This window comes from Agelaius tricolor, unplaced genomic scaffold, assembly GCF_023055355.1.
Source record: "Agelaius tricolor isolate 1412-34295 unplaced genomic scaffold, bAgeTri1.0.p SCAF_6, whole genome shotgun sequence".
Classification (NCBI taxonomy): domain Eukaryota; kingdom Metazoa; phylum Chordata; class Aves; order Passeriformes; family Icteridae; genus Agelaius; species Agelaius tricolor.
Window position 1 is genome coordinate 29628722 of NW_027269266.1, and position 264794 is coordinate 29893515.

At 38.8% G+C, this 264794-nt stretch overlaps 4 protein-coding genes across 50 annotated transcripts; 2 read left to right on the forward strand and 2 right to left on the reverse strand.

Annotated features, from left to right (window-relative positions):
• Positions 1–23392: 23392 nt before the first annotated feature.
• Positions 23393–61333, reverse strand: LOC139591046 (uncharacterized). Of its 44 annotated transcripts, none has more exons than XR_011679519.1 (8): positions 61145–61333; positions 55612–55749; positions 55277–55533; positions 54136–54185; positions 50994–53271; positions 50058–50151; positions 45754–45988; positions 42179–44613 (listed from the first exon to the last, which is right to left on the reverse strand). XR_011679519.1 is itself a non-coding variant. In XM_071429166.1 (5 exons), the coding sequence occupies exons 1-4, from the start codon at positions 61312–61314 to the stop codon at positions 45770–45772; spliced, it is 621 nt and encodes a 206-aa protein (XP_071285267.1). In that variant the 5' UTR covers positions 61315–61333; the 3' UTR covers positions 42179–44610; positions 45754–45769. The 44 variants fall into 44 exon arrangements, 7 of the variants coding, with proteins under 7 accessions (XP_071285272.1, XP_071285267.1, XP_071285266.1 ...); XR_011679534.1 differs by lacking the exons at positions 50994–53271; positions 55277–55533 and adding exons at positions 56128–56219; positions 56973–57032; XR_011679533.1 differs by lacking the exon at positions 55277–55533 and adding exons at positions 56128–56219; positions 56973–57032 and having other exon boundaries at positions 50994–54185.
• On the forward strand, positions 60494–88984 carry SP4 (Sp4 transcription factor). Its single transcript, XM_071429163.1, has 6 exons — positions 60494–61010; positions 61685–61785; positions 62282–63830; positions 82624–82852; positions 83088–83287; positions 84358–88984. The coding sequence occupies exons 1-6, from the start codon at positions 61004–61006 to the stop codon at positions 84603–84605; spliced, it is 2334 nt and encodes a 777-aa protein (XP_071285264.1). The 5' UTR covers positions 60494–61003; the 3' UTR covers positions 84606–88984.
• Positions 88985–118992: 30008 nt separating this feature from the next.
• LOC139591051 (dynein axonemal heavy chain 11-like) lies at positions 118993–232676 on the forward strand. The gene is made up of 38 exons (XM_071429177.1): positions 118993–119111; positions 121090–121181; positions 122462–122573; positions 128141–128275; positions 128652–128717; positions 129551–129689; positions 131901–131985; positions 132154–132278; positions 132912–133473; positions 134452–134653; positions 135123–135252; positions 143559–143720; positions 144627–144834; positions 145500–145603; positions 146542–146779; positions 152535–152646; positions 153423–153561; positions 167221–169935; positions 170148–173934; positions 174044–174563; positions 174638–174720; positions 175318–175419; positions 178082–178173; positions 178845–178935; positions 186868–187029; positions 198479–198677; positions 200652–200792; positions 204988–205117; positions 207773–207896; positions 208481–208818; positions 209454–209578; positions 210125–210415; positions 215618–215795; positions 216906–217135; positions 221410–221541; positions 225773–226113; positions 226197–226269; positions 230496–232676. Exons 21-26 carry the CDS (start codon positions 174715–174717, stop codon positions 198491–198493), a joined length of 468 nt encoding a protein of 155 aa, XP_071285278.1. The 5' UTR covers positions 118993–119111; positions 121090–121181; positions 122462–122573; positions 128141–128275; positions 128652–128717; positions 129551–129689; positions 131901–131985; positions 132154–132278; positions 132912–133473; positions 134452–134653; positions 135123–135252; positions 143559–143720; positions 144627–144834; positions 145500–145603; positions 146542–146779; positions 152535–152646; positions 153423–153561; positions 167221–169935; positions 170148–173934; positions 174044–174563; positions 174638–174714; the 3' UTR covers positions 198494–198677; positions 200652–200792; positions 204988–205117; positions 207773–207896; positions 208481–208818; positions 209454–209578; positions 210125–210415; positions 215618–215795; positions 216906–217135; positions 221410–221541; positions 225773–226113; positions 226197–226269; positions 230496–232676.
• On the reverse strand, positions 223696–242520 carry CDCA7L (cell division cycle associated 7 like). Of its 4 annotated transcripts, XM_071429175.1 has the most exons (10): positions 242399–242520; positions 235541–235687; positions 232211–232342; positions 231383–231742; positions 229603–229677; positions 228282–228464; positions 226735–226869; positions 225792–225941; positions 225017–225153; positions 223696–224666 (listed from the first exon to the last, which is right to left on the reverse strand). In XM_071429175.1, the coding sequence occupies exons 1-10, from the start codon at positions 242456–242458 to the stop codon at positions 224636–224638; spliced, it is 1410 nt and encodes a 469-aa protein (XP_071285276.1). In that variant the 5' UTR covers positions 242459–242520; the 3' UTR covers positions 223696–224635. The 4 variants fall into 4 exon arrangements, with proteins under 4 accessions (XP_071285276.1, XP_071285277.1, XP_071285275.1 ...); XM_071429176.1 differs by lacking the exon at positions 242399–242520 and having other exon boundaries at positions 232238–232342; positions 235541–235759; XM_071429174.1 differs by lacking the exon at positions 242399–242520 and having other exon boundaries at positions 226735–226866; positions 235541–235759.
• Between the last annotated feature and the right edge of the window lie 22274 nt (positions 242521–264794).

The window sequence follows — 264794 nt, forward strand, 5'->3', positions numbered from 1 at the left end:
GGAATAAGCTCAAAACTCCAGGTGGCACTCAATGTCTGCTCTTGGCTGCATGGAGATGAAGAATTCTGGATGAACTCTTAAACTATCAGGCAGACTTAACCCTTAGGGACCCTCCAGGAAACTAGACAAGCAAACAGAAGACGAATGTACTTGTCACCACCACTCACTCACCACTTTGCAACAGCGAACGCCTTTCAGATCAGCCCATCTTCTTTCCAGACATTGAATGTATTTCCTTAATCACATATTGTCCCTATTCCTACCCCATAACCTAAATGAGGAATACTAAAACTTCTGTAATTCTGTAATCCCTGTAATTCTGTACAGCACTTCATTTTACATTTCTGCCAAATTCTTCCCCTATGGTGAGAGGCGTGTGCTTTCCCTGCCAGCCACACAGGTAGTTTGGATGATGGGCAGAGAGGTAAAGCTCATGTCCAAACAGCATTATATTGCAAATAGTCACAGCTTTACCCTCTTCCTCAAAGACCCCACACCATCACCTTCCACATGTGGGTCAATGCTATAAAATTGAATAGAAAATGTGGGGTTTTTTCTTTCCATAGGCATATTAAATCAACAGATGGATACCTTTTTATTTCTCTGTGTCAGCAGTGCCACATCCAGCTCTAAAGGAATGACTCAGCTTCTGTTACATGTTAATAGAGACCAACAGCAAAAAAAAAAGTTTTTGCAACCTTTAAGAAGTTGCACTTTTACCTTGCTTACCTCAGCAGGTTTCTAAATTGGATAAGGGATCAGGGAAAAAGTGCCTCAATTCTCCTTTTGTTGACAGTTTTATATTTTTCATTTCAGCACCAGAGGAAGATTTCAGAGCTGGAAAGAAGGGGAATATTTTGGCCCTTTGAAGTCCTCACCAGCAAGTGAGCTGTGAGGACAAGCTACAGGGATGGGCAAGCTGCAGCCACCTGAGCGGGTAAATGCAGGGATGAGTTTGGGTAATGGTAACAAATAGAGACGATGGCAATAAATTAAAAATGTGCTGCTGAGATAAACTAGAGGCTGGGGTACATTTTAGAATGTGGATCTCTCCCATAGCCTTGAAATGTCCCTCTCAGTTCTCCCCTGTACTCAGGGCACAAGTTAAAAAGACTGCTGATAGCCCTAAAACAAGTAAGGGAAATATAGTAAGGAATTCAGAAGAGGCTTAATAATATTAACAATTCTCTGGATGTTTTGATGGATTTTAGTACACCTGTTAGGAGCAGAGTCTGTTTATCCATTTTAGACCTTTACCTCAAGTTAAGGGAAAAAGAATATTAAAAAAAAAAGAACAAAGAAACCCCAAGAAAACAAAGAGGGTCAGTGACAAATAGTGCTAAACTATTCCAGGGTATGATACAGGTTCAATCAGATAACAATGGGATGAAAAACATAGACTGAAATGCAGATCTAATCTGTCCAAAAGTAGGGTGAAAAATAATTTCCCTTCACACATTAGCACAAGCATAACCATGCACTGAACTCATGTTGATGCTGGGATCCACACCTGCAGGCACACTAAGATTGCTTCTTCATTTTTACTTTGCTGCAAAGCTGTCAGCATTTCTTACACAACTTCCACGTGCTAACTATCAGGACTACCCAAGCAATAACCAGGATCTTTATTTCATAAGTATTTGGGTTGTATAAGGCCTGCAGAAGAGGAGTTTCTGCTTTTCAAGTGGGGCTGGTCTTTCTCACAGGTTGCAGTGTACTACCAGAAACACAGAGCTAGAGGCACAATGGAGAAACACAAGTGATGAGATCACCACTGTTCACATAGCAAGTAAAAGCTCATTTTGGAGGGGCTGGAACCATCTGTTACTACCTGTATAATGGCACTTCTTACAACTTGGCAGCTAAAACCAGGCTGTAAAGGGGGAGTAGAAGCTGCAACTTTCTCTCTGTGTCTTTGCAGGGTGGTGGGAAGTGAAGGGAAATAAAATTGTCCACATTAGTTGATACACAGGCAAAACTGTAATTTTGGAGGGGGGGATTGTTTACCTTAAAAGCTGTGTAAATCAGCTTGAAACTGAATTAAACAGGTGGCTGACCACCTGTGCATAATGATTAACTGTGCTTACACAATAATTTATGTGAAAATACTGTCAAAGCCTGATAACATCACATCTGCTACTACTGTACTATTGTGCAGAATGTTTGTATTTATTATTTCTTTGAAAAAACAGTTAGGTGTTGCTGACCTTTCTTCCCTGTGTTTTGCATTGAGGTAAAGTGTTTGCACCAGAAAGTTTAGTGTTCTTCCTACTGTTAAAAATTTTGAAGTATCGTATTTGTGCATATTTGGCAATTTGAACAAAAATTATGTGATTTTAAGTACTGAAAGGTACCTGAATTAATCTGATAAACCATTGCATTTTTTAGCATTAAAATTGTTATTGAACACCTTACTACTTATAAGGTATTTAAAATTGCTGCTCTGCATATATTTAGACATGCTGGAGTTTTCTTCATCTTTGAGAAGATTATAAACAACATGCTTTGGTCTTTATTCAAATTTTAATTTATGCAAGTAGAATCATATTCTTGACAGACACTATTTTTAGCAAGGAGTACCTTCATGTCTGGTAATTTACAGTGTCAGAAGCAAAATCAGAATGTGACTGCATGTGCTCCCATTGAAGTTAAATCTGCCTGTGAAAGTACAGTGTTAACCCAACTCTGGGGAGTTTTGGCTGATGCCATCACCACACCTCTCATCCATCCAACCACTGAAGTGAAAGGCTATGAAAGAGCTCCAGAGTCCACGCAGGTTTACAAAGGAGAAGGTGAAATTCCTGTCAGTTTATTATGCATAGAGCTGAAGACAAATGATTTAGGACTTGCTTAATGAACTTTTCATCCAGCCCTCTTTTGAAAGGGCTTCAGGTTCCCTCAGTGAGATGTGGCAGTTCCCAGCTTATTGTCACTTCAGCCATTCACTGGAAGTGTACAGTTGTATACAATGTCCATCACAGTGAGAGAATTCAAGTTTGATGATGTTCTTACATCCAACACTTTGGTTCCTGCACAACTGGGGGTGCTGTAAAAGGCTTGGGAATAGCAAGTCAGATTCAATGGATTAGAAAAAGTACTAACAACCGTACATTTTTTAAAAACTGATAATATTATTCAATTTATATCGTAGCAGCATGTTCAATTCATTGTACATTTGCATGTTTGAACTCCTCAGTCCAGGAGTTTTCAAATTCTTCATTAGTTATCTTAAATTCCAACCCTGAAGGTACATACAAAGCTGCTTTTTGCTTATTTCATGTCTTCATTATAAAAAAAAATGTCCAATTGCAGCCACATTTATTTTCCTAGAAAAATATAAAAGAGAGTATTAAAGTTCTTCTGCTATACCATAAAGAATTATGTAATTTTCCTAAATTACTCCTAGTAACTAATATGAGAATACCAACAGACATATTCTTATATGCCTGTACCCCTAGAGAGACCTCTTAGGGCAATGAAAAAAGGAAATTTAAGGTTTATGAGAATGCTGCTTGTAAACTCTGGGTTATCAGAACAGGTCCAGGATTCCCCTTGACACCAGCATCCACAAAAAGAGCACACATATGTACCACTTCATCAGGAACTTCTCACAGAGTTGCCTTCATGCCCCTGTGCCTGTCCTGTTATCCACAGCTCCAGTTTCTGAGTCGCTGGTTCTCTGCATTCACAGTAGAACAAATAGCATAACTATCAGTTAGGAGAGCTTCAAACACCAATTGCAGTGGCAACATTTCTAGTGCGATTAAAATTCTAGCCTAACTCACATTTGATTTGGGGAGTCACTACTTCTTAACAGGATAAATGGAAGAATCCATTGAAAAAATACATAACATGTATTTTCTGTCTCCAGCTGAGTCTATATAGTCAGTTGGCCTCTGGACCCTTGGATTTTATATCTATCCCATCACTTTCCAAGCTATAATTCACTCCTTGTCTTTCAGCACTATGCTAACATGAACAGGCTTTTTTTTACCATACAAAATCCTCTGACAAATACATTTGATGACTCATAATTGTTCTGCTTTGTTTCTTGCAGGGATGCCAAGAGCATTATGTCCATTGCACAGGAGTTGACTGAATTTATTAACAGTTACCATTAATATTAACCATATCCTTTCATAAAAAAAAAAAAAAAAAAAAACAAAACACCACCACCATTGTAAAGGATTTATTTTTTTATAAAAATATAGAACAGATGTAAATCTAAAATGATCCACTCAAACAATTGTTCAGAAAAAGACTAGAGGGAATGGCCCAAAATCCTTAATAAAACCCTGAATTGAAAGCCATGTTTGCCCAAAATCTCAGCTTTTTCCCTCCTCTTTTCAGATGCCTCCACCTGTTCAAATTTTGGAGTGAAGATTCCTTGAGCGTGGATTGCAGGTTAAGTCTCTTCTGAGGTAATTTCTTTCTGTTACACAAAAGGTAGAAAAGGTCCTGCTACACTGGCACTCCATTGTTGTTTCTAATTCACACACATTGCATGAATTTTGCTCTTCCCACATTAAAAGAAGCAGTTAATGTCTGGAGCACCCAGCACGTATCTCACTCTTATGCCCTGCTCTCCCATAGACATCCCCCTTTTCTCTTGAAACTGGCATGCCAAATCATTAATAGGCTGCAACAGCAAAAAAAAAGTGCTTGTAGTGTAGCAGTTCTGCTTGGATTGAAATGTATTTATTTCATTTATATCTTCCCAACTCTAGTACATCGTCTTTTATATGAAAAAAGTGCTTTTTATTTCCTCTGTTTCTGTGTTGTTATTGTCCCACTTGATGTCAGACATCATGCCAACAGGGAATACTGGCAATTCTGCTTTTAGTAATAGAGATGTCTTCATTGTTATTAATACAAAGAAGTAATTACAGTGCTTATTTTGGTTATGTAACTGATAACAAACATTCCTAAGCTGCAAGAACTTGAAGCAGGAGACAATTCAGGACACAGATGTAGGCATCACCTTCTTCCATTTTGCAAAGCTGTCTGTATGTTCAACTGCATGTGCTTGTGGGGGCATTCATCCCATCATCTCTGTCCTGGCCATGATCTGCAGAAACATAAATAAAATCAGTTTAGCTCAGATTTTGACTAGGGTTCCCCTTTTTAAACAGCTTTGTTATTTCTGTTTATGTTTTGCATCTGGACTCATCCCTTACCACATTTTCTGGTTGCCACAAGGGCTGATGCAGAGAAAACAAACAGAGGCTGATGTAGCTGCTCTGTGCACAATCCCTTTCCCAGCTATCTCTGGTGGGCAGATGGTCTGCATCAAAGTACACAATGATTCAAATACAAATACAAATATTACAATACAAATATTAGGAGCCAGGGGTTTTGTTCTGATTCCTAGTTATTTTTTCCAGACACCACCACGTCCCCAAAGCAGTACATTGTGTAGTAACCTCACCTGGCTCTGTGACAAATATTTCTCTTGCAAGCTAAGATTCATCTCATCTGGCTGCAGATGACCCAGAGACAGATGCTGAAGTCTACATCAATTGTTCCTGGTTTTCTCTAAAGCTAGAGAAGATAAAAATGAGCAGTGCCCACAGAAGGGATTTATTTTGCACAACTTAAACATTTTCATTAAGGTGGAGAAAAATCCCCATTGGAATCACCTTTTACTCCTGCTTAACTGTAGAAAGAGCTAAGGGTGACAAGGGCAGACTTAGATACCCAGCTTTAGAGATGCCAAAGAGAGAAAAATAAATCCCCAATCCAGTCCTTAAAGATTCCTGGGAACCTGCTGAATGATGAAAAGTTGGATGCAAACCACAAATCATTCTATCACACTTCAGTCATATTCATGAGCCTTGGGGGGCTCTTATGAAGAATTTCTTTGAAAATATATTAAAAGAGAGGTCTAGAATGAAGGTTGGTATGAACAGCCACAAGTCTCTCACAGGTAGGAGAATTACTCTGCCTTTCACTGGATATTTTCCGGTATATTTGCTCATTTTAAATTAGTGATTTTTTGATAGCACACATAAAGATTTTTTTTCTAAAATGACCTCTTTAGCTAATGACTTAGATGAGACATTTGTTTGCATTTGCTGCACTAATTTTCTTTCGTATTCAGTGACTAAGTTCCTGCTGCCAGCAGGTGAGTTCCTATCTGCATGTCCCTAACAAAGAGATTTAACAAAGAGATGCAGTTTTGATCAGATTTTTTCAATTCTTCCTTTAGCATACAGTTACTCAATATGTAAAATTAATTGAATTAAATGCATTGAATGATGTTAAAATACAACATTACTTTTTTTCTGGCTCTTCATATATAAAAATTTTGGGACCACAACTGCCTCACAAGCCTCTTGAACCAAAGATATTTAGTTTTGGTTAGTATTAAAGTTTTTTGTTACTGAGCTTCAGGGAGCACTGGATTTATGAAATCAGTGAGAAACTGAAAAATGTTGCAATATGCTGGTTAGGACAGACATGAAATCCATGACTCTATGACTCTTCATATTTTGATCAAGTTCTGCATTTCTAAAAATATTTTTATTTAGTTTTTCTAGATGGAAAAGGTCTTGGTGAACCTGACAGACTGAAGAACAACATTGCCATAACGTAGTTTGTTTCTGGTAGTCTTACCAGGGACACTCAGTTATTTTACATTTTGTTCTTGTTATTTCTCATTTGGATCCCACTGCCCAAGGCTACACTGAGGACCAAGGAGATGGTCCTGAGGATCTTTCCCATCACTCTGTACTTTATTTACAATAGATGGCTATATGCATGCTGAATACATCCACTTCATACTACCTTCAGTCACCCTGAACAGGAGTTTATTGCTCCAAACTCCTTTGACGTGGATATTAGACTTCAGCTAATGCTACTTGAATCTACCAGCATTCCCAACAAGACAAATCTTCAAAGAAAATATTTGATGCAGACATCATGCCTCCCTTTACAAATATTTCCTTTGCATCTTCAAACCAATGTTGTTTTCTACGTGGTCTTTTATTTTTTTTTAAGTTCTGTCCTTTGTGTGCAAAGTAGGACTGATTCTTGCAATCACGTTTGCTCTAAGCAGAGACACCTCATTTGTGCTTTCCTTCCTCCTTTGTCACAAACATGATAATAAATTAGCACCACAGGTTTCTCACCTATACTTTTTGGCATCTTTAACATGGGAATTCAAACAGGCATTGATCACCCATGTATTTTATATGGGAAAGTATACTTGTCCAGCTAAATACTGGCTACAGGGGAGATTGTCCTGAAAAAGTTAAACTGCTTTGTGAAAAAGATTGGAAATCATTTTTTTGTGACAGTGTAGTCACAAAACATTTGACCTTATGCTTTAGCTATTCAAAAGACTAGCAAATGTCTACAGGAGGGTGCTCACTAATGCAATGAAATCTCTAAGAGTTAGAGTCTGCTTTGCTGTCTCATAAGTTCGCCTCATAAGAGGCTTTAATTGTGTTAAGGATATCAAGGTCCAATATTTTCAGAAGATGAGTTTTTAAAATATTTCTTAGGAGCTGGCCTCAGCCTTCCTATTTTGAACACCAAGCTCACAGAGAGGGAGTTTTTGGGCTTTTATTAAAAAATTCATGGTTATGAAGTATGGGGGAAGGTCAGCCCTAGGCAAGGTTATGTGGTGCACAGTTCCCCACGAATGCACTGGCCAGGCTATCTCAATCTAGAAGGCTGCTGGCGTAGACCTGTGCTTGGAGTCAGTGGGCTCTGTTGCAGGCAAGTTTTAGTAAATCAAATGATTGAGCACAGATAAGTCAAGCAGTTTGTTGCTGCCTTGAGAATTACTCTGTTGCCTATTCTGCTTATGCCAGAGACAAAAAAAACCCAATCTGGCCGATAGTTCTGAAAAGGCATCAAAGATGTGCTTGATCCTTGCAGCCCCCCTCACTCCTGCTATGCCTTCGTTCCTCCAGCAGCAGCAGCAGCAAAGTTCCCATTATTCAGAGCTCTCCTCTTCCCAGGCCAGGAACAGTCTGGCTCCCAGCCCCTGGCTGCAGGTTTTGCCTGTGCCGATGCAATGATCTGAGCCAACTTTTCCAGAGTGACTATCTCCACACAGAGTTACTCTGAGCCCTGTGCATGGCACACACCTGTCTGGAAGAAGCTTTACTGTGCAATGCACAGACGTGCCCTCAAAGACACAAAGAGTTAACACAGTGTAATTTTCCAAATAAAACTAAAGGCAGTGCATCATTTTTTTATAAGCTATGGCAGGCTCTGTGACACCATGTAATTTTTGAGGAATTTTATACTTTGCAAGAAAATAACAATAGCCCGTGTCTTTTTAAGACTGTTTTTTACCTGCCAAAAGCACCCATTTGCTTTGTTCTGATTGCAGTATAAATATTGTGGTGAAGGCATTTAATGATGGCTACAAAGATTCTTTTATTTTACCTTGCAAAGGGACATTTCAGAAGTTTACCAGGCATATTCATCTCAATTGAATGAAAAATATTATGCCCACTAGATTTGCTGAAGTAGACCCTACAGGAATAAATGCAACAGAAAACATTAGTGAGCATTAACCCATGCAGAACATCCCAAACCCTTCTATGGTCTATTTGGTAAATCAGTACCAGAGATAGAAAAAGGTAGGAACTCTTAGTGTCATCATTCCACAAATAGTATGAGCAGCTCAAGCCCCAGCTCTCCCTTGCTGACTGGCTGCATGAGTTGAGAACCACGAGCAACATGAGTCTGATACAGGAGAGGCACCTGCCTTGCAGACACTCAGGAAAAGGATCCCTCCAAAGAAATCTTGCATCTGCTTGGAAGTGCCATCCCTCTGTGACCTCCTAGATGGAATAATGAGCTTATGCTTCAGCACTCGCTCAAGTCACATGTAAAATTGGGCTCAGCGTGATTGAAAGACAAACTCAGGACTGAAATTCATGTTGATTGACCAAAACCAGCTTCTTTTCAGATTCTCTCTTGAAAATGTAACATAACTCAGTCCCTGCTGCTTAGATCAGGAAGTTGAAACAAATTACCTTTTTAGTAGGTCAGTTTTCCTTATTTGGTTTAAATAAGAAAACTGGTCCCAGGTGAAGGGTCCCTTTTAGCAATGAGAGGACTAGGAATAATGCCCCCTGATCCCAGGGCTATAGCCTGATAATTACTGCCAAGTGCTGCAGCCTATTCTCTAGCCATGGTTTCTCCACTTGCTAGGAATGACTTATTTGCAGACTCTCTGCATGGCCACTTCCCCCTCTGAAGGATCACCACAGCCTTGTTGCTCTGTAGCCCCCACATAACCTTCCTATGAGGGGAGAACATCTTACTTTAGTTTATTTTCAGATCAGCATGTCATTAATCATTCTGAATTATTCTTCTATTAAACCTATTTATTTTTTCCACTGCTGCCTCAGAAACATAAACCTATTTTCTGTCTCTGTGTAACTGATTTAAATGCTTGCTTTTCTGAAGCACCCTAAACCAATTTGGTGAAATTCTTGACTACTGCATCTGCTAGTTATTGTTATTGCTGCATTGTACTTAACTAGATTTTTAAACTATTTTCTTATTGATGGCTGTTTCAACCCATTCTTTACATCTATAAAGGAGGCAGTCAATTGTAATAGTAGTAATGTAAGTTTCATCTTTTGAAGAACAAGACAAGAAAGCACATTGCAATATACGCTCAGATTTTAAAATTACAGAATATAAAAATTGAAGTCTCATGAACCTTAATATTACTAACAGAAAGACAACTTGATTTTTCATGTCATATTTTTCAAAATGATATTGAAAGGGCAGTAAGCAGAAGGCATAGCCAGTGCTAGACACTTGGGAGCAATGTGTAACTGTACATAAAGCTGCTTTGATGGTTAAACAGAGATATATGTTGCATGTGGCTTTAAAAAAAATCTGAAGTAGATTAAGCATGTGATTTCCTTACATTTTGGTGACACTGAGTCATGTCTGTAGATCCCAATGGGTACCTAATAGCATCTTTAAACATCTAAAGACATTCAGACAGCTATGATGGAGTCCTGCTAAATGGCAACAGAGAATTCTCAAGCCCCTTCTCACCCTTTGCTGGGAGATACCAAAGGGCTGAATTAATAATGGAGAGTTTGAAATGACATAGAAAGCAAAGTAAGGAATACAAAAAAGATGAAGAATTCATACTTGTGTACATATATGAATATCTATGCCCACACATATACAGACCTGAAGTTGGGGCAGTATTTGAGTTCGTATGAAACCAGAATAGGAATAGGAGGTGTTTTATCTGACTGCATGCTTGACTGCCAGAATTATTATAAATGAGCCCTCAGGAGCTCACAGCTGAAAGGATGATCCATTTGCTACTTGTGATGTTACCTCTGCTAAGAGGTGTAAATGAATATGAAATTCCCTTCTGCATGACTCCTGAAAATGACAAAGCATTTCTTATCCAACCATGGAGTAAGAAAGACGATCCAGAGTTACTAATGGTACTGATGTGTAATCTTGTCTGACATTCCTCCTACAAGCATTTATTAGTAATTTGCTGAAGAGAGGACATATGACTAACAGGGGTCAGTTAGTCATTGAGTTTGGCTGAATTTCATGTTTGGATTCTGTGGAAGGCTGATCTCTGACTATCTTTGAAACATTTAAATATAATGTAATCACCAGTGGCAACACACAGGAAGAACCAGCTCTTGTTAATCACATTTATTTCTTAGTGTACATAAGCACTGCTACAGCCCAACCCCAAAATGATTAATTTGTTTTCAAAACTTCTTTCAAACTTGTCCTATAGTTGTGGGTTGTTTTGTTTTGGTTTTTTTTTTTGAGGGGAGGAGAGGGGTGGAAGACAGGGGGAATGCTGAGTGATGGGACAGTTTACCATCCATTTCCCTTCCCCCCTTTTTAATTGCATATTAATTATTAGAGGAAAAAAAAACCACACATTTCCCTCTTGGTTTCCTAAAAGCACAAGGATTAAATAGATACTAAGCATTTTTCAAAAACAAATCCTCAGAATAAATGTCATCTCGAGCACTGTGCTATTCCTAAGCTTTCTCATCCACTGGGATGATAGCTGAAGTGGTGGGAAAAGTAGAAAGACTACCTTCAAGAACTTTGACTTAATTCCTGTTCTGGTTCTTTGCAGCAGCTCAAAGAGGAGATGTAAGAACTTATTGTAACATAAATCACCTAAACTCATTCCTTCTTGGAAACAGTATTAATGGAGATAGTGCCTGTGAGCTGTACCCACAATGACAAGTGTGGGGACAAGAGTGGCTATTTGGAGTGAATTAGTTGGTGCAGAATATATGAAGATCTCATTATTTATAGTTCAGGGGTTTTCCCATCTCTGACATGCTCTAGTCTGATCCTGTGGTCTGCATGCTCTCTCCAAAGGCATTTGCTGTGGAGAGACTAGCAAGTAAAGTCTCACCTAATGAAGACAGCAAGGAAATCTGCTATAGAAGCACAAACCCCAGCTGAAGTGTTGATGTAACACACCTCAACTGCACAGCCTTGGAAAGTCCTCATGCTTATCACCACAATTCTGAGAACTTTTTTAGTGAGTGGCATTTGAAACAACAGGATTTTTTCTTTGTTTTCTTGCATTCCTTGGGAGCTGACACTTAAACATTGGCATTACACATCTGAAGTCTCTTCTGAAGTGGATGTATGTAACCTTAAATGTTGGTGATCTTGGCACAGATGAACTTCAAAGACCTCTTCCAACATCGACTACTTCATGATTCTCTCGCAGTTCCACCATTTTTCTGTTTCACTCACCAGCTTTATAGCTTTGAAAGAAAATGTGATAAAGATCTAACAATACTTTATTTGGTGTTTTTTAGAGTTAAAAATACCATGCAACACTTCTCAGTGATATGCTGAGGTTATAGCCTTAGGCTCTTGAAAGTCACACACACACAAAGAATTTGTCTTCCAGTGGGTCCTCATGGAGCCCGGATTCACTGCCCTATAGGAAATATGTGTGCTTATGAACACACTTAAATGCTGCAGGGCCAAGACATCCTTCCTAATCTGTCAAGATCTGAGATCTCAGACCTGCTTCAACTGACATGGAGGAGATCAGATGCGAAAGCAGGCAGGAGAAATAGAGGTTTTGCTCTATTGGTCACCATTCTGAACTCAGATGTCATGTGGTTAAATCAAAAGGAAGCGAGAAACCTTTATGACTGCTAAAGGATATCCATGGACAGAGACTATCGTGTACATTCAGGTACTACCTTGGTTTCCTCAAAGATTATATCTATTTTATGTAGTATTTTCCTTTTGGTTTAGAAAGCAATCTTTTTAAATTGTGCATGGAAGAAATACAAAAGGAATTACAAAAGGAATTTTTTTGGTCTACATTTTATTACTTCATAATCTGATTTAAATCTACTATGACTTATTAATATCTGTTACGTCCTGTATGTTACCAACAATTAGTACAGTCTAATTGATGCAATTTCTCAATGATCTAAAAAACTTCTGAGTTACCATTTACATGATGTGTAGCTCATGCTCGGGATAAGTTTGAATTCTAGTCTGAATCATCTTTTTTTAATTATAATTATCAGTATTTTAATTATTATTACAATAAAAAAACTGTACCTACTTGCAAGAAAAATGAGTCCTTTCAACTAACGAAGAGAAACTAAATAAATCAGAAATTAAGCAAAAACATGTGACAATATTGTATTCATGTTCCTTCCATTTAATTTGAAAGAATGCCCCTTTTGTGCTGATACTGAGGTTTACAACCAACATAATTAAATGTTTCATTAACATGAGACTAACCCACTATAGTAAACACTACCTTAGTAGGAGGTTTTTGCAGAGTTAATCAGTTCTGTGGTACTCCTTCTAACTCTGTTTATCCTTTTCATATCAGTTATTGAATGCTTTCACTTATTTATCTATTACAGAGTATTAAGAGAAAATATCATTTTTGGATTGCATTGTCTAATTCTCTCTCAACTACACATGCGGTTTTTTGCTGGCATCAGTAGCTCTGCCATGTTTTTCAAAATACGTAGTCTAACTAATTCTTGTTAGCAAAGAATTGCATCTTACTTTTTGTAAGCAAGGAGCAAAAGGAGGAATACCTAATACCCTCTGCTCCTTTTTGCTATGTCACTGCATAACCATGGAAAACACATGGAGGAGGAGCATCAGGATCACTGCCATGTTCTTTGAATCTTTTTGATACTGACAAAATACTTCACATTTTTTCATGTTAGAGAACTTTGAGAGAAAGGAAATGAATTTGCTCTCACCAAAATAATAAGACAACACGCCAAAAAATGGAAATTGCACCTGAAGCATTTGCAAGGTAGTGACTAGATGAAGTTCCATGTGGTGTAGCTACAAGTGGAAGGTCAAACTAAGAGCTGAGATGCATGACTCAGGATCCAACTCTCCTTCCACATAAGATATGACAGAAATTCAAGACTAAATGAAATAACTGTAATAGTGTCTCAAGCAAATGAGTTTTCAAAGCTCTTGCTCTGGGAGTACTTAAGAGGTGACAATCATTAGACATCGTAAAAACACGTCTATTGCAACAGCAAGGCACTTAAAACTAATTTTCTTCTTAGGAGGTTATTGCCTTAATAAATCCAGACAACATAATCCAGCAAGATTAGGATGCATGAATTGTAGTATTTCTAGAAAATGAAGATCCCCAAACTCTAGAAATAGAAAAGACAGAGTGAAAGGCTTGTTCACATTAGGGAACTGCATTCAGGGCTTGCTTGCCCTTAACCTTCCTGAAAAACTCCCTAATGGGCACCTAAACACCTTTGGCTGCACTCTCTGAAGCAGGGCGTCACCCTACAAAGTAGCCAGTGTGACAGATCTACTACTCAAGAAGTTGTAAATCAAATACTGTGGATTTGTTCTAAAGATCATATTTCCTCAGCCTTTCTGCATTCAAAAATAAAATGTCTTTCATACTGAAATTTAAAAGATACTGTGAGTTCTAATCAGTAATCCTGAACCTCAGTATGCTCTGTCCAAATATCATATACTTGTTGTCTCACTATTAATATAGTACAGAATATTGGGATTCTTCTTTTACTTAGTATATAACACATTTTACTATGAGAATCATAGTTACTCATTGAAGAACAGTAGACCACTATTCTAGCTGCAGTTTGCAGTGCAGTGGGTTAAAAAATAAAGCACAGCCTCAATCTTAAATTTCATAGATGATATGCTGGCTCTGGGGAAGTCAATTCAGATTTTGCCATTGATTTCCAATTGTGAAAGTGTTCCACAATACATGTTTGGACTGTAAAAGAAATCAATACTATTTTGAGACATTTACTGGCTGAATTCTGTTTCTTTTTAGTTCCCTTGATTCCTTTATGTAGGCCAAGAGAAATTCATTCAGAGAACTTTGTGGACTGATAGATTAATGAATATGGTTAAGCTATCAGTCCACAAACTGGTGGCAACTGCCTAAATCATATGAAATTTCTTTTAGTTTTCAAACGTCCCTTTTATTATCAAGGTGGGGTTTAACATAGCAAAATGAAAAATTGACACACAAGTCAAGGAATATCAAACAAGATAAAACACACATCCCAAATACTTTGTTGATAATGATCTGGTTTTGTGTGAGCACATGGTGTACAGATATACTTTACATAAATCTGCCCTCTCCATCATTTGAAAATGAGCAAAAGTGAATAATTTTGAAGGAATTTTCAGGAAATTGTAGCAGGGAAAATCAGCTTGCAAGCTGAGCCATTACTCGCCCAGTTTTTGCCTAGAATAATTTTCTCCAACAAAGTTAATCATCCCTGAAAATATTAGTTTAAAGGATGTATTGAAATCATGTAGCTGTATCTGTAGTAAGTTGCTATGAAATGGAGCTTGTATTTTTTCAGTGTTCTGATTTTCCAATTTACAATGTACTCAAAAAAAGCATAACAATTTTATGCTTATTTTCAATTAAAGGAGATTATTTAGTTCAAAATATTTTTGCAGCAACAAGGTTGGTTAAACTAATATATGGCATTTGATACTATATGATTGCTTCAGCTGCTGTATATCAATATGGATAAATGAGCTATAGTTTTGTAAAATTAAAAGGAGGGCATTTTTTAAAATTTAAAGATATTCCTTTTATACTTTTCTTTTAAGTTCTTGAAAAGCAGCCTGGCTCTTTTCATATTTTATAAAGTGGAAATGTGTTTATGAGTACTAAATACAGTGCAATATACTCTACATAGTGACATACAGAATAGGCATGTGTGTACTGCATGTTAGATAATATTATTCTTTCATACTTTATCTACGTGGTGTATACAATTTTCCTCAGAGAGGGAATATACCCAACATGTTCACGAGATCCATACACTCCATCTGAGATGCTAAAGGAGTTCCATCCAGAGACAGATCACACGCTCTTGTTTCTCTGCAAAAATTAGGTGGTACCTTAATTAATGCTGAATTACAGTGGAATTCCATATGAGCACTTAAAACACTCACAAGGCTACAGAATGAGTTAATTATGATCAGTGTTATTACAGTGAATACCAAATGAATTAATAATGCTGGCACACTTAAAATGAAGTGTTAGCCAGGACTGCGGCAGAACAACGCGTCAGGTTAAACATTATGTGATGAAAGGCATTACGTGCTCAGCAGGAAGAAGCAAACTCGGTCTCTGCAGCTCCACACTCCCAAGCACAGTGCCTGCCAGCATCACACACACTTCATATTTGACCAAGTCAAATGCACATCTTCCTGCAGGATCAAGTGTTCAGCAATTCTAGGCACGGTTTAAATTCCCAGAGGGAGAAAACACACCCAGTAGAGAAGCAGCATTTTGTAGCAGCACTCTGAAGGTCTTCTCCTATAGACAGAATTTTTCTAGGTATCTATAACACTAAAAGAGTTCACTTAAATGAAGCTGAACACAGGAGAACACCTGAATCTTTTAGAGCGTGCTGCTGCCCCAAGTTGTGCTGTCACTTAGCAGACACTGCGTACTCTAGCTGGAATGAAACTGTGAAATACCATACCAAATAAATTATTGCTTCATAACCTTCTGAAGATAACCGGCCTGGAAGTCATCATGAAATTTTTGTTTAGATAGAATATATTGCAACAATTCATATCTACTATACATTTGAAAGGTGTGAAAGCATAAATGGATTTAATCAGATGTAATTATTTTTATGCCTAGTACTCAAAAATACGCAGAAATGAATTTATGGTAATTTGGCAGCCAGTGGGAATTGTGTTTATAAATGTTGAAACAGCTGTTGGCAAATGTAAGTGTGAAAGCAAGGAAAACAGCTTTTAACTTCCTCGCGTCAGGTTTGCAGTAAAGGAATCCTCGCTTCTTGTGAGAGCTGGGCTCTGATTGACACACACTTCCAGCTGCTTCCCTCAATTCATCCCACACACATAGGCACAGAAAAGAGATAAGGATTTGCCCTCTAAACTTTGGCTAGTTCTTCACTGGCTCTCCTACTGTGTGTAACTACAAGCACATGTTACACGGTAAAACACAGTAAAGCAGCTCTCAGGAGGAGGGTTACTATAGGAGGAATGGATAACATGAGGACTTACTGCACTTCTCTCTGCTTTAACTTTTAGCATCTTCCCTCTAGCTGGAGATGCCTGTACTGCCCCACCTTTACACATAGATCAATGCTTGGAGGTTTGTTAATGAGAAACATGCACCTACTTAAAGCTGTGTCAGTGCTTAACTCCTGTGCTCTCCAGGGTGGGCTTCTAGCATTGCTTTCTCAATTTTAGTTTTAGGGTTTTGTGCAGAAGTAGTCTACTTTATAGAAATACATGCATGCTACCTTAATGTATGACAGCTCTGCATGCAGTACTCCTGCCCAGTTCTCATAGCTTGGCTTCTGTATAAAAATCTCAGTTAAAGTAATTCCTGAAGTTTTACATAGTATCAATGACTCATTTTGTTCTATATCTTTATTGCTTTATTTCCATGCATTCTAGACAGACAGGCTAAAAATACCTAGCTTGCTCTAAAATTCCCCTTCAGGTTCTAATCCTAAATTCAATTATTTTATTTGAAAATAAGTGAACAACAGAACTAAAAGTGGTCACTAAAGTCAACAGCACAAGGTAGGCTAGTGTCAGGAAAGTAACCTATTTATGAACTGGAAGAAATAACCTGTATGAACAGCAGTGGGGACTGACCTGTCAACACTTATGATATTCAAAGTCATCATTTTTTAAGCAAACAGCAAGGGTAAAACACATCATTACTGGCTAAGTACACTTTTAACTCAGAGTATGTTACAACTTTTCACGTAATTTCCGATTTTGAAGATGTAACTAAGAGCTGACTGTGTACATCACGGCCTTAATCCTAGTATCTGACTTTATCAAATGATGGGGTTCTCTTTCATTCCTGTACTCTATGTTATTGTGGAAATCAGTAGCATTTCCAATAAATTATAGATTGACCAGTACTAAAGGCTCTTTGAAAACCACACTCAGTCATCTCCTACTGAACCTTTTTAAGCTTCTGTTAGGCTCCTTTGAAAACCGTAGAGTGCCCTCTGTTGACCAAAACATATTCCTTTAACATGTTAAATATTTCATACAGAAAAGGTTACATTTTCATCTTTTCTTATGTTTCACTTAAAAAAACACCCCAATTTTGCAAAAGTGAATGTATCCCCTCAAAGACTGCTATTAGAATGCAGAAGTATAAAAAAACCCCAAAACTACAATTGACTGCATTACTAAATATTTACACATAATAGCGATGACTGGAAAGATACATACCCGGCAACGCCAGCTGGGAGAAATTTCCTTCCCTGCTTATGCACAGGTATGCACATGTCTGTTCATTGGTGCCCACTATCCTGAACATGCACACTTCTATCCATACAATGAAAAAAATAGACTTTGTAAAAAATAGACTTTATCTCAGAGCAGACACAGATACTGCATAACAGAGCCCACAGTGAGCAACAGAAAATGTGTGGTAGATGGTGATTGCTTAATCCCACCATATTCTCCCAAAAAGCAAAACAGCTGAGTGCAGATTTCAGCTCCCATGTTGTCTCCATATGACACAGAAAAATTGATGGCTTGGCTTGCTGGTGACTTCAAAAATAAGTTCCAGCAAGCCTTGATAAAACAGTAAATTTTATTGCAATTTCTGAACAGGAATTCATAGGAGGATGAGAATAGTTCTGGGTTTTTTTCCATTATTTTTCCTTTCTCATCTGTTGGCCGAGTGAAAGCATTGTTATATGTAAGACTATTTCACATAGAATTGATTGAGGATGTTAACACTGACAGTGATTGGCTTGCATTAAAATATCTTCTAAAACAACACATAAAATAACATCCAATATACTTTATTTAAGTGTTGATAAACGACTCACACTTCATGATGAGCATTGAGATAAATATTAATCTATATTTAATCTAACCAGTTAATGAAATAGTTCCATTTTTCCTGTGTTGTACAGATGATGATTCATTTTTGGAAGTGACTGTCCAGTGATATTTTGTAACAAAGGAAGACCAATTTCCATTATTTTATTTGTGTCCATTTGAATGTGTAGAAAAAAAAATAGTTGTGTAGTTTGATTTCTCTTAACTGTATAAGGATTTTGGTTCCAGCTGTTGAAGAAGTGGATCCTAATGCTGAATGTCTGTGTATTCAAAAATATGCTGGCAACTATAAAAACACATGGACAATTCACCTGTTGAATTCCATTAAATCACTAGTAAATAGAGTAAATTAACACTTACTGCCTAATGTCAACCATACAGACTTAAACCAGATGTCTGGAAATTAAAAAGGAAACATACAGAAACACAGGTCTTCACTGATCTTGGCTCTTTCTTGCATTGTATTTTTCTGCAAATTTGATTTTTTCCCTAATCCTATAAATAAACCATATATTTATGAAATCAAGGTTTTATTAAGTTGGGAATATGGCAATATAATTTTTAAAGTACATTCATCATAATAATTTTTGCATAAGATCTTCATTTTTCCATGTCCACAGATTAAATTCAGTTGTGCAATGAAACATAGCAAATACATTTTTGTGGAGAGGAGAAAAATAAAAAGAAAGTAAATGTAAATGTCAAAAGGGAAACACAAGAGTGTTTTGGAAAATTTGCAATATAGTTAACTAAATTTATAAAATAAAATTTAGTAAAATTAATAGTGAAAAAAAAAATTGAAAAAGAAAGAGTAACTAGACTAATAGTCCTTGCATTTTTTTTAAAGGAAGTTCTCACAGCCATGAAAAATAATAGAATGTAGTACTGCCAAACTGGAAGGCAGTAAAACGCTTTGGAGTGTGTGCATTTAAAATAAATTTTCTTGGGCTTATGCGAACAGCTTTTATAAATTCCCTTAAAAATGACGGAATTAATAAATGGAAGTCTCTTCCCGTGCAGGAAGAGGACCCCAGGGCAGAATATTCCCATGACAACACCAAATCCTGGCCCCGCGCGTTTCCCGCCCGTCCCAGGGGCCACACGAGGGCGCTCTGCTTTTGTTTGTGACGCGCTCCAGCCGCTCCGGGGTTCCGGGATCTGCCGTCCTACAAGGAGCCGTCTTTCTCCTTTTTTCCCCTTTTTTCATCCCGTTTCAAAGATCGTACATTTCACCGCTTTATATAAGGAGGTGATGAAATGATGGAGCCAAAAATCCTTGATGTGTCACTACAGTTCTACAACCACTCGGTCAAGTTGTGTCTCCCTGCTGCATTTGCGCTGCTCGAGCGCTCCAAACTGTTTTATTCTGTTGAGTGTATGGGATACACCCAAACCACCACTGAAGAGATTTGTTTCACGGACAGATTGAACTCTTGGGCATCACTAAAGAGAAGCAGAACTCACTCTTCTGAGTCACATCAGAAGTGGGTGCAGAGCTCCTGTAGTACCTGAGGAGGTACTGGTACTTTGGACCACACCAAAGGAACAGGGTGTGGGTGTAAACACACCTCCATGAAATCTGGTTTTCTGTCAGGCTGTGACTTGAATGCAACATATTGTAGAGCCAGCAGATAGTTGTAAATTGTACCTGACCCTGAAATAATCTACTCCATTAGTTATTTTAAATGTGAAACACAGCAGCATGAACATAGAATTTTTTTCAGTATGTCATTTCTATTGGAAAAAATAATATTTTCTGCTGTACACAATAATTGAGGAGCATTAACAAAAGTTTACAGGTATTTTATAAATTAGACACAGAAGGCTACCTTGTTTTTCTCAGTACTCTAGACCATATAGAGCTTTAGACTAAGCAAGACTAATCTTCTAAGTAGATCTACAAGGAAGCTTTCCAAGAAGAAATCTGACCAGGAAAAGCATAGGACAGTCCTTTTTGTGCCCATGCATCACTCTTTTTTAGAAGCACAGGGTGCTTTTCCTTGACAGCTGCATCACAGGGAAGGGAGGGATGCTGATATTTCCCAGTCTTTTAGACTTGTGACAGTCCATCTCCATCTGGAAGACTTTTCTCTGCACATCATCATTAACAAACCACAAGCAAGCTTGGTCCCTTTAGCTGGGCCTTTCTCAGGCCCATACTGAGTATTGGTACACAGTGATGCACAGGCTCCCTCAGTAGTTGTGGATTGTCTGTGGCATGTTTTAGAAATTAATCACCTTTCCACATTCAAATTTTCGTCCTCTTTCCTTCACCTTGACGACAGAAAACACAAAAAGTGGAGGGAAGTTTGGTTTCCTTCATTGCGATTCTCATCCCCTGCACTCTTTGAACAAAGAAGAATTTCCCCTGTTCTTCTACCTCTGCATGTTTTTGTGTAATTGTGCATTCTTTGATAAAATCGTCAGAAAAGGGCACACTCTCAGCAACTACAGCTACTGCATTGGTAGCAACTGCTGGAAGTATGCTGAATTAGATGAGCCAATCTGTTATTCTCACAGATAAATCTTTTCTCTTGTTTGAAACTGGAAAACACACAGTTGAATATTGCTCCTGGCTCTAAGTAATGAAAACACAATATATTCTCTTCATGCTGTATATTCTCATCATAATGTAAAAGTATATTAAGTCTCAAGTCAAATGACTTCCCAATTAGCCAGCCAGGTTTGCATCCATGAAAAATGCAAATTACAGATGAGTGATGAGATCTTGTATGTGTTACTATTTTGCAGTCTCAGACTTTTTAGCTGGAACGGTAGTAATAAATAATGTTTCTGAGTGCTCATGCTGTGAAATTGCTTGCTGTTGTGAATACATCTCTTCACTACCTGCAGGTGCAGCAGTGAAAGTACAGGCATTGTTAATCACCCTCAAAGCAATGAAAGGCAAAAAAGTAAAGATCCTTCCTGGTAATGTCTTTCATGTAAATCCAGTGAATCTAGATAATATGTTATCTTCAGGAACTCAGCAGTGCACCTGCTTAGAGATATCCTTTCCTCTGGTCTAATCCCTTCCCTCTCCTCCTGTCTCTTAGAAAGGTCCTTATTTCATACAGGAAAGAGCTCTGACCATTTTTAGAGTGAGCAGGCAATGTTATCATGTAATTACCCATGAAAGGATCAGTCATGCAAGTTCTAGACAGCCCTTCCCTGCAGGCAGGTGTTGGTGGTGCTCACTACGTGGCTCAGCAGTAACTCCTTCCCTCAAGGGTGCTGAAATGGGAACCTTGAGGTGTAAGGCAGTTTACTCCCCCCTTCAAAGAGAGGGTATCATGCAGAAGTTAGAGTTAATACAATTTTTGATGTGGGTATTTCTTGTGCAGCACATGAAATGTTGCAAATATATCTCACATATTAAAGAGAACAGTTTTACATAAAGAATGTCCATCTTTAATCCCCTCTGATGATGATCTCTTGCTGACTCTCCAGTTAATTTTATGCCATTGTCTAAACCATGCCCTTCTCTCTTGTGCCTGCTCTTAAAGGTTTCAAACGGAATGTTGTATTATGTCAGAATAATGGGGGCAAAGATGTTTGGCATTTTTGCGAAGGGACAATACAACTTATAAAATGTCTGAGAGTGGCAACCTGAACATTTCCCTCTCTATTTTCCAGTTCTGCAAGGAAAATTTGTGTATTCTCTGCACAACTGAGGAAACTGCCTGAAAAACACAGGACAGTTGGTAAAATACACAATTAAGTTGAAACAGATGTCAGTCCTTCTGGGTTTCATGTGTTCTACTTGGTAGTTTTTTTCCATAGTTTCCCTAGCTGTAATACAGGAATAAAAATATTACGAGCTTAACACATTGGTCTGATGAGTTTTATTTCACTCAGCCTTGCAAAGTGCTTTAAGAACCTAGCTAATGTCAGCAAAATACAGGAGAGGCTTTTTGTCCTCTCTCTTTCATTTTTATTGTACCTGGAAATCATAACGTTGTAAAAAAAAAATTATATTCATGTTTTCTTTGAAAATAAAGAAAGGGATGGAATATTTTGTAATTAAGATCATTTCCATTTGTGAAATTCACCAGCAATCAATCCTCACACGCAGAAAAAAAGATCATGTGATGCATCTATGACAGTTACACAAAGAAAAATAATTTAATTTATCTTGCACATAGTTATTGTTCTCCATTTGAAACACTTCTGTCAGCTGTATGTGATAACATTTCCTGTCTGTGTATATTGTGATAAAAGAAGAACCAGACTAAAACATCTACAATTCTATTACCTCAAGAACCGATTTTTTCATCTTTTCCATTAAAAATAACAGGTCTGACTTAACAGAAGGATTAGGTACCTCCATCAAAACACTTGTTGCTGCAGTAGCACATGTTCTGCTGTGCACTGCATGCTCTTTCCTTTCCTGTTTTTCAAGGGGCATCACGATAGTGCTACCCAGATTATGTACTTGAGGTGCATTTTTTTGGTAAAACTGCAGAACTGAAGTATTAGCATCACTTTTGGGCACTCATAAACACCCAGAGAATTCCTGAAATTTTAAAAATACACTGAACATTAAAAGTATACGAAACTAGAAGTGGGATTGACAAGAAATATTTGTGAGGAAGCATGAAGCTTCTAACAGGTTGCCATTACCTCCAAAAGCAGAAATTTTCAGTCTTGCAAAAAATCACCAAATTCAGTTATTGATAGTTCAGTTTAAAAGAAGTCTAAGCTTATTAATTAGGAGATAGCAGCCAAGCGACTTGGGAACTGCTCTACTGTGGCTTTTAGAAGATTTTCATAGCCTGAAAAATGTTTTCTGATGGTATTTCTGCCAGACCACATCTATATTACTATATTAAGACTTTTCACTGCATGAAAAACAGTCTCTTGACCACATCCAATCTGTTTTCAAGGGTGTTTTCTCAGAATTGGAGGTATGTGGCCAGTAAAATTAAGTTACTGAGGAAAGCAAAGTTGGAAATATGTTAAAAGCTATTTTATTTAGAGGTATTTATTTGGCTAATTTTAAAAACATCTGAGGAAAGTGAAGTGATTTTTTCAAGTGATTTATTTCAACAAAAATATTTCCACAGTTACAGAAACCATTTGGGAGCAAGAGGAATAGGACAGGAAATCTGTAGATAATGCCAGAATTCTGTTCTAAAGATGTGAAGAAATGAAAAGGAAATAATTATATCTTCTGTCAAATTATTTTTTTAACATTAATTACAAGTTTCACCACCATGAAGAACTTCAGGAGGTTTAGATCATTACCTACATTTCAAAGGTGGCAAAAGTTTTAGGAGGACATATAAAAGGGTTCTGCCAGTTTTATCAGGAAGATGTAGAGGCTGAAAAGATGTGTGTTACAGACATGACTGTGATCCCTTTGATACATAAATCAAAGTCTCTTACTCAGATCTTTCAGAATTTCTCTTCTTTGCATGCACGTAAGGAAATACTGGTGGAGGAGAGGGCAGGGGAAGGAGGAATACAAGTAAAGGCTGGTAATTATCAGCCAAACTCTCTCTTTCCTCATAGGCTGTGTATAGGGTTTATACTCCTTCAGATGGCTGCCTTCTGTATCTCACTGCTGAGAAAGTAAGTCTCAGTCAATATTTGAATAGATTTTTAATTTTTTACGTTATTTTAATTCATCTTGCTTAAGGCCAGTCTGCATTGCAGGGTTAAGAAGAAACATGCAGGGCTTGGTTTTTCAACTGGAATATATAGTCTGCTTATAGCAACTCTCATTTGTCTTTGATATTTTTTCACAGGATTAAAAATATATTTCTTGGAACTAGGTCATGCTGAACTTCAAAATATCAGTGAGGCTGTATCAAAATTTTATCAAATGCAAGACACAAATTCTCACTGATCGCTCTCTAAACTGACCCAAAATCAGATGGCTGTGGTGAAGTAGTGTCAAATCAAAATGAGTACAGCCTGTTGCTCTGCTCTACACAGGGGTAAAACTGCAAGATGTTATGTTCACACTCTGCATGCTGTGAATGAAATCCCATAGTCAGTCTCATTATTGAAAGGTTATCTGAAGGTTGAGAGTGGCAGCTGGATTAGATGATCATTGAAGGTCCCTTCCAATTGAAACCTTCTATTCTAATTCTCTTCTCTTCTCTTCTCTTCCCTTCCCTTCCCTTCCCTTCTCTCAGTTGATTACCCAGAACATTTAGATCATTCATTTCTAAGATGGGGATCTTCTTCAGAATCATTATTAACTCTTCAAATGTATAAAACCATGAAAAACATTGCATTTCCAGAAACTGATGATGAAAATTCAGGTGTACAGTAGCACCAATGAAATGCAGTTCTTGATAAGGAAATTTCCTTCAATTCCTGTCAACATTTTTTCCATTATTTAAGACATGGAAACATTTTAAACACGTTCAGTTCATATGAAAGGTTAAGCATGATGGAATCTTATGTCTTCTAAATTCTTGCTTTCTGGAGAGAAATTCAAAGTATCTGGATGTGAGAAATAGATACAAAGTATCTGGATGTGAGAAATATGCAGGAAGCAAAACATGTGAACCAATCATGACAAAACCTGACACAGAGCAAAATTTGCCATCCAGATGCTGAAAAAAAAGATACATCCTTTTGCATCTTGAAAATGGAAACCTTAACACATTAACCACTTATTGGAAATACAAATAAAGGGGTCTGAGTCTTTAACTGTCAAGCATCAACCTCTTCAGTTCATACTTTTCTCCCTTTAAGTTTAGACCACATATTTCAATAAACTGATTCATATAAAAGTCATGTACACCACCAATATTGCTCATGATACTTGCTGTCAAGAACATGAAAAACTCTTGCTTGACCAACTCCTCTCCTTCTGTGACAAGGGAATCCATTTGATGGATGAGGGGAAGGTGCTTACCTGGACTTCAGTAACACCTTTGCCACTATTTCCCATGTTACTCTACTGGAAAAGCTACTGCTCATGGCTTGGACAGGTAAAATATGTTTCGTGGGTAAAAAATATGGCTGAATGGCCAGGTTCAGGGTGGTGGTGACTGGAGTTACATCCAGCTGGTGGCCAGCCACGAGTGCTGTTCAGCAGGGCTCAGTACTGGGACCAGTCCTGTTTCAGATTTTTATTGGTGATGTGGATGAGCGGAACAAGTGCCCCTTATCTCAGATTGCAAACAGCACTGCTTTGGGCAGGAATGTTGATCTGCTGGAGGGTAAGAAGAGTTTACAAAGGGGTCTGGAGATACTGGATTGATGGCATGAGGTCAGTTGTATGAGGTTCAAGAAGGCCAAGTGATGGGTCACAACAAGCCTACAGGCTGGGGGCAGAGTGGCTGGAAACCTGCCTGGTGGAAGAACCTGGGGGCGCTGGTCAACAGCAGCTGAACATGAGCCAGGAGGGAGCCAAAGTGTCCAAGAAGGCCAGTGGACACAATCCAAGCCTTAATGGCTTGGATCAAGGACAGTGGGGCCAGCAGGACCAGGGCAGTGATTGTTCTGCTGTGCTCAGCACTGATGAGGCCACACCTCAAATCTTGTGTTCAGTTCTGGGCCCATCACTGCAAGAAAGAAATTGAGGTGCTGGAGTGTGCCCAGAGAAGGGCAATGGAGCTGGGGAAGGGTCTGAATCACATGCAGAGTGACTTATGGAGAGTGGCAGAGGGAGCTGGGGCTGTTTAAGTGAAGAAAAGGAGGCTCAGGAGGAACCCTCTTGTTCTCTGCCTGAAAGGAGGGTGTAGCCAGGTCGGTCTCTTCTCCCAGGTAACAAGCAACAGTACAAGAGGAAATGGCCTCAAGTCATGCCAGGGAAGGTTTAGACTGGATATTAGGAAGAATTTATTCTCTGAGAGGGTTGCTAAGCACTGGAACAGGCTGTCCAGGGAAGTGGTGGGATCATCATCACTGGAGGTATTTAAGGGACAGGTAGATGTGACTCTTAGGGCCATGGTTCAATAGTGGACTTGTCAGTGCTGGCTCAACAGCTGGACTCCATGGCCTTAGAGGTCTTGTTCAATCCTAAAAATTCTATGATTCTATGAAAAGTCGACAAATTTTAAACTTTTTTTCCTTTCCCTTACAGAATCACTTTTGGTCGACAGTGATATCAGATACTGTATGTTCATTAACATTTATTAAAATTGTCATATACCTAACATGGTAATTCTTATGCCAGATTTTAATATTTTTATCTCTTTACATAGTAAGGGATGACATAATTTTAATATGTCTTGAACCAACTGTGCTTGAATGAAAATTAGGTTTCATTTTAAAACGACCCGAACCAGAACCTGAGATTGTTGAGTGAAGATATGCATATGCAGGAGGAGAGGAGAAAGCATTCAGTACAACATATTGCTCTCTGATTTACCAAATCAAGCATTATGTAATTGAGAAGTGTGTCCTTCAGGATTTCAATACTAGTACATTCTCTTTTTTTAGCTATCTGTAGGTAGAAAGAGGACAATGACATTATTCCTGCTTGCTCTGTCAGATTTTCAGCTTTGCTGAAATTAAACCAATCCAGTACAAAATTCCCTCTGTTTCCCTGGGAGAAGCACTGTGGCTGTGCAAAGCCAGCTGGGTGTCTCAGCAGAGGTGCAGGTCCCTGGGCTCACCCAAGGCCTCTGAGAGGGGCTGTTGTCATAAAACTCTGGGCCCCTGCTGTCAACTATGGAATGAATGACCTGAGAGACAAACAGAGCTGTCACACACATAGCAATGTAAATGTCACATCCATAGCTACAATTCCCCATCAGTAAAGACTTTCCAGGAGCACAAATGTACATTATCTGACAGCTACTTCTGCAATACTACCTGAAAGTGATCTTCCAGTAAATCTGAAAGGGATCCCAAAGATCAGTTTCAGGCCAGGGATAGACAAAATACAAAGAATTCCAGGGGACCCAAACAAGGTTTTACAATTTTAAAATCTCCCACAGCTTCCTTTCTAGAGTCAAAGATTTGAATTGCAATCTGTACAAGACATAAAATACTTAATATGTGATCTGTTCTTTTTTTTAAATTTTTTTAAGGCAGCTCATAAATTTATTGCAGTCTTATGGCACACCATTCAGATTGATTTATGGGACACAGCTCAGATTTCTTATAGCTGAATTACCAAGTACAAACCAGGTACACCATCCCATTAAAAATGAATTTACTATGGGAACTGCACAATGAAAGTTAAATAATGGCTTGATTTTCAAGCTGAAACTGAAATATTTGCTTTTCTGCCAGCTAATCCAAAACAGTCTATGAATAATTGCATTACCTTTGCTTTCAAAATGTTGTTTATTTTCACTGAAGGTCATAGTCCTTGGGGAAAAATTTCAGAATAATGAGCATTACTTTACATACTCTGACCTGTAGTGTCACCACTGTCACACCTGTGCACTGAAAGGTATGTTTATCTTGGCAAAAAACTTAATTATGCTGAAGGGTATTTTAACAGATATTTTAATTTTATTTTAAGGGAAATTTTGCGTACTTATACATACACATAAGCAGCTTCAATTCATAGGAATGGCAAAATCATGAGTGAGTTCCAGATCAACAAAATCTGGAAGAAAATGTTCTTAATCCCAGACAGAATATCATTACAAGTTAACTCACATTTCATAGGAAGTAATATTTAAGTTAATGTCCTAAAGAGTAAGCAAAAAAAAACAACCAAACAAAAAACCCCCAACTGTGAGGTTCTCCTTGTGATATTCCTTCTTCCACCAGTCTGCTAATAACAGAATCTATGATGTTAGAAGGACGATTAAGTGTAGGTATTTCCCAATGTTTCCATTCTGCACTCTATAAGGATAAAAGTAAAAATGCAGGGTCCCAGCCTGAGCTGCAGACACAGTCCTTATTTTCATTTCTAACATTTTCTGAATGTCAACCTTATGATGTTCTTAGGACTGAAGAGAAGATTCACTTTGAAAAGAAATCCTCTATAGAATCTTTCATCAGATGGTATAGAAACCTTACCTAGTATATCAGAAGTCATGAAATAAAAACCATCAGATTTTGATGTTCCTAAAATAAATTAATATTAGAGAGAAAAAAAGAAAAAAGAAAGAAAAAAAGAGAAAAAGAAAGAAAAAAGAAAAAAAAGAAAAAAAAAAGAAAAAAGAAAAAAAAAGAGAAGGAGAGAGAGAGTAAAGGTAAATAATTTTCTCTCCTTGCCATTTGCAGTTTTATTTGCTTGGGGAGCCATTTGAACTTGTAAGCAAGTTATGACAGTAACTAAGCATTTGAACTGCTGTCCATGCTGCTAGGTGAGATGAGCAGTTTACTCAGGTCAGCTGGGTTAAATCTTGCCCAACATACTTACTCATAATTAAGTCTCTGGTGAGCTGAAAGGGTCTTTTCAGTCTCCACCTAGAACCTCATTTTGTTTGTGGTCATGAGGGCTTGGGAGACCAGAGGAAATCATTATGTGGTTATACTTAAACACACAGGAAGTTCATGTTTAATTTTGGGTTTCCCTGCTAGACTGCCTCACTTATGCCATTTCTTAAGCACAGAGGTTCATTTATCCACATGTGACCTGCAGTCCCCTCCCACATCCTCCTCCCTACACCAATTTCAAGCACACAGTACCCACTGGTAGTACACAAAGTGGAACAGGTGCTGACTGAATGCAAAAAAAAGAAGTTGCCTTTCCAGGTGGGCACAATAGAGCTGAACTGAAACACTGCAGCACCCATAACCAGGAGAGTGACATCTTTACCCCTGCTGTGTACTGCTGGCCTTTGGAGGAAGTGCTTGTGTGTCACAGAAGGACTGGTTTGATCCAACTTTTTCCCTGACGTACACCCATGGAAGATTTAAGTCAACTGTTCAAGAATATGGTCTGTGCAGAGAGTAATCAGCACATTATCTGCAGAAAGAACAATTTATTTATGTAGGGTTTGCCTCATTTGTAAGAATCATAGTGAAAAAGTGCAGAGTCAGCATTGCCTGATCAAGACACGGTTCCTCCATCCAGGTTTTCCTCACTGCTGGTGTGGAGTGGCCCCATTCAGCTGTGCATTTGGAAAGCATTCTGGATTCCCCCATGTCTACGGCAAATGCTCTGCAGTCCCATTGCCAGGTACTGTATTGCCAGAGAGAAATTCACTCCAAACTTCCTAATGCAGGGCATGGAATATAATTTATGTTAGGCAACCTACATATTGTGTTGAAAGGAGACCATGAGAATGAGGGCTAAAAGCTGAGAGATTTTTGTGATAAAAGACTAGGACCAAGGCAGCTACCAGAAAATTAACTGCATGAAGAGGCACTTCTGTATTTGTCTACAAATTTTACAGTGTACATAAAAGCATTTCTGAAATGTTCAAGTGTGATGTGTATGCAGAGCACTGAGTGCTTCTAACACATTGATTTATTATACCATTTGACAACAGTTCCCCAGTAATGGATCCGAACTGTTAGTGATGATTTTCGAATTCAATTGGAATGAAAACAGGCCTTTGTCTCTGTATTCCTTTATGACTTACACACCACATTGGAAGTGATCACCTGTGTTTTGGTATTCTGCAGCTGGCCAGTGGCACAGCGTGGTCTATACAAAGAATGCACAGACCAAAGTTATTTTATACTCTCCAGCTTTCCAACTGTGTTCACAAGTCTTGCATTTATGCGTACATATTCTTTTTAGATGTACTAATTGCTTGATTTTTATTTCCTGAGCAATTAATGACATTAATTAAGCACAAAAAAAAAAAGCTTTATCCAGCACATTCATAATTAATGACAGTTTAGGTAACTTTAAAAATATTGCCCCACATTTTGTCTAGTTAAAAACTACTTGACACTAACCGAAGTTGCAAATGAGTCTTTCATAATGTTCAATAACAGGCATCTGAGTCATCTACTCAGTGAAGGGGGTGCAGTTTTTAGGAAATTTGGGCCTCTCAGACTCAGGTGCACTGAAGAGGCTGTCAGTTGTTAGCTCCAAGCAAATGTTGTCAGATAACCAGAGACAAAGTTCAGGAACCACTCAGTGGGCAAACAGAGGGTTAGTTGTATTTTCTCAACTTCTATCTCCAAATCTTGCACAAATGCTGAGGAGGAAATCATGGAATCATAGGCTTGTTGGAAAAGACCCATAAAAACTTTAAGTTCAGCCAAGCCTGACACTAAGTTATACACCTAAGCACCTCATATACACATTTTTTAAGTACCTTCAGGGACAGTCACTTCACCAATTCCCTGGGCAGTCCATTCCACTGTTTGGCACCCTTTCAGTGAAGAAATTTTTCCTAATATCCAGTTCAAACCTCCCCTGGTGCAACTCCTCTTATCTGGTCTCTTGTTACATGGGAGAACGCACAGACCCCCACCTGGCCACAGCCTCCTCACACGCAGCTGAAGGGACCAATAGGGTCTCCCCTAAGTGTCCCTTGCTCCAGGCTAAAAACTCCCAGTTCCCTCAGTCTCTCCTCATAGGACTTTTGCTCCAGACCCTTCCCCAGTCTCTGTTGCCCTTCTCTGGGCTCATTCCAGCACCTCGATGCCTTTCTTGAAGCGAGGGGCCCGAAACTGAACACAGGATTTGAGGTGTGGTCTCACCAGTGCTGAGTGCAGGGAGATGTACACCACCCTGGTCCTTCTGGCCACACTATTGCTGATACAGACCCAACTGGCATTGGCCTTCTTGGCCACCTTGGCACACTGGGAACTCATATTCCTCAAAGAACCACTGATGGGAGTGAAGAGAGGATAATGTTTTTAATCTAGTTTTTAGGCAAACTAGATTCTAGATTCCAAGTTCTAAATTCCTTGGAATAGCATTTTATTTTTATTTCCAATGCTAGAAACGGCTTTCAGACATTTAAATTTGTCTTTCTTGTCACAAACACAAGCCTAGAAGAAGCTGGAGAATTCACCTTGTAAAGAAGGTAGTAAGGTCTAAAAGGGTAGAGTTTTATACATAAATATTCATCCCAAAACTCAGCTTCACCTTCTACTTTCCATCATCAACCTATAAAATTCATACTTTAAAAACATTCCTTACCATGAAAAAAAAATCAACTTAAGCAAAGTTGATGGCAGCAGAGATCAGCAGAAGGGGAGATGGGGCACACTATACTGGACACAGAATTTTATTCAGAAAATGAGGAAAGGTATTGCCTTTGGGAATTAACATGGCACACAACCACATTGTAATAGAAAGAGAGCATCTCATCCACTCACTTTCTTTCCTAGCATCATTTTGGTAGTTATTTTTTTAAATATGTCCAACTCTTTTTTTGCAGGCATTAGGTCATTTTCAGAGCAGAAGCCAATTTCTCTGCAACTCAATTTTACACCCACAGCCACCAGTCACATGAGAAAGAGTTTATCTGCCTTGGGATATGCCAGGTATTAGTTCTTCTAGTTACATTATTTTGTTGAATAAAGAAGAAATATGTTGAAGTGAAAGTCTCCCCTATGATGTGCAATCGTGAACATTAGTACATTACATCCAAATCTCTGCTGACTTCCTCATTCAAAAAGAGGGTGACCTTCTTTTATTTGTTACGTTGTCCAATTGTATTTTGAACTCCCATTTCACACATTTGCAGAGCAGATCCACTGCTTTGTCTGTTCTCATTTGTTTCTGTTTCTTTAGCTAGTTTTCCTTATGTGCAATTCATATCTCATAATTTTTTTTTTTTTTTTTTTTTTTTTTGTGGCGAGAGAACCCAGTCCCAAGTGCTAATGTACAACTGATTAGAAATGAGCCATATGCTCCTCTAAATTACTAATTCTGCTTACTAAAGAGAAAATCAGAAACAGTGTTGAGGACTCTGGGTGAAAGCCTCTTACCTTCTGCTGTCGTCTTTGTAGAAGTCAGAGCGACGGTCTGGTTCCATGACCCTGACCCAGCCAGGCAGCAGCGCTGCCGAGCCTTCAGTCCAGGACCCTGGAGAGCGCCACCCCCGGCCCCGCGGGACCGGCCGCTGCTCCCGGGCCTTGGGGGAAAAGATTGCAAGAAAACATGTCATTTCAGAGGAGGGGAAAAGTGTATGGTTTCAGCTATCCATCCTGTTAAGCGGGAGACAAGGCAGATATGTGTGCTGGTGATTTATGTGAGAAACTTTCCTCAGGGAATGTTTTCTTTGTTCACTATACAGTCCTTTTTTTTTTTTTTTTTTTGTATGTTGAAATAGGACTTTTAAATCTTTTGATAGCATAGAAATGTTTCTGAGTCCTTCCTTCCTCCCTCTGAGGACTGCATAGAGACACTTTACCTGTCACTTACCTTTGCTTGCATTGTTTACATCCCTCAACCACGGTCACACAACTTTCTTATGACAACAATAACAGCTGCACACGTGGGCAGAGTTTTACAGAAGGTACAATTTTATACAGGTGTTTTTACCTGGCACCTACACTGGAGAACGCTCCTCTCCGAGGATTGTTTGCAACACTCTGCAGATAACTGGGTGAATGAAAACTTTGAAGTTGCAGTAGAGTTTAATTGTCTCTGAAGATGTACTCTAGACCCTATTCTGGTTTTGGAGTTTCTTTCCCTGAATGATTTTCCTGATAGGGATTTTACTAAAAATCTCATCGTTGGAATGACTTGATAGAATCCTAAAAATAGGTGACTGAGTGGATGTTAGCATACATGTTTGGAAATATGTGCTCAGTTTTTAAATTGAAAAGTATAATTCAGATCACTTTTCATCTCACAGTTTCATCGTGATGATCAGCTGGGAGAACTGAAGTGTCTCCTGCTTTTTAATGTCTTAGGAGAATAAACTATGCAGAGAAAAGAATGCACAATGGGATTCCTTTTATTACTTAACCAGAAAACAAACCCACACTATTCCCTTCGAGAGGTGTTACTCTTCACCAACACAAAGCACAGAAATTGCTTTAGGCATTCTCATAAAAGCAATTTCAGTTATAAAGAGAAACACAAGGTAAGTAGGAAATGTTCAAGAGCTGATATTTTCTCTTATTTAACTGACAGGTTTCTTGAATACTTGGCTGGCTTTTTATTTCATATCTGTCAGAAAATTTATATTCCAGCAGGTAAGATTCCTGAACAAAAAGAACTTTGAGCAGAATATTTGTTTACTAATTAGGTGCCAAATGGCTGACTCCTTATTCTTGCACAGGGATAACATACATCAATACAGTGCACATGAAAACACACATACATATCAGTAAGCATGTGGGTGGAGGATCAGATGATCACTTTACATCAGTTCCAACATTCTTTTTTGGTGACTCTGTCTGTGAGAGTGCACACATCCATGCATAAAACTCTCTTGTGGATGAAGGATAGGACATGACAGGCATTTAGTTACAGGTTATTAGTGATTTGAAAGAGTAGGTGTAAAATGGGGCTCTGAGAACAGCTGCAAGAAAGATTTTTTATTTTTGTAGAGAAAAAAGAGAATGCTTCATAGTACTAGAAAACAACAGATTTGAAAAAGTTCCAAAAGAATATCTGAAATTCCAGATCCTTTTCTAAAACCTTGAGCAAAAACCTCTTTGTGGTTGCTGGCATTAAAGACATGCTATACAGCTTGAGCAAACCTAATGCTTCTATTCAAGACTGTCTCAAAAGAATGAAGCCAACTAAAAGATTAGATGGAATCTGAGTTTTAGACCAGAGATTCATTTGTAACAGGATTCCCTTTAATAGCAAATGCTATTTAATATTATTGATGTGGGCGTTACAGTCCCCAGAAGCATGTCATCTCCTTGAAGGGCTCTGTAATTCCTTTGGTAGGATGACTGTACAGAAGTCCCCTTCCCTTTTGATAACTGACCCAGAGGGCATTTACTGAGTTCAAAGAAAAGGCATATTTTTTTCACCTCGCAAAGGCAATCTATATAGAAGAGAGAGCACAAAGAATTTCACTTTTTCCCCCTCCTATAAACACTTTATTTAATATGTATATTCATGAATAATATTTCTTTTTCTAAACTGTTGACTTGTCTTTACTTAGGTGCATATTGTCATACAGCATTCTGGGCAAGTGATGGCAAAACCTTTTATGTTATATAGGCTTACCCCAAATAACATTCTTTTTGAGTCAACTGTCCAAGAGAACAATAATAATGACATAACAAAAGAGGCAGATGATATGGGTGCTGACTTGAAGGAAAAATAAATTAATATAACACTGCATGGAACTCAATACAGCCATTTTTTGTGATTCTGTGATTTTAGCCCCAAGAAAAACATAGGACTAAACCCTTGAAAATCAGAATGAATATGTGATATTTTTATTCTTTTCCTTGATTCCTGAATATTGGTTTAATCTCTGATGGGTTCAGATGTCCTGCTTTCCACAGGAATAAGTTTGATTTTTTTCCTAATATCTGGTACAGTGCTGTAGTTTTGATTTAGCATTAGAATAATGTTGATAACACAGATGTTTGGCTGTTTCTGGATTTAGCATGAGAATAATGTTGATAACACACTGATGTTTAGCTGTTTCTCAGCAGTGCTCATACTTCTTCAAGGACTTTGCAGTTTCCAGTGCTCTGCCTGAGAGGAGGTGCAAAAGAAGCTGGGAGGGAACATAGCCAGGACAGCTGGACCAACCTGGCTGAAGGGATATTCCACACCAAGCCCGGGATATAAACTGGGCAGGAGCTGGGCTGGAGGGTCTAATGAATGCTTAGGCCTGGGTTGGGCAGCAGTCAGCTGCAGTGGTGAGCAATTGCATGATGCATTATTTATCTTCCTTGAGTTTTATTCCTGTCTCTCTTTTTGTTGTCTTCTTTTTTGATTACAACAATTATTAATATTATATTTTACTTTATTTCAAATATTGCACTGTTTTTAAAACTTTATTTATTTCAAATTTTAAAAATAATTTAAAATTAAGTAAAAGTATATTGTGATTATTTCTTTTTGAAGGGAAATCTAAACTTTAGCCCTTAGTTATAATCCCCCCATACCTAAAGTTTTTACAGCAAATCTAACATTGTGTGGCAAGAACTGCAGCATGTGTTAATCCATTTATTTTTTCCTAATGCTGTCCTGTGGCACATTCATCACATATGCAAGCAGAATTTGAATGGAATTAATTAAATTTAAAGGTGCAAAATTTCTACTTACTATTCAAGAACAGTACTCAATTTCAGATTATTAATCTTATATTTCAGGTTTTCATGTTTAAATTTTCACAGATCTCGTTCAAGATTTATGCCAGAGATTAATCGCAAAAAGACAGCGTAAGTAATTTCCAGTTACTTATTAATATATCTTGTTTCTTATCCTCTTCAAAAATACTATATTCAACATATGTAACCCATGAAGGTACACAGGCAGTAAATTTTCCTGGGTCAAAATGCATTAAAACTCTTACTGTATACCTTTTTTTTTACAGGCAAATTAATAAGACTTCTTACAACTAGACTGTCAGATAGTGCTCCAAGCACTAAAGCCACTTCAGGAAAGAAGACATTTTTTCAAAAAGTCATATTTGCCATTTTGCTAAATACTACAGATTTTATGGACATTATGTTACCATTCATGAATTTACCATTCATCTGCTTTAAGAGGAACAATTCTCAGCTGAGAGATCTCGGCTGCCACTGTGGTTGGGTCAGATTTAATGGGAACTGGTGGTGTTCATCACCATCCTGGGGTAGGATTTGGAGAGAGCAAAACACAAATCACTGAATTTTACTATAAACTCTGTAGGGTTTTGAATTAGATCACACATAATCTAAGGTAGGAAAATACCTTAATTACCTTTAAAAAGTAGGTTCTAAACAAAGAACCAGGCAAAAAGGCCACAGTAGTCTCAGTTTCTAAAAGGAGTCCGATGCTCAGCTCCTGATCTGTGCTTAAGAGTGTCCTGAAATGGATCAGCATGTTCCTAGTGTAAAATTTCCTGGAGTAAAATAATCACCTTCCAGAGGTGTTAAATGAGTCTGTACAAGTCTAGAGCTGCACCTTCCCCAGTGCATACAGAAATATCAAGTACTAAAGACCAGAGAGCTGTACAGTAAACATTGTTACTTATCACCTGTCTATCCATAGGTGGAGACATAGATCTTCCAGGAATCTCTACGACTTTGCTGCTGTAACTTGGTTTTTGTAAAGCAGAGGTCACACGTACCCTCAGTAAAGCTCATCTTCTCCCCTGATGGTCCTTTCCCTGTAGCAATGACAGATCAGGTAAAATGGGCAGCACTCACCAACTTCCCCTGCTTCTTCAGAGAATTCACTGCACAGGCTGATAAGGGAAGTGCTGGTGCTCAGACATGTCTAATACTGTCCTGGTCATGTTTCCCATCCACTATGTGAATTTTCTAGAAAAGAAAAAGGCAATAGATTTTTATCATATCCCTTTCATATCTTCTTCACCTTTGAAAGACTTTCTATGGTTTTCCCAGACTTACTTCATGCTCCTACCCCTTTTTTGCTGTCCCACCTTGACATCAGTGAGCTATCTTCTCAGCAAGATGATATTTACTTCAATATTGGAGTCAAATGCCTTAATAACAAATTAAGCAGTAAGAGTCAAGTTAAAGAGGCATGCTGAAGACAGAAAACAATTAGATGACTAAACTGAAAGTAATACATGTGGGTGGTTAATGAGTGATATGCCCTCTCAGACTGTGGGACAGTTGTTGGAAAGAGCTGCCATTCTCTCCTGCTACAGCCTGAAGCAAGCCAGCTCATTCTTCTGCCTTCAGACCTTGATTCAGTGACTGCAAGGTTGCAGAAAAACCAATGAGTTTGGGATTCAATGAGGAAACCAATAGTTTGTATTTTCTCAGTTTTACAGTCAAATGTAGACTCTTTGATCTAGGCTACTAGAAGATAGTAACTCTTTGAAGTTGACATTAGTAATTTATAAAGTATCTCAGAGATTTGATGTCAAATAACAGATAGCATTTATGCAGCAATTTTAAAACAAATAATCTTTCATTTCCTTACAAGCTTCCTATAGAAATTAACCCCATTGCTACTAAATTTTTAAAGCACATTTGAGTAGCTTGTGTACCTTCTTGTACATCTATGTTTTCACATTAGTCAAATGAAATGTTTAGGATAAATATTTATCACATAGTAAATACTAGCAAAAAAAGGCCCAAGTAACTTTTCAATTTTATATATCTTATCCTGATCATAAATACTATATCAGTTTCAGTTTCTTATCCTGATCATAAATACTATATTCAACCTTCTAGCTTTATATATAGTTGTGCTGTGCTAAGGTTAGCATAGATATGAGGCTTATAAAACCATCATCTTATAATTAATTTTAGCCAAGTTTGCTCTGTTAGAAAGAAAATAATGGTAACTGTTAAAAAGAAAATTGTTAAAAGAGAGATCATTATTTCTCTGACTTGAATAAATGTTGTTTTTTCTTTTTTTTTTTTTTTTTTTGCATTTTGAATGGTAAAAATTGAGATAAAACCTAGTGAAATGTATGCAGAGGTGTCTGTGGCAGACTGTCAGGTATACCACAGCCTGCAAACCGAGATATTTAATAATTCTAATCAATTTAGAATAAAATTCTTGCAATGCTTATGCTGCTAACACATGTGAAAAATACAGAAAATGGCAAGATTGCTTAATAGTTGTAGTAATATTAGCAATCATCTTTCATGTATACATCAGCTGTTTGTGACATACAGTTTTCCAGGTTGCACCCATGTTAAAATATACATTTATGAAGACCAAATATTTTGTGTTTTGCCATGAGCTCTTTAGTTCCTCTTTCAGCTGAGACAATTTGTTGCAAAATTTGATTGGGAAAAAGATGTTTTCATCTGTGGCCTCATGGTGCCTGTGACCATGGAAATTCCAAAGAGTTTCTGATATTCTATGCTACTAAATGGTTAAAGAAGAATAATGTATTTTTCACCTGTCTTCAATATATTTTCCTCCTCTCCCTGGAGTATACTGCAGAAGACACCTGTTTTAGTTCTCTGAAATAGATGGGAATGATAAGGCACATCCTTAGATGTAGATTTAGGTTTTCTTTCTTAGATGTAGATTTAGGTTTTCTTTCACAGAAACACAGAATCACATAATGGGAAAGGTTGGAAGGGTCATCCTAGAGCACACTACACAGAATTGCATCCAGACAGCTCTTGAATATCTCCAGTGAGAGAGATTCCACAGCAGCTTTGGGCAATCTGTTTCAGTGCTTAGTCACTGCACAGTAAAGTTCTTCCTCATGTTCAAGTGGGATTTCCTGTGCAGCAGTTTCTGCCCATCACCTCTTGTCCTATTGCTCAGCACCCCTGAGAACAGCCTGGCTCCATCCTCTCTGCACCCTCCCTTCAGACCCTGACAGACTTTGGTGAGTGTCTCAGTCATCTCTTCCCAAGGCTGAAGAGGCCCAGCTCCCACAGCCTTTCCTCATGAGAGAGATGCTCCAGTCCCTTAATGATCTTTGTAGCCCTTGCTGGACCTGCTCCAGGAGCTCCATGTGTCCCTTGTGCTGAGAAGCCCAGACCTGCATATATTATCACAGATGCAGCCTCACCAGGGCTAAGAAGGGCAGGATCATCTCTCTCAGCCTGCTGGAAATCCTCTTCCTGATGCCCCCCAGGATTCCTTTGGGTTTCTGGGCCACAAGGGCACACTGCTGTCCTTACAGTGGCAACAGATGCAGAGCTGTGGCTAAGGAAAGGCTGGATAGACCACCTTGCTGGGGGAAAGCTGGAGAGCCCAAGGGCACACTGTGGTTACTAAGAGTCCTGTGATGCATTTGCATCAATGGGAGTTTTGTAGGGCCACATCACTACATGCCTCATTGTCTCCTGACCACTTCCTCGTCTTTCAGCTTCTGCCACCTCCATCTCCTCACTCAAGACTACAATTACAACAAATGACTATGACTTCTGATGCTCCTTTGCGTTTGGCCTGAGACAGATTACTGAAGGAAGCTACAAGAAAGCTGTACATACCTACTGACTCTGAACAGGTTTTATTTATGCAGCAAATCAGAGCCTATCCCAGCATCCAGGCTGTGATCAGAACTAGCTTAAGCCTAGGCTACTTTGGAGAGTATATCACAGCTTGAATAAAGCAGGGAAGCACTAACAAAACTAAGAATTATTCCACATAAAAGGTCTTCATATTTGCCTTATGCAAAGAGTAAAATCTGAAACTAAACACAGCTCAAGATTGTGGTTTTTTAACATGGTTAGCTCAATCTCTCTGTGATTAGATGTTGCTTTTATAGCCATTGAAGAAGTGGCTATAACTGAAAGTGGTTTTGATATTCTCTGGAAGCATCTGCCACATAAAATTAAAACATAATGTTTCCAGAAAACACTGGTAAGTTGGCTTTGAAATCTGTCATTAGAGGATGATCTTTTGTGTTATTTGCAACCTGATATACTTGTAACTTTCCTCTTCTTCATAATAATTGCTCTTCTTTCCACCTGAGTAAGCTAACAGAAGGATCTGGGGTTTGAACTTGTCATTCTCTCTTCATTCACTCTTCCTTTCAACCAGGCACACAGAAAAATAGCTCTTGTTCAACACCAAAGTACTGGATCCTATCTTTTCAGTGCTGAAAAGAAAAACCACTGACTTTTTTCTTTTAAAAAGCCACACTTGTCATTCCTCCTGTTCAAGCCTCATCACAGATATTTAAGGCTTCTGACAGCCACAACTGATATTGCTTATAGTCTCTTGAAACATGCACTTCTTGTCTTTAATATCCTTTCAAATAACTGTTACTTGTTACTTTCATTTAAAAGAGAAAAGTTCTCATTTTTCAACAGTACTGCATTAATGCAAAACAATTTTTTTTTATCTGGATGAGATATCTATTTGTAAACCTAGCCCCTTCTTGTGCCTTCTGTGCAATAGGCAGGGAAGCTAGCTGGAAGGGGCAGAGCAGGTCACCTTTCCACAGCCCATTGTACAAGGGCCCAGACACACAGATGAGACTCAGATGATCAGCTGTTCCAAACTGGTGCTTTGTTTCATTTATTTTCTACTTCAGTTGGAAAGGACCTACAAAGATCATCCTGTCCAACGGCCTGACCACGTCAGGCTGACCAAAACTGAGAGAATATCATTAATGGCATTGTTTAAATGCCTCATAAACACTGACAGGGATGGGCGATCCACCATGATCTACCACTTCCCCAGGAGGCAATAGAATAGAAATAGTAATAGAAATAGAAATAACAGAAATAGAAATAGAAATAGAAATAGAAATAGAAATAGAAATAGAAATAGAAATAGAAATAGAAATAGTCTGTGTTGGAAGGGACCTAAAACATCATGTAATTCCAAACACTCTTCCATGGGTAGGGACACCTTTCACCAGACCAGATTGCTCAGAGGTCCATCCAACCTGGCCTTAAACACTTCCAAAGATAGGGCCTCCTTAACCATTCTGGGCAGCATGTTCCTGTATCTCATCACTCTCACGGGAAAATTTTTTCTCTCATCTCTAATCTAAACCTACTCCCTTTCAGTTTGATTCCGTTCCCCCTTGTCCTGTCACCATACGTTTTTGTAAATAATCCCTCTCCATCTCTCTTGTCTGTTCCCTTCAGGTCCTAGGAGGCTGTAATTAGGCCACTGTGAAACGCCTTTTCCAGGCTGAATGAAGCAGAACTTTGGCTCTGCTTTAGCTTGTTTTCATGCCTTCACTGATGTATACCTAACATTTATCACTGCCTGAAATTACAAACACCTTATCATTCTGAGCAGCGATGAGAGGCTAGTTTGGGAGGAGATGAAGGAGCTGCTGTTTCTAGCACGTGGGTTGGAAGGAGCAAGCCATGTCATTCTATGTGGAATGGAAGCTAAAGACACTGAAAAATATCTCTGCTTTCTTACAATTTCAATTTCCCGGTTGCTCTGAGCACCAGCTATGTAATTAGCTCAGTATTATCCAGGGACTAGGGATACAACCTGGTAGGTGCTCACTGTGCTTTGAACACTACCCTTTGAATAGGTAGTGAGACTGCTGGGAGAAGACTTGCTTAATCTTCAAAACTTTGTTAGGCTGCTGTGAAAAGCTGATGTTGTTAGTGTGTACATTAACAGAATCTCAGAGAGCTAAAAATCACTTCTGTTAGGAAATGTGGGACAGCCTCATTAAAAAAAAAGGGCGTTGCTTGTAAAAAATTCTTCATTAGAGTATCTCCAGCTAAATAATTTCAGAACAAAGCTGATCAAACAATTTCTGAAATTTCTTATTGGGTAATTCAGTTCCATATTAAATGCCATATCAACACAATGCCTTAGTTATTAACAACCAATGCCATGGTCGTTATTCCCCCAGGAGTCACTCAGAAGCTACAGTCCCTCTAGGGGTTTCCCTATCTGTCTTCACAATAATTGACCTAGCAAAAAAACCCTTTCCTTTTTCACTAAATGAACTTGAAGTTACATTAAGCAGGGTGAGCTGATGAAACCACTCCTCACCACGGAAAAGGGAAAAACTCTGTAGGAGCCAACAGTGCTTGCAATGAGGCCCTGTGAGCATAGGAGGAGCGAAACCTCCCCTTCTCAAGGGGCAGTGAAATTTTAGAAAAAGGGATTGTGGAAATACATCCCAGAAAATTTTACCCTCTGTTTCTTTCTCAAATGTGTCAGTGTTTACTTGCGTGAGTCTTATCAGGAATACTGCTCAGGGAAAGTAAGAAAGATGAAATGCAGTGGAAAAAGATAGCTATTTATAAAATCACTGGAACAGTATTAATCAGGACAATATAAGAATAAAAAACTCATTGCATAATTCCAATACAGTTTTCCTTTTGTAAAATATATTGCTGCTTTCTTGCAATTTTCATGTATTCAAAATTTTGTTGTTTCAAGATTATCTAATAATATCTGTCTTTAATTCTAGCATTTAAAACTAGTTTTCAGTCATGAAATCAAATACTCTGAACATCCTGAAGAGAATAATTTATTACTACAAAACATATAAATAGCACATTTATATAGACTATAGAAGAAAATATTGTGAACAGAAAATACATTACTCATGGAACTGGTAAAATGACAACACTTGAATACTCATTTTTCTATATACAACTGTATAAAATCAGTTTTATTAATAAAATGCTTTAAAATTAAAACAAAATTAAAATTCAAATACTACAGTATGAAAATATAAAAAGTTTGTTGAGTGAAACTATATTCTGGAAAGTAAGACTAGTCTGACTAGGTCATGCACAGACCTAAAGTCCAGTTCTGTTACCAATGATACTTAAAACTCCCAGAACAAGGCAGGTCATAATAAAGTATATCCTGTCTATGCCACCTGTTGAGAATTCACCTTCTTTTCTTCCTTTAGGCTGGTCTCCTATATCAAGCATAGGAAATTAGAGGTCCCAACAAGAATTTCTTTCACATCAGGGCAAGTTCCTTTGGAAAATGTTTGTTCCTTATTTTATGCACTTCAATTTAAAATTTGCTTTCTAAGCCATAAAAATTGCATGCAGGTCCACTAATAATATCTCAACAAAAATGACTTCATATAAAATAGAGGTACAAAATTTAGACACATGATTATACTCATAAATTATCTTTAACACTGAGAAGTAATTTACCATCAATACACCAAAGCAACCCCATTACACAAATGCAGCATCTTATTTCTTCACATTTAAGACATATGCTTAAAATTGATTATTTTATATTTTTTTTCCTATACATTCTGAGTAGGCACACAGGCTGTCAGCACAGTGGCTTTCTAAGTAACAACATCTAGAGCAACGCAAAATTCTAGAGTTAATCTATGGAGTACCTCCTTTATTTTTCCAGTGGGATGACTATTCTCTACAGACTTCAATCCCTTAGGGCTTCAGTATAACCCAGTATTCCTTAATTTAGGCTTGGTTTTCATGTCATGGATAAAGTTGGGTTTTTTCCCCAAAACATTAGAGCTTTCATTTTCCTTGCCCATAATAGCCATCATGTGCATCAGCAGCTATTTTGTATCCTTTCTGCCCTCCTGTGACCTTCATTCAAAACTTCCCTTAGAAGAAAATCTTTCTTCCCACTCAACAAAGTACTCTAAACCCAGCTTTAAAGAACTCTTTATTGCAATCTTAGTGAGACAGTAAAGTCCAGTAGTAAGGAAGATCCTCTTGGAATTGGCAGATGTAAGTTCAGTGCTTGTTCCACAAAAGCTTTTCTTTGCACTCTAGGCAAGTCATCTAGCGGGATCCATGATCTTAAATAACCTTTTTGAGTACAGACTTTAACATCTCCCTGCTTTGAAATCCCAGTTGTAGTGGGAGAAATAAAACTCCCTGTTTTTACCTGAGAGTTGTAAACATAAGAATGTAAAAATCAGAGGGCTCTTACACATCCTGGAATAAACATTTAGTGGTAAGATCCTCTTTATGAGCCTTGCAGGGATGATAATCTCATAGATTACAGACTCAAGCAATTTTTCAAAATGTGTGTATACTGGAATGTACTAATTTTTTACAAACAGCAGGAAGATCTTGATAAAATACTGCTGCAAAATGGGAACTGCTCAGAAAAAAGTGCTACACAAAAATACACTCTTGCATTATTAATTAAGAAATAGAAGTAATAATTAAATTAAATAGAAAAATGAATACTACTACAATCAGTGCACTTTGTACTATTAAATTATTAAATACCATAAATAGCTCAAGCTTTCCTTAGTGTTCCAATTAAGTTTCAGCTGCGTGTTGCTCCATTATCAGTGGTATATCTGCAGCAAAGACAGGCTTGAAGAGCATTACCTTCCAGTTTTTGCCTTCATTAGTAATTTTAGCAATATTGTTAACCAGAGTTTATAGAACCTTATTAGTTAGCATTTTCACTGTCATTGGTTGCAAGACAGACTGCTCATCTTCAAGGGGTTCCACAGCTTTAGGAAGCCAACTCAAATCCCTTCCATAGCTGATGCACACACTGCTACCTGCCCTTCCCACCCTTCCTTTCTGCCCCAGCACTGACCACTCACTCCTGGTGGTTGCGCTATGCCAGCTCCACAGCTAATGATGTCTTTTTGGGAACCACTTTCAGTCAGCAGTGGGTCATGTCAATTCACAACAAAGCCTGTTATAACCTGAACAAGGAAGGATGGGTGCTTGGGACAAGAACACATGGGTCAGGAAGGAAGGGAACAAGGACATGGGGAGCAAAGCTTTCTTGGCCACTGAGATCATTTACAGTCACTACTGACTCTTGCATTCCTTCACATATAGGCTAAAAAGTTCAAGTAGGTAGAGCAGATTTGTTCGTACTAAAGTGATACTTTCAGTGCTTCTTTTCTGGATTGCATTTGGCGTCTGCTGAAGAGTCATAACCCGGGTACATTCTTCAGATGTTTGGGTCTTCTGCTGAAATTAGAAGATCAGACACTTGGGCTAACACCAACAGGTTCTTCCCAAACTATGGCACAGCTACACAGCTTTTGGCATAAGTAACCTCTCCCCAGAAGCCAAATAGCAGAATTGTCAACAACGGTCATTAACTTGTGACTGGGAGATACTGGGCTGGTCAAGAATCTTTTTTTTTAAAAAAAAAAAGTTTAAAAATGCCTACAATAAAGAATAATTAAAAAAAAAAAAAAAAAGACTGACATAGTTTAGACCTGAAATTCTTTAAGAATATAAAATGTGCAGCCGAGAAGCTTCTCCAGATTATAGAGTACTGTGAGACTTGTAAACCCAGTGAAGCGGTAGTGCCTGATCACTCAGTTCAGCTTTTGGCTTAAGAGAAATGTCTAGGAGCAAGGCCAAAGAGGATACTAGTGCAACCTGTGTCACATGCCATAGTAGCTCTCCAGAGAGTGTTAATATATTGTACCAGTTAAAGCAGCATTAGCCTCTCTTTGTAAATATCTGCATCAGCAACATGATAGACAGTGGATCAACTTTCACAAGTGCTTTGAGAATGGTAACTGTTTCATCTTTCCTGCTTATTTTTAGGCTCATCCACATATTCTATGAAACTTTATTATATGCTTTAAAATTGCTGCAAGGCCACCATATGTCTTGATGCTGCTCATATACCATATCTCATGCTGAGTCCTTGTGAGACATTCCTCATTCTGGGCTTATTTGTTCACTTATTATAAGTGAAGTCACTTATAACTTAAGGTAACTCTTCCCCATGTGTCCTAAGGTCAGACTAATTTCTCTTGCTTGCATTTCCTGCTTAGGTTTTCCCTCCTGGTACATCAGTCAACTTGTCCCTGTACACAGGTTGAAGCTGAAAAGCAGTGTGGGTAATTGTGAGTCTGGCCTTGAAACCTGAGCTAAGTAACAGCTATTAGGTGCTCATGTGGGCCATGCTGCCAGCAAAGGCAGCTCAGGAGTCCAAACAGCATGCCTCTCTTTCCAGCTATGACACAAGCACAGCCTCGCAGCATTGCTGAGCCTCTTACAAAGGAGAGAAAGAAGAAGGGACCTCATGAAAGCAAAGAGAATAGGTGTAGAGGGTTCTGCTAACCCCACAGTGAAGAAAAGGAGTCACACCTCTTGCAGCTGATCTTCACTTCTGCTGAAAGGGTGCAATTCTAGTTTGTGCCTGGCCACATCTTCTCACCTTCCCCTTGTGTTGGGGGTGTGCTGCTTCATTACCAGTCAGCTGAAACAGCTTAGCTGAGAAAATATCTTTTGTGTGAGTGTTTTTTCCAGTTGAGTTGAGTTTCTGTGAGTTGCTGCATGGCCACACCAGTACAACCACAAGGAAATGAATGGTAATGCACACCTGGGCAAGAAGAAGAAGAAGAAGAAGAATCATTCTTTTTGGAAGAGCACCTTCTCAAGCTGGCTAAAGGCAGTTGTGAAGACACACAGCTGCATATGAACCCAGCACAAGTAAGTACATTGCTGTGAATCAGCACACAAAACTAAATGCCAAACCCAGAAGACTTTAATTAGCTAGTGTAGAATTGTGTTTGCTAATGGCTAGTGCTGCAATGACCAGTGAGATCAGTATAGATCCCATGATTTGAAATATCATGGCTTTTCTGAGACAAGCATTGTCAAGAACAAGCAAACTGAGAAAAAGGACAGATGTTAAATGTTTCTGTAACTAAAAATGGGAAATTACAAACTCTGTCAAAAGAAAAATAATTTTTAAATAAAAGTAGAAAATAAAGAATCTACAATATGTCCTCTAATACAGCAGAAGGGATCAAACTAGCATAAGCTCCAGCATGCCAGTTTTTTTGCTTCCAGAGCTGTTACCTGCTTTGCTGTGCCAGCTATCTCAGCTTTACACAGAGACCGCAGGAACTTTGCACAAAGTATTTACTGATCACATGAAACAGAAGGTTTGACTTTGGTTATCCCAGTTGTTTCCCTTCTCACTCTCTGTTTGAACCAGGAAAAACAGCTAGTGTCAGCGCTTGGATGTGGACCAGGGAATTCTACTTAGAATAAAATTTATTGCCAAACTGACAAAATAGTTTAGCTGTTCATAGCCAAATCTTTCACCTGCACTGCTGTGTGGTTTCAGCAGCCACTGTCTGGCTGTTTTCACTGTCTGGCTGTTTTCCCTCCCTAGTGATTGAATGCATACCTTCCCAAAGAGGGAGAGTTAATGGTACCCAAGGAGTTTGGCACTTCATTCATGCTCTTTAGTCATCTCACATAAGCACCAATGGAGAGCTTACCCAAGAGCTGTGAGGTGCCCTTGTGAAGCTTCAGGACAGATATTACTCAATTGAAAATGTCTTCCATTTTTTAATATGTAAAATATACACATTAAATCAGAAATCTCTCTCTTTCTCTCTCTCTTAATTATGTTTTAGTTATTATTTTTCAGGTAAGTAAAGAGAGAAGCCATTTCCATATTATATTTTATATTGACCTTTAGTCATTTGTTTCGCAAGTTTAATGTTTCATTGTAGGAAAAAAAACAAACCAAAAACAAAAAAAACCAGAAGATATCTTTCACTATCTAGCAACTGAATTTAGCAGCACTCATATGTTTGTCATTGCCAGTATATATTTCATCAGGAAACCACATGAGATGAATTAGATTTCCTGTTCAGCTTAGAGAGCAGCAGAAGACATCTAGCTAGTGCAGAGTTGTTATCCACTGTTACAAGAGACATAACTCTGACATTACAACTCTTTAGTAGTTCTTCATGAGAACACTAACATGAACAGGCTGAATGATGTCAGATTGGTTCTGTCCACTTCTGTGAGCTGCTTATTTCAATGTACAGTAAATTTGCTGCCTAGGAAAGCTGTCTTTCATGCCAGACAACTTTGTCTGTGTTCTAAAATATAAATTTAAATATATACCTATAAATGAAGGTATTCTTCTAAGGCACATGGAGAGCTGTTCATGGCCATAGTCTTCTGCTAAGAAGAAAAACTTGAACTCTGAATTTCTTAGCAACAGCTTCTTTGAGCACCACGTCATTCCAAGGAGTATCCAAAAGCAACTCTCTATTTAAAATTCACATAATAACTGAAGCTTGATGAAAAGGGAAGAATTTTGTTATGATTTAAAATGTGACTTTCAGTTCTTTGGAAGTGAGTCTTGGCAATCTACATGAAGCTCTTTACAAAAAAGAAATAACTTCTTTTATTTCCATCATCATCAAAAACAAGGTAAAAAGAAAACACTAAAGAAACCATAAAAGTATGACCAATGTAAAATGGCACATTTTCTTCACTGTTTTTCTGATTTTTTTTCCTTATTAATGAAGAAGGAACAGATTCCAGTAATCACCTCCCACAACTCATAGCATCAAATACGTGTACTTACAAGACCAATAGCAAATGGGTGCTTTCCTCCAGAGGGGTTTAAATTTCACCAACAAAAATCAGTTACTGTGACAGTGGTCACAGGGGTCTTTGGATGATGGAAGAGATGAGAATATTGACTCCATGTTCAGAAGGCTTGCTTTATTATTTTATGATATATATATTACATTATAACTATACTAAAAAGAATAGAAAGAAAAGTTTCCTCTCAGAAGGCTAGCTAAGCTAAGAATAGAATAGAAAAGAATGAAAACAAAGGTCTGTGACTCGGACAGAGAGAGAGCCAGCTCTGCCGTAAGTGGTCACTAATTCCAAACATCCACACGAGACCAATCACGGATCCACCTGTTGCATTCCACAGCAGCAGATAACCATTGTTCTCATTTTGTCCCTGAGGCCTCTTAGCTTCTCAGAAGGGGAAAAGATCCTAAGAAAGGATTTTCATAAAAAGATGTCTGTGACAAGTTACAATTGAAAGGTTACAACTATTTGGTGGAAGAAGGGTGGTTTGGGTTTTTTGTGGGTTTTTCCTTCTTATTATTATCTCGAGCGCTATTTGTGTCAGAAGAGCGTTGTGTGACAAAGCTCACCTGCACACCCACAAGGATGCTCAGAGAGACAGTGGAATGATGGGGAACACAAATTCTACCCTGTTGGGCTGCCCTCAGACCATCACAGAAGCCATCAAACCACTGAGGACCATTTTCCACAAGTCCCGAGGAGTACAGGGAAGGCAGAGTAGCAGGCAGGAACCTAGACTCATACAATCAAAGAATCATTTACACTGGAAAAGACCTGTAAAATCATTGAGTTCAATTGTTAATCCAGCACTGACAAGTCCACCACTAAACCATGTCCTTAAGTGTCACATCTACACATCTTTTAAATACCTCCACAGATGGTGATCCACTACTTCCTTGGGCAGCCTGTTTAAAGTCCTGGCAACCTTTTCAACAAAGAAATTTTTCTTCATATTCAATCTAAACCTTCCCTGGTGCAACTTGAGGCCTTTTCATCATGTCCTATCCCAGATTAGCTGGGAAAAGAGGCAGAACTCCATCTGGCTACAACCTCCTCTCAGGCAGCTGTAGAGAGCAGTAAGGTTCTTCCCGACTCTCCTTTTCTCCAGGATAAACAACCCCAGCTCCCAGATAGGACACGTACTCCAGACCCTTCCCCAGCTCCGTTGCCCTTCTCTGGACACTCTCCAGCATCTCAGTGTCTTTCTTGTAGTGAGGAGCCCAAAACTGAACACAGGGTTCAAGGTGTGGCCTCACTGGTGACGAGTACAAGGGGACAATCACTGCCTTGGTCCTGCTGGCCACAGCACAACCTGAACCAAGGACCACCAAGAAACAAACACTTTATTCAGGCCCCTCCCTGGACTGTCCCAGCAGGGACCCAGTGTCCGCCTGAAAAAGCCATCATGACAAAGTGCTGCAAGCAAACAGCTGTCTAGATCCCCTTTCAGACCAAGCAAAGGTGCTGCCTAGGGCTGGGATACATCATTCAATGCAGGAGAAAAGCATTCTCGAGTTGTGCAGGATAATGTTTAGGGAAGGATCCAGAGGCAGGAAAAGGGAGATGTTTAGGTGATTTGGGGAGGAGCAAGAGTGGGAAAATTGAGGGATAAGGGGATAAACATGGCCAGCTGTGTGTAAATACAGTATATTTCAATATTTCTATGTCTTACTACCTCTATTCTTCTTTTGTTCATGTTTTAATTCTTTTCGCCAGTGACTTATTTCAAAGAAGCAATTTGGCAACCAGTAATTTATTATAATGTAGTTTGGATAGAGAAAATTAGTAAGTATCTAACTAGCTTCTTCTAATAAGCTTCAGCAATATTTAGAAGGAAAAGTCTCTTAAAGCTACAAAGAAAAGTAATAAAGTAATTATACAACTTTTCTTCTGAAAAGTTATTTTATTTTATGTCTTGCAAATTTTGTCTTTTAAAGTGTTTACATAATTTTCTCCTTTTGAAGCAAGTGTCAAATATTAATATCAAGAACAGAGACACAATTTTTATGTTCACACAGTATCTAAATATTTACCTCAGATATTTTCTGTGAAGTGGTCCTAGAATTAAAACGTTTATAACACTGCATTGCCATCACTGTTTTCAAGAATTCTTGAACAACGGGTAGTCTGAATAGGGAAGAATAAAATACCATCTTCAGAAAGGAAAAATCAGCAGTCAACATCATTTCAACATCAAGAACAATAATCCAATAAATTATTAAATTGACACTTTTAAAGCACCTGGAGGGTCAGTGAAAAACAAACAGGCAGGAAAGATTTGTTGCAAAAAAAAGTTTGATAAACTGCTGTGTTTTCTTCCTTTAACAGATTATCTGCCTCATAGCAAAAAAGGCAGTAGCAGAGATGTGTATTGACTTATGGGAATCTTTGGGCACTACCTTACTTGACCTTCTCATTAACAGGGCACAGAAACATTTTGTTCTGGGTTAACTTGCTGCGCACAATATGTGCATAATTGCTTGCAGAAAATACTCCTAGACTTATTCATATTTTGTTTTCAAATAGAAAGGATATATAATATGTCTGATTATAATTCTGATAAGATCTGGCCAAAATCTGATCCAACACAACATTTTCATTTAAGACTTGGTTGATGGAATGGATAACACACTCAAAAAATGCCAAAGAAAAGGGGTGCAAGGAAGCTGAAAGATTAGAATTCAAAATGACTTTGATAAATGAGAGAAGTGGTCTGTAATCAATAAGACGAAACTCAATAAATACAAGGACCAAGAACTATACTGAAGCTAGAAGAAAATCAAATGCATAAATACAAAATTGAGAATACTAACAGCTCTCTAGAAAGAGACCTGGCTGTTACATTAAACCACATATTAAATAGAATCAGTGATACCACACTGATGGAGAAACAGAAAAACTCATCCTGGGACATTCTAATAGATATGTCATATGTAAGGCAGAATTACTAACTGTTTTTCTTAACTCACCTTTCAGAAGCCTCTGTTTGGAGTAGTCTAACACAACAGTACATAAAGAAGAGTACTTTAAAATGGTTTAAAATATGGAAAATTATTGAAAAAGGGAGAGGTAATATTTGCTCTAAAAAATAGAGGCTGATGGAAGGTGTGGAGGTGATATCTCAACCTTCCAATGCGTAGAAAATTCTGAAAAGCAGGGATTCCTCTTCATGATTGTGCTTCATGACACTGAAGGCATGGCAGAACCTTACTGGCTTTAATCACAGCTGGAAAGGTTTAGGATAAAACAGGAAAACCCTCTGACTCTATGGATAGCTACAGACAGAAATAGGTCACCAAAAAAACTGAGGTATAATCTCCATCTCCACCATTCAACTTTCTAAGAAGAGGTTAGGAAAATACTCCTCAGAGTTTCTCCATTCCTTTGAGGAAGAGGCAAACAAGTGGATCCTGCTGGATTTTCATTCTTGCTACTTTTATTACAGTCTCAAAGAAGCAGAAAGTTGTAACTTAAATTAGCTATTTTTTTAGTACTAAATATTTTCATGACAGTTTCTGACAGTGACTTGCCTTTCAGAAATTCATGCCCTGGTGGTCTGCTAGTTTTAAATAGCAACATCTCAGAGGTTAGATCTCTTGCTGACTTTGATCCATTCTCTCAAGACAGCTTAATGCATCTCTTGATGCCTGCAGGTCTTTGATTCCAAATATTTATCTTCTTTCAGATTTATTTCTGACCACTTGAATCTTACATTTCCTCACAGAACCTCTCTGACACATTCATCAGCTACAGAATTCAGATGACACTGTTCTTGATGCTTCCCCCTGACATCATGGGGGCTGCTTTTAACTCTTCATAGGCTTATTTATTACTCAAATAAACTATCTAATGTAGTATGTTAGTTCTTTCAATCATTATGCTATAGTGCAGTTAAATATTTACCAGGTTGATTTTAAGGATTTTATTTTCTAAAGTACTTTGCCTTTGATTTCATGGTTTTATGCCTGTGGACACCCATTCTACAGTTAAGATTACTACACTAATCTTCACTATCTTGCAGCTACTGTGACAGAGAGAGTCAGCTATAATTACTTCTTAAATCAGATCTCATTTGTTACTTAGGACTAAATCTCTTGCACACCAGCAAAGCCACCTACTGCTTAAAGCACTCCTTTGTGGTTACAAGAATTTGCTACTCTTAGCTATATCCTTCAGTAGTATTTGAGCCATTAATCCTGGGTACTTGAAATTATCTATTAATACAAGTTTACTCCTATCTGGACCCTTGTCAGTGCAATTCTTTTGCAAGGGTTATTCTTCTACAATAAAATGCACTGAGAATTGGAGCTAGGTAAAAAATGAGTCTATGGCTCATGTTCTTGGTTCCCTCTCCTCAGAAATTTCATGAAAGTAAAACTGTATCCTATTGAAGAGTCAAGGTTAGAAAATATATTTGAGACTATGGAATGTGCTTGTTTCATCTGTTTTCTTTTTGATTAGAGTTCAGAGAGGAAAAAATCTACCTCCCATTCCCCCCTCCATCTGCTGTACCTGCAGACTTGAAATTCCAGGTACATTCATTGATTTTCTCAAACAAGAACTGACACATGTCCCTCAAGCAGCTTTCATGTACATTTATTGATACAAGACCTGTGCAGAACTGGGTCACTGGTACATATAAAAAATTTGGAATACAAACTGCAAATAACACAGAACATAGGGTATCCTGTTTATGCCTACATTTATTACAGGCATGTTAACTAGTATCCTGGTTGAACATCACCCCACTTCCCCATCCTCTGGTACTTTATAAACTGCCAGCCTGGTTTCACTGCAAGGAATAGGTACATGAGTCCATGAGTTGGACTCAATTATCCTGATGGGTGCCCTCTAACTCAGCATATTCTGTGATTCTGTCTTTGAACTGTTTAAGTTGAACAACTTTAAACAACTAATATAACATGCCCTGGACCTATCACCACACCTGCCATCACAGTGTCTCCATTTTTGGAAGATGAACTGAGCAAAAAACATGTATGTGGGCAGAGCAGCAGTGCTTTCGGTGGCAGCACAGATGCAGGCAGACTTCCTGAGCCAGAAGAGTTTCCTGCACACAATGGGCCACATAAAATGAGACTGCAAAGTTGGTTACATCAGACACAACTTTCTCTGTTGTCATATATTGTCAAAGATGACAAAGACAGGATCCTTTTGAGCATCACATCTGGCTCTATGAGAAGAGTTCTGCAAATGCAGGTGGGGCAGCTCAGCAGCAAAAAGAGATTTCTAGAATGAGAAGTACGATATTAATGATAATAAGTTCAGCCCTTTTTTTGTGAGAAGACTAGTGTGTAGGCATGTTGTTGAGCAAGTAAAGGAAATAACTAGTCCTGCAGAGATCCAAAGAGTTCCCCTATCTCAGTGCCCTGGCAGCATTTTGGGACTGGAAAATCAATAGCAGGTGAGGTTATTTAGGAAATTAAAACAACCACTTTGATAGGAAGTGGTAGTAGACTTGGATACACCCTCAACTGCATTTGATGGGGTCACTGATGGGGAAAACGTTCTCTCTGCTATCCTGGCTGCTGAGATAATTTTTCTTTTTCCTAGTAGTTGGTACAATACTGTGGGGTTGGCATTTAGTATAAGAATAATGTTGACAACACATTGATGTTTTAGGTGCTGCTGAGAAATAATTGCTCTAAATCAAGGACTTTCCAGTTTCCCAAGCTTTGCTGGTAAACAGGTGCACAAGCAGCCAGAAAGGATCATAGCCAGGACAGCTGACCCAAACTAGACACAGGGATTTCCATACCACAGAATGTACCATGCCCAGTACATAAATGGGTGGAGTTGACAGGAGGAGAAAATTGCTGCTCAGGCTTGGACTGAATGTTGGTCAACAGGTGATGAACAATTGTATTGTGCATCATTTGTCTTTCTTGGGTTTTATTTTTATTTCTCTCTCTCATTGTTGCCGACATTTTCATTGTTGTTGTTGTTATTATTATTATTAATTTATGTTTGGTGTTTAGTGTTTTATGTTTTATTTTAATTATTAAACTGTTCTTATGTAAACCCAGATGTTTCTCCTCCCAATCCCACTGGAGCCAGAAGGCAGGGAGCCTCAGTGAGCTGAATGTTACTTACTTGCTGGCTGGGGTTAAACCACCACATCCACCAGTTCAGATCTCCAGGCTCTAGATCAAAAGGAAGGAGTCACTGTGTTGCAAGCTTTTGTAACAACCATGGAAGACAACGCTGTGGTTGGGTGATACATGGAGGTGTGTGGTATCTGTGCATCCCGCTGCTCCCTCCTGGCCACACTGACACAAGACTATGATCCCTCAAGCTCCCAGCACACTGAGATCAACAGACTGACCCATCAGGGCCTTCGGGGACTGCACCTGCACCCTGGCAGTCAAGCTCATGAGCTCATCCATTGGCAATCTTCACTAAGGCCTTTTCAGTTACTGATTTAATTACTTTCAAGTGGTCACTGGCTATGTATACTTGTCTACCTCAAAGAAAAGTCCTTGATTTTCTGTCAGACTTTATTCTACACATGGCTTTCCCACATTTTTTTTACATATTTAAGAGTATCTATCTCCTCATCAGAAGGAACTACATCTCAAGGTTTTTCCTTCCCTACTTAATGTAGGATTGATGATGGTCACACACCTAGTCAACAGGGGCTCTCTGGCTTGGGAGAAAGGAGAAGGCAAGATGTCTGCAGAGACTTACACTTGACAGAAGCTTGGGACAGGAGGAGAGAAGCCAAAAATACTTCATAGCAGTGACAAATAGAATCAAGTAACTCCCTGAGTTCAAACGTACTTCAGGAAAGACTTGATTTTAGTTTTTAGACTTGTGATAGATTGGGCATAGAAAAGAATACAGAAGACAATTATCACTCCCTTAAGGTATGCAGATTATCTGTGCTGGATGACATGGTCCTGGGTGTTGGAAAAACACATTTTTGACCTGGTAGGGGAAGGTTCTCAGTGAATGTCCTGAAGTCAATTTCCACACTGTGTCCTTGGATATGCTGAAGTCCTGGATTGCAGCTGTCACCTGTTACTGTGACAAGAAACAAAACCTGATGTCTTGAGTAATGTCAGGTAGATTTCACTTCCCTTCCTAAACTAAGAGCTTGCTTTCACAATGTCTGATACAATGTCATCCAATAGTCAGAGCTGATACAGTAGCAGGGTGCAGAGTGCATGGGCCCTGTCTAGAGCCACATAAACCCTGTTCAGAATAAGTGTTTGATTCAGTGCCTGAGACATACCTGCTTTCTCATAGTAACTGCAACACAGTAATGACATGAGAAAATCCTAGGAGAACATCAGGTGAGTGAGAAGCAGGTACAATTGAATGCAGTACAAAGAAGGGAAGCTTTGTGTTTCAGGCCTGGAGAAGTTAGGGCCATGGCATTCAGAACTGAAGCATTCATTTTTGCTGCTTGTCTTCCTGAAGGCAGGATTCTTAATCCAGTCCTGTGCTGTCTGAGATTCCCTGGGCTGATGCATTTGCAAAGAGAGGATGCTACAAAAGAAATCATTGCTCGAGTTCCCCTGGTGTTGTCAATAGATATTTTACACAGATTCCAAACAGGTCAAATACCTCTTGCTTGGTTCACTTGGGATCATGTGGAACAATGCCGAAGGGGCTTGCTTGCCAAGTACAGGATTTCCACTGTGGCTCTGGTCCAGGCTCTGTCTGATCAGTAATGCTACGCCATCACCAAATTCTTCAAAGTTGCTGTTGATGGAGTTGAGACAGTTTACAACAAACCCACCAGAAGCATAAGAGTAAATATGCACCCAAACCTGCATATATTTCTTGGGGAAAATTTGAGTTCCATGGCAAAGCAGCACCAAGAGCACAAAGGGAGCATGAAAGAACTGGCAAAAGAGCCTCTGGGCTGGCAAATAAGCTCCATTCAGAAATATGGTTATCTGATACTTGATCTTATGCAATCCTGGCAGACAAAAATTACTCCTTCTTATGTTTATATAAATATTCTCACCACACCCCCAGCTTCAGTCAAACAGTCTGGTCTTATAGTAGTTCAGCACCATGTGTCTAAGGGCTGCAGCATTTTTAATCTAATACAAGCTCCTCTACAACTGGACTTACAGTTTTGTGAAGCCACCATGTCATTACTGTCTCTACTGTTTGCAGCTGCCAGCCTCTCGTCTCGCTCTGTCCAAATGCAACCTATGCAAGGGCTGGCAGAGAGTAGAGAAGGGAACCAATGAAACTGGAGCATGCAGACAGCTGTCTTTCCCTCCCCCTTCACGCCCCCTCTTTTTTTTTCCCTTTGTAAAGATATTTGATGTTGTTCTGTTCAGCATTACAAGCCCCACCGTGCTCTTATAGAGTCATGCCTAATAGGCTCAAAAATATCAGTCAGTGAGTTAGGTGAAAAATCAATGAATGCTAAAGACAGCTTAAAGAGCAAGCCAGAAGTGATAAAGAAAAGAGTTTGGGAACTTAAAAAGGGGGAGAAAAAAAGAAAAAAAGAAAAAAAAAAGAATGCAACATATAGGTGGGGATTTAGGGTGAGAGAATATTTTTGAGGTGGAGAAATGGGTGGCTATTAGAACAAGGAAAGAAAGTAGCAAAAAATAATGGGAAAAGCAAGACACGGAATTAAATTCCCACAGGAAAAAGTCGGAGAAAATAAAGAAAATTAAAAGATAAGAAAAACAGGAACAAAACATAGAAGAACTGACAAACAAGAGAGACAGAAAACTGCACACATGGATAGAGAGAAAGGATAATTAAAGTATCAAAAACAAGGAGCTAAGCTCTTTGTAGTTAAAATATATACTCACTGTGAGAGACACAAAGCAATAGAGACTCAGCATTAAGTGGATTTTCTTAGTTTGGGCTGTTGTGCAAACTAGCCACCCTCATGTGATACTATGCCTGAGCTACATCTTGCCAGGAACCTCATATTTCAGTGGGTCTTTGCTCACCCACACACTTCCATGTTGTGCTCTTTTCCTGGGTGACAACACACTTCTAAAGTTCTGAGCCTGAAAGAAAGTGGTAATGAAAGCCGTTTGCTTATTTTTTTCCTGTTTCTGATGTTTTACTTTCATAGATCCCCACTAGCAGTCGGAACCCCTGTGCCAACAGAAATACGTCCTCAGACCTGATCTTTCTTTCATGTAACCCAACAGGTGACTGCTGCTGACTTCAATCAAAGCCCACAGAGAACAACCATGTCAGGGTGCAAAGGGAAGGTACTGGTTCATGTGGGAACAATGCTGAAAGGGGCAGACTCAGAAAGCTTAAGCTGGCAGAAAGAATTTGAGCAAGAGTGACATTTGGAATTTGGGAAAGAGTAGGTGGTATAGGAGTAACTATGGATGGTAAAAATAAAAAATGAAAATCATGGTGCCCCTACTGAAACCACCTACACCACCACCACCATCTTTTATCTGTCACTTCAATCACTTGCTGAGTTGAGACAGATTTTACTCTTTGCACCCTAGAGGCAATTTTTCAAAAACCTACAGCCTCAGATGGAAATCCAGTAGAAGTTTAAAAGATTGCATAGGACTTAAAACTTCCGTCTCTCAAAAAAAAAAAAAAAACCAAAAAAAAGGAGCATGACCTCGATAGCACATTTGCCTGTTCTTCATATATCCCTTCCTTCAGGAGGTGCCCCATGCTCTGCTTCCCAGAGCTGAGTGCACGGCAAAGCTCGGATGCTCTGAACAGCCTGACCATACACTCCCACACACTGTCCAGCGGCTGGAGCTCGCATGGAGCTCAGCCCTGACCCTGTGCTGGAGGTGGCCCAGTCTCCTGCTCTTCTGATAACCACTGGATCACCAGCAGGTCCTGTCACTACCTCAAAGATGCTTGGATGTGAAGGGTGGTGCCCTGACCAGGAGGGCACTGCCCTGCCTTGGCAGTGGACTCTCTAAGGAGGAAGCCCGAGTCTTGCTGCTCCTTGGCACTGACTAGGAGGCACTGGGATTTGGCTGAGCTGTAAACTGTGAGCTACTACCGCTTGCTTGTCTGAACACAAATAATTCAGCATTTGTGGGGTCATGATCCCTTCCCAACTGTTGCTGCTGTGAAACAAAAAGAAAAATTGCCATGAAGATAGAGCAGGAATTCAAGCAGTTTTGGGGAATATATAGATGAAAGAAGGGAGCTTTAATTACATTCTTTAAAAGTACAATAGTGGGATGTCCTTAGAATCTCAGTTCACAATAACTGGGCAGGACAGTTTGGGGGAGCAAGAAGTGAATATTCATTTTCACTTTCAAAAACATAGAAGAAGCAATCTTAACTGGTTACGTGTGATAACTTTTTTGTGTACTTTTCTTTGGTACGTTGTTAAGAAATGGGTCAATTTCAGGAATGCAGTTTTTAATTTTCACTACTACAGTGGGTAAGCCTTTCAAAAGTATGGAGCTATGCTCTGGGGATAAAACCACACCACGCTGACTGACACACAAGAAAATTGTCTCTTTAGAAAATAGAAACCTTTGGAACTACAGAATTGTGATGGAGTTCAGAAAATTACTCTGTCCAACCCTGCACTGAGGTGGAATCAAATACTCCCAGAGCAGCCTGGTACATGCACATCCTAACTTCTCAAAAACTTCCTGTGAAGGAAGTTCCTTTGGCCCAAGAGTTGGTCTGTTCTGGTGTCTCACCACTACAATACAACATAAAAGAGCAGAGATTCAGAGCATGGCTATGTTATGTTCATAGTAGGGACAAACATCATTCATTCACTGCTAGGACAATGTAACACTTGAGTTGGATTCGATGATCCTTGTGGTCCCTCCAACCTAGACTATTCTGTCCTGTGGTTTTGTACTTGTGACCTGTGTTTTCTGTCTGTACAATGTCTGGAAACAGCCTGTATCATGTTTATGTCTATCACTTTCTTACTCTACAATGGGATTTCTACATTTCCTTTCTTCCAAAGGGTTGGAGAGAGGCCTGGAGTTGGGATTGAGGGGAAGATGGCCCTTTGAAGGATGAAACTGTTGAACAGCTGGTACCTGCTTTGGTACTTTCATCTTTGACTTATCCTAGAATCATAGAATGGCCTGCATAGGGAGGGAATTTAAAGATCATCTAGTTCCAAACCTTCTGCCAGGTGAGACTCATTCCACTAGGCCAGGTTGCTTAGAAATGCATCCAGCCTAGCCTTGAACACTTCCAGGGATGGAGCATTCACAACTCCTCTGGGCAACCTGTTCCAATGTCCCAGCCCTCCACAGTAAAGAATTTTTTTCTAGTATCTAATCTAAACCTACTCTGTGACTGAAGCCATACCCCCCATTGTCCTACAAATAGTTCTTGCAAATAGTCTCTCTCCATCTTACTTGTAGGCTCCCTTTAGGTATTGGAAGGCTGCAAAAAAGGTTAACCCTTAAGCCTCCTCTTTTCACTACTGAAAAATCCCAAATTTCTCAGCTTTCCCTTGTAGGAGAGGTGTTCTGTGCCATTAATCATTATGGAGGCTGGTGATTTTGCACTTGACAAATAACTTGGGCATATGGCATAGGAAATTTTAACGGACAAAATTTGCACCGGTGCACCATTTTTTTTTCCCAAATCTGAGTAACACCAACAGGCTTTGCCATGGAGGTGGTTATTGTAGATCCACCATAGCTGCCGCGACCAGCTTCGGCTTGCCCAGCTATCGCTCCAAACCAGCCAGGCTGAGCGGGGCCGAAGCCGCAGGGAACAGCGGCACAAGCATCGGGAGGAAACAACAGCACCACGGTAATTCATGTGGTTTTAATCCAGCAACAACGCGCCTAGTCCAGCACAGCGCGCCGGGGAGCGCCTCCCGCTTTGTGAATCCGCAGCGAGGCTGAGCCCCGGCGCCTCAGGGCGGACCCGCCCCGAAGGCACCTGCCGGGCACCGCCGCCACGCATGCGCGCTCGCCGCCACCGCCAGCCCAGAACTACATATCCCGGCGTGCCGCGTGCGCCCACCACTGCGGCCGAGCCAATGGCGAGGGAGAAAGCAGCACCCGCCTCCACACAGCAGGTGTGGATGCAATCCCCGAGCCACCCTTCCCCCCCCCGCAGGCAGAGGGCTGGCGCGGGAGGCTGTTACAAAGGAGCACGGAAGCGGCCGAGCGAACGGGCCCTGGCTGCCGTGTGGAAGCCGCAGGGGCGTCTCCTCCCCGCTCCCTGCGCGGCCGGGGAAGCGGGCGCGGGGGCCGCGCCTCAGGACAGGCGGCGGCTCGGGGGCTTCCCGCGCGCTGTCAGTTACGAGCGCGCGAGGCGGGCAGGCGCCACCGGGTTGGCCGGCGGCCGCGCGCGGCCCCGCCCGCCCCCTCGCCGGATTCGCTGGCGACCGGGGCGCGCGGGCCGTCCATCATCGGGCCCAGCCACGGCGGGACCCGGGGCTGAGGGCTCGGCCGGGCCCCGCCCCGCCCCGCCCGAGGCTCCGCCTCCCGCCCGCCCCTCCGCCCGGCGCTGTCAAGCGAGCGGCGCGAGCGCGGAAGCCCGGGCCTCCCGCACGCCCCCGCGGAGCGCGCGCGCCTCGGCGGCCACGCCCCCTCCCGCGCGGCGCGGACGGGCAGAGGGCCGGGAGGAGGAGGAGGAGGAGGAGGCCGAGGGCTCTGGGCCGCGGCCCGCCCCCGGCCCGCCCCCTGTGCCTGCGGCGTGGGGAGCCGGGCTGAGGCGGAGCGGGGCGACCGAGGGGCCGGCGGCTGGGCTCGGTTTCCTGCTCAGTGGGCGTCGTTGGGGCCCCGGCGGGCCCCGCCCCCGCGCCTCCCACCCCGGGCCCCAGCTGTCACTCAAGGCGGCGGGCTGAGGCCGGCGGCAGCGGCGGGCGGAGAGAGAGGCAGCTACGCCACAGCCCAGCGGCGGCCATTCGTGGAAAAATAGGCCGTCCCGCTCCTCCCAGCTCCGGCTGCGACCGGCCTTCTCCCCGCTACCCCCACCCCACCCTCCGCCTCCTCCTCCTCCTTCTCCTCCCCCCTAGAGCGGCGCCTCAGCGGGGCATTAATGCGGGATGAGCGGTATGTAACCCCCTCCCTCTCTCCCTCCTGTGCACACCCCTCCCTCCCTCTGCTCCTCCCTCCACCCTTCATCCCCCCTCTATCCCGCCCTCCCGGGTTCCCCCTTTTCTTCCCTCTGTTCTCCCCCTTCTTACCCCGATCTTCTCTCGCTGCCCCTCCGCCCATCCGTGCTGCTTCCTCTTATGCCCCCTTTCTTCTCCTCCTCTCCTGCCTGCCCCTCCGGCTTGCCTCCTCCGTACCTCCCTCCTCCATTCCCCCTTTCTTCGCTAACCCTCCCTCCTGAGCACATCCTTCCCTCCTTCATTCCTCTTTTCCTCCCTCTTTCCCTCCCATGCACAACCCTCCTCCTGCCCCCTAAAGCATCGGCGGCCACTGAGTGGCCGCCGATGCTTTAGGGGGCAGGAGGAGGAGGAGGGTTGTGGGTGGTTTTTTCCTGCTGTCTCTGGGAGAGGAAACCAAACCTCCCCTTTCTGGGTGTTAACTCTCCAGCCCCCATGGGTTGGGTTTCAAACCACGTTTCTTAGGACTCGTTCTTTTGTAATAATGATTTGTACTGTTGTTTTTATAAAGAGACGAAAGCGACGAGCTGGGAACCGAAAAGGATATGCTCGTAGGTTTTGTTATTGTATAAATGACGGTGAATAATTAACCTGTTACACTTGATATTTTTGCAGATCAAAAGAAGGAGGAAACTATGCCCACAGAGGGAGAGAAATCTCCCGAGGCAGAGAATAACAACAATAATAATAAAAAAGGGAAAACTGGAGGCTCACAGGTAAAGAACACACACCCGAATAGGGAAGTGCCCAAACTATTAGCATTTAAAATGAAATGTTCAGCTAACAGCATTTCCTGCTCAGGGCATCTTTCTTTGGGTTGGATGAAGCACAGTTGGTTGGGTGCAGTGTTTTTACTGCCTGGACATGTTTGTTTGGTTGCATTTTGCAGTGATCAGATGCTTTCCATGTAATAGAAGCATTTTTAATTTTTTTTCTTTATTTTGAGGGGAAAAAAAGACTGAATTGATGATGCAGTTGAGGTCTTGGCTGTCAGATAATCACTGATAATTAAAGACTTTTAAGAGCACTATGTTTAAAGATTATTTACAGCAATTCATACTTCCTTATTCAGAGCTGTATCATTGGTCTTTGTGCAGAAGCACCTTGTTGGGTTTTTCTTTGGCTTCCTGTGCAAACCTTAATGCTCACTTTTGATGCTTCGTACTTGCACTCTTGTCCTGAATCCTTTCTGTTTTCTCTTTTTATGGATAGGATTCTCAACCTTCACCTCTCGCTTTGCTAGCAGCCACTTGCAGCAAAATAGGAACTCCTGGTGAGAATCAAGGAACTGGACAGCAGCAGATTATTATAGACCCAAATCAAGGTTTGGTGCAGCTTCAGAATCAGCCACAGCAGTTGGAATTGGTAACAACTCAGCTAGCTGGAAACGCTTGGCAGCTCGTTGCCGCTGCTCCTTCTGCTTCAAAAGAAAATAATGTTGCTCAGCAAGGATCTTCTGTTGCCTCAAGTGCAGCAAGTCCCTCCAGCAGTAACAATGGAAGTACATCTCCTTCAAAAACCAAATCAGGCAATTCTTCTACAACGACCCCTGGACAATTCCAAGTCATTCAAGTGCAGAATCCAAGCGGTAGTGTCCAGTACCAAGTGATTCCACAGATTCAGACAACGGAAGGTCAAATCAATCCATCCAACGCTACTGGTCTACAAGACATACAGGGTCAAATTCAGCTTATTCCTGCAGGGAATAATCAAGCTATCCTCACAACTGCAAACAGGACAGCTTCAGGAAATGTTATTGCTCAAAATCTAGCAAATCAAACAGTTCCAGTCCAAATTAGGCCCGGTGTTTCCATACCACTGCAACTGCAAACTATTCCTGGTACTCAGGCGCAAGTTGTAACAACGCTACCTATAAACATTGGTGGGGTAACCCTGGCTTTGCCTGTGATCAACAACGTTGCCACTGGAGGAAGTTCAGGGCAAGTTGGCCAGTCTACCGAGAGTGGAGTTTCCAATGGAAATCAGCTGGCGTCTACACCTGTCACTTCTGCCTCTGGTAGTACCATGCCAGAGTCTCCTTCCTCATCTTCCACTGCTACAACCACTGCCTCAACATCTCTGACTAGCAGTGACACACTGGTCAGCTCTGCAGAAACAGGCCAATACACAAGCACAGCAGGCAGCAGTTCAGAGCAGGCGACTGAAGAACCTCAAACAACTGCTACAGACTCTGAAGCCCAGAGCTCCAGTCAGCTTCAGTCCAATGGACTACAGAACGTCCAGGATCAGTCAGGTTCCCTTCAACAGGTCCAGATCGTAGGTCAGCCTATTCTGCAGCAGATACAGATCCAGCAGCCTCAACAGCAGATTATTCAGGCCATTCCTCCACAGTCATTTCAGCTCCAGTCAGGGCAGACTATACAGACCATCCAGCAGCAGCCTTTGCAGAATGTTCAGCTGCAGGCAGTGAGCCCAACTCAGGTGCTCATCAGGGCTCCAACTTTAACACCATCAGGACAGATCAGCTGGCAAACTGTGCAGGTTCAGAATCTGCAAAGCCTTTCAAATCTGCAAGTTCAAAATGCTGGGTTACCCCAACAGCTAACCATCACTCCTGTGTCTTCAAGTGGTGGCACAACCATTGCCCAGATTGCTCCCGTGGCTGTTGCTGGTACCCCCATCACTCTGAACGCTGCCCAGCTTGCTTCAGTACCTAATCTTCAAACAGTAAGTGTTGCCAACCTGAGTGCTGCAGGTGTTCAAGTTCAAGGAGTTCCTGTTACCATTACCAGCGTTGCGGGTGAGTGCTCTGACAAAGTTTTGGAGTTTTGCTTGTTTGTATGATTGTTTTGTGTTTTGTTTGTGGTGGTTGTGGCTTTGGTTTGTGTTTTTTTTACTATTACAAGAATACCAGATGATTTTAGATTAGCATTCTTTCTTCATAAAATTCAGATTTTAAAATAGCTGACGTTTTTGCTAAACATTGAATTAATATTACCAGTGGTATCAGTTGAAATGGAACTGTTTGTATTTGATAAACTTTACTTAAATATTTCTGTCCTCTGTCTTACTAAAGACTTGCAGGCTCCAGAAGTGAACATGGGACTTTACTGATAGAGCTTTGATATGTTTAAAAGCCAGCACAAAAAAGCTTTTTCCAACCAGGCAGTATTCCTAATCTTCTTTTGGGGACGTAGAATGAGAAGTGACAATAAGCGAGCTGGGATACCTTGTGTCCTGGCATGCATTCATATGGAACTACTCATTGCATTCTGCACTAGCTCATAAAGTTGTTCCCTTAAAAGTTTGAGTTCTGCAAAGAGATTGAGTGGAATAATGTGTGCTTGCACATGGTTTCTGTGGCTTGCTTTAAAATAAAAAGATAAAGCCAACTGGTGACTGTACTTCAGTACTTGCTGCTGAACTTTTGATATGTACTATGAAATGTCTGTTTGGTTATGCTGGTCTAGTATTTGGGAAAGCAGCTATTAAAAGGTTCTAGGCTGGATAACTGAACTTAGTTTTACAGTAAACTCTGTGCAAGGTCTCTGCAGTGTCCCACAAGGACACCTCTTTATGTAAAATTTGCTGACTTTTAATGGTTTAGATAAAACTTGATTTAGGCAGGAGTTATCTTTCTCAGCTTGGTAACTACTTACCTAAAGTTGGGTTTATGTCATAAAAGTCTTCTATTGTAGTAGTTACAATAAACTCTTCCCAACAACAGCCTGACTATAGGCACAGTTTTTTACTATAAAATTGTTAGAAAAAACACATAACGTTTAACTGCTGTCAAGTCTGCATAAGCAAACATTAGTATCGTATAGACTCTTAAATGGTTTGGTTTTTGGTTTTTATAATCATATGCTAAGATGAAAAATGAAACATTTTTCATCTTAGCATATGATTATAAAAACCAAAAAATTGTTCTTTTTGATTGAAATGGTTTTGAGGAGACATAACTACTAACATAGTTTAGTAGTAAGAAATTTGCTATTGGGAGAACTCTGCTGTGGTACTTCTCAGCATGGAATGGCATGTTGAAATACTAAAGAGCTGAGTTAGATGGCACTGAACATGGCTTGTTTAAGGAGTGTCACACAAGCATTAATGTGGGTAATTAGAATTAAAATCTTGACCTTGTGTCTAGCTCTAATGGTTCAAAGAGAAGTTTGGTTAGCTGTTGCTGAGAAGCTGCAGTCCTATTTACCTTGGAACACTTTTTTTCTTGATAGGAAGGTGCTGGTTGATGGTTTTCTTAGACAGAAGTCTACTTTGGTAGGGGACTCCATAGCAAGCCTGCTTTGGGAGCAGCCTAGACTTGGGGGTGCTGGAAAAACCTTTCTCCATCTAGGTTTTTTCTCTGCTTACTAATGATATACTACTGTTCAGTACACACTAGCAGGTATTAGAGCAAGAGATTCTGAATATCATCTTTGTTGGTTATATTGACCCTACCTGTGCTTGCATATGATGTCTTTTGGAAAATAAAGGGATTGAGATTGGTAACTTGAGGGTGAAAACAGGGCAATGAATTACAAGTATGGTCCTGGGCAAGCCAAGCCATAGTCATACAGTGTTTGTATACTAACTAGACTACATTTTGTGACCATTGAATTCCTCTTCAATGTGCCCACTCTCTCATGCCCTGCTCCCAGTAGGCCTTACAGCTGTTTCCATAATTTTTTGGCAGCAGTGAATCATAGAAACGTAGAATAGTTGGATTGAAAGGGACTTTCCTTTGTTAATAAGGTACTATTTCTCCCCCAGGACTTGATGTTAGGGAGAAAGAACAAGCTTTTTTTGAATGCAAGAGATTAGTTGTAATTTCCTTCTCTTAGTTATCTCTGCTTATGTCCTATGAAACTTCCTGACTCTACGCTCTGGGAATGGGCGACATGGTAGAATGTAAAGGAAAGGGAAGAACATGATGTGCAGTCCTTAATGCTAATGTATTAAGATTCCAAGGAAAGAATGGTTAGGAAATAGAAAATTGCAAACATGCTAAGATCTAAACTTTGCTTGCCACCTAAATAGAATAAGCTGACTTGATCAGGACTGTTAACTTCCTTGGGTTTGCTGGTTTTTATTTGAAATGTTGTTGTTTTTTTTTTATTATTATTCCCAGGCATCATTACAGGAAACCTTTTGAAAAACAAACAGCTCAGCTACCTCAATATCTGCAGACTGGTATTTCTTTTCTGCAGTACCTGAGCTTGCCAGTGTGAAGTGTCTTGAAAATAAGCTGAACTCTCTACAAGTAGTTCATTTGCCACAAATGAGCAGTAGAAGTAGGTGTTAGAAATGAGCTGTGTGGAGGATGCCCAGAAAATTTTAAGGAGAAGGCTGAGTAAAGAACTCATCCCATGCATTGATTCAGGTGCTCTTTGTTAGGGAAAAGAAGTTACGTTGTCCTTCAATCAAACCCCTTCAATCAAGCCAGTTGAGTTTCTAGGAAAAAAACTTTTAAAACCACAATAAAAAATCACAATAAATAACTTCTTTTGTATTTGTGTCATATTTCTGTTCAATGAACAGTGGTTTTCCTAGTTATTTCCACAGTGAGATATTTAAGCACAATTTTTTCTTTAGCTTTTCAGTAGTAAATGAAACAGTAAAACAGGAAAATACTTAATTTAAAATTACAGCAGAATTGTTGATTTATAGAAAATTTTGAGAAATGGGGGGAGTTGTGTTTTTTGTTGTTGTTTTTTTGTTTGGTTTTTTTTTTTTATTTTATTTTATTATTGTTTTGTCAAATAGATTCTAAATTCCAAAAGAGAAAAATTTCACATTGGGAAGAAAAACCTTAAGATCTTCTGGTAAATACTATATTTTGGTCTACCTTTCATAACTTTTGTTGCTGAAAGTCTACTGTAAACCTAGCAAGATGTACAAGTGTGTTTGGGGTTTCTTGTGTTTTCTTCAGTTAAAAGTTCAAAAACTGATCCTGGTAAGTACCATACTTAGGGTTATATGTTGCATGTGGTCAAAAACGCAGGGCAAAGCAGAGACATTCTCACAATCTTTCACTTTCTGGCCTGAGAGAAAACTTCAATGTCAGTGATGAAAATTATTTTTTTACTGTGAGAGCTACTGAGTGCTGACACAGGTTGCTCAGGTTGCAGACTCTCCATCTTCAGAGGTATTGAGAAACTGTCTGGACATGGTCCTGGACAGCTTTCTGTAGGTAGCCCTACCTGAGCAGGGTGATGGGACCAGATGCTCTCCAGAGGTCCCTCAGAGTCTACCCCAATCTGTGATTCCATAAAATTTTATTAAGGTGTACAGAGTGTCAGTCAAAGGCGTAATTAAATGTACAGAAGAAAGTTTTATTCTCATCCAGTTAAGTTTCTGAGCATTAAAACCAGATCTTTAATCAATTGTTTAATTAAGAGGAAGACAAACAACAGGCTACATAGAAACCACTGTGGTTGCTTGAACATTCAGGGATCTACTAATACCTGCCTTGCTGTGAGGTCTTGCTGTCTTAGCCTTCTACCAAGCTACTTCTGCAGTAAGTATTTCTTTTCTGCTGTCAGTTGTTGTTTTGCACATGGTTCCCTGTGGAGGGAAATAGCCTGGAATGTTATAGATTGCAACTTCCTGAATTTTGCCCCTATGGTCTTGGGGAAAAGTAGATACTGTGGAATACCCTTGCCCTTTTTTAAGGCTTCTGCTGTGAGAGTTGCAGATGCAAGTTCAAAGGATTCCTGTCTCCAGCCCCTTTTTAAATTAAAGTGGATTTGTGTAGATGAATTGATTGACGCTGTAAGAGACTATGTGAAAGGAACTGCTTTTAGTACTAGTTGATTCTAAGAAAAAGATACAATTTGTAAAATAGTTTTCTTTTGGTAGGTGGAGTTGTTTTGTTTGGTTGGTTCATTTTGGTGTTTTTCTCTTATTCTTGGAGGGTTTTTTTGTGGGCTTTTTGTGGGGTTTTCTGGTTGGGTTTTTGGGGTTTTTTTTGTCCTTCAGAAAAATTCCCTCTTTGAGAAAAAAATTAATAGACCAAACTTATATCTACCTTAATGATACTTCTTAGAGTACTTTTGTTGCATGATGGTGGAGGTGTTTGCCCCATACAAAAGTAAATGATTTTGGTTTAAAATAATGAAAAATATTATTTATATTTTATGTATACTTGTTCCAAAATCACTTTTTTTAAGCAAAAGTCATCAGATTCCATCACCTTGCAACACAAGTTCAAGCCTTTTTCTTGAACATGAGTGGTGACATGATCTGAATTATGGGGAATTTGGAGTTCATCCACCCAAAATAACCTGGGGCAATGACTTCTGTTCAGTGGAACAGGCTGTTGCCTGGCAATAGTAAAGCTGGAGAGTTTTAAGTCTTTTGTAGGGGTGTGCGATGGGCTCCAAAATAGTTCTTAATGACAATGAAATCCAATGCCAAGTGTTCTTATTGAGATACTTAAAAATATATAATAAGCCTTGCCATTCTGTTTCATACTCTGTAGTAATGTGAGCTACTGAGACATTTCTCTCTTTGGCCAGATACTTTCACATCACTGTGACTAGTAGTTATGCAATTTGTCAGTACCTTGAGGTCCCCTGACTTTTTGTGCATTTTCCCACTTGTTTGCATCCAGCTTCAGCCTTTCTTCAAGGCTTTTTCTTCCCTTTCCCTCTTTATTAAGCCTTCTTGTGTGACAGGCACTAGTTTTAGGACTTGCAGTTCAAAGACTCAATATATTGTTTAGACATGACTGTCTGGGTCAAAGTTTCATGAGGACTTTGAAGCATTCTATCCAATTATTTAAACAGGAAAAAAAAAGAAAAGGATTAGATTAACTGTATGTCACTCAGTGACTGGAAAAAGGTAAACATCACACCAATTTTTAAAGAGGTAATAATTAGGCTCCTGAGAACTAATAAGCAGTCAACCTAATCTCTGTGTCTGGTACAATCATGGAACACACCTTCTGCCAGCTATGTCCAGGCATGTGGGTACAGAGGTGGTTAGAGACAGCCAACATGTCATCCCAAATGTATGCCAAACATGGCTTCACAGAGGGCAAATTGTGCCTGACTAATCCAGTGGCCTCCTGTGCTGGAGTGACTGTATGGGTAGGTAAAGGAAGAGCTGCTGACAATCTACTTCATCTGCTGTGGCTTTTTGTGAGGGTTTTTGACATAGTCCCTCGCAGTAGCCTTGGAGAGATACGGATTTTATGGATGATAGGGAAGTGGCTGGATGGCTGCATTCAGAGTTGCCATCAATGATTCAATCTCCAAATGTAGATCAGTAATCAATGATGTCCCTATACTGGGACCAGTACTGTCAGTATCTTTACTAAGGATGTTGTGGGATTCTGCACCCTTGGCAAATTGGCAGATGGTACCAAGATGAGCAGTTGATGTGCTTGAGGGAAAGGATGGCATCCAGAGGGGTCTTGGTAGGCTTGAGAAGTGGGCAATGTGAACCTGATTGTACTTCAGCAAGGCCAAATAAAGGTCCCCCACCTGTGGTGATGGAGTAATCTCAGTATAGATTGTGTGATAAAGTAACCTGTGATGATGGAGTAATCTCAGTATAGATTGTGTGATAAAGTAATGGATTGAGAGCAATTCTGTGGAGAAAGACATTAGTAGATGAAAAATGGGATATGTGCTGGCAATGTACACTTGCAGCCCAGGAAGCCTATGGTATCCTGGGCTACATAAAAGCAAACAAGGCCAGCAGCTCAAGGGATGTGATTCTCTCTCTCTTTGCCACTGCTGTGAGACCTCATCCATAGGAGTGTGCTGGAATCCCCACTAGAAGACAGACCTGGATCTGATACAGCTGGTCCAGAAGAGAGCCATGAAAATGATTAGAGAACTGAAAGACATCTTGTATGAAGATGGGCTGCAAGAGTTGGGGTTATTCAAACTGGTGAAGAGAAAGCTCTGGGAGCCTTCCAGATATACAACAGGATCTTGTCAGAAAGACAGACATTTTACCAAGACCTGTCGACAGTAACAGTACAAGGGACAGCAGTTTTAAGCTGAAAAAGGGTAGGTTTATATGGGACATGAGGAAGAAATGCCTTACTCTGAGTGTGGTGAGACACTGGAACGGGTTTTCCAGAGAGGTTGTAGATGCCCCATCCCTGGAATTGTTCAAGGTGAGTTTGGGTAGGTCTTTGAGCAACGTGATCTAGCTGAAGATGTCCCTGCCCATCGCAGGGGGATCAGAGCTACATGATCTTTAAAGGTGCCTTGTGACCCAAAACACTGTATGATTCTATGAATATAAAATTCAGAAGTGTTTCTGACCCTCTCTCATGCTGACTGCAGGTGATACATATAAAGAGCAGTGCTCAGATTCTCTTCCCTCATTCAGTCACCTGCGTATTCCTGAGCCAAAAGTGGGATTTTTTTTAAAAACAAGTTTAATAGTTATTGATGGATTTTTTTTCTCTGAATTTGTCTTTTCTGAGTCTGCCTATTTTTTTATGCATTCAATATTTGTCTGCAATATATTGTGTTTTAATTGTTGCATAAGACATGTTTTTATTTAAAGTTCTTAAGTTCCTCAATTATGAAAAATTAAAATACCTGATTCATCTTCATGCTATTCGCAGTCTTCTATTACTCTCTATTATATATGCTAGATTTTGAGGGAGGGGAAGGTGTTTAGTCTGAAGTTCTAGAATATTACACTTGCATTGTTTAAGGAATGAAAATGCATTTTTGTGACAGCATATCCTGTGGGGCTCCTCTCGTGTTAATGTAATAGTGTCTAGAAACAGAACTTGGTGAGTGGTATAGCTAAGCAAGAAGGGATTCCTGTAGTGGCTAAGTTGAAAAGGGTTTAAAATAGCCACATTACATACAAGAAAACTGGCAAGTATAAACACCAAAGGTGGAAGTCAAAGGAGCTGAAGGATAGGGGTTGCATGATTTATTTTTTTTTAAATAACATGTAGTTGTTTTCCTGGATGTTCATTGACAAGCAAGATGCAGCAAATATCTTGAAAGAAACAAGCTGCAAGCTGTGGAATCTGTAGTAAAAAGATAAGTATAAAGTACTGAGCTGTATTAAAAAAAACAAGCAAAAAAAGGAATCTGTCTTGGTTTTTTACTTCATACTATGTGACTTGGCGTTCTGAGAGTGTAGATGGGAGGAGTATAGAAATGTAGCATACTTTTTCCAAGTCATGAAAGGTCACAACTGTTCTCAGGCTGCCTTGAGCTGAGAATTGTTGCAGAACCACAGTGTTCTAAATATTATAGTGCTGGCATCCTTTTCAAATATTTCAAAGTAATTACAGGAGAAGCATTTAGTCTCCTAATGAAAAAATTGCTTTGGTTATGAGATTTTCTTAAACTGAAATTCAATACAGTGGCAGAAACAGTTTGACAACAAACTGCAGTTGAAAACAAACATTAGCCATGGTGATATTAGCTTAAAAATAAGTGTCAATATAGTGCTTCTGAACTTGATGCCTAAGAAATGTGCAATCTGCCTGTTCAGATAAATTGCCAGTATGCCTCAGTAAAACTAGTCTTTTCTGCCTGACCTGTGAGTAGCAAGGCATGACTTCATCATTACTTCTAAAATAAAGTGGGAAGGGGAAGCATTTCAAGTACCAACTTTGCTCATAATTGCAAGGTAAAATAAGTTTATAATGAGCTATTTTTATGCTATAAACTTCAAGAACAAAATGTAAGCCTTAAATGTAAGCCCTGTCTTGAGAATTTTGCTATCCCCTCTCTCAATCCCTGTTGTCAGAAATTGGAGCATGTAGAACAGGAAAAGAATTGGCTGAACTTTCTTGTTCATAAAATGCCAAGGAAGTGAATTGAGTGATATGGCACATCTTCAACAGCTTGTTAGTATTTTTTTCTTTGTTAAAGCATACTTAGATCTGCATTAAGCCAAACTTCTTGTTCTTCCATTGCCACCTGGTGTGAGGGAAAGACAAGAAGCATATTCAAAATTTCATTTCAACAGCTTCCTCACTGTAACTTAAATTTTGGAATTCTAAGTCTCGTATGATTTTGGAGCTGTTAGATGAAATAAATAATTTCTTACTATTTTAATATATTAAAAACATTTTAATAGCAGTGATGACTATTGAAAAAAGCTAACTATGCTATGTTCCAAGAGGAGTATTAAATTCAAGTGAAACAGTGTTATTATTGGGGGTTGTCCCGTGGAGAGCCAGGAGTTGGACTTGATGATGCTTGTGGGTCCTGCCCAACTCAGGATGTTCTATGATTGTTGAAAAACAAGTCTTTTTTTAGTGGTCCATGATTTTAATGGATAATTTAGTTAATAAAAGTAGCTTGATTTATATGCTGTAGCTTTAGAAGTAGTCAGGAGTGCATAATGAAGTATAATTTTTTTAATTAATATTTTACTCTGGTTATGACATATACCAAAACAGTAGCTCTGGACATCTGTAGTCTCTTGAGAAATGTAGCATCAGAGCACATGCTTAGTTTATTTTGGGGTAGGGCTACAGTTATATTGATTTCTGTATGCATCTGTTCCTAGCAGGGCATTCTCCAATACTGCTGAAGTTGATAACAGTCATACACCTTGATCAGTTGGTCCTTGGAAAAACTGTATCACTCCAACATGCATATTTAATGCACACTTAATCTTCACAGATTGGAAGTCTAGTATTATTTTGTTGTAAAGAGAGAATTATCAGTTAATATCTTCCTGCTGAAAAAACCCTTGGGATGCATGTTAAGTACAAGCCTGAGTTTCCTTAATTATAGTTTCAAGTCATGATGTGACCGCTTTTCCCTGGAGAAAAATACTGAAGTTTAAGAAAAATGGGCCTTGATTTTCTTATTTCTTTGATCATCGGGAAGTAACTGACAAAAGCATGAAGTTTTCAGTTTGTTCTGATCCAAAAAACAAGACTAGGTGAACAGTTTTGTAGGGTAAACAAGACTAGGTAAACAGTTTTGTAGGTTTAACAGTGTTAGAGAAAATGTCAGAACTTTTATGGTTTGGATCTTACAGATTGATGTGGCCCTTCTTTTGTAATTCTATAATATGTGGTTTTGTTGGTCCTTGCCTGATAAAGGCTATAACAGAGTTTCAGGTTTTACATCCTTAATGAACAAGTTAGTTTTAATATTGGTCAGCCTATTCATCCATAGATTGTTAATAAAAACAAAGCTTGATGCTCATGTTTAGTCTTGCTGTATAAGATCTTTTAAAATGTTTTATGAATCTTGTTTTTTTTTCCTTTAAATTGCTTTTAATCTCTTTACCTTTCGCCTTTTTTTTATATTTACTTTTATCTTGATCAACATAATATTTCATACAGCCAAAATAATTACCTCAAGGAAATTCATGAACCTTCTAGTCAAGTGTAAAATATTTAGGCCAGCCAAAGCATAGACAAAAATCCCATAATACCCACCCAGAAAAGCTCCCAGCTACCTCCCAAACTCCAAATAGAGTACTGGAACCTTGGCTTATATTTTTTCATGTTAGCCTACTTCTGTCCTTTCAAGATTCAGTTATTACTACTTCATGGCAATACCCATAACTTGAATGGAGGTGCAGAAAATGACACTTTCTGAGTGTGTGTTTTTGTTACCATATGGCAGAAGTGTGTTAGATAGCATTTGATTTTCGTTTTGGGATTTTTGGGTTTTTTCAGTTTGTTAGTTATTGACCTCCTCTAGTCAAACTGTGGAGACAGACAGTCCACAGGCTTCTTCCTAGTCCTACCCCTGTTTAAGAGTTAGGGGGAAGAGTTGAAGGAAAGAACTGGGCCACATTCTGTTGTGGCTATAAGGTGTAGAATAATCTGAGAGTTGGGGCAAGGGGATGGGGGAGAGGGAGATGTTCCATAAAAATAAATCTAAGAACCTCAGTTTCTTACATCTGCTACTACTTTCTGTGCAATGTGTCTGGTACTTTGCAGCACAGCTGGTACTTGGGTCTTCAGCTGTTGCTCTAAGTTTCAGCATGCAGGAAACTACTTGTGTTCATCTGCAGAGAAGTGTTCTTGGACACTCACTCTAAATATACTTTTTGACTATTTATTCAATAATGATGAAAATCAAGGTTATTTTGGAAGAGTCTCTTTTCGTTAGTATAACAAGTTACTTTTCTGATTCTATCTCCTTTAGAATACTTAATAAATTGACCGTATTTTCTTTTCATTTCAAGTCACAGTATCCAAAACAACCAGAGACATTGCCTTGCTTTGACTGAAATCACCAGTTGATTGTTCAAGACTAAATTTTGTGAAATTGCAGCTCTGTGTTTGATTTTTATATTGGTTTTGTATGGGTCTTTCTGTGTTGTATTTGTAGTAGCTCTTTCCTATGTTTAATAAAGTAATAAAAAGTAAACTTGATTTCAGTTTAATGAAAGGTCTTACCAGCTGGGAAAACTTATTTTCTGGCTCAAAGTAATAAAGTGCCCTCAGGTTGTCCCTAAAGCACTTGAGTAAATCCTTACATTTTTGAAAAATCATTAAAGTAACTTGGTGAAACTTTTGGGACCTTGGTTTGATTTTGTTTTGGTTACCAATATGATTCTTGCACTAAAGGAAAAAAACTTCATCTTTTTAAAGATACTTAAACCCCTCTAACTTTATTGCCGCCTTCACTCTTGAAGCGGTAATTTCAACAGAAAGCATAGTTATTATGCAGTTCAGTAATTTTTTAATACAACGAGATTAAAAAATCTCTTGGAGAAGAGTATAGCAAGTTCTTACAAATCTTGACAAAGTTACTCATGGACAAAAGATAGAAACTTGCTGCAGTGCCCCTGTAGGAGGTTGAAAAGACAGATGTCTATTTGATGCTGCAATTTGCACTGGAAGCTTTCTGCTTGTAGTAGCATCTGGACACAAAGCTGTGATTTGTGATGACCCTTGTAGTAGCTGGGTGAATCCAGTTCCTCTCCTTATTCCAAACTGATCTCTACAGAATGTGTGGGTCCCTTGTATCAGTGCTTGCAGTTTCAGTTCTGGGGAATTCTTCTTTTGTGGCATATTGTTTCTTCATAAATCTTTATTAACCACTGCTTAGAAAAGAGAGCAGAATTGTCAGCATACCGTATCATCTTCTCTGTAAATATTTAAATTCAGTGTTGTCTTTACATATATGTCATTTTGAAATGTGATTTGTGCTTCTTTTTTCAGCATTAACCTCCTTCATAGTAGTTTAAAAAAAAAAGAGGATTTCTAACTATATTGACACATGCTTTTAAGCAATATTTAAAACTTGACTATACCTTAATCAAAGCATTATATTCTATTATATAATATAGACATGTTATTATAAGTATATTGTATTATCAATAAATATATAAAGTATATAGATATTATCTTAGTGTAAATTACATTTATGTCTTTGTGGAAAAAGAATATTAAAGGATGTTTTCAAGCTTAGAGTATCTGGTGTATGCAGGGCAAGGGAAGATGAGAATTTTTTCCCATTGCTTTCTATTAGTGAGTTGTTAATGGATGAGTTGCTGCATCAGCTCTGATGCCTGTAGAGCTTTGGAACTCTGCAGGCTGTCTTGTAGTAATATGCATTGAATTAGAGATTCTAACTGCAGCCTTTTCTTTGCTTTTTAGAATACATAGTTGAACAAATTTTCTTCTTTGCAGCATTAGCCACTGTAGCTCTAGGTACATTTTGCCAAGTGTTTCTCAGATTTTGCAGTAAGGTGCACCCTACTAAGGTAACTTTGTCATTGCTGCTCTCATCTTTTGACTGCTAAACGTTGGTTGCACAATAGCAACAGGAAATATATACTTTTTTTTCTGAGGAACTATGTACCAGAACTTTAGAAGTATCTTTTTCTTAGTCTTAAATTTCTCTTCCTTCCAAGATCCAATTCTCTAGTGTTTTACTCTCATGATTTCTGTAGATCAATAAAGTTAAGTCCTTTTCTCTCCCTTCTGCTCTATTAGCCTCAGAGAGTAATCTGAGTTTGTGTGTGCTACCTGAGGTAAACAAGTGGAGGAAAGCAGGTGTGTGTGTGGTAAAAGGAAGCTTGGCTTGACTTATAATGGATGGCCAAGCCTAATGACCAGTGATCAGTCACTCTGTAGAAGTGATTTAGGTACCATGCATTAGCTTTCTTAAATCATTGAAGTGCTGTTATGGTTTTACAAATTAATTTTTAACTGAAAATGTGATTGGGGTGTGTGCGTATGTATTATTTGGTTTCATAGTAATTACTTAAAGTTGTTAAATTTTCTTGCACAAATGTGTTAAAACTCATGAAACTTGAGTACATAAGTATATGTGGGAAAGTGTATGTGAGTTTTACCTGCTAAGGTGCAATTTTACTACAGAATTGGAAAGTTGAGCAAGTGATGCTGAAGAATAAAGGATGTGCAAGCATTTATCTTGATAATCCTGTATCTCATGTTAATAAGTAATGCAGTTACTTAATGGCTTAAATGGGAAAGATTAGTGACTAAACCCCATGATAAAAGATCATGCAGGCTCTTTTATTTGAGAAGCTTAAAAAATTTCTATTCAGTCATAATCATATTTGTAATATTACAATAAGTGAGACTTCTGTTGCACTTGATTTGTAATTAAATACTATAACAGATTTCCTTACTGTATTCATTTTGTCCTATGGTCAAATAAATAGTTACTATTCAAGAGCAAGAGAGAACTTAGGCATGAGAAGAAACGAAAGGCAATTTAGTATCAATGTTATTTTGTATCAATGTTATTTTGTAACATTTGGTTGTAAGTTACCTTTATATCCTGACAGTTTGTACAATAAAGCTCAGATATATGCAAGTTCAGCGATAATTTTTTTTATCAAGATATTTCACGATTTCAGGAATCATTATTAAAGAAATCATGGGAACTTGAGAAAACTTTCTCTATTCCAAAAGCAGGTGTCAGTGTGCAGTGACTGCTTTCACAGCTCATACAGAATAACATACATGAACTGAAGTGTGACTGTTCCTTCACATAGTGACTTGTTTTAGGCCTCTTTCTGAAATGCATGCTGAAACATGAGAGCTGTTGTTACTGAAGGGTTTGATTATGAATGGTGAAGTGTAGTGATATCAGGTCTTGTGGTTTGGAGTATATCAGGAAGAAGCAATTTCAAGTGATCTCCTGATTGCAACAGCATTTCTGGAAGGCTTTAAATAGCATTTAATGCCTCTAGTAAGACTTTGAAAGGAATATTTTTAATAAGCCTTTTTTTCTCCATCTAGATAGTGTCAAGAGATCATTCTCTTCCTGTGTGGATAACATTATGTCAACCACCTGTTTTTAGAGTAAGCAGGTTTGTTTGTTGGGTTTGGTTTTTTAATTTGCTCCATATAAAAAGCCAGTTTAGACCTAGATCCTCTCAACTGAAAAATCCTCTCTGTTTTAAACTTCTAGACGTTGTCTTCATTTAATTTAGTAGGCTGCTGACAAACACATATCAACATTGTTTTCTCAGTTTCTTTTCTTCGGCAGAGGTGATTTAAGAAATAATTAAATTCTCTTCTCTTCATATTCCCTTTGTTTTTCTTCCTCTTTAATAAGTGCAAGCGATGTAAAAGTTAAAGCTCCTAGTGATCCATAGGATTCTAGTATATAGTTTACAAAAAAATCCCATACAACTCAAGACTATAGCAGACTCACTTTGAGATTTTGAGCATGTTCTGTCAGTGTTGTGAAAAAATTCTGATTTTTTGTTTTGTGAAAAAATTCTGATTTTTCTTCAGGAGAAAAGATATTTCAACTGGTCTAAAATACACTCCTGTTATTCTCAAAGAACAAAGACTTTTATGTTTAACAGCTTTAAAATGAGAATAGATGCATTTCTACCCTGTGCATTACTAGTGTGCTAGCTTGTTGGGGTGCTCTCTCAGGAGTTCAAAACAAAAATTAAGTCCAGTAATTACATTACTGAACTTCCCAGTGTTTTTTCATAGCTGTGTAAAGCTCTGACAAAGAATATTAATCATCTATGTGTGCTTTCTTCATAGTTTTTATCTCAAAAAACTAGATTTGCTTATTGAATGTTGTGGCTTGGTTTTTCAAATAAGGCAATTTGCATGATATTTTGAGAGCTTCAGAACCTTCTGTTCTGAATTTAGTAAGTGGAATTCAAGGGAAGGGAGTTTAAAATAGTGACTCCATGAGATTAATTTAAAGAAGAAAAATCAGTATGCATAATAAAAAATGTTATAACTAATTCATGCTAGCTAAAGAGCAGGTAACTTATTACTGTTTAACTGAAACCATGTGGGGAGTGTAATTGTCTGCCTCAGTAATCTTACTTGGCATTGTCCCCTTTGTATTTTTATTTTTCTGGTTATTGTGAATCATTTCTACTCAAATGTGTCACTGTATTATGTTTAATAAATAGATTAATTGTTGTAGCTTAGTAGTATTCCAAGATATGCCCTGTCCTTACGTGGGTGAAGGAAAGTTCAGAAAGGTAAAGTGTGTGTCAGCAGTGGTATTTAATATTCTGAAGAAGTATCAGAAGACCCTTGTGGAGATGGTCGTCTCATTACTTGGACAGTGAAAGTTGGTTCGTATGGAATCAGCAAAATATATTGGATTTTTAGAAATACTGAACAGGCCTCTCTGTAAATGTCTATTTGTCATATCCTAGAATTATATCCTGAATATTAACCAGTAATCATGGGATGAGAAAAGGAGTCATCCTTCTCAGGGTTCAAGTGTCGCAATTCACATCTTACTTGAAAAGCCTTGGTTTGACAGCTGTCTTGGTTTAGGGTAAATTTAGGAAGGAATTTTCTGAAGGGGTCTCTTTAGAAAGCAGATTTAAGTGATCCTTTCCCCAGATGGTTCAGGAGGTAAATTTTCTCTGAGAGAAGTGGAAGAAACTGTTATTTAATGAGCTAAGTACTCACAAACATGAAAAGAATGAATAACATTAAGCAATAAAACCTCTCTTTGCTCTGAAAAGATGGTAGATTCAGATTCAGAGTCTACTGTTTGTTTTGTAGGCATGGCTTTTTTCGGGTTAGGAGCTGCCAAGGCAGCGTCCAAGGGGGACATGATGTGGCAGTGTTGGTCTTCTGGACAGGAGCAGCAGAGTTGAAGAGTTCCTCTGAAGAAGCCACAGTCTAGAGAAAAACCTTTTGTCCCAGCTAATGAACTGGAAGCTATCATTTAAAAGTAAAGAAAGACTCTCCGTGCTCTCTTCCTGGCTACACTGCTGCAAACTCCGAGAGCCCTTTGAGAGCTTTACCTTTCTCTTGCTGTTCGTGCTAGGCAGCGCAGTCAGTGAGAAAAGGAATTTCAGGGGAGTAAGAATGAAGTTTCTGCAGATAAATGGGTGCATCTTTTCCCTCTACCCTTTGCTCTCTCTGTCTCTCTGGGCCTAGTTTAGAGCTACAGGGCCCATTTCTGAGCAAAAATACAGACTATGAGGATACCGCATCATAAAATCACCTCAGGGCAGCCCGGGGAAAGGTTGCATCAAAACTTTAATACCAATTCAAGAAAATCAGAGAGAAAGAGACAAATATCCTCTTCAACTGAGTTCTGACCACAGACTGATTAGGTCTCAGGACTTCTTTGCTCCAATAGGACTTTGTGGCATAAATGGAGTAATCCTTCTAACAGACTGTAATAAAAAAGTAGAATTTTTAACAATGTACTCAAAAATGTGACTGATAATGAAAATGGAATAGGAGGCTGCAATAGGTCACAATATCTGTTATATCTTTAACTTTTGTAGTGACCATTCACAGATGCTTCATTTTTAGTGCTGCTCTGTGGATTAAAGGAGCTTGCACCTTGGGTATATTTAACAGATGGGGAGTGGATTGTGCTCTGTAGAAGACTGCACATTGACCAAGTTCTTCCTTTTCATTTACCTTTGGCTCACCAGAAAGTTTGCCTGGTTTTTATCACAAGCAGTCACATTATCATATTAGGATAAGCATTAGATATTAAAAAAATAGCCTTTTTTTGACTCTGGCTGTTTATAGCACTCAGTGTTCCAACAGCTTAACATCCTGACAAGGAGTTGCCCCAGGACTAGCACTTTCTTTGGAAGATCTAGTATCCTCTTCAGCCACTGTTAGACCAAAGTACTTGATATTACTATTTGCATTTATATCATGATGTTCTTCATACCCTATCATATTCTCCCTCAAGGATTATCATGAGTGCTTTTCTTTCCTATTAAAGTATGGGAAATAAATATATTTCCACTACATTGCTATTCTGAAAATAAAGACTTGGTTCTATCCTAAACATATGGGGACTGCACTCAAGGTTAAGCCTGTAATTATTTTTCCTTTGCTGCTGATACCAGAATCCTTTTAGATTTTTTGTTTGTTTGTTTGTTTTAACTATATGTCCAATAGCAAGTGGGGTTCAAATGCTATCTCTTAGGGGCTTGTCCTTGTTCTTTTCAGAGAACTGAAAGCATTCAGTGTCTGTCAGTATTTGTGGCCTTCTTAAGAAGCTAAGGAGTTCATGTTTATTCATATCTAGGCAGGTCAGATGCAACTTCCAGTCATAAACTAAGGGAAATAACTGTGTAAATTTGATCAGTGCTTCAGGTGAAAATAACCTGGTACTGACCTAGGCAGAAACCAGATTTATTCTATTTCCTGTAACCAGCAGTAGCCTTTAGATGACAAATCAAGTCACTTTGGGAGGTTCTCTGTATATCATGTTCTTCAGTACTAACCTATGTGCATGTATGTGGTGGTGTTAGGTGGTGTGTGTTAGATTTCACCTCTGGCTGTTACACAAGATAGTCTGTGCAAGCATCTCTTGCCCCTCAGTAGTCATGTGAACCAAGCAGTCATTGTCCCATGCTGGGCTGTGTGTCAACTCACTCAGTGGCTGGGTACTTGAGGCTCAGAGAGAGTGTTCTTCCTATCCCCATTGGTGGTGCCTGTTATGTTATGGATGCTACAGAAATCATTAAAACCCATTCAAACATCTCTGAACCATGTTATCCCTGAGGCATTTCTAAATTTTAAATGAATGCTTCAATACTGAGGACTAGTATTTATACAATCTTAAATATTGTATTCTGCTCTAAAGAATTCTGGTTGACTGTTACACTCTCTAAATAAGGTGAAAAAAAAGGATATTTCCTTTAATTTCACAGTTGTATGAAGACAGTGAATTTTTGAAAATGGCAGCATCTAATTATATTTTGTCCCATTCCTGTTACTAAGAGGGCTGGCATTCAGTCATATTGTCATATTGTGGCTGGAAATCATCTCTGTGTCAGGTTCAGTTTATTATATGTATTTTCTAAGTCTGTATACTACTAATTTTTAAAACAAACATAATATTACTTTGTTGTTCAAGAAACTACACTTCTTACCTGTATTGGAATAGTTTCTTTTGCTTTAATATCAAGCCAGTAATCCAGATTTCCTTAGATCAAGAAAGCCAATGAGATAATGGACTTATGCTATCAAGCTGAATTCTTTGTTCATTGATTCAGTCTTGGAATTATGTTTGATCCCTTCCCTGGGAGGCTGTTCTGGTGATTAACTACCCTCTCAGTGAAGAGTCTTTTCTTAATGTCCTACCTGAACTTTCCCTGGTGCAGATTCATGCCATTCCCTCATGTCCTATCACTAGTCACCAGAAAGAGGAGAGAGGAGATCAGCACCTCTCCCTCCACTGCCTCCCTTGAGGAAGGTGTAGACTTTGTGGAGGTCACCCCTTCTCTTCTCCCAGCTGAGCAAACCAAGTGAACTCAGCTGTTCCTTGTACATCTTGCCCTTGAGACCTTTCACCATCTTGGTCCCCTCCTCTGGACTCACTCTAACAGTTTGATGTGCTTCTTCCACTAAGGCACCCAAACCAGCTCAGAGTGCTTGAGGTGAGGCTGCACCAGAGCAGAGCAGAGCAGAGCAGTCACTTCCCAGTCACTTCCCTCACCTGGCTCACTGTGCTCTGCTGGATGCACCCCAGGGTACAGCTGGCCCTTTCGGCTGCCAGGGCACACTGTTGACTTATCTTCAGCCTGCCATCAACCCAAACACCAGATCTCTTTCCCCAAGGCTGCTCTTGCTTCTTGTCCCCCCATTTATACATCTAACCAGGATTACACCATCCTGCGTAGAGAGTCCTGCAAAACAACAGTCTCAAAAAAGCTTTGGTATGTTAGTTTGTTCAAGTCTAGTCCTAAGTTTCTTTTTCATTCAAAAGTTCCTTTCTGGCTCAATGTTGATTCAAGTCAGATTGTAAGAGAAGTGAAAATTCTGTAAGTGCCATAAAACAACTTCTTAATTAACTAATTGTAGTTTTCTGAATGCAGATACAGTTCAAATGTTCTTAGGGAGACATTAATTGGCAATTGACTAAACTATATTTCTGTGTAAGATTTTGCCTATCTCAGCTTTTAAGAAAAAGAATACATTTGTTAAACTAGTTAATTTTTCTTAGTATCAGTCAGTAATTTGGAGTCTTGTGCTGTTTAAATAACAAATTACATTAAACTAGCAGGTAGGTGAACTTCAGAAAAATTACTGGTTTTAATATTTTGTTTGTGGCTTCCCTTAACATTAGGTGGATTTTTGTCCACCTAATGTAAATGTGTAAAGTTTATTTGTGCATTTCACTTATTGAAATGACTAATAAAAGGTACAAACAATTTTTGTTTTACAGGTCAACAGCAAGGACAGGATGGAGTAAAAGTACAGCAAGCCACAATAGCTCCTGTAACCGTAGCAGTAGGTGGCATTGCTAATGCAGCAATTGGTGCTGTTAGTCCCGATCAGATAACACAAGTGCAGCTTCAACAAGCTCAACAAGCTTCTGACCAGGAAGTGCAGCCTGGCAAGAGACTGAGAAGAGTTGCCTGCTCATGTCCTAATTGCAGAGAGGGAGAAGGAAGGTAAATGTAACTTTTATCAGTATATATTTAAGCATCTTATCACAGCTTGCCTCATTTGAGAATGAGATTGTCCTGTATTGCCTAGATTTTGAATGCTTTCTATTAGAAAGTACATTTGTGTGGGCTTTTTTAGACGGGGATTAAAATTGCCTCTATTAGCATGAAATGTTTCTCCTAATAGCTGGTAATGTTTTAGAATATAACTACTTAGCTGTTTAAATATGATTTTTTTTAGAGGCAGCAACGAGCCAGGAAAAAAGAAACAGCATATCTGCCATATTGAAGGTTGTGGAAAAGTTTATGGCAAGACATCTCATCTTCGGGCACATCTGCGCTGGCACACCGGTGAAAGACCATTTGTGTGCAACTGGATCTTTTGTGGCAAGCGATTCACAAGGAGTGATGAGTTACAAAGGCATAGAAGAACCCACACAGGTTGGTCATCCCTCTCTGTAGCCATAGTAAAGCAAGTCTGATTTATAGTGGCCATAGTTAAACAATGGTGTCAAGGTTCTCACTTACTAAGTTAGCTGAAAATTACCCTTAAATGTGAAAAAAGTAATTTTAAAATAAGGAAGTGGTAGATTCCAGTTTTCATTAATTTAGGCTGACTGTGAAATCATATAAATATAAAGGGATCTATTCCAACTGTTCTTTTGTATATAGGCTAGAAAGAGATGACCATTTCATCATAAGTAGCTCATGTACATTAGCTAGTGCCTGGTCTAAATGTAACAAATTTAGGTCAGGCACATAGATTTGGCCATGGACCAGGGTTATTGTTTCCTCACTTGGATTAGCTCAGTCCTTAAGAAATTTATTAACCTAGTCCATACACTAGATTTTGTCTTCTTGGGAAATTTCCTAGTTTCAAGTGGGAACTGATTAAGCAAAGTCTCTTAACAGTTCAGAACGGAAGAGCTGGTGTTTTAAAAGCTGAAAAATTTTATCAGCCTTCATGTTTTTATCCCCAGGAGAGTATCTCCCCCTCCCTGTCCCTTCTCCCTTAACTTAGAGCACCTGATGTCTAAGCACTAATTACATTTGAACAGTAACAGACCTTTTGGTAAATTGAATTTGTCTCTCTTGGTGTAGATTTCATACATCTTTGTGGAACATTGGAATTCATGTTTCTGAATTTGTTTCCCACTGGTGTAATCTAAATTTAAAAAGCCTTCTTAAAAAGTTGTTCTTTGAGTGCTTTTACCTCCCTTGCTCTGGTAGGTTTATGGAAGTTTATGGAAATTCTCTGGTGTCCTGAAATTCAAACTTCTCATCAGATGATCACAGCGTAGCAAATACTTGTTGAGAACATTTCAGTAGTGGGGAGTAGGTGGCCAAAAGCCTGTGACTGAACAGAACACACCTAGAAATGAGACAGATGGAAAAGGTGTCCTTATAAAGACACTTTGAGTATTGAATAGAATAGGGTGAGATTCAGATGATAAGCAGTGTTCAGTGCTCTCTTTCAGTAACATGTTGGTTTTCTTTTTCTTTTTAAAAAGGTGAAAAGAGATTTGAATGCCCAGAATGTTCTAAAAGGTTTATGCGAAGTGACCATCTCTCGAAACATGTCAAAACTCATCAAAACAAGAAGGGTGGTGGAACAGCCCTTGCTATTGTTACCTCAGGAGAACTGGACTCTTCAGTTACTGAGGTTCTTGGTTCTCCAAGAATTGTCACTGTTGCTGCCATTTCTCAAGATTCAAACCCAGCAACCCCTAATGTTTCAACAAACATGGAAGAATTCTGAAAGGATCATTTATATGGACACCTAGTGCTGCACTTAAGTTTACATACCTTTCAGGATATGGAAGTGGGCTGGTAAAGTGGATTACAGAGCAGGAAATCTTTTTTTCAGTCATGACTTCTGTAAGTGTTCCAGGTTGGAGGGTCAGCAAGGGAAGTGTACACCGGTGCAACAAGACAAAAATTTCAAAAATACAAACAGCGCAAATTGATGACTGGATAAACAGATAGAGGAATAATATTTCCATACTGTACTTTTTTAGTTATATATCTGTATATTCTGTAATGATTTTAAGTGAACTTTACCCCCTATTTTACCACTGTATGTTAATGTGTTTATAAAATCTGATAGTATCAATGTAAAACTGGGTGGACCTTGACTAGGATTAATACCATTTGATGAAGGCACTTTGTTTTTAACATAAATTTGTAGAATTTTAATGAGAGCATCCTTTTCCCGCCGTAAAACAGAACACAGGATGAACAGTGGATATATTTTGGGGTTTTGCTCAGTCCATACAACACATCGGTTAATTTTGGCCATCTTTTCTCAAATTTTGGAATTACTCAAATTGCAGCTGAATGATGCATGCTGCAAAGTGATTCTGAGGTGGGCCTCAGATTAATTTTGGCTACTACATTATAGTAGTGTGTATAAATGACAATCAGTGAGTTCTAATTCCTCTCTTCATGTGGAGAGCTAGGCTGTGTAGAATTAGTGTAAACAGTAGGAAAGATAAAACCATAGAAAGATATTAACATATGATTTACAAAAGTAACAGTACCTTTATGTAGAACAAAAAAATTGTGTCAATTTTTGGTAATTAGTTTCATTTTATATTTCCCTGCCCGTGTGCCCATGACAAGGAGGTTGGACCTACATGATCTTTAAGGTCCGTTCCAACCCAAACCATTCTGTGGTTCTATGATTCTGTATTTTAAAACATCTGTGGCCCATTTCTAACTCATAGATAACTTGAATCTTAAAAACTCAAGCTTAGGTGTTTGATTGTTTTAATTTTGTTAGAATTCATGGAAATCAATCTGACAACTGACTGTTGTCCAGTATCTCCTCTCTGTAAATACTAGTCTATTATGTTGTGGTTAATGTGCTGAGTTCTTTGTGCTTTGACTTAATAGCCAAAGAAAAAAAAAATTAATTATCACATTTTAATAAGGAAAGAAGTAAGTAAACATTTTCTCTTTCCCTTCAAATATTACCACCACTTTTCAAGGATAGTATGTAGGCTGGTAATAAATATCTGTTACCTATGAAGTCTTATATTGATCCTCCAACCAAAAAACAAACTGGGAAAAGAGAAATATTATCATCTTTTTGGGACATGACTTTTGGTTTCAAAGTTTTGGTTAAATTTTCAGATGTGACAGTGAATATAGAGGAAATATTAAAAAGTAAAAGAAAAAACAACAACAAAAATTGCATTTTCTATGTGAAAATTAGTAGTAGGTACAAGGAGGAAAGATGGCCAAATATTTCATACTCAGGATTTTTAATTACTTCCCCTAGGCATAAATACAACCTTTTACATCTACAGTCACTTGTTAATAAATTCTCATGACCAGTTTTTAAGAAGATTTATACACCAAAATATTTTAATGTAACTGAAGGAAGTACAGTGCAAGAAGAATAAGATGTTTTTCTTTCCCCAACAAATTATGAAAGGAAGAATGTATGTGGTAGCTGTTGGTTTGTAAGACGTAACAGGTACCCTGTGCATTCCCTAAAGATCATATACTTCTCATCTGAACAATTTATCAATCTTGTGGTGTTTTCTGTATTTTTGAAGCAAAAGAAATGCCATTGTTTACACTGTGTACACTTTAGGCCAGCCCTTTGTAGCAAAATACTAAGCTGAGGGTATTTTATACTTTCAGTTTACATAAAAAGCTTTGAGATTAAAGAAAAACAATTTTACACTGTGGTTATAAATTTCAAGTTTCTTAAAGCTTTTTTAGACTTGTAACAGAGTCTTTAAATTTTAGTTGGGTTTTGTACATTATTTTGTATATTTTATTTAAAGTACTCTTAACTGATGTATCTGGATTTAAAACATCAGAAGCAATTAGGTGTTACATTTAATACAGATGAACATTAGGTAGTATTAACTGTTAATTTTATTATAAAGGAAATGAAACGTCAAAGATCTATTTTATCATTATGCTTCACAATCAGTGCTCTACATTACTTTATGCAAAGAAGAACTTTCCTAATGTTAATATCATATTTCCTAAAAGTTAACAGTTTTGTAAACTGAAGTTACAAGCATTCTGCACAACCATTTCATATGTAATTTTTTCATGCATACTTATGTATGCAGATAGGAAACTGAAGTAATTTTTAATCTGCAATGAATCCCTGTTATAGATGTATCCAAATCTAAATCTGGTTGGCTTCATAGCATCTCAAGTACATTAACTTGTGTTAGCAGGTGCACATTTTACCGCTGGAATTAGAAACATTCTGCCAGTCTGTTCTGCATACCATTCTGAATCCACTTTTCTGTCTTAAAAGGATCGTAAATTTCAATGTCCTTTATTTGACTCAGTGGGATATAGCTGTTGTAAGTAATAGGGCACAGATGTGCAGTAGTATCTTGTTTAATGGCATTTCACTGTTCATTCCCTTTGCCACCATTAAAAATTTTGCTTTATTGTAATTATCAGTGCAAAGTGTATTTACCATGGTAGAACTCCAGTGTTAGAATAGTTTTTTTCTTACAATATACTTTCTTTGGTTAGGTTTGTGTATGTGTTGCCGATTACATTAGCAATTGGTGTTAAGTCATTATTTATCACATTCTTTCACGAGAGCAGTAATAAAAGTGTGTAATCTAGGAGAAAAAGTTAATTTGTCAAAGTTAAGTAAGCATGATGTTTAGGTCCTATTTTTCAATTTTATAACTGTTTTATTGCAACAATATTTGTATTTAAGTCTTCATTTTAATGCCTTGTGGTGTTTTTTTATGCATGTCACTGAATTGTCATCCCGCAAGAATTGATGTGCAGCATAGGGTATTAAATCTACATAATGATTTTGAAACAGAAAAATAGTTGATGGTAAAAATGTAAATGTTTTGCAAAAATTCCTTATAAAAAAAAGTTTTGTAGTAATATTTCACTTGTAAATTTTTCTAAAAAAAATGGAAAAGGAAAAAAATGAGAGTAATGTTTCCCCACATCTAGAATTTAGAAATTAATTCTGCCAGCAAAGCCTGTAAGGCATTAATCTGACACTTTTACAATACTGATTTGTATAATTTTTTGGTGGGTTTGGAACTAAAATCATGTACAAGTTGTTGCCTGCAATAACATTTTGCAAGTAACCTATTAAAATTCCCTTGAGTTTAAAAGGTTTCTTCATTTAATTGCTTACAATATAAAGCAGCAATAAATAATGTTTGTATGATAATCTGTTCATCAAGAAGAACACTAGAAAACAAATGCTTCTCAATGGGGAAAGGTTGGCAGCAGCTTCTGGATTTGTGTAATTAAGACCTGTACTTGCTGGTCAGCGTTTCCCAACTGGCAGACTCCCAGCAGGGAATTAAACCAGCAGATTCTAGCTCAGCATGAATTCTGTGGGGTTTGTTCAGCTCTTGCGAATGGAAGCTACGGTTGTTCCTGAACACACCAAAGGAATAACCACAGGGAAAAATTTCCTAAGGTAAGGAATATGTGCATACACACACACACAGAGCTAAAATACAAATTTAGAAAATGGAAGATAATTCAGTTTGATAGAGATAAATAATCAAAGTGTCGCTGTGTTGCACACAGGGAATGAATATAACAAATAGGTGGAAACCTGGAAGTACAGACTTCAACTCATAGAAAATATATTGAACTTTTCTTAGTGAAATGTCGACAGGCTCCTGCATTGTGTTATACTAAAATAACTTTCATGGTATGCCAAATTGCTAATGATAATGTTATACTTATTTTTTTTAATGCTAAAAATTTTAATGTACTTTACTGTACTTTTGCAGTAAATAAGTAATGTTGTTTCACAAAGGAAGAAATACATAGAGAATCACGGGATCATTTAGGTTGGAAAAGACCTTTAACATCACTGAGCTCAAATGAAAAGCTAACACTGCAAATCCCACCACTAAAACATGTCCCTGACCACTACATATACACAAAAGAGGGCCACTTCCTTCCATTTTCCAAAAGATGAATTTATAATTTGAGACTTCTAACCTTGTACTGCAAAACAGAATAATTTTTCCTGAGATATAAAATATATTATCTTTATTATATGTTTGATTAAATATCTGTTAAAGTCTTAGTGACTTCTATTTGAATGTCAAACTTCTGAAGTCAATCTATGTTGTAATTCAAAGTAAATGGACATCTGACCAACTAATATGTCTTTATTGACCAATTTTTTAGTATTGTGGCAGTGGTATGTTTTGAAGCAAATTCTCCATTACTGGTGAGAGTAGTCCTCTGCTTACACCATTTCAAATATACAGTATCAGAAAATAACAAACTCTTACATAAGGACATAAGGATGAATGTGCATGTTACATTTTACCCTTTTAGTCCTTCAAATGTGATCGTTCTACTCTGGGAATCATAAGGTGTGACACCAAACTGAGTATTTCTGTCCACAACTGTAAATTCCCTACCATTGCTAAAATTATCTAAAGTCACATTTTATATTTTTTTCCATTAGCTTTATTTTCTGTACAGCTAGGTAGCAAATATCAGGATTAATTCATATTGAATTTCCTAATGCTTTCTGTGTCCCTGCTTCCCATTCCTTTTCCTTTTCCCAAAGCTACTTGCATCATTCCTGATATCCTGAGATTTGACAATGAAAATGGAAGTGCTGTGGGGACCTAGAGCTAGCATGTGCTATCTTTGCTTGCTAGAATACCTTCCATGGAGAGAGGCAGCGAGATTCCTTTTCTAGAACAGCCTCACTAAAAATGACCAGAAGCTATCACAAGCAGGTGGATTGGTGCTGTGCCCAACTACTGTTGATATAGTGATGGGCATTGTTCTATTCAGTTTAGTATGGTTTGTTGGATGGTTTCCATAGCAAGTACCCAAAATTGCCAACTTCTAAATTTCCAGGTCAAGGAACATAGGCATTTCTTTGACTTACATGAGCAGCAGTGTGCAATATAAGATTCATAATATACAAATTCAAACTTCTATCAAAAATTTCTACTTCTGTGTATGGAAAATGCCTAGCCTTGAGCATTTAATAATTTCTTACAACAATATTTTAGCACAACCTGTAAAAATAAAAAAATGTTTAAACCTTTATAATTTGTCCTGGGAATGAGAAACTGTTCTTAACTGAAGTGCATTGGAGACCATAAATATTCAGAGATTTCTTTATCAGGTACATAATTTACACCATTTCTGGAATTTTTCACTTTCTCTCTTGCATCTGTTCCCTCATGCATCTGTGCTGTATCCTAGCCTAGGTTGCCATTAAGACCTCTCTCATTGCCTTTTCAAATGCTATAGCTTTTTATTTGAATAACCTTTTGCTTCTTACTAAACACATTGCAGAAACATATAGACAGACAAAAGAAGTACTCTTTCCTAAATATTTATATTGGCAAACTCCTTTGGAAAGTATTTCAGTTGAATGAGATCTCTGTTCTATCCCCACATATTATGGAAGTTTAGTCCAAGCTACAGTTTAAAATAAAAGTTTGCAGGGCAGGGAACGTTTATCAAAAAATGTTTGTGCTGCTGATCTAAAATTCTGTTAAGCCTTTATTTTTATGTTGTTTTTAGTTGAATGCATAGGTTTGTGTCACTTGTATGTATTTTAAAGGAAAGTCTTGGACCAAATTCAAGGAAGAACCCAATCTTAAAGCTGGCTGACCTTTTGGTGTTGACACATTTGTCAAAGTTCTGAAAGATTCTTAAAACTACTGAAAGCAAGTAGCAAGAGAAGCATTCTCTGCATAGACCCAGACACATCCAGATTTTTTTTTTAAGTAAGTGAATTAACAAGGTATTGATTTACTTTCACAGCTCAGTTTCCTAACTTAAACTGATGCTGATATGCGTGTCTGCTAAGTGGACATGTACATCTTTCAGGACTTAAAGGTTCTTGAGTTTGTACATCAACAAGTATATAAAACACTATCCACTTGCTATATCATTTTTGTCAGTTCTACTTCAGTCTTGCAGATATAGATTCTCTGTTTACAGTTTTAAAAATCCAAGGGATTAATATGCAAAATTAAACAGGTAAGTGGAAAACAGCCAAGAAAGTGAAAGCCAAACCAAGTGAACCAATTTTTTCCAGTCACACATTTTACTTTTGTACTGTTGCAATTTTTGCTTAGGCATGCCAGTTTTTTCATCATTTTATGTCAATTTCTAGCTGGACACTTCCATAACTAGATGTGGAAGAAGTGTTTACTTAAAGGAGAAAAAGAGGTAGCTAAACAGGATGCTGGTTGGTTTACCTTTTTCCCCTAAAGTTCCATTTTTATTGACAGCAGTCACTAAAGTTTACTGCCGCTCATAAAGGGAAAAGAAGTCAAGATCATTGAAGCAGCCAAGAATTACCTGAGAGTGGGCTGAGAAGGGTCATAAAATACTTAAGTAGGGAAAAAAAAAAGAGTACATTACAAAATAGGAGACTGAAGTACTAAAAGAAACCTGAATGGAGTCTAAAATGATAGTACACGAACATGAAAAGCTGTGGTTACCATTAGTAGTTACCATATGGAGCCATAGAAGAAGGTGGAGAATAGGTAGGATATTCCCTTTGCAAATATACATTTTTTTAATGCTTTTGACTTTTGGCACAACACTGGTCTTGCACATGGTGCTGGCAGCTTCTTTCTATCTTGAGCAGAAGTCACAGTGTACTCAGTAGAGTCACTATTGAAAGGTCTTTGAAAGTGGAAATTCTTGATAGTGTTTATTTTTCTAACTGCTGGACTTGCAGACAGAGTAGAATATGGTTACAAGTAGATTCCCCTGGGAGCCGTGCATGGACACAGTAAATGTCAATCATCCTGGATGTTACCATCTGTTTACATTAAGAGAAGCAATCAATTTTTACAGATTGTCATAAACCAGAGAGATATTTCTATGTACCCAGAAAAAATTCAATTTCCCTCAGCTTTTTTTTCTCTTCCTCTTTTATAACAGCATGAAACTACACGGAAATAAAGTTGGTAGCCTTGATGGAATAAAAATACTCTGGTTTAAGTGGTAAGAGCTTAAGATGTGAAATAATCATACATTTAAGCTCCTGCTCTTAAATATGAGCGGAACTGGTTTCACTGGCATCCAATGTCAAGTTACTGAAAACATTCAAGTGATATAATTCAAATGTATTGTAGTAAATGTGACTTTTACATTAAACACAATCCACACTTCTACATTCGCCTATCTAAGTTTCACTTTTGTTGAAATAAGTGCCTGAAGACTTTTTCTGAAACTAAGATTGAAACCTTTGGGTAGTCTTCTATTTTTAAACTTGTAGATTTCAAAATTAGTTTGGCATTGAAAATCACCTTGCTACTTATTATTGCTATTTAGCCAGCAATAATTAGTGATTGCACCCTTGTTCCTCCTTTAGTTGTAACTGTTCAATAGCCTCTATGTTCTGCTTGTTTTAGCAGAGTAGTCTGTTACCACACTGTTAGAATAAAATTTCTCACTCTTAAGAACTCTAGTCTATATTAGATTGTTATCTAATTAATTGTGGTATCTGACATGTTAATATGCATGTGAAGAGTAGAGTTAGAGAACAATGGAGTATGTAACAAGCCAATACGTAAAGAGGCATTACCCACAAAAATGCTAAATTTAATCCTGTCTCTATTTGATCTCTTCCATTCTTTCAAGTTCTGCTTGTGCCCTGCAGGAAAAAAAAAAAAAAAAACCAACCAAAAAGAAATCATCGTCTGTGGTCTTGAGTAGCAATCTAGCAAACACACAGGAACACATGCAGTGAAAAGAAGCTGACTGAGACAAATATTTATTGCAACAAACCCCTACCAGTTGGACAGCAATGATACATGGAGGAAAATCAAAAGTGAAAGTTATCGTGGAAGATAATAACAGATTTCAAACAGGTTCAGAAAAAGAATTTGGAGATTACCTTTTTGTCATATTGAAGAAATAAAAATACATGTACCACAATAATCTGTGTGTACCCCTTCATTTGAATGACTTGACAGAATGTACCATGTGATCCCTCAGCTGAACTAAACAAAGCTTTCCATGAAAATTCTACAAGCAGTTTTTTAATAAGGATCAGAAAATTACTTTTTGAAGGTGCCAACCTTTTTTAATTTCAGAGAACAAAAGCATCTATTATACTACTTCACTGAGATCTTAGAGATCAATATCTTTTTCACTTAGATCTAGTCAACTGTCACCTTATATCCCTCAAAATGTATTATTATGATCTCAAGTTACTGTTGAATTTGTCCGTTAACAATCTGTTAATTGTCCATCTGACTGGCCAACTAAGAAATTCAAATATCTACTCTATATATTGGGTTGAATATATGTATTCATTGTGCTACAGCTGCGGTAGCTGGCTTGAAAATTTGCATCAAAGCTTTTACCCATACTCTTGCTGAAGTGCACTCCTAGAAGATTTTCTGCTGAATATTTGAGATAAGATTTAAAGAAACAAAAGGATTATCAGAAAAGAATAAGGCAAGTAAATCTTGAGGACAAATTATGAGGACAGTCACTGAGGTTACAGAAGTCAGAAAGAGACTTTGGGTCAACTTTAAGGATTTTTCATCCTTTTTTAATTATAGATATTTTAAGTTTTCTTTAAAGCATGTTTTCTTTTATTTCACCACAGGAAATGGGGAAATTACATGCCTTCAGTAGGTAGGTAGGTTGATAGGTAGATAGAGAGAGAGAGAGAGAGAGAGAGAGAGAGATACATACATACATACATACATACATACATAGATTATTTTTTTTCATCAGTGCCCATTTAAGTTTGTAGACTCCTCTGGCTGTGACCCAAGAGGCAGGTTCGTCTGGAGAAGCCTGGAAAAACCCCTGTGCTTACACCAAGACAGGTGTTTTCTCTGCCACTCTGTGATTCCAGAAAAGAGATGTAGCTCAAGCTTAGCTGTGAGGAGCTATATCACACAGATCGATGTCTCCAAAGAGCAAGAGAAGTAAAAAAAAAAAGTTTCTGTTTCCTTGAGAAAGGTGAAAAGTGCTCTGAAAGTTGGTTACATGCTGAATGTTGACCAAGTGAAGCATGAAAAGCAAATGGATGGCACTGGTGAGAAAGCCAAGCTCCAAGCCCTAGCAACACTGCTGAATTCTGGCTGACCCCTGCAGAGGGGAAAGTAATCGCCTTCTCTTAGAACATAAGAACAAAGGTGCTCATAGAAAAGAAACCAGGGGAAGAAATGTAATGTCCTGTGTGCTGCAAAATAAGGAGAGTAAAATTCATCAAACAGCACTAGAGTTTTCTGCACAAAGGAAGCAAGCCAGCTCCAGAGGTCTGTGGGGCAGCAGCCTCGCACAAGGTGGGTTGCTGGGCATTGCCTCACTATTAGTGCTCAGCTCCTGAGAGAGCTCCCATGCAGCAGCACAGGGCTCTGTGCACTCAGAGGTACTGGTCTCTAAGGTACATTGGTAGTAGACTCAACTCACAATTCCATTCTAGATATTTTCTTGAAAATAATGCCATGATCACAGAGGTATCCAGATGCCCAGGCAAAGAGCAGGCACATATTTTAAAAGGGCACTTTTGCATTAGTCATATGACAGAAATCAACTTTTTCTGGGATGAGTGGCTGTCTATAGAGATGCTCTACAGCTTGGCAGACCAGCATGAGCTAGTAGAGACATGAGCAGCCTCTAAGTGCCAAACTGAAAAAACCTCAGAGGGAAACCTGTCACACACCAAGTGAAGCTGACTTTCTTTGCAGCTGGCGTAATGCGTGTTTTTCTCAGACAACCACAGATATTTTGCTTTCACTGGGTTGAAAACATGTATTATGAAAATATCTGTGTTTTGTTTGTGCTTAGTCAGATACAGTTAGGCAGCTTTAGCAGCTGTGAAGGCAAACACTAGTGACCTGGAGGATTTTTTTTCTGCAAAAAGCAAGCTGAGGAGCAGTTTTAAATCCCGGTAGGAAATGTTTGTTGCACAGTGAGCGTAACTTCAGAAAGCAGCTGTCCTCCCACCTCCGTGGAAGAGGCGGTTGCTGCTCTCATGGCCTGAAGTTTAACTAAGAGCTGCCCGAATAAAACCGCTGTCGGCGCATTGCTTCCTCCTGAGCCCCTTGTCCTTGTGTCCCAGCAGCAGCGGGAGCGGGATCCAGTGGGACCTGTCCCAGTGGTTGTTCTGGAGTGGGAGCCGGTCATTTGTGGTCTGGTTTGTGTCTATCAACTCCCACCGGACGCGCTGTCCTGTCGTCCTCAGGGCGCGCCGGGGAGCAGGTACGAGCAGGCAACAAACAGTTAATTTTTGGCACTTTTCTACACATTTGCGGAGAGAGAGATGCTGAGACGGGGATTCGTATTTCACACGTTCCCGGCGGCGCGGGGGAGGATGCACCAGTGCTGCTCCGTAGGGACTCGGCGCTGCGAACGGTCCCGAATTCCCTCAAACCCGGCCGCGCTGCCGTGCCCTGCGCCCCGGCCCCTCCCGCACGGGCTCCGTCCAGGCGGAGACACCGGGCCGCCTCCGCTCCGCTCCGCTCCGCCGGCCGAGCGAGCAGCGCCGTGCCCCGGCTGCGGCTGAGGGAAGGGCCCGGGAAGCCACCCCCAGGGAGACGGGAACGCGGTGAGCGGAGAGACGGGACGGGGCGGCGAGGGGTGTGTGCGTGGGGCAATAAATGCTCGAGCCAGCGGAGCCGCGTCCCGGGCCCCATCCTGGCTCCCGAGGCGGCCCCGGAAGCGGCAGGTGAGCGGGGCCGGCCCCGAGCCCCCTGTCCCGGCTGGGCCTCCTTTCCCTGGCCGAGCCCCCTTTCCCTGGCCGAGCTCCCTTTCCGCAGCCGAGCCCCCTTTCCCTGGCCGAGCTCCCTTTTCCCGGCCGATCCCCCTTTTCCCGGCCGATCCCCCTTTCCCCAGCCGAGCCCCCTTTCCCTGGCCGAGCTCCCTTTTCCCGGCCGATCCCCCTTTCCCCAGCCGAGTCCCCTTTCCCTGGCCGAGCTCCCTTTTCCCGGCCGAGCCCCCTTTCCCCAGCCGAGCCCTCTGTCCCTGCGCCGCGGTCCTGCGGGAGGCAGCGGCCGGGCAGCGCCGGCGGCCGCCGCGGGTGCCTCCTGCCGGCCCATCGGGGCTTTTCGCAGGGAATTTCAGGGTGTTCTTCCCCGCTCTCCTGGGGTGGGTAGTGGGGAAATGCAGCGGGTTTGTGCTTCTTCTTTTCAGTTCCGAAGGGTTTGTTATTTTGAAACCTGAAGAGCGACCAGCAACCAAGGCAGTGAGAGTGTCGTCTCTCGATGGAATATAGTGTCAGTCTGAAACAAAAAAGTTGTCTGATTGGTTTTTTTGAGGGAACAAGAGTTGGACAAAACCTCAGACTGATTCCATAGCCTTGGTTTGACCAACAGAACAGGTTCAAAAATTAATTCTTGGTGCATCTTTTCTTTGCATCACCGTGAGGCTCCAAGTGTATCTTTTATCCAGTAAGTTGGATGCATTTTAAGAATAGTTAAGTTAATAGTTAATAAAGTCTTAATAGTTTAAGAATAGTGTCAGTCTTTTTCCTGACCTCATCTCCCTTGACTGTGAATGGTTTTGAAGATCTTCTTGTCGTTTACTTTGACAAAGGTCACTGATTTCTCTGCTGTACTGCCTCTGTGACATCTGTGTTGAGAACTAGAACTACAAGAATTGTATAAAACTTTCCCAGTTAAAACATTTGTAGCAAATGAGTTGTTTTCATGACTGTAGTGTCCAACAGGAAAGTCTGTGAACACTTCAGTTGTGCAAAGCACAGCTCCCCTTCTCCCTCCCATCCTTCTACCGATGGAGTCATGCTTATGCTAATGGCAGCAATTGCTGCTATTTCTTACCTCCCGTTGCTGACCTTTGCCACAAGCAGGCTGACCTTCTCTAAGGGATTACTCCTCTGCTGGAGAGCTGTCTCTGTCCCTCTCAGCCCTCTGCCCTATACCATTCAGTGGGCTACCACCTCATTTTAGGAGTCACTTAGTGCTTTATATGCTTGTTGGTGTCACAGAATCAACCAATTTCTTGTTGGTATCACCCCAGACAGCACTCAGTTTAGCCTGTACTCAGTAAAGTCTGTTAACTCTTTCAGGTAGGTTAAAAGCATTTTGATTCAATGAAAATTTCAGTTCTGTATTTCTGAGCAAGCAGAGAAATTCTCAGTAACTTGCAGAGCTGCCAAGCCATGAAATACAGAGCCCTGGCAAAGATTCTGAAGAGTTAGTTTATTTTTGGTCATGAAGACACAATTTGTGATAAAAATTATGCTGCCAAATATTTTTCTACTTCCCACTAACTTAAGGAATCAAGTATATACAGTTGAACAGAGTTAGGTCTGTGAGAATCTTGTCTCATCTCCTAAATGCAGCTTGCTGGTGTCTGGAAGGAGGACCCTGATTCTGTATCTGTTACCTACCAATAAGGCTCTCTGGAAGATAAAACTACATGGATTTTTGGCAGAGCAGAGATGACTAAATGCAATTATGTATATTAAAATATGGCACTGATGAAAGGTGTTATGGCATATCCAGGGATTGTTTTCAAAAGATGGTGTGTATGATCATATTTCCAAGCCCAGAGGCTTGGGAAAAGTCAGTGAATATCCATAGGGAAGCTGGAAAAGCAAGTTTAGGAGGAAGAACAAGGAATATGTATGTTTGTGTAGTATAGGTGTTCTAGAAAAATTTTCTGGATTTGAAACTTCCCTATTTACATATCATGTTTTCCTCACTCTGTTCAAAAAACACATGCTGAGGTTCTGGCTTCTATTATGCATCCGTTGTTGGAGAGCTCTGATGGGCAGCTGAACCCTCTTCATCTTTTGTCTGTCTAAACAGAAATGCAGCAGTGGTATTGTCAAACCAATAACCTGCATCTCACTTGATTTGGGTGCCACATGAGGTGATGCTGAAAGCTGTCTGTGCTATGAGGAACACCACAGAGTGCCTTGGGCTGGGGAACAGCAGAAAAGACCTTCAGTTTGGGGAGCTGGCTCAAACAATTCCCAGCACACAGCGGCTTTCTTAGAAGAGGTTTTTATATCTGAATACTTATGATAAAGCAGAAAAAAAAAAAGAAAATAAAAAGAGAATTATATTTTAACTGGTATCAGAGACAACTGATGCAAAATAGCTCTTATGAAAGTGCCTCTTTTAAAAAAAGTAGCTATCCCATTTCTAATATAATCATCAGAAGTGACTTGTTGCTGAAGGCTTAGTTCTGTCTAGCATGTCACTCTTCCTTTCTTTCTGTTGCCTTTTGTATAATGGATGTGACTGCCGTCATCTGAATTGTTTACTGCGTGAAAGATACATTCTTTTTTGTGCTCAAGTCTCCAGAGCCATCCCCAGCAGAGTGCAAGGTGAGGTACTTCTTGTCCAGTGCACGTCATGGTGAGAGATGAGGCATGAGTCACTTCCCCTGTGGGCAGTGATGACAAAACTGCCTCTCCTGCCTGTGGAGCTGCCACACCAGAGCTGGCCACACGAGGAATCATCACCTCCAATCAGCTCTCTGATGACGACATGATGTAAAAGCAGTTTATTAAGCTGCAAGATGAAAGACTTTTACAGCTCATAAAGGAGGAAAGCTCATAAGAAGGTAATAAGAGAAGGAATATTTAATTTTGCATGAGTCTGCCTAGAATTGTGCTGCTTCTGAAGTGTAAATTGGAAGAGATTTGTGTACAAGATTTCACAATGTGTCATGTAAGAGTTATTAGGATTAAACTATAAAAACAATTTCTTGTATAAGATTTTCTTAAAGAAAAGCACCTTCTTTTAGTGTACATGTCATAAAGCTCTTTAGAAATCTCTTGCTTTATTAACAATATGTAGAAGACACTTAGAATTAGGACTAGGTACAAAATGTTCAGGGTATTTTTTGTGTTGTAAATGTTCTGGGACTAACATGAAGTATTTAGTTTTCAACTTTTCAACTGAGTCTATATGAACACTTTGAAGAATAAGGGGAGAGAGACTGCAAACCAGACCAGACTCCTACCTTTGCAAAAAAATTTCCCTTAAAATGGCTTTTGAAACTCTGCATTATAGCAACAGTGGATTTACACTCGGTACAAAAAGGCAACATCATGGATTAAAGGTTTTGTACTGTTCTTTTTTGCCCCCGAGTCATGCCTCCGATCCTGATCTTGACTTTTTGGGTCTCTTTTCCAAAATTTTGAGGAGTTTTGACTCATCAAAATAACATGTTTTTAAATATAAAGACTGCAGTTCTGTGGAAAATTTTCTGATGTACAGATGAAGGTCCAAATTTTGGCTGGAGGGAGAAGAATGTAGTGATTCATGTCCATACCTCAGACTTGGGGAAACACAAATTTAAGACCAGGGAAGCCAAACAGTTTTCACAGAGTTTTTTAATTATCACTCCTGCATTTTTATGGAAGAAAATGAAGTTTCAAAGAGGGAATAAATGTGTGCCATTTATGCTGCAGTATTACAGATATTTTGTATAAGTACCAATGGCAATGACAGGAAGATGAAAAGTAGTCTTTTTGTCTGCTGGCACTTTGTTAGCAGTGTTCAGATTTCAGGCTGGTCATTATCTTTTCAGTTTGATCCTGAGAGGCAGCGGTTATGAATAGGGGCAGGGATAGAACCACAACTCCCCCGCCGAGACAAAATCTCCTCCTGATTGAAGCCCATGACAAAACTCCCATCAACATCAAAGCAGAAAGATTCCAAGCACAGCAACCTGAATGCATCTGAAATCCACTGTTGGGCAGCTTGGAAAGGTCAAGGTTTTTTCCAAAGATTAGTAGGAAAAAGAAAAAGACCCAGAGCAAATCATGACAAGCATAAAGAGAAGAGGAAGTTGACGACTAAGTTCACAGTTCATTGCTAAATCTGTACTTACTAAGGAAGATGATTTTTGTGACAACTGATACAGGCATTCAGCTGGCTTAGGTGTTTCTCTTCAAATGAGAATGGGATTACTTTTTTCCTTGGTTTGATGTTAGGGACACGAATATATAAGATTTGGGTGTCACAAGTGGTATCTGTAGCACTATTGTGGCTGTTTACTTAACTAGCATATTCTGCAAATGGAAGACAGAATTTCCCAGATTACCCACTAAAGTTTGTATCTTATAACTTTCAATTTCGATATGTTTGTGTTATTTTAAAAGACAAGCCAAAGCAAAATATTTGTAATCTCAAAGTGCTTAAAAATTTATTTTAAAATATTTTACAACCTTTTGCAAAGGAGAAACTGAAAGAGAAATAAAAGGTTTTGACATGAATTTACTGGTCGCTCAGTATATACAAAAGGTGTTTAATTCATAACTGGTATTATAATATATATATAATAATTCATTTCATTTCATTATATATATATAATAATTCATTTTGGTATTTAAATCCAGTAGTTCCATGTCATAACATGGCTTTAGTGTTCAAAACCAGAAAAATAACCCCTTCCAATGACATTTTTTCTCCTTTTTTCCATACTGGAGCAAATCCAAACCCTATCAGATTTATGAAGGCCGTGAAGGTTAAGGAGTTTATTGTGTTAAGGAAGCATAAATTACTTCATAAAGCCACAAATGAACTCGTTAAATTAATGTCTGCCTTATGAGTCTCCAGGGAGCACACAAGCAGGGTAAGGCATGCCCTCCTCATGGATGAGATGGGAACTGACCAGCATGACAGATGTCAGGAGGCTTTTAGGAGGGGAGGATGGGCTCTGGGAGAGCAGACTTCTGCTGCCCTGGAGCAGCTGCTGGTGCTCAGGGACAGGCTAGGACGGAAACTAAGCTTCAAGGTGCTGGAGAAGCTGTTTGTTGCTCTATCAGGACCTAATAAATTAGATTTTGGGAGAAGGATGATGGTTAAAACAGACAAATAGAAGTGCTGTGGTTTTCATCCTAGCTTCTCCAGTTGTTTTTTTTTTTGCCCACTTTCTTACCTGTTGCTTTGCAATTTTTACTCATTTATGCTGAGATTGTTCTTGTGCTGTTCATGTCTTCACTGTCAAAACAAGCTAAATTGCACCATGAGTTTGTAACTAATGCAAAAGCAGACTTGCACCACTATTTTCCTTCTTGCTTCCTTTTGTGTTATTTTCCAGTTTCTTCTTTGTAAGTCACTGGCACACAAAGGAATCAGAGAGACACATTATGGATGTAGCAGCACATCTTTAGCTGCACAGTGCCCTAAAACTGAGCTCATAGCAAGGGTTCATCTCCCTGAATTCTGTAACTCAAAGGTTACTTATCAATTTTGATGTTTGACACTGAAAAATGTTTTAAATGGTTTTGGTACAATAAGTGTTTTTTAAAGTGTAATTATTTTGTCATATTGAAATACGAATTTTTATTATTAATTTCAAAGGTAAGACTTAAGCATTCTTTAGAGTCATCAGAATTTGAAATCAGTTGAAGCTATGCTTCCAGGGTACAAAATAGGGTTTTTCTCTTGAATTATCATTTAAATGTATTTTCAATAGATTGCCCTTCTGTGTTGCCTTGAGCATTTAATGTGAACTAAGCTCATATCATAAAAGGCATCTTATTGTTTTTGATGAGTCTGACACCAATATCAAAGGATGGCATCAAAAAGAAGAGTGACACTAATTATTCAGATGTGACTTTCTTACCTGTGACTTTCTTACCTTACTTTCTTTCCTACCTAATATGGGCTGTGTTCCAGAGTGCTCACAGCTTAAGCAAACCTAAGATTTGATTTCAGTTTGAGAGTGACTGTGTACAGAGATGATTGATAATCAGTTGTTGGATAACTGAGGTTTATAATCCTGTCACAATAAAAAATGATCTGAAGGCTCTGGCCAGGGTCAGCTCCCTGCTCTGTGTCATGGCAGTGAAGCAGATGTGCCAGGCAGAGTAGTGTAAGTACTAAAAACTCAGCTAAAACTGAGGCAGAACTGATGAATTGGCTTAAGTGAAAGGGAAAAAAATAATGTGTGGAACAGAATGTAAACTTTAATGCTCCATAAATATTTTATTAAAATGCTTTGCTGTGTATTATTAATTTTTCAATTTGTAAACACTGCCAAAGTGTAATAAAATATAGTAAATAAGATCAATTTAATATTTTATGTTTATGCTAACTCTCATGTTTATTCAGAAAAACAAATTACCACATAACATTAAGAAATTAAATAGTAAAATGCAGATTTTTTCACTTCTGGAATAACTGCAAGGAACCACTCAAAGGATCTTCAGTCAATGATTTTTGAGAGGGTGTTTGGTCATGGTGTTGATTAATAAATACAGCTGAAATATGATCTGTGTCTTTATAAACAGTCATTTAGCTCTGTCTTCAGGATTTTTTTAAAATCTTATTCTAGTCAGAAAGAAATTCTGAATTTCAGTGGTGTTCATCCTTAAAGTGCATATAGGAATGGGGATGAAGGGCTCTGTGCTGTCATGAGTTAGTATTCACTTTGAAATTCAGGGGCTGTTTTTGTATTTTGCAGACAAGGTTCTAATTCCAGGACACTGCTGCATGCCGTTGAATCACTGGTGGTCACAGCAGATTCCTGACACTGTGAGAAAGGATTCTGCTCTTCTTCTGCTGCATGGCCTTCATACGGACCTCCAAACTGAGCTGAACTTCTGGGAAGCAAGAAAAGACAACATTTTATTTAAAAATAAACAAGTAAGAGATTTCAGATATTTCTGCAAACATCAAGGAGAGATTTCTTTTGTACTGCCTTTCGCCATGCACTTTGAAAAATGAGGCACCAAAACAACTTTATGTTGTTTTGTTTTTGTGGATAGTTTATAGTGGTTTCCCAAAGTAAGCAGGACTTGCATAAATTACAAAAGAAGGACTGAGTTAAATATAAGAGGAAGTTAATGTTAAGGGGTAAACAGCTGTAAGGGGTTCTGTTGTTCTTGTCCATCTCTTCTAAATTTCTTCCCATGACTTTTCTCACACTCTGGAGAAAATGAGTTTGAGAACGAAGTTTATATTCAGGAAATTATTGCCAAATTTGGCATGAATCAGACAATGTTAATTAATGATAACAATCATAGCTTGTTACAAGCAAAATAGCTCTTTTTAATTTAAAATAATAAGCAAGGTTACTTACTTTCCAAATTGTTGGGAGCTGTGTTTAATCCTCTTCTTTTTCCATGCTTGTTATTCAGTGTTTTGATGCCATGATGTCAGGTGAGTGAGAATTGTGAAGAATCCAGTTCATTCCCCACTTTTTAAACCTTTCTAAGGATTTCAGCCAGCATTTATCAGTCTTTATTTGGTAGTAGGCTTGGGACATATTTATTCATCAATTCTCTGAGTGTACTTCTAAGCTGTATATTTTTGACAGGCAGCCATGATCTTCAACTGTTTTCTTTATCATTTGTAAAATTATAGTTTCAGTGTTGTCTGGATTTAAAAAAAATTGTTAATATCTTAAAAGCCAAAGAAAGCAGCTGTTACCCAGCTTTTCAGGATGTTCTCAAGGAAATAGAAGATGGTAGGGGTTGAGTGAGTGAGATGTATACTTTGTGTTTATGTGTGTTGTAAGTCACAACCTACTTGTTGCTCATGTAGCTTCAAGTAAAGGTTGCAAATCACCTAATTACCTAATAAATAAATGTTACTTGGTACACAGGATGCTATTAAAAAAGACATGGATGTAGTCTGTCTTTTACCTGCTTAATAAACACTAAAATTACATTACAGATACTTCCAACCAGTTTTAGATTATTAAATCGAAGATAAGATGAATAATTAGTTGTCAGATAGCCATCAGACATACAGGCACTGTGCAGTTAAATAAAAAATATGCTTCTTGTATAGAAACAAATTCTCTAGAAGCCATATAACCTTTCCAGGATAGGTTGCTGCTCCTTACTTTGCTTTGTTGGTATAAGTTTGCTGCCTCTTTTCTTATCAGATATCTTAATAGGTATTTCTGTTTGTGAATTTCAAAGTGCTGGTAAGAGCTGCACAAGCCAAGAAAATATGGGCTTTGCAAACATGCTGTGAATGACCTGCCTTGAGGCATGTTTTGTGGTCAATAAGCTTTCCCCATGCTTCCACTGAAACCAAGTGGACTGCTGGGGTGTGAGCACTTTTAGATGCTGGCAAGAAAAGACATCATGTAGGGTTCACTGTTCTAGAGTATTTTGTTGGTCAGGAAGTAGGAGAATTACACATTATATATGCATGTGTGCTACATTTGATTCTTGGTTGGGGAAGCCCTCTTCTGCAAGTTTACTAAATGATAACATCTAAGAGGACTCCTTTGCCATTTCTGTATTTGTTGGCGCAATATATGCCACAGGAGAATTAGTAGCCAAAAGCTATGGCAGTGTTATGTCAAACAGGTGAATCAATTTCCAATATCACTTTTACTGAGAGGAAGGAACTGTCTTTACTGTGTTATTTTCTGAATGTTCACTGTACATACAGAAGGTGATACCTAAGAGTCAGTCTAGCTGGGCAGGTTGAGGATGCTCTGAGAGCACTTCAAAAGTGAGCATTGCATTATGAGATAATTATGAAAACTAGAAACATTGGACATAAAAATTTTGAAATATAATACATGTTGGGATTTGTGTTTATATATAAATTTAAAAGTAACTTTATGACTGATGCCATGACTACATTTTGAAAAGTAACTTAAAATTTTTTTTTGTGGTTCATTTATTTACATTCTAGTCTAGATTGTATCTTTTCAAGATACAATCTAGACTAGATCTTTTCAAGAAGAAACTGAGGAAGCATTAGAGCATGTGAAAACAGCTAAAACTACCTTAAAAAGCTTTAAGGATTTATTCTTTAATCACAGAAACATGTTGGAGAGTTACGTCACCTGTGCCAAGGAATTTAAACCATGGGATTTCACATCTGAGATGTTGTTTTCCAGATTTGATATGTTCTCTAAAAGCTCACTGAAGACTGTGGTATTGCTTATTATCTCTGCTGTTGGATGAATACAGTATCTGAGAAATATGGGCTATTCTCAGCCATGCAGACAGCAAGGGTCAGGTTTCTAATATCCAGAACACAACAATCACAGTGCACTGAGGAGAGTTAAGAGTGTTGAACAGGAAGAGAATGTCACATGCTGTGCAAGGAGCAGAGTAGTAATAGCATTATGGGGAATTGCAAAGGTGATTCCTAAATCCACCGCTTCTTAGGGTGTTGGAAGCTGCCTTAGTACAGTACTGGTCTCCACACGCAGCCCATGGCTTGAACTTTCTCCTGAGCATGGCACCTGCCTCTAAGGACTAAGGACTCATCTATTTATAGCTATAAAAAATGTAGTGTTTTAGGCTAGTCCTTGGATGAGACAGAACTCCCTTCATTTCTCTTTTTAAATCTCTGCTTTTAAGCAAGGGAAAATAAAAAATCTGAGGTCAGGAAAGAAGTGCAGAATATTTATCTATTATTGTGGTTAGTCAGCTGTGTAGGATGGGAGCAGCCATAGTTTTTGGTTCCTGCTCCTGGGGCTTTTTTATTGTTCTTTACTGAAACTGGAAGCAGCTGTAGTAGGAGACAGGACTGGCAGCTGATTAAAATTACAGAATCATAGAATATTTGAGTTTGAATGGAATTTTGAAGGTCACCTAGTCCAATTCTCCTGTGATGAGCAGGGAAATCTTCAACTAGATCAGGTTGCTCAGAGCCCCATGCAACCTGGTCTTGAGCATTTCCAGGGATGGCGCATCCCCACCTTCTTTGGGCAATCTGTTCCAGTGTCTCACCACCCTTATACTAAAAAAACCTTCTTCCTAATACTCAGTCTAAGTCTACTCTCTTTTAGTGTAAAACTATTATCCTTTGTACTGTAGCAACAAGCCCTGCTAAAAAGTTAGTCCATATCTTTAAGTCCCTATTAAGTACTGAAAGGCTCTGATAATGTGTCCTCAGAGTCTTCTCTCCAGCCTGAACAATCCCAATTCTCACAGCCTCTTCTCAGAGGAGAGGTGCTCCATCCCTCTAAACATCTTTGTGGCCCTCCTCTCGACCCATGCCTTTCCAGGAAATGTGAGGCTCACTTTTGGAATCTGAGTTAGAAAATTATGTACTTCAGCTCTGCAATTATTGAGACAGTGTGCTGCTCCATCCCACCCCTTAAATTATTATCTGAGAGCAAGAAACCCAATCTTACAGTGCCTGACAGTGCCCACCAGCACGATCTACGAAAGGGCTTTGGGGTGAATGTGTTGGATCTTGGCTGACTGTCATGAGAACAGGTTGGGGTTCTTTTGGTGGGGGGAGCTGTAGATACTTGGGAAGGGCATCCTGTGCCAGCAGCTTTACAAAGGTGTCAGCTTGTGCCCATCAGAGACATCGTGCACAGCCATTGCACGTGAAGGAGCTCTTGCTGGTTCTCCACAGTCAGGGGAGCCACAGAGAGCCCAGCCCTGTGCCAGGGCTGAGGGAGGTCTGTAGATGACAGTGGTGAGACAAGGTGTCTGCAGTGACCAGGGGTGCTTGGGGAACTCATGACTGGTTTGCTCCTAGGGAGAAGAGCTGTTCTGATTTCTAAACATACAAGGGAAAAATTATTTTCATCCCTTTGGGGCATAAAACAATTACTTCATTTGAGTGAAATCAGAGACCATAGAAATTAATTTGGCACATGTTACTAAAGAGGCTAAAGTGTGTTCAATTTTATTCCTCTGGGAAAGATTTAAGTTTAATTTTCATAGCAACATTTTCTGTTACTATAATAAACCATGTGTTTATGCTTGAAAATACGTGTTCAGGAGTGCTTGCTCTTTTTCATCTAGGTCTTTTTTAACTCAATCTGCTGAAGCTGAAATGGAGTTAAATGTGTATGCTCCATGGGACAATTCATTTCCACTTGTGTTTTAATCCTGGAAGTGAATCAACCAGGATGAAGCCTTGCTGGAAATATCTGTTGCTCCTTCACCTTTTCCTTCATAGAAATTATTTGGGATTGCACAGGCTTAACTGCTCATTCTGCCAAACCAGAAGGGTAAAGATCAAATTGCAAAGACTATCTCAAGCATAGGCTTGTTATTGACTTTTTTGTAGAGGTTAATTAATTTTTATTAATTTGATCAGGGAAATTTCCATCACTATGTTGCAATTTCAAAAGCTGAAAAAACTGGTTTTTGGTGGACTCAAGGGGCATAGTTAAAGTGAACAGAATTACTGAATAGTTTCTGGAAAGCTCTTCAGAAAGAGAATATACAATCCTTTAGGTTACAGTAATATGTTAACCTTGTAGCCTGTACACAGGGTATTATTATTTCCTTGTTAATTCAAAAGCATCTGTAAACTTGGAGTTGTGACTCTGGGAATGTTATAGTGCTGAATTGAACTAGAGAGGCATGAGGTAGGCTTCCATCACAGCTGGGTACAGTGTCTAGCATTTGTTCTTTAAAACAGAAATTAATTTTCTTAAGGTTAGATTTCTGGATGCATTTTCCTGATCAGGTAAATTATTTAGAAGTGTCACATGTAGAGACGCATTCAGATGGCTTTCGCCAAAGATTTTTAGTGGATAAATGAAACTTTAGTGAATAAAATAAATTTGGATAAAGTGCAACATTGCCCAAAATCTAAAAAAAAAAAAAGGTCAATTTTTCACATATAATATTCAGAACTGTCAATTCTGTAAGCTTTTTTTCTTGAGTGTTAGGATGCAATTTACATGCAGTTCTGGTGAAGATACAAAATCAGTTGATTCTACTCAAAAGATAGAGAATGTTTTTAAAATATTGGTTTATAGAAGAGTCTTGAATAAAAGCTAAAATAATTCCTAACACTATACTCACCAGTAGTCATAGTATATCTTTAAAATAAAACAGAATATTTATTACTGTACTTTTTTAGACACCTTTTATTGTAATCTTCAAAATTTTAGTGTTAGTTCATTGTATAAATATCTGTGAACTTGTAAAATTGGGTTTTTGGAAGGATTTAATCCTCTTCTAACATAAATTCAAACAAAGAAGTACTCTATCATAATATGTAGTTGGCTTTACTGTCTGCTGTCTAGAGCACTTAGCTGGCAGAAGGGCAGCCAAATTCTGTCTCCTTCATTTTTACCCTGCAGCTTTGTGGAGCAGGGAGATATTGATTAAATTCCCCTTGAAGAGGGGGGGCTGGTGAAGCCCAGGTGTGTCCAGCTCCAGGTGCAGATGTAATGGGTGCCCTGGGATGACTCCCTTCTTCACTACCCTGATCCAGAAGGGGATTCTCCTAGCTGTGTCCCTGCCATTTCCCTGTGCTCCTGGCACCTGTGTACCCACAAGGCTGCTGGGTTTGCCCAGATGCAGACCATTAGAAGGTGGGCTGTGAGCTCTGCTGGTCTCCAGGAGCTTGGATCTGCTCTGTGGCAATTTTGGCAGTTTGCTAAGGAGAGAGATTGCTGCATGTGTGAGGAATGCTTTTTTTTGGTAAGGTATTATTTAAACAGGCAAAATTTGGGAGCAGACACAAATATTAAAGTTGTTAAAATGATAAATAAAAAATAAAAATAATTTGATAAAACATATAATAGTGATACTTATAAGAAAAGGATTAGCAGAATATAGATTTACTGTTCCATTAGATTGGGTAGGAAGTATATTCTCTGTGTGCATACACTGATCTTTTTTGCAAGTATATATCTTAATCTAGGTTATTAAAAACCCAGAGAAATGGTTATAAATGAGATCTAAACTAAATGAATGGCATATGCTTAGTTCATGCAGAAGCCTTGTAAAGTTGTTAATGTCTTTGGACTAAAATCCTGGTACTTCTTTCTAATCCATGGCAGAGCTTTCCATGTTTCAGGGTCAGGACTCACTCTACTGTACTTCTGAATTTCATTGCTCCTGATAAAATCCCTTATGATTCACAGTAAATGCCTGCTGATCCCCACAAAAAGCTGCCTCAGAAAGGAGAAGTGAATGGCAGCAGTGACCTACTGCTGCCTTTTTTCTCCCTTCTGAAGCACCAGGAGGCTCTGAACCAGCCTTGTCTGTGGCAGATGTGGATTTAAGACACCCCTCCTGAGGTCTGTGTGCAGCTTACCCGGTCTTGCCTTTACCTCCTGAGGATTCCCTGCATGCTCAGTATATAAACACAAGTTTGGTGACATGCCTGAAAATCAGTTTTAAGCTGCTCTGTAGGGTACAGCAATTTGGCCAGATGTAGACTGTAAGAGGGTTTGAATTGATCAGTTTTTGAGGTGATAAGTGCTTCCTTAGTGACTCAGGACAAAAGCAGCCCTTTAGCACAGTTCTGAATGAGCATTCTACATTGTAAATTTGCTGACTTTCCAGATTAGTGCCAGGTAAAGCACAGTCAATGAATATTAGTTTTCAAGTTTGAGCCATTCTTCCTCATGCATGCAGTCTTAGTGTTGACAGAAGAGGTACAGGTGAAATACCAAGCACCAATTACTGCACTGTTTTCATGTCACCACTAAAATATTTATTTTCCAGGTTCTTCAGAAACTATTTGCCTTTGGGTTTTACAATCCTAATCCAGATCTTTTTCAGACAATAGCTGTCATCTTACAGTTAATTTATTTGTCAGAAGCTTGAAGGTTCATGCTGTTAAGTGCATGATATATGAATAGTGTCTGCATATTTCCAGAACAAGCCTTGCATGCTTCTGGACAGGCAGGAATGTGTTTGGCTAAAATGTGAGTGGAATTGCCTGAAAACCTGAACAGAGCAATGATCTGGTTTGTGGTGTGACTGGGGGAGTCTGATCCCAAAGAGGATCAAAGGATGCTTAGCTTTCAGGATATAAATGTGGTCTTCTCAGACTTACTGTCTTAAATGGGTTCTTGATGAGTTAAATATGTGCACCCCTAAAAGAGAATATATTCTAATTTAGCCGCAGAACTATACCTAAATTCCTTTATTTGCCTTGGAGAAGTGCAGTAGTTCATCCTGTCATGTTGTTTTGTGTATATGAGTAGGCTTGTGCTGTGTATTTAAAAAAACCTCAAACAAAATCGATGTTAGTTGAGGGATGGGTGGAGTTAGAAAGGAAGAAGATTCTTAAATAAACAAGTTAATTTGATATGCCTATTCAGAGATGCTGGGTTTTTATTTAAATGTCCACTGTGGTTACTAATACTTCTATTTGTTTGTTTATTTATTTTTCAAATGGCTTGCAACCAAAAAGAGATGCAGACAAGCTGCAAAGAAAAAAATTCTCAGAGGTGATTAATGTTTAATATATTTAGTAAAGTAACAAGTGTAGCTTTACATGTACATGTTGCATGTTGTTGTTTATGTTGCTAATGGAAAAAAGGAGAAGATGCTGGAGCTCTCCCTTTAGAGCCAACATGAGCTTACATTAGTATGCAACTCTATTTTCTGCCCTGCTATTATTTTTCCAAAAGTCCTCATCTGTGAACATGGTTAATTACCTTGAGTATTAATAGAGTACATCTGTGCTGTAGAAAACGACTTGTTCTGTTGCCTGATACATGGTAGCCATGGAATAAGATTTCCTAATTAAATGTAACAATGATTCAGAGTCAAAAGATACTGTTTACTTAGTGAGTTGACTTCAAGTATTTGAGTCGCTGAAGTCTGATGTGCATAATAACCTTCTTAATGATACTAGATAGGCATAATTTGGTCTTGTAAAAACCTGTTGAGAAGATCTTTATTTAACAGGAGGGTTAAAAGGATGAAACAGTATCAAAGTAAGGGCCAATATAGATGGCTATCCCTCCTACTATGCTTCTTAAAGAAAGGTGTCCCTAGTACACTCATGCATTGATTTTGCAGTGGTACACTTGCATTATATCTTAAACTGTTATTCAAAATCAATCTGTATTTCTCAGAAAATGCTTCAGCTGCTAACTCGGTTTCTGTTTAAAAAAACCCCAAAACAACTATCAGTGTTAATGGTATCAATCATTGCTTGTTGGTTAAAACAGCACTGAAAAATCTCAGAAGCGTGTTCAGTGGCAGAGGTGAGCTATGTGTTTAACACTACCATATGCCATCCATCAGATTTTTCTGCCATTGGAAAAACATGCATTTTATACTTTTTTCTTCTCCTTTTTTTAACATTACATGAGTTTGAAGACGATTATACCGATTTTAAAGCCAAAACACTGGATCTTGACAGATGTGTTGCCTCAGTTTTCTGTAGGATTTCATGACTGTTCTAGTTTAAAATCTGTGTTCAAAGCTAGTACCCATATACATGAAACTGTTGATTTATAATTAGGAAGATAGTTTTGTGCATTGCTTAAATTGCACCTTTAGTTAAGCTATTTGTGATTTGAATGCCTTGAAATACTGACATCTATATTGCAGGTGGAAATCAAACCATGTTCTATGGTTCTGTTCTTGCTTTAGTGATGTTCTGACTGCAGGTTCCTTCCAGAAGTTAACCTGTAGCTAAAGCCAGATCTAAAATGCAATTCAAAGAAACAGGGAGATTTTCAGCTCACTAACATACTGTATTTTGCATTTGTCTGCATGAGGCACAGAGAATCCATGGATGGCAGGCATGTCCAGGCTCTCCATCCAGTGTAGCACATAGGTAACCTGGGTAGTTGGAGCATGTGTTATTCTTACACAGGAATAATGAAAACTTAAGATAGGAAGGAACTTACTAGAAACAGTTCTCTAATATGATTTAGGTATTGTCATATGTTGAACATGAGTAAGTGAAGTCATGTTATTAAGAGGTAACATGTTATCATGTTACCACTTTATGTTTAAAGAGGTAAGTATGTAAGTGTTCAAATGAGTGGTTGTCCTGAAAGGCACAAGGATGTGAAATCTCACATTTCAATCAGCCTTGACAAAGCCTCTAGTGGAGTATTGTGCCCAGGCATTGCACTTCAGGAAAAAGGATCTGTTGATAGTCATTGAGGCTGAAGAAGAAGAGAGAGAACAGGCATAAATCTTTAAATACAATAGAGATTTCTGCATACAGGAAGGAAGTAGTCTGTTCTCTACACCCAGAACATACTGTACTTAATTTAAAGTTTATAAGGTTCAAGTATGATTGTGACAGTGTTCACAGGGGTTTTCAAGATGAGGGAAGAGACGTAGAGCTGATCTATATTTCAGAACGTTTGATTTATTATTTTATGATATATATTACATTAAAACTATACTAAAAAGAACAGAAGGAAAAAGTTTCATTTCAGAAGGCTAGCTAAGCTAAGAATAGAAAAGAATGAATAAAAAAAGTTTGTGTCTTGGACAGAGAGTCCAAGCTAACTGGGCTGTAGTTAGCTATTAATTGTAAACATCTAAGATGAGCCAATCACAGATGCACCTGTTGCATTCCACAGCAGCAGATAACTATTGTTTACATTTTGTTTCTGAGGCTTCAGCTTCTCAGAAGGGAAAAAACCCTAAGAAAGGATTTTCACAAAAAGATGTCTACGACATATGATGACTGAGAACACCACTTTATGCCAAGCATAATGAATTGCTAGAACAGATTGCCAGAGGAGGTGACAGGCTCTTCATTACTGAAAAATCTTCCAGGGAGAGCTAGAAAAACCTTTTTGCAAATTGCATAGGTATAGCAAACCTCTTCTTGGAGCAGGAACATGGAAATCACTTTTAGACGTACATTGCTGTGACACTGTATTACACTCAAACTGTGGCAGAGTATTGCAAATTAGTTGTGGGTATAAGGCAATAATAATAAATATTTAGCTACTAGTTTTGAATAAATGAATTTTCCTTAGGTAGACACTTCTGGCATTGTTAGCAATTAAATGAGTGTCTTGCATTTAATGTTTACTCTGTTTCTTTCCAAACTTGTTTTCTCACTGATTTCAGACAATACATTATTACATCTACCCTTTCAAGAGGCTGATAACTTGTCTTCACTTTACACATACCAATGAGAGTGAAAGGCAACTTAAAGAAATCACTTCTGCTTGCCACTTGTTTGGTAAGCTTTTACAGGAGTAGGCACTTTTTTCTTCTCTAGAAAACATTAGCTTACTAATTCCAAGTAAGGAATTTTTATGAGACTCAGGAGGAAGAGCCCAGTGACTTATGAGAGAGGGAAAAAAGGGGGGAAAACAAACAAGTGAGAAAAGTACAGGATAGAATTTCACTTAGAAGGTGGACTCGATCCTTGTGTCCTTCCAACTCAGAATATTCTGTCATTCTGTGATTTAGAAAGTATCAAGAGTGTGGGGTATATGTCTAGATCTGGAAAGCCTAGTTCCATACTTTTAAGGATCTGAGCTAATCTGTAATTCTTTAGCATTCTAGAATTCATCTGTTGGGGACAATTTAGGAGTACATTTAGAAATATGTTGTTTGTTGGTAAGCACATGACACATACCAACAGTACAGCTTGGTTCAGTGCCAGTCTCTGTACTACAGAAATATTTTGGATGAGATTTCATGTTGAGATTACTACAGAAAGAGAACTCTACTGCCTTCTCTGCTGTTTGGGTTTTTTCTCTTTTTATTTTCATTTCAAGCCTTCAACCATCTTGGAAGCTTTCTAAAAAAAACCCTGTCTGAGAAGATAATTAGCCCAAATTGCAATATTTTATTGCAATTGTTTAGTGACGAACTAGATAACTGCAAATGAACACGATGAACACATTAAAAAGGTATTGAACAATGCAAAAATAAAAGTGAATTTTCCTACTAGTTCATAATACCTTAATTTATATTCTAATAAGTAGGGGGAATGAGGAGGAGGTTATAATTAAATCATTAACAAAAATATGCTGGTTACTTTGGGAAAGCTGAAATGTTCTAAAGAACTAAAGGAACAAGTACAGACATTTTGGTTCTACTTTTCCTTGGAGTCCATAAAGAGTTTTATTGTTTTATGGGGACAAGACTTTCAAAGATACTTATGGGGGACCTAGATATCCAAGTTATTTGAAAATTGTGCTCTGTCCCTTCCTCTTGTCCTGAACCTAAGGAAACATGTTTTCAGGTGGGAGCACAGAGGATGGAAGATCCTGTGAGAGCTTTAGACACCCATGAATTAAATTACTGTGTAGTACCAAGTCCAACATTGAAAACTGACATAGCTAATAGCATGCAAAGAGGGGGAAACTAAAACTTTCCACCAGCATTTGTTCATCAGTAAAAGGAAAAAAAAAACTGATTAGGTGTGGGTTTTTACCTTGCAGAAAGTCCACTTAGAAAGTCCAGAAAATACCTTTATTTCTTAGAAATATGTGGAGAAGTTGAAATCTGTTGAGCAGTATGAAGATCAGACCTACAGTAAGTGGAATGTTCATGGGGATTAAATTTGTCAGTTTAATTTAAACCAAATTAGGCATAATCCTCAAAACCAACTCCTGATGATGAATTTTGATCCTAAGTTGTGTACTTAGAACTGTAACTAAATATGTAACTGATGTTTGTCTTTGATTTCACAGTCAAAAAATGACAGTAATCTTCTAGGGTATGAAAGAGTTTTAGAATCTTAAGCCTTACATATTTTTATTGACTCATGCAATCATTCAGCTTGGAAAAGATCCCCAACATCAAACACAACCTTAAACCCAGCACTTCCAGGTCCACCACTAAACCATGTCCCTAACTGCCACATCTATGTGCCTTTTAAATATTCCAGGGATGGTGACTCTACCGCTTCCCTGGACAGCCTGTTCTGATGCTTGGCAGCCCCTTCAGTGAAGAAATGTTTTCCTAATACCCAATCTAAACCTCTCTTGCCTTTCACATCACAGGCAGCAGTAGTTTGGGACTGTTCGAATATGTTTTCAAAAGGTAGAATTTGATGGCTGTCAGGTGGTGCTGTCTTACAGACACCCTCAGCAGTCTTTTTCTCTATATATCCTGCCCCACACCCCTCCCAGTTATAATTTTTGTGAGTGGCAAGTGTAATTTTTCTGAATGAAAAAAAATCTGGTGAGAGGAATAGATGGGAAAACACTACAGCTGTAGTGTTGTGTTTCCTACTGACACTAGAAGAAGAACTTATTAAACCATTGTTTTAAGAGCAGCATCTGCATATGAGAAATTAGAAACCTTTATTTTATCTGTTTTGGGATATGCACCGCCAGTCCATGGTGAAATTTCTATTTCTGTGCACATCTGGTCTAATATTTTTGGTAGGATTTTTGATGTGTACCTTTAGCTGATTTTCTAGTTACTCTGAAGTGATTCAGATTTGAGCTTCCCTTTCTTGTACTTTTGATACAGACAAAAACCACATGTCAAGGTATATTTTTTTATCCTGGTGGATTTTTTTTTGACATGGTTTACTGAATTTTCTTTGTGGGGAGATTTGTGGAATGAGAAAACTACTTCCAGGTCATCTTTACATATTTGAAAGTGGGCATAGCAGCAGGAGTAGAACTCTGTTATACTGTGTGGAAGATTCCTAACGTAATTAAAATGAAGTCTTATGTGATTATACCTAAAATAACTGAGTGTATTAAGTTCAAATAGTTTATAATTACCAGTGATCCATGAAATGAATTCTAAAAAATTCTAGTAAAAGCTATGACATAGAGTATAGTTTTGGTTAAATAATTCATCCACTCTAATTTCTTATTTATGAGTAGATGCAGGAATATTCTCACTGTTAATATACAGGTCTTACTGGTGCATTTCTACCATGTGTGATTTTTTTTTGTTTAAAAAAATGTTACTCTGTTAAATAGGAATTGCCCAAAGAATAGAATGCTGTTAAGAATACAGCTTTGTCAGTATAGCACAAACTAATTCCTCTTCAGGCATCTGACATTGCAGTTAATCAGAAGAAAATGCACTTTACTTGACATATATTGAATTCTGGGATCAGCCCTTTTTGTCTCTGTTTTTCTTAATAAGAACGAGCATAATCAGTGACAAATGTCACTACCTGTTCTTCATGGGTAAGCAGATGGGATTCAGAGAAAGATTTCAAATGGAAGCACCCTTTCCATTTGCTGTAGAAAATCCATATGTTCATCTCAATAAGGTTATGAGGATTCTCAGAAAAACATATTTGATTGTAATATTTCAGTACAAAAGTTAATGATATTTCAATGTACACATTAAAATATTTGTGAGTTGGAACTTTTGGGTTTTTGCTGGGCTTTTTTTGTTTGCTTTTGGGTTTTTTGAGGGATTGTTTTGAAGAGTTTTTTGTTTTGCTGTTGTTTTGGGGAATTTTATTGGTTGGTTTGGGGATTTTTTTTTTCAAGATGCTGTTATAATTCTAGTGCCACCAAATTCAGGTTTCTTGTTTCTCTTCCAGTGTTGCATATGCTTACCAAAAAAAAAAATTAAAATTCTGAATACTTTCTCATGTTCCTTTACACAGCTTAATGTGCTCTTGAGTAAAATAGCCTAAAGTAGGCCATCAAGTGGCTCTTTTTTAAAACCTCATGAGGGCACTTTGTTAACATTTATACAACTTTAAGAAGTGGTTTAATAAGTTAAAGAATGCAAGAATATAAATTAACTTCTTTATATGCAGCTTTTCTTTTGTGGTTTCAATGCAGAGTCATTTGTAGGCTTTTGGGTGCTTTCAGAGGCAGTGCAAATGCAGCTTTGTAGCCTCTTTGTCATAATTCTCTCAGCTTTTCTTACCTTGAATCATATATGCAGGATCCATAGATTTCACTGACAGGTTAAGTATGCTCAATATACCCTACAACTGTACTTTGAGTGCTCCTTTCCTCTTCCAGCAAATCAAGAGCTTGAGATGCTGGAAAAAGAAATGTTTCTAATGTGGGAATCTATCTACAGAGCTATTTTAAGTATCTATTCCAGGCTACAAGCACATGAAACAATGTTGAAAAGTGCAATTGCTCAAGAAAGTGTGGGATACTCATGTTTATATTAATGTAAGTTTTTTCTTAAAATTACTTACAAATTACTTATAAATTTAGACTATATTTGAATGTTATATTTTTAATTTGATCCTAGAAGTGTTATAGTTTTGATTTTAAAAAGTTAAATACTGAAGATTTTAGTACTCCTTTTGTTTTTTAAATAATAGTTACTATGTTTTAGGATACCCAGAGTGAAAATATCTCTGTTTCCAAGTCAACCAATTTCAAGATAATCCCAAAGCAAAACAAACTTTGTAGTTTCCTTTAGGGCTTTCTTAATACCCAGAACTTGCTTGATTAGTTTAAGTAACTGAGTAAAAATTCAGAAATCCATAAAATCCAATTCAGAACTCAGAACTGTACATTAGAAAGCTCTACCAATCTAGAAGCAAGAGTCCAGAAAAGTCAGTGTACAGATCTGTATGGGGAATCAGGCTTGCAAAGTTCTGTTTCCCTCAAGATCCTGCCTTTCATAGGCAAGGTTAAAAATACATGTACTAGATCTTCTTTCTGTAATTTTGTTGGTAGCACCCCCAGGAGGAGTTGCAGGGCATCTTCCCAAAATCTCCCAGGTGGACTTGTATGTTGCCTGTGTGTATGGATGTGTGTCTAATAGCACAAGAAAGTTGTGCAGGTATGTTTTTATCAGATACTGAAACATTAAACTGTTAAAATGCTTGGTCTGTGAGTTGAATTTAGAGAAGATGGATTATTTTGTGTGTTTGAAAAGTAACAGTGGTATAGGAAAAAATTTAGGCCCATGAACTCTTGCTGTAGGATGGGCTTGCCCCTGCATCCATTTATCTGGTTTGTGGCAGAAGCTTGTCTTCACCAAATGTTGTTGATGCTTTTATCTGTACTTTCTGTTTCAGAGCAGCATTGATGATTGGACTGAAACCCAGTGGAGAGAGATTAATGTGAAACAGATGGATGTGCAGCTCAGAAGGTTTGCCAAGGCAGGTTCCACAGCCGTCTATTTCTGCAATTTGTCTGTCTCAGTGCCACCCCTTCCTCACTCTTCCCACCCACTTGGATGTTTCAGTGGGTTTATTACTCATGTCCAAGCTGAATGTTCTGGAACATGCTTTGCTTTGGGGGCTTTCCTTTAAAACTATTTTTCTGAATGGGTTTGCAGCCCCTGTGAAGTTGTATGTAAAATCATGCTGTCACTTCTCTGAGTTGAGGCAGTATGGGAAATAAGAAAAGAGGATGGGGGTTTATGGTAGACCCCTCCAGACAGCAATCACTTTTACAGGAGGAATTTGCAGAAGTTCATCTGCTCTGCTCATAGGCTTAGCTCCGGAGGGTTGGGAGCTGCAGGAAAGGTGCTCATTTTTAAAGGGAGGGCACTTCTTTTGCTTGAAGAATTTCAATGTTTTGTTGACAGTAGCCCTGAAGAAGAAAATTTCAAAGGGACAAGAGAAATGCAAAGTGAAAATAACAACAAAGACTCCCCAGACCATTTGCAGGACGCTACAGCTGTGCCTCACAGACAGCACAGTGGTTGAATACAAAGTATTGAACCTAACAGATATAAAGTTTCTTTTTGTTTTGTATTTGTTTCATTCAGAAAGAAATTATCTCTATTGTATGCCTATTTATTAGTCTTTTAAGAGAAAAATCAAATTTCATTCTAGATGTCTTTTTCTAAATTGCTTCAAGTGTGAACTCCACCTACCCAGTTCTGATACTTTTTTTTTTTAATCAAAAAAATCCCAGTGGTTTTGGTTCATAGGCTATAACATGGAGAAGTTGTTGGTTTTCAAAATTTTAATAAAATTCTTTTGAACCATTTTGAAAAAAAATATTGAAGACCAATTTCCATTTTTTTTTTCATTTTTAAGATTAAAAAACTGTGAATCTGAAAGCGTAGCAGAGAGTGTAACAGAATTTTTCTGTTTTTTCTTCAGTATACCAATGATTAATCACATACAGTTTTAATAAAAGCACATTTAAACCTATTTTTAATGCAGGAAGCTCCTAACAGTATTAGCACAAAATTGTGTTTTATTTTAACAAAAGGAAAATGAAAAAATAATTGACTGTTATCTTTTCAAATAATTGATAAAATTTTTAAGGTTTTTAAAATTTGATTTCATGAATCCTACCAAGTAGCAATAAAATACTGCAAATATCTCCATCACTCCCCAGGGTTTCCAGTTTCAGATATTGAGTCTGTATCTTGCATCAGCTTCAATGGCAGCTGTGCAAATAAACTTACCTTTAGTGTTATGAAGAACAGAACACCAGAGTACAAGACAAAACAAAGCAAAAGAACCCTAAACCTCTAACAACATCAAGAAATATTTCTGCTAGGCTGGTTAAGTCCACACTTTGGTGGCAAATCTGAACATGTAACTGGTATCTAGAGTGCATTTAACTTATTTAATTGTGTTTTTGAGTTAGATTCTGTTTGAACACTTTGTTATATGCTTATGTTGGACTTTTCATTGACTCAATTTGCTCCCTTCTGTCTCTTTTCTTTACAGGTCAGGCTTTCAGTAGCAGAAGACCTTCTCAGACCTTCTGGCACCCCAGTTTCATAAAGGTAGAAGATGAAGTCCAAAGTGTAGCTGTCAATGCTGTGCAAGAGTTGAGTACTGAAAAGGTGAGAGATGTACTTTTTTTTCCCTTCTGTTTTTGCAAAATAGTATGTAACAAACTATTTGTTTGTTTAGGCCTTATTTCAAGAAATTAATCATAGAACTGAATATTTTCATGTGACTTCTCTAGGTATCAAAATTCACAGCCTAACAAAATGAACTTCTTGTCTGTGGTATTGTTTACCATCACTGTGAATTACATATAATTTAATTAAATTCCTCAATTCCCAATACGAAATGTGACATATATATAGACAGATGTTATTACTGCTCTTATTATTCCCAGAGTTTGGAAGAAATCAGCCAAATGTGGACTGCTATGGAATTTTCTTACCAAAAGCATAAAACAATAGAAAATCCTTTATTGAAGTCCAGTGAAAACCTGCTTGAAACTATAGGTAATAATCAAATAAGAATTTAATTATTAGAAATATTATTATTGTATCAATATTATTAACTCCCTTGATATACTTGGCAAGTAAAACTTTTTCTTCCTGAATCTTTATTGCACATTTATATTTTCTCCAGATGTTAGTACTGAGAATTTACATGTGTGCTGTGTTACTATACATATTCTAAAAATATTCCTGTCTCCATGTAGGACTCTAAAAAAAATAACAACTTTCTAAGCTTGTAATTACTTCAATTTTTTAAAAATCCTTTAATAATATGCTGTCCATTTTTAGTGTTTAAAGATGTCTTATCTTATGATATACAATAATAACAATTACAGGAGAATTTGTTAAGTTCTTGTCAGCTTTAGTTCCTCTGTTTGATAAATAATTTTGATTAGTGCCGTTTTTTCTGGGGTTTTTTTGGTTTTGTTTTGTTTGTTTGCTTTTTTAGTTTCAGATGCCAGGGATTCTGAAAAGTAAATATGTGGTATATTTCATTGAATAAATGAAAGGCTGGCAAAGTAAATTAAACATGGCAGATTCTGTCATTTCCATTTGGATAGAATTTCAGCACATGTGGTATCTTCATCAGAGTCATTATCTGCCTTGTTTTCCTTTCACATGGACTGGAAGCTGCTGGTGTCACAATTTGAGATAAAGATCTGCAGATCATTCCTTCACATGTCTTTAATATCTTCTTTTACTTACTCTTTGTTAGCTTTTTAATCTCCTGGAGGCACATAGAGATATGATACTGCAGAGGTGCAGAAATCTTTTCTGCAAAGTCCCTATTAGTTAGGAAAGTGATGGTAGAAATACAAGTTTAAGGTCTGTTATTTATCAATGACTAAATGTAACCACAACAATCAACATAAACACATGAACTGACACAAGGCATTATATTAATTCTTCATTCTGACCAAAAAAAGTCACTGAGCCCTTGCATAGTAAAGATGATAATTTTGTATTGCCAATAAACCTGTAATTCAATCCACAGATCTAGGGAAAGTCCTCATCATGTACAATTCTGAAAATCTAGTATAGGATAATATTCCATAGTGAGCTTCTGTGCTTGAAATTTCAAATGTATTTCTAATTGTTTAAATCTTCAATTTAGAAACATTGACAGCAGATGTTTCACTATATGCTAAAAAAGTATTTTTTTGTACAAGTTGAGAACCCTGTTAAGAGCAATGAAATGATTTGTGGTGTTTAACATGCATAAGTTTCTTCATGGTGCATATTGAAAAAGGCATTAGGCTTGCATGAACAGAAATATTCTATGTTAATAATTCTGCTAAAACCTGTAATTTTTATCTTGTTGAAGAGTTTTAAGTTATCATCAGTGGTATTTGTAGTTCTCTCTGTTCATTTTACTTTTCCCTCATATTCAGTCTAAACACTGTCAAAATAGGTGTTTATGGCTTTAATAATTTTTCTTTTTCCATCTAAGAAATAGAACTTAAAACAAGCTGATTAGGTGTATTCTTCCAGCTCTTTTTCCCATGTTTTTATTGTCCCAGTTTAGTAAACTATATGAAGAAGAAAAAATAAATTTGAGAGTTGAAATAGCTCCCTTTCTGTACAGCAGTTGATGATTGACATAACAAATAATGAAAATGTGATGGAAGCTACAAGAAAGCCAAAGGTGTTTGAAAGTTCTGAAGCTCTGCAGCAGAGGTAAAATTTCCAGTATGATTACAAACTGTTCCAAAGTGTAGTTCTGCAACAAGCAGGAAATGAGAGCTGTCAGATTGTTTCCTTTTTGTGCAGGTGTGAGATGTTCCGATGATTTTTTTGTCATTTTTCCTATCTGACATACCGGGTTTCTACTTCTTTTTACATGACCAGCTCAACTTGAGGCACTGGCTCATTATTTAGGGATGGCATGATGTCAAAATTGTCAAATGTCTTCGAAGTATATCAAATTCACTTTGTCCCTATCCATACTCTGGAAGTGCTTCTTTCACACCTGCAACAGGATGTGGTGGATTTGTGCAGCCAAAGTCCTCTTTCTACCCAGGAATGCCTTGAATTTCCCACCTGCATTCACTCTTCCTGGCTTTAGAGGCAGCCATGTTTAGAGTCACAGTCTTTCTTCTTGCAGGAAAATGTTGCAATAGGAAGTAAAAAAAAAAACAACAAAAACAATACAAACCTGTTTCTTGAGACGTCACTTTTGTTCTGAGAGATACCAAGCTAAAAGCTGGAGTGAATCAGTCAAATATAAATAATTTAATCTTTTGATCCTTAATTGCTCTTGTGTCAATACCAACATGTGTTTTCATGTTTTTAACTCTTTGTACATCAAAAATAATACATGTATCTTTTTAAAAAGTGGTTTATTTCCTCCTCCACTCAACTGATTCTTATCTACTTTGTTACTTGTTGTTTTGATGGTTTCTTTTTTTAAAATTTATCTGCACATTACTGCCCTGTTGAGTTAGAAATTTTTTTCCTCATCCTTTACTTGCTAAGGCTGGACTCTTTGGAAGGTTGAAGAGGAGTTTCCCCTGCCTAGACTTACCTTTTGGGGAGACTTTTCTGGCACAGTTCCATTCCCCTGATTTCCTTAGTCTGAATTAAATTATGTTTCATTTTCTGGAAAGGAAACGTAAAAGGCTTGCCACCTTCTCTGTTCCTTACGGCTTTGTTCATTGTTATTATTTTAAATCAATAGTGGATTATATCGTTCTGTTCTAATGCTTGGTCTGACTTTTACCTTAACTGGGAGGGAATTCCTGGCTTTAAGGTGATCATTAAAATCTCTGTCTCTTTTTAAGACTCTCTTTTTGTGAAGAAGCTTTGGCTGTATACTTAGAAAGCAAGCACATAAGTTCTCTCTTTTTCCTTTCTTCTATTTTGGTTTTTCAGCAGACTTGCTAGACATCCTTTAAAGAGGAACACAGCCAAAACAGCTGAGCCTCTTTGTGTATTAATATACTTCATTTTCTCTACAGAAAGGGAAGTTTTCCAGCTAACCTTGTGAGCTGATAATATCATTGAATTGCACCTTTGTTCTGAGCAACTTTCTGATTTACTTTGAAAACAGGAATATTTTGCCTAAGGAAGGTAGGAAACATTTTTTTTTCCTCCCAGCTAAGACGAGTACAAGGTGTTCAGCAAGAGATGAGAGACATGATACAAATCCTGATCTGTTTTTGCTGGAAATGGAAGATGCATTTATTTTGGGTTTTTGGGTTATAGGTCAATGAGATCATCAAATCTATTCTTCTAGCATGGATTGATCAAATTTCAGGCAAGCAATGCATAGTGATGATAAGTAAGACTGGAAGATCTATGGTGTGTGGTAGGCAGTTACTGACTGAGCTGCTGCCCCTTGCACGAGGAATGTTTTGTAGCCATCCTTCTGTGTTCCTCAATTGAACAATGATCTCCTAGGTTTTGTGACACCCAGCTGTATGAAGGCACAGGCACTTTGATGTATTTCAGAAGCTTCTATGCATAGTATGCAGAAGCATACTATGTTATCTACATGCCAGATGATACTCCTGGCCTCCTGGCCTGGTTACTATCCAGCCACAGCCATCAATTTTCTGAGTGCTACAGCTTTGAGTGTGTCTCAGGCAAAACCTTTTTTTTGAAGGGCTGTGAGTTGTAACTCAGAAGAACTGATGCTTTCAGAGGTGATGAAGGCTTGAACGTGGAGCCTTTTCAAACATGATGGTAGGCCCTCATAGATTCTCCACATAACTAAATCTCAGTGATTTGTTTCATCCACACATAAGGCCAGCAAACAAGTCTTCTGTCTTAGGTGTCAGGCCTAGAGCATGCTGGTGTGTAGACAGTGATTTTCAAATTCCACGGTCTTTGGAGAGATGTGTAGCTACAAAAGGCATTTAGACCTTAAAGGCAATTTGTAGTATAAGCATTAGCCATAAATAATAACAATTTCAAGACTTCTCAGTTTTATATTGAGCTCTGTCCTTCAGACTCTTCTGACAACTGACAGAAGTGTAATTAACTCCAGTCACTGATTTGTCATTTTGGCCCAGCTTTTCCCCATAAAAACCTTGTGTGTAGTAATCATGCAGCAGTCAGAGAGTCATCCACTTTAACAGAGGCATGCATTAGTGTGATTGACACAAATCTAATGTAAATGGTTTCCTTATATATCTGGTATTTTTGGATGCAAATAGCCCATCATCTTACCAAACTTTTTGACAATGCTGCTGATCTTAAATTTCAAGAGAATACAGGGATATATATAAATATTGCCCTTGGGAAATACAGACCAGAAAAGGAGCATGTTCTGTTCCATGACAAATGTAGATCTAATGATCAGATATGTTGAGTTATGTGAAATCTCCTTCATGAATTTTGTCCTCTTTGGGATGTAGATTAAATAGACACTTTCAATTGTATGAACTGTTACTTTTAGTTATATAAATTTGGAAAAAATAATAAATAATAATAAACCCAGAACATTTTGCTACCCAAAATTGTGTCATTTACTATAATTTAATAAATTGCCTATCTTTCTCTTGTGCATAAAATGTTTTTAAAAGAAGTGTAGACAGTTTACTGTTTGGAAGTAATGAAAATGAAAATATGAGTACTAAAAGTCACAGAACTGATCAAGGTTGAATATTGCATTTCTCATACTTTCTCTCTCCTGCTGCTCTTTTTACTTCATCTTCTGTTATAGTTTCAGATCCCCTCCTGTCTTATCTTTTAGCACATACCTCTCCAAACCTCCAGTGGTCTCACACATCTCCTCTCAGCTGAACCTTTCCGCTGGTTCTGAGCCTCATATTTGCCAACTGGCCCGCTAGCATGTGTGCTAACTGGGTAGTGGTAGATCAGGGAGAGCAGATCAGCAACTTCTGAGACAATAACTTATTGTTCTCAGAACAGTGCTGAATGCATAAGCATTCACATTGCATAAAATCAATGTTGCCTGTCCTTCTAATGATTGATTGTTGCAGCAGGGAGGCCCCAGACTGAATGGACAAGTATATGCAGCTTGCTTCTGGGAGATAGCTGTATCTTGGAAAAACTAAGTTTGAGCACATGGAGACAGAAAATGCTGTATTGTCTGTGTCTAATCTCGGGCTGTGAACACAAAAACTCAAGACTCTTGTTTGGAGCTTTAAGACAGTATGTCTGTGTTCAAATCAAGTAGATATGTAAAAAAAACCCCAGTATCTGGTGTCTCATCTAAATCCTGCTGAAGGTACAGTGACAGAGAAAATGGAGGGAAAATCCACTCTCATTTCAAGTTTGTAAAAATTACTGGTATAACAAAAATCCTTTGTGAAGATTAAGGAGATGAACTTCCTTTATTTTTAGTACAAAATATACCCTTAATGTTACGTGCATACATTTATGCATGCTTGGGGGTTTTTTTGCTTCAAAAGGTGGAGTCTTGGTAGCTACACCTTGAGGAAACTGTATACAGTGCAGTACATCTCTGCTCCATGGAGGCCACACTGGCCCATGAAAAGAGGCAGAGAGAACAGTGAGTTTTTGACCACCCAGCCCAGGCTGAGCTTAGTACTTCACAAACCTGATGGGTTTTAGATGTAGAAATGGCATCTGGTAGGCTGAAAGAGAGCTTGGCAGCAGCCCTGAAGGGCTGCCACAAGAAGCAGGTTTGGACATCTCCTTTTTGTTTAATTCACAGAAAGTAAATATAGCATGAAAATAGTCATATTAGTATAGTTTACATATTAAATGTTAAACATATGAACATATTACTATAACATATTAAGCAATACAGCATCTACTGAAAAAAGAAACATGGCTTTTTCTTCAATTTCTGCTACCTCAAGGGCATCACATCTTAATTACTGGGGTTTTGTAGGATTATTCTGAACTGAGACAAAAGCTAAAAGTGAACATAGTGCCACAATGGTGTGCTAAGAACAGAGTACACATTCAGTATGTATAGGTACAATTCAATACATATATACCCATATATTAATGTAAAGAAGCCAAAACTATAGGGTTTGTTTATGTCTAACCAAGCAGTTTACATCTATGGTTGGTTTTAGTCCCATTTCAGATGGATACCTTGTGCCATTTGATTTTTTGCTTTACCCGTTTTTACCTCAGACTTCTCCTAAATGTTTTCCTTCTGGTGTGAGTACTCCTTCTCTTTGTGAAAACTTTCAGTAGTTTTGGTTTTGTTTTCTGACTTAGAATATCTGCTGAAGGGAAATACAAAATAGGAAAGAGACTTTAAAGGTGAGTATCTGACAGAACTGTCTAAATTTTCCCTGTAATAGAAAATGCATTATATCTTTCTATTGATATTTCCATGTATTTTTACATTTGCCTCCTTTGAATTACATGCATTAGCTGACATTGCGGTTTCTTCCCCTTTTAATATGAAACCTGAATAACTCCATAGTCACTTTGTATTACATAACTCTGTATAGTCATTTATATCGTATTTTGTATTCATCCCCTTATTGCTTTGTCTATTTTTAAAATGTCTCTGATCTTTCCTAAGGACTATTTTTGGTTTGCCAATAAATGTTCTTGTACAATTAGTACAATTTCATAAAGTCTGGTACATATCTCTATGGAGATTATAACCACAGAATTTTCAATTCCATTTCATGTACAACTTCTTATCCATCCATTCCTCCTACCCTGCCTAGCTGGCCATCTGCAGCATTTGTGCTCACCTGGATTGTTGTTGTTTTGGAGATGGTTCAAATTTCTGTTTAAACCAGGATTTCTTCTGGCATCTCATGTTGAATATCAGAAAATTCGTATGTACAAGCCAGTTTTTATGGTGAATTAGTTCATAATGTAGGCAGAACTAATTTCTAGTAATAATAATGGTAGCAGTACTGGAAGCCATCTGGTTTTAGAGGGTTGCCTAAATCTTTTCAGGTCACTGAGCTAAATGCTCTTTATTACCATGCTGCTTGGAGAATTTTCCTCGGATGATCATGAAGAAATCGTGGCCGTTTGTACCAAAGATGTTCGTGGCAGAGAGATATCAGCAAGCCTTCAAGCCCAGAGGATGCATGTTTGAATCAGCTGTATTTTGCATTCACAGTTTGTTCTGCCTTCAGCAACTCACAGGGTTTTGCTCTCCTTTCAGAGGCATGTGCACTTCCACAGCATCTCCTCTTCCTGTGGTGACTTTTTGTATGTGCAGAAAACTGAAATATTGCATGTTTATTTAAACCAAAGTGCTTACTCTATGTACAACTTTAAATCAGGTAAAACTAATGCTGTTGGTTTGAATGTCCAAAATGGTTCACTGGATTGGAATTGAAATAGGAAAGAATTCTTATTTTCCCCCTAAGCCTCAGAAATAAAATTGGCTTTTAAAGTGGTATTCAGATAAGAGGAAACAAGGCTTGAGGAGTAAAATGAAACTCATTGTGGTCAAAGTAATATAGCTCCCTTGCAAAGACTGCATTGTTTGTATGGAGAGCCCTTGTGTTCTGCTGTAATAGCTCTATTAAAATTATCTTCTATTAAACTTGCATCTGTATAAAAGCACAAATGCCTCGAGGTGCATCTAATCCTTTATAATAGATTGAGGTAGTTATGAGTCATAAGTGGCTAGGAATGAGTTGTGAGACCTGCTGATTACAGCTGCAGCTTTGTGATGGGTGGCATTTGTACCACCTGAATAGCTCCTACGTGGCATCATGGCTCTTTGATGGCTCTTAGGTCTCCAGTTCCAGAGCTTTTGCTTGCTGTCACAGGTATGCCACAGATGGGATGATGTCCAGAAACAGTTTTGCCAACATTTGTGATGCTCAGTTTCAGTACTTTTATGAGTACTTGGGAAATACCCCTTGGCAAGTTATTACACCTTTGACTGACAGGTAATGACTGCTATAAATAACAGTGCCTGCTTTATCTGTTTCAGGAATTAAAAGTTAAATGTTTCTTAGAAGTTTAGAGTTCTTTCCTACCTCATAGGTATATTATGAGGTTATCAAGACACAATATATTTCAGAATCTATGTGCATGTAGGTGCACATACTTAAGAAATGGTATGATTTTAATGGCCACTACATTTATAAAAACTGAAATATTTTTTGCATAACTTAAGCTAACATATTCATTGTCTAGTCTCAAGGGGAATATGAGCAGATCTTTGCCAAGGTTAATCAGGATTTTTCAGCAATTTTTTTTTTCATTTGTGAAAGTCCAAGCTACTATTTTTTTTATACCACGTACAGTGAAACTTTTTCTTCTGGGCATGTTTTGGCTCCAATTTCTTGTTAAAATAAGTAATCAAAAAAGATGCACTCAAGCATCTTGGCTAGCTTAATGCTTTCAACCCTCAGCTGGGAGGTCAAATTCAAGTCTTTGAAATAAGCAATGCAGCAACTACAGCCTCCTATTTCCCGTCCTCTGTGATCACTGATAGGATCTCCCTTCTTGATAAAAAATGTTGATGTAGTTAGTTTTCTTTTCTAAAATAAGCACTTTCCAAGTAGTACCACACCATGATTTTACATGAATATGGAAAAAATACATTGTTGGTTTAGGACATTACATTGTAATGAGAAAGTGGACTTGGAATAAATCATCCATGAAACATAAGAGTTATAAAAAAGTTTCCAATATTGTGGAAGTTCATTGCAACCCAAAAGATCTTTTTTCATATGTTAAGGTGTTCTATTACTCCAGCCCAGGCTCTCCACCTAGCAGTGAGTGGTGCCCCTGCAGGAGCAGCTGGCACAGAGAAGACAGAGACCATGGAAGATTTAGGCTGTACCCTTGGTATGATGGTGAAAATTTTCGACTATTCAGCATACATGGATGATGAGGTGAGATGTTCTGTTAAGCAGTATGGAGATTGTTGTTTAGCTTCTTTTTCACGTGAATTATACTGGAAACTGCTGCTTTCAAGAAAAAGAAGTTTTGGTTTTTTTTCACTCAATATTGTCTCCTGGCCTTTTCAAACCCTCTGCATCCCTACTAGTCTCCTTTATTCTGTGTTTCCAAAGGTGATTCTTCCTATAGACATGCTTCAGCCACATGCTCTCTCTGTGGCTCTAATAGTCCAGTGCTTTCCTTCTGAATTCAGTGCCAGACAGATTACTAAAAGCTAAAATACCTCCGCTTGCCGAGGTCTAGTGAGTTTTCTTCTTTTGTAAGTAGTATCTTTCTTTTAACACTTCTTTGTGTTATTTTTTTTAACAGATTTGTATTTCATGACACTGAAATCCAGAGTTGGAATATTTATTACTATGATCCCTGGATATACAGGTCAGACAAAACTACATGAGAAGTTCCCCACTCAAATATGACAAAATTAAAACTGGTCTCATTTAGTTCAGCAGTATATTTCTGGATGGGGAAAAAGAAGAAATATTTGGGCTTTTTTCGGTAATAAGAAAGAGTTCTGAGGTACAAATATGCTGGTTTGTAGCTGGCTTGAACACGAAATTCAAGATCTCCTTTTTGCTCATATGTAAATTAAGTAATGATTTTTAATGAGAAAATTGTGAAATTGTTTAGCAATAACATTATTACTTCATGTTCATTTAAAAATGAGATTTAATGAGATATTTTTCATTCATGTCATTAAAATTTCTGGGTGTTAGTTCTAAAAGTTTGAGCAGTTATATTTATAAAGGAACAGCAAAACCTCTAAAGGCAACCAAGCCTTCATATAAAAGCACTAAAGCTCTCAAAAAAAAAAAAAAACTTTAAGGAAGGCTGGCATTTTTAGCAATGGTTGTGTTGCACTTGGCTTCCAGACCCTGCACAGCTGCTGACTGTGCCCCCTTGATCAGTGGCAAGTGCCACCACTGCAGCCTGTGCCTGCTCTGAGTTTGGGCAGTACCTGTCTGTGTTTCTCAGATGCCTCTTTTGTGCAGCAATGTTATGGAATATTAACAATCACCAGTGCCTAATTAACTCATTTTGCTTTGAACTAGGGTCCTTGTCAGCTTTGATTGACACTCTTAATTGTGACTCTCTTGAGCTCTGTTTTTAAAAATGTTTGCACACATCAGATATTTGATTTAGCTGACTTATTCTCACCATGTTTAAATACTAATCTGTGCATTTGGATTATGGGTTTTTTTCTTCCCTAGAACCTGTGCCATGGTTGTCCCTGACATTGAACTGGTCTCTGAAATGATGTTGGCTGCTGTAGGGTTTATTGATGCCTGTCTGTTAGCCAGGAAGTTCATCACCTTCCAACCTCTCTGCAGGGAGCTGCTCCCTGAACAGGTGAGGATTCTTTGGGCTTCTGGATTTAACACATATCTATTAGCACACACTCCATACCAGTGCTGAATATTGCATAATAGGAGGGATTTATGCATGTTGTTTTATCTTGTATTTTAAAGACACTCTAAATCACATTTCCATCCTTAATAAATTGTCAGACATGAATTTGGAAAAAATTGTCCTTTCTTCTTACCTTTGGATGTTAGTACTGTGCTCATTTTGCATTAAACAATTGTACATCACCAATTGTATATCTTCATACCTGGGATGACTGACTACATTGTGCTGCTGTGTAACACCCATGTAAACAACTATCTTTTGGAGAAGAGAGTAACAGAGTACAAATTATTTTGAAAAACACATAGCATATTGTAATTGAATGAACATGTCTTTAAACTTTCCCCAGTAAAAACAGTGAAAAAAAGCTGTTTGAAAAAAGGGGGCTGGAAAAGCATTTCTAAATAATTTAATTATTATACTGGAAAGAATCTGTATTCAGAAATATTATCCTAAAAATTCAAACCCTAGAAACTGTATGATCTCTTTCTGGTATGGATGCTGTTTTAATAATCTCCAGCTGTATATTTTTTTGCAAGATATTACTAATATTCATTTTTCTCAATGGAATTACAACTTGAAGAACCCTTCAAACTTAAGCCATAAACTCAAATAGCAGGCAGGGCCTTTATGAAATAAAAAACAACTTTATTTTCATGCCTGCATAATTTCAAAATTATGTCTAAATATCCTGAAGATTTCTTGACACGCTTCTTGCAATTTTCTAGAGATAATGAAATTAAACTGTGCATATCTAAAGATAATTAATATTGTTTGCTTCACTAGAACAAGGATTCCTTGAGTCTAATGATTACTTTGCCCTGGAGGCACGTTCTGAATTGAGCAAAGTAATTTATACCATTGTTTGCTGCTTCAGTATTAATCATAGTTACAATAATAATATTAACATTAATGTATGAAGCAAAATCTAGAATGTTCTTTATTTACTTTTTAAGTCTCATTTGGTTTACTTTTCACTCTGTGTTTGGTGGTGGAATTGCAGGGAATGGGAAGGGTAAGGTACCTTCCTGCCTATGCAGCATGTTTTCCACCTCACATTGTAAAGAAATGGGAGAAATCAAATAACTCTGAGAAAAAATTCTGGGCTTCTGCATAAAATATACAGCAGTTCAGAGAGTTCTAAGAGTATTGCTCCAGTGTTGGGACTTTTAGAACTTCAAATGTACCTTTGGGGTACTAGGATCCTAGCCTATGGAAAGGATCCTCAGCCTGCTGCAGAAAAGGGTTATCAGTCAGGGCTTTCAGGGCTTAGGTTGTGAAGGGACTTCTGGTCCTGTGACACCATGGCAAATGAAGACTTTGTACACTGGACAAACCACTGCTTTTAAGATGCATATCCTGCAAACAAAGAGATAAAAAAACCCAAAAAACAAAACAAAAAACAAAACCAAAAAAACCACCAAAACACACAAAAAAAATCCTTGCCTAAATCTAAAAAAAATCTTATTAAGTGCAGTCTATTCCTAAATTTCCTGGTTTCATTATCAATTCTGTTTTAACTTATTTGCCCAGATGTACAATTTCTAAAATGTGGAGATTCCTTTTCAATGCAGATAATAGATAAATAATAATTTACTTCAGAAATTTTTTCTTACTGATCATGACCTGTCCTGAGTTTGAAAATTACTTTTTTCCAAAATTATTTTTTGTGCTGTATTTGATTCACACTTAGAGTTACCACTGTCATGGAAGAGGATAGATGCATAACATCTGTCAACTTAAAATGGTGTATTTTTAAGTTGTGAATTTGCTTCCAGTTTTGTTGCTTATTTTGGGGTTGGTGGTTTTTTTGGGGGGGGAGGAGGGAATTGATACTACCAATAGGCTGTATTTATATTGAATTCCTAGGTGTGGCTGCAGAATATGTTTTCAAACTTTACTCAGCTGGTAGCCAGTTAAGAATAGGGAATCAAATGGTGAAATACTGAAAATTAAATAGATATACAGATATATATATTTCAGCCTTTTATATTTTTTAGTCAACGTCTAATGCTGACCAAAAGCCACTGAAAGACTACAAGTGAATAAAAATGTCTTTTTTTACTCTGTGTGTAAAACGATTGTTTTCTTAATGAACATTACCACTTAGTTTTATTTCATATGCTAACATGATCAGTTAAAATGTCTTTGTAGGGCTGTTATGACTGGGGACTTCATGCTATCAAGTCAGTTTTGGTAATTTCTGAAACAAGGAGATAAGAACATCCCTGAGGACTGGGTAAAACATGTTTCTGGTGTTTTTCCTTTGAATAAAAACAGACTCCTAAAAAAATTATTTAATGTTCTTGTGATGCATTGTTTACCCTCTTTTTCCATGTGCTTATGTGTGTCTTAAGAGACTTCAATTTGCATAAAATAGTGACAGATGATATCCCAATTTTCACAGGCGTGATCAGTGACCTGTTTCCATCTCTGGATGTTCTGAGGATGGGGAACCTACAGTCTGAGCAGATGGTTAAACAATCTACCCTGGAGCTGTACTTGCAGACAGAAGAGAACTTTATTCTCAAAGTAAACAAATGCATTGTCTTTAATCACTCCCCTTAAGATTTTTTTTATCAAGATAATTGCCAATGGATTGTTTGTATCAGACAGGAAGATTATTTTTGAATATGTTAAAGCATTGATAAAGTGCTCTCAATGACTCAGTAGTTCAAAGGCATTTCATCATGGCAGTAATGTTCCTCAGTATGATAAATATGTCCATAAGGAAATGTGTGTCCTGTTTGGAAAAGGTGTGCACAGTGACAATCTAGAGTGACAAAAGCGTTTGTTTGTGCACAGTAAGAAGAATTTGCATTTGGTAGCAAATTCATTGTTGGTCAGATATTTATAGTAAGGTAAGAAGAGTAAGGGAACAAAAGCACATAAATAAGAAGGTGTGGATTTGGAATGTGCATGGCTACATGTGACTTTTGTGTGCTCTGGCTTTTATGTATAATATAGTGCAAGTTGTGCTATACACATTAAATGCATGCAGGTACATGTATGCATGCATGTATACTCACAACAATTGGTTGCCCATAAGCTAAATTTAATCACTAATTTATTTTAATTCCAGACAGTGTGAAAAATTGAAACATAGAAACGCTGGTTAGTACACAGACCAAATGAAACGTGTATTTATTCCCACCTTTCTTCAAGGAACATCCACATCTGCTGTATGTAAGGCAGCGCATCCTTACCTTTATTGGAGTATATTGGAAATAACAAAGCTGGTTGAATGTGACTGATCAGAAGATTTATAAAGGATTTTGTGCTCTTCTCTCTTGTTCCATTATCCTGACAGAAGGGTGAAAAACAGCAAGGTATGCCTTGAGGTATTATGAGCTTCACAATCAGCCTTCTACAGAGTAGTTTGTTTCCTGCTAACTGGGTAAATCAGAAGACAAGCACTGAGGATCATGAACTTGTTCCTGTTAGACTTAGGAAAATCAGAATGAATACTCTTCACTAAAACAGAAATCCACAAGCAGCCAAGCTATTTCTATTCTCTGACTCATAAAACTATTTCTTTGGAAGCAATGTATTACTTTAGGAGACTGACTTTGTATTTTTCTGAATTCCAGCTGTACAACTGATTGCAGAATCCACTCTGCCAAAGCAGCGGCAAAATTGTGGTAACTGTTCTGTATCCTTGGGTTTTCACGGTCCTGCTGGACTGTATGGCTGTCTGTCAGAATAGGATTTGTTCTCACTCGCTGAGGTAACTGCTTTAATTTCTTTGCACTAACTCTTACCATTTTCTAAGGGACTGTATTGCTTGATGCAACATTAGCTTTGCTGAGGCAAATCTGCCAAGAAAGAGCAAGCTTACTTTTTCCTATTAAAGGGAATAAGGATGTGGAGGGGGGAAAAAATCTTGTGAATAATTGTGTCTCTGTGATAAGAACTACAACAGGAGAGGAGAGGTGCTTCCTGTGTGTCCTTTCTGTGTGGAAGGATGTTCAGCTGGAGGAGCAGCCAGCAGTGTGTCACTCTCTGTTTGTTGGTGGAATTGCAGGGAATGGGAAGGGTAAGGTACCCTCCTGCCTATGCAGCATGTTTTCCATCTCACATTGTAAAGAAACTGCCACGGCTCTTGCATAACAAATTCTTCATGCTGCCTTTGCCTGAGGCTGCAGGGTAATAACGCACTGCTGAGGCCACTCGGTCAGCCGCATGATGAGCAATAGAAAGCGCAAATGTTGCAAGCAAATTCTACATTTTATGTGCTGTTTGCATGTCCCAAAGGACAGTTAATCATGGCATGAAGTAATGAACATTAATTTGACAGATAGACTAAGTAATACTTTGTTCTGGAAGGAGAAGCAGGATGTTTTAATTAGACTTCTAGAGAGACATCATGGGATGTCCTGCCAAAACACTAGACAAATAATTCTAATACATAATGCTTGCTTATTTATGCTACTAAATGTTGGCAGCTGCATAGATTTTCTTCTCCATTTAACACTTTCTATTAGAATTGAGTGCAGAATATGGCTATTTCAGACTGGGAGTCTCCTTTCCTATCCTTAGGCTTAATGGAAATTTGGGGCTAAACTAGCTCAGAGACAAGAATAAATTAATGTAAACTGTTGGCTGAGTACCGGGATTCAGTCCAAGATCCAGTTCAGGAAAAAGTGAAAAATTCCTATCATATGAAAATGGTGTTACTAACATTCACCCTGCTCCTTCCCTTCAGGTTCTGAAAGTTCTTCATCACATGTATGTGAATACAAATGCCCATTTGGAATTAACTTTTAATGCAGCAGTTCTGACAGCTGATGAACTGTGTGGTTTTATACACCAGGAAACCTGAGAGTGGAAAGATGGCAAGGAACAGGTGTTCTTGCTAGAATGTCATTCTCCATCCAAAATGGACAATACCAGAATTCAGAGAATATGTAAGAGATAGAATTCTTCCATTTTTCTGAGGTTTTGATGTAGCGAGACGTGGGTTCCGAGCACTGGTGATTATGGAAAGGCTGGAGGGCAGGGCAGGATGCTGGTAGACAGAAAGTATTACCCAGCACAGTTTTAGTCCAGCTGCCTTGAAGGGCCTGTTATTTTCTCTCCTGACTCACAGCACCTCCTTTATATCTCCCATATCATGAAGACTAATGACCAACTCTCCTGTAATCAAAACAGATCATTATTACATAAAATGCAGTCATTTTGCTGGATTGAGTGTTCACTGAATTTTTTGTTATTTTAAACAACTACCTAATAAAAAAGCAAAGGAAGAAAACATGGGTTTGATGTTACAAAAGCTTCTTGTTTCAGTGATGTGTTATCTTCTGAAGTTTTAATTGCAGTACAATGTTGTTGTTTAAGCACTTAAGTGATAAGATTCTATTGAAATATAATTTGCAGCTCTCCTGTCATCCTCTCTGAGAGGAAAAGCCAATATTACCCATGAGGGATAAAAAAGCTTTGTTTTACATAGATCTACATAGATCTTATGTAGACTGAGTGCCTCACCATCATTATGGATGCTAACAAGGTGAGCCATTGAGACACAATTACAGTGGCTTTCCCTTTACCAGTTTTCCCATTTTCTTCTTCCTCTATTTTTCTGGAGACAGTTTTGCAGTGTAAATTCCTTTTTCTTTTATTCTTATAATTTCTTTGGTTTTCACTATTGCTAAGTAATATTTAATACCTAATTTACACTTTGTCTTGCCTATTTGGCACAGAAAAGAGCCTTAAATTAGCCTATGAATACTGTAATGCTGATTGTGCCTCCTAGATGTGAGCTGATGTAACTCAGGATATCAATGATGGGATTATTGAAACTGGTATTTGGAAAGTCTCTCAGTAAAATAGCCTTAAGATTCCATTATTAAAGTCCTTGCATCACTGTACTATGGTGATGCCTTAAGTTTTAGCTTTTATATTTTTCAGATTCAGTGCTGCTTTAGTGTGTGGTTCTGATCTTCATATTAAGTGATGGTAAGCTTTCTTCACAGAGTAGCTAGACAAAACAATTTCTTTTCTAGCTTGGGACCAAGGACAATCAATACAAATTTCAGGACCAAGAGCATAAACAATGGTGGAATGAAGAGAGTAAAACAAGAAGGATGGGACTTCATAACCTAAAGTTATAACTGAACAATTATTTCCAATATGCTAATGGACCAAAACCTATAGAAGTGTGACAACCCGTGACCAGTTGTCCATTTTGTGACCATTTTGAGTCCATCTTGGGCGTAGCCCTGGCTGGGCTCTTGTACTGCCCAAGATGTGTCCATTGAGGCCTTTTAATAAATACCTACTTTATTCTTTAACTCTATCTGGTCTCTGTTCTAGGTCAGCCATCTCAAGGCATTGATGGAAGATTAGTGTAGGAAATCTAAATCAGTCAGTCTAAGCACAGTAAGATAAGACTTCTTTCCTTCTTATTAATTATACAGCCAAACCAATTTTGTGGGCTCTCTGAAATGCTGGAATGTAATGAAATCCAATTCTAAGATCTGAATGTAATCTTGGAAAGTGATTGGAATTTTATGCTTTCCTGTCTTAGAAACTTAAACCGTAGTAATCCTCAGGTTACTCAGCAAGGTGCCTGGTGGGGTGAGCCATATAATCTATCTTTATCTGAGAAACAGGAAGTGGCTTTTTCAAGAAATATTTTGGAGCACCTAAATTTAGACTCCTGCTCTGAATCATCTTGTGATTATTTCCATTGACCTTGAGAGAGATTTTCCCCTCCTCTGCATTTGTCTGCTTTCAGGAGAACTCACATTGGCAAAGTAGACTAATCACCTTTTAAATGAATTAAACTCTAATAAACTCATACAAAGTCAAGTTAAGCATTTTGAATTTATCACCCTCTGTGATTCTGGTAAAAAACTCTAAGGCATGTTCAATCAGAGTTTGTTTAGCTTGTTCAAGGAATAGTGTATGCATTGTGTTGCAGATAATTCTCTGTGGGACTGTAATAAACTTAATTGCCTTGATCATGTTCTTGTTAAACAACATATCTTAACTTTCTTTCCCTGAAAATTTTACTGATGATTTCTAGGTTGTGATCCTGACAGAGTCATAGGCACACATTCATTGCTTGTAAATGTGGCTGCTGTTTGAGGTACAAGTTTAAGAGCTGCTGCCCCAGCTACAATATCCAGAGCTAATACTAGCTCATCACCTGAAACCCCAGCACCTCGAGTAGAATGTCTGAGTATCTGATGGTATTAGTTGGCATTTTTAACATCCAGTTTGAAGATTAATTGGATCAAACTCCATTATTTATTTAAATCTTCCTTCTAATTTTTATTCTGTTAATTTATTATTCATTTGGTGGCCACATATATCCTCAAATAGGCATTTCAGAGAATTTTGTCATCAGTTAAATGGTGTTTTTTATCTCTCTTATGTGTACTGCTTAATCAGAGCAGTAGTGTGGAGGGCTGACCCTGGTTAAATGCCAGAAGCCCACCAAGCCACTATTACTCTCCTTCATCAGCTGGACAGCGGAGAAAAAAATCCAATTCTTGGGCCAAGATAAAGACAGGGGAATCAAATACTCAGCACACTGTCATAGGCACAACAGACTCAACTTGGGGAAATTAGTTTTATTTATTACCAATCAGATCAGAGTAGGGTAGTGTCAAAAAAACCCCCAAAATCTTAAAAATACCTTCCTTCCACTCCTCCCTTCTTCCCAGTTCAACTTCACTCCCAATTTTCTCTCCCTCTTCACCCCATTAGCACAGGGGCATAGAAAATATGGTTGCAGTCAGCTCATCATTGTCTCTGCTCCTCCTTCCCTCTCGGGGGAGGTGCTCCTCACACTCTGCCTCTGCTCCATCACAGGGTCTTTCCCATGGCAGACAGGCCTCCATGAACTTCTCCAGCTTGAGTCCTTTCCTCAGGCTGCAGTTCTTCACAAACTGCTCCAGTGTGGGTCCCCCATGGGGCTACAAGCTGTGCCAGCAAGCCTGCTCCAGCGTGGGCTCCTCTCTATGCAGGTTCACAGGTCCTCCCAGAAACCTGCCCTAGCACAGGCTTCCAGCACAGGATTCCAGCCTTTCTGGGCCATCTACCAACTTCTCTGTGGGATACCTTTTATCCCTAGTAAGAGAAATTCAGGCTCCAAGTCCATTTAAAGAATTGAAAATAATGCTTACGGCAACTGTGCACCAAATTGAAGACTTAACATTTTCTTATGGCCACACTTATGCACAGATAATTTTTTTTGCCAGCTAAATTAGCTTCACACAAACAAAGTGTATGAGATCTAGAGGAAGCAAATCACTTCATCACCTTTCCACTAGGCTTTTGAACAATTTATAAAGTCAGAATTGTATTTTTGGAAGACAACTTGTAGAAGGTGTGATAGTATGATATATACCTGTCAGTGAAGGATGGAAAGCATGAGCTGTTAGTTGTAATTGCCTCAGTTTGAAGGTAGGTTTTTTTTTCACTTTTTTCAGTGTGTTCTGCATAGGATATTCTCAAGTGATTCATGGTGTTTTGATTGCATTAACTTGTATTGTACAACTTTTTAATACTTAGATGAGTAGGAATTTTCCTGGGGAGATTAGAAGACTATGGACATAGAAACATGGATTTGATGATCAAAAGATATAATCCATTATCAACTCTGTTGTTGTCTTTGAGTGTTAATATTTGATAGGAAAATACAGAGCTTGGAAAATAAATATTTATCAGGCAATTGAAGAGCTTGGAAAAGAAAGATTTATCAGGCAAGGAAGCTTTTAGGTGCTCACAGTAAGTAAAGCTGTTTATTGCCAACTCTTTGTCCAAATGGTTTTAGGTAAGTTGAAAGCCAGGCCAAAAATTAATTGAAATAATTGATAAATTAAACCACCTTCATCTTTCACCAGTCTTTGCTTCTCTAACAGTTATAGGGAGACTTTTTCTGTAATGCCTGAGGTGGAATGAATGCACTTCAGATACAACCAGATTTCAAAGGCTTCCTATTAGAAGACTTTGAACAAAAATTTTCAAGTAGAAATACTGTGTAAAAAGTAAAACAATTTATTTTAGCAATTCTTTGAGAATAAAAGAATGGTGTATCCTGCTTCATCACTTTTTAGAATTTAGTCCTAGCCAGAGAGAAAAACAGAAATTACAGTTTACTTTTAAAAGTAGACTGTGATGTGCAAGTGTTTGATGGGGTTTTTTCTTTTCAATTTTAGTCAGTCTTTGTTCACACATTTTAGACTGTATATCTCCAGTACTACATTGATTTACTCATAATAAAAGGCAAAGTAGTCTTGCTTGTTGGACATGTTGGAGTAGGAAAAGCAGTGTTTATAGGTAATAGGCTTGGTGCTGTCTCTGAAGACAAGCTCCAGACCAACAATTCATTCAACTACCACGCAACATCAGCAGTGCTCCCGAGTAAGTTCCATACAGGTGTGAGAAACCTATCTTCCCTCAACAGCAGTGATAAAATCTATTCCACAGTTATTTCAGTGTTATCACAACCATTGGCTACAGCTTGTCTGGGCCTTGGCAAAGTTCATTTCTTTGCAAACTGGAAAACTTTAAAAGTTGTGGCAGGCAAGGGGAAAGGAGGAGGGTGAAACTGCTTGGTGCGAACTGGAACTGACACTGCGCTCCCACAAGTTGCTGTCTGATTGCAGATGATAAAATTTGGCTTTACCTCTGTTCACAAGAAGCCTTGAGCCCACTTTGTCCTAGCCTGGGTGTCTCAGCATGGTGCCTGTAGGTGTACTGAAATGGACGTCAGAAGTTGAGTTTACTTTTGCCAGGTACCACAAAACATCCAAGGAGGGTCAGTCCCTGTCTGGTGGAGTTTGGAGTCTCTGTAGGTGAGATGGATGCAGATCAAAGGAAATGTTAATATAACACTCAAATGGAGAGAGCTGTATGTTGGCCAAAACTGTTATACTGGTGTTAGATTTTGCTACAAGAGGAGTCAGACAGTCAATGCAAAATAGGCTCGTATAAACTCTGTTTTGCTCTTCGTGAAGAACAAGATCAAGGGAGAGTCTAGCTGTCAGTGGATATGCCCTCTTTGCCATCCCTTTTTTTTATCCTTCCTGTAACTTGAACAGGAAACAACTCTACAGAAAAAACTGTGCCTTCTTTTTTCATGCCATGAAAAGCACTATAAGGTAATACACTGGCTTGTCCTTTTACATGTCTGGAAGAAGATAGCAAAAAAGATTTTTCAGTTTTAAAAACTTTCTATGATTTTAGAAGTATTGAGATAAAATCTTTAGAAGCATTTAAGTGTTTGATGTGTAGTTTAACTGCTTTTGCAATCAGTTGTCTAATTTTCCAGCCAATCTACATTGCTGCTAATGGATTACATTTTCACCAGGTTTAAAAAAGTAGGCATAAATCCATGAATCTTAATTGAATAAGCTTTTACCCTGTTTTCTCTTTCATGTCTTGTGTTAATTTCTTCTATATTCACATCAGAGAAGCAAAGACCATTTTGTCTTCTTTATACCTTAGTTCATTTTTTGAAGTGTTTCCAAATTCATGTTAACATAGAATCTTGCATTAACAGAACTTAATCTCCTTTTTGCCCATCAAAATGAATGGAAAGTTTAGGAGAAAAGAAATTTGCTGTGCGTCAGAGTGAGCTCATGAGCTGTTGTAAACTGTCATAGCTCCTTTAATGGGGAATCAGCCTTAAAAGGCTTTCAGGAATTCCTCTGATCAAGGAGGGATTTTTCAGCTAATGACTGTCATTCCAATAGCAACCACAGCCGTGGTTCTAGAGTACAAAAGCATAACACTTCCCATTGCAAAGGGAAGCTGATGAAAGGAGCTCCTGGGCAGCAAAGGCTGTGTATTCTTCTCACAGGAAACTTGTTAAATAAACCAAGGATGTGAAGTCAACATCACAGGATCTTGTTCTCCAAGCATGTTACACCCCCAACAGTCTTGTGGCATAAAATTTGAGAGTTTATGAACCTTTAAGGATTTGCTGTGAAATTTTAGTAGAATTCTTCACATTTTAAGTCAGTGTTGTAACCCATTCACTCCTCCTTCTAAGAAAAAGTAAGGCATGTACAAGGCAGTGGACTCATTGTCTGTACCTCTTCTGTCTGTCCACTGCTCTTCAGCCAAGTTCCTCTTGTTAAATGCTCTTCTACCAAGTCCCTCCACTAGGTAATCCCAGCAGGTGAACTGCATGACAACCCAGAAACAAGTAAATTGTTCCCTTTCCATTGCATTTACAGCATTGTCTCAGTGAGCTGTGATGGAATGATTTTGTACTGTCATGTGTAGATCAAAATGATAGCTTCTTACATGATTTTTGTGGTTTTGTGTACCAATATTTCTTCCTGGTAAATGCATTCAAGTGCTACACTGAAGTGCCTTCATGTGTCTTAAGCCATCACTCCAAGCAATTATCTGGAACAGTCAAATTGTGGATTGTTTTCATAATGGAAAGAATCATTCACAGCAAACTGCACAAATGAGCAATTTAAATTAAATCTTAGTTCATAAAAAAGAGCTTAAGAGATGAACTTGTTAAAGTGCAGTGATTCACTACAGTTCATTGCTAAGTTCTTTCCATAGTTCAGAGGTTAAGATATTTTTCTTACAGATCATATTGCTTTTAATCTGCAGTATTTTCTGTCAGTTCTCATCTTATCTGTAGCCACATAACAGTTTTTGAGGTATCTGCTAGAGTGGGTGAGATTAGCATGTAGTGTAGGGTTTTATTTAGCATTCCCCAAGGCATATGACTCACCCGCTCTGCCTCTAGAACAGCAGAAAATTTGAAAATGTTGCTTGATGGAGGCACGTTCTGATGCAAACTAATATTGGTACCATAATTTTGGGGTCCTCAATAGTATTTAGGTCTGGAACATTGCCACAAAGAACAAAAATGTGCAAGTGTTTATACTTGTGGGCATTATTTAAAATTTAGATCAAGAAAACCTGGATTTAAAATTAGGGGTACACATTGAGCTAAAAGAACAAAATGCCTTGGAAGCATTTGTTACCTTCGTTGAGCTCACCAGTCAAAATCACCGCTGAGGTTTGCAGATGATTCATTTCACTGAAAAATCTATGACAATACTTCCACAGTCCTACTGGAAACTGCTTGCCATTTCGTATTCGCTTATTCTGCTTTGCCCAAGGCACTCATAAGTCTGCTGTGAGTCAGGACTGTGGCAGTGCTGTGATGTCCCACCTCCAGCTGTCCCTGTGCAAGTGCACTTTCCATTTCCTACAGGCTCTCATGAACATGTTGCTCAGTTTTTAAATAAGCAAGACAAGTTCAAAACCATATACTTACGTTTCATTCTTCTATTTTGCCCAACCCAAAGTATTTTAATACACTGTGCAATTGGAAAAAAAATTAAATCTGCAGTCTGCACTTTTTCCTCTTCTACTTATTATACATGGAACTCATAATTATTTTTTCTTTTTTTTTAAATACATATAGGCATTTCTTATTGACAAATATTCAAGTCTTATTAAATTCTGGCTTTCATCATCTCAAAATCAATAGCAGGTGTATCCCAAATGCATTACATTATTGACTGGACAAAAAAAATCTGGGTTAGATGAACAAAACTTTTGAGAAATCTTTTTCCTCTTGCTGAACAGTATTGAGTTTGCAGCAAATTCTCTGCTGTGCTGTAAGGATTTTCACCACTGTATTCCCTAAATGTTTCAAATGTTTTTGAACCCTTTGGTTCAAATTCCAGCTCTGAGACAGAGAATTTAGGCTGCTTGTTGAAGATGAGAGCCTCAGTCACTGTGACAATAATGAAGTTTTCCTTGAAATCCACCTGTTACTGTGGTTCATTTTGTGCAGAATACTTTCTGTGAGAATTTGAAAAACAAAAATATATGACCTAGGATGGAAGATTATTTGTTTTCCAGTCCTGGTTTAATAAATTCCTAGTGATTTCTGCAGGTTTTTATTTCCATGCACAAAATTGAAAGAGTGCAATTAGAAATCAAACTTCTGTGGATGATGAATCCTGTCATATGTATCTGTGAAATACTTCACTAAGTGGCAAAATTGAGGATCACATCGTACCAGAGTTCAGCATTATAATAATGCTCAATAAAAGTTGTTTTATTCTGTGTTTTCAACATGACTTAGCAGTTTTCTGTAGCTATTTTTTCCCTTACACATCTAAGGAAAGCAGTGCAGTTGGATAAAAATGATATAAACACAAAGTTTATGTCTCAATATTTTGCAGTTCTGATGAATACGTAAGGGTCTTTGAGTTAATTTGTTCACTGCTGCAGTAAATTTGTAACCCGATGGTCTCCACTGAGGTGTAAGCACCTCATTTTGGGGAATAGGCTGAAATTTAGCACAATCACTTTAATATTCCTTTGTCTGGAAGATGATAATGCATTAGATTTGTGATTAAATGTCCTGATTAAATGAGATCTATCCTTCATATTTTTGCACTTTACATATTTGCGTAGAGATCTTATTTAATCCTTCCCAAGAGAAGGAGAAAATAATCTACTCACTGATTAATTTTCTGAGTGTCAGATACCTGGGGATTTCACATTCAAAGCATTTCAGTTTCAAAGGATGCAGATGGATGTGCTGTGAAATTTTCAGAAGCTGTGAAGTAGTCAATCAAGTAAATCAGCAAGACTTTTCTGGAATTCAGAATCCCAAGATGATATATTCTCAAAGACTATCTGTGAGTTTCACTCAATGCTACAGACTTCAATAGTTAAAAAAACCCCAACCTTGTACATGGTGAAATGTTTCAGAAATTTTAGCCAGCGTGATTTTGAATTCTTGATTTTGTTAAATTTCAGTGTTGCTTCATTTGGTAATAATTTTTATGCCTTTGTGTTACATTTCAGGGATATTTGGAAAAAACAGAAGAACATGGTCATACCTATGTTCCAGTAAAAGAATAACAAACTCTTCTATTTTATTAATGATTTGAATATGCCTGAAGTGGATAGATATGGAATTGTTCAGCCTCATGCATTGATTCAGCAGCATATTGATTATGGACACTGGTGAGCATTTGCTTCTTACCTAATGTTATAATTGTTGTGCTGTAGTCCATGATGGCAACTATAAACCACAGAAAAAAACAGAAAGCTTAAAAATTGATTAAAGAGGAAAGCATATGTTCCTGGGAAGTTATAAACTGTTTTAGAAAAGAGAAGCAGAAAGTGAAGGGGCTATGGAGTTTTGGAAGGAAAATCCTTCAGCTGCTTTTGATGGAGATGCTGGATGTTGGCCCCACTGATTGACTTTAGAGATGGCTGAGACACAGAAACTGATTCCCTAAATTGCAGGTGCTTAGCCTCTAACCCTCTATGTTTTCTTCACCTGTAAAGACAGCAATTTCTTCGCCAGTAAAGATATCAGACAAAATCCATAGAAACTTTATGATGCTGCTTCAAATGAACAGTCTTTTTCTGCCACGAGAATAAAAGCATAGAAGATGGCCACTGAAAATAATTCAATTGATTTGGGAGATTAAGGTAATTACAGAATCTCAGAATCTCAGAACTGTTGGGATTGGAAGGGACCTCTGGAGATCATCTAGTCCAAGACATCAAGGCAGTGCCACCTAGAGTAGGTGACAACCTTCTTACTTTCCAAATGACAATTTAATTTTTTTGGCAATTAAAATATATTGTATTCCTTCACCAGAACCTGTGTAACTATAAAGTTTCCAGTCCAAAATCAACAGATAAGTGTTTTAGTGTTTTTAATTTTGTTACAGGAAGACCAATATTCTGTGTAAATACTTCACTGTTATCATAAATACATATTAGATTCTTGTTCAGATGTCATGTCTTCATGTCATCTCACATGAAGAAAATACGTGACTTACAAAGAAAACATTTTGAATTATCTGTACTGTTCTTGCATCTTTTAATGCAGATGAATTGTATAAATTTTTTCACTAGGTCATACTTCATCCGATGAAGGAATGTACCAGGCATCAACTAAATATCTTGTTAAGGAACAAGCTGTAAAGATATAAAAAAAGGAAGTGACTACTCAAATCTGAAACATCTCTGGCTTGGAAAAATCGGTCAGGTCTAACTTGGTGACATGCAAAGCTAACATCTCAATACTCTCCTGTTTACTTCCCAAAACTATATTCTTTTTGAGGTAGGAAACCTTTTATTCTTTCACAAAGATATCAGAGTTAAGATCTCAAAATCCGTAGTGCTTAAAAGGGCTGTTTCTTCTTTATTTTGAATGGTTTTGAATTCTTTTAAAACAAAATCCAGCCAAAAATTTAAAATTTCCATTTTTATAAAACAGATCAAATCAAGAAAAGTGCTGACCATGAAATTCAGGAATTTAATATAACTACTTAAGAATTCTAAAATAGAGTAAAATTCATTGCAAACACAAGGAAAGAAGGAGAATGCATTATTTTATGAAGTTCTGGGAAGGAAGGATTTGTTGATTTGAGGAGGGAATAACTGCATTATTAATGAATTTTCCTTTTACAGTATTTCTTTTAAAGACCTGCTTTTCGTAGTTGATATGTACACTAACATCTAAAGAAACAAGATTCTCTTCCTATTTGGTCAAAAAGAATGCAAATTTCTAGCAACTCAGAGCCCTTTTAAAATTTATATTTGATTTGATTTGATTTATTTTTATTTTAAATTTATTTATTTATTTATTTTATATTTTAATTTTATTTTTATTTTATTTGTATTTGTTTTTTAATTCTATTTTTAATTTTTAATTTATTTTATTTTATTTTTTATATTTTTATTTTATTTTATTTTATTTTATTTTAATCTCTATCCACTTTTTAGGTGGCCTCCTTTTAATTCACCTGGACCTGTGTCTTCTGGAGAGACAGAAAAAGTATTGGATAACACAGTAAAGAGAGGAGCATGCCCCCTCATACTCCATGATGGTATTTGCTGGTATTTTTCTTATTGAGATCAGCTAATTTTCCTCTAATCTGTGATGAGTGATGGTTTTGTGCATTCTCAAAATAATTTGTACTTATTTTGACCATGCTTTGCTCCAAGTGCGTTTGGAGCCAGGTTCATTACCAAAAACCCTTTATCATCAGAAACTTTGTAAAAATGTGGTATCTTAATTGCAACAGAAATTCTGAACAAAATATTATGTGATAGAAAATGTGTGATTATTTTTAATTTTAAAATGTCAATCCCAATTCGATACTTCCATGGATGTTTGCATTCCAGATTTCCTGTAAGACAGAACTGTTGATTATTCAACTGAGGTTAAGCCGGGAAATGCACAGTGCTTCAGTGTTTTGTCATTAATATTAATGAAGTTACATTTTCTTTCTCAGTTATGATAGGCAGAAGGTAACTATTAAAGAAATTCATAATTTTTAGTATGTTGCCTTTATGAATCCAGCTGCTGGCAGCTACATTATTAAGCCTAAGCTCCATCTAGGGTTTGAAGTGTCATATTATAGCAATCCTGTATTTAATACATTAAATAATTACTATTTAGCTTTCCACTACAATAGGTAGCAGATGAAAGGGAATAGGAGAAAATATAGTGTTTGAAATTTAGTGCAGGTTGAAAATCTTGCTGTTCTTATAGCTAAATGGAAAGAGACACACTAGATTTATTGTGACATTGAGAGTTCCCTGAATTGCAGGCTCATGTGGTCATCCACCTGTCAGATGTGCCCTTGGGGCTCATAACCAGACGTGCAACTGCTGTGGGACTGCATCAAGGATGAGGCTAGAAATGAAGTATTTTCTGTGACACACAAGTAGATGTATGCTCACCAGGCTGTCTCACCATTTAACACTTCATTGACTCTTATCTGCTGAGAGTCTTCATCTCTTTTTCCCTTTTTATTTTCAGAGATGTCGTTCAGTATTTGCCTCCAACTTCCTTTCTTCAGGTTCCCTGATTACCATCTACAGAAAGATAGCTGGCTTCCACTTCCAGCAACAAGCTTTTGTTCCACCAATAATCAAGAATATTTGAGCCACAGTACAAGCAGACACATCTTCACCTGGCAAGGATTCAAAACTTCCCAGCAACTGATATGAGGTTCCAATGCATTCTAAATACAAGAGACCTCTCCAATGGCTTTCAGGTCTATATCATGGGCTAATGTACCTGACAACACTCTATTATTGCTGATCTTTACAATCTAATGATGGACATTGGATTGTGGACTGGTGAAGAACAGATGCTTTTTGTTCAAAATAGAAGACAGTCCCTTTCCTAAAGTGACCTAAAGATCAGATGGGTAGGAAGCTGAGACAGAAAATGTATTTAGTTTAAATAGAGCAATGATCTGCAAAGTTTGCTGTGCTTACTTTTTCAGTTGGTTGTTTTTTGACAAGAAAAGGTCAACATTTCAAGGGTCAAGCAACTTTTGGAAGACTAGGTAGAACAAAACAGAGATTGAAGAAGCTCTGAAACAATAATCATAAAATCACAAATCATTTAAGTAGCAAAAAACTTCTAAGATTAACAAGACCAGCCATTAGTCTAGCACTGCCATGTCCACCCTTAAACCACGTACCTAAGTGCCACATCTACACATCTTTTAAATACCTCCAGGGATGGTGAGTCAACCACATCCTTGGTTATTTTGTTCTGGTGCTTGACAGCCCTTTCCATGAATTAGGGTTTTCAAAGGGTAGCTGAACACCAGAGCAGAGATTCAAGACAGAGGGAAGGACATAATAGGGTCAGCAAATCCTGCCCTTGCTTGTAAAAACAGGTGAGTCTGATCCTGGTTTGTTTTTATCTGCTTTCCTGTTCCTTGGAGTGCAGCTCTGTTCTTTTACAGAATATCTTTTTTGTCTGCTCACCCCATGGATCACTGTGAAGGCAAGGAGGCAAGGGCTTGTCAGGTCCTCTTGTACACCACATACCTTGTTTTGGTGGGGTTGCACTGGCTCATCACCTATGTTTGCATCCCTACTGGCATGGAAGTTGGGAAAGAAGGAAGTTTGAGGTGACAACTGAGAAAGTGCTAATTTTCATGATGATCTCTGTCCTGTTTTCTAGAGCAGTATTGAAAAACAGGACTAGTGACCATGGAAGGTCCTGGCAGTGCTGATGTTTCCATGTGTCCTGTACTGCCCTGGAGCCTCAAGCCATAATGGCCCACTTAAGTGTGCCAGTCAGTGGAGAGCAGACATTTGTTTTAACTATATTTTCATGTTCAACTGGCTGGAGAACTTGCTAATTTTAGAGACATCCTGGTTCATGTTCAAGAATATATAGATTCAAGCACAATGTCTACTGGATATTTACTAAGGATAACTAATGTCTTTGCAGAATATATCAGTTAGTCTTCCTTAAGACATCCTATTTTGATGCCAGATGACAACATTACAAAAGAAAATATTTTTTTATCTTTAGGGTATTTTGTTTGCTTCACCCAAGTGCTTACAGCAACGAAATGATATTCATTATCTCTGGATATGAGTCAGCACATGTCTATGGGGATAAACTAGTGGAAAGCAAAGACTGTCATTTCTGTTATAAAATGGTGATGGACACTATAGACAAGTATTTTGAAGTATGTTGGTAGCTGGAAAGTATTTTGCCTTGTGCCAGCAAGTTAAAAACTGAGTGGTGACAGGTCTTGTTTATTGGAGCTCTACATAGCTGTGGGGAGCTTCTTGAGGAGTTCCTAGGGAGCTACATTGACATGCCTGCTTCTGTGAGCCCAGCCTTGTCTGAGGCTGCCATGCAGTGGGTGTAACTGGAATATCTACAAAGGGAACACATAACCCATCATGATGCTGTGCTTGCATGAAGTCATTGCTTTCTGCTGTTCAGGGCTTGTTGCAGTGCAAACTCGTAACACTCTTGATGGAAGGTTTATGCGGGCACCATGTAGCAACAGAGCTGATAAATGGACTTTGTTGGTGCCCTTATGGAAGAGCAGACTGTGGCTCAGTGTTAAAAACAACCTCAATTTTTTTTGTTTGAACAGCGATTCACTGGGTTTTTTTGCACTCCACAGAAATTAACACCACTTATTTTCTGAGGCTGGAAAGATAATCTATAATGCTGTAGATAGTTTGCCTTATCTTTTAATGAGTTAATGATGTAGCAGGCCTTTATAAGAAAAGCAATATTGGTCTTTTGTTTCCAAGAAAGGGAAAATGTTTTTAAAATTAGATTAGTTCAAAGCAAGGACAGTACCTTAAGCATACAGTAAATAACGCCACTACATAGCAGACCTGGAGTTGCTTTGCTGCCCAGCTGCTGTACCTTTTAAATCTAAACAAGCCAGAATTTCTAAGTGTCATCATGGATTTATTTTATTTACCCATAACTATTTTTCATACATATGCTTACCTTACCTCAGTTCAATTTAATTTGTGTTTTTCGTGTCAAGCAATATCTTAGTACCCATCATGGCTCCAAATCTCAGCTTCTGTTTCTAAAATCTGATTTACTACATTTGCTTTGTTTTCCTGCCCAGAAGAAAACCAGCCAGTTTTCAGAAGATAAGGATTTTGCTGAGTAAGTGAGGGACAGACTTCATTGCTGTTCCTTGTCATTATTTGTAATCTTTCTTCAACAGATACCATCACTGTGGTCATGTGTAATATCAGTGATTTCCAGAAAGAGACAGAGGCCCCTGCTGGCAGAGATTAGCGTTGTTGAAGCAGTTTGTACTATTTGCAGTGTCAAATGGTTTAACACAAAACTTTTCTCCTCAGTGAGCTGTACTAGGATTTCAGTGTCATTGGCTTTCATTTTGCACATTATCAGACAGGAGCTATATAAGAGAAGGCACTCTTGACAAAGCAATCTATTGTAGGAGCTTCGCTCCAAGAGGATTAAAGAAATGCTTGAATTTCAAAGATAATCATGGGGACCTTTTATAGGGATTGTAGATTTTTTTTTTAGCCTGATTTGGAGGTTGATGTGATAATCATCAGACCTGCAGAAAGAAGCCTTCTCAGGTATCACTAGTTTTGTTTGAAAATGTTGGTAAGCTATTATCTTCTCTCTAAAGTCTGGTGACTGAGAGTGGTATCTCAGTTTGGCAAACAAAGTGGCAGGGCGTCTTAGGCTTACAGTTTGGCAGTCCTGGAAAAGTGATTGTGAAATTAAATCCTGTAAGTTTTTATGGGGTCTTTTGATGGATCCATTGTGAAATGATGGATAAGGCTGACAAAGTTCTACAGTGAAGTCAAAGAGAATTTGCTTCCAGTAATGATTTGGTTGGACAGGTTTTTAGCTCTTTATTAGATGCAACCAGATTAGACACATTATCTCTTTATTTGAGAAGGTTCTCATCAATGTTTTTTTCAAGGCTTTTTTCAATAATTTTTTTCAGTGACGTGAGACATAAAGACAATGAAGGGGATATCTCAATGACGCATGTAGCAAAAATTAAGCAAAATAGTCCAACCTGCTGTCTTCAATCTCTGGTCTTTCTTCCCTTAGAATCTGTATCTGATGTGAAAAAAAAAATAAATTGTGGAAATAATTTTAGATGGTTATATAAATTATTAGAATATAAAGTACAAGAGATTTCTTTCAATGTCTCAAACATAGTTTTCTGTGGAAGGAATAACCTCAACAGACACATTTCAAAATTTTAGCGATTAGATCTCATCTAATTTTGGGCCAAGTCTTCATCTGGCCTCATTCCTCCTATGGTGTTCTATGATCAGCAAATAACAGCATGCTTTAATTAGTCTGGGAGAGATATTCCAAGAATTAATAAAGTTTGATGCAAATTTGTCATTAAGTGGTTTATTGTCCTTTGGCCTTTGTGGTGCAAACTGCCAGATGTGAAATGTGCTCCTACAGCCCAGTCAACCTCCCTTCAAGTTCACTGGGTCTCTCTTCTGCGTTCAGTCAGGGCCCATCAGATTCCTGGTGGGATGCTTTGGAGCAACTCAATGTAAAGAATGTGTAACCAGACAGCTCTGCTCCTTGGCAGACTTTCAATATTTGATAAAGGAAAAGAATGTTTCTTTCCACTTCCTCAAATATTGCAAGCAATAGAGAATACTGAGGTGAAGATAAATGTACCTTTAGGTGTCAGGAGATTATCTCAAAAACAGACAAAAAAAAAGGAAAGAGGGGAGGGGTAGAAGGCTTGGTACAATTAAAAGGAATTTAGGAACTTCGCTGAGAAAGTTATTGAAGTTACTTTATGTTACTTTTACTTTATTGATGTTTTGTCATCAGGCACTGAATCAATCCTATCCTATAAGCTTCTAGGGGTTATGAACTTCTGATTGGAGTAGGTGGTAAACAGAGCTTGTCTGGACTGGCAGGATACATCTGTTCCCTGGAGGTTTTCCAAATTACGCAGAAGAAAGCAGGGCCTCAGGGTAAACTAATAGATATTATTTTAGTCTGTTGAGTTCACCACTTCAAGAATGTGTTTTGTTGTTGCACAAGCTTGATAAAATCACAGGCAAAACAGTGGAATTTACACTAACAACTCCTATGGTTCCTGTGGTTTCCAGCTGTACCTCTTTTCTTTATTTTTGAAAACTGGGTGGTCAAAATATGTTTTAGTGAGTTTAGTTCTCTCCCCTTATATGCTTCACAGAATTTTAGTAGTTTCTCCACTTTTTCCAAGGCAGCTGCTTCACATTTTACAAAGATGTGGTTGAGGTTCTGGTGTTTATAGTTAGTGATTTAGTATAAATTTTTGTGTGTCGTTGAACATGTATTGGTTTAGGGGTGTAGAGTTAAAGTGGGTGAACATAGGAAAAAATGTTGTCCTTGTTGCATGTGATTCCCTTAGTCACATAAACTGTCCATATGCAATGATTAGGAATGTAATTGATTGAGATGCTCTTATTAGGTTTACAGACCTTGCAAGGCTGAGCCCTGTGTGAGCAAACAGAAAAGGAGGGAACATTTTTGGTTTTGCTCTGTGTGGACAAGCAACATTTCTGAATCTCAGATGTGGCTGAAGGAGGATCTGATTGTGGCCAAATTTTGTGGATGCCAGTCCCCAAAAAGCCCTTCTGTTTCCTTGGTCCAGGGCCAAACTACCACTGTGTGTGTAGCTCAAGGCTTTCTCAGTCTCTGGTTTTCAGGGGAAAGTAGATGCTGTTCTGCTTTGAAAAAGGCAGAGTGCTCTTCAGTGTGTTCATGGTGTCCAACTTCTTGTGCCCTCCTTCCCTGGTCAAATGAGGTGCAGTGTAAGATGTGGACTTAAGTGGTCATTTCCTCCCTGCTGTTTCCAAGCAGGAAAATTTCTAAGCCTCTGTTAACGAGCCTGAAGATTTGCTTTGCTAGGTTTTGTGACAGCTTGGTCATAACAGCCAGCATTGACGTTATTCTGTATTTCAAATGTGGTCACTCTTGAATGCAACTGATGTGAGTTGGTTTCTTTCTGGAAACCCAAACCAAAAAAGCATTCCATGTTTATACCACATGGTCCCACACCATGTTTCCCTCAGGACAGCAGTGGGTTTTGTTGGGGTTTTTTGCAGATAAAAAAGCTTTCCTAAATAAATTCACTAAAAAAAAGGTCTTTCAGAAAAAAATAGAATTTAAAATGGATCTGATTCTTCAATGCCATTCCCACACATTTTTTGGTATGGTAATGGCTATTCTTGATGGGAGATCTCATGGCTGCAATATCCCTTTTTAGTGCATTCATGGGGAGAGTTCTTCAGTCTTTACCACTAGATAATGTCAAAACTTCAGTGTCTGATACAGGGCAAAAAATGGCAAACTGCATTTGGAGGTTATACAGCAAATTAGTGACATGTAAATAAACAAAAAAAAAAAGTAAAGAGAAGTCAGCAATGTGTTGCCCCCACAAACATGTATTTCACACTTTTTCTGTATCAACATTTTAACAGAATATGAGTGATTGCCTCCTTTCCTTACAGGTAGATCTTGCCAAGACAGGTGCCAAGAACATGCCCACAGTGTTTTTGCTGACAGATGCCCAAGTTCCAGATGAATGCTTTCTTGTGCTGATTAATGACTTGTTGGCATCAGGTGATTAAACCAACAAATTTCTTGAAAGATCTTTTCCAATGACAAATGATCTGTGTTTTCATTGAACTTTAAAGAGATTATTTCTCTTTCAGGTATTTGTAGGGGGAGATTTTAGGGAGGCCATGTCAAGCCATCCAACCTGAGCATTGAGTCAAACTTGGTTAAGAAAGCATGACCTGTTGAGGAGACAAATTGCTTAGGCTTACCATGCAAAAGTGTATTGATCTGGGGGGAAATGAGAATGTTCCTTTGACTTAACGTCATTTTTGCTTTGGTGTGATTTCACTAACTTCAAGCAATGCTGCCATGACTGTACAAGTGTAGCATGTAGTAATGAAGCTTCACCCATGTTTGGAAAATTAGAGAATCTGGACTCTGAGTGTGGGGATAAAATGGAAGAAAAACCACACCTCTGGACAGCTGGAGTGCATCTTGAAAGATTTTTTGTAAAGTTATATTTACTTTTGCAACCAGACTAGTAAACAATTTAAACAGCCTGTGACAAAAAGAACAACCATTCCGAGGGGAACATAATTTAGACGTGAACTCCCTATAAGGGAAAATTCAAAACAAAGTTGTTTTCTACTCCTTAAAAAAAAAATTTAAAAAAATCCTTTTAGCAAAAAGACATAAGGAGAAGGAGAAGACTGGTTTTTTACTAGATATATGTAGCATCATACTGTTATGTGCTTAAACCACATTGGGCTAAATATTGGGCTAAATACCATGTAGAAAATTATTTGTCACATGTTACCTACCCCTTTGTCTTTTCACAGGAGAGGCTCCAGATCTGTTCTGTGATGAAGACATGAAGGTCACAACTGCAGCAGTTAGAAAAGAAGTCTGAGCCTTGGGCCTGATGGACATCAGCAAACACTCGTGGAGGTGATTTTGAGGCTGTGGCTGCAGCAAAAAGTAAGGCATATTTCAGGGGCAAGAAACAGTGATGAGCTGATCAAAATAGCAACATATTTCAGTTATCTCATAACCCAGCATATGTTGGCATACTTCTCTTGAAAGCTTACTTACTGACGTGTGGCAGCAAATTTGCGTCTCCTCTGTCACCCCTGTAATAACCTGCCTGTGTGGAGGTTGGTGTACACCAATCTTGCTCCTAGATCTGCTGTTGACTTCCTTCCTGTTCATAGGAAAGTCACACAGCTGCTCTGTGTCTCAGTTTCATGTCTTGGACATAATGAGGCACTTCAGAGAGAAGGTGCTCAGGAGGAGTCTGTGGTGCTGTAATGCAATTGTAAATACTCTTCCTACTTTTACACATAGTAATTCTGTACATGTACTCAACTCTCAAACTTTTTGCACAAATGATTGGAATTTCATGGAAAATGTTAATTCTTTCTACTTTTCCTATGTCGTATAAAGCTGGAAAAATTAAAGTACATCTGTAAAACTTTTTAGCAATACACGATATGATATCATAATTGCAACAAGTGTCTCACCTAAACTCTCTTTTAGAGATATTGTTTTGGAGGGAAACTGTAGCTCTCTCCTGAGAGCTGGAGAGCAGTAGCTGGGAAAACTGGTTTTGCAGTGGCATCTTTAGGAACTTTCAGGTTGTGTAGGATTCAATTCCCTCATCATCTGAAATATCTGTGTAGCTGATAAGAAAGTGAGAAGTCTGAAAACCATTAACCCTTAAGAATGAGAATGTTTTGGAAGGGATATCTGCCTCATACCTTTTGTATTTAAATGATCTCCTTGACTGGGGATTAGAAGAGCCTTCCCCTAGCAGATTATTCCACAATGAACTTCTATGCAGGATCTGTTTCTCAATTTTCTGAGGTGTTTAACCACCACTGTTCTAAAGAGCATTCTGATTTGACTATGAGTTTTTACCAAGTTCTTATACTTTATAACATACCACTTTCTCTTTTTTTCCCCCTTCCTCTTCTCCTTTTCCAATCCTGTTCAAGGTTCCCTCCTAACTCTAATTTTGTTACCATTACTTCTTCATTACACAAATTTATTTTGCAACTTAAAGGCCAATGGAGACTTCCATACAATCTAGTGTGACATATTCTGTATCATTTTCTATTTTACAGACTTCAGTGACATGTTCAGTAGTGGTGCTTACCTTCTGCATTTTTCTTTCTGACAGTGCTATTTGTCTCTGTTTCATTTACTCTTGAGTTTGTATATTTTTTTAAGAAAGGACGGGGAAAAATTATTCCTAATATCTCTCTTCATTTTCTTTCACAATTTTACCCTTTATGTTTTCCTTATTCCCACAGTAATTTCTTATTTTATTTTCTTTTCTGTCCTTTTGTTTCCTTTTCTTTTTAAGGGCTTTTTGAAAGCCAGCTTTCAAACTCCTTTTACCTTGCAACAATTTCATCAGTACCCTACTGTGCAAATTAGCACTTCTGGAGGCAAGAACAAGAGATACCTATTCATGTTGCAGGGGAGCAAAGTAGTGACATTATAGTAGTGAAGGAGACATAAATTTCATGAGTTAACACACTGCTAGATATCCATATGAAATTTTAGTTAGTGCAGGGTGACCTATCACCTCCTTATTTCCCTAGATTTGAAGAATAAAAGACTAATATAATGAGAAAGAGAACAAAAGGGTGAATTCAGACAGTTTCCTAATGTTAGAGCTCAGTGAAGTGATATAGTCTGATTTTTCCATTTCATTTTAGAAAAATCAACATCCTACATTGAGCCACATTTTCCCTTGATCTCACTTATAATCTTACATCCTGAAGAATCTGTAGCTCAAGAATCAAAACTACACAGTGCTGTTGTTTGAATCTCCTTGGTTTTGTGTTGGTTTTGTTTTGCTTGTATTCAAACTGGACATTGCAATCAGTTCTGCTGTCCATGTACTGAGAACACATCTTGTAGGTGCAAATTTGAGTTGAAAGTATGGCAGGTGAAGACAATGGGTTGCACCATTATAAAATATGGGTCCACAACTGAAGTGTATCTGAGGACTGATAAGCACCTAAGAATTTCAAAAACTTTCATAGCAATTGATGAAATAAATTATAAAGGAAGAATGATGCTCAAGCAAAAAAAGTAAAGATAATGTGCTGATGAGTCTAAGGCACACACAAGATGAGGCATTTCTGAAGCTCAGTGATTTACTTGAGTTATAGATTTTTTTAATATCCCAAATCTCTGTGCAGTAATCAGCCTTAAATACTCTGCACATCGCCAAAATTTGTTGGAAAAGTAAAGGCCAGAAGAAGCAATTATTTTTAAAAGCATGAATATGATGAGATCAGTCAGTCTTGCTGTCTCTGGAGCTGCATCTGATTGTACTTTTCTTTACATTACTTTATTGGTGATGGTAACCCTACAGCTTTTCCCCAAAGATGTGAACACCATGCCTGAATGCCTCGCAGCTGTCATGCCCTACACAAGCATACTTTAATGAACTCTTTCCAGTAAGTACACTCTTTGCAGCATTTCATCTTTGCATGTTTTCCAGGTTCTCACTTCAGTCTCCTCAGTGCTCTTAAACATTACTATGGATTCCAAAATCAGACATGTTAAATGATTTTTCTTTTGAATTGAATCTCTGTTATTCAGTCAATGTGCAGCCAGTTTTCTTCATGAGCTGCTGATGGGTACTTCCAATCCTTGCTCCTCCATCCTTGAGCAAGTTTCTTCATAGTGTATTTTCCTCATGTAATGTTTACAGTCCCTCAGTGGTTGTTGTGAAGTCCCAGCATTAAGAACTAAATTTTCTAGTTTTAGAGAAATGTCATTTCTCCAATTTCCTTCCAGTTTGGCATGACTACTTTAGTCATCACATCCTTATTATGTCTCCTCCTTCTATAGTCCTGTCAGGATTTAGCTGGCTCCCCATTTTCTACGGCATTTAGTAGTACAGTAATTTCATGCTTCAACCAGAATTAAAGTCAAACATAGGCAGAGTGGGCGTTGCCACAGGCAATCTTGTCCATATTTTTATGATTACTTTTCTTTTAAATTATTGTCTTTCATTTCCAAATCCTCTTTCATTAGGACGCATTAGCCTTTTCCTTGTGGCTTGTCTTGCTACTGACAGAACATCTATTTTTATCTGTGAATCTGAGAGGAACTTGTGAAGCCCCATCAGAGCTCAGTTTTGGCCAGCTGTCATGGTTTTTCCTTCAAGGGCATAAATACACATCTCTCTGCTCAAGTGCTTAAATCTCAGCCAAGGAGAACTATGTCTTTAGGGTTTATGGTTCTATGTTAAACTAATACTGACCCCAGATTTGTTTTGGATTTTGGTTTGGGTTTATTTTTTGTTGTTTGTTTTGTTTGATTTAGTAGGGAGTAGCTATCGAGGATTTCTAAGTTCTGTAGCACAGAAAACATCTGTTTCTTCTGTTGGCAGGCTCTTACAGAGTTCCTGTTTCTGTATGAATAGCTCCAGGCTTTTCTGATTTGGATGTCAGCCATCTCTTCTTGAGCACTCAGAGAACTGACTTTTAAGGATACATCTGTATTAGTAAAATTATGAAGGGCATTTTGTGGTCCTGAGGACTAGAAAAGGCTGGTATCCATATGGCTTAGGTTCTCCCATGCTCTGCTCACAAAATGATGGTGGTGGCATAGAGCTGGTCAGGACTAATTGCTGATCTGTGCAGCTCCTGATTCCTGCCCCAGCACTGTTTAGTTTCATATGGGAAAGCCATGAGAATGCACTAACAGTTAAATAGGATGAGCCCCATCAGACCAGTGGCCAAGTGTGTGCCAAGGTGCTGTTTAGTTTTCTGTATTGGTCTGTTCGAAGCACTTAGTGAACCTAGAGGGTCTGCATATTTGAGATGAGCAGGAGGAGGCTGAGCCAAAAAAATGAAGTGTAAGATGCACATCTGTAGTGAGAGTGACCTGTGTGAGGCTCAAATGGACACTTGAGAAAACAGGGGGATGGTGTTCTTAGGAGCAGTGAATTCTACATGGAAGTTGATGGTGATTTCACAAGATAATGGTGCTTTTTTCCTCAATGATCATCTTCATTACTTCATTGTGTGTTTAAATCTCAAAAATCCTCAAAGAAAAAGATGTATCTATATTTGAAAACATACTACATCTTTCTATTTCTAGACGAAATACCTTCATTGTGATATTTATATCCTGGTTGTCTTGCAAGACATTCTCCATTTTTGACATGGAGAATTTCCTTTTCTCTGGGGTTTTTTCCCTCTGTCAAATTAAACTGTAATGTATGGCTTGGACAAAAGATAAATGTTTTCAAAATAAGACCTTCTTGCTTATTCAAAGATTGTACAAAATGTAGTCAGTAATAATTACTCAATTTTCCTCACAGCTCTCTTGCTAGCAGATCACATGGCATCTTCATTATTCTGCGTGCAAAGCAAGCAGTGCACAAGGTCCTTTGTAGTATAGGGAATTCACTGGGGAGAATGCAAATGAACCCTGAAAACATGCCATATCAAATCTATGCCTGGTGTGAATTTACCAAACTTCACTAAAGCTAAAGGAGAAAGAAGGGTTATGCTGTGGTCAGGATCTAGTTACATTCTTTTTATGACTACCTTTTCAAGTATATGCTGTATCTTATATTTTTGTTCACAAAAAAGCAATTAACAAATAGTTATCTAATCAGGGTATTATATTATATCCAGGGCTGTGCTGGAATTTCCTGCCTAACAATACAGTATAGTAAAAATCTCTTAGCTATGTGTTTTAAGGAAAAATAATGGAAATTTTGAATAGTATTTCACAGTTTGAGCTCTAGGGCTAGATATTCCAAGTAATTTATTAAATGATTGAGAAATTGTTCTACACTTCATTCTGTCACAATAAACTACAAAGTTTTTGTGTAAGTAATTCATTTTACCTATTACTACATTTTTATTTGATTTGATAATTTCTCTTCATTCGCTGTAAGGTTCCTAGAATCCAGTTTTGCAGAATTCATTTACCTTCTCTTCTCTTAGCCTTTGTAACAGTTTAATTCAATTATTACCTACTACTTTGTAAACCTGTACTTGTAAGATTGTATTTACACATCTGAACACATCTGCCAAGGGCAAGGAGAGAACAGAGGAGTTCTGGGTATCACTTAGTATATCTAGAATTTAGATGCTAGAGTAAGGTTTAACGTAAACAATCCTAAAAGCCCTGTATTGCCTTTTCAGGGGTCTGCAGTTCATATAAACTAATGCAGCTCCTTATATATAGAAGTAATTCTTCTAAATCACTTCTAACAAATTACAGTGGATAGGGAAAGCATCTTCTCCCCTAAAGGTCAGTGTAAGATTGATGTAAATAGTAATCATTCCATATAAACAATTTTTCAATAGTCAGGGAGATTAGAATATTACTTAGGATATAAGACTAAAGAAAATACTAAATTCTGATTTTTTTTTTTTTGGCAAATGGCCCAAGGCTTTGATTTGAACTCTTCTTGCAGTCCAGTACTTAGAGAGTTAAGTCCAAATATGAGCAGTGTGAGGAGCGTAGGAGGGTATAGCAGATGAAACTTCAAGCAAGTCTGTGTATGGTTTGCAGTTTTGGAAGTGTGATAGATTCAGTTTGGCACCACTACTACAGCAAGGGCACTTGGACCAGCACATCAAAGCAGGGACAGATCTCTCCAAGCTCTCCACTGCTGCTGCTGCTGCCATAGCAGGGATGGTGTGCAGGCCTGAGAAGGTGGCCACTAGGGCAATGAAGAAGAGAAAATTGGATTCCCTGGGCTTCAACACTGCTCACCTTGAGTCTTGGTATTACAACTGAGCATAGAATTTTTTCAGAAAATGAGGTGTCATGGGGGAGAAACATCTAACTGAAGGATACATAGTGTAACCAAGAACCAAATTTAGAAAACTCAACAATGTTCAAAAGTCATGAAAAAGATCTAGCAGATTCTTCCCCTACATTTTCTCTTCTTCTCTGATTCTGAGATTTGTGGTAGAGACCATTTATTCTCGTATCTTTTTGATTTTTTTTCTTCTGTGTGTGCCCATCTTTATCATCAACAGTAAATTCCAAGATCTTTCTGTGTCTTTTTACAGTTTCAGTATAATTTTCACCACTTGACTAGAATTCTACATGGGCATTTCTGCCACTTGCCTCTTCAAACAGTCAAAATAGATGATTTCTTCTGTACCTTAAGTACCTTAAGAATTTGTAACATTCCTGGACAACTTGGGTATTTTTTGTTTGACTTGGTTCTACTATCTAGGTTATTTGCATAAATTCCTGTCTTATGTTTTCTAGTGCACATATGTATTTTTAGAAACTATGAGACAGTGTCAATTCTTTTCCATTTGCTATTTTATCTTCTTTCCAGATACCATTGAACCATTTTCCATTGTTGGTATCTTTGCATCACTTTATCTCTTCTGAATGCTTTAAAACTCAGTGAAGTATTGAGCCAGGTCAACCTCTTACTTTCATTGCTTCTTTTTTTTTACTTCTTTTCTTTCAATTCTCTGCTCTTCTTCCTTTTTTTTGTCCAGTTTTCTCTTATAGGAATGTCAGTTCCCAATTAGCCTAAAGGTAAAATAAACTTCTCACTTCCCTGGCATGCCTGATGGCTCTCCTGGCTCTTGTGGCTGTTGGACAAGTTATAAACTCTTATGAAACCTTTTGGATGTTTTCTATTGGAATTAACATCTGTGACATATGGTTTGAGAGACCCTGCGCAATAAAAATAGTTCCTTTTGTAAGAAGCATAGAGGAGAGATTCCATTCCTGTCTTAACAACCTGATGTCTGTCATTTTACCAATTAACCAAGAGCATGTACAATGGCCAAAGCATGTGCTAACTGCAATAAGCAGGTTCACAGGATCTGCTGAGGACTAGAATAAATCTTCCTTCTCAAATGTGAGCTGCTTTGTGTAGACCTGGTGATATCAAGACCCAGTCACAGTTTTATTTTCCCTTGAATATTTTGGCCTTCCCTTTTCGTACATCTCTTTCCACTTTTATTAAGAATGATCCCTTAAAATTCCCATGCAAGCTAAGATCCAAATCTCCTTTTCTTCCTGCTCTTTTAGAGGGGTCGCACAGCACAAAAACAGGCTTGAATAGATTTAGGTACTCGATTACTCATTAACGGGGTTTCTGTCACCATGAGCAGCTGAATGTGCACCTTCTGGCTGTCTGCATGCCAGCCAGTCCCTGTGCCTGCCTTATCATCTATACCTACCAAACTGAGAAACTGATACCAACGTGGAGACAGCAAAAGGAAGCTGCAAAAGTGCCATGTTTGTATAAGAGAAAAGGAGCAAACCTATTTGCCCAAGGTTGCTGACAAAGTTTATTAGCTGCCAAATTTGGCTTGGAGCCTCAGCTGTGTACTGGCTGGTGCTGGACCACGGTTCATTGCACGCCTCTCTTTGATGGCCTCAACTTGCCCTGTGATTCTTTTCTCTCCCTGTTCCCTCCCTCCTCTCTGCAGATTGTCCTGTGTTCCTGTCCTGGCACTGCCATGCTGTGAGCATGAGCTGGGAACTTCCCAGCCCTAGTTAAGTGCCCTGCTATTGACTGGCTTCCTGAGTAGCCATGGGAAGCCCTTCCTGAGTAGCCATGGGAAGCAGCAGGAGGTTCATTGAGGAAGCTGAGGGGGTCGAGTTACAGTTTCAATCTCATCAGTTTCCTAAGAAAGCAGTGGAGATCACTGAAAGATCGATAACTGAATAAGCTGGGAAAAAACAATACTCTTTTTACTCCTTGCTGCATACTTATTGCCTTTGGTGTTGTTCAAGTTCATCCCTGCTAAAAGTTGAATTTCAATGGTATGTTACTGCCTGATTCCTTCAGATTTCAGGGAGCTGTCTAGCACAGGCAGAGAAGTGAGGAAAAGAGAAGCACATAATTCATAACACTGTCTTTGCAGAATCGTTCCATTCAAGAAGGATTGGAAGGAATCTATAAGATCTTACAGACAGAGTTCATTTAACCCTTTCCAATGCAGTTAAATATACTCACTAGAGCTGTAGCAATTAAGGCTGAAATATTGCTGTGCACAGTCCAGGTGAACCAAAGACTTCCCCATCTATTCAGCAATTAGACAGGTAGAAGTTTCCCCTGGAAGGGCAATCCATGGCACCAGACGGCAAATGCATTTAGCATTTTAATATCTGGGCAATTATTCTGTTCTTGCCACTGATTGATGCAGAGTGTGACATGTTTGTTTTCAGAAAAAAACCCCAAACAAACCACATGCATTAATGAGTTTCTCTTCAGGGGAAAGGAATATTCTCAGATTCTTCTATGAGTTTTAGCAAGCTGCCTCTGATGTCCTTCCCAGCACGGGAAAACCTGTAGCAACCTCCATGCTGGCAGTGAGACTGCTGGAGTTATTCACATAGACCTGGAAAATGCTTTCTCTCCTTCAGAGACTGCCATTGCAGAAGTTTCATTCGGGAGTGCTATTATATTTGAGACCATTTATTTGTATTGGGGGGTTTTAATCAGGTAAGACTGAGGATTTCAGGAATTCCCAAGGAAGTGCCGTCGGGTTTTAGTTGAGTGCTGCACCAGCCAGCTGCATTTGCAGTGTTCACCCTGCTTTCAGACCCATACAAAATGCAGCAAGAGTCGTGAAGCGAAGGTGAGGGAGAGGGAAGGGATGTCTGGTGCTGCTTGCAGGGAGCGGGCGGGCGCTGCCGCTGCCCGGGGCCGTGCGGGGAGGGAAGGGATGCGGGACCCGCCCGCTCCAGGCTCCCGGGATGCGCTCCTGCGGCGCTCCCGCGGCACACGGATGCCGCCTGTAGGACTGCGAGAGATGCTTGCAAATAAACCTGGCGCTTGTATGTTCGTTCCATCAGCTGCTCCTGCTTTAACAAACTTCTAGTGTCATCGGGATAGTTATTTGTTGTCTGGTGAGCTCGGGGGGGATATCCAAGTGCATTTATTTTTGATGTGATACCAACTTCTTATTTGAAAGAAACAGATATGATTGCATGGAGAAAAGAGGGTTTTGGTTGTTTTTTTTTTTTTTTTTTATATTTAAGCATTATGTTCCTCAACACTTCTTCTCTTTTTAGACAATTAATAAAGATTTCTCTGATCTTAGCAACTGTTAGCGAGTTTATTCTTTCATATTGGTATTAACTGCTCCTGGTAAGTATCTTCCTTGTTTCGTTCCCAGCAAGAGAAATAAATGTCAGCTAACAGAGTAACATGATGCTTTATTGACAGGGAATTAAGGGGTTTGTGTCATCAATGTACGTAAAGCAGTACTGGGTGCATGAGTCATGTGCAGCCGATGGGAAGACCAAAAACCAAAGAGCAGAATGCAAAAAATAATAGGATGAGGCAGGGCAAAGGTTTTAAAGTGATGGGGAAAGGGTCCTCAGAACCCTTTGAGATAACAGAGAAGGTGTGTCATTGTTATGGGTGGAGAGAGAAGGGGAGACAGGAAGAAAAAGCAAAACCAAAACTAGAATGGTAGGAGAGGTGTAAAGCAAAGGGTCTGAGGAGGAGCAAAAGGAAAGTCAAGGGAGAGTGACCAAGTTAGTAAAGGGAGGGGCAACAGGACAATTGCAGAGATGCATTAGGGTATCAAAAGAATGAGAGGGGCTGGGTGGAAAAGACCACCCTGAAGAAGAGGGAATCTTAAGAGTGTGCTATTCCCTCTCCATCAAAGATTTATAGGAGGTGGTGTCCCCTCCTTTTCTCTAGTGCTGCTGTGTTCATGTTTCATTTTGCTTGCTCCATTTTAGATACTTCAGGAAAGTCCTTTGTTTGTTCTCAGCACAGAACTCTTGTTAGCTAGTGCTCACCTGTGCCTGGATGGTGCTGTTCCTTATCATTGATCAGCAATGTGAGGTCTGCTACCGAGTGATTATTTTGGCATAATTGACACTTAGCTTCTAATTGTCTTTTTCACACTTCCAAAAAAATTGAGCAATAGTAGTTGATAAAGGACTTTTTGTTTAATGCTATATAACAATATTACAGATTAATTTTATTTAGGGTAGCTTGAAATTAAGCTAATGTATTTTCTTCTCTTAAAAGTTCAATACAAATATGGCATCATGTTTATATTGGTTTAATAAAACATGGACAATTTCTGAGTTTAAATGGTGAAGGAAAACCATAAAAAACTCCCAGTGATTATGAGAAGGAAGTTTTGGGGGGTTTAGTTTGGGTTTTTCTTTTCCTCTAGCTCTTTATTTCCAAAAAACAATTGCCCTTCTGGAAGATACAGTTTGTCCAGGGAAAGTGGTTTAGGTTGAGCTCAGCAGGGAGATGGTGAGCAGCATGGTCAGTATGTTCTATGAAGAACATGCTGCTGTGAACATCCTTTTTACCCTGGGTGAAAGTGTCTGAACAGAAGCAGCAGTGATCCCCCCTAATCGTGGTGCCTGTTGAAAGCAGGCATTGCAAGACCCTTTTCACCTGGAAGGATAGGGGCCAGTGTGTGGGCCAAGGACAAGAAACAGTGAGTTCAGAGTTATTTGAAGGGAAATGGAAAGTATCAGAAATTTAATCAATTCTGATGTCTTTGATTTCTTGGGGGAGAGGAGAGGAAAAGAGCCCTCTTCTGTTTCAGCACTGGAATTGCTAAGCTTCATTTTAAAAGAGCACAAGAAAAGAACAGGGTGTAGCAGTTCTGAAATCCATGTACTGAGTTTCATGAGATTACAAAGGTGCTTTTATACCTCATTTGATATAAGATATGGTCTACAGTATTTTAAAATAATCTGTGTCCAAATTCAGCATGACAGGCACCCTCCCTTTCTTACTTTCATCCGGTGTCACATATCACTCAGTGCAGAATAAAAGGATCAGGATTCTTTAATTCACCTCTTTGAAAATAACAGCCGTGTACATCTCTATGATCTTTGAGTATTTTATTGTTGCTGTCTTTTATGCTGCTTTTCTGCTGCTTAGCACCCACCATTAAACATACCAAGGATAAATTCCTTATGCTCTTAGCTCATCATACTCCAAGGTATTTTACAACGTTCAGTGTGGCAAAGAGGCCACCTGGAGTAAAATTTAGTTTCCTCTCTTTGCCTCTGAAACTCCTCCCTGTCCACCCACTCACACTTCCCAGTTACCTTTTCCTTCTAGCAAACATTGACTTGGCTTTTTTTCCTCAGTTTTGATAATTGCCTGCAACATGTGTTCATTTTCAGTGATTTTGGTCTTTTTTGTTCTTCACTTGGCATGTTTCAGCTAGCTCAACCTAACTGCAAAGAGTTAAGATTTATATATTTGATAGTAATGACTATTTTACATCCTGAGAAAAGGTGGAGGGAGGAGGCAGGCAAAATTCCTGTATAAACTATTTGTAACTTGCCTTGAGGGATTTTTTATGTTTAAAGTCAATAAGCCAAGGCCTAGAGTAGAGAGATTGTAGAAGAATGAGCCTACTTCACCCTCATATTTTCTTTCAAAATGTATATAGGTTTAATGCTCAGTTGTCTTTAGCACTAATGAATGGTTTTGATTTGTACCAGCCTAATCTTCATTTTTGGCTTCAAGCTACTTTATGTTTTCTAGTGAACTGCTGTTAAATCAGATTTTGTTACTGTATCAACTCTTTTTTGTTTGCTTTTTTTCCCCCCCTGTAAAGAAGGCTAAATTAGCAATAATAATTTCCTTTGCCTACAACCCTGAATGGGCATATATTGAAAAGTACAATGTAGTATTATAAAAAAAAATCCTGGAGATAAATGAATGGCAGAATAAATAATTTATGCTAATGAAATTACTGCAATTAGTAGTTCCACAATGACCCTTTTAAAAGCCACAGCTGTTAATGTCAGGAAGTGCTGTCACCGCTGACCTTATCATAAGAGAAAGTGACAAATTGAAAATGCAGGGAAGACCAATCCTCAAAGAGGTCTGTTCGGGAACGATTAGTGTTTTCTGAAAACCAGTGTGAATTACAACCAGCTGCTCTCTGGCTCGGCGTGGCTCCCATGCTGTGCCATTTTGTTAAGCTCCATAACAATAGTTATTTTGCCCCATTGAGACGAGTTGTCTCGGGCCACTTCCAGCTCTACCGGAACCCACTCCGTCCCTCACTGATTTACAAATGAAACTGTTGTTAGAGGGCTTTTCAGGGCTGCTGAGTAGAGACCTCTCATAAGGATCATGTGTGAGGAGGTTGTCTTTCACTGGGAAGAGCTGTACTGCAGGGTGCGTGTGTGTCGCAAACAATGAAAAAAGGAGAAAAGGGCTGAAATGCATTTCAGTTGGAAGCTAAATGCTGCTCAAATCTGCATAAAATGCCTATTCCTGCTGACTAGCCTTGCTTCTACAAACGATTTTTTAAAAGATGAATTTGTACTACATTGCTTCCACTAATGATGTTCTGTTTTTTTCCTATTTGTAGAGCAATTTGCCTCTGCTTTCCCAAAATGCAAATTATTCTTTATTTAGTTCTTGCTTTAATTTCTGTTTTTCTGATCACAGGTGAAATAAGTATTCTTCTAAACTAGCTCTGAAAAGGCACAAGGAAATAATGAGTTTTCTTACTGAGAAAAATGGCAAGCCTTTCTGCATCAACCTGATTGTAATATTAATGATGTAGGCTTAAAACATTTGACTGCATCAACAGCCACTCATGAGCAATTTTCCCAAAGTTCCCTAAGCATTATTGACAATGCTTTGGTAAATTATGTGTGACTTTCCTAAGAGTTGGTGTAGCTCATTTAATTCATATTAATTGATTTTTAGGCTTCCCTTGATTAATTGAACTGGGTTCGTCTTGTAGAGAATGCAATAAATAATCATTAAAATGAGGGAGATGTGACTCCACAAATGATAAAGTTTAAGTGTGCTAGAAGTCATAGAGGACAAAATGAAAGTTAGTTACAGTGATGAAGTTAAATGGGTTTTCTTAGTATTTCCCTTTTAATTTTGCATACAGTACTCTTATTTAGACATGTATGTGAATTTATACTATTAGTATATGTGGATAGGGTCCTCTGAAACAAACAAAAATTAAATCTGGAGATTTTCTATATATTGTTTATCCTGGGAAAGTATACTCTAATTCAAAGGACTGGAGTGATATCTTGTATTTGCTAGTTCAGTTTTCAACAAAAAATTTAGGAAATGGACCTTTGAACTTTGATCCTGAACCCCTCTTGTTGTCAGAGGTGAATAAAGACAGGCATTTTATCTCTTCATTTTCCTCAGAAACACATGACTTAATGGCCATCTGGAGTTGTTTTAAATGTGCCTGGCCTGTTTTGATTTTTACATAGTATGTGAAGAGAAATTTCTGGCCTCCAGCTGCATTTTGGTCTCTGTGATGAGAGAGAAACCCCATGTGGTTCTGTGTGGGACCCACCACAGGGACACCCCTGAGCTCTGGGCTCCCTTCTTCAGTGTGCTGAGATTTGCTTGCAGCTGGAGTTTTGGTTGGTGGTTTGATGCCTTGGCTGGCACACAGGGAAGACCCTCCACTGTCACAGCTGGGAGTGAATCTGAACTCCATGAGAGATAGCAACTTTTCTTCTTAATACCCCTTGAAGCTGATACAAGGTAATTTTAGCACAGAAATGTTGCTGATTTTCTGACATTTTATGGTGTCTATAGGCTCAGCTTTAGGGGGAGAACTCCACAGTGGTCTAAATCCCGCCCTCATTGGAATTTGTTCGTCTGTCTTTCAGAAGCACAGATAAGCAGGGGTGGCACAACTTTGGAAATATAAATTGTGGTGCCCAGTTCTGTTCAAACTGAAGTGGATGGCAAAAATGCACTTCACTCCAAACAGGAATTTCATGATATATGAAGTGTGTGAGGACCAGTGTGATAAGAGCAACCACTCTACTGTATTTCTTTAACCTACAGAGGATTTCTCTTCGACAGGAGTTCCAGAGGTGAAGTAGAAAATCCATAGAGTATTAACTCTGCATGTAGCAGTATAGTGAACTGGTTTAATCTCTGTTCCTAGTTTTTAGGAGTGTTTAGTAAAAAAATAATAAAGTATGTTGAAGCACTGAGCTTCTGTGGCGATGATTTGATGAATGCCAGTGCAAAATTAATTAATTTATATGTAAAACAGCTGGGGAAGGCTCATTTTGCTTTAATGTTTTTTACATGCTGACAGCATTATATTTAGGGTAGATTGAAGGAGAGTTTTGTCAATGAGCCATCCTTAGAAACATACATGGACATACTTAACTTATATAGATATACTTAATTTTGGAAACATTTCTTTGTTCCTGTGTTTCCATTTGTTCTTTTTCCTTGGGTATGTACAGCCACTCACCCAGAACTCCACAGTTTATGGGGATTTTATGGCTTCTGCCCACACCAGTGTGAATGTCCTGGGTGCCAAGTGCAATAGGCAGTACGACTACACCGCTCCAAATAGTTTTCTGGAGTAAATCATGCTTTATAATGTCCTCCTGGACAAAAAACAAAACAAGAGGCTGTTGTTGTCAACAAACATGACACATGGAAATGGTAAATGGCATGCAGAAGCTTTCTTCAGAAAGAAGGAAGCCAGCAGCCTTCCAGGTAAACTGTGAAAACTTTCCTTTCCTTTCCTTTCCTTTCCTTTCCTTTCCTTTCCTTTCCTTTCCTTTCCTTTCCTTTCCTTTCCTTTCCTTTCCTTTCCTTTCCTTTCCTTTCCTTTCCTTTCCTTTCCTTTCCTTTCCTTTCCTTTCCTTTCCTTTCCTTTCCTTATAATCTTTATTTTATAATCTTTGTTTTATTGCAAATCATCATCACCTTTTCATTGGACTGATTGGTTGTGGAGTGGCATTTTTGTGTTTCGTTGACACTACCTGATTTTTGAAGCTGGGGTTTATATATATATAGATATATTTTATTTTTTTTTAATAGAAGCTCTTTGAGCTCTTTAGCTGCCTTTGGAGAGAGGAGACAATCCATTTAAGCAAGGACAAAGTCTGGAGGGAGGGGGAGTGTGTGGGGCTACTGTAAAATGGTGGGAGGGAAACAAGTGCCTCAGTAAAAGCTAAATCCAGGGAAAGAGAAGAAGCCTCCATACATGTGAATTTTGAGGGGTAATGAAAGCAGGAGGAACATGTGTGAAACCTTTCCATGAGGTGCTGTCACCTGCTTGTGAGGCTACTGCCACTTAGCCCCAGTCAGTGCTTGGCTTACAGTTCACTGCTGGTTGACCAGCCCACAAAGACAGAAAGGAGGGGAAACTGCTTAGAAACCTTTAACTCATCCCACCCACACATGTTCTGTAATCCCCTTTGCAAATCCTGAAGACAAACCATAATCTAGCGATTTCTTTATTAAAAACTAAAATTCTGTGCACTTTTATGCAAATTAAATGCTCAGCTGCAGGCTTTGCATAACATTGCATCTTGATGCTGCTGCATGAGGTTAATAATGGGAACTGGCTGGTTTATTCCCACTTTGTCAGCTGAAGGTCTTCCAAAAAATGGTCAACAGAAAAGAGTGGCTGAGTTTTTAAAGGCTGTTTTTAATAAAGTAACCCCTGGTAGTAAATTATTAACATGCTCTTTTTTCTCTGATTTCTAATTTGATGAGGACCAAATGGTAATTGGACAATTTCATGTGCTGCATGCTGTGCTGGCTGACAGACCCACAGCTCCAGGCACTATCTCTAGCCAGGCACTTGAACATTGAGCCATTTTTACCCTGCACTCTGTAGCTTTACAGAAGAATATCAAATAAAGTACTGTTTAGTATTTTTCTTAAAGAAAAAGACATAAACTCAGCTCAAACAAATTGAAAAATAAATGAGTGGGGAGATTTGGCATCTCTACAGTCATCTGGTAAAACTCAGTATTACAGCTCTGTCAAATCAAATGGTCAAATTTTGAAAAGGTAAATTCAGTTTGTTTTGTAAGATTTCAGGAGCCCACCAAATCAGGAGAGTCCTCAACACCTTCTGTATGATTATAGTTTAAACCCTAACATTTGTCTTCCACTTTTTTTTATCAACCCTATCCAGATCAGATTACCAAGACCCCTCTGGTTAAAATATATCTTGGTTAGCTGCCAGACAAAATTATTGGTAGGGTAGCAGAAAAACAAAAAAAACCCCAAACCATGCCAAACGCACAGTTATTTGAAAAAATTTCTTTATATGTGAGGAGATATTGTTGCTGGATATTTTTATATGAGTTTCTCAACTGGCAGGCAATGAATTGCTATTTCAGCACAATACCAGGTAGTTTTTGTTTGGCAGTCTCTGAACCGTTCAGCAAGGCTCTGCTGGAGTTATCTGCTCAGAGTGAATACCAAGCACTTCTCAGGGCATCCTTCTGCCCTTGCGTTGGCGCCTTGGCCGCGTGCAGCAGCTGCGCCTCTTTTGCACCTCTGCAACACCAGGCTGCAGCCCCAGCCTCAGCAGCAGGACAGACATCTGAGCATCTCAGGTGAGCTCTGGGGTCTGTGGTGGGTGCACTTAGGCTGCCATTATTAAATTATTTATGTCCACAAAATTCTGTCAGGTACAAACGGAAAAAAAGATAAAAAAATGAAAAGACAATGCTGCTTGTTAGAAACATGAGTTTTGTTTTCAGTTCAGCTTTTGGATCTCAGAACCATGCCTAATGTTCTGAATAATGCATTACCTTTTTCCCTGCAGGTAGAAGATCTAAAATCCAAACTTGCTACTTAAGAGGCAGAACTGCAACTGAAAAATCAAGGTACTGAAGTTTGGATTGCTAAGGTAGGGTTTCAGACTGAGAAACTGAGCCAAGAAAAGGCCATTGCAGATGCAGAGGAGCTAAAGGTCAGTCTATTTCTCCTATTTACTGATGTTGAGCTATATTTAACACAAAATAAACCTTTTTTAGGTGAACAGTTTTGAACAACTTCCTCTCCAGGGAGCCTATAGTCTACAGAATTATTACACTTACATGTGTAACAGCATTTCACACCATGATTACCACTTGACCTTTCTTTACATTATGCCTTTTGCTAACCTTTTAGCTGTTTTAATGAGATGAAAGAACAATAAATACTGAACTCATTCAAGCATTTAATGGATGTGGATCTTGGGAATCAGACCTATTTGTAATACAGTAAAGGTCAAAGAGTCATATCTTAACACTTCAGGTTTCTAAAGGCTTTGAGGCTCTAGGTAAATTGAACAACTCAATTGATACAGTTCATTCCACCATTTTACAAGGTATAAACCTTGAATCTTAAGATTATAATAGCATTCCTGACAATATATGTCTTCAGCGTTGACTGTCCTTCTTTTTGCTCTCAATTCAGCCTTTTAGCACTAAGTTATCAACATCTGTGTTGGAAACACAGAGGCTCACATGCTTTACTGCTCACCACAGAATGAATAGAAATGCATAGTTTCATCAGGAGTCTGAAATTTCCATCTACAGTTTCCAGCATGGCTTTTGAAATAAAGCACCAGTAGTACGGAGTGCTGTAAAGTGAAGTTCCTCTGCCTTTAGAGTCTGGAAGGCTCATTCAAGTCGGCACTTTGCTACAAAATCTCATGTACGTTGTGTCATTGACCAATAGTGCAGAAAGGAGTTCTTAATTGACTTGTAATAGCTGTTAATAGCCTAATTTTGAGATATGGAAACTTCAAGTTTCCAAAGATTTTGAATTTCCAAATATCCACTAGCAGGGAAGACTGTCCTGTCTAAACATTCAAAACGGCCTCTCATTTTCTTCTATTCTGTTCTTTAAATACTTACCACCAGATGATATTTAATACCTTTCCAAAAACTTTGTGTCTCATCCTAATTTTTGATACTGAGATAAATGAAGACATGATCAGGACCTTTATATTTCTCTGGATTATGCTAACTTCAGCCTTTTGCTGATCCATATCTCACATAGAACTTAAAAATGGCCATGAAGTTTCAAGTCCAAATGGTGCAATTAATTAAACTTGTACAAACGGGATCCAACAGCTCAACATCCTACCAAACACTTTTCATGTGATGCTTTTTCTTTATTGGTTCCATATGCTTCTGATAAATTTGGATGTTCAAAATACACCCTTAACACAATTTTAATTACTTCATTAAGCAGCTAGGTGAAACACATAGAGTGATTATTGTGAGATAATCACATCTTTGGGCCACTTTGTTTCAGGGATGAAGTTCAGAGCCTGACACTAATGATTACTGTACTCCACTGTTCATTGCTTTATTGCATTTCTGAAATGTTTTCATTGGAAATGAAAGTGTCATTTTGTGCTACATTAATCTAAAACTGTTTCATAAGGCTAACGATAGTTTCTAAACACCAATCTTCTCTCATTTTTTGTTACCAAAAAAAGCCCAGCAAATGAGAATACATCTCTAGCTAAGAAATTTGTGAAGACTCTTCCTAATTGATTAAAATATGTCACCCTTTAAAAAATTATTTTTGCTCTCCTGTTCTATAGATTTTAAATTGGAGTTTACAAGAGCTTTTTGAGTTTTACAACCTTAAGCAAATAAATACCTTGGAGGTATTGACTTGGAGTGAAGTATTACTTAAGAAAGAGTAGGTGAAGAATGGAAATCACTTTAGATCCAACTTATTAGGAAATTGAGGTCAGTCTGCATTCCACATAACTGTGGCAGGGCTGCACACCTGTATAGTAATAAACAAGGGTTTTACCATGAAAATGACACTGGCAAGGTTTTAAAATAGTGGGCAGTAACACTGCTGTCATTTTGGTGGCCATTACTGTGCTCTGAATGTTGTCAGCCAGAGCAGCTTACACGGGAAGGTGCTTATGCCATTGCCTTTTAAAATAGGACCTACTCTTTTATAGTCAAAAAACATGCAGATCATGGTGTAGGTATATGTGTCTCAGTGACACTAGCTGAGAATTAGGAACAAATCATAAAAGCTGCATCACAGAAGATGAGAGACATATTTAACTTGATTAGTAACGTGTCATTTATAATGTAATGCAAATTGATTTTTAATATTTGTTATTCCCACAGACAGTAGCTGTGTGTGTCCTATCTAATAAATGTGTACATGGAAAATGTCCCCAACAATTGCAGAAACAGGTTTTGTAAGGGTATTAAATTCTTACAGAGGCTTGTTACTGCCAATGCAGAGTTCTTGATCCAAGTATTAACATCTTGATCACTGTAATATCTTCTTTCTCTGTAATTAAACTAGGTTTAAGCAAGACCTGACAGGAAATGAGTCTGTGAGATGAGCATGAGGTACAAGGATAAGGATGAACCAAGTATAACTGACTTCAGCCTCAGGCAATGTATCTTTAGAAGTGTGTATGGTAATCTTCCAAATACACAATTGCTGATGATACAGAATGCCCCCCAGGTTTACTCTCCCACATAAATTTGCACCAAAGAAATCATAATCTGCTTTTAAACAGGTAATTAAATTGTTGCAGAAAGTGGTGGAGGCACTCAGATTTCATGTAAGACTGATGCTAACTGATGTAAAGTCACTGATCTAAGCCACTGTTAAGCCAAAATAAGTGTCTTGACAAAGCTGCTTGAACTGATGATTATTCAATTTCCAAACCTGAAATTAAGTACAGCGTTTCCATATAGGATATTTCCATTTCTCCCATTCCCTCCCTAGTTGTGACCTATGGTTTCAGACTCGAGGAATAAAAAGAAGGCAAATTTGGCAAAAGCTGTAGGCTGATTTGACAAATTTTTAATGTTTTCCTATACCTCAAAACTGGAGTGAATATTTTGCTATTTAGGGAAAGCTCCAGTGCAACACTGGACCAGTCATTGCCTTTTTGGTATATCCTCTAATTACCTGAAAGAAAACCCTTTGAAGGGGAAGAAGGGACAGTAAGGGAAAAAAGTTCATGTGTCTCAAAATCTTAGCAAAAAGTCTTCACTCTCTTGCTTAGCTCCAGACTTTGCATTTGAACCTAGATAATGAAAGGCTTGCAGCTTCCTACTGCAATGGCATGGGCTACTGAGTTCCCCCCTGTGTTCAGTAACTCCTCAGGAGTAACACACTGCCCTAATATCCCCCAGCTTTTTTGTACAGATACCTGCTCTCCTGCCCTGCATCACTAGGTAACACCCCATCCCTCAGGCATGGCAGTCACACCACTCTGGTATCATCTGCAAATTTGCTGAGGGTGAGATTGATCCCACTGTCTGTGTCACTGATTAAGATTTGAAACTCTTCTGTGTCTCCTCCCAGCCTCCCATGCACATCCGGCCTCACCAGCGTGGCAGTACAAAAAGCAGAAAAGGCCTTGGCTCTGTGTAAGCCCTGCTTAGCAATAACAAAAACATGTCTGCATTATCAACCCTGTGTTCAGCACAAATCCAAAACACATCTCCAAACCAGCCACTCTGAAGAAAATTAACTCTACCCCAGCCAAAACCAACGTCCTGTCACATTGAGGGAAAGGGCCTAAGCAGAGAAGGTGGAAAGCCACAAAACTCTTTATGGGAAAGGTAAATATCAAATGGACATCAGATAATATCTGAGATGAAAGAAGAAACTAACAGTTAAAAAAGAGAGTCAGAGAAAAAGAAAATAAATCACATCTTCATTTTCTTGCAGCTTGAATTTAGGGGGAGAAGATTTGACCCTGCATCGCTCTTTTCTGTGTACCTTTGGTGACCAAAGTCAAGCCAGCCTGAGCACCACTGGGATTTACTGAATGCCAAACCAGGAGAAAATGAAAGGGAGAACATTTCGTTATATTTATCCAATTTTCCCCTAGTTTCCCAAGCAAGACATAAATCACAGATTTTATTTGTGACAGTGAATACTTCTGTATTTTTGCCTTGGATCTAAATCAATTAGCTAGTGCAGGGTTCCAGTTTTACCTTTGAAGTGAAAGTAGGATTTAGCTTCTGCTTCTCAAAAAAATTGCACATTATATACACTGGAACTTCTCATAGGTTGATGACTCTTTGCAAGATTTAATCAACTATGATAAGGAGCATTTCTCAGCATTGTCTGAAGGTCGCCAAGGAACATTACTTGAAGGATCCAGACTTCAACCCAAATTATGTTCATACAGAATCCTTTGCAGCAGCTGGTCTCTGTTCCTGGGCCATCAATACAGTAAAAATCAGTATGTATATATCAGCTCTTGAACTAGCCTTGATGGGGGAATTTTGGTTAATGATTTTTTTATTATTTTATTAGGTTCAGCTTAGTGTTCTGGGGAGCATGTAACAACCACCAGAGACCAAGTGGGAAGTGTTCTATACTTGGCAGTATGTATGCATGTAAGTGGTAAAAAAGGTGTAGCTGTCCAGGACTTTTCAGCTGTCATTACAATGCAACAGTTGGGAAATATTCTCCAGATGTGCATGTTTCATTTGAAACATCCATCCCGGCTCTGGCTGTCTGGAGTATGAGACAGGGCTTATCACTTGTGATTCCCTGGAGCACCTGGCAGCAGGATTTCTCCATTCATCCTAGCATTAGAGCATGCTCATTTAATTACTGAACAGTAAAAAACTTATCAATTGTAGATGAAATCTACTCAAGTGTAATGCCTGTCTCATTTCCACCTGTATTCTAAAATCATGAAAGTGATGCTTATAAATTAATTCTAGTTGGAGAGTAGACCCACTAAGGTTGCATTTAGTTTGCTAAAAATGTCCTTCTATAAGATTATCATAAAATCTGCTGTAGTCAGTAATGAAAGAAATCTTTGCCTGACTCACTGTTGTGTAGAAAAATGGGTCTAAAGCAAAGATATGTAATAAAAGACTACTGAGATTATCTTAAAGTCTTTCATCAGCAGTAGTTCGTAATTTTTGTGATAAAGTGAGACCAATTTCTTCTCTAATGTACTAATGTGATATGTCTTTTTCTAGGTGTATTGTGAGAAAGAACCAAAATATTGTGCACTGGCTCAGGCTAACACTGAATTAGCAGCAGCTACAGAAAAACTAGAAGTCATCAGGGAAAAGCTTCTTGTAAGTATGGCTTGATTAATAAATTTCATTCTCAAACACCTTGAGCCCCCTTAATTTCCTTAACTTTTATTTATTTATTTATTTTAATGTGGTTTATTTTTATTGATTTTATTACTACCTAGTTCAAATATTAAAGGCATGCTCTCATTAGGGATTATCACTATTTTCCCCACAAGTGTACTGAAAAACATTTTGCAGTTTGGGTGGCAGCCCATGAAGCATTTACCCAAAATGACTGAATTTCCTCAAAGCCATCTAGGCACATTATAACAATAGGCTAATATTTGGAATGGTGGTTGATAGAAGTAACTGGCTGTGAGTTTTCCAAGGAATATATGCCAAGTTTTTATACCAGTAATGACCTACTGCAGTATAGCAATAACATCCAGAAAGGGCTTTAGATGCTGACGCTCATTTGTGTTAACATTTGTCATTAAACATCCGATAAAAGCAGCATCAAATCCTCTGATTTTCTGAGACCCACAAACATGGGTACATGTGTGTGCTCACATGCACATAGAAGAGGAAACTTTGTTTAATCTTTTACTGACAAGTGTCTTGTGGGTTAATGATGTAATTGAGGACCACACTTGTCATCAAGTATCTATTGAACTTTTGAGAGGGATTATTTGTTGTGTAAGTACGCATTTAATGGAGTAACTGCAGCACAAAGCACTCTTGATACAAAGACATCTCATGGTATCTTGGGAGATGGTGGGTGGAAGGAGTTTCTGCTGCAAGCTAATCAACCTTACTAAGCAAAGAAATCTTCAAATGCTTTGAAAGCTCTGACATTAATTAGGTTTAAAAGACCTTGACTTTGCCTCAGATCTTTTTGTTGGTAATATTTAGATCTGTAACCTCACAATTTAAGATATCAAGCAATAAAGGCTGAACAAATCTGTAATGTGGCATTTATTCTCATTGCTTTCTCTTGAACTGGCATTTTAAAAGAATGACAAACATTCACTTTTATGGAGACTCTTGCAAGCCTGTGAGTTATGGTATTTTAGAATTTAATTCTTTATTTCAGGAATTTCCTGGTTTTCTTCCTGCTATTTTAATATCCTTTTTTTTTCTTGTTGTGAAGGAGATACAGTTTTAATGGCTAAACAAAGACAGATTATACTGTCTGACTTTATCTTCTGATCCCTCTGACCCCCACCCCAAAAATCCCATCAGCTGTTACAGCAGGTATTTTTCTTCCATGTGAAAAAGCCTTAGCCTTATGACCTTGGAGTTGCCCATTTAGATCAAAATCTACCCTAATGAAGCCTCTATCTGCACTAAAAGACAGCTTTATGGAAGCATCATGTTTTTTATTTCACACACCTATACTGATGTATGTCCATAAAGCACAAACACTTTTGGACAAAAATAGCCTTCTAGTGTTGTTTTGGGGAGATTTTATATTTTTTCCTTTTTTTTAAATACACAGCAGTCCCCCCTGAAACTCATAGAATCTTTTATTTTTTTAATGTGTTCCTCTGAAAAAACCACTAATGCATCTCTTTTTCCTTGCCTGACAGTATCTCAAATAACCTTTTCCTGGCTTAGGTGACCTTGCATTCAATCAGCCTCCAAATCCAAATCATTCCCTTTTTTGCATTTTTTTACTTCCCAATTTTTTTTACATTTGTTTACTTTACCTTTTTTTAGTTTATTTACTTCCCCTTTCCTCACCTCATGCATTTTTCTGGGGGTTGTTAGCAGCAGTATTTCTCTCAGCTGTGCTTAGTTCCTAATAGGGAGAATTCTGCACTACAGGGGAAGTTGCAATTCCTTTGCATCTGTCTGTTTCCTGTGTTAGGTCAACACTTGTCATACTGTCATTTACTATGAATATTTTTACTAACCACTTCTTAAAATCCATACTGCATATTCAACCAGGATTCCCTTTACATGGTGGGAGGATCCTATTAAAGCTGTTATTTTTATAAGTGATTCATACCCTTGCTGATCCACCTGATGAACTTTTCTAAGGAATTGTAGCTTTAATTTTTAATTTTCTAGCAGATATTACTCATAATGATAATAAGTTCCAGAGCTCATGGGGTTGTTGAATGGATAACTCTACAGTTGGACAAATTCATTGTTAACAAATGCAAAATAACATATTTGAACTTTTTATGAGTACTTCTTGATTGTTGTTCATTGATTCATAATTTAGGAAAGAAGACATGGGGGCTGATAATGAAGAATTCAAAGACAATTTTGAAATTATTCCTGTATTGAGTTCAGAGTAGGAGTAGGTTACCCCCAAAGATCCTTCTAAACTTTATCATTTTATGATTCCAAAATAAAATTGAAATTTCGTTCATCCAGTAATATTTTATAAGATTAAATTCAGCAGAAGAATGAATAGGAAATACCTGTCTAGCCAATGTGTCTCCTATATATGCTAAGATCTATTTCTAACATTTTAGTAAGTATTATATAGTAAAAATTCCTGCACACATCACTCAGGAAAACTTGGTTTTGACTTGTTTCTCATAACTGACTTGTGATTACTCCAGAAATTTGAAGATGCCAAGAAATTCAGTTTTACGAAAAACCTTAAAAAATGTACCCTTACATAATTCATGTCTTAATCTTAATCAGAAGTGAAAAAAATTCACTTCTGTACTGTGGATTATTTGCAATTTTTTTTCTTTTTTTTAAGGCAAATTATTCTTCTTGGGCATTTCTGTATTTGCTTCTTGTGGTCCACATGTTGCATTTATCTCAGGAAGAATGTCCAGTCACTGTTTTCAGGTGCTCTCCTATACAGCCTCCAATCCCTTCACTTCAAAAGCTCCATTACAGCGCTATCCTTTGCACAGGCCAGTGCAAAATATTGTGCATTCAAATGTCTTGCAAATTCCAGATAGGAGTAGGAGTCTCATCTAATGTATCATCCTTTTTTCCATTTGTGAGGTGATTGAAGTTACTGAATTCTGCAAACTGCTTAACTGTATATATGCTATATCCAAACAGCTTCCATACAATTGCACTAGCAATGATTTCTCTATCTATTGTACTCAAGCCACATAATTTCTCATTAATGGAGAGAAAATGTTAAAATGTTATTTAAAGAAAATTGAAAGTGATTGAAGTAACCTAGTTTTAATAACATGTCTAATTTTATCTAATAGTTGTGTGGCAGACTGGAAGTTATCACAATGTCTGTAAGCAGTGTATAACATTAAAACACAGATAAATGATATTGATAGCTCCCTGAGGAAACTAGAAGGTAAACTAGAAGGAAAAAAAAATGTATGTTAACATACACCAGAACTTCAAACAATCAATGAAGCTTAGAAGGAAACTTTTTCCAGAATTATGACAAGTTGGGATTGTGACACCCACTTTATAGAATGTTAATTCAAAAAGTTTCACCTATAGAAAATTATATGGTTGAGAGATGTATTTCTTCTGATAGTTAGTGCCTGGTTTCCTGCCTGTGAAATGTTAGAGGATGATGAGAGACTGAGTTCATTAGAAAAGTTCAGCAGATGGAATGAAGTCTGCAGACTGGTGAGTACAGGATCCCTTCTTGTCTTTGCACCTTGCTCTCTGGGCTCATCCTTTTTCTCCATGTAAACATGTACAACGTGGTCAACAGTGAATAAATTTCTGCAGAGTTTCATCTTTATTCAATGATCCTGAACTGCACTGTTCAATGTTACATTTAAAATCAGCTTGGCTTCCTCAGCTGGAAACTTGCATTAATCCATATGCTAAAGGACATGGTGTGCAAGGTGCTGTTCTTGGGGATGACTGTAACGTACAGCAGTAGCATTAACCAGAATTACCTGATGAAAAGATGCAAATTCAGCATGAAACATTGACATTTTACTGTCATCCATCTTTAGAGTTCGAATAAAATGCTGTAGATATATCAGGCAGTTTTCTTTGTCTTCTCTAGAGAGTTTTACATATAGCAAAGTTTCAACAGTTCCATTTTTCCAGCCATGGTACTTGATTTGCTTGATTTCATTCTTCATCCAGTATTATGCAATGTGGACCCCTGGCCTATGCAACCTGTTCCAGCTGGTTCATGTCAGGCTTTTTAAAGGTAAGATTCACTGTGGAAGGAAGTCTGTGAAATTAGTATAAAGGGAAAGCAAATTTGTATTTTTTTTTTTTTTCTGGGAGAAGAAAAAATGAACCATGCAGGCACTTCTTAGCAACAGGTACTTAGATTTTATTTACCTTAGCAGCTGATAAACCTGTGTAGCCCATCAGCCTGTAAAAAGCTCTTAGTGCTTGACTGAGTTGAGTAAACAACTCAGAGTTGTGCCCATAAAAACAAGAATTTTTCTGATATTAAAGGAAGATCACTCTCTATATATAGACATTTTTCTGTGCCTGTCTCTCTGGGCTATCAGTCAACTGTATCCAGTCAGCAGGATTGCCCCCTATTCTTCAGTTCATTTCTTGCCCTTTTCCCTTTCAGTCATTTATTTGCCTGTCTCTTTTCCATCTTCCTCTATCAATTTTCTGAAGAATAAACTTGAAGGCAGAGCATCAGATGCTAGTGATCTCTGCTTCTGCACTCATGGATATTCTGGGCTCCCTGACTCATAATTCAGCTTCTTTCTGTTGGCAGAGAGAGAGGCGCAGGGAGAGTTGTATGTATTTTTCATATGGATGTTTTTGTGGCCAGCAATTCTCAGCAATGATAACCAGTGCAGCTGTTAGTAATCAATAACACACCTTCAGTCTAGGCAGCACAGTTACTGACCTCCTGTCACTTTCCATGGGCTCCAGAATACATCTTTAAATGAGAAATGATGAAGGGATGGGCTGCCCCCACAGTCAGTTCGCAGACAACACCAAGTTGGGCAGGAGTGTTGATCTGCTGGAGGGTAGGGAGGCTCTGCAGAGTCAGCTTGACAGGCTCTCCTCCCAGGCACCAAGGACAAGAGAAAATAGCCCCAGAGAATTATTATATTGCATATTAGGAAAAACTTCTTCACCAGAATGGTTGCCTGGTAGAGTCACCATCCTTGAAGGTACTTCAAAGATTTGTAGGTGTGGCATTTGGGGACATGGTTTAGTGGTGGGCTTGGAAGGCAGAGCTGGGTTAACAGTTGGAGTCAATGATCTTAAAGGTAATTGCTGATCAAAATTATTGTATGATGTATGGGCAACATTGTTAGAAATATTGTTACAGTAATCTTTTTTGATGGTGAATATACACAGGCTGGTACTAATAATAGAAATACACTGTGTAATTCAAATATTTTAAATGTTCTGAAGATGATTAAAAAATATTCTGGGGAGGATGATGCCTATGAATCCTTTCTTGTATGTTAAATTTTTAATATCCCATCAAGTCCAACAATTTCTATATAGTAAATTGATTACAGTAAATTGAATGAAAAGGTAGTTAGGAAATATCAAAAAGGATCGTTTCTTCACAAGCAAAATTATTTTATAAGTATTTTGAGTGGAAATAAATCAGATTTCAATCATTCATGAGACTAGTTATCTGCTAAAAATATTTGTGAAAATTAGGATTTTTACATTCATATATATTTCACAATAAGTATGCCTATACTATGCAAGAAAAGAAAAAAAAGAGAAGTAAAGTTTAGTAATGCTAAGGCTAAAAAGTTGGGCCAAGCTGATCCTTTTTGCAGAAGTGGTACAATTTGTATTATTTATCATTACAATCACTGTTATTAATATATGAGAGCACTTAAAATATACTCTGTGCCTGACAAGGATTATCCAAGGGCACAGTCCAGCAGGCTTGCTATGGAGAGTAATTGTTCTCTGCTGTGATTTGTGGAGCAGAGTTTCCTGTCACTAGCTTCCTTGAAAACAAGTGTATCTAAAATACATGGTTTATCCCATAGGGTGTTGAATTTAGGGTGCTGGGGTATAAAATGCAATATGTATTTCTGCTGATGCTAGGCTTTATTTATGTTGCATGCTATGAAAAGATGACAAAAGGGAATGATGTGTTTTGTAGTGACAACTTTCCTATTCAGAAATCATAGGATAAGAACTGCTGTGATAAAGGAGACTATTATGTATCAAAAAAAAATCAAATCCCACAGATATTGAGGCATTGCTTACTGTTTGTCTCACTCTCTCATCTTTACTACCTGAGCCTTTGATGGATGAATGTACTTGAGCTATAGCCAGCTCTGTGTTATCATGCAGGCAAACTTGAGGTGTCTAGAAATAAGTCTCACCTAAAAAAGAGTAGAGAATTGTTACTGTGCTCCTTCTTCTTGTGCCTTGAATGCTAGATAGATGAAGTTTTACTTATTTCTGTTAGATGCCCTTACTGAGGGTGAGTCTTCATTAAGTGTAGTAGTCTCAGTAGTCTCTCAATTTAAGATTCATCACCATAAAAAGTGTATTGGCTGCCTCATTATCCCTAAAGAAATAAAGTCAATGTTCTTTATTAATCTATAAGATGCATCTTTCCCCCTTTTCCAATAAACTTCTAATTTTAAATTTATAGATAATTTCTAAATTTCCTGGTTGCACGCCACCAATTCAAGCATCAAACCTGACAGAAGAGAGCCAAATCTCTGATCCTGCAATAATGGTAAAAACAGCTTTTGTGGAGGTATGCACAATGTGTTCCTTCTGCTGTTTTTTCATTAAACCCCACAGAGGAAAATTTTGCCCTCAAGTGGAACTCACAGTTGTTAGCTCTGTATGTTACTCTAGAGAAACAAATTGGTTTGAGGTAGCTTGTTTTGAGGCACATGCAGTATGAAACCCCTGAAAGCAAAGCCAGGGATGTTGCTGCCTTCTGAGCAGAGGGCAGAGAATTGTGGTTAAAGGTGCAGATCAGCATGCAAAGCTGCCCATGAGCAAATTACTGAATGTTTTTGTGTCTCCAGGCTCATATGCAAAATTAAAATTGTGTCTCCCATTTTTTGATTTAAACTGTTGTTCGTTAATGTACTTTTGGTGGTCCAGGAGCTGCAGGAAAAAAAACCACAGAATTTAGCAAAACATTTCCTCTGAAGTTTTGTGTCCCTCAAAGTTAAAGGTACTGCCTAAAATTATTGCCATTAAAATATATTATTTGAAATAAAAGTAATAATAATTTTAAAAAAACAAAGCCCCCAAACAGCAAACCTCAGCTACACTATTTACCCATGCCTTTTCTGTACAAGCTCATGTCTTCACTTGAGAAAGCAGCTGAAGAAACAGTCCTATGTCAAGATGATTAACAGAATAAACAGTATTACTGGGCTAGCCAACTGGTTGGTTAAGTGACCTGAGAGAAGAAGATTTTGCCTGAATATTCATCTTAGTGTGAGTTTTTAAATAGTTGAAATTTTTTGTTGATCAGGAGGCTAAGCCTACATTTTTGAAGATTGTGTGGGGGAAAATAGGTGGGGGAAGTGCAGGGGAAGACTAAGGTGACAAGATAACAGTTATTAAAAATCTTTTAAACTAAAAAAAAGACCCAACCAAACAACCTCAAACCAAAAATAAACTCAATAAAATTGCATTAAGTAAAATGTGCTCCACCACAATTTTATTTCCTAAAAATCAAATATTGCTGAGAAACTGATATTGGCATGATTGCTAGAGAGAAATCTCAATAACGAAGTCACCACATTTATACACAACTGTGAACACATTGTGACAGCCTGGGCAGCCTCTGGTTAATGAGCAGAAAGACTGAATAATCCTCTAGGTCAGGATGGAGCCACCCTGCATCTGCCCTTGTTGCACTTTAGATTGCAAATAAATAGAAGGCACCCATCAGATATTTGCTATTTGCTTTTGGGTTTTTACAGAAACTAATAATTTTTAAATAAGAATGAAATGTATTTATGTTAAAATTATATGTATTTCAGTGTGATTATTAGCTTTATTTGCAGACAAACATCATTAAAGCTACTGCATGCCTATTTAACAGAACCACTGGAGTCAGCCACAGCATTGCTGAGCAATCTCTCCTTGATCTTTACTGAAATTGTTCTGTCTCCATTCATCATCTAGAATTTTAACAATTCCTTTTTTTGACAAATACATGTTTATGACAGGAAATAGAAGGTACAAGGAATATTTATGACAGGACTTCCCAAGGCAATCTGAATAAATATTTTCAGTTGGATTTCTTAAAATCCCTGTGACCTCACTTTCGAAGATCACAGTGTGGATACTTTTGTTTCTGCAAATATAGCAGAGGCTAGCAATCACTATTAAATCAGTTTGGAAAAAAGTTATTGTAAGAGCATAAAACTAATCAAAATACCCCAGCACAATTAAAATAGAATATATGGGTTTTTTTCTGATTCTGTAGTTACTATGCTAGAAATGTAAAATATGTAAATAATCTTTTCTTTGGTAGAAACACTGTGAAGTTGATGTTACTATCTGCATATGAAAATTTTGTTTGTCCCAAGACACCTGAGATAGTCCCTATTGGCCTGGCCTTGCAGCCCTCCAAAGCCTTTGGAAGCTCTGTGCAAGTCAAAGGCCTCAGCCCATGGTTAGGCTCCAGGTCTTGAAGATTTACACATAATTAAAAGAAGTTTATCTCCAAAATTTGAGGGATCTTATTGTGTAAGTTAACGTGGAAAATATTGGAAAGGATTAATTGAGAATGTCAAGCCTTTTCCTCTGAGAATAAATTCTTTTTGACTAGAACAGGAGACAGTTAACTTCTGAAAAGCATCAAGACTGATGATTTTGTCTATATAGCATTGACCTGGAAGCTCAGCCATTCAGACTAATAAATCAGGCAATTTATATTTAATCATTAACTAACTCCCGAGCTGAACAGCTGTTCAAAATTAGAAATGGGTCACCCCGGCCAGGATGACATTACAGGCAATCTATAATGCATTAGAATAAAATTATAGTGATTTTTAACTGTCTGGAAATTTATTACACTGCATGTTCCAACTCTTAAACCCTTGTTAGCCAATGTCACTAGTGATTTATGGTGCTTGGCTGGTATGGTAAAATTACTGAAGATTTAAATAGACAATCATTCTATGTTTAGCAAATCTTCAAATTTCAAAGCTATTTTGGAGAATGAGGTGGGTATTCTTTATTGTTTATGACTTACCCATCAGTGACAACAAGAATAAAGAACGGATAAATCAAAAAGCCCTCTTGTAAATTAATGGATTTATTGTCTTGCCCTCAGTTAATGATTTAAAGAAAAATCCAATGACTTCTGTAGGCAAAATGGATGTCTAAAATACCTCAAAGCAAAACTGCTACATTGCAAAGATTGCTGTTAGAACCTTTATCAGGAATGGTCCTTACTTGCCACCCATTGGGCATCTCTTATAGATGGAACTGGGGTTTAGGAGGCCTTGACACACCAAATTCCTGTGTTTACACCATGAAGCCCATACATGCTAGCTCTTTAAAGCAGCATACTTTGATTAAAGATACTTCTATTTTCTTAGTACTAAAGATTAGATTAAAGACACTTCTATTTTCTTCTATCTTCTTATAGGACCTTCTATATTCCTCTTTTATAACAAAAGACTTTGAGTCCTCTGTTATCATTGAATTCTGTCTGTCTTCCCAACACCGAATGTTTAACCATTTCAGTAAGTATTTCTGATTTTTCTGAAAAACATAAGTGGAAAATACTTCATGAATATAAAATTTAACAATTATTTTATTACTTTCATTTTGTACACGTAGAAAATTGTGTTTTAGATGAGAATGAGTTATTGAGATTGATTTTATAATCTGTACAGCTTTCAGAAATGAGCATGTGTAAAAGTTTTCTTTTAAGCCCTGAAGCAGATGACACCAGCAAAAAACAAGCATTTAGTATCAAATTACATGAAGTATAGAGGATATTTTCCATTCAGAGATTTTCATTGATTTAGATTACATCCTGGAAAAATATTACTTGATTACTATTATTGCTCTGGAAAAGCAAACGTCTGTATGGGCAGAGCAGAAATGGCCGTCCTAAAAGTAGTTCCTGGGTCCTTTCCTTCTTTCATCCTGGCCCTTTCTCTGCTTCAGTTGCTGGAGAATGATTTCCTGAGGCTTCCCTAAAGCAAGTGAACAAACTATGAGACAATTTTATCTGCAGCATTTCAAACAGTACAAACAAAGAAGAAAGGTTATGACAGTTTATTCCTATTTTACACGAAGAATTTTATCCATTTGAAGATTACTCTAATGGGCAGTCAACTTTTACTTTCCTCTCCATGTCAAAGTTATTTGAGCATGCATTCATGCATAGGTTCATTCCTTTGCTGGGAATTGTACACAGAGAACAATCAAAGCATAATGTGCCAAAACTGCTAGTTTGGGATTTATGCCTTGTCACAAATCCTGATTGAAAAAGAGAGGATCCATATCTTAAATGTCAATTTGCTTTAAAGAAGATACTTCCATTTTCTGAAATTCTTTAGTAACCATCTTAAATTTCAAATAGATGGTGGGCTGTCTTTATCACACAACTGGAATAAAATAACAGATTTCCACATAGCTGCTTATAATAAACATCAAGATCTGAGACCATTCCTGACTACTCATCCTAAATATCCCAGGGTTAACATGGTTTAAATGAACTCTGCAAAAGATCAAGGGAAACCAGGGCTCTCTGTAGCAAAAAAAAAAAAAAAAAAAAAAAAAAAAAAAAAAAAAAAAAAAGTTAAGAAAATTATTCTAGAGTTAAACTTTGACAGAATCATTGCAGCTGGAAGGAACCTTCTGAGATATTCCAATCCATCCTCATTGATCAAACAGGATTGATTAGACCAGATTGTCCAGGACCATGGAAATTCCACAACCTCTCTGGGCAAGCCTGTGTGTTTGGCCACCCTCACATTTTCTCCTGTCAAAATTCCAAATTATTGCAGCCTTAGCTGAGTAAGATGTTTGTAGTTAGTGGGTAAAAGAAGAAAGATAAATAAATCCCTGCAGGTCTTCACAGAATCATAGAACATGTGGGGTTTGAAAGGACCTTAAAGACCATCTAAGTTCTAAATCCCCCAGTGCCATGGGCAGGGATACCTACTCTGCTGCCTTTCTCCTCCCCTTGGAAAAAAAGTGAAAAAAAAAAAAAAAAGTAGAAGTGACATCTTTATTCAGGTTGAAACATCTTTTTCTTCCTCTTTTCTGTCTTCTAATATTCTGGTTTCCTAACCTTTTCTGCATGTTGCTGGAACTGCCTGCACTGGCAGCAGGTGCTGCCAATATTGAAATGTGTCTACCATGTTTTATCTCATCTAGACAAAAGCACCAGTTACTGAAAAAATCAGTAGAGAGAACGTTTGACAAAGAGTTCTATACCATTGTTTTCAGCCTCAAAGGTTTCAAGTCACCACCAGAAATTCTGGATTGTTTCCAGCCTTTGCAGTCTTTGGAAGTGTATCTTGCTGATTAAGTACCTCTCTTGTACTTTTGTGTGCTTCTGGTTAATAATATGGAGATTAAACATTCTGTCCCTTCCATGGTGCTCAGGAGATAACATCTTCTAATTTTGCTTTGCAGTCCAAAAAACGCATTGGAGCCAGTCCATTGAAAACCTCAAAGCACAGAAGAAAACTTTCATGGGGTGACATCTTATTGACGGCAGGATTTGTGTCTCACTTTGGAACCTTCATAAAACATCACCAGGACCCAAAGGGACATGTCTGGATTCCTCCTCTAAAGGTACAAAAAGTAAAATTTGAAGTACAGATCTGTATATGCAAGGGCCTAATTGAAGGTGTTTGTTTTCAAGGATATGTCCATATTGTACACTTACATGTATATATATATATATATATATACATATGTATATATGTGTATATATATATGTGTATATATATATATATATATACACACATATATACATATATACATATATATATATATATAATATATATAACATATTTATATATATATATGTATATATATATATATATGTAGTGTGTGTGCACAGAGGCATACTTTCCTCAGATTACAGGTATCTTTTAAGGAAAATGAAAGAGAGAGATTCTCTGGCAGAAGAATATCCCTTCCCTTTTCAATTCTCAATGCCAAAGTCTGCTCTTTGTGACACCTTTGTAACAGCAAATGCTGTAAAAATGATACAGAAAGACCTATTCTGTTCAGCTTCTCAGCTCCAGGAAGAGCATGTAGTTATGATAATCCCCATTTTTCTGCACATGGAGGAAATCACGATAGTACTCTGTAAATACATAAAAGTTCCAATCCTTTGTCTCTGCAAAGCTTTCTCTCTCCTTACTTTTTAAGCTTTGGACCATTCTTTTCTTTCTTAGTGCAAATTCTCCTCCCCCTTTTCATACTTGTTTCCTATTTCTTATGTTCATTATATCATGATGAATGTCGTTTATTCTCAGAAATGTGTGAAATGGGCAGCACTCACCCCATTTTCAATCACAGATCTATTACACAGCAGGTGAGCTGAGTTATGAGGACCCTCTGAAAATAGAGTTAAAGCCAAATTCAAGTTTCCAAGGTCAGCACTCGGAACAGACATCTCTTTGTAGACATTTTCTTTGTGCTAGAGTTTAACAGTTGCTAATTTGTCTAGAGCTTTGCTTTACCTGGAACCTCTCCCTGTCCTTCTCCAGCAAAAAATTTGCTTGCAGATAAAAACCTTTCTCAGAAACCTCTTTCTATCTTGCAGCCTAGGTAGAAAAAACTGCCCTGTATATTTTCAATAGTAGGACTCTGGAAATAAATGTCATTCTTAAATCTTTTAAGACTCTTCTGAAATGGGTTGAACATTTTTATGAATAAAAGTAAACCATACTGTGACGTTTTACTTCTAAAAATGCTTTCACTGAACAGCAGTGAGATAAAATACCACATTTCAGTTTTGATTGCCTGCAAGTGAGGAAGAATGGAAAATAAGAGACAAATACCCTTGAAAAAATAAGAGACAAATACCCTTGAAAAAACAAATACCCTAGTTATGTTAAAATAGATGTTTATTAATAGTTCTCTACAGAAGGAACAGCAAGTAGTTTTATGTCATTAAGTATCAGCTTTGTGCAGAGATGGTGACAATAGATGTACCTATATATTCAGATATTTTTCGTGCATTGTGTGAAAATTAATATTAGGAACTCTGACAATACCCCAGTGCTATTGTTTTTCACAAGGAAGTATTTCAGCTTGTGGATATTATTGTATTGGTTGTCTTACAGTCCAGAGATAAAGCAAATCATGTATTCAGTCTTTTGATGTATTTAGATGAACGTGTTACACATGGGAGATAAATATATTGCATGCTTGCAGAAGGGAGTGTATGCCTGCTGGGACCTCTGTGCTTGTATTTTCAGCACATTCATCAAAAGTTAGGTTTATTTTGGGGTCAGAGATTAGAACCAAGAGTTAGACAATTTAAGGTGGCATGTGTTCTGTAATACTATGGTAACTATGACACTGTGCCACAGAAGCTGCACTAGAGGTACGGTGCCACTCTTATTACTAATAATTGTGCAAATTTAGCTCACCTTAAATATATGTAATCTTTTTCATTATGAATAACTGTCAGATATACATGGGGGTTGTTTTTTGTTTCAGTGTGTACTTTTAAAAGAAGCTTCAGTCTAAAAGCCAGCAATGAGGACTAGACATGTCCAGAGAGAAAGGAAATTTTGATGGAAGACTTTTTAAGATACTTCTGAATGGGGGCAGGAGGTAGTTCAGGTTTAATACTGATGATGCAGTGCTTTCCTTTATTTATGGCTTTTGAATTCAATCCAAAAATCACTAATAAGGAAGCCTGCAATAACACCATGAAGGACTTGGTGGGGGTTTGCCCTTTACTTCAGTAAGGAAAAAAAATAATTCCAAGCATCTGGTATAGCTCCTCTATCACACTTCCACCAGCCCCTCTTGTTTGTTCCAAACAACTTATTTATTCACTCTCATTCTGTTGTGCTGCATTAGGCATTTCTCTTCCCACCCAAACCTGTTTGGTAAGCAGTGATTTCAGGCTTTCCATTTCTATTTTATTTCATCTCCTGGCAAGTGCCTGTGAGGGGCTGGTACCCAGGAGGTGTGGCTGTGAGATGGCTGCTCTGTGACAGACCCCACTCAGTGAAGGGGCGCTCACACGAGAGCTTTGCTGCAGCTGCTGCCCCACAGGGAGCTCTGTGGCTGCCTCTGCCCCTGGAGATGGCCCCATTCTCTGCCTTTTGAGGGTAGCTGAACTATATTAATAAGATGCCATGGGAATCCTGCTTTAATAATTTTATTTTTTTTTTGTGGATGAATACTGATTTATGTTCCAGAAATAGGTGCTCAGAGCATACAGAAGCATTGAATTTGCAATATCAGAATACAATGACTTTTATAATATATGATGCATTTTTAACTTTATTGAACTATAAATATTTTTATGAAGTAAATGTCTTGAGAGAAAACACTTTTGTAAAGTCTGTTATAAATATGATAAACTGCTTCTTGTCACTTTTCTTTCATCTGAAACTCCACAGGGATCCTCCTTACTTTTCTGCCTTACTTTAATTTATATCCCCCCAGTTGTCTTGTGCATTGCACTGAGTCATGTCTTGCTGCTTGGTAACCTTGCTGGATGATAATATTCCACTCTGATTCTAAGGCTCCTTTTCCTGAGACAGAAGGCCTGGACCCAACTGCCACGTTGAGGGTTGATGCTACAGCTGTGGCATGGAGTAAAAGGGGTGATAGGATGTCAACAGAAAACACCACTGTTCTAACAAACTGTGAGTGCTGACCTCTGATGATAGATCCCCAGCAACAGGGAATTAAATGGGTAAAGAATAAATATGGAGCTGACCTTAAAGTCGTATGTCTAGGACAGAAAGGATATGTGCATGCTGAAGAATTGGCTTTTGCATTTACTGCCTTCAAGTTACCCTAATTTTCATCAGAGATTTTTGTTGAAATGCACTTACTTAAAGAATTGAAATATTACAACAATTCTGCTCATCTATTCATAGCATCATTTTCCTCTTAAAATTGTGCTTGAAAAGGTGCCCTTCTTATGCTGTTTTCAAGTCATGAGAAAGAAATTAAGTGAAGGTTGATGTGTACTTCTTGTGTGGGTCAAACTACTTTTTCAACAGGTAGGGTGAAAAGCCTAATGGTAAAACCTTACTTATACTCTACAGTTTGGTCAGCAGATCACAGCATCTGCACCTCACATGCATGTGCAGCACTCAAGGCAAAAGCCAATACTGGGTCATCTCCTGGTAAACAAACATATTTTTAGTTCTTATACTTATGACTGAATTATATGTTAACTGATAGCACTGGCAAGTAACTGATCTCCTCGTGTGTTTTCTTATCTTCACTTAGATTTAGGGTGATAATGCTCCATTTCAAAGGGTGTTCAGAGTATTTTCTACTAAATTCCAGATATAACACACAATTGCACAACACACAAAATAGTCATAGTAATGCCCGAGTTTTAAAATAAGTCTTAATCATCTAGCCTGTCTGCTCATTTGATTCAGCTCTTTTCCATTATCTGTCCTGGTTTGTTTTTCATTCTTTTTTCCAACTCTTACAAATAATCATGATTTTTCATTCACACTCAGGGGTACCCTGCTCTGTCAAGTTATATTGTCTGATTACTTATCTTTCCACTACTATTTACTCCTTTTTCCATGCCCATTGAAATAGATTTCTCCCAAGTCATTCAGATTCTAATTGTTCTTGAAGTCCTCCAAGGAAGCGTTTATAATTTAAATCAGCTTATACCAAAAACTGTAACACAATAATATATATAAATATATAGGTATAGATATAGATTGATACAGATATAAATATAGATATATATTATATATATATATATATATTTATATATATATATATAGAATTGACATTTCTATGTCAATTCCATATTTCCATATTTGCTTATAAGAAAAACCATGCTATATATATATATACATATATATATATATATAATTTTTAATATGAGGAATAGCAAGAGCATAGGTAGAAAGATGTTGAACTCAAAACTGTCAAACTCTTAAACACTGGGCAATTCTTTGTAAACAGTTTTCCATGGTTTAACCACATACTTTTAGAAAAACTTCACCATTTATATTATATAAAGGAAATCTTTCTACAACCAGTATTTATCTAATATTGGAGGGGGGGAAATTATATTTTTCAGGTAAAGTTTTCTGAAGACCATTGAAAGAGCTTTGGCTTTTGAAAAGACTGTAAAAATTGAAAACATGTGTGACTCTATTGATCCCATACTTGATCCTCTGATTGGAAGACATACAATTAAAAAGGGAATGTATGTATGCTTGAGTAATCAGAATTTTTCCATGACAACTGGATCTATATTGCTTTAATTGCCACATTTTGCTTAGTGCTTCAACTCCTCATGTAACAAATTATTTATTTTTAAATAGCAATGGCTAAAATCTGGAGATGAGTGGATATTAAAATGTTAGTATCTGCATCTGATTAGATAGCAAAATTATGTTCTCAGTTTCCAAATTGGACTCAAAATACTATATAGATGTGTGTCTCTCAAACTTGAGTGGAATTCTTTACTTTATTACTTCAAAAAAATTAGTAAAACAAGGAGTAGCATATATTGTAATTCAGCTTAAAAGAAAGGAAAGTATTTCCTTTCCATGTTAGGCATCTACAGCGAGGGAGAAGGCATTGGAAATTAAGGGGTAGATTTGGATTTAACAGTAAAGGGTTTTCCAGATGCAATATCAGCCTAAGAAAACTGTGCCATAATTGGTTTTTTGACCATCTCATGAAGCAGTTAAAAAAAAAAAGAAAGAAAAACAAAAAACAAAAACAAACAAAAAAAAAACCCAAAAAAACAAAACAAAACAAAAACAAAAAAAAACAAAAAAAAAACCACAACAAAAACAAAAACAACCAACCAAACAAGAACCCTGGAAAATAAGACAAATGATGAGGAAAAACTGATATGGTGGGACACAGGGCAGAAATAAGTAAGCCAGAGATGGGGACTGTTTCTGTTGTTATTGCTGCCAACCTCCCACGCATCAAACCAGTGCAGCTGATCCTGGTTACAAATTCATGTGTCACAGAGGTGTTAATGCCTGCTCAGTTTTCCCCCTAAGCTTAAAAAATACTATTAAAATACTTCTTAAGATCTTAATTAGGTACCTTTTAGATACACATTTTCAGGGTGATAATAAGGAAAATAAAGGAGATTGTACTAGGTGCAAGAGAATTTCAGTCTCTAATGTCTTCCATAACAAAAACTCTCTTCTCACAAAAACTTTGGATTAAATTGTTGAGTCCTTAATGCAGATGACAGCCTAAAGAATAATGTTGATTTGTGGTTGCTGGAGAGTAAACTTATTAAACCTCATTGAATATTTCATCTGATGAACTGAAATGCCATGTTTCTGCTCAAATATGAATTTAAGTCTGAAAGTGTTCCTCTCTTATATTTTTGTTTGCAAGCAACACATCAACAAGCTAGATTTTTCATGTTGTAGAATGTGATGTTTATTCTGATACAAAGCCAGACATACTCCTGGGGCATTTCTGGATGGATCTCACATGTTAGTCAAAGAGTGGTTAGAGTGCTTGCACAGCTTCACATTGTTGAAAGTGAAAATATAAAAAAAAAATTATAAATAAAGAAGTTATCTTATTTTGCACAGATTACTCTAGATTTTTCTCCTTCCTTTTCACCCTATATTTCAGGCATTGGTTCCTGCACAGTAAATCCAAGCAGTAAAAACCAGCTCAAATCTCCTTGTATACATGGAGGTCCTGGAAGATGCACTCTTGCCCTACACTGTGAGACCTTGAAATGATCCCCCTTTGTTGCATTTCTCTGTAGCTGTATTTGAAGTGCTTCAGAGTTAGAGCATACAGTTTGCTTTCCAGAATCCATAGTGAAGGATCTTTACTGAAAATTAGTGTTATACTGGTCCAAAAGAGAGATCAGAATCTGCACAAGGTAACAGACTTTTAAGGAATGGGAGGATGTGAAGGGATGTGAAACAACAGAAAGAAGTTGGATTGAAAAGGACAAGGGTCACAGCAACATAGCTTTGCATTTATTTAGCAAAGGCTTCCACATAGCACAATGAAGTTGTGTGTGTGGACACAAAAGCAAACATATGAAACTATCAAAAAATAGATTATTCTGGTGAATATTTACGTGGTATTCTGTGCCTGATTGAAGATGCACAAGTCACCTGTGAGGGGTACATGTGCCTGTGTGTGTATAAATATAGATACATATATATATATGTGTATATATATATATACCACTATATATATATGTACCCACACAATATATACCCCATTTATTTCCAAATAAGCAGATTTTGCCTCATTCTTGATTAATTTCTGTTATTTTTTTCATTTTAGTATTCTGTCAGGTACTTTGAATTTTTTCTTCCTAATAAAGAAAGACTAGAAAGGTATTTGTGATAGATATGGTGCAGTCCAGCAGTTGAAGTTCATTAATAATTGGAATGTTGCAGAGTATGAAGTAATGAATACTAATTACTCCTTTCATGTCTGACAGCACCCCATGGACCAATACATCAGCCCAGACTTTAATTTGGTTCTAGTAATGGTTTCATCAATAGTACATTAATTCTGTGTTTGAAAAGATGTACAGTTGAACCTGACCCACAGAGTAGATACCACTGTCATAAAATGGCCACATACTGACAACAACTGGATAATTACAAATAATTAAATCCACTGAGCTTCAGACAATCCTAATTTTAAGTAAAATATATCTTATCATATCAATCGACAGAAAGCATAGCTAAGGAGATTTATCAACTTGTATTCCTTGCAAAGCAAATTTACTAGCCTGTTTATTAGAGAACTTGCTGATCTGTGAACCACATCAGAAGAGTACCTCTCCTCTTCCTTCTTTGCAAGAAGGTTCTCATGTTGCACTCCTGGATATTCTGCAACAGCAGCTCTTGGTTTCTGAATGAAGCCTGCAAAAGAAATTCTCAGCCTTGGAGAACTTCAAATGAATAAATTTATATTTTCCTCAAAACCAGATCACAATAGGGTGAACTAAAGGTACTTGTTATCTCTGAAAAGCAGACTTCATGCTTAAGTGCCTTAGTACATATTTAGAAGCCTAACAAATTTTGGGTGTTCATATTTGGATACATCTTTATTTTCAATTTTGGAACTGCAAAACTGCTCAGTTGTTTCTAATGAGCTTTAGACTTTGCCTGTATGTTCAAAATTGCTTCAAAAAGCTCGGTTTTTTGTTAAAATATTTCAAGATATTTGCTTTGAGAAGGAGGAGAAAAGGAAAAAAATAATAAAACAATTTAAGAAAATACCAGTTGTAGTACATAGCTTTATGTAAGCAGGACAGCCACAAGACAAAAAATAAGTAAAATTTGGGTGCAACAAATTAGCAATGTATGCAAAAATTATTCAAGATGCAAATACTTAGATTTTTTTGGAGCAGATAAACCAAGGCATAAAAGTAAACAGGTACCAACTCTATGTGGTGTTGGGTTTTGGCCTTCACCTGCTATAAAAGAAACTGTGCATTGAATAGGTTTGGTATGGATGGCCATTAATATTTGAATTTTTACCTGTGTGTGTCCTATCCTGCTTCCCCAGCATGTCTCTTTTGGAAATCACTGTCTAGGAGCATTACCTATAGCAGATCAATGTTATTTTGGCTCATAGGAGAGAAGACAGAGGAATAAATTCATTGTTCATAAGGCTCCTCTTTGCATTTGCACGAGGTGTTACCCTTGCTGAACTCCTTTGCACAGTCACAAAGAGGTAGTCATGTCTCTTCAGCTGCAAGATTAGGTTATTAAGAGTTTTTTTAAGCTTAAGAATACCTCTTGAAGTTTGATTTATGTGCAAATATAGCTTGTATGAACAAGTTTCCATTCTTATGAGGTATGACTATTATTCATGAAACAGCAAGAAAATTCGCTCCGTTTCTCCACAGGGAGAAGCTTTCCTTGCCTTGAACAATCTTGTCAGCTGTGCAGCTTCAAGGCAGTGCTTTTCCCACTGAACTAGTTTGGCCAACTTGCACAGTTTGCCTACTGAGATTGCCTGGTAACAGCTCTGTTCTGCACTTGTTTTCACCTGATTTATTCAGCTTCGTTCTCTGCATTACTTGTTGGGGTTTGCAAGTCAGTTCCAGAAGCTTTTAATTTTAAGCAGCAGGAGCTGAATGAAAGCTTCTCTGGAAAATGTGTTTATCCCTTTTTCTTCCCACTGAAAAATATTGTTTCCCTGTACTTTCCTGTCCAAAAATTTATCACTTATTTCATTTTTGCTGAGCTGATCCAAAACATCTCGCTACAGGAAGCTATCCCACCATTCTGCCATGTAGAGTTATGGTCTATTTTGGAGAACATCTGCCCTGAAACGGCAAAAAAAATGCTTTAATTTTGTGTTGCATTAAAGTGTCCCATAAGAAAAGATGTTGCATAAACTCTCAAGCCATTTCATTATATGAAGTCATGTTCCTGTATTCAAAATTTCTCACCTTCATGAGTTCCTCTCTTTGAAAGACCTAGGCATTGTTATCTAAGGCAGAACATACACAAGGGAATAGCAGATCTTTGTGTCAATCAGACAGATTGACAGATCAGACAAGATGTTATACACATCCCAGTCTTCTCATAGCTGAGTGCTTACATTACCTCCTGGAATTTATTTGGTTTTGTATTTGCTTTGGCTAAATATAGTTTACAGTCAAGGCATATACAGGTTTTTTAAAGCTTTTTAAATCCTTTTTGAATCCCTTAATCTCCTTTATTTCAAAATCTATGAGGATTTCGACAGGAAAAAACAAAAAAAAACCCTAGTGGGGAACAATCTCATTTTAATTTACTTTGTTCTTAAATATCAGGGAGCTGGGACTTGCATGAAAGATGCTGTGTCTGTTTCTGGGTAGAGTGGTGCTTTAGTTCCATCTGTTCTATCTGCTGCAGGTGAGGGAATAGGACATTATGAAGAAAACATTGCCAAAAATAGAACTTGTCTTTAGAAATTTCTTTGGTGACTATTTTTTTTATATTCCTTCTATCATGGACTTCCATTATTCATGCCTATTTTGCTGCATTTCTTCATAATCCAGAATTAAACTCTAAACATTTTACTGAAAAAAAATTAAGTCATCCTACTGGGTTCCCCACCTCTCTGTTTATCCTTGTTGCTTATACTCTTGAACAGTGCAAGAGCAATAACAAAACATTTCTTTTTCCCAAATCTGTAATTAACAGAAAACCTACAACAGCTGCAGTAATAAAACCCACCAAGTCATTATGTAGGTTTTGCCTTTCATAGGTGATAATCACTGAAATTGGTTATTTATTGCTTCTGTGAAGTGAGAACTCCTAAAGGAAATGTTTTAATCCAGAACTCTAAAACTTGTTATATTTCCTCATAGATGTTCTGAAACATAGCGTGACTCCCTTAGCAAAGGTTTTTATTCTGATAAAGCAAACTGAAGAATGTGTCTTTTGTCAGATCTCTTGTTTCATCAGTGTGTGTGTGTGTCTTGAAAGCAAAGCAATATTGTGCTCTCCATGTCAATCTCTACAGTTTTGTTCCCTCCAGCTGCAGTCAGTTTTGAAGGCTGTGGAGAGACTGTGTTGCAGAACTGGACAGTGAATACATGTCCACCTGAGAGAGGCTGTATAATCTGAAGGTCATATGGCTGAATTATTGCAGTATTATATGAGCACAAGCCTGGAAAACCCATCTCTAGCAGTTTGCAAGGCAGTATTGTACAATATATGTGTCTGATGTTGAGTTTTGTAGAATCATGGGTTTCCCAGCACTAGACATAGTAGTTTCCTTAAGGAATTTGCTTAAAATATATCATAAGCAGCTCTCTTTTCTTCCTTCTCACTGGTGAAATGCAGAAGGGTCTCAGCACACCATTATGTTTAACCTATGTTTTGTAGCTAAGGGCATGTCAGAAGCAGGCAAGGAAGGGTCTTAAGAGCTGAAATCTGTGTTCCTGGCTCTGGAAATGCCCTGTGATAGCCTAGAAACAAATCAATGTTAAAATTTCTACAGAAAGTACTTGCTTTATTCATGTCCTGATGTGACTTTCATAAATCGCATTTTAAGTGTTTAGTGTCTATGTTAATGCAATCACTTTGAAAATTGAGTTAGCAAATGCCAATTTGAATTTTATGAAGAGTTCATGTTATAAATGTTCCATTGGTCCTTTTTTAAACAGAGTTTTATTACTAATATTTGAATCTCCTTTCTTGGCAGAGAACATTCAAAACCATTGCTGTACAGAAAATACTGGTTTTAGGCTTGTGTGGCAAGCAAATCCTGAAAATTGACACACTGTTCACTGGGCAAGTCAATGACAAAGAGTTGTGTCACTGGGTCACACCAGACTAGACACATGGCACACACTGTAGTCTACAAGTTATTTTCAATTTTTTTTTTGTGCTATGCCACAGAAATAGAAAGGTGAACTTCATGTTGCCTCCCTGCTGGGCCTCAAAATGGCACAGAGTATAGGACAGTGATCCCTTATCACTGAAGATAAGGGATCAGGAAATGACAGCTCTTCAGTAATGAATTTCAGTAAATAAAAGGTGAACCTAGGATAACTCATTCTTTCATCCAACAAATAATTAATTTGGAATGAAATATTTAATAAATTACCTTAAAAATCTTTATTTTTGTTGTTTCAGTTGCCAGCCATTTCCTCTACTCTAGTCTATCCATTTGTAATAAATACACGTCCCTGCTTAGTGTTTTAGGCTATATATTTAAGGAAATTATAGTAAAACTAACAACTATTTCATTGGCATTTGTTTGAAAATTTTCCTAAGTTTCTGGTAAGCTATGATGATAGACATTTATGCCTAAGCCACAGACTCTTCAGTACAGCAGTGAATAATCTCCCTGTGTCTGCTGTATATACAAATGAAACTACAAAAATTAAGAAATACTCTGTGTATTTGTCTTATACTTTTGGTCTGTTCAATCATCCTCATTTTGTTTCTTAAGTTGCAGGCACATAAAGTTTGGCTTGTGTGCATTTGTTATGCTGCTAAGATCATACAGTACACACTGTTTGCAATCTGAGATACCTATGAGGTTTTAATTTAGTGAGATCCCCATTCTTGTGCCTTTTATTCTTTCCCAGACGCACCAAGATTGAAGACAAAAAATGTGAATTCAAAAAGAATTTTCATCTCATCCTTCACACTAAACTGGCTAACCCTCACTTACAAGCCACAACTGCGGGCTCAGACCATGTTCATTAATTTCACTGCCAGCAGGGACAGGCTGGAAGACCAGCTGTTGGCGGAGGTTGTTAATGCAAGACTCACAAAAAACATAAGGTAAGGACTATATTTTGATTTGTCTCTTGCCTGCTCTGAAATTTTAAGTCGAGAATTAATATGTCTGCTTGAATCCACTGTACTGTAAATGTTAGAAGCCCATATTAGAAAGATTTTAGGAGTCTGGAAAGTGTAGAAGGTTCTTTCACTGATTCGTTCAAATCTGCGCTCCCAAAGGGCTTGTCTTGACCTAAAGCTCTGCTAGAAATTAAATTCATTGTGATATTATTCCCACACTTCTCTCTACTGCTTGGTTTGCTCTGTGCATTGCATTTAATTTACAGAGGAGGTTTAAAGCCCTCTGCAGTGCTTTGTGCTTCAGTGATCTTGAGCCAATAAGTGTAAATAAAATTCCATGCCAGTCTGTACAAGGATATAATGGCACTGTTAGGAGCTAGGGCATTTGGTTAATAAATCACAATTTATTCCTGCAGGGATGCAGTTCAGTGGCTGCTGCAGTCATACCAATATATAGCATGAGGAGAAATGCTTTTATGTGGCTAGAGGAAGGACTTTGGACAGGATGTAATCTATGAGATAAAACATGAAAAGAAAGTACTTAGGGGTGTGAAATTAATAGCAAGAATACCTCCTACTTCTCTAGTGTGTCTTTCCAGTTATCTCATGTAAGTAACTAACTTTGTCCACAAAGATTTGCTCCACCTGTTTGAGGTACTCCTGCTTCATGCAAGGGCAAACTGGGTCAGGGAGTTTAATCACCCTTTGAAGAATGAAAGCCATATACTTGGGAATGAGATCTGAAAACAGCTGTCCATTTACCTCTGCATCTGCACATTGTTCCACCTGGGACTGCATGCTTACAAGGCCTGTGTCACCCAGGGTTTTGGTGTGAGTCAGAGTCTGGCTGAGAGCTCCCCACAAGACTAGTCAAGCTCTTGCACAGTCAGAAGGTCAGTCCAGCAGAGCAGACTATGACAATATTTTCCCACTCTGCTGCCAAAGTGAGGTTCTTCAGCCTTGTGCTATTCTCTGGTTTTCTTAGCTGCCACATAGATCACAAGTTGCCCTCCCTGGCAAGATCACAGTCCTTTTGTGTAGCGTCAGGAGGAAGGGCACTAGGAGAGGGATAAAGTTCTGGTGCATGACGACCTAAACATTCTCACTTTGGGTGTGCAGAACTTCAGATCTAGTACACTGGGACAGAAAGCAAACTGGCCTTTCAGAAATTAAATCAAATCAACTGATGTAATTAAACAGAAAATATAACTCACAACTCTATAGAACATTATTTCTTGCTGTGGTTGTTTAAACACAGTGTTTTTGTTTGCTCTGCTAGTCAGTCCTCACCAAGAAGCCAGAAGGGTTTCATGACTGAGCTTAGGGAGCTGGAGGATGACATGCTGCTCAGCCTGTCAGCTGCCCAGGGCAGTCTCCTAGACCACAGTGAACTTATAAAGAAAATCAAATCAGCAAAGTCAACTGCAGCAGAAATACAACACAAGGCAGTAACAATTGAACTGTTTCTAACAACTTAAAGTCACCTGTAAAATGTCTCTTCTTATTATTCTATTAATATTATTTTAAGTGTAGCATTTCTATGAGCTAGAATAGGAATAGTCAAATTGCTGCTTTTCCAGAAAGGGCTGTCCTCCCCATATTCATATTTTCATATCTATAATATGTAGTTGTCACATGTTTGACTTTTATTTTTTAGGTGTTTGAATTAGTACTCACAAAATTAATAAATACCAACATGAAATTTCAACAAATGTATTAATATATGATTGCCATGTTTTCCCAGGTAAACAGGCATATTTCTGCAGAGGACAGTTATTCCCTAATGCTTCTCTAAGATAAGAACTTTACCTACTTCAAATATTTGCTACTGCCTGAAATAAAGTCAGTTTTCTAGAGTATATCCATATTCTTTTCCATATGGAATAGAATATTTTGGTAATTGTGCAGGATAATTATGAGACATTAAAAATAAACAGGACAGCTGTCACCATTCAGGTAGCTGAAGGCAAAGAAAATAAAGCTCAGGGTGACAGGACAAGAGAGCATTACAGACTGACAGCTGGAAGAGCATCCGCCCCTTACTCCGGGAGTGTCAGCCTGGGCAGCGTCAACCCCATCTACCAGCTCCCACTGAAGGTAAAAATGTCTCTCAACTTCTTTTTTTTTCAAAGTGCAAGAAACAGAATTCTGCCTCCAGCAGTGATGCCTGATACATTAGTTATTGCTTGTACCAGATGTTTACATTGGCAGGGCTGCGTGTCGGAGGGAAGAGAACACGATGTGATCTCCTGCTGGTCTGTACCACAGTGAGTCCCCATGGGCCTCTTTGTTGGCTGCCTCCATTCTGACAGTGCTTTCTGACTGTGCTTGCAAAAGTTTACCTTCCTTCTGTTAAGCCATCCCACAGGGCCAGGAAGGAAGACTTTGGAGGAATTCTGTGTAAACAATTCCCCGTTGTAAACCTACCAAGTGATCAAATGCAGTGAGTAAGGGAGATCACCCACTCTAAAATTACCAGCTTGTTCAAGTGAGAGAGTCTCCATGCTGAGATAAATAAGGAAGCAGGAGAGTATTGCTGTTTGCAGCCCTCACCCCTGGTTTGCTGAAAATTTCCTTTAAAAGCCTCTTTTCAGCCTCTTGCATTTTACACTGCTTGGGTCAGCTCTTTATAGGAGCCTACAGTAGGAAACCAATTATCTTATGGGTAGTAAAGCAAAAAAAGCAAAATTCAAATAGATAAAAATAATCATACTAACTCTCAGGCCTTCAATGCATCTTCCACAAAGCAATAAAACAAGTTGAAAAATCAGGAGATATTCAGTGTTGTATCTCTAACCTAAAAGAAGCTGTCACATATTGGACCTTTCTTTTCACAAGCCAAGGATTTTTGAAAATTATAAGCTCATTTTCCTGGCCCAAATGGCTTTTCAGGTGAGGAGAAATTTTCATATTGGTGATGATGACATTAACTGGATTTACTGTTTCTCCTCTGGAAGCTCATGACTGTGCCCAAACCCTGTGGTTGTGTAGTTTCTTATACAGAGTGACTGCTACTTCAGTATCAACAAAAATTGCAGAAGTTCCAGAGATGCTATAATGTAATTATTTTCATTTAAATGCTGCAATATCTTCATAAAGCTAGGTTCAGGATAAATAGCATGACTTAGCTGCTTGCATTTTGATAATTAGGGTTGAAATTGATCTGCTATATAAGTAAGAAGTAAATAACACATATCCAAATAACATTCAAGCCATTGCTTTTCCTTTTTATTTTAGTAACTGTATGCCCTAGAAAAAGTCAGGGCTCAGGTGTACTGGACTGGGAGTCAGAGGTGTCTCTGAAGCAACTCTGATGACCTTTTTCAATTTTGTGTGCTGTCATGGTTCTTCTAAGTAGTAAAGAGATAGGACTCCTTGAACTGCATTTCCTTTTTCAGTTCAGAGTTGAACACAAAAGAATCCTGTTGACATTTTAACTACACAGCCATGGTGTATCATTAGAGTAGTTTGGGAAAATTGCTTTTGAGTTCTATATCTTTTCTGTTATTATTTCTGGACACGTGCCTCACCTAAACACTTTCAGATAAAGTCATGCATTCTCTCATAATTTTTTTAGTAGCAATAGTGGTGTTTTCAAAATGGAGTTTTCTTCACTATTTGAGTGCCTTTTCCCTTAAACATCTATACTGTATCTTGTGAGGAAATTCTGTTCTACCATGATTTGTCCACTCCCCTAAAACTAGAATTTTAACTCCCTGCCACTCCTTACTTTAGTAAATGTCCCATAGAGGGTTTCCAGTTTGTCGTATCTAGATGTTTAACAGTAAGCAGACAATGGCAATACCAACCAAAGTAAACTCTTACCAATACTATTTTTATGTATGCGTGGTTGTGCATATATATTTAGTGTTTTATTTATGTAATTGTGTATTATTTATGTAATTTAGTATTTTAAGGCAAGTCCTGAGTTCCTTGGTTGCACTAGGGGTTTTTACATACTCAAAAATTATCAGTGTGATCCTGTTTCAGTCATCATGCAAAAGGTACAACATCTGTATTTGGCATGCTTCCAGGCTATGGCAGTGATGGATGCATTCAGAGGGGTAGATAAAGATATTTAAAGATCCACCAAGAAATGGAAGAAGTGAGTGGACTCGACATATCCAGAAAAGGAGAAGAAAAGCTCTTTTCAGAAACTAGTTATACTGTCCAGGACAGAATGTTGTATTGCTCTGAGGTAGGAAATCTGAGGGTTCATTTTTCAGGGCAAGTGTGTGTGAGAGTAATGCCTTGCATGACAAATTCAGATCTTGAGAAGCAAGTAAATAACTTCTAGAACTGGGTGGTCAACCAGAATTTGAGATCCATTACTGTGTTCCTTCACAGCCTGTTCTCCTGATGAAAAGTTTATGAAAAGGTAATGCGGTAAAACACGAGTCACAGCATATTTGGAGAGCTGTGATTCTGATTTCTTTTAGATTGAATATAGATGCCTGAGGAGAACAGTCATTGATAAACAGACATACAGTAAGCTATCCTCTTAACAACTATAATTGTATTTTTCAGTGTTAGTTCTCATTATGGTGTTACAGCTGGTAGATAACCCCACAGGATGACAATTTTTCAGGGTCTCCCTTTTGAAAGTTCTATGATACCAACAAGGACTCTGTATGTCTTCAGCTGTGAATACTGAAACATTTGTTTTCCAGTTGTACTGCTTTTGTCTTTCAGTCCCAAGTGATGGTCCTATAGGCCTGTTGCTCCACATCCCACAGTCACCATTTTTACATGACTTCTGAGAAGGCAAGCTTAGTCTTAGGTACTTATTTTGCCCAACTGCCCCAGCTTATGTGACAGTATTGCTTGCATGTAATGAGGTCCTTTTTATTCAGAAGTTTCTCTCTTTTGTCATATGGTCACTATCCTGCAGGGAAATAGGAAAAATCATCTTCTCTCTTGCTTCCCCACCTGCTTCCCTTCTTGCCTTCAGTTCTCTCTCCTGATGATTTCTCTGATGAAATGACCATCAGTCTCAGATACACTCAAGTCTGATAATGGTGCAGACCTGAAGTACTTATCAAGGCACACCTTTTGTGTTAGCAGATGTTTTGTCACGTATAGGAATTGTGTGGAGAAAAATCTTGTTTCAAGGTACACGAAAAGCACAATGATGGAATTAGCAAAATGCTAAGAAGAGAGCAGTCCAGCCACTCCTGTGTTTTTCATCCTATCTTCAGGACTAAGCCCACTTGAAGATCATGAGACCCTACATAAGCCTCTTATTTGCTTCTGGTTCAAGGACCACTTAACTGTCTCCCATTAAAGAAAGAACAATTGAGCTCGAAAGTGAAATGGGGGCATGCAGGGCTATAAATGTGTATAAACTGGTGTATGGTTATATGCTTGTGTGTATGTGCTTATAGAATGTATGTGTAGTTATATTTTCTTTACTGAACAGAACAAAGCCTTGTGGATTCATGTGTCACTGGGATGGGATATGCATTACTGTAGGGAAATTGGGCACAGTTTGTTTTCAGCAGAAGATTCAAGTTCCAAAGTTTTTTCCACCCCCACCATATTCATGGGAATGGGGAGGATGAAAAGTGTAAGGCCATAAGCACTACGGTATGAAGAAATTTTTAGAGCATTCCTCTGCTTGGCATAATGCAGGTTTCCTTTGTACTGTTTTCTACCTTTTGACTAGATGAGGGCCAGAGGGCAATTTTCTCCATGCTCATGTAATCTTGTGCCCCCTGTGACTAAATAATGGTCATTATACAAACTATATTCAATTGTATAGGGCTCTGTGGCTTTATACGTAGGATTACTATTCCCCACAGACAATAGTGAGAATACCAGGTTAATACAGCTGTGACCTCACTGTGCTCAATTTAAGCTCAGGCCCCACAAGGTGAGAGGCTTGTGCATTTACCCACTGAACCAATCAGTTAAAAAACTGATGTGATATCTACCACATGTTGCTCCCTTTTTCATGAGGGAATTGCTCTGTACCCCCCATAAGAGTTTCTAAAGCTCAGTAACAATGCTGAGCATCTATCAAAATGTCAAAAGGGTCATTATCTTAAAACCAAGGGAACAGATTTCTGCAGGCTTTTTCTAATACCAGCAATAAGGCCACTGTTGAGAGCTTGCAATTTTGCTTGTTGAAATTGTAAGGGTTTAGTGAAGTGCTTCAGAGGAAGTAATATGCATTGCACAAGTGATAGTGAAATTAATGGGGGCATTATCATTCTTTTTCCTTTCTGCTCTGCTAATTTTCCCATCTCCTCCCCCTCTATCACTCACCCTTCCCCAATTATTTCTATTGCAGGCAAGAAGCTTGGGTTCACTATAGAAGATTTGGAAGATTTCATAACATGTCTCTAGGACAAAAGCAGGAGATGGTTGCAAAGGAGGCATTCAAGAAAGCTGCCCCACATGGCCATTGGGTTCTTTTCCAAGTGAGTGTCAAACTGCCTTTCTCCTGGGGAATACCTCCTCAACTGGGGAGATGTTCCCAGAACACAAAATACACAGTGGATTACATCAAAAGTTCTAAACATTAATAGTTCTAAGCAAATAATCTTGTTCTGTTTGCTTTTGCTTTTGGTTGTAACAGGATAAACATCGTATTAACAGGGTTTATGTCACTCTTTGCTGAACAGTGCACTCTCCCAGGAGGAGCAGGAGAGATAACACAGAAGGCCCTGGTGGATGGGTAGGCCTGCCCTCAGGCACACCCTTCCCCCACCTAATTAAGAGCTCCTATTCCATTTAGCCAGCCACATTGGAGACTTTAATGAAATGGGTCTGGCTGTCCCTGGGGAAGCTGTATAATTAGTCCTGGAGTGCTGCTTTTCTGAGATAGCAGCCACGGCTTTGGCCAGCTTTGTATGGACCAAGAACCCGCTCTGCCGTGGACAAAGAGATCCGTGGGATGCCCTGGCTAGCTGTGGTTTCCCAGCACAGTAACAGAGTGAACAGGAGCACAGCAACCATAAATGCCACTGAAAAAAGATGCTCCCTCCCCAGTGTTTTGTGCTCAATAGCCAATGTTTGTATGTGACAAACTGTCAGCCCTGAAGCCAAATGAAAGTGCATGTTCCAGGCCTTGACATTAAGGTGGTTATGGGAATGGGATGGCTCTCTCCTCTCCTGGTTTAACCTCAGCAGCCTGCTTTGTCTGCCAGCCAGGTTGCCTGCCACAAATGAAGAGATGGGTTAAAGTCAGTGTTTTCTGCCAGATGAAACAAAACCACCATGGGTTTAATGAGGGGCCCTGGTGTGCTAGGCACTGTGGGAGCATGCACAAACTGCCCCCTTCGTCAGCAATGAAATTGGAAGTGTGCTTAACCATATTTCATGTAAGTGAGCTAATCATGCCAGCCTGAAAACAACCCTGCATAGAAATGTTGTGAAGGGAAGAGTCAAGTTGGTTTTCAGGGAATGTCAGGGTTCACAGCTGCTCTGGGGGCAGTGTTGTGCCTGAAGCTTCAGGGAAGGATGGGGAACTTCTGAGGAGCTTCTGGTGTTACAGGCCTGCTCCATTTTCCAGGCTGTTATGCCTGGCTCTTGAGGGAGGAGAGAGGCAACAATTTTGTTGTAAAGGTTTTGATAGTGAAGGATTTGGGAAGTCGGAAAGGAAACTTCATGAAGATGTTGGGCCAAATCCCAGATGGCTCTAAGCTAGCTAGAACTATTGGGACTTGGACACACTCAGTGTTTCTCAAGATTTAGTCTTCTGCATTTGGGCCCAAAAACCCTGTAAGCTTATATTTCAAAAAAATTTTGGAGCAAAAAGATGAAGTATTTTACTATGGATTTTATTGGAGGCTAGAGAGTACATAATTAAATATTAAAAAGAAAAAGACAAACCAACGTACACCTGTGATTCTGACTGACCTGGGAAATACTTTAAAAATTACTTTGGCTTCAGATCTTGCAAAGGCAGTAGGCACAGTGGTTGGCAAACTGGCAGAAGAAAGACTGACTTCAGGTTTTTGTGTCAGATTGCACTCTTCTGTCACTCATAGTTAATATCTCAAATTCAGATATCTGATACATTGAATGTTTATTTTATTATATTAAGGCTTTAATCACTTCCACTTTGCATTCAATGGATGCAGCCTATATGACAATTCAGGTGCTGCTGGAATGCAATCATGTCATGCGATATGAAAGTCTCCCTCTATTTCCATTCCTCTGTTCCTTTTTCCATGTGGTGAGGGACAGTTTGGGAATATTCCTCCAGCAGACCTCATAATAAAGTGATGCAGCAGCCAGGGTGTGAGTGACATGTTGTATTCTTTGGGTCTAATTCTTCCTGCACTGCATGGAGATTGCCAGCACAATCAGGAGGTTCTGGCACATCAGTGAAGGGCCAAAGAAAAGCTCGTGGATGAGCTGCAATTTGAGTTGAAATGTTAGTACTGTAACAAAGAAATGTGGAGTGTGGGCTGACAGTGTGTTTAAAACATCTTTAGCCCAGCCACATTTTAAACTTTTCCCGATATTCCTGTTTTTCACCAGGAGGTGTTTTGGAGGCAGATACTTTTCCATTATAACGCTCTTCTCTGACCTATCAGTGTCTTTCCACTGTCTTCATATATTTAGAACTTTAAAGACAGCTACACTCTGAAGTAGTCTAAGACATATTTCCTAAGCAGCAGGATAGCTGGAACCATTTTTCTGTCTAGCACTACTGTCTTGCTCCTGGTATGTCTTGAAAATGTTTTGTCCTAGGCCCCAGTTCTACAGAGAATTAATGAGAGTCCAGATGTCTTCTGAGCTATGCTTTTCTTTGTATGTGATAACACCCACAACCACAGATCACTTAACCCTGAGTTTATAATATTTTCATTAGCTTCAGAATCAAATTTTAGAAGCTAATGGTGAAACCTCGATACATACCAAGAAATGACAATGACTTAACTGTTACCCCATTAAGAAGTCACAATGACAATGCCTTAAGGAAAACAAATTTATTTGGTTTTGTAAAATAACCATATTGGCTGTTTTTCAATGGAATATTCATCTAAGTAGCTGAGTGGTTCAAAACCTTGGACAAACTCCTTGAGCAATACATTATGTCATCCTGATTTCTGTGTCTTTATCAGCGCTAAGCCAGCTCCAACCACAGAAGAGCACGTAATTCCCCAAGGAATACGAGAAATTCAATTAAAATTACCCCCTACAAGGATGCTGGCTAATTTCCATGCTGCGCTCTATGGTTTTGACCAGGTAAAAGTAAACTAAATTTTTCCCTTTTGTTTGCTTTAATTACTCCTTCCCCTGTGGGGTCAAGTGGTAGCATTGATGACCATTCTGTGAGAGGCCAGGACTTGGGACTGCTGTGATTCCAAACTAACCCAACACCTGCAGGGTGCCATCCCTCTGTGCCCTGCACCACCTCTGTGTTTCCCATAAGTGTTGGGCAGGAGGAAAGGTGTGGCACTAACACAAACATTTGTACTGTTCAATATAGACATGCACAGGTATGCATGCAAAGACAGAAAAAGCATTTATTGCACCAGCTTTAGCCAGTGGTGCACTTATGGAAAAAAAAGAAAAAAAAAAAAAAACAAAAAACTATGCATGCTCTAAAGCCAGAGCTCTTTCATTCAATGGTACTCACATATTTTGCTCTGCTCTAAATTTGCCTAAATGCATGGTCATGACCATTCTCCCACAGAGTGGATTTACAAACCTGGGTGTTTGGGAAATGGCTCAGTGCCCTCTGTATGGGTTCCTGCAGTCAGGCATAAAGAAAGGAATTAAAGAGTAAGGGTTATGTGCTGTTTGTTTTGTCTTTTGCTCCTTCCCAGTGTAAAGTTCTGCTTGATGGGTGGAAAGAAGAAGGAGGAGAAAGAGGACATGAGAATGAGGAGAACAGGCACGTCACAGGTAGTGTGCAGTCTCCTTCCCTCCAGATCCCTGGTTATCCCTGTGTGCTACCCCAGGAACTTGCAGAAAGATCTTCAAGCCCAGTGTGAGTCAGCTTCCCTGCAGCAGTGGCAGTGCTGGAGCAGTCAGCTTGTTCTCATCAGCAGAGCAGACCATGATGAAGGCAGCCCTAACTGCACACTTTTGCCTTCCAGCAGGGTATTCTCATGGAGCTGCTGGAGCACAGCACACATGAGGGCAGAGCTGAGATGTGAAAAGGGTAAGAGCTCCTTTAGAAAGGAATACTAACCAATGCCAGGGAAAAATAAAAGAAAAAAAAAAGGGAAAAAAAAAAGTTGGGTCAGAGCTACAAATGGATTGATTTTGATGGTGTGGGATGATTTGGAAAGATATTTGTGAGAAAGGAAGGATAACCGCTATTTTGTGGCTGAGCAGCTGACTATTAATATAGCATTTTGTTCTTTTTTCAATTTTTTTATAACTTACTGTTATAATACTTTTAATGGAACGCTGAAAAATTTAGACTAAGTTTCAAATAAAGGTAGTTCATATACATTGTTGTCTTGTTTCAGTCTGTGTTTAGTGAAAGAATATATATGTATATATTTGAATTAACCAATTTCTAAGCTTTATACTTTAGAGAACTTTCTTTTCTCACCCACTATTCTGAGCCATAGGTGTTTGTGGCTTACCATAAATTCCTGTCCAGACACTGTCTTTACTATATTTCTGGTTAAGGTGTTTTTTGTTTTTAATTACAATAAAAAATCAAAGAATGCCTAATCCAGATGGAATATATTTCATGGGTTTGTGGTTTTATTCGGGGTAGAAACTTGTGTTGTATTTTTTCATGGTTGAACTCAGCATTCTGATTTAAGGAGATTTTTTTGTCAGACATAAAATCCTTTACCTTTGCCCAGATTCTGCTACATGTTGTTCAGCTCAGGATGATCTATTTCCTTTTGAAAGACAAGAGTTGATCCCTCTGATGTACCCTCCACACATCGTTATTTTCAAGGGTAACAAAATTAATTTTATGTTCATTACTTCTTAAACTAAAGGATAAAATATAGAAAAATGTCAGAGACATAAGGATTAATTTCTGCCGGTTTTAACAGCAAATGCCAAATAACTTAAAAACCAGATGAATCCCTGTGCTGAATATCATCTTGCTGAAATTCTCTATTAACACTATAAATATGGAGGCAAAATGAAAAATATTGAACTTCAACTTCAAACATGACTCTTTGATAAATGGTGTAAAATTTCAAGGAGTTGTAAGGCTTTTTGATAAATGTTAAACTAGTAAATTTTCTGCTTGGGATAAAGTCTGTGGATGACTTAGCTAAGAAGCTATAGTGGTTATCTGAGTAACATTTATAGACTTCTAGGTAAAGACTCTGTTTTTGTTGGTTTCAGTAGCAAACCAAACAGTTCTCCTTTCCTAAGGGACATTTGGGAACTAAAATGTCATTATCAAAAATTTTGCATCTGGGAATTACTGAAAAAAATACTGTCTAATAGCCTCTGATTCTTTAGAAACCTGTTTCTCACTCTGCTTCCAGCTCCAGCCTTGTGAGTGCTCCCTTTGGGCAGCCGAGGCTGGCACAGCTCTCAGCAACACTCCCTGTTGCTAGTGCAGAAGTTACTCCCTTTGTCTCTGACAGGGGACCCTTGAACTGCATCCCAGAGAAGGGGAGTTTAAAAGCATCTGTTTTCCTCTGTGCAATTTTCACACTTCTGTTCCTGGGAGACTGAGGTTTGGCCCTCAGGGCTGGAATGGAAGGCTCCAGATCAGCACCTGAGAGCTCCGTCTGCATTGCGTCCTCAGCAACTGCTCAGAGGCCCACAAGAAGGTAGGAAGTGGTCAGGTAACCACATTTCAAGGTAATTTCCACTCAATCACATATTTATACTGAATAAGGGGCATGCAGTTCTTTCCCTGAAGCTGTTATTTAAGTAGCTGGCATTATGTGATGCTGTTGGTGAGTATGAAAACAAACCATATCAAAGGGGGGTTGTGGGTTTTTTTTCTGGCAGTGGATGCTTGAACTTTGTAATATAGGTAAAACCAGTTCCACATCAGTAGCTAAGGGGAAAAAAATGCCCTTCATTATGTTAACAAAAACAGGGGTTTACATGTGCATATATGCCAAATTCATTAGGCAGGTAATGAAGCATTTGCACAAATGTAATTACAAACAGCAATTCTGACAGTTCATAACACTGCATTAATAATCACTACAATTAGTTCTGATGATGGAAGCAATTTACAGCACGTCACATGTATAAATAATGGTGCATTTCCTGAATGTGTCATTATTATGTATTAAGGATGCCACCTTGTTGTGACTTTCTCTGTAATGTTCCCCTTGAGTCAAAGTTAAGGATACGAGAGTGTTTTTTTTTTCTGAGCTACAGAATATTTCAGACTTGCATAGTTTAAATACCGAGTTGAGGTCATTTGTGTAAGTTCTGTATGTGAAAATGTGAAATGTCTAAATAAAAGGCAGTAATTATTTGTTACTGAATGATATAGAATATTATTGAATAGATCCTCCTATTTGAGTAATTTAAATACATTTCAGAGATATTTATAAAGAAATAAAGGAGACAGAAATGTCTCCCCTTGATGATATGGTTTTCTCCATATCTCCCAGCTTGTATTTACTCTGAGAAATTAATTTTGTTTTTGTCTTCATACCCCTACTAGCCTTTATTTAGTTAGTAGGACATCAAGCTGTTTTTCCTTTTTGTGGTACTTGGTGTCATAGTGAAATAATTTCTTAATTTTATTATGATGGTTTAATAATGCTTCCCATTTAGAAAACAAGTCCATGAAATCAGCTTATTCCAACCCCTAGTTTTCTTTGCTAATAAATCTTGCTGCTTTAAGCTGTTCTTTTCAAACCACAATTCATAAGCTGGATAATTCATTTTGCTAATTAATGAGAGGGAGTATTCTGATGGCAGGGAATACCAGAAAGGTCTGTAAGAGCAAGAATTATTTCTCTCCTCTTGGTAATATTGCTTATTGGCCTTTCTCATTGTACTGCTTAGTGATTCATTACCCTGTGGTTTCATAAAGATTTTTTTTTATATGGATATTGGAGTGAGAAATAAGACAACAGGTTTTTTAAAATGTCAGTTCCTATGTATATATGCATGTCTATGACCTTGTGCATATATATATATATATATATATATATATATATATATATATATATATATATATAAAATATGTATATAATTTATTGTCCTTTGGGAAGAACTTCCTGAAGGCAATTAAGCACTGACCAGAAAGCATAAACTGGGCAACTCAAGCTACCTCATCAGCCAGTGGAAATTGCCATGACTCTGTTATAACTTCCACCAGTTTATAGTGTTTTCCTGAAAATATTTAGTCTTGTTTCTCAGTTTTTCCTGCTTCTAAGACAAACTCCAGCACAACAATCTGCAATAGATAAGGTCTCTTCATGTGAAATACAGAATGCCTTGTCCTGCCTCATTGTCCCACTCATGCCCTCCACCTTCTGATCCCCACACGTGTTCAAGGACTTGTCACTGGATGTTGTTGTGGGGGGAAGTGGATTCTGTCCTCCCCATTATCCACCCACCCAGCAATGGCTCTGGGGTTTTTTTGGGTACAACAGACCAGTTTTGTATAGAGTACAATGGCAATTATGTGAACCTGACAGCCCAAAATATTTCTAATGCAAACTCCGCAGCTTTCTCACACTCACAAAAATGTCCCTTTTATATCACCAGCTTTGATTATCCCAGTATAATCAATGTCCCAGAAGTGTGCAGCTGAATGAGCTTGTACTGCATTAGAATATTGATATACTCTTCCAAAAGACAAAGGAAAAAGCAATTTCTTGAGATAAATATATATGAAATTAGAAAAACGTTAAATGAGTTTTTGTTGCCGACAAAGAGAAAAGCAGGTTTATTCTGGCTGCAAGAACGTTCCGTTCTAAACCCAAGTTGCTGGCATTTTTCACAGGGATTCTCTGTTCAGCCTTCTCATCACAAGCATGCAGCACTGCATATTATATTCTAGCGGCTTTTTTTTTAATTTTTTTTTTCATTTGTTCTTTGAACCAGTTTAAAATAAAGATGGATTAGCATTTCACATACTCAAATTGCTGCATACAAGTTTATGTAGCAAGCAGGCTGGAATAGCTGCAGCTATTTTACTTGTTCTGTTCTGTCACATCATGTAATATTTAAAGCCTATAATTAAGTTTTTACTCGAACTGTTGGGAGGCAAATACTGCCCCCAAGGGCATAAAGGTTCCTGTCTGCAAAGGTTTCATCACAAACTGGCATATTTTGCAAACCAAAGGGGAGCAAAAAGAAGCTTCAAATGCTGTGAAGCCAAATAAAAGAGAAAGACAGTGGTTCCTTGAATTAAATGTTTTACTACCCTTAACCACATGCTTTCTCTGTCGCATTATGACTAGAATTCTACAATAAACTTAATGCTTATATGATGGTGCAGTAATGGGATTATTATTAATTCAATTTTTACCAAAGTTCTTGAATACTTCCCAATTTCAAATAATGTAGAATTTCAGTAACTAAACGTTCCCTAGCGAGGAGATATAAAAGACTGCAATCAGATACAAGTTTTTTATTTCTCCTCCAAGAAAGGCACAGTAGGTTACTTTCCTGTCACTCATGAGGATTATGTTTTTAAAGATCTGTATGGGAAAATACATGCATTTGTTCATGAAGTTATGTTCTCTCATATAATGTGGTGTTTTGAAAATGTGGTTTTCTCTAAAGTTTTTTTATAAGGGCTAAGGTGGGAAACAAAGCTTGGATAATGCATTTTACACCATTACTGAGTTTTAGTCACAAATTTTCTATTTTGCTCAGATACCTCTCATTGGATTGAAATAAAAGAAATCTAGTTTTAGTATTATTTGCTGAAAAACCTAAACCCAGCAATGCAAATGTATAACCATGAAGCTTTCTGAAAGGAAGTAGCTGGGCTTCTTTTATGTCTCCTAAGAACAGCTTTGGTTTGTCCTTTAAGCAGCTGACTTGTTTTATTCAGTGATGCATTCTGCTCCTCAGGTGGGTTCCACAGGAAAACTCCTTGGTGAGATCATGTAAGGTGGCCACATCACAGGTGCCTGGGACTGCAGGCTCTGCTGGATGTGTCTGCAAGAATTCCTCAGCCCAGTCCTGCTGAGAACCTTTATATGTAACCTAAAGCTCTGAAAACACAGTATGTTGTTTAACCTAAGGGAAAGAGAAGACCACACACTTTCTCATCCATCCTGCAGCAAGGTCTTGTCTGGCTGTGAGCGAATCAATTTTGTTGATGATTTATCCTGAGCAGATTTTGGCTGAAAGGGTCTGTGAGATGTCCTACTGCTTGTCTACTTTTCTAAGTACAATTAATTAGGAACTTGAATTCAGTACTTTTTAACACTGCTTGTACAGTGAGCTTAATGACATTGGATACACTTAGGTCTCCATTTTCCTAGGAAAACTATTTTAAGGTGCTTCCATTTAGAAAGTTTTGGGTAGGCATGGGAAAGTATCTCTTATGGAACTGCACTTTAACCAATGTAACTGATAAACTCACCAGTTTCAGCAGTCCAGAATGGCACTATCCTCAGAATTTATTCTTTGCACATTTTCTTCCTCAAAAAAATAATGGAAATGTTGTACATTTCCTTGCATCTCACTCTTTCTAAAATACGAAAAAGAGCTTGTAAGACTGTTTCTAATTTTCCACTACCCTCTCACACATCTGTGTCTGTAGCTTTGTCAGGTTATCACCAGCTGAATTATTCAAATTTCATTATTGAGTTTTCATCCTGGACAGCAGTGTATGTGGAACATCCATGACTCCAACGGGCCACGTTGCCAAAGTTGCTTCTAATCAGCAGAAAATGCTGAAATTTTTGAGGCTACAAAAAGAAAATGTTGCTTTAAGTTTAGTTCTAAGAAGTTTTGCATGGAAACTGCCTTAATCTGTTTTCATATACACAAATAACAAATGTGGATATTTATACAGGGGTGTGTGTATATATGTACATACATATATAATATAGATATATACTATATGTATTATATAGTATGTACTTTTTAATATGTATATAAATATTTAAAAACCCTGTCTGCTTCTCCTCAGCTGCTGAGGAAGCCACTTTGGAGAACTGATTGTACACAATTTGCTGAAAACAGCCAAGAGATTTTTCAAGCGCCCTTTCCAGACTTGTTATTTTTCATTGTCCAAAGGTAAAAAAGCTCATTTATGAGGGAAAAAAAAAATAAAAATTATCATGTTAGGTATGAACAGGCCATTTGTGGAGCCAGGCTGAGCTGGGCAAAGTGCCCCTTTCACCCCTGGCAGTGGGTTGAAGCCTGCCTTTTGGCTGTGAGCAAGAGGAGCAGGCTGGTGTCTCCTTGGTCCCGAAGAAGCAGAATTTCATATGTCAAAGAGCTACACTCAGATGAAGGCAATTGGAAGTAACTGCTCAGAAGAAGATGCCCAAGAGTAAGTTGCCATGGAGATGGAAAGGCTAAACACTACTGTACTCCTGACCTCCAAAGAGGCTGATTTCTCCACATGACAGCTGAGGTCGTGGGGGCATGGTGGGAAGCTCATCCTGCCGGCTCCAGCTCTGCCTCTAGCCTATGGATAAGTAAAGAATTACTGCTTTACTACTTTAGGTAGTCCATTAACCTTCAAAAGCCTGAACTTTCATTCAAATAATTGCAAAATAAGTATAGGTGGTGAAACCTGAACAGAATCACTGCTATTTGTATGCCCTTTGGAAAGTTTAGGGACCCAACCCTTAGTGTGGATCCACTGGTATTTTAAACAGTGAGGATTCTTTCTTAGTTTCTTGCTGTAATTGGAAGAAGTTAAAGCCCAGAATTACCAGCAAAACCAGAAAATCATTCAGTGACTAGCAGCCAAATGAATGGATGGTCCTTCACCAGCAGTGGGGCTTTGTATCCACTGAGATTACCTTCTCTTTTTAACTTCTTGCTTTATGATGAGTTCTTTTTGCTACAAATTCATTCCACAGGGTCCATTAGAATAACCCACTGTGTATCAGCTTTGATAGACCTCACCTGGGAGCAGTCATAAAGACAGAAGGGCAGCAAGCTCCTGCTTCATACCCCAGTAACCCACAGCCTCCCTCTGTGCACATGACTCCCACAGATGAAGTAAAACCTGATTTAAGTGCCAGCAGAGAGAGACTGGTAAGTGCAGATTGTCTGACAGAATTGATCTTCCACTCGAGGTAAATAACAGGGCTTTTTTCAAAACCTCAGCACTACTTCAAAGTGGCATCTTAAGATACAGCTTATTGTGGGTGAGGTTAGTGGTGCAAGTTCAGGCACAGGTAAATGGCTGGTTGCAGAACCAAAATGACTTCAGAAATAAGTGCTTACTGGTGTTATTTTGAGCAGTAGCTTGTTGTAGACTGTTCTAAATGCCAGAAGCTGTTAAATGTTATTGTGATTTTGTGAAGTGGACCCTGCATTAGGAAGAAATAGCTTTTGTGAAAAGTACCACTTAGAGCTAGAAATATCTTTCAGCAAAAACAACTTCAAGCCTCTTTTAAATTGCAGGCAGCTCTATGACAATAAGTTCAGAGAAATTCTTTGAATTCAGTGAAGTTTTTACAGCACAGGAGATGGGGAAGTCTAGAAAAACAAATTTGACAGCTACAGCTTTTATTCTTAATTTATTTATTACTTTTTATTTCATTTAGCCCACTGAAAGTATATTTCACCCAAGTCCTGTCTACATAAATCTTAATCTGCTCCAAAGCCACAAGTCTTATCTTAAATATCCTGACAGAGTTAGGGTCTTCCTGCTCTATAGGAACAGTGCAGTTATTAGTACTTGGCTCAATACTGAGCTGATTAAGATCTTAATTTTTAATCCTGTTAAAATTATCACCACTGTCTATCTCACTGAGGCCAAAGCAGCAGTACAAAACCCCGTGCAACACTCCTGCACTTGGAGAGATAGAGTGGAGTAGCAAAATGGCATAAGAATCCTTGCTTGGCTGCTGAGTGATGCAGACTTGCAGTACTTAAAATACACTTGCCTGAGTAGTGACATTAAAATAAATGCAAAGCATCCTCATGAAGTAAGAAGCAACCCCACAGAAAATGGAAGTGTCCAGAAATTATGCAAATAGTAACTATGCTGGGAATTCTTTGGTAACCCTGTTCCCTTGTATCAGAACATGCAGCTATCATGTCTACAAGCTTCAAATAAATTTCTGAAATTTTGTAGCTACAGGAGAATATTTCCTGGTGTCAGCATTACCAATAACATTATTGATTCTTTTCCTACAGCTTGAAAGGGAATTTGGCACCATGTTTCTCAGCCTCTCCAAATCTGGATTATGATGGATACCACAAATACATAGATGAAATGCTTCCATCTGAAAGCCCTATACTATATGGACTGCACCCCTCTACTGAGATGGGATTCTTGTCAACATCAGATAATCTCTTCAAAACTCCTTTGGAAAAGCAAGCCATATGTCCATGGGAGAGGGATCAGGCCAGTCTGCAGTGAAGAGGTAAAGTTCTTCATCCAGTGTATTGTCAGTGCTTTCAATGACAGGTGGAATACACCTTTTACTGTGCTATTTCAGCAACAGACTTGATTTTGGGGTCTGGGGGTGGAGGGAACACATCAAATTAGAAAAGATCATATGAGCATTAATGGTTGTGATAATGCACCAGCCTGGCCAAGAGGTAATGCACTAGGAAGACATTTGGACCATTTTCTTTTTCACATTGAATTTATTTAGGGTGGGAAACAAGGTATGGATCTATCTCACCTTTTTTGTTTTGTTTTGTTTTGTATACTTTTTATAAACAAGTACAGTAAGAATAACTTACTAGAAAAAAGACATGGTTGGTTCAATTGGTGGGTCTAGTCTTGACCTCTGTCTTTTGTTCCCATCTCCTGCATGATAAAACTCCTTAGGGTAGCTTTCCTATGCCTTCCCACTTGTGCCAAGCATAGGAAGTCCCTCCTAGCCTGCAGTCCTGACTTTTTCTGCTGCATTCACACCACAGCCTAGCAGTGGTTTGCAGGCTTTCCATGAAGAGCAGCCCAAGCACAGGCTCTCCTCCTGCTTCCCTTCCTGCAAACTTGTTCTGAGCAGGAGCCTTGTGTCTGCTCCAAGACTTCCCTTGCAAGCAGTAAAGGAAGAGGAGGTTTTCAGGGAGTTTTAGTTTTTGGGTAGTCTGAAGAGGTGAATCCTGGCCAAAGAGGGTGTCTGACCATCTCTTAGCCTCAGCACCTCACCACAGAACCTGAAGTCTAGCAGAACAATAACATTAATACTGATAAACTATCAGATGCTGGTTGGTGTTAAATGCACCAACCCTAATACCAGGATAAGCTTTGTCACTTAATATGGAGTTGGCTGGGACATGGAAGTTATGTTCATAGTCAAGATATGTCAGACACACAGATACATTAGTATAGCCAAACTCCTTCCAGAAAAAATTTAAAAGGATGGGTTTTAAGCATGGAACATCACTGGTGCTTAAGAGATTAAATTAATAAAGGAGCAGGGAAGTAAAATGTAATCACAAATCTCAGCTAGTTCTGTTTTCAGATTTTGCCATCTTCTGCATCCTCCTTTCTGAGTGTAGGTCTGAGAAACTATGTCCAGATGCCCCAAAGCCTGGCACATGATGTGACACTGAGCCTTCAGTTCCTTCTCCTTACCAGAGTTAATTAAATTCCCCTATGACTGCCACTCTGGTTTCTCCATCCCTTTCTTTATTTCCTCCCTTTCCTCTGAGCACTCTTTTTTAAAAATCTTTCTATTTTTTTTCCCTTTTATTACTATCAGATCATGGAGGCTTTGCAGGAGGAAATGTGACAGCTCTGCATGCAAGTAGCCTAACATTGCTTCATCTCCTGGGGGGAGCTTGTGCTTTTCATGCTCAGTCCCCATCCACTTTAGGGAGTCTGGACCATAACATATGGCATTCATCATTAAGTCTGCCAAAGCTAGCGCTGAAACAGAGGCTGAGCTGCATTAATGCTGTGATTTCAATTCCTGCTCATTAGCACTGTTATGAATTGTTCTTCATTTATGTTTTGTCTCAGTTCCAGAGCAAGCCTGCAGGGAGAGAGGCTCTTTTTGGGGGTGAGGCATGTCTGTGCCTATGCTGTGTTTTGCCTAATGCCTGAGACAGCAAGGACTGTGGGTGGTGGAGGGGGTGATGGAAGCTATTAGGTACTAAAGAAATACAAACTACTGACTGAAAAATCAAGTCACACTTGACTGAAAATCAAGACAATTCCAGGGTGTATCCTAGTAACAGCAGTCATCCCAAGTTCAGGACAACCCTTTAGTAGGCTTCAAGGGTCAGTGTTACCTGAAAATGTAAAGCTAAATAGAAGCTGCCAAGTGTTAATTGGTTTGCAGTCATTCCTCTCAATACTGTTGCCAAGAAGACAGCAAAGGTGATGGAGGGAGCATCTCTGTTTTTTATCTAAGAAAATGAGATATTTGTGCTCTTCTGAAGAAATCAGGCACTTGAAAGTAGAAGAGTCAGAAAGAGTTGATTTGCTGGGATTTCTATTGCATCTGTTGTATTGTCCTGAAGAGGTTAAGAATGTCCTGGAGATGCATTCTGGAAATGCATCCTGAGAAGCTTAACATAGCAGAAATCATGCAGGAAGACTATTGCCTGGAGACCCTATGCTCTTGTTTGCCTCAAAGAGTAAGGTGATGAACCTTTTCCTTTCAGAGAATCACAGGTCTTTTAAACAGCTGGACCTTGGTCTGTAGACAAATTACTTATTTCAGGGCTTTTTGTGCCTCTTTTGGAAATGAAAGTATAGTTATTCTTTATGTTTGCCTTTTATTTTTCTCCAAAGAGGACCTGATGTTTTCTGCTCACATGGAAGTGCCACAATATACACATTATACACTGTTCTGTGATGTTGTGCCAGACAGATGGACTAAACCAGCATATCCATCCACACACAGTTTTGTCCACTGCTAAGTACCCCACAGTGACAGGGTTTAGCTACTATGCAGAGCTATTCCAGTGATTTAAGCCCAGCAGCCTTGTTCCATTCTTATTTCTTCCAAATTTTGTCCTAATGAAAGTCATTTTCCCTTGAGTGGGTTTTGTAGGAACACCAAACACTTTGCTAAAGCAAAGGCTCTGTCACCTCCCTTTGTCCCAAGTACCAAGCATGTTCAGCATCCTGTGGGATTCCCTTCTGTTAGCCTGCCACCAGCAGTGGTTAGACATGGATGAAACAGGCATTGTTTCTGGAAATTCTTCTGATACCTCATGGCAATGTATGCTGCATTATGCCATTATTCAGAACCTCTGTCAGAATCCCTTATGTTCCTGATTTTTGCACTTTGCTCTGGCTTATTGAAGTTTAAATATGAAGTTTAAATACCATTGAAAATGGTATCAGACAGTTTGAATTTAAGAAGGCATCAGCTGTTAGCAAATTCTGGCAGCTTCTTATGGTGATGTTCAGGTTTCTCCCCAAGACAGCAGATTTAACAGGACTGAGCATACTCACATTCTCTGCTGCCAGCAACCCATCCCATGCTCATCATCTTCTACAACTGATTCCAGACATACTTACATGGGGGAAACAACAAATTCCACTGAAACAATCACCTTAGACTTACTTAAGCTTATACTTTCTGGTGACTTCAGCAATGTACTTTCTCTATAGACAAAAGGACTCTACACTTGAAATCTGTAATTTATTTTGTCTAAAAAAGCAGTTCAGACAGAGTTAAGGCAGGAGCTATGGATGCTTCTCTTTCAGCATTGCTGATTTTCTCATGAGGTGCCAAGAACCTGACATCTGGAGACAGGACCTTGTGCTGCCAGCAGTGGTGAGGCTTTCTGGCTTGTTGCATCCTCTGTGCTTTCTGACAGGTCAGCAGTGATGGGTGTAGGGCACCAAGCATATGGTTTCAATGTCAGACATTTCTCTTTAACTACTGGTGTTAGCTGTGTTTGTGATGCTGTTTGGAGAGTTAATCACAGCTTAAATAAAAAGATTAAAATCACCTTAACATTGGAATAATCCTTTCCTGAAAGCAAGGGGAACAATCCAAACTTGTCTTCAGGCTACTCAGAAGTATGAGGACAAAGCAGCTAAGGAAATAAGAGCTTGATTGTATACTTAAAAGAGGTTTAAGAATGCAAGTTTTTCTACCATTCTTATTTAACTAATTCAGTGCACATATCATGGTACTATTCTATTTTCTTCTATAAAAGAGTTATGAGGCTAAGGAGAAAAATAAATCAAGTGTCCCAATCCTCTTTGTGTAGTTGTTGCCAGAGTAGGGGATGGAAAACTTTCACCAGTGTAGTGAATAAAGCAGTAATCTCATTTCTTGTCACAATCACAAAACATTAGCTGAGTTGTTTAGAGCATGGTGCTAGTAGCACCAAGGTTTGTGGGTTCAATCTCCATATGGATTATTCATTTAGGAATTGGACTCCATGATTCTCATTGGTCCCTTCCCTCAGAATATTCTGTGAATCTGTGAATGTATGTTTGCACTTATTCTGAACACCACAGGACTGATTGGTAACAGTGTAACTCAAATTCTGCATGGTCACCAATGGCACTGAGCTAAATGCTTCACTTGGCTAGCAGAAAGGTAGCCAGGAGCTCCTCACAGGACACTGGCTGGGCTGCTACAATTCTCTGGAGAAGGGCAGACCTCACACAGTCTCAGGCTTGAGTATGATGGCCCAAGATGTTGAAAGTTCTGAATTAAAATTACTGTCTGGATATAGAATTACTGAAAGCACTTTTTTTTTTTTTCCTAAGCTGTAATCCAGAGTAAGAACAACTGGCCTTTGGATAAGGTATGCTCAATTGCAGATGTAACCAAAAAGACCAAGGAGGAGTATGACCACCCAGCAAGGGAAGGAGCCTATATCTGTATGCCTTCAATGCAAGGTAAGAAATGAACTTAAATTGCTTGATCTCCTACTTCAGGGACTCTATTAGGCAGTGAAGTTGCCTCAAGAGTTGCACTAAAGCATTGTGACCCTATGAACAGCACCAAGAAGCTTAGGCATGGTGCTAGATTGCTGGCATTTGTCACTGTGGCTTTAAATTTCATACCAGCTTGGTGTTCTAATCATTAAATCTACTTCCTGCACTTAAATAACTGTTAAGTTATGTCTGAACAAGGTCTGCATTGTAGTAAAGCAGCAGCTCTAATCCAACTGAGGTTCAGAGCTTAAAGACTATTCCAGAAACTATAAATTTCACAAAAATGAACTTCTAGACATTTTTTGCAGCTCTCAGGGGTGCAGAATAGGGTTAGTAGTTAGCACATGCTAGCAACCTGGATCAAGTAATCTACACAACTGCAATTAAAAAAGAAAAACACAACCTAACCCCCACAAAAAAAACATCAACCAACCCACCAACAAAATCCCCAAACCCACAAACCAACAAACATAAAAGCCCACAAAAATCGTCTCTATCCTGTTTTTTTTTCTCCTATCTCGACTGAAAGTTGTCAACTCTAAATAAACAGATATAAAGAATTATGAATGTTTTATTTGCTGGGTCATAATGCTTATAAAGCTTTTAGGGAGACATACCAAGAACAAAGGGAAGTACTTGAGAATGCCTGTAGTGTGGGTCCCTTCCAACTCAGAATACTCAGTGATTCTGTGATTAGCATGAGGTATAATTAGGTGGGCAAAGTGTAAGAATTAAGATTTTTTTTCATCTGGACTTTCAAGCAATCAGTTATTGCAGTAGCTGTATTGTAGGGTTGTAGGCTGTCCCTGAATGGAAACCATGTTCACTTTTTGAGCTGCAACTCCTCTTTTAACAACCTTCACATGATAAACACCATATTTTGTTCTTTTGAATCTGTATCTTCCTGAGACTGAAGCATTAAGTTCAGACCTGCTGTCAACATGAGACTGTAGTTTTAACTGAGAAAAGCTGTCAACAAAGCTACAGCTCATTAGAGAAAGGTGAGTGACTCCCAGTGGCAATTAGAGAAACACCATAGTTACTCATACTCTTCACCAGACCTGAAAGAAAGCCACTCTTGTGGAGAGTTGCTACTACAGCAGGCAAACTCCAAGAGGAAAGTTAGGGTAGGGGAATGAAGCAATAGCAAGGATACCATTTGAATGTTGCTTTTTGGAATGGGGGGCATCAACTTTTCAGAGGTGTTTTTTCTTTTAGACATCTGTCAGTCCAAGGGCAGTACAGCTCATTCCTCCTCTGGAGATGAGGAAAGCATCAAGGAACCTTGTGTGTGCAGTTTGGGCTTGTGTTGGTGTTTACTTATATAAAATTTCCTATCACTACAGTCTCTGCTTTTAGTAAAAGGGCATGTTAATGGATCCACAAGTACAGTCCAGACAGATGCTATGGACTCATCTCTGAATTTGAACAAAGAGAGGATGCATAGCAGGCCAACAAAATCTCAATCTAAATCAACCACATCTAAAGTCCACACTACATCTGTATGTTCAAATGTAGCCTTAACTATTTAGCAACTGTTTAAGCACAAATTATTCTGGTCTTGCACTACAGAACAGCATGTAAAGGCATGAGGTAGCCAGGCACCAAACAGGACAGTGGGGCCAGGAGCAGAAACATGGTTCAGGAGCTGACTTCAGCAATGCCAGACATTTTTTAAAGGCTATTCCAGTGGATCAAAGGGAAAACAAGAATATTTATGAATGTCCAGATTATAAAAGCAAAAGCAGGAGGACAACTTGTGTTTTGACTTTCAAGCTGAAAATCAAGAAGTCAAGTAAATGGATTCTGGCAGGAATAGCTTCACTCCTGTCAGTTTCATACTAAGCTTACAATAAAACATGCTGCTTCCTCAGTCTGCCTGATAGTAAAAAGAGAGATTTTTCACAGTCAGCTAAAGCAAAAGTGTCACATTAAGGATTGTGTTTTTTGTCTCACAAAAACACAATCCTTAATGTAACACTTACGTGGTCTATGTTGTTATTTCCTCACTCATCAATGTTGTGTTCATGTGTTTCTCCACATAACGATTATTGATCTCCAAGTACCATTACACTTGCTATGGGAAAGTAAATGGGAAACATCAGCATCAGGGTGTAGCTTGAATCAGAAAATACTCTTCTTTAGATCAGTCTTTATTCTCTCTACATAAAAAGAAATGTGTATATTACAAGATTTTAACATACTTAACATGCAATACAAATATCTTGCATTTAAATGAAGTTGTTTGAAAGCCTGGTTGTACAAATGAAAAATATCTAAGTATGAACTGTAAGTAAAAAAATTTAATCCTGAACTCTGATATAGACCAGTTACAACAGGTGGGTAGATGCTTCAGGCAGCAGGTGCATTACACTGCAAAAACTGCTGGTGAGAAGTTTTGTTGGATTTTTTTACTGGGATATTTTAAGTTCTTTTAAAACACTCTTCTACTTTCATGTTTTGGTGAATAATTGCACTTTGGAATAAAACTTTCAAAAACTATCCTCGCATTGGTCGAGTGCATCACCTTTGGCTGGAATATAATGACATTCAGCTGAAAGTATCTTTTCCTTCTTTGCAAGGACAAGTTCTATAAACTATAGGTGGTGAAACAGGTTCAGAAAGCAGAGCTGGAAAAATCGATCTTTATGATCAAGCTGGTAGACAAGGGTGTTTTGTTTCTTTGAAGACGGGATGCTTTGAAAGTAGTTTTAAACACCCTTTCAGCAAACTTGCACAATTATATAAATAAAAATATTGCTCATTTTGACCAAGCTCTCCATCCTGTGGTTGTGTAGCTCTACTAAAAATTAACCACTTAAGGTTCAAGAGCGCCATTTCACTTAACATATAGGTCTGTGCATGTAGATTTCTCTACCAAAATATTTTCCTGAGAGATCTTTTGCATAAGACCATATCAATCAACAAGTTTCCAATAAAGAAATGAATATGCTATGTACTACAATTCTATTTTATGTAAAACATAGTAATAAACTTCTGAAGTCAAACTGTTAACATATTAACCAGTTTCAGGCACGGCTTGAGTTCAGCGCTCTCAATTGTCATCTGCCAGTTGTTTTTGTAAACTAGAAGATATGAGAAAACAGTGTTAGTGCTTTTTAGGAAACTAATAAATTTCCATTGCTGAAGATGATAACTTCCAAAACAGTTGGAAGTTAAAAACTTCTATACACTTCAGCCAACCAACAGAGATTTCAAAATAGGCAGAAGTCTTTCAATTTTTTAATCAAATTAGTTGTTTACACAGACAATATACATCACTTTAAATAAGCTGATTTCAGCCAAGTTAAAAATCTGAAATCCAAGAAACTTCTTTTGCACAGGTGCAGGATTTGCCCCAGGGCACAAGAAGTCAAATGTTATTTAAAGGGCTGTAACAGTTTAAAAAAGAATGACCAGAGGGCAGAGCTCTCACCTTTCCAGGTACTCCTTGACATTGTTGTAGCCATAGAACTTGGCCAGGTGGATGAGCATGCCGGTGGCACAGCGCCCGTCCCGCCGGCGGCAGTAGCTGCAGTTGCACACCCCGCGACAAGGAGGACAGATCCAGGACTGCAGGGGCATGAGCATGGGAGGGGGGGAAAAGCAAGCTATGAAAAATGTTATACTGGACTTCCTCAGTATACTTGCTCAGAGAAATGTGAGTATGGCTTCCCCACCATGTCATTGTTCAGGACAACGTTTTACAAACCTCTATCAGCCAGCCAACCTTATTAACATTTCCCAAATTCTGCAGGATTAAAGAAATTATTAAGTGCGTGAATACTTCTTACTCTGAAGCCTCAGGTTCTCTGATGTGCTCAGTATTAATTTTCAAACAGACTGAAGTCATCTGTAATGCCTAACACTCATTCCATGCTAGGATGTCTGTAGTCAACTCCCTACAAAGAGATGGGCACCCACTGAGACAAGTTCCTTTGCCTCTCTCTGCCTGCTGGTACAGGACAATTCCTGGGACTGAATTAACCAGCTGATACATAAAGTCAGGCACCCCCAGCTGCCCAGCAGCTGCACATAAAAGCACAGGTGCCACACTGGGCTAGCACATCATGGCCATTAGTTAGCACTACAGATCTGCTCTTGGCAAAAAGGTTTGAACCCCGTTACCATAAGCATATTCTTAACATCACAGATTAGGAACAAAACTGTATTCATTACACTTTCATTCCAGGTTCAAGAATGACACTTACTGGATCAAGCAGAGCTGACTTCACATCTTCCCCATATCGATTTCGAAGACAGGGTCCACAGAACTGCCCCCTGACCCCTCCACAGCCCTGCTTGCGACAGATTGTCTTTGTATCGGTTGTCTTCTGTCGACACTGGTGGCAAGTACTACCCTAAAGGTGGAATGGAAGAGAAAAACATTTGTATGAAGGACATCTTAAATGCCCATTGATGAGCTTTCCTGATAATAATAAGCACAAACTTCAAACCAAAGTCAAATTAAACAATGAAGAGGAAGTTCTGTTACTATGATAAATCATATAACGATGCTAGGAATTTTACAGAGTCAGTGCCAAGTTTCAGTTGCATTAGAAGTCTCAAATTACATGAACCTCATAATCTTAGTTCTGGTCCTTTCTTCTCTCTAGGAAAAACCTAAAACTATTGAGAAAGTGATCTTGTGACTCATCCCTGCCAATACCATGAAACCTGACATACATGGTAAGATGATCTTTATGATAATCAATAGCCAAATCCAGTGAAAGCAAGGAAGGAGGACTTCCATTAAGAACACTGGACACTACATAATCTGTACAGAAATGTCATTTCCAGAGGTACGAAGAACAGCAGGGATCACTATTATTTAACACAACATTTTTATTAGTGAGAGGGACAAAAAGGATGCCAACTCTTACCAGTGGCAAGCAATAGCTATGGCAAACTTGACTTAATAGCTCTGTGGCACAAAAACACTTTTCAGGGGCAAAAAGCCAGTGGGGAGTATCAACCACCACAGCCAAGCCCAGAGAAGTCTGGCAAAGCTTTCAAAGCTGTACTTGTGTGACATAATAATGATGAGCTGAACTCCCCAGAGTCTCAGGAAAGGGCAACTTTTAGCAAACACCAGTGAAATAGTGAGAGACTTTCAAGCACACAGACACACTGAAGAATACGGCAACCACTTACAAGAACTTTGTCATAGATTTTGTCTCTAACAGTGAGTGCAATGTTGTCCAAGTCCTCCTCAGTTATGTCTTCTACCGGGCGATGAGACGAGTACTTGGTTGATCTCCTTCTTTTGCGAACTCCACAATCCCCCTGCTAAACAAACTCATCTCAATACCTTTTGTCTGATGTCATGAAGCATCTGTCACCACACTTGGTGACAAATTCCTTCATTTACAATGAGTATGCGGTCCACAGATGGCAAAATACAGGCTCATGCACCACTGGAAGAACAGGAAATAGTTTCCAAATCATCCCTGCCTCTTTCTCTCCCTCCATAATCTTTTCTCTACTACACTTTTTATTCATTTTATTTAATTCCTTTCCTTTATTACTACTTCTATTTGCACAAATCCTTGACATGTTTTACTGCTAACTTTTCTTTGCATTCCCTCTCCTCCTCCACTGTAACTCTTCATACTCCATTTCTTCCCTCTCAAAATCAAGAACTGTGATCATCTGCCTTCCCAGGATTTCATCCTTCAATCTCCTTGTATGTTCTCTAGTTGCTTTCTCCAATGACAATCTCTAATGTCCTGCAAAAAAAAACTCTACTGAAGTTTTAGGTTAGTCCTGACAATCCCAGCCCTTTTTTATTAACCTGTTATTTGGAAGAGAGTACTCCACTCACCATTAAGTGATGTTTTTTCCCTCTAAATAATCATTCTCTTTGACCCCTATTCATCACCCCAAATCTCATCAGATTCTTAGCCTTCCCATACCTGTCTCTGAAAACCTCATTTGTCCTTCACTCTAGATCAGTTCTGTTCTGTCCAAAACAGTCATTTACCAGGCCAGGTTCTCATTTGGTGCTACTCTTCTTCTTCTAATAGCCAAGTTCCCTCTATAATGCTTTAACTATGCCCAGCACTTGCTCCTACAAGCAGAACTGGGATCCAGCCTGTAAGGATTCAAACTTAAAGGGTCTTCCTCATAAGGGCTATAAAGAAAATATAAGCAAGAAAAAGGACCACCATAGGCTAGAGAAGGAAAAAACTGTATTTTTAAGATTAGGAAAGAGTAAAATCTGCAACTTTTCTATTACTAGCCTGTACATTAACAGTTTGCTGGTGCAGATTCCCTTAATTCGTTCTCAGTTCAGCCATTTAACTCCCATCTTCCTTCTGCTATTTCCAGAGAAGGATTTTTGACCTTTTTTTCCTGAGTCTGGTAACAGAGAAGATCTGCTTTGCCACCTCCACCACCCCACTGCCTTGCCACTCCAAGGTTTTGTACATTACGGGCTCTAGTAATTTTCTGATGAAGAATTAATAACAGACCAGAAGTTAACTGCCTTGTTATGCCTGAAAAACACTGGTCACAAATAGAGCCCACTTAACAGGTGAAAGATGAGACAGAAAGGCCTGGAAATAACTTCTTCTGTTGCTAATCCCAACCAAAGATTTTCAATAACTTTGCATAGGATGTGATGTCTGGTCTAAGTGCTGGCCAACAATTTAAATGTTTCCAGTCTCTCACTACTGGAGATATCAAAATCTGGCAAATACCACACTGAGTCTCTTCAGGAGGTTTTGTTGTCTGTAGCTACAGATGTGTTCTGCAAATTTGACAGCTGACACAGTAAATTTTTCCAAAGCAAATTTTTCTGGTGGACGAGCAGTTCTGGTTGGGTTCATTCGGCGTGTTATCTGGCCTTCAGAGAATGTCCTCCTTGGGGTTTTCTTCTGTTTCTACAAAGAGAAGAAAATTCCAGTAACTGTCTTTTCAGTTATACTTGTAGTGTTAAACACTGGAAACAACCTGAAAATGTCTGTACTTAGTGTACACTTGTACTATCATGAATTGATCTACTGTTCTCCTACTCCTTATTTGTTAAGCCAAACCCCACCACCAAATATACTCCCTACACACTATTTTTTTTGCTACTTTCAAAAATCACCCCTTAACGTCAAATTCCGTTCCAATTAACATCACAGAACTAGACCAAAATTGAACACATGGCATATTAGGGTGGAAGCCAGTTCTCACTGCTCTTTGGTAGCTAAATATTCTGATTTTTCCACAATCTGAATATGCAATCATGGAACATTGAGGAATACACAGTTTGAGGAAAAAGCTGAATTCTCGTTAATTTTCTTTTAAACTTTTTTAACTGAAAGTGTATTAAGAAGCTGCTTCCTTTAGTTCAAGATTTCTAGTTTTGGAGATTGTTGGGAGGTACAAGATACCCTCTTCACACCATCACACCTCCCAATTATTGTGTGATTGAATTCATGCAACAGAAGTCCTGCATGGACATCTACCAAAGACATGGCCCTTCAAGGTTTCTTCAAATCTTTTCAGTTTATAATATACATGGAAAAATACTACTCAACAGAGAAAGCTGCTAAACTAAGCTTTCTCAGCTGCCTAAAGCTGAGAAAAGTAAATTGAAATAACTACTGTATAATTTTTGTGTTGAATGGCTCAACTTCATGAGCATAGTTCTGCTGGGAAGGGTGGATTTTAGAAGAAAGGTCTACAAGAGGGAAATTAACAGAATCTAAATCCAAAGCAAAGCAACTACATTTCCTTATTCCCACATACTCAGACATTTGTCTAAGATCTCCAATAGTATTTCTGGAGCAAAAATGATGAAGTAGCATCTCATCTTGGTCTTTGTCTTTCTTCAAAAATTATCTTTAAAAATTCCATTTCCTCATGTAATCTCTGTCACTTTGCAAACCATAGCAAATTTATACCAATGAAGTGACCAAACCCTAAGGAAACCAGAACAAACTTGCTGAAATTTTCTAATGAAACACATTAAGTCCAACACCTAAGTCTAACAAAAGTTACTGTCACCACCAACCAGTACTGGGAACTTACTGCAGGGGTCGAGGAGGGTGTTTTCACTGGGAACAGGTCCGGTATGGAATTCAGTTCTGCCAGCAGCTGGGCAAGCTGGAATCAAGTAACATCACATTGAAAACTCACTGCAACTTACAAAACAAGCAACACCACCTACCATCCATTCCTCACATGCACTTCAATTTACAGGTAAACATGTGCAAGGAGCCTTTATGGAAGCATTTAAATAAACTGGAATTCATAAAAGGGGGTTATTTACTCTGCCATGAGCAAACAATACTAACTTTATAGCTCCCACTAATTCTTACTGGGAATTAGAACTAGCCAGATTTACATAGTATCTTGTCAAAACAGCACCAAAGGAGCACATTACAACATGGCAATGATTGATAACAAGAAATTAAGTTCATATGATAGGAGGGAGAAAAAAAAGACAGGGTGCCAGAGGACAGCAAGATGTTCCCACTGAGCTTTTACTGACTGCAGACACATCTGTGCGCTTTGTCAGAGAGCTCTGCATCTCCTTAAGCAGTGCAGACACTGGGTACACACTCATTACAAAGTTAGAGAGCAACTAAGCCCCACTGGCAGTTCCCCCAATGCATGCATGTTCTGATCATGTACAGCATCAGAAGCACTTCAGCAGGATGATGATTTCTTGCACCGTGCACAAGATGTCTTGGAAGTACATTTCCACATAAGCAGTGGCCAATAGGTACAAAAAAAGCACTGACCTGTTCTGGAATTCCAGAATGAGGCTAACTTCTGAAAAGCCACTGGTAGTGGGGATGAGCCAAGCTGCTAGCTCTCTGAGATTGCCACAGCCATCAAGACATTAAAAGCTGAATACAGTATTTCTCAGTAAATACTTCAGTGTGGCATTTATTAAGAGCTATTTAATGCCATTACAGTACTGCTCCTAGGATGCCAGTGAATTTCACAGTGGTTGAACTGCAAGGAAGAGTGGAAGGTGAGAAGGACCAAGGAGCAGCAAGACCAACACAACAGCAGTGGGAACACAAGAGAGATTAGAGGTGCAGGTACAAAGCTGAAGCAAGTTTTTATACAGGAGCTGCAGGCCCACACCAAGAGGTATTGCTTGAGCCCCAAGATTGCTTGGAAGCTGCAACTTTCCCTGAAACACAGTAAAACTGAAGGAGCTACTAAAGACTGAACATCAGTTTGGATTACATAGCAGCATGATAATTAAAGAGAGCTGGTGGCATGTTGGATAATAAAGGAAAAAGCATTAGTAAATGATCAGTTGCTCTTTTCCACACCTACACACACATACACACACGTTCAGCAGTTATATAGTAAAGCCATACTGTAAAAAAATCACATCCCACACAGCTGAGAAATTACATTTATCATCCTCAGCAGCTCTTAGCTGGCTTTCCAATCAGTAACTGCAGCAGATCTGTCACACACAAACAAAAAGTTGAAACACTATTGTGCAAACGACACCATAAACCACCTGAAAGGACCAGCTGGTTTTCTGACATGTTTTGAAGGCTGCAAAACTTGGTCATTTATAACTTTGTTCATATCCACATTAAAAATTCTTAGTTCTACTCTGGTCTTAAACTTGACCAGGCTAGTCCCTACTTAAGATTATTTTAGGGGTAAATGTCCGAGTGCTGAGGGTCCTCCAGGGTTTTTCCAGGTAGAAAAATTCACCATAATATTTTCCCAAAGTTCCAGCACAGCACCAGCAGGGACCCTAAAATTCAAGTATGCTCAAGCTAAGTAATTGGATGTAAATGTCAGAGAAAAAAACACTGCTCTTAAGTCTTACCATGGCTTTATTTTCTTTAATATTTATGGCTCTCTTAAGCAGTGCACTGGAACTTTCCTCCTGTGTTTCTTTAATGTCTTCTTCAGACTCTGAAGCAGAGCCCTCTACTTTGTCCGACCGCTTGAGGCTTATTTCTTTTGAAAGAGGTGTGAGGGATTCACTGTCCTTTAGAGGTAAATCAGACAAAGCCTGTTCAGGCACTTTTTTCTCAGATGACTTCCTGGTGGGAAACTGTAAAGCAACACGAAGGCCAAAGCTTCTTCTCTTGGGGGAAACCTTCTTCTTCATCTCTTCCTCCTCTTCTTTCTCATTACCCAACAAATTATCGCGTTCTTCATCACTCAAGTCTGACTCCACCATCTGGAAGTAAGAAAAATCCCACATTACATTATTGCCTCTGACATAAGAGAGCTAATTTTTAAATCACTAGTTCTAGACAGCAAGTCTTTCCACCCAAAGGCATCACCATAAATTCACCTAAATTAACATCTTTTTACAAGTTCACAGTACACAACATCTGCCTGTGCAGAAATCAACAAAACATCTACATATTAGCACTGTCTGGGATACAGACATGGCTGTCTCCCAAGGAACAATCTTGTCCAGTACAATCTACAAGCAGTGGAAGTAGTTCCCATTTCTAATATGTGATGCTACATTAAATAAAGCATTCTTTCCCTCTTTTAGGACAACACTTTTTAATTCAGCATGAAAAAAGAGCATCATAGTGTATCAGAAAAGTCCTACAAGAACATGAACTTTACACAGAAGAGGCAGAAAAAAAAGAAGTCAACATATACATTCACATGTAGGTGTGACTGCCTTTACCAGAACTTCTTTCTTGTTCACATTCACCTCGTTTGAAGCGAAGCCCTCAAACGCTTCTGTTTCAGAGTCAGTGTCCTCAGTGAAAATCCTCCGCAGCTCTTCGGTGAGGTATCTGGACTGAAACTGGAGCCCCTGCAAAAACACCACTCAGGAGCTGTGAGAGGCAGTCAGATACAGAGTATTCACAGAGCCACAATAAACAGGCTTTGAGGGTCAAAGCAGTGCCAACTAAATAGCATACCGTGAAAGCACTTTGCAGGCAAAGCCTGTCAAAAGAAAAACAACAAGAAGACAACATTCAGTTTCAATATTGAGTTGTTTTAACTTTGCAAGATTTTTTTTCTTCATTTTGAGGACAGGGCTTTAACTGAGCTACTTCTTGCAGGGGAAACTTTCTCCTTCACTTCTTCCCTTCTTCATTACTACCCAATAGAAATAAACTATCAGTTTTCTTGTATGTAAATTATCATGTTGTTTTATGTATATTCTTCTGTTTTATGTATTTTCTTCAACAGGCCTTGAAAAGAAGAAAATACAAATGAGAGATAGGGTCTGCTCCTTGTGCTGTTACACCATCACTGAACTGACTGATACCAACACAAATAATCAGAGCTTTGAACAGCCTGACCAATATCCTTCCACCTTTCAACTTCTCAACTCGCTGGTTTTTTGGTGCAGTTTATCATTCCCATGTGTTCTAGGGTAGACAGCTCCTCAATTTCAGCCTATAGACCAGGAAGTAGTAGAAAGACCTCATTAAAACACTCTTCATGGTATGTACATTACATCCCAATTAAACACAAGGCTTTTACTAAATAGGAGTGTATTTCCATACTTACAACAAGAACTAGTAGAAAACCATTTAATCAACCTGTTCCTGCTAATCTCTTGAGAGACTTGTTCCTGGTAGGCATATAATCCATGTTCACATCACACCTGCCTCTTGAAAGTCAGCAACATATAAGTTTATTTCCCCAATTTTCCTCTGTTACTTCTTCCTCCCACACAAGAAACAAAAATTACCTTTAATACAATGCATTTGCTAAATATCTTTATTCTTCCTTTCAATTCCCTCCCCTCCCTGACTTTAATTACACATTTCTTTATTTTAAGATAATATCTGGTGAAAAAAAGATACAATAGATGAGTGGAAAAACTTAGAAGGGAATGGGAGGGAGGAGCCACTGCATATGCTGTTTCTTTACACTTAAACATCTACAAATTATTATGGGTAATTGTAATGAGTTTTCTCTGAGGAAAATTACTTTATTCTTTTGTTGATAGCTGCAGTGCAGCTGCTTGAGAAAGGAACGAACACAATAGGGAAGTTACTTTAAAGTTAACTTGTATTTCTGGGAGGAAACTGAAGATTTTATGTATTCTGTGTTTTTATGAAATTCCACAATGAAGGTTGATGGGGGAAATATACTATTTGTTAGCCACAGTAACTAAAAATAACACACCTACAGCTATGCTGCTCATCTATGAAGAACAGTCTACATCAGGTAAAATACACACCAGGGATACCTATTGTGGGAGAAATTGTGGGAACTCGGCAGAAGCGCAGAGATGATCAGAGCAGGACTGCAGAAAGCCCTGAGGAAAAGCGGGCACACAGAGGTCACTACTTGCTAACTCATTTGCACCTCAGCTTCCAAGGGAACACCCGATGCACTAATAGCCCATTTACCACCCCAGCAGGGCAGCTACCTTGCCTCCTTTCTCAAGAACTGCTGAATTTTTCTGAACTTCCCATCATTTTGCCCTTTGCACCAAAACCCTTTTGTTTCCTGCACAAGTACCAATGGCCTTTTGCAGCAATTGTGGTGTTTGGCATCATGAACGCAGGATGATGCTCATCCTGATGCAGGGCCCTGATGTGCAAGGACTGCACATTATGCTGCAGTTGGATGGAACTCAGAATATTTTTATTGTACCATTTAGTGGTAAAGAAATTAAATTCAATACTGATCAAGATTTAAAATAATTCTCATCCCAAGGGAAACACAGAAATGATAAGGAAGGTTGCAAATGCAAGCTGTAAATCTGGAACAAGTCTCACTGGGATTCTCAGCAATGCATCTGAAACTAACTATCTATCTCTTCCACAGCACTTTTCATCAGAGGATTTTAAAATGCTTTGCAGAAGAGATCATTATCATAAACTCTATTTCACAAGTTGGGAGATCAAGGGAGGGAAAAGTACAGCCAGGTGTCTGCAGCCCCCAGGTAGGCAGAAGCTCCCACACAAGGTTTCCCCTCCACCACCAATACCTCTCCCCACTGACCCTTCTTGATGCTCCCCACAAAAACACAAACGCAAGAGCAAGCTACCTCCTGGTTTGCTGAAGTTGCCAGTACTGCTGTCTAGCAACAAGATTAGAAACCAACTTAGAGCCCAGAATTTAATTACATCTTAGACAGTATCTTTCTCCATAGCACAGACTGTGGCTCTACCCCCAAAAGGTTTCTGCACTCTCCTGGGGTAAATTGCCTACAAAGGCTGAGAAATAGTACACATTTGTAACAAGGCTTATTCTGTCTCTTTCTTTGGCCAAGACTAATCATCTTCCTTGTCATCAGCACCTCTTAACCACGCTCTGACCTGATGAACTAGGAAAATAAAAGAAAAATAATTCAATTATCTCATTAATGAAACAGAGGGACCTCTGCAAGAGCACAAATGACAAAGGTATCTTATAATACATTAGCCCGTGGCTATCAAGCATGTGAATTATATGTTTCCAAAAGACTAAAAACTAAATTTTTTGCCACCCAAGGCAGCACACCAGTTCTATTCTTTTCTTGTGAATTCAGCTGCTATCTCCAGCTACCAGAGAAGAAAAAATATCAAATCATTGTGCTAATCCAAGCCACTTCATCAAGAGAGCAAAGAACCAGCAGACTGCACTACTGCAGCAGGAGCTGATGCTTTCTCTGGATTACCACTATTAAAACACAATTTTAATGCAGAGACAGCGCAGAGATATTTCTGGAAGAAATATTTTGAAGTCTACATACTCACAAATGCCCATCTAATAACCAGCAACATCTTTCCAGGATGGTAATTCCTTTTTTTTCTGTTTGCTACACTTACCTATTTCACTTTAACTCATCTTCCAATGAAACACATTTTCTTTTTTATATTATAAAGGAGTTTTCAAAAGCAACCACTAAACCCTAAATACTAAGTTTGTTTACATTAAAGTTTAATATGGGCACTGTAAATTACAGGTTAAGGTGAGAGTTATAATTCACACAGTTTTGACACAGGCTCAGAGTATTACTGCATCCCAAGAGCATAACTGGACTATGGCAACCTGTTCCTACCTCTTTTCCAGACTCCTGGGAATCAAAACTAGCACAGTTGTTCTCTGACAAGAAGCTCTGTTGAGAAGTATCATCTTGGAATCCTGGAAAATCTTCACTGTCACTGGGGGTATTAAAAATGTTGGCCACATCCTTGGGTACCTGTTTCTTTTTCAAGACAAGACAGAAAACACGAGTCACACACACCAACTTAACAGGAAAACTCAAATTTGCAACCATACAACTTATGTTTATATTCCTATGCAAACACGAGTCTGTAGCACAAAATATGCTATGTGTAAATTGTACCTTATTTAGCTAAACTCCAGGAAAATTCTGTATAGACTGTTTTAATCCCTGAATACAGACTCAGGATCTGGGATTGGGATTATGATGCAATACACAGGGTGTTCAGCTCCACAGGAAAGTACTTCAGAGACATAAAACTACATGTGTGCCTCATCTTTGCAAGTAGGAGCTCAGGGCACTCTTAGCCATGGGGAAACCCACCACCCCTCCAGCTCTTCCACAGCAATGATGGCTCAGAGGTGAGGGACACAACCTCAAACAGAACACAATGCTAAAGTACAAAGGAACCTGACCTTCAGATCCCACAGTACCATTATGGATTTTAGCAGACACTCGGCTAACTCCAAAAACAAAACCAATGCAAGTCCTTCTCCTTGGTCAGTACTGTCACAGAGCTTCTCCTGTGATACTGGTTAAGAGAGTGAAAATGTGCTAACCAAGAACATTTCTCCTTTGCTAGAAGCCCACCAGGAGAGGGGGAAGCACAGCCAAGGGCAGGCAGCAGCCTTCCTGAGGTGACCAAGGTCACAGCTTCGGCATTCAAAAAGTCCAGTCCCAGCCTAGGAGACTCATAACACCACCTCCAACCATTCCATTGGGCCATATACTTCACAGCAAACACTTTGGAAAAGGCTCTGCATGTGCCAGGATAGTAAGAAAGCCTTCAGACAGTTCCCATGTGGGCTGCTTTAGGATCTGGTGTGTGTAAGGATGGGATGAACAGACCAAGCCTTAAAAACCAAGGAAGAAGGCATTTTGCCAAGTTTCAGAACACATTTTCACACATTCAGGTATCACCTGCGAAACCATTCTGTCAGTCACACAAATGCTCTGGGAGAAAAGCATCTGCATTCCTCACCAGCATCCAGACACTCATCCCCTATGTCCCCTGGACCACATACACACCTCACACAAACCACTCCAACCTGAAACAAGCCTCTCTGCTCTCTGCTAAAGCTGCACTCTCTTTAACTCTCAGGAACATGAGATCAATGACTGCCTGGTCAGAGGCCAATTCCTCATCTCAAAGTGCTGTTTTCTAGCCCTGAATACCCACCAGTACATGTCAGAAATGAGGTTCAGAACCGAGAGCAGACTGCCCTTTTCCACTATCACAGAAAACCAAGGCATATAATGATGATTTTTTTTTCAAAGTTTACTAGTGGCAAGGCAAGTGACCCAAAGGAGGCTCATTCTCCAAAAGTTATATAGCTGCAAAAGCTCCACTTCCATTAAAATAGCAAGCAGTACCTCCACCAAAGCATCACTCTCTGAAATAAGCTACAGTAAAGGGTGAAAAATTTTATTCCAGTTCTGATCTTATAAAGCTGATGTAGGCTGATGCAAAACCAACTTACTGTTGCTGGAGCAAGAGTAGATTTCACCTCTGAAAAACTGACCCTCTCAGGCCTATAATGGCATGATCCAAAGTACAGTTGCTGAAGTCATGCTGTCCATATCCAAACCCCTTTGGATATTCCCTCACTCCTACCTCCTACAGTGAACATCCAGAATACACTTCTGCTGCTGTGAAAGTAAGAATTTACTTAGTACAGAGCAGTGCTAAAATGAAGGATTATGCATTTTAATGGAAAAACATACGAGGAGCTGAGAGTCTCCCTGCTATGAATAAATTGCTTCCAGGAGCCACTGCATTAGTTCTTGTGCTAATCCACAGCTGAGTTAGCCACTGCTGTGATTACTGTATGCCTGATTTCTTCTTCTTCATGTATTGCTTCTTCATCTGCACCAGAGGAGTCATTTATGAGGCTATAATTATTGATTTTGAACAACAACAAAAAAATTCTTTCCCAGTAGGAACTTAATTTTTTGCATTCCCAAATTCTGTGGTACTGGTACTGATTTAAGTAACTTACTGTAGAGCTCCAAGGATTTTTAGTTTGTGTCTTGCTCTCCATAGCCTGGGTAGGAAGAATCTCAATTTGGTCACTGATGAGTCCCTGTTTTACCAGAAGGGCTTACATTAATAACAGACAACTGACAAGGTGGACATACTCCAGAAGTTTAGAAAGGAAAGCCTCATGGTGAATCTTGATTAGCAGAATTATTAGAATCTATTTCTGCACCTGAAATTGCAAGCCACATTTATTTCCAAGAAAAGTCCACTGACATAAAAGACAAGCTTGCAGCAAACATCTCTGTCATGATGGGCTCCTCCACTGTCATTTATTGTGTAGTCCTGGAAGCCACAGACATTTCCATCTTCAACTTTCAATTAAAATACATTCTGAAACTGATTTAAATCAGCATCAGAGCCTAGGATTTCCACTCTTGTCAACAAATTATTACACACCAAGAAATAAAATACATATTTGTCTAAACAGAAATGTCAAAATAATCTATTTAAAACATCTGTAAAACACAGGCACTCCAGGAGAGGATCTTTACACCACTAAACCCCTAAAAAAGTAATGAAGGCAGAGATGTGATGAACATTGCAAGCTTGCTCAGGGAAAATATTTCAACATGAATAGACCACAACGGACTGCTGAAATGCTGCAGGTGTGAGAAATACTGTCTTTTAAATACACCTGTTACAAAGGCTAAATACCAAAAGTCTAGTGAAAGCTGGAAATAATTCACAGCTGCTGAAAAAGTCAGTCTTATTTCTGGCAGGAATTTTTATATCTATTGAACTCATTTATTTTTGCACATAAAACACACTTAGTTGTTTAAAACCCCTACAAGGTACTATTCAAAGCATCAGACAACCTTCCCTACTACAGATGGCACACAATCCAACAACTGCCAGAATAACAAATCCTATGTTTCTGCAGAAGTAGTCCAAAGCTCAAGACATCCACATCTCTCAGGTTTTCCTCCTCTACATTAGACAAAATACCACCAGTACACCTAGGAGCATACTGGGATGTGTTGGGCTGCATGGAGATCCCATTCCCACAGAACCAGGGGCGAGGAGCTGGTATGTGCCTGTGGAGGCTGGTAGGTCTGTCACCAAGGGCAGAGGGTGACAGAGGCTGGTAGGGTTGTCAAAACTGTTTCAGTCACATGAGCTATTGAAAAGTAAAGAACCCAAAGTCCCCAGCAGTCACAAGAACATTTTTCCAAGCACTATCCCCATGAATTCCACCTTGTTAGGCAACGAGAAAAAGAAAAGCCCGAGGTGAGCTGTTTTGCCATTCACATCAACAGGAAGAATTTTCATGTTTCAATTGAAAAAGCAACTTTCCTGACACCAAAGCCAGAAAAGATGCAACTTGCCCTGTAGGCTGTGAGGAGAGAACACTTGCCTGCAAGCAAACCAATGTATTTGGTGGGAAGCATGTTATTTCTACAGCACTGACTACCATGTTTAATTTTTTTAAGACTTATTTGCACACATCGCTTTCCCTGCCAATTGTCACACTAGCACATTCTTTTCGAATGGTGATGTATCAGGAGAACCTACAGCCTGAGAAAGCAGGGCTAGATGTAGTTCTCTATTTTGGCTCCGACCACGGGGAAAAAAAATCAATTGGGCTGTGTTCCCTTAATTCAATTTAGCACAATGTATGGGCATTCCTACTCAAAGCAGAGGACACACAAGTTCAGTCACATTCAAACTCAGTCAGACTGAAATAACCAAAGTTTAATTCCAAGCAGATACTCACCAAACCAAACCTGTGCAAAGTCACACCTTCAGCACATGCTGGAAAGCCTCTTGACTTGTCCCAGGTTCAGTCCAGAAGCCAACCTAAGGCACACCTCCCAAGGGCACTGCACTTGGCTCATACCTCAAAGGAACAACCTCAAAGGAGCAACCGAACAGGAAAGCACTCCAAGGCTGACAATTGTGGGCAGCGCTACAAGAATAGAGGGGCCCACCCGGAATGTCAGTAGGTGCCAGACCAATAAACCAGAACTATGCAGAAGTCAAGATCCTGATTTTTCCACTGGAGTCACAAAGGCGAACAGCACTCTGAAAGCTTAATTTTAAGCATCATACAAATGTGTGAAAGACATGGAAAGCATAGACATACCAAGTCCCATACTGCAGTGCAAAAGAATTACACAGATTGGATGCATGGTCAGAAAGACTGTCAACCACACAATCAGCCCAAGACTCGTTGGGCATCAACAAAATCTAGGAAGGCGAGGAAGATTGCAGATGACCTCCAAAATTTCTCAACATCATTAAAGCACAAGAAGCTGAAATCCCCTGGACAGTGAAATGTATTCCTGGCATACACAGCAGGAGATGGAAAGGCAAGTGAGTGTTCTGAAAGAAGGAACAACTGATAAAACGAGAAGTCATCACCCACTTTTATGATCTTTGCAAGAATAATTTGATTCTAAAGTAAAGATGTATTATGCCTGAAGCTTTAATCTGTCACAGCAACAACTCCTGGGACTTTGAGGGTGCCCCCTCAAAAGGTTCTGGCAATTTTCACACCAGTAAACCTACTGCCCCATGAAATTTTGGTAAATTCTGCTGTGTTCAGAACAGCCAGCCAAATACAGTCTCTATATTGCCTTATCTAGACTGATAATAAGCAAATGTCCATAAAGCTACTTTATCCTAAAATAAGGAATGCCCAAATATGGTAATCACATGGCAAATCATTTAAAATGTCACCTTCCATAGGCAGTACCTTCCTGGAAACTATTTCCTACTCTTCAAAAATGCTGATAATACTGTGAGTATCAGCATGCCAGCATATGAACACAATCCAAACACTATCAACTGCTACTATTTCTTTGTACCATCTAATCTCTCACCAACCCTAACAGTTGTAACAACTATTTCTGAATTTATTCTGCATAATTCAAGAGCATCCCATGGTGATGCCTAATTACTGTCCAAGCGCGGGTATTTCAAGGAAAATACTTTTCTACAATACCGTGATGCACGCTCACTTTGTGCCTGGACTGCTCAAGTCTAGAACTTGAGTTCAGGCCTTGTGGGTGCAAACAGTCACAGCCAGGGCTCCTTTAACAAGCTCTATCTACTGAAACTGCTGTGCCAGGACCTGGTAAATCAGACCCCGGGACAGGAAATGGAACTGCAGGTCTTGCAATTCAAAACAGTTTTGTACTGCTGACTGTCTTCAGCAATTGTTTTCAAATTGGGGCATGTACTCACAAGCCTATCTGCCCATCAGCAGTGACGATCTGTGACTTCAGAGGCAAAGAAACCTTCACCACCACATCATTCTGGCCCAGCCAGGAATGAACTCACTGCTCACCAATGTATCACAAAGACAAGGCAGAGCCAGCAGAAGGTTGTGCTCAGACAAAAATAAACTCCTGTGAGAAACAGGAAAGCACCAAGAACAGACAGCTGAGCCTTGAAAGAAACATGATGTGCAGCGTTTAGCTGTGTACCAGAAAGGGAACTAGAAGACAGCAAGAGTCTTGTGTTACAACACCAGAGGTGAGAATTGAGTGCCATTTGTGTCTATAGTCAAACAGGGTTATCCCAAACTGTTTTATAGCGCCCTTATCTTCACACTGCCAAATGGAGAGCCTGAGGTCATACGGAGGTGGAAGGTCTTTGCAAGGACAGAGGTTCTAATAAATATTCCAGTGGCTCTATTACACTCCAGTTCCACTGAAACCCCTATAAAGCTCTAACTTTCCATCAGCAAGAGTTGAATGAGATGCTGAACTTCTCCTTGCTCCTTCCCACCACCTGGGAAGCTCAGCATGAGCTTGAAGAGAGTCAATTGACTTGAAGAGAGTCAATTTACACTACATGTAAGGAAAATGGTAAAACACTGGAACAGCTTGTCTAAAGAGCTGGTAGATGCTCCACCCCTGAAAACATTCAAGGTCAGGTTGGATGGGGCTCTGAGCAATCTGATCTACTTTAAGATGGCAACACTCCTTCAAGGAGGTTGACTAGATGAGGTCCCTTCCAATCCAAAGAATTCTACGATTCTATCACGATACCACCTCCGAAGATTCGAACCACCCAATCAGCCTGACGCACCCAAGCATGCGCCCCCAGGCTTGGACCAGACCACAGCCGACGGAAGCATGCCTCTCAGGCCACTCAAATATGTGCCAGCCTTGGCATCGCGGCCTTCCAAAAGAAAAAAAAAGAAAAGGGGGGAGAAAAAAAAAAGGCTAGAATTAAAAATAAATAAATAAATGTATTAGTTATTTCTAAAGCGGTATTCCCAGGCTCACAACTAATTAATTGTCAATGATCCACTCCAGCCTTTAATAGAGCCGCCACAAGTCCCAGCACAGCTGCAGTTGCCCCACGCCGCTGCTGAGTGTCCCAGGGCCGCCCTCAGGGCGGCTTCCACCCCATTCCCGGCCTTTTACAGCCGCGGAGCCGCCGCGCCACGTGGATGGCTCCCGGCGGGACCGCGGGCCGCCCGGTGTCCCGGACCGCGCGCTGCGCCGGGGGCGGTGCGGGCGGCCGGGGGAGCCGCCCCGCCGCTGGCGGTCACTCGCCGGCGCTGGCGGGCAGCTCCTCCGACCCCTCACGCCGCGGGCGGCGGACAAAGGCCGCCGCTGCCCCGGGCAGGCGGAGAGCTGCGGGCCGGCTCCCTGCCCCCGCCGCCCGGCCCCGCTCCGCCAGCCCGCGGGCCGCCTCACCTTGCCGCGGGTCCCCGCCGCCGCTGCCCCCCGCCGCCGCCGCCGGCCGCGCCGCGCCATGGCCGCCCGCGCTGCCGCGGAATGAGGAGGAGGAGGAGGAAGGGGCAGGGAGGAGGGGCGCGGGGCGGTGGCGGGGTGGAGCCGCCCGGCTGCGGCGGGAAAGCGGGTACAGGGACGGGGCACCCCGCGTAGCCTGCCCCCGGATGGACCAGCGCTCTTCGGATGCTGCTGCGGATCCTCCGGGCACCCAGCATCGTCCGATCTTTCCTGCACGCTCTTCCCTGGGCGGCAAATGTTCGTCTGAAAGGGGCAGGCTTTGGAAGGAAATAGGCTTTTATCCTCCAAGTAACTTAAATGTTTATTTACGCAATACAGGCGGGAAGTGTAAGCCTCTTGAAACCTCTGGGGAAAAAAATGGGGGGGGTGGAGGGGGAATGATGCCACTTTCGAATCAAAATCGTAAAGTCCAATCATTAGTTCAGCACTGCACGTTCACCACTAAGCCAAGTTCCCAAGTGCCGCATCCATATGATTTCTAAGCACTTTGAGGGATGGTGATTCCACCACTTGTCTGGGTAGCCTGTTCCAGTGCCTGACCACCCTTTAAGTGAAGAAACCTTCCCAGGCAGAATCTCAGGCCATTTGCTCTTTCCTATCGCTTGTTCCTTGGGAGAAGAGACTGACCCCTATCTTCTTTCAGGCAGTTTTAGAGAATAATAAGGTGTCCCCCTGAGCCATCTTTTCTCCAGGATAAACACCAGCTCCCTCAGCCACTCCTCATCAGACTTGTGCTCCAGGACCTTCACTAGACCCTTCACCAACTCAACTGCCCTTCTCTGGACATTCTCCAGCACCTCAATGTATTTCTTGTAGTGAGGAGCCCAAAACTGAAAACAGAACTAGAGGTGTGACCTCACCAGTGCCAAGTACAGGTGGACTTTAAATGCATTCCCCAGCTTCCCAAGTCAAGAGCCTTTAACTTCACTGTTAAGGGACGGGAAGCAGAACTGGTTCCTTGAAACAGCAAGTCAACAGTTCAAATTTCAAAATATCACGAATGCAGGAAAATAGATCTAATCAGAAAAATGTAATTGGAAAAAAAGGGAATATATCAAATTTTAAAGCACTTTTCCTCCACACAAGTTCCCATTTAATCATATTTTCCACTGTGCAGCTAGTAGAAAGATGAACACAAAACCAGGCAAAATATTTTTTCTAGTTTCCTCTGAATAACCTGTATTCCTCAATTAAGAAGTTTAATTTTTATTAAGAACTTAACAATGTTTTATGTGTCCCTTTTTGATCAAGGGGATTATTACTAGATTAGGTGCTTTGTGTTGTGATTACCCAGTAATTCAGTGGGAAAAGCTACCCTTTGAACAGAGAGGTGCTCCCAAAATTATCTGGGTGGGGTGGAAGTCCGTTCTCAACCTCCCCCTGTCCCACTGGCACTGTGAATATTGCCTTGCCCAATGTAATGTGAAGCTGGTCCAGCAGAAAACTGTTGAGATGGTGTTTTCCTGATGCAGCTTTGACAATAGAAGGGTACACTTTCCAATCTGGTTGAAATTATGTTAACTCCCCTGATCAGGGCACATTTTATAAAGTTCTCTTCCTTTTCCCATCCTTGCATCTGAGTGTTTCTCCCTTGAAGGGCTCCCTTAGAAGCATTCCCTATGTTGCCAGCATGGCACCCTCACATTCTCTGATGGGGCTATTGCCAGCTGTTCATCGTCCATCTCAAAAGGATGGACTCTGCAGGTGGCTCAGAGGGAAAGAGCGGATCAGCAGTGAAGTACCTCAGTGTTTGCAGCACTGTAAAATAAAAGTGTGCCTTTGCCATCCTCCTTATGGGATTTGAGAAAACAGGAGAGTAATTGATGACTATGTCTGAACTGGGGCATCTCAGAATAAGGTCTCAGGGTATGTTTCACACCCAGGTTTCTGTCTGGTGTCTTCCACAAGCCCTCTAGTCTGGATAGCTGAAATAGAACAGCAAGAAATTGACTTGCACATGTAATCTGGCTGAAATAAACCCATAATAACTACCTTTATAGTTTTTGAATTGATAAAAGCAAATCAGAGGAACCAAGTGTGTTACTCTGTAGCTTACCTTCAAACACAATTGTGAATTGCCATGCTAAAAATAAATTCAGATTGTTTTGACTATTTCAGTATCTTCTGGATGACAGAGATGTAAAAGCATTATGTATTTTTTCATTTAGGGGTGCACTTCAAAATGCCCAGTGCAGTCTGCCTACTCTGATGAGTTCCCAGGTCTGACTAGATATTTTAAACACTCTACTGTAAATATTGACTTAAAATAAAAGTTAGAGGAAAGTTACATTTTTTTGGAAAGTGAAGGACAGATGAGATAAGTTCTTCCCCTCTCTCTGAGGGCAAGAGCCTCTCCATGTACAGTTGCATCTGATCCTCAGTGTAACACATGGCAGACTACCCATTTAAGTACTTCCAAGCCTTTATATTCCAACCATATGGAAGGTATTTGTTAAGAGAGAATGTGAGGGAAGTCGTTACATGCAAACAAAGAAGCATTTAGCCAAAGCAGGCCATTTAAACACTGGTTTGCATTGCAATATCCACTATTGAGGCACCTGCAGTTGTCACTCAGGGTGCAGAAATAAGAAGCTTTGGGCATGAGGTGGGGAGGAGGGAATTCAGTAGAAGACAAAATGTGGGAATTATGTATAATATCAGCAAAATTGCAATGCAGACTTCTTACAATACAAAAGAATAAAGATCTCTTGTGCAATACATTCCTGAAAAGCTTGTATATTATGTGATCCTGGGCTGGGTTCTTTCCCTTGTCCCCAACAGTCTATGTTATGAGGCACTTCAGTTTGTTAAAAGCTGTCAAGATGCTATCTTGGAATGCGAACAACAGATTTGAAATGGCTGTGTTGACTGTCCTGTGCTAAATTAGACTGAATAAAATTGAATTCTCTTACAATAGAGATGTGCGACTATTATGCTGTTACAAATACATTCTGAACTGTCTGATATCTTCAGCTATTTTATGCAATTTGTTGCTTTGGCTTTGTTTCTCTTTTTTTCCCCCTAACTTTCCACTTCATTTTGTATTTTCATAATCATTCTCCTTCTCAGCACTTCAAGCCTTTCTTGTCAGTTATTGTTCTTTATGTTGCCTCATTATAAGTGTGGGGTTTTTAAATTTTTTTTTAGTTTAATTTTTCTGTGGCTGTAGCTCAAATAGTTCTCAGTGTGGATTTTCCATCACTAAATTCCTGTCCATTTTCTTTACCTCTTGTCATATTATTTCAAAGTTCTTTTTTCTAACCCACAACAGTTTTTGTTTTATTGCCTTGTCAGTAGGATCTCATCATCATCTGCTCAGATGAGGTTTAGCCGAATTCCTGGTACTCTTCAACTTCACCCTTACATACTAAGCCTGGATCATTTTGCAATGACTGGATCCAGAATACTTTCTGACCTTGCTTATCATCTCATGAGAGCATCGCTGATAATGTCTCAGTACAGCTCTTTGGACTCAAAACTATACAATGAAATTCATAACAATGAGCTCTCTCTTGGGCTCAGTATGACTATTATAATCAGACTAAAATTTCCAAACAGAAGAAATGTGTCCTGAAGGAATTACGAGCTACTCAAAATATGTATCAGGTATAGCAGATCCATGAGTTTATGGGATGCTCAGTAACAACATGATGCACTGTAAAATTACAGGACAGCATCACCACCTCTCTAAAGTGGCCATGTAAACAGAAAATTTGTTTCCCATGAAACAAATTTCAAGTTTCAAATTAAAAATACCACTCTTGTTTATAATTTTGGACTTTACCGCTGTGAATTAACCAAGCTGGATGAACACCAAAATGAATCCTTGCTCCTGAACTCTGCTTTGACTGCTCCCTCTAACAGTCTCTAATTTGGGGGCCATTGTAATCACAACTGGGGGCTTTACTCCCATCTTCCTGCCACGAAGCTTCTCTGAGACCTGTCAAGCATTTTAAGTAGCATGCACTTTCCCACACTTCTCAATGAATGCTGACATACCTAACTTAAAAGGATTACTTTCTGCTGAGAGGAATTGTAATCTTCTTTTCCTGCTCTGCAAATCCTCTAGTAAGTGAAAAAGAAAGGCCAAGATCTGTTCTGCTGTGCAGGGCAAATCACCATCGCAGAAGGTATAGAATAAAACAACAAATCTAAGATTTACTTGTGGTCACGCTTGTCCAGGGGCTGTGTCCCTGACTATTAACTCATTGGCATCTTCCATCACTATTTCTGGTGCTTTGATACTTTCTGGGTTAGTTTCTAACAGCTGTATGAATGTACACACAATTGCTACCATGAATGGTGTTCAGGACAAAACACTCCTCTCAAAGATGTCTAGAAAAAGGTAGAGCCAGAGAATTGCCTTAACTTGAACCCAATAATATTATGTATTCTGTTAACAAAACCCAGAAACATACTTTAACTTATCTACAAAAACTACTGTTTTTTCAAACTGACAATTTGCAGAATATTTTCAAAAGCTGGCACAGAGGACTGTGTTGGTGGTGAAGGTTTGTGCTCCAACAGTGGGTTGTGGGTGGTATCTGACAGAACAACAAAAGCACAAATGTTCCTGCTACCTTGATTTCCACCCAGTCATCTCAAAACCTTTCCTAAGACATGGTGATTGTTGCAACAAACTGGCTTGTGGGTGAGGCTGAGGTCTTGGGTGATCTTACACTACCAACTGAAAATGAAGCCACAGGTTATTCTTTTGCAGTAGTCACCTGAATGCTGTATAAGAGAGCCCTCCCCATGCTCTCCCAGCATTCACTTAAAATTCCTGCAAAAGGGTGGGGAGAAGTTTGCCGATAAAGCTTGCATTGCTGAAAATTTAATTTTGTGGTTTCATATTGCAAAACAATATTTTGTTTCCAGCCATTCACAAAGTAGATGAAGCAGGATTAGAGTCCACTCCCCCTTTCCATTCACTTATTTGGCAGCCAGCTATACTCACAAGGTAGATGAACATCAGCTTCAGGCTTCCTCCCACGTGTTTTTCTTTCCATTACTATACTGTAGCAAAAAATTCAGATTCCAAATTGATAAGATCTTTGACATACTTTTCTTGATCTGAAAATCATAGGTCCAGGTGAACAGACATGCCCTTGGCTAATTCATCCTAAAATTCTTCATTGATTATTGGAGATGTCTGTCATGTGTTTTTATTAATTCTTAGTTGTATTTCAGCCCTCTCTGATGGATGGCTGCTTCCAAACTGCCAGTGAAGGGGCTGTGTCAGTTGTAGCTAATTCCTCCTTGGGTAAATTCTGCAGCATCAGCAGGGCTGGAACATTTCAGTTGGACATGGGAAATGCCCTGCTCTCCCCTGCATTCCCAGCCATTCACATGGGACAAATGAGTCTTATTGTTTCAGAGAAATGAGCTTTGGATTTTTCCTTCAGAGGAAATGGGGTTTTTTATATCCTGTGAGCTAGGATTATCTGACCTTTCTCCTCTTGCTTTCTGTGGTTTAAAAAAAGGCTAGGAACATATGACAAAGCCCCATTTAATCCACATTCTCTAGTTATTCACTTCCCAATTTTTTTCTCCTTTGTCATCCTTTTAATTTCTTTCTGATGCTTATTTGTCAGTTCCATAAATCTTGCTGAAGATCACCATTCTGTGATCTGTAATCATCATCATTAAGAAATTCCAGGCTCACCAAAGTTTGCCTAGCATAAAATTCCTCAAAAAATTGTCCAATTGCCAATTCACTCTGGCATCAGAGGCTGGGAGAGCAATCTGCTCTGATTTCTCATACCCAACAAAGTCTTTGCATCAAAGCTATTCTTTTACATGAAAGGTCATTCTTTATTGCTTTATTGCTACTATTTTCATTGCCTTTGCAAAGTTCAGTTTCAATTTCAAATATATTAGTCAGTATTTCAGTACTGACTCAATATATTGAGTCAGTATTAATCAGTATTGAGTTTTGCAAGTATTGCTATCACCTTATGCAAGAATTTCTTCAACTCAATTACAACCTGACTCAATGGGTTTTTCTCCTGGACTTCTGGATCTCCTTTAGAAATCACCTGCATGGTTCAAAATGTGAGTTGAAAGCACAGGAAAATACAGCTTGTATCATTTAGAAGCAGAAAATGAAAATAGTGGGCTACGTATTTCTTCGGTTCAGTGCAGTTTACTTAGTATGCACTTAAACACCCTTTTCTGCAATAAAACAGGAAAAAGAAAAACCAGACTCTTTGATTCTGCATGGTGCTTCTTCATACATCCCATCTATTTCTTTATCCAGAGTTCACTTTCTTTTAACTTGCATTCAGGCCATGTGTCCTCACTGCCTCCTGCCTATGAAACCACTATGAAACCTGTGTTCAAATTCCTGAGAAACCCTTCTCTTTTTCCCTCTAAGATAATTTTTGCACTGGTGTTTCATATGGCAAACACTTTGGCCTCTATTGTGTTAAGTCATTTAATCCATAAAAGGCTTAATGACTTCTTTTGCATAGCATGCCCAGAATCTGGCTAGTGCACCCAGCAGCTTCAACTTGGATTATACACATTTCTTAGCAGCAAACAGTGTATTTCAGCACCACATATGGTGTCACTTGCCATATGGGCTTGACTGTGAATACCCCATCTCTACTCTAGTACTGAAAATATAGTTTCTATATAAATACGGTACTGAAAGGAGAAAGGAAGAATTTATTTGCTGTCTACATAGTTTCAATTTCTGGTGAAAGGAGCTGTGTCTCTATTCTGTAATCTACCCCTTTCTTTCACCTGAGAGTTCACACAGGAAAAATATGTAAAGTCTGCAAGCAGTAATGTACTATTATTAATGGCACTGCACATTGATTAAATAACATCACAAACAGGTGTATCATTCATGTGTGGAGCCACAATGGTAGAGGATGTAAAGACAAAGCACAGTGCACTATGAGGTAAAAGTGTCAGGATTTGCCTTGCTGTGAGCCAGTGTTGTGCCATCTGGGTTCTTCCGGCCAAATTATGTGTCTTACTTCTTTCCACAGCTATTAAACTGAAAGTGGAATTAACTTATTACCAGGACTTGTTAATAGTACTAAATCTTTGCAACAGAAGGAGAAGGAGCCAAGACAACATGCTAGAGTGGACTGGATAAAATGCAAACAGAAGCCAGCAACTGAGCCAAAGCAGCATGGATCTGAAGGTGGGGAGAACTGGGAGAAAAAAACCACAGAAGCAGAGAATAAGCTCCTTCTGCTTTTGCCTCTTTTCCTCTCTGGTAGAAAAAATAAAACATCTCTTGGGATAGCTAAATAGTATTCAAGCCTAGTCCTGAACATTCTGCCTTGCTGTGACCACCAGCCAGAAACTCACAGTAGAGGCTGCACTGCCCTGTCCCAGAAAGGGTGACTGAGAAAAAAGGTGTCCAGGACCCCCAGCTCTCCTGCCAGCAGGAGAAAAGGGGACAGCCTACTGACAGCCATGGCACTCTACTGTCTCAGGTCTCAGATGATTTAGGTTTTGCATTTGCTCTTGCCCATTTGCCTGTGCTTTATTTTCTGGTAGCTGGGCTATGCCTTGACAAATGCCTCTGTGTGTGAGAGATAGTCTCTTAAAAAAATTGTTTTATTTTTGGCTCACATTCAATTCTAGCATCTGAGAATAAGATGGCTATCCTTAATATTAAGGACTTCTGTCCCTCACCCCACTTTTCAAAAAGCTCATGAATTAATTTACACAGAACACAAAGTGATAGTTACGTCTCCTTGTAGCCCAGTCTTGTGGTAACAGCCTTGTTTCTCCAGTTCTTCTGGACATAGTCTAATATCTCGAGGTGCACTCACAGCCTGCTGGCATTGGTCTAGAAGAAACCAGTATCACTAACGCTTTCCCCTTTTTGTCTTACAGATTGGACAGAATTATCCATTATTGTGAAATTATAATCTGCCATCACCACCACCTGCTGAGGGCATCATAAAACCTTCAGCCAGATGTGGCTTCACTTCCAAACTGAATAGCCAAGGACCTGTAGCAATCTGTCCAGGCATCTTTTACTTCTTTCCCTTTCCAGCTGTGTGTGCCAAAACAACCTCCTCCTCCAGAAGTCCCACATACTTATGCAAAATATCTAAGGTCATTGCCAGGCATCCTGTGTCTGGTTGAGGGTGCAGTGTGTGACTGTGGTGTGATGGGGTTCCCCATCAACAAGGAGTGTTGCCAAGGTCTCCAGCTCAGCAAGTACACCCTTCCTCAGGAAGAGCTATCTGGAGGCACACCCCTGAAAAAGTATTTGCCACCATCTTTGTGCCTTATGTCTGGAGAGAATGAGACTTGTGCCAATCCTTAGTGGCTAGTGGACAGGACTGCCTGTGTTGGATCTGTCTATGTTTTGTCACTGGCTGGAGCACAAATTGCAAATATGGAGCTGGACATTGCCCCAGTGGAGTTAGCTTATTTGAATTAACTTTTCCTCCTGGGCTTTATCTGTCCTTTATCTTCTAAAGGAGCAGATAACCCTTCTCACAATGGATGGGAGAAGTTATCAAGAAATATTGTATTTCATCAGAAATGCAGTGTTTGGGATGTAGGTGTTCTGTTCCCTGTTTTATAGTCAACTGTGTCATACTCCTTGTAATATGCTGAATGAACTCTAGTATAAAAGGATTTTCAATATTGTCTTCCTAGAATAGTTTCAAAACCTCACAGCTTTCATGAGGACTGCCTGCCTCCCAGAAGCATGCTAGAGAATTTTATCCTTTGCATTTAAAAGTTGTACAAGTCAAGAGAATTTATATTCTACTACAGAAAACTTGGAAAATATTGTCTACTATGCAAATTAATTTAAATGCAGCTTAAATCCAATTCACAGGGCTGTTGATGCTTCCAGTGATTGCTTCAAATCTATTTAAAGTGAAATCAAAAAGTTATTTTATAAACACATCAAAGTTCTTTGTGATCCGGACAGTGTTTTAGGATTAAGTTTTAAAAGGTACTAACAGCAATGAGTGCAATAAGCTCAAACCCTTGCAAAAGCCTACATGGTAACTTATCAGTACCTGGTGCTGGATTCCAGGGGAATATGTAGATGCAATACTCACTAAGTGGGAAATCTAGGAAGCATCACAGTTTCAAGAGATGACCTGATTACATCTGTGCTCCCAAACCACCATGATTTCCTTTTTGGGTCAAGGAGAGGCTATGTGGCCCAAAGGGAATCATGTGATGAGTCTATCATGCTGCATCTGACTTTCTTTCAGTCTTGAGCCTTAGGTACTTAACCTGAGACACAGCTGCTCTTCATGCTGCTGACTTTACTGTCAGGCAGAATCTTATTGAAAAATTTGTGTGTGCCTTCTTTGACCAAAACAATGGAGCACAGTAGAATTCTCCACCTGGTCTTACAAAGCCCAAAACTGAACTCCCTGTAATAAGTTCTGTTGTAAAAAAACATTTTCCTAGTCAGTTGTGTTGCACTGTGGCTCAAGGAAGTCAAGAATGTAAAAATAGAGTCTAATGTAGGAATACCCCCTCTTCTTTCCTTTTATTTTTTGGTATTGATAACTAGAACTATCCTCTCCATTGTATCAGTACAAAGACTCTCCAGATCAGACCCTACGTTTAATAAAAGTAATCTATTACTCCAAAGACTTATGGGCATATCTATTAGAGAGAGTTAGGTTTATGCTACCATACAATTAGGAAAGTAGTCTATATTTAAGGTCTTTCTGTCATTTGTTAAGATAGATCTCCTTTTTTTCTGTTGCTGTTGTTGTTGCAGGAGTGAACTCATTATAAATAAAGCTTGCTCCATGCTTCCAAGGAGAGCAGGGTAGTAATTAAGTGAATTGCACACACTTCTGCCTGCCCTTACCAAAAGTAGAGCTCAAAAGAATTAGTAAGGGAGAGACCATGTTTCCCACAAACATACAGAATCTTCTGCATACTCCTGAGGGACAAAATCTCAGTCCTAGGACTCCCTTTCCATGTTCTAGCCTCCTTCCTGTCTTGTGGCTCCTGCTAAGTAGCTGTCACCCAGTTTTCAAAAAGAACACATCCCCTTCTCCAGAAGACAGGCTGCAATGTGCAAGATTTGCAGGTTCAGGACAGGTCATGACCTCTGTTATGCTCCTAAAGTTGCCCCGTGTAGGAACAAAGGCTGGTTGGCCCGAACAGGAGAAGCCTTTTGATCCTGCCTATCCTTTTGCAACATTAATAATGCTCAGCTGTCCCTAGTAATCACTACTCTGTATGCACACACTTTAAACTGATTGTATTTCTGAGCAATTCATAAGGCAGGAGGTACTGGTGGAATCTAGTACAGAGAGGAATGGACTGGAAGTCCAAACAGTTTGAGAGAGGTTAAAACACAAGCAAAAACCAGAAGAGAACAGTTATGTACCCTTGGTGGATGGTATGTTCATTACATATTTCAGATTACAGAGCTTTGCCTGATGGTGACAAACCTCCTACATGTTTAAACAGAACTTCACAAAGTAAGGCCTCAGGGCAACTGGCAACACTGTTAAAACCCATATATCCAGCTTAAATGACAGAACGTGGAGAGATGGATCGCTGTGCTTGGATTTCTTTCAGGAAGCTCCTGTTACAAAGTGGCAAATCAGTCTCCAAATCCACTAAAACCCTCAGGACAGCAGACGAGTCCTTTGTTCGCATGCCACAGCAAACAGCAATGAGAGCCTGAAATTTTTCCATGGGGAAGCATGCCACAAAAAGGGTGGTAATGCCTGGCTTTGCTGATCTCCAGGACAGGCTCTGTACCTACTCTGCTCCAAGAAAGCAAGGACCCAAGATGAGGAATAAACACTTAACTGCCTTTGTGGAACTCAAACTCTTGGCTGCCATTAAATATTTATTCTAAAATGCTACCTGGCCTGGAAACAGGCAGGAACACAAAGAAAGACCACTTCCCTGAAGCCACATAGAGAATGCAAGCGTAGGGACAGGTTTGCATGAGCAGTGACTCTCTGCCTTACCCTTCTTTCCTTATGCAGTTTTGGTCTGATTCCAGATTGGCTTGCTTTCTTTGCACACCTGGCAGGACACTAACTCTCTCCCTTGGCAGAATGTGAAGGAAGTGGTGGCTGGCTGTTTTTACCTTCCTCTCTTCACTGATCACCTTCTTTCCTGCAGTAACACATCAGCCCAGTGCCCCTTTCCCTTCTCTCATGGGTTCTTGGCAGCAATTCTCCTTCCACCATCTGAAATGTAACAGCTGGACTGGGAAGGTAGGACTTGGTGAGAAGTTTTCTCACATCCCAGCGAAGACAAGGTGGTGACAGCCACAGCAGAAGCCCTGTATCTCCTCAGAATGCCTTGGCATCCGCAAAACTGTGATTTGAGGTTGTCAGTGCTCATGGGACAGCCTGTCAGAAAGGAAGATTTCCTCAAGATAACTCAGGTGCTGTACTGCATACATTTTCCCTCTGGCCTTTGCAGAGCTAAGGTTCTACTACTACTAAACCTGCTACTTTTTTACAGCAAAACTTGTTGAGCAGTGAGGGTACAAGGTAGTCTCACATGGCAAAGAATGTCATGGCTGCCTAAGATGTTTGGCACAGTCTGAAGTAGCATGGGTTCCAGCTCTGCCAGAGCAGAGGAACTGGGCTCTGTGTGTGTACCTGATAAATGAAGCAAAAGATTATTTGTAGCAGGATGTTGAACAGACTAAGAGGAATTAAGATCTGAATTGCCCTAAACAACCATGTGTTGCCAAAAGTGAAGTTTCACAAGTATTTTGACAGAGATCCTTCAAGTGTCCATCTGACTCACTGTCTCTTGAGTTCCTATATTCTAGCCACTATCTTCTCCTCCTGCACATTCCTCACTGAGTTTCACTACTTTGTTGAAGAGTAAAACTTATTTCCAGGAATAGTGATGCTTATATGGTTTTGAGACCCAGAAGAAGGGATGGTGCATTGCAGTCACAGCCACCAGTTGTTTAGCATCTCAAGAGTTAAACATTTTGTAAGCTGCTTCCCTGACTGGAGGCCAGGTAGGAAGAATACCTTCAGGGCACTTATTAGCATGCCGTATCTCCAGCACTTAACCACACAAATGTTTTACTGTGAAAACAACAGACCAGTCACCCTGAAACCAGTCCTGTACCTGCACCTTAATGCCTGTACTTTGTACTGAAACATGACTTATAGAGAAATATGAATAGAATGTATTTGCTTGTTCAGTCTAGCAGGCACCCTTCAGCCAAGCCAATAAACTACATTTTTTTAAAAAAGCCTTTTGCTTCCTGTAGAATGCTGCTTTGTTTGCCATCATTGTTTGGCAAATAGGAAAGGGCTTATCTCTTCTTCCCAGAAATTAGTGTGGCTATAGAAGAGCTCCAGAAACTTGTCAGTCTTTACTAAGAAAAAAAAATACTGGTTTAACAGCCCTTGTCAGGAAATTATCTGAACCTGTGGAAAGAGAGAAGGTGTAAAAATTAGTTCACTGGGCTATGCCATTCTTTTTTTATTATTAGTTCAGTTCCAGTTCAAGGCTCTTATCAGGTATATTTTCAAAGGCAAACTACAGTAACCTTTACCATTAGAGCCTTCCAATATTAGATATTTCATGATTAGGTGCAAAATTAGCATTTAGCCCTCCAGTGAAAAATGTACCATTTTTTTTGTTTTATTAATTTGTAATTAAAATTTAAGCAACTATGCCTAGTTTCTAGCAGATGGAGGCAAAGGCATAGCTTTGACCCTAGTTACAGTTTTGTTTAACCCCCTCCAGAGACACATAGTTACTGTGCATTAATATACAGCCTTTCACCGCCAGACCTGTTAGTGTACATTATGGACTAATAATAATAATTATGTTGTCAAACAATTCAAACTGTGTAACAATACAAGCTCCTCTGAAATGTGAAGCACTATAGGTAATGAAACCTACTTTTCTTTATACAGTCAGCTCAAATCTCTTTTTGAGCAATCTGGTGTTAAATAAATAATGGGCCTCATTGCCCCCTCCTCCAGGAGGAACCACAGGAGGGAGCAGAGTGGGAGGAAATCTCCAGGAGATTTTGCCTTGTGCATAAGCTTTGGTCGAGGGTGGAGTTGCTCATGCCCTCTCCTCCCGTGCATTTGAATGGAGGTGTAAAAGTCACCTGGAGGAAATTTTGGTGAGCATCTCAGGCTGGCCTGGACCTGGGTTCTTTTTGGCATGCCAAGTTTGTGGTTCACTGGGTGTGCAAAAAGGACAGTCCTGAAACACAGCATCACTACCACAGCAATATCTGTTCCTCTTTAGGGGGGCTATGGGGGTTGATGGCTGTGCAGTACATTCTTTTGAGCCACGGTCAAAGCTCTGTGGTAGGACCTGGACCGGTTTTGACTTCATTGTTAGTGGCTGCCCATTCCTAGAGCATAGTTTTCCAGTTCTGCATGCCAGGGATTGACTAAGTGCATCTAGGTGACTTTTCCTGACTAGCACCTTTTGTTTTGTTAATTTAGTCACTCACTGTAAACTAGAGCTGTGAGAGCACTTAAAAGTCAAAAGTCTCCTGCAATTTCAGTGTGGTAGAAACTGAAGGAATCTGGCAGATGTTTTCCTAAATCCGACGACATGCTTGTGCAGCGTTAGCGCTATGAGCAGAAGCCACAGGGTGCAGTGCAGCACTGGCACGCAGGTGAGCGCTTTGAGAGGCTTTGTTGGTGGCTCTTCATTTCCCACCTTTGGCCCAGAAGTTGTTTCCCCACAGATGAGGCTGCAGTACCTACGGCTCCTTACAGCTCCTGAGAGTCACCAGAGCCAAGGGGATGGCTGTGCCCTGGGCAGAATCACCCACAGGCTGGGTGGCAGTGGCTGAGGGATGACAGCTCCAACAGCGGGGCAGCCACAAGCAGGCAGGGACAGCTGAGCTGCTGCTGCCTCCCTCGGACACCACCACGGGATGGATGGAGGACGCTATGGAAAGCTGACACCGGCAGCAGATAGAGCTGGGGGTTATCTAGAAGGTTTCATAGAGCTGGAGATAATCCTCCTCACACCTTTTCCAGTGACCTGTGTCAGATGCAAACCTGCTCTTCCAGGTCAAGGCCACGTGGCACAATTCTCAACTACTTTTGCCTATAAACCCTTCCTCTCCGGTACACCTAAATAAAGGTGCCCTCATCCGTTTCTTGGCTGCTGCCGCTGGTTTATGCTTCACCGCTTACGTCCTCAGACTCACCTGGACAAAACGTCCCGGGAGCAGGGACGAGACGAGGCTGACTGACGGCGGCTCCCCGGCCCGCCCTCAGCGGAGGCCGCCCGGGCCGGGCCGGGGCCGCGGCAATGGCGCCACCTGACGGAGGCGGCCGGAGAGCGACGCGGGAGCCGCCATGTCCCCGCCGCCACAGCGCCCGCCGGCGGGACCGGCCTGCGGGGGCCCGGCCACGGCCCGCCCGCGGCACAGGGCAAATGTCAGCCTAGGGGTGAGAACCCGGCCCGAATCTTCACTGGAATTTCCACGGGGCAGCCTGGGATCCGAGGTGCCCAGGTGAAAGGCACACGGATCGGGACGCCTGTGCGGCGTGCTGGTGCAGCTCCCCGCGCTTTGCTGGAACGGGCCCCGTGAAGCCGAGAGGAGAGCGAACCGCTGGAGCGTAATTCATCAAGCTGGAGTCCTGGCTGAACCATCCCAGTGGGACCGATAGAAGAGTCCCGTGTACCTAGGCTCTGGCCCCTGAACCGCTTCTCCCCCCTCTCCGTTACCTGTTGCCATAGCAATGCCGCCCAGAAAGGATGGGAAACCTTCCCGGGATGCTGAAACTAGGCAAACTTTCACTCTGTTCTTCCCTGCACTAACCAGGTGGAACAATGATTAATATTAAGGCAAGAAAATAACCGGGATCTAAAACATTCCTAAAGAAACAAAACAAAAACAAAAACAAAAAACGCAAAAAAACCAAAACAACCAAAACCCCCTGAAGAGACCAATTAGTTCATTCTGTTTGCCCCCCAGCAGTCAGAAAAACAACAGTTTGTCCTGTAAGCACACTGTACTGTACTGTGTGCATCCAGATTCTCCTCCTACTTAGATTGATATAAAACAAGAAGCCAGTGGAGTTACACAGGTATAAAAGTGGCATTATCAGTTCCTGGGTCTCTTTAAATATTACCGAACCCTACTGCTGATTCTTCTTTGTTTCCCTGTTAGAAATGATTGTTTAAAAGGCACATGCATTTATCCATAGCACACTGCATCAGGCAAAGGGGTTCTTTTATTGGTTCTGATCTTTCTTTTTACTCTTATTATTTCTATGAAGAAAAGGTGGGATTATTACCTCAATCTAGGCAGCTGGCCTGCTGAGGCTCCCTTTGCTACATCAGGGGTTTCTCTTTTTACTAATCCTCTCTTTATGGATAATCTTTCTCTACCTTCTAATGACTTTCAGCTAAGGAATGTATTTTGTTATTACTACCTGTTGTTTAGAAATTCCTTTTATTTAGTGTGGGTGTTGCTAATTGTTTGCTAATGAAAACCTTACTGCAATCAATATGGCCAGGATTGTGCTGGTCTTCATGTCAATTAACTCTTTCTTCCTATCTGTTCTGATTTAGATTTTCCTCGTGCACTTTTCAGATTTTAAATATCAAGAATGATTTTCTTTTTTGAGGTCCAAGGCATAGGGCTTTGTACACTGATAGGTAGCATAGGGAACGTTTATTTTTCATGAGAGATTTTAAAAGCCGGAAGTTGTCATTTTGTAATCTGCAAAAAGTTTGTACGTGCAATTGCAGGGATGTTTAAGGTGAATGCTGGAATAAAATGTGTTGGAAAATCTACAGTTTAAGACAAGGATGGAGATCATCCTGTTTTACGTAAATGTGGATAATGTCAAGGCAGGGAAGACTGTACACTCTTAAAGACTCTTCATGTTCCTCTATCATACGTGCTATTTAGATATTATATGAATCCCCTTTACAGACAGAGAATGAAAATAAGTCCTGCTTATTAAAGAATTTACAGTTTAAAAAGATCAACAGCATTAGGAAGACAAAGAGAACAGCTGTGCAACATAACAAAAACACAAAGCTTGTTGGTTACCATTCCCTGCTTTCCCTTCATTTCATTCCTTCAACCTGACCTTTTATCTCACCACATGCCTTACAGCCACCTTGCCAAGAGGAATGATGGATTGAGGAAGGTGATGCCCCAGTCCACACACTGCCAAAATCACAGAATCTCTGAATCTAAGGTGTACAACAAGACTGGGGCCTTTAGGAAGAAAGTGCAATGCAGGATGCATCTCCTTGGGCAGAGGTGCCAGAGAAGCTCAAACCCACACACACAACCACACACACTTTGGGGAAAAGATGAAGTTTCAGTGGCATAAAGTAGAACCCACCAGTGTCACCATCCCTCTCTTCCCTAGGAAGGGAGAGATGAGGTAACCAACAGCTAACATGGGTTCAGATGCAAGCAGTGCCCTGTCTGGGGAAAGCAGCAGCTGAAGTCCCAGCCCTTCAGCCTGGAAAACCCAGGGGACTCTTTCTGATGAGGGATTCATAAATCTGACTCTTGACTCTGCTGAGGGTAGTTGCAGCTCATCTGAGACTACACTTCATTCCACTACAACAAGCCTTGGAGTGGCTTTTTGAATTGATTTTACCTCAAATTAGAATTTTTTTAAAAACCTGATCCAGAATGCTCTGAATACTTTCAGTTAGATTACCATGGCTCAGAACAGTCCTTAGCTTTGTGCTTTGTGTGTCATATACTGCATTAGATATTGGAATGTGACGAAGAATTCGGCACTGTAAGTGACCAAAGGAAAACCAGGAATATTGCACTCTTGCTGAGACAAGCAAGGAAGAAATATTGAAAAAGGAGAGGGAGAGAAAAAAACATATCATAAAGGTCTAGACAGCTTCTGTTTCCTTGCTTCAGTATCATTGTAGTTGCTGAATGCAAATGTGCTTTAACTCTTTTTCCTTAGAGTCTAGACCTTTCTGAGTTTCTCTGGCAGTCAAGGCATTGTGTTTTGTCACCAGGATGTTATTCAGCTGATCTTTCCTTAATAAAAATATAAATGTCTTTATTATTTTTTCCAGTCACCATTGCCAGTTCTGCAGGGTGCCAGAGAATCATGCTGCTGTGTGTGACTAATGGCACCCAGCCAGTCTTAAGTAATTACATTATACATTTGTTTATTGATGCTCAAAGCAAAACCAGGTTGGCACTAACTTTTCAAACCTGGCTTCAGCAAAGACTCGGTTATTTGAGCAACCAATGAGCAGAAGGGGGAAAAAGAATGGTAGGAGGACTGGGGCTGATCAGGATCAGTCTAAGCATCCCAGAGAGCAGCATGTCAGCTTGCTTGGGTATAGATACTGCTACCTCTCTGGGAAAGGGTGGCAGCTTGAGTGATGCCCTCATCCTTTGCTACACAGCTCATGCTTTTTGGCTCAGGTAGAGGCACAGCATGAGCACCAGTCCAGGACCTGCTGAGGTGCATACCCCCTGCACTGACCCCAGGCTAAAGGCCATTCTCAGAAGCAGGAATGAAGAGTGGTGACAGATTGGTGACAGACATATGGCTTCAGCCCAGCTGGTGCTGAGGCTACATTGAGCTGCCCTGCCAGGCTCAGGCACTGCCAAAGCTTCTTACCTTGGACTTGATGCCACACAGCTGCAGGTGACTACTGGCTTCAGCAGTAGCACCGTGGCATTTGCATAGCAGTTTCAGACACAAGCTGATGGGTCTGGTTGAACCTAGGCTGGATTTCCCTAAAGTTATCATAAGCATTTCTGCACCCATGAGTAAGCTATTGTCAACTAAAAGGAATAAAAAGTGTAGGTCAGGCATGCATTAGTTAGCATGAATAAAAATCATTTGGAGTCAGAAGGGCTTTTAAAATCAGGGTAGAATTTTCTTTCATCCTTCTCTCCTCACCATGGAAAGCACATCTCTCCCTTTTCTGCCATTTAGCTCTTCATTACTGGGGACAGAGTCTTCTCCTGCCTTTGGCTCAGCCTCTCAGCACAGTTTTAGAGTAAGCTTTGAAAACCAGACAGCAATCAGTACTGCTGGCATGTTCTGAGACCAGACATCCTGTTTCAGTTGAACAGCTTCTGAGAGCAGAGGGCTTCAAAGGACTCCTGGGCTTTTTTTCTTAAGCTCAGGCCTCTTTACCCTGCTCAGCTGCAGCCAGAGCAGGTCTGACAGACACCTGGAGCTATGAAAACTCAGTGAAGGGTGATCAGCTTATCTTTTTGATGCATAGCAGGGTAGTGATACAAGGGAAAGGCAGCTCAGGGTAATGGCAGGGAGAAAACAGTAGTGTAGAGAGCCAGAGGCAAAAGGCCAGCTGAAGGTTTGGGGTTTGGTTTTGTCCAACAAAATCATTAGTTCAGGACTGGCTTGAAAATACTCTTGTATTACCAAAACTGTTTGCTTGGATGGGAATTCTGGCATATGAAACTTCTCTCCTTGCACCAGAAAAGCTGTGGACATTCACAGTTACCTCACCTCATCTCACCTCACCAGCTATAGTTATGTGTATACATCAGCGTTCTTGCATTAGAAATAAGTTGCTGATTTTTACCAGGATCTTTCTGGCAAAAGCTTACCTATTTTATAGGTATGGTATATTCTCCTCAAATCACATCATATTACCACAAATTGCATAACTCCTCAAACATAGACTCCTCAAATCACATCACATTACCACAGATTTTCTTTTAGCTTTAGACAGTTCCGTGTCCCTTATTATAACCAAAGCTGCTGCTTTAGCAGAAGGTGATTTGATATCCTTCTAGCTCAGAGAATATGACCAAAATATTTTCTTTGGATGCTCTCACAGTACAGTTGCCTGGATTTAACTTACATTCTTTTTTATGACTGATGGTATACAGCAGCTTGTACCGTACTCAATATTTTACCAGGCCTAAATTCTATCTGAAGTTTCTGCAAGTCCACAAATGTCCCAGAAAGTATAATCCATTTCTTTCAGCATGACTTATCTGAGACATATGATCAGTGAATTTCATGATGCTTCAGCCCATGCAAGTGCCCAAAGTCTGTGGTTTGCATGTTCTTACAAAGATCCCCTTTGTAAGAACCCCTTACTCAAGGACATTTCTATGAAGTTTGAAACCTCAGTGTGACAAATGACTGTTATATGCCTTTACTTGTTCTTTTTAAACCTCACTCAACAACTTTACAGTTCAACATTTTGTGTTGGTCCTTAGGAGGTCCTTACATGGTTTTACACCTGAGACTGAGAAAGATTTGTCCCACTCTCTGTTCTGCAAACTTCAGCCTTATAGAAGAACTGTTATTTGGCTCTCAAGAGTTGCCAGAGAGAGTTCTGACCTTTGGAGTGACATTCAGGATAAGAAGTACCTTGAAGATGAAACTCTATGACCTTGAATTCAACTTGGGCAGAGCTCTTCAGAACAGCAGGATGCAGAGGCACTTAGGATGTTGGCAAAGGGGTGCTGGCAGTCCTTTTTGTTAGGGGAACATTTCATATGGATCGATTCACTGCTCCAGCCAAGCTGGCAGCATCACTGAGTTGTCTGCCTTGAGGATCACCTATTTTTAAAGTGCCTTTTCTTAATTTTTTTCTCATGTAGGGAAAATGTGGCAGAGGGATCTCTAAATTTTGGGCTCTGTTGCTGTAGCCAGTATAGTGCTGTGTACTCTAGAGGAACTACCCTAACTGATGAAGGACTGTGTTTTTCCATTAGGTCATCTGGTTTCAATTTTGCTGAATTATCACTGTTTACTTGTTGTCAAAAAGGTCAGCCCTGTTTTGAAAGCAAGCATCAGTGAAGCTTTGTTTTACAATGCAAGATTTTTAATATACTAGTATTTTGTTTCAGTGTGAACACCTGACTATCCAGTGGGCCCCAAAATGTATAAGTAAAAGAATACAAATAAATAAAAAATAAAATAAAATAAATACAGAAAAAGTCAAATTCATCCTGATGTCATCTGTGATTCCTTTCTTTCTCATTACATGAGGGTAAAATGCATGATGAAGTAATTCTCAGATTCCAAAAGGCTAAATATAGAAGAAATCCTTATCAAGGTGTATTTGCCTAGGCTGGGTTGTTTCATGTCTCTTTTGGTTTGCCTTGGAAGCATCAAATCCCCACTAGGGTTGGTGGAGTTGATCTTTTATGACACTATGTGTTTTTCTTCCTGTCAACAATGGACTGATAATTTTAGAGATCTCATTAGTATGGTAGCACAAAATCAGGGATCCAGCCTTAGAAGTAGGAGGTGTGGTTTAAGCTCCAGTTTTGCCTGATAGAAATCAGCCCTAACATTGAAAACAGGGACTATGTTACTACCCCCCTGCATTGTCTATTAAACCTGAAAACACTTTGGGGCAAGTCCTGCTCTACTGGGCATCTCTGTGTCCCCAGGCTAGCTGGGACAGCAAGCACAGTTGTGGGAGTAACAGTCAGCTGAAGCAGCCATTTCCTTAAACCTGTGAGAAAGATTGATACACACAGCATTATGCTTGTATGTGCATCCACAACATAAAGGTGACATTAAGTTCAGATCTCAATGTATTTTTCAAGCAGTAACAGAATGAAGGTGGAAATGCATCCATGAAATGGGATTTCCAGCAACTTTGGCTATATATATGGAGACAAAAAAGCTGACATTGGAGGTGCAGGAAATAAAATGTAGCTAATTTAAAATAACTTTTTAATAGCATTGCTGGCTCTCATACATTAACACAAGGGCATCTGAATGAGGAGATTGTGTTTCCCATAATAGTATTTTTTCTGTCATAAAATGCTTTTTTTATCCTTCTCCACTGCTGGAATACATGAGTGATGTGGAGACACATGACTGGCTTGTTGAAATCAGCCACTTAGCAGCACTAGGACCAGATGCCCATGCAATAGAGTGCCAAAGCAGAGCGCTGGCATCCTTCACAGCTTGGACAAATGTCCAGGTCTAATGACTCCATGGCAGCCCTGTCTGCAGAGAGTTCAGAGGCACAGCCATGGTAAACAGAGAGTAGACAGAGAGCTGCACCCAGCAGTAAAGCTTCGGGTGGCAAATTTGGGTGGCTGCTCTATATCATGCAACCATTTTTCTGGTAAAAGTGTGGGAAACTTTGTAAGTGTTCTGGAAAAAAGCAGAGTTTTGGTGTGCTTGACCCTCTCAGTGATGGTGAAAGTGAGCCCACAAAAGAACAAAAATCAAAAGTAGCAGTATGCCTCCAGTTGTAGTGGTGACAGCAAAGTTATAATACGTGACTTGTGTGTGTTCCATTAATTTGCATGTTGTCTTTGTGAGGATTTCAGAGTTTACTCCGCAACAGAAAATTGCTTCATGTGGTATCACAATAGCTTAATGTTACTGCACTGCAAAACATTTATTTAAACAAAAAAGTAAACCTTTGCCCTCCTTTCTGCATAGAAAAGATTGAAGCTGTGAGTAAATTAAACACACATTTTTCAAGCAGAAAGAAAATACAAGAGCTCAAAAGATACTTTGTTTCTAAATTTATGGCTTTTAAGCCAAGAACATTAGTTTTGGTGGCTGAGAATTATTTTTTGAACATTTGATGAAAAAACTTGTATTCAGAGTCAGGAAGAGATGAAGTTTAAAATCTCTGTTGATAAGAGGAAAAGTGCCAGCAAACCCTCAACTCTGGACATGAGGAGAGCTGATTTCAGGCTGATTTCAGGGAATTAGTAAGTTCCCCTGGGGGTGCTGGGGACCATCAGTGCTAGTCACTTTTTAAACATTACCTCCTAAGGGCACAGGAGCAGACAATTCCCAAATGTCAGAAGTCAAGCAGGTGAGACAAATGGCTGGCTTGGCTGAACAGGAATCTTCTCTTGGAAAAAGGTAAGAAAGGAAGGTGTATGCCCAGTAGAAGCAAGGTCAGGTGACATGAAAAGAATACAGAAATGCTGCTTGCCATTGTAGGGAGAAAATTAATATGGCCAAAGCCCAACTAGGGTAGAAGCTGGACAGAACTGTGAGGGACAATAAAAGATTTTTTCCAAATATATTAATGGCAATAGGCAGTATAAATATGGCAGTACAGGATGAGGATGATCACCTCACATGAACAAGGCAGAGATACTTAAGACATTCTTTGCCTCTGTCTTCAACATTCTTGGTTTCTTAACTTTAAGCGAAGATGTACCTGGGTGGCTAAACTGTGGAGGACCAGAGGGGCTAAGGACAGCAAGGACTGGGTTGCAGCAGGCAGAAAAGGACAAGAGGTGAAAGCAGCAACTCTATCTTTCTAATGTATTGAAAAGACCAGCATGCTGAAGGTCAGGCCTCACAGGGTAGGAAAGGCTACGAAGATGAACGTTGTTGGAAGGCCTCTTTGGCACAAACACTTGTCTGTCACCTATAAACTGTGAGAAGAAAGCTAAATAGCAGCTGAGATC

Excerpts from the sequence above, each read along its gene's own strand:
- CDCA7L (XM_071429173.1), bottom strand. The coding sequence starts at position 235,759 with ATGGTTGCAAATTTGAGTTTTCCTGTTAAGTTGGTGTGTGTGACTCGT. Across the intron at positions 229,678-231,382 it reads TTAAAGAAAATAAAGCCATG|CTTGCCCAGCTGCTGGCAGA; the intron begins GTAAGACTTAAG and ends ACTTGATTCCAG. Across the intron at positions 225,154-225,791 it reads AGTCAGCTCTGCTTGATCCA|TCCTGGATCTGTCCTCCTTG; the intron begins GTAAGTGTCATT and ends ATGCCCCTGCAG.
- LOC139591051 (XM_071429177.1), top strand. Across the intron at positions 178,174-178,844 it reads TGTCCAGTCACTGTTTTCAG|TGCCTGGTTTCCTGCCTGTG; the intron begins GTGCTCTCCTAT and ends TCTGATAGTTAG. Across the intron at positions 178,936-186,867 it reads GGAATGAAGTCTGCAGACTG|TCCAAAAAACGCATTGGAGC; the intron begins GTGAGTACAGGA and ends TTTGCTTTGCAG.
- SP4 (XM_071429163.1), top strand. Across the intron at positions 63,831-82,623 it reads TACCATTACCAGCGTTGCGG|GTCAACAGCAAGGACAGGAT; the intron begins GTGAGTGCTCTG and ends TTTGTTTTACAG. Across the intron at positions 82,853-83,087 it reads TGCAGAGAGGGAGAAGGAAG|AGGCAGCAACGAGCCAGGAA; the intron begins GTAAATGTAACT and ends GATTTTTTTTAG.
- LOC139591046 (XM_071429164.1), bottom strand. The coding sequence starts at position 61,314 with ATGAAGGAGGGAAGGATGTGCTCAGGAGGGAGGGTTAGCGAAGAAAGG. Across the intron at positions 50,152-55,611 it reads CCAAGTGAACCAAGCAAGAG|ACTACCCGTTGTTCAAGAAT; the intron begins GTATTTGACCTG and ends TTCCCTATTCAG. Across the intron at positions 43,556-50,057 it reads CTTCACAGAAAATATCTGAG|GTAAAAACAGGGAGTTTTAT; the intron begins GTAAATATTTAG and ends TACAACTCTCAG.